Genomic DNA, 245,414 nt, shown 5'->3' with positions numbered 1-245,414 from the left:
TCGTCCGGCGGCCGTATCCGCCGTCGGGCAGCTCGTCGGCAGATCTTTATATGTGAAGGGCCCTTTACATGTGCACAGGTATGAGCACTATTTATCTGGGCTGATGACTGGATCTTCCAGCATGCTTACAAGATGTGATAAACACTGAGCAGATATTGGGGGTAATTCAGACCTGATCGTAGCAGCAAATTTGTTAGCAGTTGGGCAAAACCATGTGCACTGCAGGGGGGGGGGGGAGATATAACATGTGCAGAGAGAGTTAAATTTGGGTGGGTTATTTTGTTTCTGTGCAGGGTAAATACTGGCTGCTTTATTTTTCTCTGCACATGTTATATCTGCCCCACCTGCAGTGCACATGGTTTTGCCCAACTGCTAACAAATTTGCTGCTGCGATCAACTCTGAATTAGGGTGGTCATTCCGAGTTGATCGCATGTAGCAACTTTTTGCTGCTCGTGCGATCAACTTGACGCCACCTATGGTGGAGTGTATTTTAGCATAGCAGGGCTGCAATCGCTTGTGCAGCCCTGCTATGCTAAAAAAGTTTCCTGCAAAACAAGACCAGGGTCAGACCTACTTACCCTGTGCGACGGATCCAGCGACGAAGGTCCCGGGATTGACGTCAGACATCCGCCCTCCAAACGCCTGGACACACCTGCGTTCGGATCTCCACGCCCTGAAAACGGTGAGTAGACGCCCCGGAACGCCTCCCCACTGTCAATCTTCTTGCGATCGCACTAGTGATCACTTTCTTCTGGTAGTTGCCCGGTGACAGGCGTCACTGGGCAATGAAGCGCGTGCCATAGCAGCCACCGCACATGCGCATTTCCGACCCATTCGCAACGCAGCGAAGAACCGCTGCGTGTGAATCGGTCGGAATGACCCCCAAGGCCCATTGTGCAGAATTGTGTTGTGTACTCTGATGACTGACATAAAGGATACAGATATGCGCAGTGTTTACAAGGCGTGACATTTCATCAGATCAGATTATTAGGAGAGATAATTGTGAGGATCTGATGGAACAATTATTTGTATTATGGGGGTAATTCCAAGTTGATTGCAGCAGGAATTTTGTTAGCAGTTGGGCAAAACCATGTGCACTGCAGGGGAGGCAGATATAACATGTGCAAAGAGAGTTAGATTTGGGTGTGGTGTGTTCAATCTGCAATCTAATTTGCAGTGTAAAATAAAGCAGCCAGTATTTACCCTGCACAGAAACAAAATAACCCACCCAAATCTAACTCTCTCTGCACATGTTATATCTGCCTCCCCTGCAGTGCACATGGTTTTGCCCAACTGCTACCAAAATTCCTGCTGCGATCAACTCAGAATTACCCCCTATATACACACAATATCTGATGATCTCTGAACTGTTTCCTTGCAAGAAAAATCATGAGTAGATAGCATCATAAGTGAAATCCGAAATGTTTGTACTCAGCTTTACAGAGCTTGCATTTACTTTTTAATAGACATGTACAAATGTATACTGTTGCCGCGGCTGGTGAAGTACTGTATGTGTGATATATCAGAAGGGGCAACTGAACAAACAGTGGTAAGCATGTGAACAGACACATACTGTACCTCATGGCTGAAAGGGTTGGCACAGTGGCAACCCAACGGTCAGAATCCAAACAAATCGCGGTATTTTAACCCTTACCCCAGCCCTAATCCTAACCCACCCCTCCTACAGCCTAACCCTAACTGTCCCCTTCCGCAGCCTAACCCTAACCCCACCCCCGCAGCCTAACCCTAACCTACCCCATCCCTGCAGCCTAACCCCGCTCCCCCACCTCCCCCGCCAGTTCCTAACCCGAACCCCTCCCCACTTACCTTCAAGATTGGTCTGGATTTCACTGTTGGTATTCTGACTACTCATCCTGGCTGAAATGGGGCAAGGTTGTTGCCTGTTTCAATGTACAGTATCAGGATATGTGCTAGATCTGCTTACACAATGGATGGACCTTACCACTCCTGCATTGGAAGTATCTAACCAACAATGTAATTCAACAAAGAAAAGAGTAAGGTATGGTAATTATTTTAATAAATAAATGGATCTGAAGCACACAGATTTAAAATCAGAAGTACTGCAGTGACTCTCAACAAGGGTTGGACCCATGACTGAGTAAGGCTTCGACATAAGCATCAGAAACTATGTGTTCTTTCACAATAAGGGCATTGTCTCTACAAAATACATTTACATTTAATGTATCACAGGCACTTCCCATATGTATTAAGAAGAATCTGACCTAATGTCTGAAATCTGCATTAATCTCTTGGGACAGGACGCTATACACTTGGCAAAAGCATCATTGTGTGTATAAGGTCCATTCTGACCTAAATAGTTGTGCAATCTGTTCCAAAACAGTATTAATAGGGGCTCACAGATGTTTCCTAAAGAGTTAAATCCCCTTAGCTTGTCATTCTTTGTGTGGGGCCTATTTTATACTGGATCAGCCTCATGGTATAGATAATGGTTACACAGAGAGAGTCTCCACATGAGCAGGAGGTAAATCTCCATGTGAAAAGGTAAACATAAAACACATCTTTTGCCATTAGAGGTAAATGGGTGGATGCCAGCTAACGTACAGATACGTAATAAACAACTAAGTGCTGGGGAGGTCCATTCAGACAACCTGTAACACAAATTCTGCAATCAGCAATCACTAAACATAAGACTCCTATAGCATGTCATTACAAAATGTATACAGCAAATCCACACCTACTAGGTTGAAAAAATGGTCTGGGTTAAACACAAAAATGCAAATGGTTTAGAAAATTGTTCCCAGGTAGAATATAACTGTATTCAAAGAAAAGTCAACATGATCTCTATGCCGTCGCTATTAAGCATATACTGTAGCCATTGCCGCCAACATATATGGACTCAAAGAAATCAGTATCTCAGGGCTTATTCAGCCTGGTTGCATATATATTTATTCAGGTAGATGCTGTACTGGGCAGTTATGGAGGACTAAAGGTATGTATATATATATATATATATATATATATATATATATATATACTGTCGTTCAGACAAATATGTCATATTGATAAAGATGTTAATAATGCGTTGCACTGTTGGGTGTTATTTAAGAGCCCATTCACACACTGATACTGTATTATCCATCACTTTCTCATTGACCTACATTCAAACAGATGGAAGGGTCTTCTTATGGTGATAATAAGGATCAATCACACTACCAGAGAACCACAATGTACGGACAGCTCCCTAGGAAGGAGCAGGTCTCAGAAATCCTGCTACCCAGGAACTGGGATCAGTGTCCAACATCAGCTGTAGCTTGTCTGATATACAGTATGAACAGCTTGGCTGCTCTATAACCTTGCCAATATATTATTATCTAGATACATTCATACTGTAGATTGTGTATTCTAGTATAAAAATATGTACCATATAAATGATATTATTTGTAACCCTATAGTGGGGGCCCATGTTATTGGATTTAGTGATGACCCGTTTGTATACCGGTCCAACATTGGTAGATGACATTTAATGATGACAAATGTATCTACATCATTACAGAGCAAGAGAATCCTCCAGACATCCTTCTTTGTCCTCTGCGTTATGGCTGCCCATCTTCCGTCATCTGTACCTCTGACCTGCCGCAGGCCTTTTCAAGAGAAACTTACATAACCCTTTCTTTTGCCAAACAAATATACTTTGGGAATGACTAACTCCCAGGGGTTTTTTCATAATACATCACCAGTAGAAATCAATAAAAAAAATCCATGTAGGATTTATAAGCTATGTTTTACAAAAACATTTCTTAAAATGCCGACCAGCTAGGCTGGGATACTGGCTGTCAGACTAGGAACAGAAGCAGCGGCAGTGCATAGAGGGCAGGAATCCCGGCAGTCTGGGACCTCGCATTGTTATTTTCTCCTGCCAACAAAGAAAAACAAGTCTGTCAAGACATCATTCAAATGATTTCTAGAAACACACTGTATTCCCAGGCACACTGAGAAGTAACGCATATGAATGCTGATCTCTTTATAGACATATAGGGGGAGATTCAAATGTTTCAAAAGTCGGTTGGGTGTCTTTTTTTCCCTGTCTATTAGATAGGAAAAAACAGACTCCCAACTGACTTTTCAAACATTTGAATCTCCCCCATAGAATGTTAACAGCCGTTAAAAAATAGTTGCACCATGCGATCTGGCCAATTTGCTTATTACTGTCTACTCCCAGGATAATCAGTTTATGGCAAATCTATTCTTTTCATCTAATATTACAGTGGTTGGTGGAACAGTCCCATACCTCCCACTCCCAGCTTTGAATATTTTGTATTTGAGACAGGCCCCCTCCCAAAAGAGGGCATACTGTAATGCCATAGAATTGAGGGGTATGGATTATTAGATCTACACTAAAAGGTCTACAGTCAATAGGTCTACCACTAACGGTAGACATGCTTTAGGTTGACAGGGTCAAAAGGTCGACAGGGTCAAAAAGTTGATAAAGAATAGGTAGACAGTAGAAAAGGTCAACAGGGTCAAAAGATCGACGTGGAAATGGTGAACACAAATAAGGTAGACACAATTTTGAGGATTTTTTGGGGATGTTTTGTCACTTTTCTGCCACAAACATGCCCCATTAGTGTACCACGCCCCCTTGCATGGCTCGCTTCGTTCGACATGCTTCAGGCAAGGTTACTATTTCCAGTCGTAGTCCACGTTGATGGTAAAATATGAACAAGTTTAAAAATAAAAATTGACCCCCCCCCAAAAAAAAACCCAACAACAACTCGTGTCTACCATATGTGCGTCGACCATTGTCATGTCGACCTTTTGACCCTGTTGACCTTTTGAACTGTCTACCTTTTGACCTTGTCAACCTAATGCATGCCTACCATTAGTGGTTGACCTATTGACTGTAGACCTTTAAAGTGTAGATCTATAGACTGGATACCGAATTGGGAACATGGTTGCATCACATTGACGGGTGTATCATGTTTCCCAGGGACATACCTAGCACAACTGAAGCTCCAAGATACAATAATCCCAACTCTCCTAACCTACATAAATCCCTGCAGTGCCATGTACAATATGGCAGAGCTTCAGTTCTGAGGACACACCACCAACATTATGGTAGCTGGGACACAAATATGGACCATTCAATCTAAATTAGGACAGTTGGGTGTACTGATTTTGGTATTTCAAGAGGTATGTGGTCTTGGAATTTGGCATGCCTCTGTGAATTCAGTAATATGAAAAACTTGTGATTTGGGGAAGTGGCCCAAACCATAACTCAAACCCATAATCCCGGTCACCAGTAACTCCAGTATAACGCCTGGTCTAGACCATGTGGAATGCTAATGTGGGCAGTAGTGGATCCCTGCCAAGCACTGGCCTGTAGTACTTGAACATGTAAGTATTGTCACATTGCAAAAGGCAAAAGAAGCTTTTGGAAATAAAATACATTTGGAGGTAGAAAGCCTTGAATTACAATGATTTTTACGAGATTTGCCCTTATACAGCATTACATGACACTGACCATCAAAATGTGTCCTAGATTCTAAACCGTATTATTTGACTAGTTCATTATGAGTTTGGAATGACCACATACTGTACATAAAAGTCACTACATATAAGACAAGGACTTTACCACGGGGATCCTGATGAACGTCCCCTTCATACTGAGCAGTGGAGATGGCCTGACGTTGCTGGTAGCTGAGATGTTCATACTGTTCAGGGGTGACTGCTGTAGCCTGATCGCTAGTGAAGCTGGAAAGCTGAGCCGGACTAAAGACAACCTGACATGAAAAATACCCTGTCACGGTTTGTGTGTGGTAGTATTGCTCACAGGCTAGCCTTAACGAGGAAAAATCCAACCATTTTATATCAGACACAGGTCACCAACTGATAAAAAGATGATTGACAATTAATTGTATTATTTTACTGTTAGCGTTTATATGACAGTTGTATGCTGGAGATTGCCATTCAGTATTATAATGTGATTTTGAAAAGACAGAGGTCTAGACTATCAAATATGCGACGGAAGGCCAGGTGACATGCGAACAGCAGACCCCCCTTCCCCCATACTGGCTTTCGGTGCTCTAGTTTTCAGCCCTCCACTTCTCCAACTATTCCATGTTGCTCATAATACATACATGTTTTCTCCCCCTGCCCAATGTAGTTCTCTCTCCCTCCAATTTTCTCCCTTCATCCCCCCATAATAAGGGGACATAAGGACTGAAAGTAGCAACAGATACTTGGCTTCTGCTACTTACAAAGGTGTGTGCAAATGAATAATTACATTGTTTCTGAGATCTGCTTGTGTAGTATTAAGGCTGTGGGGAGCAAGAGGACCGCCTAACTGCACAAGCCCTACACCTGTAATGGCCATCCATCTCATCCTGCAGCACAGAATTCTGCATGTGGCTGCTGTTAGAGGCATGTTTCTGCTGCTAGTATTTAGTGATCATGGTCTCTATCAGAAGCAGCTGACACTGCGGCACTAAGCAATGCAGCATACAAACATGCACAAAAGCACATAAAAATGCGTATGGTGTTATAAACTGGAATTTGCGTTATGGAGCCACATTTGTGTTGCAGCTTCATGATCTGCAGAAAAAGATGAGGTTACAGTGCAAATACCTAATAATAGTAAAAGATATGCAGTCGCATTGCCAGCATTCAGAATGAAATTTGGAATTTCACAAAACCAGAGATTATCCAATAACGTGTCATGGCAATAAGCAACCTGTAATCCTCATGCCACAAATGACCCATTGTGGTGCTCACAATAAGGGTCATTCCGACCCGATCGCTCGCTGCAGTTTCTCGCAGCGCAGCGATCGGGTCGGAACTGCGCATGCGCCAGTGCCACAGTGCACCAGCGCATGCCAGCTGTCGTTGCCTAGCGACCGCTTCTGAGAAAGAGGTGGTCGCTGGGCGGGAGGGGGCTGGACGGTGGCATTAAGCCGCCGTTTAGGGCGCGCGGTCCTGCCAACGCAGTCGTGGCCAGACCGTTGGGGGGGGCGGGCCGCGGCAGCTGCGTGACGTCACACGCAGCTGCTGTGGGCCGGGAAGAGTGACAAGTAGCTCCCGGCCAGCACACTAAAGCTGCGCTGGTCAGGAGCTACTCTTGAAGTGCAAAGGCATTGCCGCTGTGTGATGCCTTTGCACTTCTGGGGGGGGGGGGGGGGCAGGCACTGACATTTAGCACAGCTGCGATCAACTCGGTATGGCCCCCAATGTGTAAGGTGCACTAAGCATTTGCTCCTTTCATTCTTGTATCCTTATAACCAGCTATTTTGTTCATGGGGAGCTTTGAAGTGACATTTTGCAAATCTGTTAGTGTATATTAAGTTACTAGTGAGACATTAACATCAGCAGGGAATGTGCTTAACGCCATCCCTACTACTTCATTTAAAGCTATGATTTCCATAAGTAGGAAAGATGCATACTGTGACGTGTAACATAATCATACATGGTCACATGATCGACAGTAACCATGTCCATATTCATAGTGTCATAGTGTTAGTGTTAGGGATTAGGATTAGGGATAGGAGGAGATGTACTCACAGGTCTGCAACAGAAGTGACTGTCCCAGCACCGCTGACACCTGGAAAAAGGTAAGAGACCACTGGACCACCAGGGATGAATGTCAACATGTCATCCAGGTAGATATGTATGTTGACATGATTACTGTTGACATGCTGAGTATACCAGCATGCTGTGCGTCGACAGTTTAACTGTCTCGACAGTTTCATGTTGACCTGATTACTGTCAACAAGTCATACCACACCCATGTACACTCCACAATCATTGGATTATTTTTCCTTTGGCTTAAAGTGCACCCATAGCACCCATACATTAGATGAAGCAATGGTATGGATAAACCAATTTTCTCGAGAATGCAGGCTAGGCTCTGTCAACATAACTGACAGAATAAATAATGGGTCCTACAAAATGGCTGCCTCCACTGGAGGTCACAAAACAAACACTTCTATTCACCTTGATTTAAGTGAATGCAATAATATTTTAATATAATAAAACACACTCACAAAGGCCAACCCTGAACAACCATTAGAAAACAGTCCTCTTGTACAATGCATGGTTTAAAATATAAGAAATTATGAAGTATGTCTGCTCCCAAATACTCAAAAAACCCCAATCAGTCTGCTAGTCAGTCTGCACTGGTTTCCATCTTTAAATTTCAAATATATCTTGTTTGAATAGTAGGCTCACGACGACCCTGTTCACCGCTTTATTACATATAAAAAAAACATATTTATTTATATTTAGCACAAATACAAAAAAACCCACAAACAAACAAAAATCTGAGACTCTACGTAATAGGTCTTTAACCACCCACTAACTATGACAGATTGATGTAAATTTTGGGGAGTTTTTGTGCCACATATTACATTTTGGTCCAGTCAGATTGCAATGGAAAAAAAGTGCTTAGGGTGGTTGCATGATGCAGGATGCAGCAATGGCTGCACGTACCTTGTTTGAGTATAGACGCCAAATAAATTTAAGCTTAGAGCGTCAACCCCATTCCTGAGCATATTGAGGGCAGTGTCTGCGTCTGCAGATGCAGACTTACTAGCGTTAAAAGCAGACAGCAGGGCAGCTACCAGTCCACCCTCGATAGCTAGTACTCACCTCTCTGGAGTCCAGCGTCGGACGGTGCAGCCGCCTCCGTCCAACACAAAATCGACTCCAAAATGGCCACCGCGCATGCACACTTTAAATGTTGTCTCCGGAACATGGCGGAAGCCATGTTTCCGGAGACCTGCGCATGCACAGTAGGCTCCGGCGCAGTGTCGGAGCCTACAGAGCCATGGAGAGGAGGGGGCCCACCCGGAGTCTGCACATGGGACCCCTCCTCGCTTAAGACACCCCTGATTGGCTCTACCTGTTCATTTCACGACAAGAGAGGGCAAGGCCTTATAATGAGAGGTGTGTGCAGGCCCCTCTGTTTTGGTTTTGATTCTCTGTAGCCACCACTGTTTCTAATTCATGTGTTTTGGTTTGGTTTTGCATTCCTTTAAAATTGCTAAAAGTTTATTAAAAAAACAAATCAATAAAAGCTAAAATCATGTAATTTGAACCTATTTATTTTACATGCAATACAAAACCCGAGTTCTGAACTGACAACAGACCTGAGTCGGAAACCCCTAAGTGTTCACATTTCAGGAAAACCAAACCGCACATCTCTAATATAAATAATGCAGACACACATTTACTTACAGCAAACTTTGGTGCAGAAATAAGGCTTATTGCATCAGGTGTTATTGCTTGAATCTGATCTCTTATCAAAGAAGACAGCACAATGTCCGGAAGGCCAGCTAATAAGTTTCCAAAAGAAAAAGATGAAAGGTCAGAGCCACTTACAGACATGTCTATTATCTCTTTCTGATATGCAAGCATGCCGCGATTCATTGCTTTCATCACATCTGATAAAGGACTCTTAATAGCATTGAAAGCTCCCATGTCATAATGCTGAGCTGTACTGTTAAGTGAATTTTTAAATTAGAAATAGAATTTTGCTCTGCATTTATGCATTGTTTTAAATGCACAAAATCACTGATAAATCTGTATAGGAAATGTTTGTAGCTGGCCATCTGTTAGAAGGCAGATAAAGGCATAACAATGACCTGACTATGATAATAACTGACAGCGAAAAATGCCTCAAGATATCACTTCTCTAATACCCAGTGACCCGGGAATCCAACCTGGGTAGCTACCTGGGTTGGTGTGGGAAAGACCCAGGTTACAGGGCAGTGTGAATAGTACCGCTTTCACACTGCCAATGCCGGATCCGGGAATTGGAATCTGGCCCTTCCCGGGTGGGATCCGGCATTGGCAGCTGCTGCTGGCTTCCCCGACCCGGTAATAAGCCAGGCGGGTTGCCATAGCAGCGGGGGGCGGAGCCGGTGGCAGGGGCAGAGGTGGAGGCGGCGCTGGGAGATGAGCTCATCTCCGCGCCGCCTCTCCCTATCTAGTAAACGGGTCCCGGGTCGCAACGACCTGGGAGCCTGTTTACGCAGCCACTGACCCGGTATTCAACCCGGGTATAACACTGCTTTATACCCGGGTTGAATTGCCGGGTCAGGCGACCCGCGATTTCGGCAAGGCCTCTTTCACACCGCACACCGACCCGTGTCGATACCGGGTTATTTGTGCGGTGTGAAAGCGGTATAGGTAATTTGTGTCATCCGAACCAGGTCCCGTTCACTGTATAGGGAGAGGCACATTATTGGTGCTTGGATATTATGTCATCTCCAAACGCAGGCTGAGATAAGCCCGAGCAATATCCCAGGTCCAGCCTGTGGTTTAAAACCCTTGTTCAGTGACCTGGGCTGGACCTTGGAATGAGATCTGAAAGGGGCACTCTATGGCTGGAAATGAATTAAATAAAATAGATCTCATTGGACAGCTTCAAGGGCAAAACAAACACCCTGTCATATAACTCCGACTCTGCTAGAACTGTTTAACGGCCTGCTGCAGCACCGTGCCCCTTTTCATCATTTCACAACAGCCCATACCATTATGATCCCCAATCCTGCTCAGGACCCTCAATTGGTGACTTCATACAGGCCCTTTACGTTGTTAAATACCAACATAAAATTATTCACCAAGATTTTGGCGGATCGACTGCAAACGATTCTCCCCCATGCTCTAACTACTCATCAACTTGGTTTTGTTCGTAATACACATTCGGTAAAAGGAATTCGGGCTGCTGTTGCTGCAGTCATAGCCTCTGCTCATTCGCCCCAATCCAGGAATATACTCCTCAGCCTCGACACTACTAAGGCCTTTGATACGGTACTTTGGCCCCATCTATTCAGGGTCTTGGAACGTAGACTCTTCCACCAAGACTTTGTTAATATTATTCGTTACTTATATGACTCTCCTTCCACTACCCTCTTACTGAATGGCTATACCAGTGAGCCGGTGGTTATGCATCGTGGCACACGACAGGGCTGTCCCTTGTCACCCTTATTGTTCAATTTGGCCATAGATCCCCTCCATCGTTTGCTATTGACTGACACTCAGTTTCATGGCATTCAGATAGGTCGCAGGGAGCTAAAGCTTACGGCATTTGCTGATGATCTACTGCTGTATGTTTCAGATCCGGGGACTTCCTTGACTCATATATTCAATCTACTGCAGGCGTATGGACATATTTCTGGCTTCAATGTTAACTGGTCGAAGTCAGTGGCACTACGACTGGGGAGTGGTGCGTTTTTGAGAAATGGGGTGGGGGGTTTACCACTGACATGGAGCTCAGATCAACTCACCTATCTGGGGATTCAAATATCGAGACAACCGGAGCGACTTTACACCCTAAATTTTACCTCGGCCATCAGAAAGATTGAGGCAGAACTTGACTCCTGGAAATCTCTGCCTTTATCGTACATGGGAAGAGCGAATTTGATAAAGATGATATCATTCCCCCGTCTGATGTACTTTATACAGGCCATGCCACATGTCCTCCTACCCAAAGATGTTCAACGCATCAATTTTCTTTTTAGACGCTTTATTTGGCAGGGAAGAAAACCACGTAAAGCGTTGATTAAATTACAGCAAACCACGGAGAATGGGGGAATTAATTTTCCTAATGTTCTTTGGTATTCCCATGCCGCTCAACTACGGTATTTGCATGACTGGGTGCATAATGACAACAACTACACAAACACTGACTTAGATAGAGAATTTTTACAAGGGGGGGACCTGGTCGCCTTTTTACATTTGCATGCTCGAGAGTTGTCTGGGGAGTGGAGGAGGAATCCACTATTGTGGACCATTAAAAAACTATGGACTGATATGCGTAATAAACTAGATCTGAACTCCCACAAATCACTGTACCTTCCGTTCATGGCTAATCCGGACTTCCAGGAGGGTAGGGCGCATTATCCATTCAACATCTGGCGGATGGGGGGTGTCTCCAAGGTAGCTCATCTGGTGGATTCACAAAGCTTGAGGCCGCTCACGTTCCAGGAAGCCACTGCTAGACATCCAGTTCTACTGGCCTATCCTGTGGCCTTTCTATTAGCCCAACACTATGTTTCTGCTACTACTGGCTGTTTCTCACCTATGGATTGGAACAATCCGATAGATAAACTACTGCAACAAGCCCCTAGAGTTAGGAAAGCTATATCAATGGCATATGGGTACTTTCGGACTGTTATAGACTACTCTACGGGACAGGGAGGTATCCGGTCCTGGACGGAATGTCTCCCGGGGATCGAGACGACTGACTTGCTTACGGCCATGTAAAAGCTTGTAAAGTGTTTCCCTCTTCTAGGTATAAAGAAATGTCTCTCAATATTTTGCACAGGACTTATTTATCGCCTCATAGACGATGTCTCATAGGGCTAGCTGACACACATGCTTGTTGGAAGTGTGGTTTTCCCCAAGCAGACCTTTATCACTGCTTGTGGACATGCCCTCTGATTAAACAGTTCTGGATAAGGATAAGGAATTACTTAACGAATAACCTAGTGAATTATTGGAGTTTGTGCCCACAATGGGCGCTTTTCGGTATATTCTCCCCGGACCTACGTCTCTCCCAGGGAAGTAGAAAGCTACTGCTAGCAGTTAGTATAGCAGCCAGAAAGGCTATTCTGCAAGTATGGATTGCTAGGGACCCACCTACACTTTCGTTGTTTAAGGCCAAATTATTTTATCTCTTTCGGATGGAATGGATAGGATGTTTGCTAGACAAAGATACTAAGATACAGAAATTCTTTGAAGTATGGGAAAGCTATATAACGACCTTGTCGATAGCAGTCAGGACACAGCTCCATAACTCTTTCTCTAATACAGAATGGTTTTTTACTAGAACGATTGCGGGGGATCCGCCGATTGTGCTATAGGACTGACTGCCATTCTCAGCTCGGTAGACGACTGGGAGGAAGTTGGCATACGGGCACGGGTTTTTTTTTTTTTTTTTTGTTTTGTTATCCTCACCTGCACGCGTCTGGGTCAGCTGACTAGACCAGCTCTTAATATGATGGTTACTGAAGCCCCGAGAGGCATGTTCTATATAAGTGTAATATTGTTGTTTGTACTGTGTTTAAAATGTCTCTTGATTGGGGACTCGGTTGTAATATTATTTACTCCCCTTCCGCTTTTTCCTATTTGATATAGGTTTGACCTACTATGAAAATTTATGTATGTATTACATATATTGCTTCAATAAAAAAAACAAAAAAAAAACCACCCTGCATTAAATACATGCAGCGACAGGTGTACAATTAATAATAGGCATGTGACTATTGGAGCATACTGTAGTTGTGTTACCCCCTCAACATCTTACGCAGTTGTTAGCTGGCACCCTCACACTTTATGGAACATGGACATAAAAAGACATCCTGTTACCACTGGCTGTAATAAGCAATAGAAGCATGGCTACACTGAGCAGGTTGTTTTGCTATAATCTTGGGCACAGACCTTTTGTCATAAGAGCTTATTCATAACTTCTCTATGGTCAATTGCTCCTGAGTAAAGGATCCTTGTTGAAGCCTAGGAGTAGTTTAAATTCTATGCAATAAATGGAGGATGAGACTACATGAATTTAACTCACCTGCAAGTGTACCAACCTCTGTGAAGATCTCCGGACCCCACCTGCTGACCACACCAAATGCTGAGTTGGATGTTAAGAAATTGGTCAAGACTTCCATCTGAGCCTCGGTGCATTTCAATTTTAGCGTACCCACAAACACAGCTGCCTGGCTGCAGGGGACAGATGTGGAATTGTTGTGTCAATAAGCAATATGGACTAACACAGAAATTAGATGTTTACAATGTTATCTAATTACCTTAAAAAACAATAGACAATCAAAGCGAAAGTCTGAGTGTAGACCATTTGATTAGGGCTTTACCAATACCAGTTATGTGGAAACATCTTTTGGGATTGGAGGCAATGGCATATTTAAGCCCCCAGGGTCCTGATGCAAAGAACAAACCCCAGATGTGGCATCCAAACGCTCATCCCTCATAACAGCCTCACTTACAACAACAGAACATTATAAAAATCATCTTGTTCACTGTATTTCACACACTGCCTGCACTGTCTTGCCACTTCTCTTCCAGCCTTCATCTCATGTCTATCTATCTATCTATCTATCTATCTATCTATCTATCAATCTATCTATCTATCTATCTATCTATCTATCTATCTATCTATCTATCTATCTATCCAGATTGATTATTGTCTGACAACAATGCCTCCTGCTTTACTCTGCAATTTTGCTTTGGCTACTGCATTCCACTTAATATAATCTGGGTACAAGGAACCTTGCTTGTATATTGGTACTGTACTGGATGTTCTACATATTGGCCAGTACTCAAGCCTCAGTCCCTATTCTAAGTGCTAGAAGTCCTGGCCAAGCATGTGGAGGGGTGTCCATGCCCTATTGTCAATGTCAGACCCTAAGAATAGTGTGCTTGCTGCTGATGAGGCATGGCCACATCATTCTGGGTCTATTTCTGTGCCTCTGGCAGCCTCACTCCCATCTTGGTGCCACTGCCCCTGGCCTCAGCATATCGAGACAGCTGGAGCATAATGTCACTTAGATAGAGTTTGACATTTTAATAGCCAAATTTGGTTAAAAGGTCTAACAGATTGTAGGAGCTTCTCAATGCTATTAGTAAGAAAAGGTACAGAAAGAAGATGTACAGATTTGTCCACATACACCTTTCTCCATTTAAACCGTATAGCCAAATTAGCTATGCAATGGAATCTGCAATTTAGCCACGCCTTGTGATTTTTCTTGAGATACGCTACTTTAATCTACTACTTTATACAAAGTCTTTCGTGGCAAAAAATAAAAATTGGGAATCTATCCAATCGCTACTCATGGTGGAGCTTCTTAGCCATGCCAAGCATTTTGTGCCAAATGAAACACAATTGGAAAGGTGTATGAGGTCACATCTGTACATCATTAATGCGTAATTCAATATTCTCACTATTCCTAATTATCCAAGGCCAAGTTATAGCAAGAACATTCTAACAAACCAACCTGAATTCCTGAATGTTTATCTTCTTCAGTTCCTCTACTCCTAGGCCACAGAGTAAGTGACCGAGTGCTGTAAGCTCCATAAGATCCAGACCTGATGCCCCTTTCCTGCTTTGACGAAGAATGTTGGACACTAACGTCCTCATCTGTAGAAATAAAGATACAACTATGAGGATGGTCACCAAGGATGGGAAATTCTAATGATTGTGAACTGAGGTCCATCGCGTCTACTGTCAAAAAAGATTTGTTTATTGCTAAGTGAAGAAGTGTAAGCCCAGGAGCTTATATGTGTGACACCATACTATACCGCCTGCTGGGTTTATGATAGAAGTAAAATACAAGTATTAAACTTTATCTGCTCCCAACCTCAGAAAGAGAAAAGAGAGCAATATTTAAGCAGAGCCATATACTACAGAAAACTAGTCAAAGTACACAATAAACTGTCAATATATTAGGCATCATTTAGAGCAAATTAAAAATATGAGCAAATTTGAACCTTGACAAAACCATATATCCCTGCATGGGGCTAAATTTAAAATGTGTGGCCAAATCTACAGCTGGGGTGTGGAGGGTGGAAGGGGAGGAATCCTAACTCAGCATTTACTTGTAGTGTACGTAAATAAAACAGACAGTATTTTCTCTGCATGCAAAATAAATAAATAAATCCATTTCCTCTCTACTCCTTGTAGTGCTACGTGGTTTGTCCAAGAGCAAATCTGAACCCTTTGAATTTGTTCAGAACTTTAAATGAGGGAGGCCATTTGTGAATAGAGTCTCTATTTCATGATAGGTAATAAAACATAAATTAAGAGCCGTCTTTATATGCCACACCTGTTTAGCAGTCCAGCCGCCCATCCTGCCCAGAAAAGACACGACTCCCCAGTCTGATATATCCATCTCATGCAGGTCTCTGTCAGTCATGTGAGTTACAAGGTTTCCCAGCTGAAGGATCTTCACAAGAGTCATACTCTTAACTGGACCAAACAACTGTTGCAGAAACAGCAATATGTGACATGAACACTAAATAGAAACATTTGCGGATAAATACACCTGGCTAGAGAACAGTTAGTCAGTTTTTAATAAAGCAAAAACAGTTCGGAACATAAAGATTGTTACTGATATATGTTTAGAGCTTGGTTTTAAATAAGCGACAATACATATAAACAAACTATATTTACACATTGTTATTATTTGTTGTTAAATAGAATAATCACCCAACCAGCAACATGTGAAGCTGCCTTGTACAATGGACAATGGCCCTCATTTCGAGTTGATCGCTCGCTGCCATTTTTTGCAGCGCAGCGATCAAGTGAAAAAGCGGCAATTATGCGCATGCGCATGGTACGCAGCGCGCATGCGCTAAGTACTTTCACACAAAACTTTGTAGTTTTACCCAAGCTCAAGTGACGGTTTTCAGTCGCTCGAGTGTTCGTAGAATGATTGACAGGAAGTGGGTGTTTCTGGGCGGCAACTCAGCGTCTTCAGGGAGTGTGCTAAAAAACGCAGACGTGCCAGCCAAAAACGCAGGAGAGGCTGGAGAAACGGGGGAGTGGCTGGCAGAACGCAGGGCGTGTTTGTGACGTCAAACCAGGAACTAAATAGACTGCAGTCATCGCAAGATAGGAGTAGGTCTGGAGCTACTCAGAAACGGCATGACATTTTTCCTGTGCAATTCTGCTACTCTTTCGTTCGCACTTCTGCTAAGCTAAGATACACTCCCAGAGGGCAGCGCCTAGCATGTGCACTGCTGCTAAAAGCAGCTAGCGAGCGATCAACTTGGAGTGAGGGCCAATATTCAAAGATGTACACAAACCAGATGGTGTAAGATCCACGCACTGCGCTAGTGCAAATCTAATTCTCTGAGATCGCTCTCAGTGCCATGGATGTGGAAGACTGATTAACAGGCTGTGGCCGGTTGCGGGCGAAGTGGGGGCAGCAACATACAGCATCCCAGAACACGGGGGTGTGTTTGCACATGATCCGATGCTGCTTCCTTGGACACAGCAGCGGATCAGAGCATCTGGCAGAAGGCGCCTATTTACACAAGACCAGTGGTGCAAGTAGAAATATTTTCTTATGGGTACTGAGTGATGAAAAATGGGCATGGTCATGTGTTGTGATGGGGTGTGGCCACATGCTGCTAGTGGGAGTGTCTACATGACACTAGCGACGTGGCCACATGACACAGCCCCTTTTTGGGGGGGAATCTGGAGGCAAGGCTAAAAATATATAGTAATGCCTCCAGTATAATAGAAATATATAGTGATACCTCCAGTATAATAGAAATATATAGTAATGCCCCCAATTTAATAACAATATATAGTAATACCTCCATTATAATAGGAAAACACAGCCACTGTCGCACTCCCAGTAACCCTAACAAAGTGGGAGGAGCCGTCATGCTGCCAAGCACCATGGTCTTGTTGCTTTGTGGCACATTATAATTGTGGCAACTGCAAAGTGTGTGTCAGGTGGTACTGCGTACCCGCTGCCAAATTCTTAAGGGTAGTGTACCCGCATACTTGCACCACTGCACAAGACTCCTCCGGAGACATTATCATATTATCACACAGCTACTACATACTGTCACGATCCGGGTATCTGGACGCCATTACTTACCCTTCAGATGCCTCCTAAGGCTGGCTCAGCGTTCCAGGACCGGATCCCGCTGTTCCTGAGTTTCCACATGCAGAATGTCAGAGCGGTGATTTCATCAGCCGCGGCCTCCGCTGTGCCCGCGTGGTTAAATGTGCGCTTGTCAGTCTGGCGTCTCCTGTCTCCTGTGGCCGGCGTCGCCATTACTGTTTCAATTCTCACATGGATTACAAACCAAACTTCCCTCCAAGTGTCTGCATGGGCGCAGCCATCTTGGATTTTGTCATCTGATTATTTCCACCAATCTGCTGTCTGTATTGTTGATTTGCATAATTGCCTAGCCAACCCCTTCCTTGCTGCAGGTATAAGTATGCTGTGCCTGAGCAAGGAAGGCGTCAGTGCTTTGGTTGTCTAACCTAGTTCCAGTTTGTCTCTCTCCTGTGGTTGTCTTCCAGGTTCCAGCCTCTGTCTCCAGACTTCTGCTATAGAGACCCGCACCAGCATTCCATCTGCAGTGTAGCCTGACTCTCCGATCCATTCTGGACTCACCTGTTTCCAGCTACAACAATCACCTGCTTCCAGCCCAGCTTCCAGCAGTGTACAGCTTCTCTTAAAGGGCCGGTGTCCTTTCTGCAGTTTACCACTCTCCACCGGTATTATTATTTCACCGCTCTCAAACAATCACCTGCTTCCAGCCCAGCTTCCAGCAGTGTATAGCTTCTCTTAAAGGGCCGGTGTCCTTTTCTGCAGTTTATCACTCTCCACCGGTATTATTATTTCACCGCTCTCAAACTCCAAACTTCATTATTATTTCATCGCTCTCAAGTTCGTTTATTATTTAACTGGTTCCAGCCAGTATCCACTCCGTACCAACAACAGTCTGGTTCCAGCCAGTATCCACAGCAGCCGTTTTACCTTCAGCAGCCCAGCCTTTCCTGGAACATCAGCTGGTACGATCCTGGGTTCTCTCCATTGCTACAGTCAGGCCTGGTAAGGACTTTCCAACTAGAAGATTATAAGAACTGTCTCACACTACCAGTGCCTGTGGCCCTTGCCACCCTGTAGTACCCAGGAATTGTATTTATCCTCTGTTGACTTTTATGTTTCCTTTTACTGCTGCTGTGTTACGGAGTTTGTCATAATAAACATCATTGACTTTTATCCTGGTTGTCGTGGTCACGCCTTCGGGCAGTTATTCTACATGTTACTTACATGTCTAGGGGTCTGATACAACCTCCCAGGTTCCGTTACATCTCAGCCCCTACAACTGAGGCTGCCTCCCGTCAGCTCAGGCCCTCAGTTGTGACAGTAAGCACTGACCTAATGAATCCAGCCGGAGACCAGGATCAAGCGGCCAGGCCGATGCAAGAACTGTCAGCCCGACTTGAACATCAGGAGGCTGCACAGGGCCACATCATCCGCTGTCTCCAGGATCTCTCTACACGGCTGGATGGGATTCAAACGACCCTCCGTGGACCTGGCACGTCCGGTGCGTCCACTACAGTAACACCAGCTGTAACCCCACCCACCTTACCCATTTCCAGTCCACATCTTCATCTTCCAACGCCAGCAAAATTTGATGGATCTCCAAGGTTCTGCAGGGGATTTCTCAATCAATGTGAAATCCACTTTGAGCTTCTACCTGGCAATTTCTTCAGTGACCGTACCAAAATTGCCTATATCATCTCCCTTCTCAGTGGCTCAGCCCTTGACTGGGCATCACCTTTATGGGAGAAGTCTGATCCCCTGCTATCCTCCTATACTGACTTTGTAGCTACATTCAGGCACATCTTCGACGAGCCAGGCCGGATAACATCTGCTTCATCTGAGATTCTCCGTTTACGCCAGGGAACACGTACTGTGGGACAGTATCTTATACAGTTTAAAATCCTGGCATCCGAACTGGCATGGAACGACGAGGCCCTGTATGCTGCATTCTGGCATGGCTTATCAGAACGTATCAAGGATGAGTTAGCTACCAGAGACTTGCCCTCTAAGTTGGATGAGCTCATTTCTCTTTGCACGAAGGTTGATCTACGTTTCAGAGAGAGAGCAACCGAGCGAGGAAGATCATCTACTCCTAAATCTTCTGCTCCTCCTCCTCGTCAACCATCTCCATCCAAGGATGAGCCTATGCAAATTAGTCATTCCCGTCTATCTCCCGCTGAGCGCCGAAGACGTCTCTCTGAGTCTCTCTGTCTCTACTGTGCAGCTCCGTCGCACACTATCAATGCCTGTCCCAAACGTCCGGGAAACTCCAGATCCTAGCTCGCCAAGGAGAGGGCCGGCTAGGAGTAATGATCTCCTCTCCATCTCTTCATGACTGTAACCTCCCAGTGTCGCTCCAAATTGCTCAACGTTACAGGAACGTCATTGCCCTCCTTGATTCCGGAGCAGCTGGGAATTTCATAACCGAAGCTTATGTTAAACGGTGGTCCCTACCCACCGAGAGACTGTCCTCGTCCATCTCTTTGACTGCCGTGGATGGCAGCAAGATTTTTGACGCAGTCATTTCCTTAAGGACTCTTCCAGTTCGTCTGAGAGTGGGAGTTCTTCATTCTGAGTATATTTCTTTTTTAGTGATTCCAAGAGCCACACATCCAGTGGTTTTAGGCCTTCCATGGCTCCGTCTCCACAACCCATCAATTGACTGGACGACTACGCAAATACTGGCATGGGGTCCCTCCTGTGCTGAGACTTGTTTAGCCAAAGTTCTTCCTGTTTGTTCTTCCTTCCCCAGGTCATCTGATGTTCCGCCTCCTCCATATCAAGACTTCACGGACGTGTTCAGTAAAGCCTCTGCTGATATCCTTCCTCCTCATAGAGAATGGGACTGCCCAATCGACCTCATTCCAGGGAAGGTTCCACCGCGAGGCCGAACTTATCCGTTGTCTCTGCCTGAGACACACTCCATGGAAGAGTACATCAAAGAGAACCTGGCGAAGGGTTTCATCCGACCATCTTCTTCTCCAGCCGGCGCAGGCTTCTTCTTCGTTAAGAAGAAAGACGGTGGTCTGCGTCCGTGCATCGACTACAGAGGTCTGAACGACATTACCGTCAAGAACCGATACCCTTTACCCCTGATTACCGAGCTCTTTGATAGAGTTAGTGGTGCAACTATTTTCACAAAGCTGGACTTGATGGGTGCCTACAATCTCATCCGAATCCGTGAGGGTGACGAGTGGAAGACCGCCTTTAACACCCGTGACGGACATTATGAGTACCTCGTCATGCCCTTCGGATTGAGCAACGCTCCAGCAGTCTTCCAGCACTTCGTGAATGAGATTTTCAGGGACATCTTGTACCGCCATGTCGTGGTTTATCTAGACGACATCCTCATCTTTGCTAATAATCTCGAAGATCATCGTTTCTGGGTAAAAGAGGTTCTTTCCCGTCTCCGTGTCAATCACCTCTATTGTAAATTGGAGAAGTGTGTGTTTGAAGTTAAAACCATTCCGTTTCTAGGTTACATTGTGTCCGGTTCCGGACTAGAGATGGATCCTGAGAAACTCCAAGCAATCCAGAATTGGCCTATACCCTTAAGCCTCAAAGGGGTCCAGAGGTTCTTAGGGTTCGCCAATTATTATAGAAAATTTATACGAGACTTTTCCACCATCGTGGCGCCTATCACTGCATTAACCAAGAAAGGTGCTAATCCGTCCAAGTGGTCCGAGGAAGCTACACAGGCCTTTCACCTTCTGAAGCAACGGTTCATCTCTGCACCAGTTCTGAAACAGCCCGACACCGACTCTCCTTTTATCTTAGAGGTAGATGCCTCCTCTGTTGGAGTAGGAGCAGTGTTATCCCAGAGGGCCAAAGATGGACATCTACATCCTTGCAGTTTCTTCTCCCGGAAGTTCTCCCCAGCTGAGCGCAACTATGCCATTGGCGATCAGGAGTTGCTAGCCATCAAGCTCGCTCTGGAGGAATGGAGATACCTGTTGGAGGGAGCTTCCCACTCAATCACCATACTTACCGACCACAAAAATCTTTTATATCTCAAAGGCGCACAATGTCTGAATCCTCGTCAGGCCAGATGGGCACTTTTCTTCTCTAGGTTTGACTTTAAACTCCAGTTCTGTCCGGGTTCTCAGAATCGTAAGGCCGATGCCCTTTCCCGCTCATGGGAGCAAGAAAATGAGTCCGAGTCTGCAGACAAGCATCCTATTATTAATCCGTTGGCATTCTCCACGGTAGGGATGGACTCTACGCCTCCACCAGGGAAAAGTTTTGTTAAGCCAGTTCTAAGGAAGAAGCTCATGCATTGGGCCCATGCTTCCCGTTTTGCTGGACATACAGGCATTCAGAAAACCCTTGAATTTATTTCTAGGTCCTACTGGTGGCCAACTCTGAAGAAGGACGTTATGGAATTTATTGCCTCCTGCCCAAAGTGTGCCCAACACAAAGTCTCCCGCCAGTCGCCTGCGGGGCAACTGGTTCCATTATCTGTTCCCCGTCGACCTTGGACCCATTTGTCGATGGACTTTGTTTCCGATCTACCTATCTGCAACAAGTTTAATACCATCTGGGTGGTAGTTGACCGGTACACCAAGATGGCACATTTCATCCCTCTCACCGGTCTTCCGTCAGCTTCCAAGTTGGCTCAAGTGTTTATACAAGAGATCTTCCGACTTCACGGTCTTCCTGAAGAGATCATCTCGGATCGTGGAGTACAATTTGTAGCCAAATTTTGGCGAAGTTTGTGTCAAGCCCTCCAAGTCAAGTTAAAGTTTTCCACGGCTTACCATCCTCAGACCAATGGTCAAACCGAGAGGGTGAATCAGGACTTGGAGGCCTTCCTCCGTATATATGTGTCTTCCTCTCAAGATGACTGGGTTCAACTCCTTCCTTGGGCCGAGTTCAGCCACAACAATCAATACCATTCCTCATCTTCTTCTACACCATTCTTCATTAATTATGGATTCCACCCTAAAGTCCCAGAATTCCAACCGCTTCCCGCAACTTCTGTTCCAGCAGTGGATGTCACCTTGCGTCAGTTTTCAAATAACTGGAGGAACGTCCGCGCAGCCCTGCTTAAAGCCTCATTCAGGTATAAGAAGTTTGCCGATAGGAAGCGTAGAGCGGTTCCTGCTCTCAAGGTGGGTGATCGTGTGTGGCTGTCCACGAAGAATTTGAGGTTGAGAGTTCCCAGCATGAAATTTGCACCTCGCTACATCGGACCCTTCAAGATTGAACAAGTCATCAATCCTGTTGCCTACAGGTTACAGTTACCATCCTTCTTGAAAATACCCAGGACATTTCATGTTTCTTTGTTGAAACCGCTGATCCTGAATCGGTTTCATTCCGCACTTCCTCCAGCTCCCAAAGTTCAGACTCAACGGGGAGTCGAGTACGAGGTGGCCAAGATTTTGGACTCACGTTTCCGTTACGGTCAGTTACAATACCTCATTGACTGGAAGGGCTATGGTCCTGAAGAACGCTCTTGGACCAATGCCTCAGACGTCCATGCTCCTGCCTTGGTCCGAAATTTCCACGCAAAGTTTCCTTTAAAGCCTAAGAAGTGTCCTGGGGCCACTCCTAAAGGGGGGGGGGTGCTGTCACGATCCGGGTATCTGGACGCCATTACTTACCCTTCAGATGCCTCCTAAGGCTGGCTCAGCGTTCCAGGACCGGATCCCGCTGTTCCTGAGTTTCCACATGCAGAATGTCAGAGCGGTGATTTCATCAGCCGCGGCCTCCGCTGTGCCCGCGTGGTTAAATGTGCGCTTGTCAGTCTGGCGTCTCCTGTCTCCTGTGGCCGGCGTCGCCATTACTGTTTCAATTCTCACATGGATTACAAACCAAACTTCCCTCCAAGTGTCTGCATGGGCGCAGCCATCTTGGATTTTGTCATCTGATTATTTCCACCAATCTGCTGTCTGTATTGTTGATTTGCATAATTGCCTAGCCAACCCCTTCCTTGCTGCAGGTATAAGTATGCTGTGCCTGAGCAAGGAAGGCGTCAGTGCTTTGGTTGTCTAACCTAGTTCCAGTTTGTCTCTCTCCTGTGGTTGTCTTCCAGGTTCCAGCCCCTGTCTCCAGACTTCTGCTATAGAGACCCGCACCAGCATTCCATCTGCGGTGTAGCCTGACTCTCCGATCCATTCTGGACTCACCTGTTTCCAGCTACAACAATCACCTGCTTCCAGCCCAGCTTACAGCAGTGTACAGCTTCTCTTAAAGGGCCGGTGTCCTTTCTGCAGTTTACCACTCTCCACCGGTATTATTATTTCACCGCTCTCAAACAATCACCTGCTTCCAGCCCAGCTTCCAGCAGTGTATAGCTTCTCTTAAAGGGCCGGTGTCCTTTTCTGCAGTTTACCACTCTCCACCGGTATTATTATTTCACCGCTCTCAAACTCCAAACTTCATTATTATTTCATCGCTCTCAAGTTCGTTTATTATTTAACTGGTTCCAGCCAGTATCCACTCCGTACCAACAACAGTCTGGTTCCAGCCAGTATCCACAGCAGCCGTTTTACCTTCAGCAGCCCAGCCTTTCCTGGAACATCAGCTGGTACGATCCTGGGTTCTCTCCATTGCTACAGTCAGGCCTGGTAAGGACTTTCCAACTAGAAGATTATAAGAACTGTCTCACACTACCAGTGCCTGTGGCCCTTGCCACCCTGTAGTACCCAGGAATTGTATTTATCCTCTGTTGACTTTTATGTTTCCTTTTACTGCTGCTGTGTTACGGAGTTTGTCATAATAAACATCATTGACTTTTATCCTGGTTGTCGTGGTCACGCCTTCGGGCAGTTATTCTACATGTTACTTACATGTCTAGGGGTCTGATACAACCTCCCAGGTTCCGTTACATCTCAGCCCCTACAACTGAGGCTGCCTCCCGTCAGCTCAGGCCCTCAGTTGTGACACATACAAAGACACAGCCGCCGTGTGATTTGCATACATCTCTGAATCAGGCCCAGTGTTACCATATTGAGGGTTTTCAGGCTGCCCAAATGTCACAGTCCCCAAACAACTTAGCAATTTGGAAATGAAAGTGTTACACGTCTGAGTGGTGAGAACAGAGTGCCAGGCCTTTTGAAAATAACATGACATCAGATCAGAGATCTTTAAACTGTGTGGCGCCGTAGCGTAGTTTACCTGTTTCATTTTTGCTACTGCGGCTTTGGCCTGGTCAGCTGATAGATCCAGATCTGCAGCGATTATTGCCAGGCAGCCTTCAAACTCCCCCAGCAGCATCCCGCCAATCTGAGCCGAGCTCCATGCTGAAGGGAAAGTGACTCTCATGTCCGCACAGCTAGGGATTGGCTCTGTAAAGACAAGAACACCATATCCATTAATCCATACCACTTGGTTTCTGCTCTGGTATACATATGATATCCCAGGAAACGGGATGCCGGCTGTCACCAAACAGACAACGGCATCCCGTCTGCTGGAATCCTGGCAGCTTTGATTGGCACAGGTTCATTCTCACTCGGTTGGTGGCATGGACCCACCAACTGAGTGGGAAAACCAAGCATGTGTCGGGACTCCGGATGTCGGTATTTCACCGGCTGTCGGGATTCCGGTGTCAGTCTCCTGAACAACGTGATCTCGACAGCCAGTATATTGACTGCATCCCTCTGCTCTTGTTTTTCTATTTATCTCCCAAACTAAGCTGGGCTGAATTAACTGTGCGCCTGATTCAGAGATGGACACAGTGAACATCGGTAGTGCGACTTTGCATGCAGCATCGATGCTTTTACATTCTAATGCAGCAGGAGGCGTCTGCAGGAAGAAGCAGCATCAGGTCACCATGGCAACTATCGCTTGTGATGGTCGCAGCCCTCGGCCATCTATTTAAGCCTCAGTTTACGCAGATTGCCTGCCGCAACTCCTCTGTCGGATTGCCTGCCGTAACTCCTCTGTCCAAACAAGCAGAGCCTGTCCTCGGCACTCCTACAAAATAAGGACAACACACCCACATTTTGTAGAATAGTCTCGGTCGCTGCCCACCAAACATCTGCAGCAGTTAAGGGGGGGCATGCTGCGGTTAAAGGAGAACTGTGAACGATAACACAGGACTTGTTCTGCACATGCACAAAATGGATCATGCGCGGACCCACAAACATCAGAGATGTACATAAAACATTGGGTTTACGTAGACCTCTGACTCAGGCCCTGTGTTTTTAATGAATACCAATTAATTTCCATTTTCTTCTTTTTCCTTCAAACATGATTCTTTATTAGTAGGATCCTATATTCAACAATTACTTCAATTCTTTTACAGCATTAAACATTTATTTCCATTCATGTAAAACTACGGACATCATGACTGACTGTCCACTGGCTTTTATCTCCAATAGTGTTTGGACTGCCATGATGCTAATGTTATGATATATAGTAGCTGCAAATTCCCAGCAATAGACCTGCAGCTAAACTGTTTCCCCAGCAACCAGGTGAACAAATGTAAACGGAAGCCCAGTTAGTGAGCAGTTAGTGCTTTGAAGTCTAAAAGGAAGGGAGCCGGGATGGTGTGAGGTCTTACTAACATTTGTGTCCATACACTTCAATAACTTCAACACAGGTTAGTGCTATTGGAAATCAAGTAAGAAAATGAAAGGGGGACACATTTAAAATAAGAATTTACTTACCGATAATTCTATTTCTCGGAGTCCGTAGTGGATGCTGGGGTTCCTGAAAGGACCATGGGGAATAGCGGCTCCGCAGGAGACAGGGCACAAAAAGTAAAGCTTTACGATCAGGTGGTGTGTACTGGCTCCTCCCCCTATGACCCTCCTCCAAGCCTCAGTTAGGTACTGTGCCCGGACGAGCGTACACAATAAGGAAGGATTTATGAATCCCGGGTAAGACTCATACCAGCCACACCAATCACACCGTACAACCTGTGATCTAAACCCAGTTAACAGTATGATAACAGCGGAGCCTCTGAAAAGATGGCTCACAACAATAATAACCCGATTTTTGTAACTATGTACAAGTAATGCAGATAATCCGCACTTGGGATGGGCGCCCAGCATCCACTACGGACTCCGAGAAATAGAATTATCGGTAAGTAAATTCTTATTTTCTCTATCGTCCTAGTGGATGCTGGGGTTCCTGAAAGGACCATGGGGATTATACCAAAGCTCCCAAACGGGCGGGAGAGTGCGGATGACTCTGCAGCACCGAATGAGAGAACTCCAGGTCCTCCTTAGCCAGGGTATCAAATTTGTAGAATTTTACAAACGTGTTCTCCCCCGACCACGTAGCCGCTCGGCAGAGTTGTAATGCCGAGACCCCTCGGGCAGCCGCCCAAGAAGAACCCACCTTCCTTGTGGAGTGGGCTTTTACCGATTTTGGCTGTGGCAGGCCTGCCACAGAATGTGCAAGCTGAATCGTACTACAAATCCAGCGAGCAATAGTCTGCTTAGACGCAGGAGCGCCCAACTTGTTGGGAGCATATAGTATAAACAGCGAGTCAGATTTCCTGACTCCAGCTGTCCTTGAAATGTATATTTTTAAAGCTCTGACAACGTCCAACAACTTGGAGTCCTCCAAGTCGCTTGTAGCCGCAGGCACTACAATAGGTTGGTTCAGATGAAATGCTGACACCACCTTAGGGAGAAAATGCGGACGAGTCCGCAGTTCTGCCCTGTCCGAATGGAAAATCAGATATGGGCTTTTGTAAGATAAAGCTGCCAGTTCTGACACTCTCCTGGCCGAAGCCAGGGCTAGTAGCATGGTCACTTTCCATGTGAGATATTTCAAATCCACAGTTTTTAGTGGTTCAAACCAATGAGATTTGAGAAAGTCCAAAACAACATTGAGATCCCACGGTGCCACTGGAGGCACCACAGGGGGCTGTATATGCAGCACTCCCTTAACAAAAGTCTGGACTTCAGGAACTGAAGCCAATTCTTTTTGGAAGAAAATCGACAGGGCCGAAATTTGAACCTTAATAGATCCCAATTTGAGACCCATAGACAATCCTGATTGCAGGAAATGTAGGAATCGACCCAGTTGAAATTCCTCCGTCGGAGCACTCCGATCCTCGCACCACGCAACATATTTTCGCCAAATGCGGTGATAATGTTGCGCGGTTACTTCCTTCCTTGCTTTAATCAAAGTAGGAATGACTTCTTCCGGCATGCCTTTTTCCTTTAGGATCCGGCGTTCAACCGCCATGCCGTCAAACGCAGCTGCGGTAAGTCTTGAAACAGACAGGGACCCTGCTGAAGCAAGTCCCTTCTCAGAGGTAGAGGCCACGGATCTTCCGTGATCATCTCTTGAAGTTCCGGGTACCAAGTCCTTCTTGGCCAATCCGGAACCACTAGTATCGTTCTTACGCCTCTTTGCCGTATAATTCTCAATACTTTTGGTATGAGAGGCAGAGGAGGAAACACATACACCGACTGGTACACCCAAGGCGTTACCAGCGCGTCCACAGCTATTGCCTGCGGATCTCTTGACCTGGCGCAATACCTGTCCAGTTTTTTGTTGAGGCGAGACGCCATCATGTCCACCATTGGTCTTTCCCAACGGGTTACCAGCATGTGGAAAACTTCTGGATGAAGTCCCCACTCTCCCGGGTGAAGGTCGTGTCTGCTGAGGAAGTCTGCTTCCCAGTTGTCCACTCCCGGGATGAACACTGCTGACAGTGCTATCACATGATTCTCTGCCCAGCGAAGAATCCTTGCAGCTTCTGCCATTGCACTCCTGCTTCTTGTGCCGCCCTGTCTGTTCACATGGGCGACTGCCGTGATGTTGTCCGACTGGATCAACACCGGTTTTCCTTGAAGCAGAGGTTCTGCCTGGCTTAGAGCATTGTAGATTGCTCTTAGTTCCAGAATGTTTATGTGAAGAGACGTTTCCAGGCTCGACCACACGCCCTGGAAGTTTCTTCCTTGTGTGACTGCTCCCCAGCCTCTCAGGCTGGCGTCCGTGGTCACCAGGATCCAATCCTGTATGCCGAATCTGCGGCCCTCCAATAGATGAGCACTCTGCAACCACCACAGAAGAGATACCCTTGTCCTTGGAGACAGGGTTATCCGCTGGTGCATCTGAAGATGCGAACCTGACCATTTGTCCAACAGATCCCTCTGGAAAATTCTTGCGTGGAATCTGCCGAATGGAATTGCTTCGTAAGAAGCCACCATTTTTCCCAGGACTCTTGTGCATTGATGTACAGACACCTTTCCTGGTTTTAGGAGGTTCCTGACAAGCTCGGATAACTCCTTGGCTTTTTCCTCCGGGAGAAAAACCTTTTTCTGAACCGTGTCCAGAATCATCCCTAGGAACAGCAGACGTGTTGTCGGAATTAACTGGGATTTTGGAATATTCAGAATCCACCCGTGCTGTTTTAGCACTTCTTGATACAGTGCTAATCCCATCTCTAGCTGTTCTCTGGACCTTGCCCTTATTAGGAGATCGTCCAAGTATGGGATAATTAATACGCCTTTTCTTCGAAGAAGAATCATCATCTCGGCCATTACCTTGGTAAAGACCCGAGGTGCCGTGGACAATCCGAACGGCAGCGTCTGAAACTGATAGTGACAGTTCTGTACGACGAACCTGAGGTACCCCTGGTGTGAGGGGTAAATTGGAACGTGGAGATACGCATCCTTGATGTCCAAGGATACCATAAAGTCCCCTTCTTCCAGGTTCGCTATCACTGCTCTCAGTGACTCCATCTTGAACTTGAACTTTTTTATGTACAGGTTCAAGGATTTCAGATTTAGAATAGGTCTTACCGAGCCATCCGGCTTCGGTACCACAAATAGAGTGGAATAATACCCCTTTCCTTGTTGTAAAAGGGGTACCTTGACTATCACCTGCTGAGAGTACAGCTTGTGAATGGCTTCCAAGACCGTCACCCTGTCGGAGGGGGACGTTGGTAAAGCAGACTTCAGGAAACGGCGAGGTGGATCCGTCTCTAGTTCCAACCTGTACCCCTGAGATATTATCTGCAGGATCCAGGGATCTACCTGCGAGTGAGCCCACTGCGCGCTGAAATTCTTGAGACGACCCCCCACCGCCCCCGAGTCCGCTTGAGAAGCCCCAGCGTCATGCTGAGGCTTTTGTAGAAGCGGGGGAGGGCTTCTGTTCCTGGGAAGGAGCTGCCTGTTGCTGTCTCTTCCCCCTTCCTCTGCCTCGTGGCAGATATGAATATCCCTTTGCTCTCTTGTTTTTAAAGGAACGAAAGGGCTGCGGTTGAAAAGTCGGTGTCTTTTTCTGTTGGGGAGTGACTTGAGGTAAAAAGGTGGATTTCCCGGCTGTAGCCGTGGCCACCAAATCCGATAGGCCGACACCAAATAACTCCTCCCCTTTATACGGCAAAACTTCCATATGCCGTTTTGAGTCCGCATCGCCTGACCACTGTCGCGTCCATAAACTTCTTCTGGCCGAAATGGACATAGCACTTACCCGTGATGCCAGTGTGCAGATATCCCTCTGTGCATCACGCATATAAAGAAATGCATCCTTTATTTGCTCTAAAGACAGTAAAACATTGTCCCTATCCAGGGTATCAATATTTTCAATCAGGGACTCTGACCAAGCTACCCCAGCACTGCACATCCAGGCTGTCGCTATAGCTGGTCGTAGTATAACACCTGTATGTGTGTATATACTTTTTTGGATATTTTCCATCCTCCTATCTGCTGGATCTTTAAGTGCGGCCGTCTCAGGAGAGGGTAACGCCACTTGTTTTGATAAGCGTGTGAGCGCCTTGTCCACCCTAGGAGGTGTTTCCCAGCGCGCCCTAACCTCTGGCGGGAAAGGGTATAAAGCCAATAACTTCTTTGAAATTAGCATTTTTTTATCGGGGGCAACCCACGCTTCATCACACACCTCATTTAATTCATCTGATTCAGGAAAAACTATAGGTAGTTTTTTCACACCCCACATGATACCCTGTTTTGTGGTACCTGTAGTATCAGCAATATGTAACGCCTCCTTCATTGCCAAAATCATATAACGTGTGGCCCTACTAGAAAATACGGTTGATTCGTCACCGTCGCCACTGGAATCAGTGCCTGTGTCTGGGTCTGTGTCGACCGACTGAGGCAAAGGGCGTTTTACAGCCCCTGACGGTGTTTGAGGCGCCTGGACAGGCACTAATTGATTGTCCGGCCGTCTCATGTCGTCAAACGACTGCTTTAGCGTGTTGACACTATCCCGTAATTCCATAAATAAAGGCATCCATTCTGGTGTCGACCCCCTAGGAGGTGACATCCCCATATTTGGCAATTGCTCCGCCTCCACACCAATATCGTCCTCATACATGTCGACACACACGTACCGACACACAGCAGACACACAGGGAATGCTCTTAACGAAGACAGGACCCCACTAGCCCTTTGGGGAGACAGAGGGAGAGTTTGCCAGCACACACCAAAAGCGCTATATATGACAGGGATAGCCTTATAATAAGTGCTCCCTGTATAGCTGCTTTAATAATATAGTTTTGCCACAATTTTGCCCCCCCTCTCTTGTTTTACCCTGTTTCTGTAGTGCAGTGCAGGGGAGAGCCTGGGAGCCTTCCTGACCAGCGGAGCTGTGTGAGGAAAATGGCGCTGTGTGCTGAGGAGATAGGCCCCGCCCCTTTTTCGGCGGGCTCGTCTCCCGCTCTTTAGTGGATTCTGGCAGGGGTTAAATATCTCCATATAGCCCCCGGAGGCTATATGTGAGGTATTTTTAGCCAAAAAAGGTTTTCATTTGCCTCCCAGGGCGCCCCCCTCCCAGCGCCCTGCACCCTCAGTGACTGCCGTGTGAAGTGTGCTGAGAGGAAAATGGCGCACAGCTGCAGTGCTGTGCGCTACCTTAAGAAGACTGAGGAGTCTTCTGCCGCCGATTCTGGACCTCTTCTCGTTTCAGCATCTGCAAGGGGGCCGGCGGCGAGGCTCCGGTGACCATCCAGGCTGTACCTGTGATCGTCCCTCTGGAGCTAATGTCCAGTAGCCAAGAAGCCAATCCATCCTGCACGCAGGTGAGTTCACTTCTTCTCCCCTAAGTCCCTCGTTGCAGTGATCCTGTTGCCAGCAGGACTCACTGTAAAATAAAAAACCTAAGCTAAACTTTTCTAAGCAGCTCTTTAGGAGAGCCACCTAGATTGCACCCTTCTCGGCCGGGCACAAAAATCTAACTGAGGCTTGGAGGAGGGTCATAGGGGGAGGAGCCAGTACACACCACCTGATCGTAAAGCTTTACTTTTTGTGCCCTGTCTCCTGCGGAGCCGCTATTCCCCATGGTCCTTTCAGGAACCCCAGCATCCACTAGGACGATAGAGAAATAAGTATTAGGGTAATATAGCAATGACTTTGTCAGCCACCAAGGGATGAGGAGGGTTTACTGCATGAGGAAGCATTCAGTACAGAAGAGTAGTGTTCCCATCTGATACACATACTTACAGCATGGTGAGCTGACATTATTTTGATTCAAACAAGTATTACAAGAAGTGAACTTGTCAGAAGCCTTAAAGTAACACAGTCACCCTCACAAAATCTCACCTCGATTGCCTCTAAAACCACTCGTGGTTAAAGTAGATGTCAAGACCATCTTGTTCCTCCATGTCCTGCCCTGCAGATGTAAGCTTTGTCTGGTACAGATCTTCCCAATGTCACTAGCTTCCCATTCTCTCTGGCTCTCTAGCAGCCATTCCAAAATGTCCGGTGTCAGCACATCCTTACAACAAGCCAACAGATACAGTAATAAATATAGGGGCTCCAATTCCATCCACAAGATGTATGAGCAGCACATTACACAAGTATATAAAGGGGGTAGGGGGGAATGTGTGTTCCTGCAGGTCACTACTGTTGTGTGTATAGTCTGGACACATACACGCTGGCCTCAGGGTAGATGGAAGAGCAACTTCTCCACTTACCACTCTACAAGGCTTAATACATCTCCCCTTGAATGGGGAGATGTATCATAACTTCGAAAGAGATATAGTGGAGAAGTCACCAGCAGCTTCTGTCATTCTATAGACTAAGTAGACAAATGATAGCTAAAGGCTGACCGGTTGCTATAGGCAACTTCTCACTTTGGGCCTGATTTAGAGTTGGACGCAGTGCCCATGTTAGTGCAGCTGAGTGATTATTTTATACCACACATGCACGAAAAGTCCTGAAAACCCGTATGGTGCATGTATTACCCTGAGTGTACAGCTCCATATGCTGCTGCATACAGGATCATTGGCATTAGAAACAGTGATGGCCTGAAGTGAACTCAAAAATAGACCATCTCATGGGCATATTATGGGAGTGCTGCGGAAGGGTTAATAAAAGCGGCTGCATTCTCAGACACAGTACCACAGCGGCCACGTTTAGCTGGAGATCCGAAGGAGACACTGTCTCCCATAGGCTGGTGCAAGTGTCAGTGGTGAGCACGATGATGCGCTGATGGTGGATTGTTTAGAACCACCAGCAAAATGACACCATTCATGGACACTGAAAGTGGGCATCTCAGGGCTGGTATATTCCGGTATACTGAAGTACAAGGGAAGGCTGACACTAGCATTTGCATATTGCTGCAGCCACGAATCCAAGTCTGAGTCAGTCCTCTTATCTCACTCAAAGGTTTGATACATCTCCCCTTAAGTAACTCATCTCTCTCAAAGGTATTAAACCTTTTAGAGAGATAAAATGGAAACGTTGCCCATAGCAACCAACCAACTTCTAGTGATCATTTATCTAGCACAGTCTATAAAATGTCAGAAATTGATCTGTTGGTATGGGCAACTTCTCCACTTCATCTCTCTAGAAGGTTTGATATGACTCCCCCTCAGTGTTTGAGATGCCACTAAAACACTGGTGACCACCTAGGTTCTGTAGCTCCCATCCTAACTGAGCTACCAGATGTGCAGCTGTAGTTAATCCATATTGAGAATAATGTGTTTGGAAAATGTAGGTGTAGTGTAGCCATGAAAATGAATAACACATCCAAAACAGTTATTTATGATAAAAGACTAAAAAAGAAGCAATAAGGAGACCAAAAAGGCATGACAATATATGCAGACACCATCATAATAATAACCTAATACTAATATCAGACTCTTACCTTGGGCACAGAATTAATGTTTTCTGGAGTCAGATGAAAGATCATCCTCCCAATTTGTTCTATGTGTCTTTGTGTCCACTGAGTGGGATGTCTATAGAACATTGAAAGGTAAATTATTAATAGTGTGTTTTTATCAATATAACATAGAAACATAGGGGTATATTTACTAACATTCGTAATTTTCGGAAAAAGGTCAAAGTTCAATCACGAATGACATCGAAAGTGTAAAACTGCAACTTTTTTAATTTATTACGCCTAATTTACTAAGCTGTCGTATTCGGATTTTTCATTTGTTCCGATGTCGATGTCATTCGTGTTTTTTTCCCGTTTTTTACGGCAGTGATTAGCAAAACACTGCCGACTTTATCACAATGAATCTCGGCCGGATCTGTGTGATCCGTGCTGGGGTTCATTTTTTTTTTTTTTTTAAATAAACACTGTAAAACGGCGAAAAAAAATGCGTGGGGTCCCCCCTCCTAAGCATAACCAGCCTCGGGCTCTTTGAGCCGACCCTGGTTGCAGAAATATGGGGAAAAAAATGACAGGGGTTCCCCCATATTTAAGCAACCAGCATCGGGTTCTGCGCCTGGTCCTGGTTCCAAAAATACGGGGGACAAAAAGAGTAGGGGTCCCCCGTATTTCTAAAACCAGCACCGGGCTCCACTAGCTGGACAGATAATGCCACAGCCGGGGGTCACTTTTATATAGTGCCCTACGGCCGTGGCATCAAATATCCAACTAGTCACCCCAGGCCGGGGTACCCTGGGGGAGTGGGGACCCCTTCAATCAAGGGGTCCCCCCCCCCAGCCACCCAAGGGCCAGGGGTGAAGCCCGAGGCTGTCCCCCCCATCCAATTGGCTGCGGATGGGGGGCTGATAGCCTTTTGTGAAAATGAAAAGATATTGTTTTTAGTAGCAGTACTACAAGGCCCAGCAAGCCTCCCCCGCATGCTGGTACTTGGAGAACCACAAGTACCAGCATGCGGCAGAAAAACGGGCCTGCTGGTACCTGTAGTACTACTACTAAAAAAATACCCAAAAAAAGACAATACACACACACCTTGAAAGTAAAGTTTTATTACATGCATCCACACAAACATACATACATACTTACCTTATGTTCACACGAGGGTCGGTCCTCTTCTCCAGTAGAATCCATGGGGTACCTGTTGAATAAATTCTACTCACCAGATCCAGGGTACCAGGCTCCTCGGATAATCCTTTTGTAATCCACGTACTTGATAAAAAAAAAAAAAACGGAGAGCCGAGCCACGCACTGAAAGGGGACCCATGTTTTCACATGGGTCCCCTTTCCCCGAATGCCAGAAACCCACTCTGACTGATGTCTAAGTGGGTTTCTTCAGCCAATCAGGGAGCGCCACGTTGTAGCACCCTCCTGATCGGCTGTGTGCTCCTGTACTGTCTGTCAGGCGGCACACGGCAGTGTTACAATGTAGCGCCTATGCGCTCCATTGTAACCAATGGTGGGAACTTTGTGGTCAGCGGTGAGGTCACTTTCGGTCAACCGCTGACTACAAAGTTCCCACCATTGGTTACAATGGAGCGCATAGGCGCTACATTGTAACACTGCCGTGTGCCGCCTGTCAGACAGTACAGGAGCACACAGCCGATCAGGAGGGTGCTACAACGTGGCGCTCCCTGATTGGCTGAAGAAACCCACTTAGACATCAGTCAGAGTGGGTTTCTGGCATTCGGGGAAAGGGGACCCATGTGAAAACATGGGTCCCCTTTCAGTGCGTGGCTCGGCTCTCCGTTTTTTTTTTTTAATCAAGTACGTGGATTACAAAAGGATTATCCGAAGAGCATGGTACCCTGGATCTGGTGAGTAGAATTTATTCAACAGGTACCCCATGGATTCTACTGAAGAAGAGGACCGACCCTCGTGTGAACATAAGGTAAGTATGTATGTATGTTTGTGTGGATGCATGTAATAAAACTTTACTTTCAAGGTGTGTGTGTATTGTCTTTTTTTGGGTATTTTTTTAGTAGTAGTACTACAGGTACCAGCGGGCCCGTTTTTCCGCCGCATGCTGGTACTTGTGGTTCTCCAAGTACCAGCATGCGGGGTAGGCTTGCTGGGCCTTGTAGTACTGCTACTAAAAACAATATCTTTTCATTTTCACAAAAGGCTATCAGCCCCCCATCCGCAGCCAATTGGATGGGGGGGACAGCCTCGGGCTTCACCCCTGGCCCTTGGGTGGCTGGGGGGGGGACCCCTTGATTGAAGGGGTCCCCACTCCCCCAGGGTACCCCGGCCAGGGGTGACTAGTTGGATTTTTGATGCCACGGCCGCAGGGCACTATATAAAAGTGACCCCCGGCTGTGGCATTATCTGTCCAGCTAGTGGAGCCCGGTGCTGGTTTTAGAAATACGGGGGACCCCTACTCTTTTTGTCCCCCCGTATTTTTGGAACCAGGACCAGGCGCAGAGCCCGATGCTGGTTGCTTAAATATGGGGGAACCCCTGTCATTTCCCCCCCCATATTTCTGCAACCCGGGTCGGCTCAAAGAGCCCGAGGCTGGTTATGCTTAGGAGGGGGGACCCCACGCAATTTTTTTTAAGAAAATAACCACTTTCCCACCCCTTCCCACTGATATACATGCACGGATCTCATGGATCCCTGCATGCCTATACAATCACGGATTAAAAAAGCAGGTCTGTTTTTTTTTAGCACTTTTTTACGAGTTGTAATTTTTCACGGCAGTGTTTTATTTTTTTTTGCTTTGCACTTCTTAGTAAATGACCGAGATTCATACTTAAACAGCCGCGTTTTGACCGATGGTGTATTCATTCGTAATTTTTTTCTTGGACTTCCAAAAAATTACGAATGCCCTCATCACTGCCGTGATTATTGCTTAGTAAATTACCGAGATGACACTTTGATGAAAAAACGGCATCTCGGTCAAAATCGGGACCTTAGTAAATATACCCCATAGAATTTGATAGCTGAAGAACCACTTGGCCCATCTAGTCTGCCCCCTTTTTTTTTTTTACTATATTTTTATCTTAAACCTTATTTGATCCTTATTTCTTTGTAAGGATATCCTTATGTCTATCCCATGCATGTTTAAATTGTTCTACTGTCTTAGCCTCTACCACCTCTGATGGGAGGCTATTTCACTTATCCACTACCCTTTTTGGGAAGTAATTTTTCCTCAGATTTCCCCTGAACCTCCCCCACTCCAGTCTCAGTGCATGTCCTCGTGTCCTATTGCGTCTCTTCATTTGAAGAATGTTTCTCTCGTGGACTTTGTTAAAATCCTTGATATATTTGAAAGTTTCTATCCTGTCCCCTCTTTCCCTTCTCTGCTATACATATTGAGATGTTTTAGTCTTTCTGGGTATGTTTTGTGCCATTGGGCAGAACATAGGTAAGCACAAACTTTGTAAAGACACAGACGGAGAACATGATCTAGTGATAGTGAGAGAGGAGGCGCTGAAGACAACATATCTATCACTGATAAGAAATTCTAGTAAAACTAAAGGAAGTATCCGCACGTGTTTTTTTTTAGTTTAAATTTGGTATTCCCTTTGTGCTGGACAGCACTGGCGTTTCTATAATGGGTGCAGTGTGTGCGGTGCACACGGGCCCCTGAGTCCAGAGGGGGCCCACACCACACACACTGCACCCATTTGTAAAATACTTACCCCTCCGAAGTCCAGCGCCGGCATCCGCAGCGCCGCTAGAACACAGTGAAAATGGCCCAGCGGTCATTTTCACGGCGTTCTGCGCATGCGCAGTAGAGAGATCTCAGGGAAAATGGCCGCCGCGCCATCTTCCCAGAGATCTGCGCATGCGCAGTAGAGTCTGAGCCCTCTAGTGCTCAGACTCTACGGCGCTCTGGGCAGAGAGGAGGGGGCCCAACGGGGGAGGCTGAACACCGGCCTCCTCCTCTCTTAAAACGCCCCTGCTGGACAGTGATTGTAAAACACATGTAAATCGCTGATGTGTTCCATACTGAATTAGATCCTATGGGCGGTATCCAATTAGCAGTGGTAATTTACTGCCGATAACTGACCAAACCAATTAGCCCCAATGCTGGCACTTATCAGGGATTTATTTTGCCTAACTCAGGCAGGCAAAAACAAATCCCGGATAAGTATGCATTTTTCCCTGATCATGCACAATTTTATTATTACGCTGGTACCCACAGCTAAGGGGTACTATCTGTAGCATTGGGCAGGTTATTACCGGTATGCCAGATAAATGCGACTGCAGCTATTTCACATTTCACAACAAGACTATTTGTTCTGTGATTTTTTTTTTATGTTGGGTTTGCAGATATTTTGTACCACATGTATTACATTTGTCATTTAGTATATATAAATTAAAAAGATAATGTTGGACAGTCACTTAGTAATTTGGGCTTGAAAACTTTGATTTTCTAGCGACTTTGCATCTTTTGGATAAAGCACTGTAACACTTACAATGCACATATCAATTCTGTACTTCACAATAACCACATTTGCTAGCAAGATCATGTTCACTGGTAGAACTGGAACTACCAACAGGGATGTGACTGCTATTTTGTCCCGCGTCATCAGTATGACAGACCAGACAGCTGTGATTGGAGAAATCTTGCCTGACACAGCACTGACAACCAATTGTTGTGCAGACCATAGGATAGAAAGAAAGAAATTATATTACATGTACCCAAGCATGTCGTCTTCTACCAAGATCTGACTGAGGTGTCCACTGAATTCCTCAGACAAACAATATGTCTTCAGCTCATCCAGGTGGAGCAGCAGATGCTTTCTATTGATTCTGGAAATGCTTTCTTCTCCAATAAATCCAACCAAAGGTCCCAAGAGATCCAGGTGTTGTGTGGTTATTTCTCCATATATTGGGATATCCTAACAAAATAGTGATACCCTTAATTTCACACTATTAAGTTCCCATTATGAAAAGAAAATATCTTATATCCTTTTTCATATAATAAACATAACATGGGCAATGTACAGAGCCAGCCTTATTTGTATAATTGCTTTTTATAAGTGTGAGGGAACGCCATATTTCTCACCATACCTTGTAACTTATATGCATCCATATATGATAAGTGAGGGGCAGCTGGAGTGCCGATGGCCCAGGAACCCCCACACAAGGAGGGGGGGCATACACACATTGCGAGTGTGGGGGCAATGTGGCATGTGTAAACTGGGGTTTCTGTGTAACACAGGGGCAGATGTATTAACCTGGAGAAGACATAAGGAAGTGATAAACCAGTGATATGTGCAAGGTGATAAAGGCACCAGCCAATCAGCTCCAATATGTAAATTAACAGTATGATCTGATTGGCTGGTGCCTTTATCACCTTGCAAATATCACTGGTTTATCACTTCCTTATGCCTTCTCCAGGTTAATACATCTGCCCCACAATGAGTACTGGGGGCTGGGGGCACTACATTGTGTATTTACACATTATGGGGCAGATGTATTAACCTGGAGAAGTCATAAGGAAGGGATAAACCAGTGATATGTGCAAGGTGATAAAGGCAGCAGCCAATCAGATCCTAACTGTTAATTTACATATTGGATCTGATTGGCTGGTACCTTTATCACCTTGCACATATCACTGGTTTATCACTTCCTTATGCCGTCTCCAGATTAATACATCTGCCCTTATATTTTTTTATCATATCACCAGCAGATCATATTAACAATTTTACTGGTTGGGGCCCCACAACAAGGGCGTAGCTATCATAGGTGCAGGCAGTGCAGCTGCTATGGGGCCCAGAGCTGAGAGGGCCCAACTTCCCTGCCAAAGTTACATGTGTTATATACATTTTTTTACCATTGGGTGGTACATTGGGGTCCTTTCGAACTTTTTTCCTTGGCGATTGCACTATATCTAGGTATGCCCCTGGACCTGCTCATTGTAGTGTGGTATAAGTGAACTGTAGGGCATGTTATATAATATGAACCGGGGCACTATAATGAGGCACAATATTAACGGAGAGCACTATATGTCATAATGTGAAGTGGGGGTACTGTGCGGCATAATGTGTACTGGCCGCTCTGAAACGTGACATAGGATGAACTTAAGCACTACTACGATTCGTAAAATAAACTAGGGCACTACGATGGGGCATAACATTAAATAAGGCTCTACTATGGTTCAGAAAATGAACTAGGGCACTATTATGGGGTATAAAAATAAGATTTTAATTACCTACTGGAAAATCCTTTTCTCGTAGTCCGTAGAGGATGCTGGGGTCCAATTTAGTTCCATGGGGTATAGATGGGTCCTTTGGGAGCCACTGACAATTTAAGAGTTTAATAGTGTGGGCTGGCCCCTTCCTCTATGCCCCTCCTAGCAGACTCGGTCTAGAAACTGTGCCAGAGGAGACGGACATACTTCAAGAGAAGGAAATACACAGATAGTGGTGAGATTCACACCAGCTCACACAGAACAAAAAAGGAAAGCCAAGCTAACCAACTTGGAACAATTCAGCAACGACTGAACCAACAATACTGAACCAAGTAACTATGCAGGAATACGAAGCACTGGGCAGGCGCCCAGCATCCTCTACGGACTACGAGAAAAGGATTTACCGGTAGGTAATTCAAATCCTATTTTCTCTTACGTCCTAGATGCTGGGGTCCAATTTAGTACCATAGGGATGTATCAAAGCTCCCAGTACAGGAGGGAGAGTGCTGAGGTTCCTGCAGAACAGATTGACCAAACTTTAGGTCCTCAGAGGCCAAAGTATCGAACTTGTAGAACTTAGCAAACGTGTTCGACCCTGACCAAGTAGCTGCTCGGCAAAACTGTAAAGCCGAGACACCCCAGGCAGCTGCCCAGGAAGAACCCACCTTACGAGTAGAGTGGGCCTGAACAGAATTTGGAATCGGCAGTCCTGCCATCGAATAAGCATGCTGGATAGTAAGCCTGATCCAGCGAGAATTCATTTGCTTAGAAGCAGGACACCCAATCTTTTTGGGATCATAAAGGACAAATAGAGCATCCTATTTCCTGTGACGAGAAGTTCTCTTCACATATATCTTCAAAACCCTCACAACATCCAAGGGCTTTGAGCTAAGTGAGGTGTCAGTAGCCACTGGCACCACAATAGGTTGGTTGATATGAAAAGCCGACACAACCTTTGGAAGAAATTGCTGACGCATTCTGAGCTCAGCTCTATCCTCATGGAAAATCAAGTAGGGGCTGTTGTGCGACAATGCCCCCAATTCCGACACACGTCTTGCAGATGCCAATGCCAATAGAGTGACCGCCTTCCAAGTAAGAAACTTTACGTCCACCTCCTGTAAAGGTTCGAACCAATCCGATTGCAGGAACTGCAGCACCACATTAAGATCCCAAGGCGCCGTAGGAGGCACAAAGGATGGTTGGATGTGCAGAACTCCTTTCAAGAAAGTCTGAACCTCAGGGATAGCAGCCAATTGTTTCTGGAAGAAAATGGACAAGGCCGAAATCTGGACTTTGATTTAGCCCAAGCATAGGCCCACATCTACACCAGCTTGCAGAAAGAGGCGAAAACGTCCCAGTTGAAACTCCACCGTAGGAAACTTCTTGGATTCACACCAAGAGACATACTTTTTCCAAATCCGATGGTAATGTTTAGACGTTACCCCCTTCCTAGCTTGGATCAGTGTAGGAATAACCTTGGTCGGAATGCCCTTCCGAGCTAAGATCTGGCATTTAACCTCCATGCCGTCAAACGTAGCCGTGGTAAGTCTTGATAGGTGAACGGCCCCTGTTGTAGAAGGTCCCGCGAAGAGGCCTCGGATCCTCCACCAGTAATGCCAGAAGATCCGCATACCAAGCCCTTCTTGGCCAGTCCGGAGCAATGAGGATCGCCGGAATTCCTGATCTTTTTATTAGTTTGAGAACCCTTGGGATGAGTGGAAGTGGAGGGAACACATACACTGACTGGAACACCCATGGATTCGCCAGGGAGTCCACCACCACTGCTTGTGGGTCTCGTGACCTGGAACAGTACCTCCGAAGCTTCTTGTTGAGGCGAGAGGCCATCATGTCTATTTGAGGTACACCCCATCGGCTTGTCACCTCTGCAAACAACTCCGGATGGAGGCCCCATTCTCCTGGATGGAGATCGTGTCTGCTGAGGAAGTCCGCTTCCCAGTTGTCCACTCCCGGAATGAAAATCGCCAAGAGTGCCAGCGCGTGTCTTTCTGCCCAGAGGAGGATTTTTGTTACCTCTAACATTGCAGCCCTGCTCTTCGTTCACCCTGCCTGTTTATGTAGGACACTGCTGTGATATTGTCCGACTGAACGTGAATGGCTCGATCTTGCAGAAGATGTGCCGCTTGGAGAAGGCCGTTGTATATGGCCCTTAGTTCCAGAATGTTTATTGGAAGGACAGATTCCTGACTTGACCACCTTCCTTGGAAGTTTTCCCCTTGGGTGACTGCTCCCCAAGCTCTGTGGCTTGCATCCGTAGTTAGAAGAATCCAATTCTGAATTCCGAACCTGCGGCCCTCGAGCAGGTGAGAAGTTTGCAGCCACCAGAGGAGTGAAATTCTGGCTTTCGGTGACAGGCGTATCCGCTGGTGCATGTGAAGATGTGATCCCGAGCACTTGTCCAGGAGATCTAGCTGGAAGAACCTTGCATGGAATCTTCCGTACTGTAGAGCCTCATAGGAGGCTACCATCTTCCCCAGAAGGTGAATGCACTGATGAACCGATACCCGGGCTGGACGCAAGACATCCCGGACCATTGATTGGATCACCAACGCTTTCTCCAGTGGTAGAAACACCCTCTGCACTTCCGTGTCGAGTATCATCCCCAGGAAGGGCAGTCTCCTTGTCGGTTCCAAATGTGACTTTTGAAGGTTCCGGATCCACCCTTGATCCCGGAGTAGTTGAGTTGAGAGTGCAATACTCTGCGACAGCTTCTCCTTAGAAGATGCTTTTATCAGCAGACAGTCCAGACATGGAATTATGTTCACTCCCTGTTTGCGGAGGAGGAGCATCATCTCCGCCATGACCTTGGTGAACACCCTCGGTGCTGTGGAGAGGCCGAATGGTAATGTCTGGAACTGATAGTGACAGTCCTGTAGTGCAAACCGTAGACAGGCCTGGTGAGGCGGCCAGATCGGAATGTGAAGGTACGCATCCTTGATATCCAGGGATACTAGGAATTTCCCCTCCTCCAGACCTGAGATCACTGCTCTCAGAGACTCCATCTTGAATTGAAAAACCCTCAAGTAAGGGTTCAATGACTTCAGGTTCAAAATAGCCCTTACCGAACCGTCCGGTTTCGGTACCACAAACAGGTTTGAGTAATAACCCTTGGTTATTAGGTGAGGTGGAACTGGAACAATGACATTTGTTCATACCAATTTTTGAATGGCTTCCTGTAGGATAGCACTTTCTGTCAGTGAAACTGGTAAGCCTGATTTGAAGAATCTGTGAGGTGGGAGTTCCTGAAACCCCAGTCTGTACCCCTGGGCAACAATATCTGTCACCCAGGGATCCAGGCATGATGACGCCCAGACGTGACTGAAATATTTTAGTCTCGCTCCCACCTGTCCGATCTCCAGGCTGGGAGGTCCACCGTCATGCTGAAGATTTTGAGGAAGCAGAACCTGGTTTCTGTTCCTGGGAACCTGGTGGCGCAGGTTTTCTAGATTTTGCCCTATCGCCTCTAAAAAAGGTGGGGGGAGGTTTGGATTTTTAAAATTTTGCGGTCCTAAAGGACTGCAGTGAAGGCGTAGGATAAGATTTCCTAGCCGGTGCTGCTGCAGAGGGAAGAAATGTTGACTTACCCGCAGTCGCCGTGGAAATCCATGCATCCAATGCGTCCCCAAATAGTGCCTGACCTGTGAAGGGTAGGTTCTCCACACTTTTCTTGGATTCTGCAGCCGCAGTCCATTGGTGTAGCCAGAGTCCTCTGCGTGCCGATACTGCCATGGAAGTAGCCCTCGCATTAAGCAGGCCAAGGTCCTTCATGGCCTCCACCATGAAACCTGCAGAATCCTGTATGTGACGTAAAAATAAGTCAATGTCACTCCTATCCATAGTATCTAAGTCCTCTAGTAAAGTGCCTGACCATTTTACTATGGCTTTAGAAATCCAGGCACAGGCAATAGTGGGCCTTAAGGCCACGCCTGTAGCTGCGTATAGTGATTTGAGCGTAGTCTCAATTTTGTGGTCAGCCAGCTTCTTTAAGGCGGTTGAACCAGGGACAGGTAAAACCACCTTTTTAGACAACCTAGATACAGAAGCGTCTACTATAGGCGGGTTTTCCCACTTCTTCCTATCCCATTCACGGAAAGGGAAAGCAATGAGAATTCTTTAAGGGATTAGGAATTTTTTCTCTGGGTTTTCCCAGGATTTTTCAAATAAGGAGTTTAACTCCTTGGAAGCCGGGAAGGTGAGCGAGGATTTCTTATTTACTGTAAAATAAGATTCCCTTCCGGCTCAGGTACCTTCTCCGTAATATGCAAAACATCCCTAATGGCTTCAATCATGAGCTGCACCCCTTTAGCAAGGGATGCATCTTCCCCCTGCATATCCCCATCACCGTCCCCTGTATCAGAGTCGGTATCAGTGTCAGCTTGCATTATCTGGGCTTTTGCGGGCATGTAGGTGGGCTCTTAGACGAAGTAGTGGGAGCTGAAAACTTCAAACGCTCTACAGATTTTCTCAAAAAACTGCGTCTCTTTCTCAGTATGTGACATCCTATTTGAAATCTGGGATATCATTCCCCTTAAAGAATCAACCCATGGGGGTTCGGATTCAGAAGGCTGAGACAGCATATTGCAGTCCTGAGTACATGGGATAGACTCCTCAGGAGAAGATAAACACTCTGCAGCACAGGACACAGAGTCCTTAGACATGGTAATGTGTGTAACACACACAGGAAAATGTCAGACACAGTTTCCCCCAGAGTACCTTCAGAGAGTCACAGAGTATAAGGAGCCAGCCACACAGCGCCCCTGTAGGCAGTTATTATGATAAAAGCCTGGCGCAGACTAACTACCCTTAATAGGGTAATTAGTACTAGTATCACACTCCCCCCGTCTATAACACCCTGGTACCACGGAGGTATGCTGGAGTTATGTGGAGGGCAGCGCTCCCTGTCAGTGTTCTTTCCTATGTATCTGCAGGGAGAAAATGGTGCTGGTGAGTGCTGGATCCGCTTTGAGAGGAAGCCCCGCCCCTAGCAATGGCGTGCGGCTTCCCGCACTAATTGTTTATACTGGCCTGAGGTGTTTGTTGTAGCTAAGTGACCAGTTTAGGGTGAATTGTGCATGCTCAGGACACCCCTCAAAGCGCTTACACAAAGTGTTGCTGAGCTGTACGGAGCGCAGCCTTCCAGAGCTGCGCTCCCACCCTTGTGTCGCCATACCTGCCGGCGACACGCTATCCAGGATGCCGGCGCTGTACTCACCACACTTCTTTCTTCTGGCTCTGTTAGGGGGTGGCAGCTGTGCTGCAGGAGTGAGCGGTCGCCTCGTGGGCTTGCGATCAGCACCCTCAGGAGCTCAGTGTCCTGTCAGCGGAGATAGAGAACCATTAACTCTTCAGGAAGTTGGTTTCTACTCCCCCCCCTAAGTCCCACGAAGCAGGGAGGCTGTTGCCAGCAGCCTTCCTGTACCTAACAACTCTTAGAAAATAAAACTAGAAAAACTCCTAGGAGCTTCCCTAGCTGTGACCGGGCACATTTTCTAAACTGAGTCTGGTAGGAGGGGCATAGAGGGAGGGGCCAGCCCACACTATTAAACTCTTAAAGTGCCAGTGGCTCCCAAAGGACCTATCTATATCCTATGGTACTAAATTGGACCCCAGCATCCTCTAGCACGTAAGAGAAATTAACATTTGCTACAGAGAGGTGTCTTTCTAGAAGCACTGGGATGGGGAACCCTTCAAAATGTTGCTAGGGGCCCACAAAGTTCTGGGTACGCCCCTGCCCCATACACCTTAATCCAGTGCTAATGACAATATCACCCGGTAAACATGCAGAAGCATTTCTTTCTGTGGATACTGTAACATTCCATTTGTGTGAAATAAAGGGGTAGTTTACAGCACTTTAGATAATTCTCATATGAAAGCAGGGGTATATTTGTATAGAAATTGTCCCAGTTAATTCTTCAATCCTAATATTTATCACTTTACTTTTACTTGTTCATTTATAAAGCCCTAGCAAATGCCTATTTATATATGTGATATTTATGTGGTGTTCTGTCCAGGTACAGAGACTTCTGCATGTGTAGACATAGAGGGTCATTCCGACCCGTTCGTATGCAGCGGTTATTCGCTGCAGTGCGAACGCGTCGGGACTGCGGCTGCGCGGCACTCGCAATGTGCACGTGCGTCGTTGCCCGGCGACGGTGGCCGCCGGGCAGCGACGCCGCCGGCCCAGAATGTGATCGCAGCGGCGATCGCATGAAGACTGACTGACAGGCGGGAGGCGTTCTGGGGTGTCAACTGACCGTTTTCAAGGCGTGGTGAGGCGAATGCAGGCGGATCCAGGTGTTTGGAGGGCGGATGTCTGACGTCAATCCCGGGACCTTCGTCGCTGGATCCGTCGCACAGGGTAAGTAACTCTTACCCTGGTCTTGTTTTGCAGGAACCTTTTTTAGCATAGCAGGGCTGCACAAGCGGTCGCAGCTCTGCTATGCTAAAATACACTCCCCCATAGGCGGCGTCTAGTTGATCGCACGGGCAGCAAAAAGTTGGTACGTGCGATCAGCTTTGAATGAGGGCCATACTCCCAACACTTGCAAATAGCTGACATTCATGACTGAATTCATAGACTCAGCTTTAGTTTACACCTATATACACATTTACACCTACTGTAGCGATGGTTCTGGTTTTAACATCCAATGTTTGCAGCCATCTAATGGTAAACATTTGATGGTGTAGCGATAGTCCCATCCCAGGCTACCATACTGCTGAGGGTTGTGCATGCGTAATCAGGACATTTTTTGCACATGCGCTAATCATGTGATATTTTTCTTCAATCAAATTCTTTTGATGTAATGGTCAGTTACCATCGCATTGAAAGATTTGATGGGGGAAGCCCAGCCATCATTTGATGGTGTCCATCCCTACTTACCACTCAATGGCAAAAATACCTCAAAGCTAAACAAATCTACTTGATGTTTTAAATCTGCACATGTGTCCGAGATGCGCTGTGCATGTGTCCTGATGGTGTGACCATTAGTAACCCCCTCGCGTTCCAACGGCGCACTAGCCCAAAAGGGGTGTGTGGTCTTGTCAAAATGGGTGTGGCCTCACCAAAAGTGGCGTGGAGTCCTCCGCTTGTGCCACTGTGGGGGTGTGGCCTAGTGGGAAGCCCCTGTTTTCATCACTCTAGGGGTGTACGGGGGATGCTGGGCTTCTCCTGCAGACTTGTAGGACAGCACTCAACTCCTACACTATGACAGGAGCTAGTGCTGCACATAATGTCACAGTGAAGCACCCAGCTCAGTGCACTGAGTAACATCCTGCACTTTGTTGTCACCACCCACAGTGATGCCAATGCTAATGGTTACTGCCGGGGAAATCAGTTAAGAATTACATTGAGATTCATAGTCATTCCCGGTTAGTGAGTGGGGGGGGGGGGGGGGGGCTTTCATCGGCAGCTGTGTGGACAGGTGTGTTGGGCGTGTGCCTTTGTCTGGGATTGCATTGTAAGGCGCAGTTCCACTAGTACCAGTGGCCATATACAGTTGGACATTTTTAGCAACCATAGGGTTGCTCTAATGTCCGATGGTGCAGCCCAATGTCCACTCAATGTGTGAGTATTTGTGCATCACAGTGGATTACAGTGGTATCTGGTGTGCATCTCAGTAGACAGCCCATTGGCTTTGGCATTAGCATAATTTGCAGTAGCAGCTGCGACTTGCTACTGCATTGGCATCCATGTCTGAATCAGGCCTAAGTGACTATACAAGCCAAGCAAACACTATTTTGAGAGAAATGACAGGGTGGGAGAAAGGAGAACTGGGCGTATAAGGGGTCAAGAATTAAAAAATAAGGGTTCCTCTAGGAACAACCAGAAATGTAAGTGTTCTTACCAAGACGTGAAGAGCTCTTTCAGCTAGGATGGATTTTTTATAAGGCTGGAGCTCCATGAAACCTTTTGGATGTTTATGTGCATGTTCCAGGAACAGCTTCACTGAGTCATTGGAAAGTCTGTCAATCAGCTTCACTCTGGAGAAACAGGAGAATAAGAGAGTTATAATGTTGTCCTGGCTGTAAAGTGTATTGTACCTTCACACTCACAATTTACAATAATAACATTACAGCCACACAATGGGGGTCATTCCGAGTTGTTCGCTCGCTAGCAGATTTTAGCAGCATTGCACATGCTAGGCCGCCGCCCTCTGGGAGTGTATCTTAGTTTTAGAAATTTCTTAGCAGTTTCTGAGTAGCTCCAGACCTACTCACAGATTGCGATCAGCTCAGGCCGTTTCGTTCCTGGTTTGACGTCACACACACGCCCAGCGTTCGGCCAGACACTTCCACGTTTTTTCCTGGCACGCCTGCGTTTTTCCGCACACTCCCAGAAAACGGCCAGTTACCGCCCAGAAACAGCCACTTCCTGTCAATTACACTCCGATCACTTCAATGATGAAAATTCTTCGTTCGGACGTGAGTAAATCTACTAAGTTTTGTGCTAAAATACTTAGCGCATGCGCACTGCGTACCATGCACATGCGCAATTTTGCCTTAATCGCTCCGTTGCGAAAATCGGCAACGAGCGAACAACTCGGAATGACCCCCAATAGCAGCTACATTTTTTACGGTGGATCACTAATTCCATAATTTGTACTATCTTTGAATTTATTTGGAACATAAATGATAGACAGTATACCATGCACCAGTCATGGCAATTTTAACGTAGAGACACACTGGGCAGCAGTCCAGTGCCCCACAATTCTAGGGGCCTTCGAGCAGGGGTGGGTGGTCGTTACACAATCAGAGTGGCTAGGCAGCATTCTCTACCTGCCTCCCAGCCTGCAGCCAGACAGTGAATGGCTGTCAGAATGTTGAATGGTGGATGGCTACCACTGGCGTATCTATAATGGGTGCAGTGTGTGCGGTGCACACGGGCCACTAGGTCCAGAGGGGGCCCACACCGCACACATTTCTTCTATACTTACCTTTCCGGCATCCATCGGCGACTGTGTGTGGGCCCCCTCCTCTCCCGTAGCCGTCACCGCCGCTGCTAGCACACTGAGCGCTAGAGACTCTGGCACAGTGCCAGAGTCTATAGCGCATGCTCAGGACTCCGGAAAAATGGTGCGGCGGCCATTTTTCGGAGTCCTGCACATGTGCTGCAGTAGACTCTGGCACTGTGCCAGAGTCTCAGCGCTGAGAGCGCTAGCAGCGGCGGTGATGGCTACAGGAGAGAAGGGGGCCCACACACGGAGTCTGCACATGGGTCCCCTCCTCTCTAGAAACGCCACTGGCTACTGCGCATGTGTCTAAATCACACCGTGAATGTGTCCTGATTGTGCCTGTGCAGAGTCGCAGGTGTAATTTCAGGCGCATGCAAGGAGAAGTGTACTGAAAATGTAGTGAGTGTTCCTGGGCGGTAACAGAGAGGTTGTCACGTCTAGCAAAGTTTGAGGATCCGGCAGCTGAGATTTGCCCGAGGAGGTAGCAGGCTGTGAATGAACCAGATGAGGGGGCTGGATATAGTTCCTTCGCATGGGACAGGGAGCAATGAAAAATGAAGGCGGGGTGAAAGTCAATGGAAAGTATTTATTATGTACAGGGCTGAGGTAAGGAACCGAGGCTGGAGCACGATGGTTAAAGACGTGGCTGGAGGTGAAGAACTGTGGACTGTGATTTGAAAGACGAGACTGTAGATGATGAACTGTGGAACTGTGGATGGTGGTTGAAGACGTGGCTGGAGACAAGGACTGTGGACTGTGGTTTGGAAAACTAAGCTGAAGGTAATCTGCAGGCTATGGTCGGTGGTACAAAGGCGTGGCTGGTGAAAGAGATCTGTGGAGTGTGGTTTGAAAGACGAGACAGAAGATCCGGGGCCGACTGTGCCCAAAGAGTCTTACTGGACCGGGTTTTCCAGGAGCGCTTCCACAGGCAGTAGCAGGCTAGAAACGGCAGGGCTGCAGCAGCAACAGAGAACCGACCAAGCAGGATCAGGAGGAACCAGAATACAGCAGGAATCCTTGGAGCACAGGCTAAAGCACCTACAACAGGGTTGTAACTTGAAGCACTGGCGTCCCTGTCCTAAACCAGCCCCCTTTTATAGGGAGAGCTTCCCCTGGATTGGCTGGAAGAAACAGGAAACAGGAACTATGCTTAAAACTTGGTCTCCAACATGGCGGCGCCCAGTAATGCAGACCTTTTTGCAAAGCCACATTGCTCACTGCCCCAGGTCTCCTAGCAACGGCTCAGCAAGAGCGACTCGTTGTAGCGGCGTCCCGCCGCCACGAGCGGACCCCCTCACCGCCGCTACTGCTGCCCACGGATCCGGCGCAGCAGCCCACCTCCGCCGCTGCCTGCACAATGCCAAGGAAGCCAGCCCCGCGGCCCCAGTGTACCAGTAAGACTCCGGAAGCTGACAGAGGTGTCATAGCACACATGCAGAGATGGACTGCCTTATGGGCGTGTTTTGGGAGTGTCACAGGCGTGTTGGCGATGTGGTCGTGTACACAGATGCTGGATCGCTCACATAGAAGGCCATTCACGGATGGAGACACTGCACCTGCCATAGGCTATGGAAGTTTTGATGATGCGACCAATGGTGACATCTAAGGTAATAATACATGTACGGACACTCAGAGTTGGAGTCTCCAAGATGGCTGTTTGTAACAGAATGCTGAATGTTAATAATGTGTTGGTGGGTTATTTGTTATGTGTTCTCTATTACAATTATTTTCCACAATTGGACTATTACAGGTCCCAGTAGACGGAGCCGCAGTCTGCAGCCCTGAAGCCATTGTCATCTCTCCAGCCATGTGTGATCCCCTAACAATAAGAGCGTTTGCACATGATGGTATAAAACGCGTGGGTTACCATTATGCCATTTCAGAAGTTACCCTCAAGGAAGCCTAAACTAAATCTTATCACCAAAGTGTATTTTATAGATTCTGTATCTCTCAAATGACAAAACCAACTATTTAGAATTGTGGCTTCTGGTCCCTGAAATATCAGTGTACTTGGTACAAGTCTGTTGTATACATTCCTTCAGCCTTTACACATGCATGTCATGCATACAGAGAGAAAAGCACTTGCGGGAGATCTGTGATAAACTCAGGTCCCATCCAGCCTGTGTCTTCCCAAGAGAGCTCAAGTCGCTTCTGAATTTCCTCAAAGATGCACTTCCTCTATAAAATAAAAACAAAGCGATCTTAACAGATGAAACCCCTAAACGTTAAACTTACTTGCTTTTTATCAAACACTAGTTCTTACAAGACTTTTGCGTAGACCACTAGGGATCCCTTGAAGATACTTAACCACATCTCTAATTTCTGAAAGGGTGTTGAGTTGCTGCAGGTTGTCACATTCGATCCCATTAGCCAGAGTCCCTAGGGTGCTATTCATATGAAAAGTAAATGAATCAAAGTTACTGTCATCCTACGTCCTATTTGATTGTAGATTATACAAAGGAAATACATTGGGGTATATTTACTAAGGTCCCGATTTTGACCGAGATGATGTTTTTTCTTCAAAGTGTCATCTCTGGAATTTACTAAACTCAAATCACGGCAGTGATGAGGGCATTCGTAATATTTTGGAAGTCCTAGGAAAAAATTACGAATCAATACACCATCGGTCAAATACGCCAGCAATTTGGTAGAAATCGGTAATTTACTAAAAAGTGCAAATCACAAACACTGCCGACAATAGCCAAACACTGCCGTGCTGAAATACAATTCGTGAAAAAGTGCTAAAAAAAAAACAGACCTGCTTTTTTTCCCCGTGTTTGGATAGGCATCCACGGATCCATGAGATCCGTGCATGTTTATCAGTGGGAAGGGGATGGGAAAGTGTTTTTTTTTTTTTTAAATGCGTGGGGTCCCCCCTCCTAAGCAAAACCAGCCGAAAGTAACCTCACTGCTGACCGCAAAGTTCCCACCATTGGTTACAATGGAGCGCATAGGCGCTACATTGTAACATTGCCGTGTGCTGCCTGACATACACTACAGGAGCACACAGCCAATCAGGAGGGTGCCACAACGTGGCACTCCCTGATTGGCTGATGGAACCGTCTTAGACATAAGTCAGAGGGGGTTCCTGGCATTCGGGGAAAGGGGTCCCATGTGAAAACATGGGGCCCCTTTCAGTGCGAGGTCGGGTGTCCGTTTTTTTATTTTGCAAAGTACCTGGATTACAAATGGATTAAAAGAGGAGCCATCTACACTGGATTTTGTGAGTATAATTTTTTCAACAGGTACACCATGGATTCTACATGGAGAAGAGGACCGACCCTCGTGTGAACATAGGTAAGTATGTGTATATGGAGGTGTGGATGTATGTATTAAAGTTTTACTTTCAAGGTGTGTGTCTTATGTTTTTATTGGGGTATTTTTTTAGTAGTAGTACTACAGGTACCAGCGGGCCCGGTTTTCCTCCGCATGCTGGTACTTGTGGTTCTCCAAGTACCAGCTTGCGGGGGAGGCTTGCTGGGACTTGTAGTACTGCTACTAAAAACAATATTCATTTTTTGACAAAAAGGCTATCAGCCTCCCATCCGCAGCCCTTGGATGGGGGGGGACAGCCTCGGGCTTCACCCCTGGTCCTTGGGTGGCTGGAGGGGGGGGACCCCTTGATTGAAGGGGTCCCCACTCCTCCAGGGTACCCCGGCCAGGGGTGACTAGTTGGTTATGTAATGCCAGGGCCGCAGGGACCTAGATAAAAGTGTCCCCCGGCTGTGGCATTATGTATCTGGCTAGTGGAGCCCGGTGCTGGTTTCAGAAATATGGGGGACCCCTACGCTTTTTGTCCCCCGTATTTTTGGAACCAGGACCAGGCGCAGAGCCCGGTGCTGGTTGTTTAAATATGGGGGAACCCCTGAGATTTTTTTCCCCATATTTTTTCAACCAGGACCGGCTCAAAGAGCCCGAGGCTGGTTTGGCTTAGGAGGGGGGACCCCACGCAATTTTTTTAAATTTATTTTAACACTGATTTCATTTTTTAAAAAGCTGCACAATGAAGCCCAGCACGGATCTCTCAGATCCGGCCGAGATTCATTGTATTAAAGTCGGCAGTGTTTTACAAGTCACTCACGTAAAACACTGCCAAAAAAAACGAATGACATCGACATCGGTAAATCCGAAAATGCAGAATACGACAGCTTAGTAAATTAGTCGTAATAAATTAAAAAAGTTGCAACTTTACACTTTCGATGTCATTCGTGATTGAACTTTGACCTCAAACGGGAAAATACGAATTTTAGTAAATATACCCCACTGAGTCTTGCGATCTCACTCTTAAGAAAATGCAATGTTTAGTGCTCTACCTGGAGGCTGTCCTGTCACATTACACACTGACTTACAGGATTGTGTTCTTGGTCAGGTTTGCACCAGCCTGAATCTTCCTCCAGAGGAATTGGGTCTGTGAAAGATATAAAACTACAATGACATTGCACTTAGGCCCTCATTTCGAGTTGTTCGCTCGCTAGCCGCTTTTCGCAGCAGTGCACACGCTAAGCCGCCGCCCTCTGGGAGTGAATCTTAGCTTAGCAGAATTGCGAACGAAAGATTTGTAAAATTGCGAATATAAATTTCTTAGCAGACTTGCTCTGCCACTGCGAGCAGTTCAGTCAGTTTCGTTCCTGGTTTGACGTCACAAACACACTTAGCGTTCGCCTAGCCACTCCCCCGTTTCTCCAGCCACTCCCGCGTTTTTCCTAGAAACGGCAGCGTTTTTTCACACACACCCATAAAACGGCCAGTTTCCGCCCAGAAACACCCACTTCCTGTCAATCACACTCCGATCACCAGAACGAAGAAAAATCCTCGTAATGCCGTGAGTAAAATACCAAACTTCTTAGCAAATTTACTTGACGCAGCCGCAGTGCGAACATTGCACATGCGCAGTTAGCGGAAAATCGCACAGATGCAAAGGAAAATAACGAGCGAACAACTCGGAATGAGGGCCTTAGCCCTTTTGCTTTAGTTTCACTGTAACCCTAAATGCATCCAAGATAATACAGGTAAGGGTTAACTAATACCCCTTTCATACCAAAAACTGCAGGTCTTACCCGGGAATACGGTCCCTGGATCATGCAGGGACATTCCCGGGTAAGGCGCCTTGCATACCGCAGTCAGCAGCCCGGCATATTGCCGGGTTGCTGATGTCAGCGGTGACGCGGCGGGGCGACGCTAGAGAGCACCTGATCTCCAAGCACCGCCTGTATATAGAGAGTGAACGGGAGCCGGGGGAAAACATTGACCTGGCTCCCGTTCACACCGCACAGTGAGCCGGGTTGAACACAGGTTCAACCCTGCTCAAGAGCAGGGTTGAAATACCGGGTCACTGCACCCGGTATTTCAACCCCGGCACCCTTTCATACCGCACCTGAACACGGGTTATGCGTGTTCATGTGTCAAAAACCTGTGTTCAGAGATGCTGGTGTGAAAGGGGTATTACAATGGGGATATGACTGTTTAACATGTCCATTACCCTTAAGAGAGGGCAAAAATTATAATCATACATCTCAAATTACTATATACTACAGTAGAGTGTTCACTTTAGTGACCAGAGCCCTGTCCCCTCTGTATTCCCCACATAATTATGTAATCTGAGTACTGTTGTTATCAGGGCCGTAACTACGTGTGTCCCAGGTGTGCCTGGCACACAGCGCAGTTACCCTGAGGGCGCAACGGGCAGCGACATGTAATGAGTCAAATTGACTCATTACATAATATCTATAATGGGTGCACACGGGCCACTGGGTCCAGAGGGGGCCCACACTGCACACATTTCTTCTATACTTACCTTTCCGGCATCCATCGGCGAATGTGTGTGGGCCCCCTCCTCTCCCGTAGCTGTCACCGCCGCTGCTAGTACACTGAGCGCTAGAGACTCTGGCACAGTGCCAGAGTCTATAGCGCATGCTCAGGACTCCGGAAAAATGGTGCGGCGGCCATTTTTTCGGAGTCCTGCGCATGTGCTGCAGTAGACTCTGGCACTGTGCCAGAGTCTCAGCGCTGAGAGCGCTAGCAGCGTCGGTGACAGCTACGAGAGAGGAGGGGGCCCACACACGGAGTCTACACATGGGTCCCCTCCTCTCTAGAAACGCCACTGGCTACTGCGCATGTGTCTAAATCACACTGTGAATGTGTCCTGATTGTGCTCATTACATGCCGCCTCTGCTGTGTGCGCCGCAGCCGCGCTGATGAGGAGAGAGCAGCGCCGGAGGCAGCGGAGAAGGAGGAGGCTGTGAATGCTGGGATGCGGTTCCTCCATCCCAGCATTCACAGAAGCGCCGGGCAGCCAATACGGAAGGAGAGGGGACAGCTGCGGCGGTGCTACTACCAATTACATAGCGCTGCTGCGGCTCCAGTCCCCCTCCCTCCTCCTCCTTCTCCGCTGCATCCGGAGCTGCCAGCACGAGGGGCCTCACTGCCAGCAGGGAGAGATGGTAAGTATATCTCTCTGTTTCTCTCTCTCTCTCTTTATTTCTCTATCCTGTCTGCCGTAATGTGTAAAAAGGGGGACTGGCTGCCATAATGTGTAAAAGGGGGACGCTGTCTGCCGCAATGTGTAATAAGGGGGACGCTGTCTGCCGCAATGTGTAAAAAAGGAGACGCTGTCTGCCGTAATGTGTAAAAAGGGGCACGCTGTCTGCCGTAATGTGTAAAAAGGGGACACTGTCTGCCGTAATGTGTAAAAAGGGGGACGCTGTCTGTCGCAATGTGTAAAAAGGTGACGCTGTCTGCCGTAATGTGTAAAAAGGGGACTCTGTCTGCCGTAATGTGTAAAAAAGCTGACGCTGTCTGCCTTAATGTGTAAAAAAGGGGACGCTGTCTGCCGTAATGTGTAAAAAAGGGGACGCTGTCTGCCGTAATGTGTAAAAAGGGGATGCTGTCTGCCGTAATGTGTAAAAAAGGGACGCTGTCTGCCATAATGTGTAAAAAGGGGGACTGTCTGCTGTAATGTGTAAAAGGGGCTCTACCTGGTGTAGTGGCGCTACTGTGCAGCGTAATTTGAATAATGGAGACTACTGTGCACCGTAGTATGAATTGGTATTATTTTGTGGCCACGCCCCTTCCCCATGAAGCCACGCCCTATATATTTTCGCGTGCCTACGGCGCGCACTGCCCCTATCTTGCATGGGGGGGGCAATGCCATTTCTTGCACACAGCGCTAAAATGCCTAGTTACGGCACTGGTTGTTATTATTATGTATATACTGTATGAAAGCTATGTTCTTTTCTGTACTATTCCATTCCATGTTTGCCTACTGTAGTTTACCACCTCTCCATTTAGTCCCGCCCTCTCCTTACAGATTCAAGAGTCCATGTATTATCTCCCCATTCTGCCCACTTCACTAGGAAGTGGCCGGTAGGCGGGACATCTGGTAACTCTCCCGGGGTGCAGGGGATTACCCTATACATTTGTAACAACTTCTGGGAGAATAGGCAACTATGGCCCTCATTCCGAGTTGTTCGCTCGCTAGCTGCTTTTAGCAGCATTGCACACGCTAGGCCGCCGCCCTCTGGGAGTGTATCTTAGCAGAATAGCGAACGAAAGATTAGCAGAACTGCTACTAAATAATTCCCTGCAGTTTCTGAGTAGCTCCACACCTACTACTATACTGCGATCACCTCAGTCCATTTAGTTCCTGGTTTGACGTCACAAACACGCCCTGCGTTCAGCCAGACACTCCTGCGTTTTTACCTGGCACGACTGCGTTTTTTAGCACACACCCTGAAAATGGCCAGTTTACGCCCAGAAACACCCACTTCCTGTCAATCACACTACGATCACTCGAGCGATGAAAAAATGTCGGTCGAGCTTGTGTAAATCTACAAAGTTTTGTATGAAAGTACTTAGCACATGCACGCTGCGTACCATGTGCATGCGCATTTTTGCCGTTTTTTCACTTGTTTTCTGCACTGCAAAAATCGGCAGCGAGCGATCAATTCGGATTGACCACCTATGTTCCATACTTGTGCAAATTGTCATGTGTTATCCCTATCTACAGCACTGCAGAACACTTAATAATAAAATAATAATAATAATAATAATAATAATAATATACAAATGTAATATACCACAGAGTGTGATTTGAGTTATAAATACTGTACAATTATGTATTGTCCTTTTCATGATAATACATGTTTGGATGTACTGTATCCATTTCATTACTCCGTGCTACCATAGAAACAAGCTGAAGAGAGACCAGTGACTATTTCAAGAAGTTGTATTTTTCTCCAGTGATAGCAGAGACTTCTAAAAGCACCCTGGCAGCAAGATTGCTGGTAACATTATTGGGCTATGGGGTTGATTCTGAGTCGGACACTGACATGGTTGCGTCTTTTGCCACACGCTGCGTGTTTATGCTGATGCCGCTACAAAGCCTTTCCCTGGTGCAGATCCGTGTGTCTGAATATGCAAGGACATAGATTCCCATAGTCAGCATCTGCAGACACTGAAATACTGCTTGGTGCATCTTTAAACGCATCATCGGTCGCACCATGGAAACTTTACCAGCCCTGCAGCAGGTGCAGATTCTCTGTCTGAGTATGGCCTCCTATGTGAGCACTCAACGGCTTTCACCCACCTCCCTGTTTTTGTCTGGGAACTGCCCTTATATATCGTGATAAAGCTAAATATTTATCTTATAACATTCACTATATGTGGGTAAGAGACTCAGTACGCAATTGGCGTATGGGGTACCGTAAGGGTACGCAATTAGCGTAGCAGATGCTTAGCCGTGGTCTAGACGCACATGCGGCACGCTCGCTCACAGCTTAACGCTTGGTGTCGAACACGCTATAGGCGGCCGACTACCGTAATGATAAGCTACTAGCGTAGCGGACGCTGTGACCGCGAGGGGAACACGAGCGGCGCAGACGCTCACAGGATGACACTCAGTAAACCTTGTATGCAACACACTATGATTGAGTTTGTATTGTAAACCTTACAACTGAAATACTGCAGCGATATAACGCTGCTTAACCTTGCTAGTGTAAATGCTGTTTGAGCGATTAAGTCGCTCTGAATACCCTCTGCAATGTAATAAACACACAATACCTTGCTAAGGCTCCAAAACCTTTACTAACAGGATTAAGTTATATTAAATATATTTGACAATTCATACACTACAAGCTAACATCAATATCTAACAAAATAACTACACATATACAATATACAACAGTTTAACAATAACAGAGAGAGAGAGAGAGTATGGCAAATACAGAGAATAAGTTGGTTACAGAGAGTACTTACACACATGGGAATGAATCGCAGGCGCAATCTGGATATCCAGCTCCCAGTTAATCAGTGATGAAAACCGTTGTGGAGAGAAGAGTCTTGTGTCCCCAAGTCTATTGCAAACTATATTTATTTACTAGCTCAAGACATACTACAATAGATACTGTTGTGCCCTCTTTCCATTGGTTAGGGGGTGGGACATGTACTGCACCTGGGATCATTGGTTAGTTCAAGAAGTGGGCGCTGGCTAGGACTTTTTAGTATTCTAAATTCCTCTCTTGGTTGTATTGGGGAAACCTATTGTTTGGATCTTCCAAACAAACTCTGTCTCTGTGCTTTGTTTACCCTCTGGTCACCTCTTTCAGTTGAGACAATGACATCTCAGCACTCATTATTCTGGAGAGAAACCTGGACCTATTCATAAACAAAGGTATAAGCCCTCTTCATAGAATCTCAAAGCTTAGTGTAAGTAAGGCTATTTGTTTTCGGTCTGTGTGAAAGAGGTGACTGAATTCCAGTCCCCCACCCTGCATTTGTGTAATTTATTCTGAATGTAATTAATCTTATGTTCTACTTCTGTGCATAACCATGAGCAGGAACTATGCGAATCCCTCCCAACTGTAATAGACACAACACTTCTTCAATACCCCACAGCTGGACACCAAATACTACCCTCCAACCTTTATCTGAACCCTCCCAGCATGTAAAGGAGAATTTCTCAGGTCCAAGAACCGTTTTAAACTTACCATACTTGCTGACATTATTAAGGGGAATATTAACTATAAAATGCATTATATTGGTTAAATATGTAGCGATCGAGTCGCTCGCTAGTCGCACACAAACACCGCCGTAAATACCCATCTCCCTGCGCAGGCGACGTCAGAGCGTCCCCTACGCGACCTGAGGGGATGCGTACGCACGGGGGGGTCGGTGCGCGAGCAGCGGGCACGTGCATTGGGGTTAGTACAAGGCATCATAGGTCGCTATATTTTTCGACTTTGACAATCGGTATAGTGCGTGACTCTGCATTAGGACCTATTGTCTTTTAACAATAAACACGTGGAAACTGCTTGTTTTTCAGATTTATTGTGTAGTTTAAGTTTCAGTGGTTTGTATCAAACAAGTAACATAGAGGATCTCGCTATATTCTCCTGCATTCAGGGGTTAAAGTGGGATGGGACGGGGTGGAACTGAGTTCCACTACCTGTAATGGTAGGTGGAACTAGTTCCACCTCCTCATTGCCCTGCACAGTAATTCCAACAGAAAAGTCCACCCCACTATCTATGTCAATAGATGATACGGGCGGCACTAGCGCTTCCTCTGGTGCTGGCGGCTTCATAGTCCTCCTCCACCTATAAACTGCCCCTCCTGGTACATGGACAGGATGGGAGGGGTGTACTATTGTGTGACCAAGCCCCATCCTTGTGAGACCAATATCTCTTTACAAAGTATGGGAGGTAGGGCACTAATTTATGTTGAAAACCCTAGCACTGGCTCTGGATACTCCTAATGGGAGGGAAGGGGGGTAGGTGGCAGAGAAAATGAGTTCCACCACCTCCCCAGAGCACTTTAAGCCCTGCCTGCATTACTTAAGTGCCGGAATTTGCTCATCAGAAAAGCGCTGTTTCCATGGGGACGGCCATTTTGTGCAGACTGAGAATATATAAATACATTTTATGCCAAAAAAATACTATAATTGGGCATAGGTGATAGTAGGATTTGGTTGTTAGTACTTTTGTACAGTAGATGAGATGCTTGGTGCAGATTGAACAATGGGGGTAATTCAGACCTGATCGTAGCAGCAAAACCATGTGCACTGCAGGGGGGGGGGGCAGATGTAACATGTGCGGGGAGAGTTAGATTTGGGTGGGGTGTGTTCAAACTGAAATCTAAATTGCAGTGTAAAAATAAAGCAGGCAGTGTTTACTCTGCACAGAAACAAAATAACCCACCCAAATCTAATTCTCTCTGCACATGTTACATCTGCCACACCTGCAGTGCACATGGTTTTGCCCAACAGCTAACAAATCTGCTGCTGCGATCAGGTCTGAATAACCCCCTATACCTTGTGGCACATACATGTGCAGACCACTGCCATGCATGTGCAAACTATGGCTAGCATTAGCTACCATGGACTCCACCACTGATGTTCACCATCGGTGACCTCCCGTCAGCAGTAAAACTAAATAATTATAATACCAGCAGGATGTTGGGTCTATCCTATCATACTTCAAGTGTTACAAAAGTAAATGATTGTCTTTTAATGCATATATTGTTACTGTAATGCTATATAAAGGCACCCTCAACAGAATACTTGGCTTTGTCATTTTCACCAAAAGAACACTGTACCTGCTGAGGCATCCAGGCCAGTTCTCCATACAGACTCATGTTCTTCAGCAGTATCTGTGTGTCCAGGTGCAACAGTTTCAATGGCGCAAAGGGCAGAAGACATGAGAACTGCTCGGGCCATAGTTCAACATCGTGGATATATTTCTACATGAACAGGAAAAAAACCAAACCAGATAACGATATTTGTGATTGGCCAGTCTCTATTACATATGGCACCTTTGTGTGCGTGACACTTATTATTTTCCTCAGAGTGTGATTGGAAATATTGTCTGTCACATTGTAACACAGAATCCCAAAAAGGTTCCCGCAGGATGAGGCCCCAGCTCGTACAATAATATCGTACTGTAAGACAAACTCTGGACTGGTCTGTGACACTAGGTACTTTAGTGCTTCTAGGGCCTGATTCATTAAGGACTGCAAATGCAAAGCTGCTCGCAGCGGCTTTGCATTTGCAGTCCTTAGCAATGCAAATGCAGGAGGAGGTACTTACCACCTCCTACCTGCATTTGTGATCGCGAATCAGATGAACATCGCAACCATCGGTTTCGATGTTCATCTGCGACGGCAAGCTTAGTAAGCTTCAGCTTACTTCAGTTTACTTCGGCACACATGCGCAGATGGGTTCTGCACGTGCGCAGGACTCAATCAGTAGGGATCTGCAAAGAGGATCGCGGAAGTGATCCGTAATGAATCAGGCCCCTACACAGTAACAAGAAAAATGCTGATGCACACTTTAAGCACTAAGAATACTGACTCTTACAATTAGCACAGATTTGTCCAAAAATGTGGACCCATCCACGGCATCCAGGTGAACTTCATTAGATGGGTCCCTAACATCCATAATACGAAACACTTTATTTATATACATTTATACAAGTCTTACTTTTAAATAGAGCCCATTCTAATATGTATTCTAATATGTAGTCAGCAACGCAGGAACCTGTACTAATTAAAAACACCTAAGGGTAGATGGGAAGGGTAAATTAAAGCGCTTCACCTTGAAGTGTACAATAAATACACAAATATAATGCGTTAGTATTAGGGATGTTAGGGACCCATGCAGGGGTGCCAACATATTTTTAGGTTGGGGTGCAAGATATAATTTATTTCTCTTACGTCCTAGAGGATGCTGGGATCCACATTAGTACCATGGGGTATAGACGGGTCCCTTGGGAGCCATGGGCACTTTAAGAGTTTAATGTAGTGTGGGCTGGCTCCTCCCTCTATGCCCCTCCTAGGAGACTCAGTTTAGAAAATTAGGGGAGCTCCTAGGGGCTTTTCTAGTTTTATTATTTTTTTAAGAGCTGTTAGGTACAGGGAGGCTGCTGGTAATAGCCCCCTGCTTCGTGGGACTTAGGGGGGGGGAGTAGGATCCAACCCTTGAGGTTAATGGCTCCTATCTCCGCTAACAGGACACTGAGCTCCTGAGGATGTTGATCGCAAGCCCCCGAGGCGACCGCTTGTTCCTGCAGCACTGCCGCCACCGCCTAACAGAGCCAGAAGATGCGGTAGTGAGTATGAAGCCGGCGGGAATGGCGGCACAAGGGTGGGAGCGCAGCGCTAATGCTGTGCTCCGGAGGGCTCAGAGGTACAGTTGTGCGGCGCTGTGAGGGGCGCCCTGGGCCAGCGCTATACCCTAACACTGGTCATCTGAGCTAACAGGGGCTAATCCCACTGTTAGCAACAAGCACACCTCAGGCCAGTATAAAATAACAAATGCGGGAAGACGCGCCATTACAGGGGGCTGGGCTTCTCCTCAGAGCGGATTCAGCACTCACCAGCGCCATTTTCTCCCTGCAGATCACAGCTACAGAGACGCTGACAGGGAGCGCTGCCCTCCACTTCACTCCAGTTATCCTCTGCGGGACCAGGGTGTTACAGAAAGGGGGGGGGAAGCATTATTCACTGTTAAATCTATTAAGGTTACACAGTCAGCGCCGGGCATTTATCATTATAAATGCCTACTGGGGCGCTGCGTGTGCTGGCTCCTTATACTCTGTGTCTCTCTGAAAGTACTTTGGGGGAAACTGTGTCTGACATTTTCCTGTGTGTGTGTGTGTGTGTGTGTGTGTGTGTGTGTGTGTGTGTGTGTGTGTATGTTATATACAGTATCTCACATTACCATGTCTAGGGACTCTGTATCTTGTGCTGTAGAGTGTGTGTCCTCTCCAGAGGAATCTATTCCATGTACTCAGGAATGCAATGTACAGTCTCAGCCTTCTGAATCCGAACACCCATGCGTGGCTTCTATTAAGGGAATGCTATCCCAGATTTCATCTAGGATAGCTCATAATAAGACTGAAACACAGGTTTTGAAAAGATCTGTAGAGGTTTTGTCGTATTCTGCTCCCGCTACCTCGTCCAAGACCCGTATATGTGTGTGTGTGTGTGTGTGTGTGTGTATATATATATATATATATATATATATATATATATACTGCTCAAAAAAATAAAGGGAACACTAAAATAACACATCCTAGATCTGAATGAATGAAATATTCTTATTAAATACTTTGTTCTTAACATAGTTGAATGTGCTGACAACAAAATCACACAAAAATTATCAATGGAAATCAAATTTATTAACCCATGGAGGTCTGGATTTGGAGAAACACTCAAAATTAAAGTGGAAAAACACACTACAGGCTGATTCAACTTTGATGTAATGTCCTTAAAACAAGTCAAAATGAGGCTCAGTAGTGTGTGTGGCCTCCACGTGCCTGTATGACCTCCCTACAATGCCTGGACATGCTCCTGATGAGGTGGCGGATGGTCTCCTGAGGGATCTCCTCCCAGACCTGGACTAAAGCATCCGCCAACTCCTGGACAGTCTGTGGTGCAACGTGGCGTTGGTGGATGGAGCGAGACATGATGTCCCAGATGTGCTCAATTGGATTCAGGTCTGGGGAATGGGCGGGCCAGCCCATAGCATCAATACCTTCGTCTTGCAGGAACTGCTGACACACTCCAGCCACATGAGGTCTAGCATTGTCTTGCATTAGGAGGAACCCAGGGCCAACCGCACCAGCATATGGTCTCACAAGGGGTCTGAGGATCTCATCTCGGTACCTAATGGCAGTCAGGCTACCTCTGGCGATCACATGGAGGGCTGTGCGGCCCCCCAAAGAAATGCCACCCCACACCATTACTGACCCACTGCCAAACCGGTCATGCTGGAGGATGTTGCAGGCAGCAGGACGTTCTCCTTGGCGTCTCCAGACTCTGTCACGTCTGTCACATGTGCTCAGTGAGAACCTGCTTTCATCTGTGAAGCGCACAGGGTGCCAGTGGCGAATTTGCCAATCTTGGTGTTCTCTGGCAAATGCCAAACGTCCTGCACGGTGTTGGGCTGTAAGCACAACCCCAACCTGTGGACGTCGGGCCCTCATACCACCCTCATGGAGTCTGTTTCTGATCGTTTGAGTAGACACATGCACATTTGTGGCTTGCTGGAGGTCATTTTGCAGGGCTTTGGCAGTGCTCCTCCTGTTCCTCCTTGCACAAAGGCGGAGGTAGCGGTCCTGCTGCTGGGTTGTTGGCCTCCTCCACGTCTCCTGATGTACTGGCATGTCTCCTGGTAGCGCCTCCATGCTCTGGACACTACGCTGACAGACACAGCAAACCTTCTTGCCACAGCTCGCATTTATGTGCCATCCTGGATGAGCTGCACTACCTGAGCCACTTGTGTGGGTTGTAGACTCCGTCTCATGCTACCACTAGAGTGAAAGCACCGCCATCTTTCGAAAGTAACCAAAACATCAGCCAGAAAGCATAGGAGCTGAGAAGTGGTCTGTGGTCACCACCTGCAGAACAACTCCTTTATTGGGGGTGTCTTGCTAATTGCTTATAATTTCCACCTGTTGTCTATTCCATTTGCACAACAGCATGTGAAATTGATTGTCAATCAGTGTTGCTTCCAAAGTGGACAGTTTAATTTCACAGAAGTGTGATTGACTTGGAGTTACATTGTGGGTCATTCCGAGTTGTTCGCTCGTTGCCGATTTTTGCTATATTGCGATTAGTCGCTTACTCCGCATGCGCAAGGTTCGCAGAGTGCATGCGCTTAGTTATTTTACACAAAAGTTAGGTATTTTACTCTCGGCATAACAAGGTTTTTTCATCGTTCTGGTGATCGTACTGTGATTGACAGGAAGTGGGTGTTTCTGGGCGGAAACTTTCCGTTTTCTGGGCGTGTGCGAAAAAACGCTGGTGTTTCTGGGAAAAACGCGGGAGTGTCTGAAGAAACGGGGGAGTGTCTGGGCGAACGCTGGGTGTGCTTGTGACGTCAAACCAGGAACGAAACTGACTCAACTGATCGCAATGGCTGAGTAAGTCTGGAGCTACTCAGAAACTGCTAAGAAATTTCTATTCGCAATTCTGCTAATCTTTCGTTCGCAATTCTGCTAAGCTAAGATACACTCCCAGAGGGCGGCGGCTTAGCGTGTGCAATGCTGCTAAAAGCAGCTAGTGAGCAAACAACTCGGAATGAGGGCCATTGTGTTGTTTAAGTGTTCCCTTTATTTTTTTGAGCAGTGTATATATATATATATATATTTCTAAAAAGCGTGCTCTTGCCCAATTAATGCAAGTCGACACGGATACCGACTCTGATACAGGAGACGGTGAGGGGGATATACTGGGGGGTGAGGCATCCCTTGCTAAGGGGGTGTAACTCATGATTGAGGCTATTAGGGACATTTTACACATTACTAATAAGGTACCTGAGCAAGTAGAGGAGGCTTACTTTACTGACAATAAGAAATCCTCCCTTACATTCCCTGCGTCTAAGGAACTAAAAGCATTGTTTGAAAAATCCTGGGAAAACCCAGAGAAGAAATTCCAGATCCCTAAAAGGGTACTCATTGCTTTTCCTTTCCCTGAGGAGAATAGGAAAATGTGGTAGACGCTTCTGTTTCTAGGTTGTCTAAGAAAGTGGTTTTGCCTGTCCCTGGGTCCACCACTTTAAAAGAGCCGGCCGACCACAAGATTGAGACTACACTCAAATCTTTATACACAGGAAATGGCTTAGCTTTAAGACCCACTATTGCTTGTGCATGGCTTTCTAAAGCCATAGTAAAGTGGTCAGGTACTTTACTAGAGGAATTAGATTCTATGAATAGAAGTGACATTGAATTGTTTTTACGTCACATACAGGATTCTGCAGGTTTCATGGTGGAAGCCATGAAAGACTTTGGACATCTGAACGCGAGGGCTTCTTCCATGGCTGTCTTGGCACGCAGGGGGCTCTGACTGCGCCAATGGTCTGTGGATGCGGAATCCAAGAAGAGTGTGGAGAATCTGCCCTTCACAGGTCAGGCTCTGTTTGGGGAAGCGATAGATGTGTGGATTTCCACGGCAACTGCGGGTAAGTCAACTTTTCTTCCCTCTGCTACTCCACTGACTAGGAAATCATCCTACATCTGCGATGCAGTCCTTTCGGACCGCTAAAGTTAAAAAGTCCAAATCCCCCTCCACTTTTTTTAGAGGTGGTCGGGGGAACTCCCGAAAACCTGCACCTGCAGGTTCCCAGGAACAGAAACCAGAAACCAAAATTCTCGGCATGACGGTGGACATCCCAGCCTGGAGATCGGGCAGGTGGGAGCAAGACTAAGAAATTTCAGTCATGTCTGGGTGTCCTCATGCCTGGATCCCTGGGTACAAGATATTGTTACCCAGGGGTACAGACTGGAGTTTCAAGAACTCCCACCTCACAGATTCTTTAAATCAGGCTTGCCAGCTTCGCTGACAAAAAGTGCTATCCTACAGGAAGCCATTCAAAAATTGCTAAGGTCAAATGTCATTGTTCCAGTTCCACCTCTCCTACAAGACAAGGGTTATTACTCAAACCTGTTTGTGGTGCCGAAACCGGACAGTTCGGTAAGACCGATTTTAAACCTAAAGTAATTGAACCCCTACTTAAGGGAATTCAGATCCAAGATGGGATCTCTGAGAGCGGTGATCTCATGTCTGGAGGAGGGGGAATTCCTGGTATCCATGGATAGCAAGGATGCGCACCTTCACATCCCAATCAGGCCGCCTCACCAGGCTTAGCTCAGATATGCGCTGCTGGACTGTCACTATCAGTTCCAGGCACTGCCGTTTGGCCTCTCCACGGCACCGAGAGTGTTCTCCAAGGTAATGGCGGAGATTATGCTTCTCCTCCGCAAGCAGGGTGTGAACATCATTCCATATCTGGACGATCTACTAATAAAAGCATCCTCCAGGGAAAAGCTATTACAGAGTATTGCTCTCTCAACCCAACTGCTCCAGGATCATGGATGGATCCTGAACCTTCCAGTCAAATTTGGAGCCGACAAGGAGGCTGTCCTTCCTGGGGATGATCCTCTAGGACGTAAGAGAAAATAGGATTTTAATTACCTACCGGTAAATCCTTTTCTCGTAGTCCGTAGAGGATGCTGGGGTCCACATTAGTACCATGGTGATGTACCAAAGCTCCCAGTACGGGAGGGAGAGCACGGAGGCTCCTGCAGAACCGACTGACCAAACTTTAGGTCCTCAGAGGCCAAAGTATCGAACTTGTAGAACTTAGCAAACGTGTTTGATAGTGATGAGCGGGTTCGGTTTCTCGGAAACCGAACCCCCCCGAACTTCACGCTTTTTACACGGGTCCGAGGCAGACTCGGATCTTCCCGCCTTGCTCGGTTAACCCGAGCGCGCCCGAACGTCATCATCCCGCTGTCGGATTCTCGCGAGGCTCGGATTCTATCGCGAGACTCGGATTCTATATAAGGAGCCGCGCGTCGCCGCCATTTTCACACGTGCATTGAGATTGATAGGGAGAGGATGTGGCTGGCGTCCTCTCCGTTTAGAGTAGACTAGAGAGTAGTAGAGAGTGACACTTGATTTACTAATTTTGGGGAGCATATTAGGAGTACTACTTGCTGATAGTGTGACCAGTGACCACCAGTTTAATTAATCCGTTCTCTGCCTGAAAAAAAACGATACACAGTGTGTCACAGTCACATACCATATCTGTGCTCAGCCTCAGTGTGCCCTCAGTGTGCTGCATCATCTATGTAATACTGTATATCTGACTGTGCTGAGTGCTCACTGCTCACACAGCTTAATTGTGGGGGAGACTGGGGAGCAGTTATAGCAGGATTACATATTTTTAACAGTGCACACTTTTGCTGCCAGAGTGCCACTGCCAGTGCCAGTGTGACTGACCAGTGACCACTGACCACCAGTATATTGTGATTGTCTGCCTGAAAAAGTTAAACACTCGTCGTGTGGTGTGTTTTTTTATTCTATAAACGCATTCTGCTGACTGACAGTGTCCAGCAGGTCCGTCATTATATAATATATACCTGTCCGGCTGCAGTAGTGATATATATATATATTTTTTATATCATTATCATCCAGTCTATATTAGCACTGCAGCAGACGCAGTACGGTAGTCCACGGCTGTAGCTACCTCTGTGTCGGCAGTCGCTCGTCCATCCATAATTGTATACCACCTACCCGTGGTGTTTTTTTCTTTTTTCTATCTTCTTGATACTAGTAGCTTACTTTAGGAGTCTGCAGTGCTGAGCTGACAGTGTCCAGCAGGTCCGTCATTATATAATATATACCTGTCCGGCTGCAGTAGTGATATATATATATATATATTTTTTATATCATTATCATCCAGTCTATATTAGCAGCAGACGCAGTACAGTAGTCCACGGCTGTAGCTACCTCTGTGTCGGCAGTCGCTCGTCCATCCATAATTGTATACCACCTACCCGTGGTGTTTTTTTCTTTTTTCTATCTTCTTGATACTAGTAGCTTACTTTAGGAGTCTGCAGTGCTGAGCTGACAGTGTCCAGCAGGTACGTCATTATATAATATATACCTGTCCGGCTGCAGTAGTGATATATATATATTTTATATCTCATTATCATCCAGTCTATATTAGCAGCAGACGCAGTACGGTAGTCCACGGCTGTAGCTACCTCTGTGTCGGCAGTCGCTCGTCCATCCATAATTGTATACCACCTACCCGTGGTGTTTTTTTCTTTTTTCTATCTTCTTGATACTAGTAGCTTACTTTAGAAGTCTGCAGTGCTGAGCTGACAGTGTCCAATATATACCTGTCCGGCTGCAGTAGTGATATATATATATTTTATATCTCATTATCATCCAGTCTATATTAGCAGCAGACGCAGTACGGTAGTCCACGGCTGTAGCTACCTCTGTGTCGGCAGTCGCTCGTCCATCCATAATTGTATACCACCTACCCGTGGTGTTTTTTTTTTTCTATCTTCTTGATACTACTAGTAGCTTACTTTAGGAGTCTGCAGTGCTGAGCTGACAGTGTCCAGCAGGTCCGTCATTATATAATATATACCTGTCCGGCTGCAGTAGTGATATATATATATTTTTTTTTATATCATTATCATCCAGTCTATATTAGCAGCAGACGCAGTACGGTAGTCCACGGCTGTAGCTACCTCTGTGTCGGCAGTCGCTCGTCAATCCATAAGTATACTAGTATCCATCCATCTCCATTGTTTACCTGAGGTGCCTTTTAGTTGTGCCTATTAAAATATGGAGAACAAAAATGTTGAGGTTCCAAAAATAGGGAAAGATCAAGATCGACTTCCACCTCGTGCTGAAGCTGCTGCCACTAGTCATGGCCGAGACGATGAAATGCCAGCAACGTCGTCTGCCTAGGCCGATGCCCAATGTCATAGTACAGAGCATGTAAAATCCAAAACACCAAATATCAGTAAAAAAAGGACTAAAAAATCTAAAATAAAATCGTCGGAGGAGAAGCGTAAACTTGCCAATATGCCATTTACCACACGGAGTGGCAAGGAACGGCTGAGGCCCTGGCCTATGTTCATGGCTAGTGGTTCAGCTTCACATGAGGATGGAAGCACTCAGCCTCTCGCTAGAAAAATGAAAAGACTCAAGCTGGCAAAAGCACAGCAAAGAACTGTGCGTTCTTCGAAATCACAAATCCACAAGGAGAGTCCAATTGTGTCGTTTGCGATGCCTGACCTTCCCAACACTGGACGTGAAGAGCATGCGCCTTCCACCATTTGCACGCCCCCTGCAAGTGCTGGAAGGAGCACCCGCAGTCCAGTTCCTGATAGTCAGATTGAAGATGTCAGTGTTGAAGTACACCAGGATGAGGAGGATATGGGTGTTGCTGGCGCTGCGGAGGAAATTGACCAGGAGGATTCTGATGGTGAGGTGGTTTGTTTAAGTCAGGCACCCGGGGAGACACCTGTTGTCCGTGGGAGGAATAGGGCCATTGACATGCCTGGTGAAAATACCAAAAAAATCAGCTCTTCGGTGTGGAAGTATTTCAACAGAAATGCGGACAACATTTGTCAAGCCGTGTGTTGCCTTTGTCAAGCTGTAATAAGTAGGGGTAAGGACGTTAACCACCTCGGAACATCCTCCCTTATACGTCACTTGCAGCGCATTCATCATAAGTCAGTGACAAGTTCAAAAACTTTGGGCGACAGCGGAAGCAGTCCACTGACCAGTAAATCCCTTCCTCTTGTAACCAAGCTCACGCAAACCACCCCACCAACTCCCTCAGTGTCAATTTCCTCCTTCCCCAGGAATGCCAATAGTCCTGCAGGCAATGTCACTGGCAATTCTGACGAGTCCTCTCCTGCCTGGGATTCCTCCGATGCATCCTTGCGTGTAACGCCTACTGCTGCTGGCGCTGCTGTTGTTGCTGCTGGGAGTCGATGGTCATCCCAGAGGGGAAGTCGTACTCGTAAGACCACTTTTACTACTTCCACCAAGCAATTGACTGTCCAACAGTCCTTTGCGAGGAAGATGAAATATCACAGCAGTCATCCTGCTGCAAAGTGGATAACTGAGGCCTTGGCATCCTGGGCGGTGAGAAACGTGGTTCCGGTATCCATCATTACTGCAGAGGCAACTAGAGACTTGTTGGAGGTACTGTGTCCCCGGTACCAAATACCATCTAGGTTCCATTTCTCTAGGCAGGCGATACCGAAAATGTACACAGACCTCAGAAAAAGACTCACCAGTGTCCTAAAAAATGCAGTTGTACCCAATGTCCACTTAACCACGGACATGTGGACAAGTGGAGCAGGGCAGGCTCAGGACTATATGACTGTGACAGCCCACTGGGTAGATGTATGGACTCCCGCCGCAAGAACAGCAGCGGCGGCACCAGTAGCAGCATCTCGCAAACGCCAACTCTTTCCTAGGCAGGCTACGCTTTGTATCACCGCTTTCCAGAATACGCACACAGCTAATAACCTCTTACGGCAACTGAGGAAGATCATCGCAGAATGGCTTACCCCAATTGGACTCTCCTGTGGATTTGTGGCATCGGACAACGCCAGCAATATTGTGTGTGCATTAAATATGGGCAAATTCCAGCACGTCCCATGTTTTGCACATACCTTGAATTTGGTGGTGCAGAATTATTTAAAAAACGAGAGGGGCGTGCAAGAGATGCTGTCGGTGGCCAGAAGAATTGCGGGCCACTTTCGGCGTACAGGCACCACGTACAGAAGACTGGAGCACCACCAAAAACGCCTGAACCTGCCCTGCCATCATCTGAAGCAAGAAGTGGTAACGAGGTGGAATTCAACCCTCTATATGCTTCAGAGGTTGGAGGAGCAGCAAAAGGCCATTCAAGCCTATACAACTGACCATGATATAGGAGGTGGAATGCACCTGTCTCAAGCGCAGTGGAGAATGATTTCAACGTTGTGCTAGGTTCTGCAACCTTTTGAACTTGCCACACGTGAAGTCAGTTGAGACACTGCCAGCCTGAGTCAGGTCATTCCCCTCATCAGGCTTTTGCAGAAGAAGCTGGAGACATTGAAGGAGGAGCTAACACAGAGCGATTCCGCTAGGCATGTGGGACTTGTGGATGGATCCCTTAATTCGCTTAACAAGGATTCACGGGTGGTCAATCTGTTGAAATCAGAGCACTACATTTTGGCCACCGTGCTCGATCCTAGATTTAAAACCTACCTTGGATCTCTCTTTCCGGCAGACACAAGTCTGCTGGGGTTCAAAGAACTGCTGGTGACAAAATTGTCAAGTCAAGCGGAACGCGACCTGTCAACATCTCCTCCTTCACATTCTCCCGCAACTGGGGGTGCGAGGAAAAGGCTCAGAATTCCGAGCCCACCCGCTGGCGGTGATGCAGGGCAGTCTGGAGCGACTGCTGATGCTGACATCTGGTCCGGACTGAAGGACCTGACAACGATTACGGACATGTCGTCTACTGTCACTGCATATGATTCTCTCCCCATTGAAAGAATGGTGGAGGATTATATGAGTGACCGCATCCAAGTAGGCACGTCAGACAGTCCGTACTTATACTGGCAGGAAAAAAAGGCAATTTGGAGGCCCTTGCACAAACTGGCTTTATTCTACCTAAGTTGCCCTCCCACAAGTGTGTACTCAGAAAGAGTGTTTAGTGCCGCCGCTCACCTTGTCAGCAATCGGCGTACGAGGTTACATCCAGAAAATGTGGAGAAGATGATGTTCATTAAAATGAATTATAATCAATTCCTCCGTGGAGACATTGACCAGCAGCAATTGCCTCCACAAAGTACACAGGGAGCTGAGATGGTGGATTCCAGTGGGGACGAATTGATAATCTGTGAGGAGGGGGATGTACACGGTGATATATCGGAGGATGATGATGAGGTGGACATCTTGCCTCTGTAGAGCCAGTTTGTGCAAGGAGAGATTAATTGCTTCTTTTTTGGTGGGGGTCCAAACCAACCCGTCATTTCAGTCACAGTCGTGTGGCAGACCCTGTCACTGAAATGATGGGTTGGTTAAAGTGTGCATGTCCTGTTTATACAACATAAGGGTGGGTGGGAGGGCCCAAGGACAATTCCATCTTGCACCTCTTTTTTCTTTCATTTTTCTTTGCGTCATGTGCTGTTTGGGGAGTGTTTTTTGGAAGGGCCATCCTGCGTGACACTGCAGTGCCACTCCTAGATGGGCCAGGTGTTTGTGTCGGCCACTAGGGTCGCTTAGCTTACTCACATAGCTACCTCATTGCGCCTCTTTTTTTCTTTGCGTCGTGCTGTTTGGGGAGTGTTTTTTGGAAGGGCCATCCTGCGTGACACTGCAGTGACACTCCTAGATGGGCCAGGTGTTTGAGTCGGCCACTAGGGTCGCTTAGCTTACTCACACAGCTACCTCATTGCGCCTCTTTTTTTCTTTGCGTCATGTGCTGTTTGGGGAGTGTTTTTTGGAAGGGCCATCCTGCGTGACACTGCAGTGCCACTCCTAGATGGGCCAGGTGTTTGTGTCGGCCACTAGGGTCGCTTAGCTTACTCACACAGCTACCTCATTGCGCCTCTTTTTTTCTTTGCGTCATGTGCTGTTTGGGGAGTGTTTTTTGGAAGGGCCATCCTGCGTGACACTGCAGTGCCACTCCTAGATGGGCCAGGTGTTTGTGTCGGCCACTAGGGTCGCTTAGCTTACTCACACAGCTACCTCATTGCGCCTCTTTTTTTCTTTGCGTCATGTGCTGTTTGGGGAGTGTTTTTTGGAAGGGCCATCCTGCGTGACACTGCAGTGCCACTCCTAGATGGGCCAGGTGTTTGTGTTGGCCACTAGGGTCGCTTAGCTTACTCACACAGCTACCTCATTGCGCCTCTTTTTTTCTTTGCGTCATGTGCTGTTTGGGGAGTGTTTTTTGGAAGGGCCATCCTGCGTGACACTGCAGTGCCACTCCTAGATGGGCCAGGTGTTTGTGTCGGCCACTAGGGTCGCTTAGCTTACTCACACAGCTACCTCATTGCGCCTCTTTTTTTCTTTGCGTCATGTGCTGTTTGGGGAGTGTTTTTGGAAGGGCCATCCTGCGTGACACTGCAGTGCCACTCCTAGATGGGCCAGGTGTTTGTGTCGGCCACTAGGGTCGCTTAGCTTACTCACACAGCTACCTCATTGCGCCTCTTTTTTTCTTTGCGTCATGTGCTGTTTGGGGAGTGTTTTTTGGAAGGGCCATCCTGCGTGACACTGCAGTGCCACTCCTAGATGGGCCAGGTGTTTGTGTCGGCCACTAGGGTCGCTTAGCTTACTCACACAGCTACCTCATTGCGCCTCTTTTTTTCTTTGCGTCATGTGCTGTTTGGGGAGTGTTTTTGGAAGGGCCATCCTGCGTGACACTGCAGTGCCACTCCTAGATGGGCCAGGTGTTTGTGTCGGCCACTAGGGTCGCTTAGCTTACTCACACAGCTACCTCATTGCGCCTCTTTTTTTCTTTGCGTCATGTGCTGTTTGGGGAGTGTTTTTTGGAAGGGCCATCCTGCGTGACACTGCAGTGCCACTCCTAGATGGGCCAGGTGTTTGTGTCGGCCACTAGGGTCGCTTAGCTTACTCACACAGCTACCTCATTGCGCCTCTTTTTTTCTTTGCGTCATGTGCTGTTTGGGGAGTGTTTTTGGAAGGGCCATCCTGCGTGACACTGCAGTGCCACTCCTAGATGGGCCAGGTGTTTGTGTCGGCCACTAGGGTCGCTTGGCTTACTCACACAGCTACCTCATTGCGCCTCTTTTTTTCTTTGCGTCATGTGCTGTTTGGGGAGTGTTTTTTGGAAGGGCCATCCTGCGTGACACTGCAGTGCCACTCCTAGATGGGCCAGGTGTTTGTGTCGGCCACTTGGGTCGCTTAGCTTAGCCATCCAGCGACCTCGGTGCAAATTTTAGTACTAAAAATAATATTGTGAGGTGTGAGGTGTTCAGAATAGACTGAAAATGAGTGTAAATTATGGTTATTGAGGTTAATAATACTTTGGGATCAAAATGACCCCCAAATTCTATGATTTAAGCTGTTTTTTAGGGTTTTTTGAAAAAAACACCCGAATCCAAAACACACCCGAATCCGACAAAAAAAATTCGGTGAGGTTTTGCCAAAACGCGTTCGAACCCAAAACACGGCCGCGGAACCGAACCCAAAACCAAAACACAAAACCCGAAAAATTTCCGGTGCTCATCACTAGTGTTTGACCCTGACCAAGTAGCTGCTTGGCAAAGCTGTAAAGCTGACACACCCAGAGCAGCCGCCCAGGAAACCGCCCAGCACTTCGTTTCCCTGCATTTGTTACTTAGTTAAGTACTGCATTGTTACTTGGTTAAGTACTGTTGTTCAGCCGTTGCTGGATTGTTTTAAGCTGTTTAGCTTGGTTTTCTGTTTTGTATGAGCTGGTGTGAATCTCACCACTCTCTGTGTATTTCCTTCTCTCGAAGTATGTCCGTCTCCTCGGGCACATTTTCTAGACTGAGTCTGGTAAAAGTGGCATAGAGGGAGGAGCCAGCACCACACTATTAAACTCTTAAAGTGCCCATGGCTACCAAGGGACCCGTCTATACCCCATGGTACTAATGTGGACCCCAGCATCCTCTATGGACTACGAGAAAAGGATTTACCGGTAGGTAATTAAAATCCTATTTTTGCCATTCCTAAATCGCTGAATGTCGCCCCCTGAAAGCTGGAATTACTTGCCACACCTGATATATCTATTGTATCTATTTACATAGATATCTCTATTGGGGGGGGGAGCTCAGGGGCTTGAGTGGAGGAACATATGAAGGGGCAGGTGAGAAGGGTGCAGGGCTGGCCCAGAGGAGTAACTAGCCACATGCAGTAGGACCTGGGTACAGGGAGTAGGAGGGTCATGGAGATAGGCGGAGATGGGCTGTGGGAAGGAAGGATGTGAAGCAGCCAGAAAGGGGAATGCCTCCATCCTGACAGTGCCCATGATAACCTTAGATTGCGGTTGCACTGTACCCCGTGACACAGTGCATTGACTGGTGCCTCTCAAATGTTTTAAGGGGGTGAGTCACCCCTTTGCCCCCCCCCCCCTCCACTCCCCCTGTCCTCATTCCGACACCTATGGACCGATCTACTGTAGTACACCTGACTGCATTGGATGGGCCAACATTTTTATGTTAATGTCCATGTTAATTGTAACACTTTACCAGAATTATTTTGACTATCAGTATTCTTAGTGTTTAGAGTGTGCATCTGCATTTATCTTTTTCCTGTGTGGTACTAGAAATTTCAGCATGGTAGAGCTTCTTATGTTTAAAAATAAGGTGTGCAGTCCAAGTCCACCACTTTTTATTTAAGTGCTCCTGATCTTTGCTTTACAAGGAATTATCTCATTATACCCAGTAAATCTCTTCCACTCCTGCATATTTCAGCTACTCCTTCTTGCCCTACGAACCCATGCTCGTCCAATCTAGGTTTACTTGGATTTGCAGAGAGAGACACATAGCAAGTCTAAACATAGTCCTGCCCTGCACTGAGGAGCATATGTTTTGTCACACTTTCCATAATACAGAACAAGAAAAGTGGAGCTATGCAATAATACATTCAAATACGCTTCATTAATGACACACTCTGAGCTGCATTCACTAAGGCCGATGAAGTATGGCCCTGTGTTGTATTTATGAGGCTGCGATAATCAGCATACCCGTAATGCCTGCATTAAACCCGCCTTCTGAGCAGATGTCATCAGAGACAGAGAAGGCCTCAGACATTGGCAAACTCTGGTTAGCAGAGAGGTGGGGAGAGAACGCAGGTGCTCCGGGCTGAGTACAGGAATTAGAGAGTGTAGTCCACAAATCACTCGCTCTGCAACCTATAACATAAAAGCATAAATAAGATAACTGCATTACATCACGATCATCATACCTTCTCTGCTACAGTCACTAAACTTTCCATGACCAATTACTTGCCTCTCATTAGCACATCACTACTATACCCATCAGAACTAGAAGAGAGCACACCTAGATTTTGTATTAGAAGATCAGCTATGACACATATAAATGACACAAGCTGCATGGATTCCGGCATTTTGACTGCATCCTGTTGCATGGCATCATTCCGTTTAGTTCAGGTTTGTTTTTGCCAGAGTCATCAGCTAAACCTATTCCATCTGAGTGATATTTGCCTGAATTTAGCTTTGGCTTTCTTATAGGTTTTAACCTGGACTCAGTTCAGTAATGCACATAAGAAGCTTGTTTTATGTCAGTTAATACATTAAGATTAAGGGGCAGAATTACTATATGCTGGTTTTCCAAAATTACAGATCTCAGGTGGTTTTGTCCAGTGGATAAACAGCGACAATGGAGGTATATCTGTGTTGTGCGCATAGTGAAAACTACAGGAATGCAGCAACATAATACCCCTTTCACATCGCACAAATAACCCGGTATCGACCTGGCATATTGCCAAGTCGATACGGGTCAATGTGTGCAATATGAAAGGGGCCATGCCCGAATTCCCGTGTCGCCTGACCCAGTAATTCAACCCGGGTAATAAGAAGGGTTATTCCAGGGTTGAATACCGGGTCAGGCGCAGTGTGAATGGGTTACCGGGTCAATGCGACCCGGTACCCATTCACAGCATAGGGCGAGGCAGCGCGGAGATGAGCTCATCTCCCAGCGCCGCCTCCACCCCCGCCCCCGCTGCCGGCTCCGCCCCCCGCCGCTATGGCAACCGACCTGACAAATTGCTGGGTAAGGAAGCCAGCACTAGTCTCCAATGCCGGATCCCACCCGGGAAGGACCCGTTTCCAATTCCCGGGTGGGATCCGGCATTGGAGATGTGAAAGCGGTATGTCTAACTGCAAGGAAACAAGCAAGATAACAAAAGCAGGGCAAGTCCAGTCTGTCAGTAGCTTTATTCAAGACACTCCTGTGTTAATTTACAGTACATATACCAAGACAGTAACCATAACCAAATTTATAGCTTTAAAAAATGTTATCCCATTTACCAGGTGTACTGTAACATGGGGATGCGTTTAATATCCCGATTATTGGGATGCCGGTGGTCATGTGACCGACACCGGAATCCCAACACCACTCAAGAGACCGTTGCCGGATCACCGACAGCCAACATCCCAACAGTGGGGGTTGGGTTTAGGGCAGGTTGGGGTTAGGCACTTGGGGGGGGTTAGCCCTAGCCGCCACCCCCAGAAGTTTAGCCGTAGCTGACACCCCAGTAAAGGGGACGGGAATGGGGAGGTGGAAATACTTCCCCCCTCCGATGTTGGGATCTTCAATGTCGTGAAGCCGGAATATAGTATGTATTCCATCACATGGAACTAGGGAAGCCAATCCTGGTCCATTTTTTTCAATCCCGGGTATCGGGATTGAAAATGGCCAATCCCGGGATTGACTTTTAGCTATGTGGCAGCCCCCTCGCCCCACCCCGCCCCGCCTGCCCCGCACACATAACTCACCATATACCGGGGGCGGGCGGGTGGGGAACAACCTCTGATCGCTGCTGGCGGCTCCCAGCAGCGGCTGACAGCGCAGCGTGACCTCGGCTGGGGAGCCGGAAGAAGGAAGCCGGCCAGCGTCTGAGCATCCTGTGGACGCTCAACGCTGATCCCTCAATCCCTGGGATTGGAGCTTCCAATCCCAGGATTGAATCCCGGCCATTTTGGCCCTAAATCCCGGAATCCTGCCGACACCGATCCCGGGATTGGCCACCATACATGGAACCTTTTGCACACTGAGGAGTTCACGCTGAATCGGATGGAGCGTACATCTAAATTGTTAGCATAAAGTGCACCCCAAAAATGCAAAGTCTAGTTAACTTGCAGATCATGTACTCACTGTCTGGGCCGAGTGTTTTTGTGAATCCGTTAACCCTGGACCAACCAAAGGTGTAGGTGCTGGGGTATGATGAAAGCAGGGAGGACGAAGAAAGTTCCGTTTCATATATTTATTAAAGGCAACAATTCCAGTAAGGAGTTAAATGACAAATTATTAATCACCATATATATTTATATATATATATATATATATATATATATATATATACTGACGTATTGCAAAGAATGGTGTAATGATAAGCAGGAACAGTCTTAAAGATGCATTGAAGAAATGTTCATAGAACTGAGTTTTTAAACAGTCTTGTGAATGAATGACGAATTGTCCAAATGAAGCAATGATTGGTGCCAAACTGTACGGAGTGTTAACTGGATATTGCAGACATAAATTAATAACTGTGGAGACCTGTACTGAAGCTTAAAGATTAAACTGAAAGGCTGTAAAGAATTGCCCTTGATTGCAGCAACAATGAAAATACAATACTGAATGGGTTACTTGCGAGTTCAGAAGATAACACAGCACTGTGAAACTGCAGCAGACAACAATGGTGATGAATGGGTTAAGTTTAGAGCTGAACAAACGAGCACCTGAATTTAGTGGAATCCTCCAAAGGCTGTGTGATTGAAGCAGGCTGACAGGGTAACCTCTTACAAGACTCTGGAAATCCACTTGTTTGCCACTGGGAGAGCGACTAACTGACAGCACAGCAGGGAGTTTGGTGGATCTTTTGCAGTGAAGGCTGCAGGCAGACCTCTGGGAGCGGAAGCAATATCTGGACCACGGGAATCACACGGGAATGCGCGTAGAGAGCACAGAGCTAGGGCATAGAGTAGATACAACAAAGCACTGGCTCAGAGTAACATAATCCCAGCCTACTTAAAGGCAGCACAAGCACGGGATTGGCTAACACTTACCCACAGGTGTTTCACAAGTGCTCTCTGGTGCTCATTTGGTCTCCAACATGGCCGCCTCCTATACTGCAGACACACAGCGGTGCCTTTGGCCATTTGGTCCCCGCACTCCCAGAACCTGCATCACCTGTGCCACTGACCACGCCGCGTCCCCACACGGCCGCACAGCACCGCGAGCAACTGCACCGGCAACGGATGGACCCCAAAACCCGCAGAGGTGAGAGATCGGTTCGTGACAGTACACCCCCTTTAAGGGTGGACTCCGGACACCTTTGAGCTTTGCCAGGATTCTTGGAATAGAATTTCTGTACCAGTCTTGGAGCATGAACATCTTCGGCAAAAACCCAGGACCTCTCCTCCGGACCATAACCCTTTCAATCGACCAAAAACTGCAGACGTCCATATCGGCGACGTGAGTCCACAATCTCCTTAACCTCAAATTCCTCATCCTGCAAAGAGTGAACTTTAGGAGGTTTGGACAGGGTAGTACGAAACTTATTGAGAATCAAAGGTTTCAACAACGATGTATGAAAGGCGTTAGGAATTTTCAAAGACGGTGGCAACTTGACTTTGTATGACACAGGATTGAGTACCTTTACAATGGGAAATGGACCAATAAACTTGGGAGCAAACTTCTGAGAAGGAACTTTGAATTTAAGATTGCGAGTAGAAATCCAAACTTGGTCTTCTACCTTGTAGTTTGGTACAGCCTAACGTTTTCTATCTGCGAAAGATTTATAACGAGCAGAAGATTTAATCAACGACTTGCGCACACAACTCCAGATTTTAGACAAACGTTGAAGCTCTTGATCTGCTGCTGGAACATCTAGGGCTGGCAACGGATGGAACTCCGGCACACGAGGATGAAAACCAAAGTTAGTATAAAACGGCGTAGATTCTGAAGACGAATGAAAGAGATTATTATGAGCGAATTCTGCCAATGGAAGGTAGTCAACCCAATCATCCTGTGAGGAAGATATGTATAACCGGAGAAAGGTTTCAAGATCTTGATTTACTCTCTCAGTTTGTCCATCTGTCTGGGGATGATATGCCGAAGAAAAATTCAACTTAATGTTTAAAGATGAACAAAGCGACCTCCAAAACTTGGCTGCAAACTGTGTTCCCCGATCAGAGATGATCTCTCGGGGAAGGCCATGCAACTTGAAGATCTCATAAATGAACAATCTGGCTAGTGAAGGGGCTGATGGTAATCCAATTAATGGAATAAAATGCGCCATTTTCGAAAATCAATCCACTATCACCCAAATGGTATTCCGCCCTTTTTATGGAGGTAAATCGGTCACGAAGTCAATTGAGATATGAGTCCACGGTTGTTTGGGTATAGATAATGGATGTAACAAACCTGGCGGAGAACCCCTTGGACTCTTATGTTGGGCACATTTAGGACATGCTGCTATAAACTCTTGAACATCGGCTTTAAGACGTGGCCACCAGTAAGACTGTTGAATAAATTTGAGAGTCTTTAGTACCCCAGGATGACCCATGAAGGATGAAGAGTGAGCCCAAGTAAGCAGTCATTTTCGAAGATTTGTGGCGACAAAGGTTTTGCCAGGCGGAGGAACCGGGACCGGAGGAGTTCGAGTCATTAAAAAGGACGTAGGACTCACAATGGCTTGATTCGTGGTAGCATCATTTAATTCAGAAGAATTGAAGGACCGAGAAAGGGCATCTGCTTTTTTGTTCTGAGACCCTGGACAATAGGTGAGTTTAAAATTAAATCAGGTGAAGAAAAGAGCCCATCGAGCTTGTCGTGGATTCAAACACTGAGCCGACTGCAGATATAGAAGATTCTTATGATCAGTATATACTGTAATGGGGTGTTGTGCTCCCTCTAGAAGGTATCTCCACTCCTCAAATGCCAATTTGATGGCAAGTAATTCCTGCTCCCCAATTGCATAATTACGTTCGGCCGGTAGGAACTTACGGGAGAAATATCCGCAGAGATGGACTTTTTTATCTTCAAGTCTTGTGACAACACAGCTCCCACTGCTTCTGTAGATGCGTCCACCTCCAGTAGAAAGGGACGGTTCAAATCTGGCTGTCGAAGAATGGGGGCTGACACAAAGGCTTGTTTTAAATCAGAGAAGGCTTTGATTGCTTCAGAAGACCAGTTCATAGGATTTGCTCCCTTGCGAGTCAGGGCTGTGATGGGAGCGGCCGAAATAGGGTAAAAAATACCCAAAGGTATTCGGCGGCTGTGAGGCGAGTTGCTTGGCTAAGCAGCAGCCAATATTACGGGGAAGTCACTCCCTAAAGGAAAGCTGCAAGAAAGAAGGAGGCTGCGCTGTGATGGGAGCGGCCAACGTAGAGTAATTCTTAATGAATTTCCTATAAAAATGAGCAAAGCCAAGGAATCGCTGAATCCCCTTGAGAGTCTTAGGAGTGGACCAGTCTCGGATAGCTTGTACCTTTACAGGATCCATACATAGCTCTGATCCGGAAATGATGTAACCAAGGAACGGTATAGAAGATACTTCAAAAGTACACTTCTCCAACTTACAATATAGTCGATTTTTCCTCAGACGTGTCAGTACCTCTTTAACTTGTTGACGGTGAGACTTCAGATCCTTGGAGAATATAAAGATGTTATCCAAGTACACTACTAAACACTTGTAGAGAAGATCACAAAAAAGTTCATTCACATAGCTTTGGAAAACTGCAGGCGCATTACAAAGACCAAAAGGCATTACAAGGTATTCGTAATGCCCATCCCGGGTATTAAAGGCAGTCTTCCATTCGTCCCCTGCACGGATGCGGATTAAATTGTAGGACCCACGAAGATCTAATTTTGTAAACACAGTAGCTCCCTTTACCCGGTCAAATAATTCTGGAATTAACGGCAATGGGTACTTGTTTTTCACAGTGATCTCATTAAGTCCGCGATAATCTATGCATGGTCGTAAACCACCATCTTTCTTCTTAACGAAGAAGAATCCGGCTCCTGCAGGTGAAGAAGATGGTCTAATAAATCCTTTGGTTAAATTCTCTTGTATATAATCAGACATAGTTTGAGTCTCTGGGATGGACAGCGGATACATTCGCCCCCTAGGAGGTGTTTTGCCCGGCACCAAAACGATTGGGCAGTCCCATTCCTGATGAGAGGGTAAGGAGTCTGGGTATCCGTTCACATGGTCGACCATGTTATGGTCGACAGTCATTAGGTCGACCACTATTGGTCGACATTGACATGGTCGACATTGACACATGGTCGACACATGAAAATGGTCGACACATGAAATGTCGACACATGAAAGGTCGACATGAGTTTTTTATCTTTTTTTTCTTTTGGGGAACTTTTCCATACTTTACGATCCACATGGACTACGATTGGAACGGTAAAGTGTGCCGAGCGAAGCGAAGGCACCATGCCCGAAGCATGGCGAGCGAAGCGAGCCATGCGAGGGGACGCGGTGCACTAATTGGGGTTCCCAGTCACTTTACGCAAAAAACGACACAAAAAAAGTTAAAAAACTCATGTCGACCTTTTCATATGTCGACCTTTCATGTGTCGACCATTTTCATGTGTCGACCATGTGTCCATGTCGACCATGTCAATGTAGACCAATAGTGGTCGACCTAATGACTGTCGACCATAACATGGTCGACCATTCATACCGGAACCAGGAGTCTGCCGCTTGTTTACTGAAGACATCCACAAAAGATTGATAGACTGAGGGTAACTCGGGAAAACTAACTGACCGGAGGGGTATAATTGAAGCTAAACAGTCCTTGGTACAAGATTCACCCCACGAAAGAATTTCCATGGTTTGCCAATTAAATTGTGGATTATGTTTCTGTAGCCAAGGTAATCCAAGTATCACATCATGAGAGGCTTTGGGAATCACGAGGAAGGAAATATATTCGGAATGGAGCACACCTACTGTCATCTTGAGACATACGGTTCGAAGAGTAATTATACCGTCTGGAATTCGACTTCCATCCACTGCTGTAACAGCAACTGCTACTTCCAGAGGCATGGTTTGAACTTTAGATTGTATGACAAAGGCTAAGGTGATGAAGTTCTCGGCTGCACCGGAATCTAGGAGAGCTGAAACTTTAACTGTAGAACTCGGAACTTCTAAACGAATAGGCAAAGTCGGCTCTTTCCCGGAACGTGATTCCAAAGTAACTCCTAGCTTAACCTCTCTTGAATAAGCTAGGAGCGAGAGTTTCCCGGCTGGAGTTTGCAAGACTTAACTAAATGTTCGGAGGACCCGCAGTACATGCAGAGGTTACCCTGTCGACGACAAATTCGTTCCTCCTCTGTGAGGCGAGAGCGCCCGATCTGCATAGGTTCTTCTGTCGTTACAGGAGACTGAGATGAAGAATCTTGTCGTGGTCTAGGACGATAGCGCGGACTAGATCGCTCTGCCTTGGATTTCTCTAAACATCGCTCTCCGTAGCGTAGATCGAGTTTATTACAGATAGAAATCAATTCATCCAGCTTAGTTGGCACATCACGAATGGTTAAATCATCCTTGATTTTTTCTGAAAGTCCATTCCAAAACGCTGCGACCAGGGCCTCCTCATTCCAGTTTAACTCTGAAGACAATGTGCGAAACTGAATAATATATTGACTGACAGGACGTAAACCTTGACGTAGACGGAGAATCTCCAAAGATGCTGAGGTGGTTCTGCCTGGTTCATAGAAGATTTTCCGGAAGGATGATACGAACTCTTTATAATTAGAGAGAATAGGATCTCCCCTCTCCCACAGTGGCGACGCCCACTCCAAGGCCTGACTGGACAGGAGGGCAATAATATATGCGATCTTAGAATGGGCTGATGGAAAACTAGCGGACAACAGTTCGAACTTGATCTCGCATTGGTTCAGAAATCCTCTGCAAAGCTTTGGGGTCCCCTCAAACTTACTTGGCGAGGGTAACTGCAAACGGGACATAGGCAACGTCACAGGAGAAACCGTTGTGGTAGCCGAAACTTGGAACTTGGACTTGAGGTGTCTTTATAGCCATATGAAGAACTTCCAAACGATCTGCCATAGTTTGCATAAACTGAACTATTTGTGTCTGTATAGACTCCTGATTTTCCAGACAGGAAAGGATGTTTGTCGTAGCACCGCCTCCTGCAAATTGGTCACCCGACGGATCCATTTGGCCAGTGCTTACTGTCAGGGCCGTGTGTTTTTGTGAATCCGTTAACCCTGGACCAACCAAAGGTGTAGGTGCTGGGGTATGATGAAAGCAGGGAGGACGAAGAAAGTTCCGTTTCATATATTTATTAAAGGCAACAATTCCAGTAAGGAGTTAAATGACAAATTATTAATCACCATATATATATATATATATATATATATATATATATAAACTGACGTATTGCAAAGAATGGTGTAATGATAAGCAGGAACAGTCTTAAAGATGCATTGAAGAAATGTTCATAGAACTGAGTTTTTAAACAGTCTTGTGAATGAATGACGAATTGTCCAAATGAAGCAATGATTGGTGCCAAACTGTAAGGAGTGTTAACTGGATATTGCAGACATAAATGAATAACTGTGGAGACCTGTACTGAAGCTTAAAGATTAAACTGAAAGGCTGTAAAGAATTGTCCTTGATTGCAGCAACAATGAAAATACAATACTGAATGGGTTACTTGCGAGTTCAGAAGATAACACAGCACTGTGAAACTGCAGCAGACGACAATGGTGATGAATGGGTTAAGTTTAGAGCTGAACAAACGAGCACCTGAATTTAGTGGAATCCTCCAAAGTCTGTGTGATTGAAGCAGGCTGACAGGGTAACCTCTTACAAGACTCTGAAAATCCACTTGTTTGCCACTGGGAGAGCGATTAACTGACAGCACAGCAGGGAGTTTGGTGGATCTTTTGCAGTGAAGGCTGCAGGCAGACCTCTGGGAGCGATATCTGGACCACGGGAATCACATGGGAATGCATGGAGAGAGCACAGAGCTAGGGCATAGAGTAGATACAACAAAGCACTGGCTCAGAGTAACATAATCCCAGCCTACTTAAAGGCAGCACAAGCACGGGATTGGCTAACACTTACCCACAGGTGTTTCACAAGTGCTCTCTGGTGCTCATTTGGTCTCCAACATGGCCGCCTCCTATACTGCAGACACACAGCGGTGCCTTTGGCCATTTGGTCCCCGCACTCCCAGCTCCCAGAACCTGCATCACCTGTGCCACTGACCACGCCGCGTCCCCACATGGCCGCACAGCACCGCGAGCAACTGCACCGGCAACGGATGTACCCCAGAACCCGCAGAGGTGAGAGATCGGGTTGTGACACTCAAGTTGCATCCAGCTCAGCTAGGGCATAATACATGCTTTATCCTTGAAGAGAACCATAGTATATCTCCTGGTTTACACATGATTAGGTTAGGATCCTGGCAGGCTAGATCCCAGCTGTCAAAATGATGACTGCCGGCGAGGTAAGCCGTGGGAGAGGGCTTATGTTAGATATAGCCTACGGGAAGAGGGTTAGGCTGTGGGAAGGGGATAGGTTTAGGCTGTAGGGAGAGGGGGTTAGGCACCCCCAGGGAGGGTTAGGCTGCGTGGGGGGGGGGATAAGCACCACTGGGGAGGGTTACAGTTAGGCTGCGGGGGAAGGGAGGGTTACAGCATCCCACCCGCCGGCCTTTTAGCCCCAACCCGGTTTACACCAGGAGGTTTGGCTGCACAGTGGTAGTAGTAACTAAAATTACAGTACACAATACAATATAATACGTAACTGGATGGTCAGGTGCAATTAATAACTATCAAATTCAAACCAACATATACATTTGTTAACTTCCTATTTAAAAGATGAAATGAAAATATGTTTTATTGCTGTAAGACCAATTGTAATTATCACTGACTGTATTCATTTAAATTACATCAGCTGCATTATTATTATTATTATTATTATTATTATTGTATTAGCATAAATGGGAAGGATTCAAACGCAACCAACCAATCAGAAACGAATGTCATCATCAGTTTGCATTTTCAACCAGGGAGTCAGCATCCACAAGTGATCCCAAAACAGGCACATATGAATCTTTCTTGTTGTCAGCATGGGAAGTATTTTGTGTAAGCATGTCTTACTGCACTTTGGGCCTGAATCAGAGATGTACGCAAATGCTGCCAATTTCTAGTCATCATCCGTGTGAAAATATGCAGATGTTGCTGCCAGCTGGATTCTCATTGAGACGCCCACGGCAGCTTTGCAAATCTCAGCATCTGCGTACGAAGACGCAGCATCCATTGCAGATCAATTGATTTCTGACTAAATAGCCGTATGGTCGCGCAGCATGGCAGCAGAAAGTAAGATGCAAGACACATAGTAACTGCATAAAGGATCCCAGTGGCAGACATGCCCCCAAAACAGTAGTGACATGCCTGCAATTTTGTCACTTCCCATTACCTCCCCCAGACAGTCCCTGTCAAACACTTTGCAAATATATTCTTACTGAGTCCTCCATTGCTAATCAATCGTCATAGATGCGCAGTGCGGCTCTGATGTATGTGCAGTACAAAAACAAAAAATGCTCAATGTGCAAACATCAGCCTTGCATCCACCTCTAAATAAGGACCACGGCCCCCAAACCCATCATATGTGGCTCAGCTGAGGAGGTGCCTAGGACACACTCTCATTAGGCATGGTTATTATGGCGGCTTATTGTGTAGTGTCTCTGGAAGTCCAGTCATATTTAGTATATTTTTATATTGTCTTACTCTGGTAAAAACCTATATATCTTATTTTTTTAATGCAGTTTTCCCTTATAGATGAAATCAATCATTTTATATTAGGTGGATCCTCTATGACTATTACCCAGTGTTACTCCATCCCTCAGACACACATTCTATACATACTTTGCTAAATCAGCCCTAAGCGGCCCTACTTACACACATATAAAGTCTGAACATTGCATACTTACATTTGATTGTGTGGTGGTGTATGTGAGCAGTAACAAGGCCTGGAAGGGATGAGAATGAAAACAGTTATTTCATTAATGTGACATAACAGATAACAAGCAAACACTGTAACTGAGCCATGTTGTATAACCTCTGAGAAGTATGCGCCGTGTGACCCCAGTGTAAATGATTTGCTTGTTTTCCTTTGGTAGTTTTTCAATCACATTTCAATGTTATGAGCAAACAGACAATTAGGACTCCTAATGGAGCAGAAGCGAAACCAGTACTTTGTGGGCCCTATAGCAACATATTGAAGGGGCCCCTGCCCCAATGCTTCTAGAGAGATACAATGGTCCCAGTTCATATTATGCCATATTACAGTGCCCCCTGTTCATACTGTGCCACATTAGAGTGCCCTCCAGTTCAAATGATGCCATGTTACAGTGCCCCAGTTCTTATTATGTAACATTATAATAAGAATTTACTTACCGATAATTCTATTTCTCGTAGTCCGTAGTGGATGCTGGGGACTCCGTCAGGACCATGGGGATTAGCGGCTCCGCAGGAGACAGGGCACAAAAGTAAAAGCTTTAGGATCAGGTGGTGTGCACTGGCTCCTCCCCCTATGACCCTCCTCCAAGCCTCAGTTAGGATACTGTGCCCGGACGAGCGTACACACTAAGGAAGGATTTTGAATCCCGGGTAAGACTCATACCAGCCACACCAATCACACTGTACAACCTGTGATCTGAACCCAGTTAACAGCATGATAACAGCGGAGCCTCTGAAAAGATGGCTCACAACAATAATAACCCGATTTTTGTAACAATAACTATGTACAAGTATTGCAGACAATCCGCACTTGGGATGGGCGCCCAGCATCCACTACGGACTACGAGAAATAGAATTATCGGTAAGTAAATTCTTATTTTCTCTGACGTCCTAAGTGGATGCTGGGGACTCCGTCAGGACCATGGGGATTATACCAAAGCTCCCAAACGGGCGGGAGAGTGCGGATGACTCTGCAGCACCGAATGAGAGAACTCCAGGTCCTCCTCAGCCAGGGTGTGCCCCTGACCAAGTAGCAGCTCGGCAAAGTTGTAAAGCCGAGACCCCTCGGGCAGCCGCCCAAGATGAGCCCACCTTCCTTGTGGAATGGGCATTTACATATTTTGGCTGTGGCAGGCCTGCCACAGAATGTGCAAGCTGAATTGTACTACACATCCAACTAGCAATCGTCTGCTTAGAAGCAAGAGCACCCAGTTTTTTGGGTGCCTACAGGATAACAGCAAGTCAGTTTTCCTGACTCCAGCCGTCCTGGAACCTATATTTTCAGGGCCCTGACAACATCCAGCAACTTGGAGTTCTCCAAGTCCCTAGTAGCCGCAGGTACCACAATAAGCTGGTGCAGGTGAAACGCTGACACCACCTTAGGGAGAAACTGGGGACGAGTCCGCAGCTCTGCCCTGTCCGAATGGACAATCAGATATGGGCTTTGTGAGACAAAGCCGCCAATTCTGACACTCGCCTGGCCGAGGCCAGGGCCAACAGCATGGTCACTTTCCATGTGAGATATTTCAAATCCACAGATTTGAGCGGTTTAAACCAATGTGATTTGAGGAATCCCAGAACTACGTTGAGATCCCACAGTGCCACTGGAGGCACAAAAGGGGGTTGTATATGCAGTACTCCCTTGACAAACTTCTGGACTTCAGGAACTGAAGCCAATCTTTTCTGGAAGAAAATTGACAGGGACGAAATTTGAACCCTAATGGACCCCAATTTGAGGCCCATAGACACTCCTGTTTGCAGGAAATGCAGGAATCGACCGAGTTGAAATTTCTTCGTGGGGCCTTCCTGGCCTCACACCACGCAACATATTTTCGCCACATGTGGTGATAATGTTGTGCGGTCACCTCCTTCCTGGCTTTGACCAGGGTAGGAATGACCTCTTCCGGAATGCCTTTTTCCCTTAGGATCCGGCGTTCCACCGCCATGCCGTCAAACGCAGCCGCGGTAAGTCTTGGAACAGACATGGTACTTGCTGAAGCAAGTCCCTTCTTAGCGGCAGAGGCCATGAGTCCTCTGTGAGCATTTCTTGAAGTTCCGGGTACCAAGTCCTTCTTGGCCAATCCGGAGCCACGAGTATAGTTCTTACTCCTCTACGTCTTATAATTCTCAGTACCTTGGGTATGAGAAGCAGAGGAGGGAACACATACACCGACTGGTACACACACGGTGTTACCAGAACGTCCACAGCTATTGCCTGAGGGTCTCTTGACCTGGCGCAATACCTGTCCAGTTTTTTGTTCAGGCGGGACGCCATCATGTCCACCTTTGGTCTTTCCCAACGGTTTACAATCATGTGGAAGACTTCCCGATGAAGTCCCCACTCTCCCGGGTGGAGGTCGTGCCTGCTGAGGAAGTCTGCTTCCCAGTTTGTCCACTCCCGGAATGAACACTGCTGACAGTGTTATCACATGATTTTCCGCCCAGCGAAGAATCCTTGCAGTTTCTGCCATTGCCCTCCTGCTTCTTGTGCCGCCCTGTCTGTTTACGTGGGCGACTGCCGTGATGTTGTCCCACTGGATCAATACCGGCTGACCTTGAAGCAGAGGTCTTGCTAAGCTTTGAGCATTGTAAATTGCCCTTAGCTCCAGTATATTTATGTGGAGAGAAGTCTCCAGACTATATCACACTCCCTGGAAATTTTTTTTTCCTTGTGTGACTGCTCCCCAGCCTCTCAGGCTGGCATCCGTGGTCACCAGGACCCAGTCCTGAATGCCGAATCTGCGGCCCTTTAATAGATGAGCACTCTGCAGCCACCGCAGAAGAAACACCCTTGTCCTTGGAGACAGGGTTATCCGCTGATGCATCTGAAGATGCGATCCGGACCATTTTTCCAGCAGATCCCACTGAAAAGTTCTTGCGTGAAATCTGCCGAATGGAATCGCTTCGTAAGAAGCCACCATTTTTCCCAGGACCCTTGTGCAATGATGCACTGACACTTTTCCTGGTTTTAGGAGGTTCCTGACTAGCTCGGATAACTCCCTGGCTTTCTTCTCCGGGAGAAACACCCTTTTCTGGACTGTGTCCAGAATCATCCCTAGGAACAGCAGACGTGTCGTCGGAAACAGCTGCGATTTTGGAATATTTAGAATCCACCCGTGCTGTCGTAGAACTACTTGAGATAGTGCTACTCCGACCTCCAACTGTTCTCTGGACCTTGCCCTTATCAGGAGATCGTCCATTTTCTTTGAAGAAGAATCATCTTTTCGGTCATTACCTTGGTAAAGACCCGGGGTGCCGTGGACAATCCAAACGGCAGCGTCTGAAACTGATAGTGACAGTTCTGTACCATGAACCTGAGGTACCCTTGGTGAGAAGGGCAAATTGGGACATGGAGGTAAGCATCCCTGATGTCCAGGGACACCATATAGTCCCCTTCTTCCTGGTTCGCTATCACTGCTCTGAGTGACTCCATCTTGATTTGAACCTTTGTATGTAAGTGTTCAAATATTTCAGATTTAGAATAGGTCTCACCGAGCCGTCTGGCTTCAGTACCACAATATAGTGTGGAATAATACCCCTTTCCTTGTTGTAGGAGGGGTACTTTTATTATCACCTGCTGGGAATACAGCTTGTGAATTGTTTCCAATACTGCCTCCCTGTCGGAGGGAGACGTTGGTAAAGCAGACTTCAGGAACCTGCGAGGGGGAGACGTCTCGAATTTCCAATCTGTACCCCTGGGATACTACTTGTAGGCTCCAGGGGTCCACTTGCGAGTGAGCCCACTGCGTGCTGAAACTCTTGAGACGACCCCCCACCGCACCTGAGTCCGCTTGTACGGCCCCAGCGTCATGCTGAGGACTTGGTAGAAGCGGTGGAGGGCTTCTGTTCCTGGGAATGGGCTGCCTGCTGCAGTCTTCTTCCCTTTCCTCTATCCCTGGGCAGATATGACTGGCCTTTTGCCCGCTTGCCCTTATGGGGACGAAAGGACTGAGGCTGAAAAGACGGTGTCTTTTTCTGCTGAGATGTGACTTGGGGTAAAAAAGGTGGATTTTCCAGCTGTTGCCGTGGCCACCAGGTCCGATGGACCGACCCCAAATAACTCCTCCCCTTTATACGGCAATACTTCCATGTGCCGTTTGGAATCTGCATCACCTGACCACTGTCGTGTCCATAAACATCTTCTGGCAGATATGGACATCGCACTTACTCTTGATGCCAGAGTGCAAATATCCCTCTGTGCATCTCGCATATATAGAAATGCATCCTTTAAATGCTCTATAGTCAATAAAATACTGTCCCTGTCAAGGGTATCAATATTTTCAGTCAGGGAATCCGACCAAGCCACCCCAGCGCTGCACATCCAGGCTGAGGCGATCGCTGGTCGCAGTATAACACCAATATGTGTGTATATACTTTTTAGGATATTTTCCAGCCTCCTATCAGCTGGCTCCTTGAGGGCGGCCGTATCTGGAGACGGTAACGCCACTTGTGATAAGCGTGTGAGCGCCTTCATTTAATTTATCTGATTCAGGAAAAACTACAGGTAGTTTTTTCACACCCCACATAATACCCTTTTTTGTGGTACTTGTAGTATCAGAAATATGTAACACCTCCTTCATTGCCCTTAACATGTAACGTGTGGCCCTAAAGGAAAATACGTTTGTTTCTTCACCGTCGACACTGGAGTCAGTGTCCGTGTCTGTGTCTGTGTCGACCGACTGAGGTAAATGGGCGTTTTAAAGCCCCTGACGGTGTTTGAGACGCCTGGACAGGTACTAATTTGTTTGCCGGCCGTCTCATGTCGTCAACCGACCTTGCTGCGTGTTGACATTATCACGTAATTCCCTAAATAAGCCATCCATTCCGGTGTCGACTCCCTAGAGAGTGACATCACCATTACAGGCAATTGCTCCGCCTCCTCACCAACATCGTCCTCATACATGTCAACACACGTACCGACACACAGCACACACACAGGGAATGCTCTGATAGAGGACAGGACCCCACTAGCCCTTTGGGGAGACAGAGGGAGAGTTTGCCAGCACACACCAAAACGCTATAATTATACAAGGACAACCTTTATATAAGTGTTTTCCCTTATAGCATCTTAATATATAATCATATCGCCAAATAAGTGCCCCCCCCTCTCTGTTTTAACCCTGTTTCTGTAGTGCAGTGCAGGGGAGAGCCTGGGAGCCTTCCCTCCAGCAGTTCTGTGAGGGAAAATGGCGCTGTGTGCTGAGGAGAATAGGCCCCGCCCCCTTTTCGGCGGGCTTCTTCTCCCGTTTTTCTGACAACCTGGCAGGGGTTAAATACATCCATATAGCCCCAGAGGCTATATGTGATGTATTTTTAGCCAGTATAGGTACTTTCATTGCTGCCCAGGGCGCCCCCCCCCAGCGCCCTGCACCCTCAGTGACCGTTGGTGTGAAGTGTGCTGAGAGCAATGGCGCACAGCTGCAGTGCTGTGCGCTACCTCATGAAGACTGAGAAGTCTTCAGCCGCCGATTTCTGGACCTCTTCTCTCTTCAGCATCTGCAAGGGGGTCGGCGGCGCGGCTCCGGTGACCCATCCAGGCTGTACCTGTGATCGTCCCTCTGGAGCTAGTGTCCAGTAGCCTAAGAAGCCAATCCATCCTGCACGCAGGTGAGTTCACTTCTTCTCCCCTAAGTCCCTCGTTGCAGTGAGCCTGTTGCCAGCAGGACTCACTGAAAATAAAAAACCTAATAAAACTTTTACTCTAAGCAGCTCTTTAGGAGAGCCACCTAGATTGCACCCTTCTCGGCCGGGCACAAAAACCTAACTGAGGCTTGGAGGAGGGTCATAGGGGGAGGAGCCAGTGCACACCACCTGATCCTAAAGCTTTTACTTTTGTGCCCTGTCTCCTGCGGAGCCGCTAATCCCCATGGTCCTGACGGAGTCCCCAGCATCCACTTAGGACGTCAGAGAAATATAGTATAATGTTACATAATAAGAATAATAACATATAGTGCTCTCCACATTACAACGAGTAAATCAGAATATGACACATTATAGGTGAAACTCAGAAAATTAAAATATCGTGAAAAAAAGTTCATTTATTTCAGTAATTCAACTTAAAAGGTGAAACTAATATATTATTTAGACTCATTGGGGTAAATTTACTAAGATTCGTAATTTCCAAAAAAAGGTCAAAGTTCAATCACGAATGACATCGACAGTGTAAAACTGCAACTTTTTGAATTGATTACGATGGATTTACTAAGCTGTCGTATTCGGGTTTTTTTTTTCTTCCGATGTCGATGACATTCGTGGTTTTTTACCTATTTTTACGGCAGTGATTAGCAAAACACTGCCGACTTTTTTTACAATCAATCTCGGTCGGATCTGTGTGATCCGTGCTGGGGTTTATTTTTTTTTTTTTTTTTAATTAAACACTGTAAAATAATAAAAAAAAATGCGTGGGGTCCCCCCTCCTAAGCATAACCAGCTTCGGGCTCTTTGAGCCGATCCTGGTTGCAAAAATATGGGGAAAAAAATGACAGGGGTTCCCCCATATTTAAGCAACCAGCATCGGGCTCTGCGCCTGGTCCTGGTCCCAAAAATACGGGGGACAAAAAGAGTAGGGGTCCCCCGTATTTTTAAAACCAGCACCGGGCTCCACTAGCTGGACAGATAATGCCACAGCCGGGGGTCACTTTTATATAGTGCCCTGCGGCCGTGGCATCAAAAATCCAACTAGTCACCCCTGGCCGGGGTACCCTGGGGGAGTGGGGACCCCTTCAATCAAGGGGTCCCCCCCCCCCAGCCACCCAAGGGCCAGGGGTGAAGCCCGAGGCTGTCCCCCCCCCCATCCAATGGGCTGCGGATGGGGAGGCTGATAGCCTTTGTTGTAAAAGAAAAGATATTGTTTTTAGTAGCAGTACTACAAGGCCCAGCAAGCCTCCCCCGCATGCTGGTACTTGGAGAACCACAAGTACCAGCATGCGACGGAAAAACGGGCCCGCTGGTACCTGTAGTACTACTACTAAAAAAATACCCAAAAAAAGACAAGACACACACACCGTGAAAGTAAAGATTTATTACATACATCCACACAAACATACATACATACTTACCTTATGTTCACACGCAGGTCGGTCCTCTTCTCCAGTAGAATCCAAGGGGTACCTGTTGAAGAAATTATACTCACGAGATCCAGGGGTCCAGGCTCCTCGGGAAATCCAGGGGTAATCCACGTACTTGCATAAAATAAGAAAACGGAAAGCCGAGCCACGAACTGAAAGGGGCCCCATGTTTTCACATGGGACTCCTTTCCACGAATGCCAGAAAGCCACTCTGACTGATGTCTAAGTGGGTTTCTTCAGCCAATCAGGGAGCGCCACGTTGTAGCACTCTCCTGATCAGCTGTGTGGTCCTGTCCTCACTGACAGGCAGCACACGGCAGTGTTACAATGTAGCGCCTATGCGCTACATTGTAACCAATGATGGGAACTTTCTGCCCTGCGGTTGACCTAAAGTGACGTCACCGCTGAGCAGAAAGTTCCCATCATTGGTTACAATGTAGCGCATAGGCGCTACATTGTAACACTGCCGTGTGCTGCCTGTCAGTGAAGACAGGAGCACACAGCTGATCAGGAGAGTGCTACAACGTGGCGCTCCCTGATTGGCTGAAGAAACCCACTTAGCCAGAAGGCAAAGTGGGTTTCTTGCATTCGGGGAAAGGTGACCCATGTGCAAACATGGGTCCCCTTTCAGTTCGTGGTCGGGACACCGTTTTTTTATTTTTGGCAAGTACGTGGATTAACCCTGGATTTGCCGAGGAGCCTGGACCCCTGGATCTCGTGAGTATAATTTATTCAACAGGTACCCTTGGATTCTACTGGACAAGAGGACCGACCTGCGTGGGGCCATAGGTAAGTATGTATGTATGTGTGTATGTAAGTAATAAAATTATACTTTCACGGTGTGTGTGTCTTGTCTTTTTTTGGGTATTTTTTTAGTGGTAGTACTACAGGTACCAGCGGGCCCGTTTTTCCGCCGCATGCTGGTACTTGTGGTTCTCCAAGTACCAGCATGCGGGGGAGGCTTGCTGGGACTTGTAGTACTGCTACTAAAAACAATATCTTTTATTTTACAACAAAGGCTAGCAGCCCTCCCATCCGCAGCCCATTGGATGGGGGGGGACAGCCTCGGGCTTCACCCCTGGCCCTTGGGTGGCTGGGGGGGGGGACCCCTTGATTGAAGGGGTCCCCACTCCCCCAGGGTACCCCGGCCAGGGGTGACTAGTTGGATTTTTGATGCCACGGCCGCAGGGCGCTGTATAAAAGTGACCCCCGGCTGTGGCATTATCTGTCCAGCTAGTGGAGCCCGGTGCTGGTTTTAAAAATACGGGGGACCCCTACTCTTTTTGTCCCCCGTATTTTTGGGACCAGGACCAGGCGCAGAGCCCGATGCTGGTTGCTTAAATATGGGGGAACCCCTGTCATTTTTTTCCCCATATTTCTGCAACCAGGATCGGCTCAAAGAGCCCGAGGCTGGTTATGCTTAGGAGGGGGGACCCCACGCAATTTTTTTAGCAAAAATAAGCACTTTCACACCCCTTCCCACTGATATACATGCACGGATCTCATGGATCCCTGCATGCATCTCAAATCACGGATAAAAAAAGCAGGTCTGTTTTTTTTTAGGACTTTTTTACGAGTTGTAATTTTTCACGGCAGTGTTTTGTGTTTTTTTGCTTTGCACTTCTTAGTAAATGACCGAGATTCATACTTAAACAGCCGCGTTTTGACCGATGGTGTATTCATTCGTAATTTTTTACCTGAACTAGCAAAAAATTACAAATGCCCTCATCACTGCCGTGATTAGTGTTTAGTAAATGACCGAGATTTACCGAGATGACACTTTGATGAAAAAACGGCATCTCGGTCAAAATCGGGAGCTTAGTAAATATACCCCATTACATGCTAAGTGAGATATTTCAAGCCTTTATTTGTTATAATTTTAATGATTGTGGCTTACAGTTTAAGAAAACCCCAAATTCAAAATCTCAGAAAATTTGAATATTACATAAAATCACTAAAAAAAGGATTTTAAATACAGAAATGTCAGCCCTCTGAAAAGTATAATCATGCATATGTACTCAGTACTTGGTTTGGGCCCCTTTTGCATGAATTACTGCCTCAATGCGGCGTGGCCTGGATTCTATCAGCCTGTGACACTGCTGAGGTGTTATGGAAGACCAGGATGCTTCAATAGCGGCCTTCAGCTCTTCTGCATTGTTCGGTCTCATGTCTCTCATCTTTCTCTGGACTACTCCAGTTGTTCCCAAACAGCTTTCTCTGGACTACTCCAGTGGTTCCCAAATAGCGGCCTTCAGTTCTTCTGCATTGTTCAGTTGAGTATGGTTCATTAGGTCGACAGTCATTAGGTCGACATGTATTACATCGACATGGACACTAGGTCGACATGGCCATTAGGTTGACATGGAAAAAGGTCGACATGGAAAAGGTCAACATGAATTTTTATACTTTTTTGGTGCCGTTCTCTTCGTGAAGTGACGGGGAACCCCAATTAGTGCACCGTGTCCCCTCGCATGGCTCGCTTCGGTCGCTATGCTTCGGTCAAGGTGCCTTGCGCCGGTACCACTGCGCTCGGCACAGGTTACTATTCCTAATCGTAGTCCACGTGGATCGTAAAGTATGAAAAAGTTAAAAAAATGAAAAAAAGAGAAAAACTCATGTCGACCCTTTTCCATGTCAACCTAGTACATGTCGACCTAATGACCATGTCAACATAGTGGTCATGTCGACATAATGCATGTCGACCAACAGTGGTCGACCCAATGACTGTCGACCTAAGTCTTGTCGACCTAATGACCGTAAGCCGTTCGGTCTCATGGCTCTCATCTTTTTCTTGACTACTCCAGTGGTACCCAAACTTTTGTGAATCACGGTGCCCTAAAGTATCAGAATTTGTTTCACGGCACCCCTAGGCCAATAGTTTCTTATTGAAATATTTAGAAATATTAAATTCAGTAAATTGTGTTTATATATTATCCTTAGGGTCAGTTATGGGGTGAGGGACAAGATCCACTTCTGTTTGTCCACATATTTTACGATTGGAAGCCACCAGTACTGGTTTTGTCTATTACATTGGCTATAAATAATTTGAATTGGTCCTGGACCACCAACCGAGGGCACCCCTGCAAATGTCCAGAGGCACCCCAGGGTGCCTGGGCACACAGTTTGACGCACACAGGGGCAGATGTATTAACCTGGAGAAGGTATAAGGAAGTGATAAACCAGTGATATGTGCAAGGTGATAAAGGCAACAGCCAATCAGCTCCAATATGTAAATTAACAGTTAGGGTCTGATTGGCTGGTGTGTTATCACCTTGCACATATCACTGGTTTATCACTTCCTTATGCCTTCTCCAGGTTAATACATCTGCCCCACAGTTTGAGAACCACTGGACTACTCTCAGGGACAGCAATTAGCTGGGTTCTGTACAGAGAAACACTCCAAACACTTGTAAATAAATAAATAAAAAAACAAACAAACAAACATATATAACTATTAGATCACCACAAATGCACTTCAGTATGTACTGCACAAACTACCCCTTCACAGTTACACTGTGTTCCGAAACATATGTACATTTGCAGAGATTATGTATATAGATTATCCTTGAATGTTATGAGGCTCACAAGGGAAGATCACAGGCCACTTAGGACTTTGGGGGTCATTCCGAGTTGATCGTACGCTGCTGATTTTCACAGCGCAGCGATCAGGTTACTACTGCGCACAGAGCCGGCCCTAACCAATATGATGCCCTAGGCAAGATTTTGGCTGGTGCCCCCTAGCACCACCGCTAGTTCTGGAGGACATGCCTGGCATGAGTCAGCTGGCAGCTCTGCTAACGTTGGGGCGCCTTTTGTTTATGAAAATGCGTCTTATTTGCATTACTATGTGTCTAGGATGCACAAGCAGCTTCTGCTGATTAAAATGATATGCAACATACCGATATTCTGTGTGCGACTGCGGCTGTATCTGCATACAAAATGCTACATTACAGTGATTTCCACAGAATATAGGCATGCCGCATATCATTTTAATCAGCAGAAGCTGCTGGTGCCCCTAAGCATACCAAATGCCCTAGGCATTTGCCTAGTTTGCCTATGCCTAGGGCCGGCTCTGACTGCGCATGCGTATGCACCGCAATGCGCACGCGCATCGTACAGGTACAAACAGCTTCGTTGATGGGCAATGCTTCTAGCGACAAATCCATGATTTGACAGACAGAAAGAGGGCGTTTATGGGTGTCAACTGACCGTTTTCTGGGAGTGGTAGGGAAAACGCAGGCGTGTCCAGGCGTTTGCAGGGCGGGGGTCTGACATCAATTTCCGGGACCAGACAGGCTGAAGTGATCGCAAGGGCTGAGTAAGTTCAGACCTACTCTGAAACTGCAAAAAACTTTTTCGTCCTCCTCGGCTGCACAAGCGATCGCACACTTGCAAAGCGAAAATAAACTCCCCCGTGAATGGCGACTATGCGTTTGCACGGCTGCAAAAAGTAGCTAGCGAGCGATCAACTCGGAATAAGGACCTTTATGCAGCATAAATACAGCTTGAAATATTTTTTTCCTTTATGTTCCTTCAGGTATTCACCCTTCATTTCCCAGAGCAGCTGTGTGAATGGCACATGCAATCTTTATGGGGTATAATGATGGTTCCTTTGTAACGAACTGTCAAAACAGCTCAAAGGAGTTGTATTGTGGGCTGAATTCCAGTGTCCATTCACTATATGGGTAATGACTATTTAATGAGGGTGATTATAATTGTGCACATCCTGTTTTTGTACTGAACAGAAGCTGTGCTTTTTATGACAAATTAAAGAACAGTAACCTACAAAAGCGCTCACAAAATGCCGCACACAGGGCCTGATTCAGATTTGGAAGCCAGGCAGAAAAAGCATGTAAGTTTGTCTCTGGAACAAAGGGGAGGAACTACATTCATATTATTTCTGTGCAGGTGAATACTGGCTGCTTTTTTGCATGCAGCCCGACCGCTTTATTTTTACACTGCAATTTAGATATCAGTTTGGACACACCCACCCAACTTTAAATTTCTCTGCACATGTTATATCTGCCCCACCTGTAGTGCAACATGGTTCTGCTCAGTTGCTTGCTTTTTGGTATACTTCCACAGCTGAATAGCCCCCACAGGCAGTGAGTAGCCTAGTGCAGGTTTAATCTCAGAACAAAATAACAGAAAATTGTGCGTGTGCTATTTTCTGGCTGAGCAACATTGTACACTGCTGCCTGTGTGTGTAACAGATATGCGTGGGCTCAGTGATCAGTGATCCCAATGTATGCAGGACCTGATTCAGATGTGGTTGGAGGGAGCATTGCTGCTTATTACTTGGAAACAGCAGCGATGCTCAGTTATGGTAATGCAGCAGGAGGTATAAGTATACGTTCCTGCACGCATCTGAGATCCAGTGCTGCATCTGAGGATGCAGCATCGGATCACTTGCAACGCCTTTGGCCAGCTGAGTGACCCATGAAATCACACAAGCCGACCGCCGCAGCTCCATCCAAGAGGGCAGGAAATTTCCATCAGAAGACAGAGACCCTGGCCTCGGCACTCCCATTTATGGAAACAGTTGCCATCATCACTCCCTCCATGGGCCCAGATGTCAATCTCTTGACGTCTGCAGCTGCACTGTGTCCAACGACACCAGACCTTTACTGCACATGTGCAGTACGGGTCTGGCAGAAGAGACACATAATCTAATTCAATGTTAACAATTAAGCAACCTGATTGCTCTAAAACTGGTTTGAACTATGAATCGATACAAAAACCATCTGGAATCTAAGGTATAGTAATAAGTGAATATTTTAGAAGACATCTTGTGCATTCACAAAAACATATATTTTTTTATATATATTAAGAATTTAAAATAGATAAACCTTTGGGAAGGCATGTGCAATTTGTGTGTTGGCAATGTCCTGACTGTTGGTTCTACCAAATTGCAGCTAACATTATATGCCCTTCATTATGCTGTCAGGGTTTTTAGTTGTCAGGCACCTGTCATGAAGACACCTCTATACTGTAAATTTCCCCAATCTCTACCACTGCTGATGTCTGCTCTTCTTCTGCAAAGCCTGTAAGTAACCTCCCCCTTCAGAAGGCGCCCTTCACCAGACTCTGTATCCCTGACTTACCTGGGCAGGTGAGAGATCAGAGGCATGTAGCTGTGGGAGCAGATTAGTAACATAACTGTCTGGAAGTGACTGAAAGAACATGACTCCCATTTCAGGAAAAAGGCTTCTCCAACTGACGAGCTCAGTAATGGCCAGAGTATGCAAATTGGCTCTTTTCAATAGATCCACTAATGAGTAAGCCAGCTGAAATACAAACACACGAATATACCAATCACACACAATATGAAGCCAATGCAATAACAGTATAAGGGTGGCAAAGTGTAAGATCTGTTGTATTAAACATAATATATTGCACTAATATTTTTTTTTAATGAACTGTCAGTCTAATGACGCCTGTAACAGACCATAAAACAGGTTTTCTGAGTGACAGATAATAAAGCTTTTTCCTTTCAAATGTAGAACCAGGACTCAGCAGGTAACCAGACTCCTGTGTTCTCAGTGTCCCCCGTTCTCTCCCAGTATCCTTAATACCAGGAGGTTATTGTAGCCATGTTATTTAATCTGACAAAATAGAGAAAGTATACAATAGATAACTTGTCATATATCACACTAAATATTGTGGTTATCATGGAGCACTGTCTGCAAACTGCAATCCACAAGTAATAAGATTCAAAGGGGAGGTTATCGGAATCCTGATGGTCGGGATCCCGAAAGTGAGAATACGGACCACGCCATCCCAATGTTCAGAATCCCGATGGATCCGGTGAGTATTTTAACCCTACCCTTAACCAACCCATCCCTCAGCCTAACCCTAACCCATCGCTCCTGCAGTGTAACCCTAACCCTCTCCATAGTGACTAGCCCTAACCTTGACCCCAGTACTTACCGTCGGGAATCTGACCATCGGGATGCCGCTGTCGGCATTCTGACTGTCTGGATCCCGACTACTGGGACACTGGGATCCTGACAGCATCCCTGTTCAACAAGTAATGAATATCAGAATTCCATAGTAATTGACCATATAACATAATAAACACTTACTCGTCCACGATGGGATATGGTCCTCTGTGAAATACATTCAAGAAGCTTCTTCTCCAACTGTCCTAGTGGATAGTGGAAGGGCAGAAGATGTTGCAGGTCCCCATATGTCAGGTAACAAATGAGATTGCCAAGTCTGCAAGAGTCAAACATAATAATATAAAGAAATGTAAAAAGACCACAGTAGATTACAGATTTAGGCCTAATGCATAATTTTAGTAGTTATGGTCTGTCTGGATCAAGCAGGTATACAGCAGGGACGTGCGGTGAGCTAAATCGCTCAGTAGGCACTGGCTAACCCCAGAGCCAGATTTACATGCACTATATGAGCCAAAGGGTACATCTGGGCATTATACACAGGTGCAGCATTATAAACTCCTGGAAATCTGGTGAGTTTTGATTAGAGATGTGTGGAAAGGATACACAGGTGAGGCACTGCCTCACCTGCCATAGACTTTTTACTCCAGAGTTTGGGCTATAAAAATTATTAGAATAATGCAAAGAAGATATTTCAAACAAATTATCAGTATTTTTCATATATTTTATTCAGTCAAAACTCTGGTTTAAACGTAAGTATGACAGGAAAGGCTCTGCATCACCTGCCTCAACCCACCGCACGTCACTGGTATACAGTAATAGCAGTTGCCTACTGTAGAACACAGGAATACTGGATTTGCAGGATGGACACAAATCAACAGAAGTGGGAAGGGCCTAGAAGTTGAAATCCAGACCTGAACACAGGCGAACCCTCCATATCCATCAGCATTCTAACTAAGCTTCTGAACTAATTATATTTAACACTCTGCTTAGAGCTCACTTTTTCTGTCTCCAATGTCATCAGAGACAGAGAATACAGTATATGAAAGATTGAATTAAATGGACCCGATTTTCTTTCAACCTTACTAACTGTATAACTGTAATACTATGCACTATATATTAGTCATGCCTTGGCTTCTCAATAAATATGGGATGTTGGACAAGAACTAGGACTGTTCCCAGATTTTCTGGAAAGAAACCAGATTCTCTAGTAGGATACTGTAAATAAATATGAATAACATTTCAAGGAAATAGTGCAAGTTTCACATGAGTAATTCCAGTGCACTTACCACCAGAACTTACAGTATATATATTTAGGACCATTGGGTATGTAGCAATTTGCCCTACTGGCCAAAAATCCTGTTGATCATGGAAAAATAGGATGCTAATATTAGGCAGCATAAAGCTTGAATTTCCTATATAATATACAGTAATATATTTATGGGCATATAAATCCCAGACAAGGGCGGGTTAAGAGAGGAGGGGCCCGTGCACAATCTTCTTGTGTACCTCCCTCTCTCATCTATGCAGCTGTAGAGTAGATCCTGGCACCATGCCAGAGTGTACTGTGCATGCGCAGGTCTCCGGGGACATGGCGACCGGGCCATAATCCTGGTAATTTTTCTACTTAGCATGGGCAGATCTTCAGGAAAATGGTGGCAGCTCCATTTTCCCTGTGATTTCTGTGGCAGTCTCCAGTGAAGGAGAGGTATGTATGATATATAAATGCAGGGGTGTGCAGAATGGGCTCCCCTAGATGCAGGGGCCCATGTGAACCGCACACCCTGCACCCATTTTAGATATGCCTATAATCCCACAGCAGAAGAAGATGGATGAAACACATATTTATGGACCCAGTTTTGTAAAATACCTGACAAATCTCCAAACATCACAATGTTTGTAATTTTCTTGACCAATTGCATTTATACCTCAGTTCTCTGTCTCCATCTTGACTTCTGTTCATAAGGCTTCGTGCCACATAGCGGCCCTGTATCATTCCCAGGTTCACATCTTTCCAGCCATCTGCCAGCAACTTAATCTGATAGAGACAAGCAAGTGATTAGCATGACTGTCAGTACCTAAGCAGAGCCTTCTATTCTGCATTAGTATACCTTCCAAACACAATACATATCAGATGTATAATACATTACCCAAATGTGCTGTCATGATTTCTATCACTATAACAGCAGTCAGCTGAAATTGTCAATGACACATGAGGGATTTGCCCTCTCCTCTGTGCTCATTTATGTAGTACTAATGTTAAGTCTCTGTAACTCGTGAACCAACATTAGTCTATCTGCAATGATGGGCTCAACTTACACATTGTGTGTACAGTACGTGACTCATTTAACAAGAACAATTTGTACGCTAGTTTAATAATGAGATGCACACCATATTGGTAATGTAACATTTCCATACTATATAAACACAAGACACAAAGGTACACAGACCTGATCAGAGCTGAGCTGTACGAAGTGACAGATTGGCAGGTGAGGCAGCAGCGGCTGGATGGATTGGAGGAGGTGTGGTGGCCACGATGGGATGTCACCCAAAATGTTATCTTGCAGAAGACGTTTGGCAAATGCGCGCTTCTGGGTGATCTTCATGTCTGGGCTGTGGATTCTGATTGCATCTAATCTACAACAAATGATTTATTTTCAGAATAATAGCCACATATTTAGAACTGATGAGCAGTTAGCACATGAACCCTAAGCACCACATTTAGATTTTAATCAATACTGTATATTAATATCTGTGTGTATGATGAGTTGCACATATCTAATGAAACGTAGAACACAAAAACAGGCATACATTAGGACTTAGAAATGCTGCTTCACATTGGGGGTCATTCTGACCTGTTTGCACGCTGCAGTTTTTCGCAGCGCAGCGATCAGGTCACTACTGCGCATGCCTATGCACTGCAATGCGCAGGCGCGTCGTACGGGTACAAAGCGGATTGCTGCTGGGCGATGGATTTAACGAAGAATCCATTCGCACAGCCAATCGCAAGAAGATTGACAGGAAGAAGGCGTTTATGGGTGTCAACTGACCATTTTCAGGGAGTGGTTGGAAAAACGCAGGCATGTCCAAGCGTTTGCAGGGCGGGTGTCTGACGTCAATTCCAGGACCAGACAGGCTGAAGTGATAGCAGCGGCTGAGTAAGTTCAGACCTACTCAGAACCTGCATAATCTAATTTTTGTACTGCTCGGCTGCACAAGCATTCGCACACTTGCACAGCTAAAATACACTCCCCTGTGGGCGGCGACTATGCGTTTGCACGGCTGCAAAAAGTAGCCAGTGAGCGATAAACTCGGAGTGACCCCCATTGTTAGTAGTTAATGAGAAAGTTACACTTTCCACATAAAACAGAGTTTGAAACCCTCCACATATATACTGCTTTATATATAAAGCCCAAACAGAAGTGACACAAGTTATAGACAGCTACGACTCTAATGAACAAGGCCCTATCAGCTGAGGAAGTCAATAAGCAAGGAGCCAATCAGAAACGACTACATAGGGCTGCTGGTTACATTTTAGCAGTACACATTCTCAGTTTATGCTTGGCCAACTCTCCAGTTGTATGGGGCTGCATTCATAAAAGATACTCAAGTCTAGATATGAACACATTTTGGCACACATGCACAGTACAGATATCTGTCTATTTACACCATAGAAATGTATTTCCAAAAATGATTAAATTGTGCCTACTGTACATATACAGTACTTAGATAGGAATGCCTATTCAAATGCTCTTTGGTTTTCACTGAATTAATAGGCAACTGCTACAAAACAACCAGCAGTAGGCCCTCACTAGTGTGCTCTAAACCTTTATTTTCCCAAATCTATATGCTAAGTAGAGACCAAAATATTGCCATGCACCAAACCTAATCCAGATGTACAGATTTGATTAAGAATAAAAATAATATAAGATTTCAACCAAACACTTAAATATGCAAATAAGTGCCTGACACAACCTACTTTTTTTGCACCACTTACACACTCTGATTGGCCAATAAAGAGATTGGGAAGCTGACAATGTCAGATATGGACATAAATTGTATGAACTGGGAAAGATCCACAAATATCTGAGGTGTTAAGAGCGGAAATTTCTGCATGACCATTGATGTTAGAGTCTCCAATCCTCTTTCGTCTGGCCGAGACACCTGCAGAAAGGACATATGCATTTTGTTAAGTAAAATAAAACATTTTAGCTATTAATTGTATTGATAATGACATTTTATTAATGTAACAGCTACAGCTCCACAAAATGCTTGCTCTCTACAAATATATATTTCTTTACTGACTGCATACTTTTCTGTGCAATATCAATACATTTATTTTTATTTGTCAAAGTATCCAAGTGAACATCCAAAGTAAGGAAAATAAGATATTAAAAATGAAGCTGATTATAATAAATACTGTAATCATTAGCGTATCTGTAATGGGTGCAGGGTATGCCCACACCGCAGACCCTGCACCCATAATAATAACAACTTATCTCTCCGGAGTCCCGCATCAGAAGAAATCACTGGGGAAATGGTGTGGCGGGCATTTTCACAGAGTTTTGCACATGTGCAGTAGAGAAGGCTCTAGGAACGTGGCACAGGTTCCATGTTCCTGGAGACCTGCGCATATGCAGTAGACTCTGGGCTCTATTTACTAAGCCTTGGATGGAGATAAAGTAGTTGGAGATAAAGTACCAGCCAATCAGTGTCTAACTACCATGTCATAGGTTGGGTTTGAAAAATGACAGTTAGGAGCTGATTGGCTGGTACTTTATCTCTGTCCACTTTATTTCAATCCAAGGCTTAGTAAATACACCCCTCTGGCACAAAACTGGAGTCTACTGTGCTGCCAGAGAGGAGGTGGGTTGTCCGGAGCCTACATACGGGACCTCTCTTTTAAACTACCTCTGACTAAAAAAAGCTATTACGTAACTGCTGTCGATCAATTGTATGCTGCATTACCATATATTATCTGTGTAGCTGTATTTTCTACTTACCTGAATTTTTGGCCATGATCGATGCATCAGTGAGAGAAATCGTTCCACTGCATCATTTTCCGCAGACATCAGGACCTTCTGAAAACCTTCTCTAGGCATCTGCAGGTATTCCTGTCATAAAAAAATGTGTTACCCCATTCAGTTCCAGCATAATGAAACCAGAAATACCATTAACAGAGGTTAATTTGGAAGTTGTGCATCACATCACAAAATATGACATAAAGAAAGAGGAAGCTGACATGTGGCCAGTATACCGAATGCCTTGATTAGTTGTTATGTTTTTTTCCTACCTCTATATGTATAAAACCCATTTGCTAAAACAATATGATGTATCAAACCTTGGAAAGAGATAAAGTGGAGAGAGATAAAGTAACAATCAACCAGCTCCTACCATGTTACAGAGGGTGTGATACCATCTACCGGCATTTGGGATGCCAGCGTTCATATGACCGACAGCGGCATCCTGATGAAGAAGTTCCTGACAGGGGTGTGGTAAGTATATTTACCTTCCCCACCAACCCCCTTAACCCTAACCCTCCCCTCCAGTGACAGCTATAAGGTTCAGTTGTGCTAGAGTATAGAGGAAGGATCGGAAGTATGGTCAGTGTATGCAGTACAGACCTGGTTTTAGAACACCTGTACCTAAAATGAAACTTTCTTTGAAGCTATCCTCATATATTGGCCATGGTCACTGTAAGGTAGCAGCATAATAGTGTGAACTAATTGTTATAAAAATAAAAAAACCTGAAGAAAAGCAATAAGTCCTCTACAATGGTTCCATGAAGTCTTCACCTATAGCAGCCCCATTTTCCTTAAAGGTTAATTAACGTTCCCTTAACAATGAACATGCTTACGATTATTCAGATGCCACCAAGTATTCTATTCCAAGTAGTGGAGGCTTATAACCACCAAACCATTGCTGTAGTTTATAGGTGGACTAATATGAATATTTAACAGATAATATACTGGTAGGTTAATTGGCTTCCAACAAAAATGAACCCTAGTGTGAATGTGTACATGTGGTAGGGAATATAGATTGTAAGCTCCACTGGGGCAGGGACTGATGTGAATGGCCAAATATTCTCTGTAAAGTGCTGCAGAATCTGTGTGCGCTATATAAATAACTGGTAATAAATAATAAATAATGAACAGAACCAAATTGACACAGGCAGAGTGTGTAGTAATTAACACTCAAAATAGCAAGTATGGTAATATCGGGGAATGCACCAATAACAATAGTATATAGTGCTGCGTTCAGTGCTACCTGCAGATAGACGATGCTAGTGATATACTCCAAGATCAATTAGTAGGTACTGGCAGCTATACCAGGCTGGCTGCATACAGACTAGACCAATAATTAACTCTAATGTAAAGGTTTAGTTACAGGCAATATAGCATTTAACACTCCAGGGTCAAGGTTGGTAGCAATCAAATCAAAGGAGAAAAGCCAAAGTCAGGATTATATAAAGCAGCATATACAAAATACAGAACCAAGTCAGCAACAACAAGTAGATCACAGGAACAATGGTGGTCATTCCGAGTTGTTCGCTCTGTAATTTTCTTCGCATCGCAGCGATTTTCCGCTAACTGCGCATGTGCAATGTTCGCACTGTGACTGCGCCAATTAAATTTGCTATGCAGTTAGGTATTTTACTCACGACATTACGAGGTTTTTTCTTCGTTCTGGTGATCATAATGTGATTGACAGGAAGTGGGCGTTTCTGGGCGGAAACTGGCCGTTTTATGGGAGTGTTTGAAAAAACGCTGGCGTTTCTGGGAAAAACGCGGGAGTGGCTGGAGAAACGGAGGAGTGTCTGGGCGAACGCTGGGTGCGTTTGTGACGTCAAACCAGGAACGACAAGCACTGAACTGATCGCACTGGAAGAGTAAGTCTCGAGCTACTCAGAAACTGCACAGAGAAGTCTTTTTGCAATATTGCGAATCTTTTGCTCGCAATTATGATAAGCTAAGATTCACTCCCAGTAGGCGGCGGCTTAGCGTGTGCAAAGCTGCTAAAAGAAGCTTGCGAGCGAACAACTCGGAATGAGGGCCAATGCTCACTATGCTGAAGCAGGATAGGCTGACCTCTGTAGCACCACTATTTCTGGGGAGACAGGAACAGTACAGATAAAGTAAGAGTAGAGTGTATGCAGGGCTTCTCAACCAGTGGTTAGGTGGTAAATAATTCATGTCAGCATGTAGTGTGCTGGCATCTTTTGCCAAGTGCCTATTGCCAGAGCGGTGAAGCCTGCTATAATTTCGAACACTAACGCAAATTTTCACAATACTTTTTATATGCATACGTCTACTGGTACCTCAGATAAGTTTAAGGGATTCTTCATTTTCTTTTTGTTTTGTTTCCTTTATTAAAGAATAAAATATGTTTAAAAATTGAGCATGGTAAACTTCAAGGATAAGTTTACAGTCACTTGAATGTACTCAATAAAGACTGACAGCAGCAAGGGGGCAATTTGAGAAACCATGTCTTAATTCAAGACAGACACGTTCCATGACATACACACTACATGACACAATACCTGGAGAAGAATTTCAAAGGCAGTTGCATTTTCTTCCTTCTGGATGAGCTCCCACAGTACAGGCTGTCAGACAAAACAGGTACAGTAACATATTCGGTCACACCTACAGTTATTCAGCTTTTTTCTATACATTTAAGGGGAGATGTACTAAAGCCTTAGAGCAGTGTTTCCCAACCGCGGTCCTCAAGGCACACTAACAGTCCTGGTTTTAGTGATATCCAGGCTTGAACACAGGTGACTTAATTAGTACCTCAGTTATTTTGATTTAACCATCTGTGCTGAAGCCTGGATATCACTAAAACCTGCACTGTTGGTGTGCCTTGAGGACCGCGGTTGGGAATGCCTGCCTTAGAGAGTGATAAGGTGGAGAGAGGTAAAGTACCAACCAAATCAGCTCCTTACTGCCATGTTACAGGCTGTGTTTGAAAAATGACAGGATCAGATTGGTAGGCCTCTCTCCTCTTTATCACTCTCCAAGGCTTTAGTACATATACCCCTTAGACAGCATAATCATTACTGAGGACAGGACGCTGAGATAGCTCTAGTCAAGTAAGTGTGGTACTTGTGCGGGGGTATTTTATATCAGTGATGGACTGCAAAAAATATTGCTGCAACATTACCATCCAAGTATTACCAAAGTAGTTGATCACCATCAGTAAAATTGTTTCGCCAATGGTTCAGTTAACTTCTGTACATGCCACTGAAATATTTATCATGTACTGACATAATCTGGTTAATCTTAACATATAAACCTAACACATCCCATATTCCCATTGAATAATATTCTCCACAGACGGAAAATGGGGTAAGATAGCTAACATTCTATTGCACAGAAAACACTAATGCAATGTGAAATATGTCATGTTATAAAGATATTACTAATAACTTCTTTATTTCAGACAACTCAAATGCTATATTTAGTGATTATTTAAATACAGAAGTAATTTCTCAACTTTCTAAAATAATGAATATCAGCCATATTTGAAAAGAAAAAAATTATATACTCATATGTAAGATTTGCATTAATATGTAGATGCATTAATAGAATATTTTAATTAATAAGTATATATATTAATATAATATTTGCATTAATATATAGATGCATTGATAGAATATTTTAATTAATAAGTATATATATTAATATAATATTTGCATTAATATATAGATGCATTGATAGAATATTTTAATTAATAAGTATATATATTAATATAATATTTGCATTAATATATAGATGCATTGATAGAATATTTTAATTAATAAGTATATATATATGAATATAATATTTGCATGAATATATAGATGCATTGATAGAATATTTGCATTAATATATAATATATGCATCAGTAGATAGCTGAAAGGATCTGAATGGAAAGCGGTAACTCACACTAAAACAGCTGAGGAGATCCTCCTTGTCAGATTCATTACTCTCTTTCTCTAGGTAAGCTTCCACAGTCTCCAGGATGCTCAATGAGGAATTCATCTTGAAAGAAGCCCAGAAAGAGCTATTATCCAGCAGGCTAGAGAGGAGAATGGCTTCTCCTAGTCTATCCCTTGTTTCCTTACCTATCTGATCCGAATCTGAGAGAGAGAACAGAAAATCCAGCACCTTAAGGAGATACTGTACATTTAGAGCCCAGCCATATGACTCACTGTCACACTGGGAAAGCTGGGAGACCAGGCCTATGATGTATGAGATAGGATTTCTGCACAGTTGAGAAGAATCAAAGCTTGAAGAAAGTGGTAGAACATCTGCCAGTCTTTGAAGAAAACATTTGCCATCTAAAGAAATGTTTTTCCAGCAGTGGTTCACAATCCAGGGATGGACAGATTTCAGAGAGAAATACAGAGAAGCATTTCTGCACACAAGATCCTTAAAATCCTGAATATTTATCCCTTTGCAGTTTTCCACCATTGTCACATTACTGAAGGTGTTTCTATCCCATGCCTTATAATTGCAAGAAGAACCAGTTGTATTGAGCATGTTAGTTTTAATCATATGCTTTTGGCATAATGTAGACATCCATGGTCGACTGTCTTCTGGCATGTCAGATAAGGAGACATTACTGCACAGTTTGTCCATCAGAAATGTTTTATTATCAAAGAAACATGTTTTCAAAGCTTTGGGGTTCATAGACAGCCCCTGCCAGATATCTGAGCACCGTATGTTGTTCCTCAGCTCCCGGACCATCTCAGAGTTGTTGTAAACATTAGTACATAGGTCACTCATTAATGCTGGGTCTTGGCTGTTCCTTGGAAATGATGTGTTTTTGCAGACAGTGATATTAAATTCAAGTGGAAAATATTCCCTACATACCCACAACCAAAAGGAATCTTCTTCCATGGAAGAGAGGTACCAAGCAGCATCAGAACAGGCGGCCCGGAGGTCATAAGTGGACTGTATGGAGTACCCGGTGGCGTTGTACACATTACAATACAGGAACACAGTGAAGTTAGAGACACCTGGCAATCCAGGGATAGTGTCATTGCATACAGCTTCCAGGACTTCTGTATAAGGCTGTGGATCCTCCCAAATATCAGTCTGTGATCTCTTGCTGATATTATGTGCTGTAACTTCCATTCTCCCAACAGGCTTACCACATGTCAGGATTGGAGGAGCTGATGGGAAATTTGTTGATGTAAAACCAAGAGTTTGGATGTTCCAAGTTAAATTATGCTTTATTCCCCTGTGTGAAAAGCAGTAAAACTGTTAATACATTTTTCACTTACTTATTGATGTCAGTGTACATATTATTTGTTGAGATCCCTCCATAGTACATCTGTGGATACTTAGTATTTGGGGGTACTCTCCCCCCAAAAAACAAACAACTAAATAAATAATAATAAAAATAATAATCATAATCATCATAATCATAATAATAAATAAAATAAAATACAAATATCTATATTTTCAGGGAATATTTTGAAAATATTTAATGGTAAATATGCACCTAAAACAACTGAGAAGATTCTCCTTGTCAGATTCTCAGAATGCTCAGTAAGGAATTAATCTTGCTAGAAGCCAAGAAAGAGCTGGCTCACTTTGAAAAAAAATGAAATCTAGTTTCTGCATTGCTCCATATTATGATTTTACCACTTTACTGCTCTGCAAATGCAGAAATTCTAATCCTCAATATAATGTGTCCCAAAGAAAAAAATGAGCATTTGTGCAAATCAAGGTACATATGTTCAATGCAGTATTTGCAATGCAAGTGCCCATTTCCCTTTCACAAATGATCAATTACAATAATATGAACATTTCCTTCCCTTAATAGTGATGTAAACATGGTTATCCCCTAAAGACACCTCTGTAGACATGAGAGAGTTTTGTGTCATAGGACTGGACTTGTGCTTTCAGTTAAACTAGCAAACATTATCACTCAGTGAAACCAGTGATAACAGTGCATGCAATTTTTCTAGGATTCAAGGGCCACAGCAAGACATGAAAGTATCATGACATGAACTGCCAAAAATAAAATCATGGGCATAAACACAATGCTGTAAACTATACTAGCTAATACCTTACATATTCATTTTGGCACCAACAATTTTAAAGGAAACAATAATAATCCTCCAAAACATGCCCCATTGTTGCCTTTTAGAACTTACCACAGAAGCAGCTGTTGCAGGTTACCTGAAAGAAAGAAAACTTGTGCTGTAAGCTTATGTCTAATAGCAGAACACATGAATTTCTCACTGTTCTTCTGTTTGAGATGACTTACCTACTGAGCACTTTCCATTTTGGTCAGAGTAAGGTACCCCAAGTACTGAAGTCACCCTATTCATCAGGGTCCCTGCCATGCGGGAGACTTTCCTGTTTAAGTTATCATATGCTGACCTCTCCATTTTTTTAATGAAACTTTGGCGCAGGTCTTCTAGTACTTCCCAAACAACTTCATCTACATCTCCATCTGAGTCAACAGCTTTGGTCTCCTTCTCCCTGGAACGGTAAAAAATTTCAAGGACATTTTGTACTTCAGCCTGTGTTGGCCCAGAACTAAGTCTACTGGAGTTGTCATGTTTGTCTTTTAGGGATTCTGAAAGTATGCTAAAGGGCCTGTATTTGCCATGTGATGCCACAGAACTTCCTGTCTGCATATTGATGACTGGCCTCCAGTTAATTGCCTCAAAGGGTAACATGAGCTTTAGAAAATGCTCAGGACGGAAGTCACAATTATGATGGCCCATCAGAGAGCAAAATACTCCTTGCAGTGTTACACCAGTCTGTGTTAAGGTTCCACTAAGGAAAGCTTGAAACAGAGTATCCAATATTCCACTGAGCATCTCCCAGTTCTGCCCCAAAAGCTGGGCAGCATTCTGGCTTTTACTGATTGAGTTAAAAATGACCTGTATAAAACTTAGGAGAGCGCTCCAGTTCTGGCTCCCTCTCAGAGCGACAAGAAAATCTTGCATCTTCAGAAGTGGGATTGTCGGAGCCCTCTCTTTAGGAACCTGGAGAAACTGATGAAGTAGGTTGCCCCAGGTCTCAGGTTCAGGCTCATGGGATTCTTGGCCCTGCAGGTACGTGGAAATATTGTACAGGAATTCAGAGAGACGATTTTGATTTGCTTTGTTTCTCTGAACATCAAGGAGTGATGGCATCCTTTTTGGTGTAATCCAAAGTGATTCAACATTGATTGCTATTTGATCCAGCAGAGTGTGTATGTCAGCAGCATTTAGTTTTGCCTTGAAATTAGGCATAGTGGGAAGAGGATGCTTAAGTTTTGATTTCCACATTGAAAGGATTTTTTCTAAATTGCTTGGCTCCCCTTCTTGGTTGCCTAAATTAGTCAAGATAATAGCAAATATAATAATCAGTACATGATATATGAGTGTTTAAGAGTGTCAGGCAATTATAGCTCCATATTTACAAATATATATATTGGAGGACCTTTCTTCTCCAGGATCTACTATCAAGCTAGCACAACTGAGTATCCCAAGGGATGAAATGTTCCGCATTTCATACCTCTCAAAATTTTTAGAGGGGAGGTCATGCCGCCATTGCCTGTCACACTGAGGGCATGCCCAGCACTTCCAAAGCTGCTGGGCAGTCCCTAGACTCCCTTTACAGTGCTTGGAAATCACCCATTGTGAGGGAGAGTGTCCTCTCAACATTTTACCCAATCGGACAATGCAACCAGCCTGTGAGACTGTGGGAGAATATCTGAAAAGCTCTCTCATGAGCATGCCAAAATTGGGACAGTTGGGAGGTATGCCATTTCTCTTCTCCTCTTTCTCTCCAAACTACTTGAATAAATTGTGTACATCCTCCTATATTGCATCCTCTCCTCTTACATTCTTCTCATCTCTTAGCACCTTCAACATTCTATTGACACTTTCTTCCTAAAAATGATCTACTTACAGCAAAGTCTAAGGGACAACATACTCATCCTGCTGGACCTCAATGCCACTTTAAAAACACTTTCTTGCTCTCTTCTGCACATGCTCCAATCTATTGGCCTACATCAGCAATTATTTTGTGATTCACTCCCCACCTATCCAAGTACTCCTTCAATGTGTCTTGCATTGGCATATCCTCCTCTACTCCCACTCTTGTGGTCCCTACTTTTCTCACTGTACACTTCTCTTGATTGATTGATTGATTGATTGATTGACTGATTGATTAATTAATACATTAATTTGTCTTTAATACCAGCTCTATACTGATGATGGCCTACTCTACTGATCTCTCCTTTTGGCTATCTTGTGGTATCATCTGTCTATCTGATATTTCTAAAAAGTTGTATCACAACTAATAAATGTTTAGCATGTTCAAATCTCATCATCTATCCTATTAACATCACACTTTCCTCTTTGATCTTCCTCACTAGCAAAAACACCACCATATCCTCCAATTCTTAAAATGCACAGCCCTGGTATTACCCTTTCCCTGTCTCCATCAAATAATTGCTAAATGACATATATAACCCTAGTGCAACAAGCTTGTGTTGCAGCGAAGTGTATAGAGTGATGGTGGATTCACATGGTGTTAGCCCTATACTGGACATATATTTATCTGTTCCAGTAGATTATGGATGCTGGGGTAGTAAATCACCCCATGAATCCACGGACCACGTGAATTTACCGACAATATATCCAACACTCCATGACAACCAGATGCTAAGTATTTCCTTTGTACTAGTGTTAATAGGTGGCGAATAACCATATATGGAAGTGTAGATTACACTCCACAATAGCTAAATGCATAAGTGAATCCCATTACTGTAATATTTGTATAATACTGTATATTTTACTCTGCCTCATATCTTGATCTGTGCCTTCAACCTTCTGATTACCATGTCTCATTCCCAACTACAAGACTACTCATGTGTGGTCACCTATGTAATTGCATGCCATGCCTGGCCAGTCTCCCCCAGAGCAAAATGTTTTAATAATATGATCATTAATAAGTATCTATCCCCACTTAACTGCAGGAACATGCGCCAGTATACCTGATCCATTTTCTGTAGGGACAGCTCCACGATGCCCATATGTCCTGGCGATGTCAACACTTCCATGTTTATGACCCCTTCTTTTTTTAATGCACATGTACAGCCATGGGACTGCACATGCACAAGTGGCCACTTTGCTGAATTATAGCCAATGGGCTTCAATGGCTAATGCCATCCAATGATAGCGTTAGCTATCGGGCACACATTACATTTCCAGAGCTTGCTACATGCGGGCTAAATGCAGCCCCATAGAATCATATGGTGAGTGCTGTGCTGTGGTCCCCGTATTTACATATGTGGATGTGTATTGATGCGGTAATTCCTCTGAAAACTGCAATTTTCTGAGGATTTACTTTAAAGTGGGTTTGATACACCCCGCCTCCAGTCTTTAAATACTCTGTGAAAACTCACCTCTTTGATAGAGCCTACATTACTACCAACTATACTACTTACCCCCTCACTAACCTCCCAATCTCCATTCTGAGACACACCTACTACTGTTTGCTCAGCTCTGCCCTTTTCCCACTAGACTACACTGTATGTGCCTCTTTAACCCCACTGCCCATGCAGCTCCTTACAATGCAACACAAATAATAATGATTTTAATGGAATAGATACTATTTACTGGCGGCCGGGAAGCCGGCTGTTAAGATACCGCCAACGGCATCCCAGCCGCCAGTATGCCGGCAGTGGGGCGAGCACTAGAAAGCCCCTTGCGGGCTCGCTTCGCTGGTCACGCTGAGGGCATGGTGGCTCACTGCGCTCGCCACTGGTTATATTTTCCCTCTATGGGTGTTGTGGACACCTAGAGAAGGAGAAAAGCCGGTGGCGCCGGTATTCTGGTGGCGGCATTTAACCACTTGTTGGGATTCCGGCTTCAGCATTGTGACCGCGGGGATCTCGACAGGCGGTCTTGTGCTTGCCTCCCATTTTAATAATATGTTACAAAATAGTCACTTTTGGTGAATAGCAAAATGGTTCTGAGAGGTTTGTTGTTGTTAAATAGGACTGGGCAGATGCAGATGTACTATCAGAGCTTATGTTCATTCAAAGCTTTAAAGAGGGTCATTGGAAATAAATATATATATTTGTCTATTATAGGTAAGCAGTAATCCTTGTCTAATTATATTACAGTATTTTTGCATCTCTTCCTACCTTACAAATCTACAATAATAAAAATCATAATATGTTGTTACAGTAACCGCATATACTGAACCTTCATAACAAGCTAAATGATTGATATGATGGTATAAAACAACAGGACAGAAAGGGAACTGTACCGCCCTGCATTAGTTCACGTCGCATACTGTAGCTCTATTTGCTCAGAGAATCATTTAGCTGTTGCTCAGTGTTAGCTTCCATATATTTGATCAATTCCAAACCACTTCTTTAGTTATTGGCCATTTACCACTTTGGAATGTACAGTAAAGACTATATCTTTTTGCTACCTTGGCTTGCATGTGTTAAGAACATCAGTAGAATCACCAGGAACAGTTTTTGTTTCGCCATATCCTAGTTGTGATACCAGGCAGCCAATAAGGAAGGAAAAAATGCAGATTCCTATGTAACCTGGAGGATCATATCTCTGGGTATCTGTGGCTCCCCATTGGCATCCTTACGTTCGGAAACAGGATCTGTAACATGACATGAAGGATCTGTCACCTGAGCATCAGAACAGTTTTCCTCACCTGAGCCGTTTCTGGAGTTACAACCATTATTTACACTCAGTCCTCACGTTACACTTTCCACTAACTAGATACATGAAACAGAAGCCAGAGAAAGCATGAACTTCTTCCAATTAATATAGCAGAGCAACGTCATCTCTTTTAATTAGAATTCAATTTCCAGAAGCTACAAAACGGAGTACTCTCCATAATCCCTGGGAAGGAATAAACCTATACCTGTGTCATAAGACAAATGAGAGAGGTTGTTATAGAGTATATTAAACGCTAAGTCCAATAAACTTACCAGTGCAATTAGGAACATGACAAAACAATTGTTACTTTCACTAGATTTTACATTTAATATTGCAGAGACAAGTCATTAATAAAGAAAACTGTGAACGAAAGTTAAATATAGCTTTCAATAAAATAAAACAAAAATCACATTTCTGCATAAAACAATTTTTAACAGCTGATAAGAAAAAAAATTTGAAAAAAATAAGTAGATTGATATACAAAAAAATGCACCATTAGTGATATGAGAAATAATATTTAATCATCAAGTATTACAAAACTGGCATCCTATAATTGAAATCACATTTTTGGTAACCTATAAACATATGACATATTATATTTGCTGTTGTTGAGGTTTGGAGAAGTTAATGTCTGTTTACTTTTTTAACCCCTTTTTCTGATTTAATGGTCTGTGTTTAGGAGTTACATATGTAGGGGCTACAGTTAAAGAGGTGTTTTAATTAACAATGCATCAGCTCTCAGCTCTGGAATCTGGGCTATTAGGAACTAATTCCGGAAAAAGGAATAAAGTCTGACTATTCTGAAATTCTATCCATAAAACATGGGGCAGAAATAGGGCGTTGACAAAAGACCAACATAGGGCGTTGACAAAAGACCAACAGTCTTCAATTAAAGAATACAAAGTAAATAACTTGAATCCGACATGTACTTGATAAATGTCTCTTTACAGACTGAAATGTCAGTTTTTACTTTTTACAACATCTCTTTATATGTACAGTGTATATGTACAGTGTATGTGTCGATAGACACACACACACACACACACACACACACACACACACACACACACACACACACACACACACACTTGCCCCTTCCATTAACAATATGTAAATATTTATGTGATTGTCATATAAATATATTAATATGACTCTTGCAAAAGAACTGTTCGCAACATTTCAGCATTGGAACATCTGCTACTGTTTGTAATTGATTTTAATTGAGGAGAAATTATTAGATAGACAGACATACAGACAGACAGACAGACAGACACACACACACACACACACACACACACACACACACACACACACACACACATGTATCATTTATAAAACATGTAGTGTTACTAAAATATAATATATTTACTGTATATGATACTAATAGTGAGAAATGTAGCAAAGGCACAACAAAAAGCATTATAAAAAAATCTGTTTACTGTACCAATATTATTTTACATACAGTAATATATTATTTTAAGTTCCAGGCAATTCAAAAATCTAGTCAACTACTGTTTGACTCACCTTTTCTAGACGAATTGTTGCACAATCCAAGGCTTCTTTATTTCAACTAGTAATAGATTGAGCCTAAATTTCTAAATTTGATTCAATTTAGTAGGAACCCACTGTGAAATGACTGTCGTCTCTCACCACCTCTCGTCCAGAAAGCACCACCTCGGTCTGATCAGGTTACTTATGTTCAGTAATATGTGCTGATATTAGCTCTATTCATATTGACCATCTCCCAGAGGACATCCAAGCAATATGCCCTGCAGGAGGAGCTGGCTACAGACCTTACCTGTCACTCACACACTTTACTCACCTGTCCTGTGGGTCACATGTCCTCCCACTACCTGCTCTCTCACTGTGACAGTACTGTATAACATATCCATCAGCTTTCCTACCTTTCCCTTTCTCCCCACCTGCTTTCTATGCAAATTAAACCGCTTGCATTTAAGTAGCAGTATACAGTACATGAATGGCAATAATAATCAATATAAAACATAAAATATATAATATAAATAATATAAAAAATAAACTATATTTATTGCAAATTCATTGTGATACTGCATATCCGAGTGCAAGCACAAAAAAAAAAAAAAAAAACAGGTGACAAAAATATTAAGAACAAACTGCTGGAAAAAGAAACATTACACGCACAAAAAAGAGTTCTGAAAACTTTATTGTGATGCTATTACAGGTTGAGTATCCCTTATCCAAAATTCCAAATCCCACATTTTTGGGTCCCCTACTGAGATAATGACATATGTATGTGTGTATATATATATATATATATATATATATATATATATAAACTGTATTAAAGCATGTTATAATAGTCTCCCATGTTAATGTCTGATGTTGAGGTTCGGCAGAACACAGTAAGCTAGGCAAGATGCCATCCGACTAAGTACCAGGGCACCCTGACTGCACTGAAAAATACATATATTTTTTCCTGTGTGGGTGCTGTTCCGCCTTATAAGTCCTGCTCTCGGAGCAAGGACTAGGATATATTGGGTAAAGTGCCTGGGACCGCCCAGGCCCGAGCTTATTTTTTTAGCAAGCAAAAATAAATTTTGGCACCCCCTGATGGGCTAAACTTTCTAAAGGGACAGAGCGGACCTTTGCCACAAAAAGGGGTGTGATCTTACAAGAAAGGGGTGTGGCGACACAACTGTAGCTCCATGGGTGAGCTAGGGGTAACAGAGAGTTAGGGCATGACTGATGAGACAGGGGTGAAAAGGAGATTGTGGGTGACTGAGGCAGGGGTGACATGGAGATAGTGGGTGACTATGGCAGAGGTGATTGGGAGATAGTGGGTGACTGAGGCAGGGGTGATAGGGAGACAGTGGGTGACTGAGGCAGGGGTGACAGGGAGATAGTGGGTGACTGAGGCAGGGGTGACAGGGAGATAGTGGGTGACTGAGGCAGGGGTGACAGGGAGATAGTGACAAGGGACATTGTACAGGGAGCAGGAGCACACTGACACACACACACACACACACACACACACACACACACACATTGTACAGGGAGCAGGGGCACACTGACACACACATTGTACAGGGAGCAGGGGCACTCTGATACACACACAGATTGTACAGGGAGCAGGGGCACATTGACACACACACACACACACACACACATTGCAAAGGGACCAGGGGCACACTAACACAACACACTTACCTGGGCCCGAGTCCACAGCCCTTCCTCCCCTCTCCTCACCTCCTGAGTATACTTACCTTGATCCAGGAATCGGGTCCCTTCCCAGTGACAACTTCAGGAAGATGCAACCGCACAATGAAAGCAAAAACTGTGGCACTGAGCTAGAGCCTTTACTCACTAGTGTACATGCGCCATCTTCCCGAATATCACTGGGAAGATGGTCCCGGTGAGGAAGACGAACCACTTCCCGGATCAAACAAAGGTAATAAATGTACCCCTCCCCTGCACGCCCCTTATTTAGGTCACGCCTCCCTTCGCCTTCCTTCCCATCCCCAGTACATGGGTCCGGCGCTAATTCTACAGCCCTGTATGGAATGTTTGACAATTTTCAAGAAACTGGTGGAATGGAGAGAGTTAGCAAGGCTCATTTAAGATTCTAGAAAATAGTACAGTGCATCATATTAATGTCACAAAGGCAAATGTCATATAAAAAGTATTACAATATTTTTTTCCATTTATATGCTGAACTGTTTAAATTCATTATACATACTATACAATATATATCCAATATATTGTATATTAGGGATCGGTATGAAATACCTCCAATCAAAATTCCGACAGCAATTGACCGACAGTCAAAATCCCGACAAAGGTCAAAATCCCGACATGGACAAAATACCGACATTTAAAATACCGACAAGGTCAAAATACCGACATGTAAAATGCCAACAGGTCAAAATACCGACATGCTTTTTTCATTGTTTTTTGTGTGTATGTCGACATAGGTCAACATGGACACCATATAAGTGTACCGCATCCCCTCGCATGGCTCGCTGCGCTCGGCACACTATTATATTCCCCCTTCAGGTCCACTGGGATGGTAAAGTATGAACAAGTCGGTCTCAATGAAAATATAATGAAAAACTCATGTCGACATTTTACATGTCAGTATTTTGACCTTGTCAGTATTTTAAATGTCGGTATTTTGTCCATGTCGGGATTTTGACCGTCGGTCAATTGCTGTTGGGATTTCGACCGTCGGTATTTTGATTGGAGGTAAATTGACTGCATCCCGTATACTGGCCCTTATTCCGAGTTGATCGCTAGCTGCTTTCGTTCGCAGCACAGCGATCAGGTCAAAAAATGGCAATTCTGCGCATGCGTATGGGGTGCACTGCGCACGCGCGTCGTACTTTCACAAAAGCCGATGCAGTTTTACACAAGCTCTAGCAACGCTTTTCAGTCGCACTTCTAGCCGCATAGTGATTGACAGAAAGTGGGTGTTTCTGGGTGGTAACTGACCGTTTTCGGGGAGTGTGTGAAAAAATGCAGGAGTGCCAGATAAAAACGCAGGAGTGGCTGGAAAAACGTAGGCGTGGCTGGGCGAACGCAGGGCGTGTTTGTGACGTCAAAACAGGAACTAAACAGTCTGAAGTGATCGCAAGCTAGGAGTAGGTCTCGAGCTGCTCAGAAACTGCACATTCTTTTTTTGTAGCAGTGCTGCGATCCTTTCGTTCGCACTTCTGCTAAGCTAAGATACACTCCCAGAGGGCAGCGGCTTAGCATTTGCACTGCTGCTAAAAGCAGCTAGCGAGCGATCAACTCGGAATGAGGGCCACTATGTATAATGCATTTATACAGTTCAGCATATAAATGGAAAAAAAAATGTTTAAAACTTTTTATATGACATTTGGTTATGTGATATTTTATTTGGTTTTAAATATAATAAAAATATATTAATTGAACAAGCTCTTCCTTTTTTCCTGTCGGATTATTTCATACAGGTTTAGCTAATTTGGCACTACAGGGGTTTACAAACACCTCTAATTGGAAGCTGCAGCACAATTAATGTAAGTAATATTCTCTGTCAATGCCAGCTTGGCCAGCGCCTTTTATTTGTTATTTGTGTTAGGTGCATCATATTAATGATCAGTCATACTGTACCTATGGCAAAACATCTTGTGTAAGTGAGTCCACGTGCTGAAGTGCAGACTTATTGGCCATCTGTGCAGGCTCTTTCTGTAAAAGCTTTGGGGCTCTCATGAGAATCAGTACTTTATTATTATTCCTGTTATACTTTATTTTTATGGCGCTCTCAAAAAGTACATAAAAAGAAACAGTACGAACAAAACGAGAAAAGGGAGACTTATACCCCTTTCACATCGCACAAATAACCCGGTACCGACACGGCATATTGCCGTGTCGAACCGGGTCAGTGTGCGATGTGAAAGCACACTGGCCGATTTAGCGGGTCGCCTGACCCGGTAAATCAACCCGGTAAAAAAGAAGGGTTTTACCCGGGTTGATTACCGGGTCAGGTGCGGTGTGAATGGGAGCCGCATGCAGCATGCAGTACCTGTCATAATTCTGCATGCAGTACCTATCATAATTCCGCATGCAGTACCTGTCATAATTCTGCATGCAGTACCTGTCATAATTCTGCATGCAGTACCACTCATAATTCCACATGCAGTACCTGTCATAATTCCGCATGTAGTACCTGTCATAATTCCGCATGCAGTACCTGTCATAATTCCGCATGCAGTACCTGTCATAATTCCGCATGCAGTACCTGTCATAATTCCGCATGCAGTACCTGTCATAATTCCGCATGCAGTACCTGTCATAATTCCGCATGCAGTACCACTCATAATGCCACATGCAGTACCTGTCATAATTCCGCATGCAGTACCTGTCATAATTCCGCATGCAGTACCTGTCATAATTCCGCATGCAGTACCTGTCATAATTTCAGTCTGGTATTTCATTCGAGCAACTGTCAAAACAAAGTTCTTCCACCATAAGATATACACTGTAACAATTAATACAAACTAATCAGATATCCTGCGCATTTGGAAGAAGAATGACACTACAACTCTGTAAGGAGGGTTTTATGTATTGTCTCTCCAGTCCTGATAGCTGGCATCTTCGCAGTGTCTATCTGTAACAAATGATCCGTGTGCAGTGTCATTCCTCATGTTTGGAAGAAACTGAAACCCTATGAAATCTCTTATCTTGCGGACTCTCACTGCCTGGAGAATCTGTAGCCAACATTCATATTACACGCATGAAAGAGACAGCCTTGATGAGTGGCTGATGGATGGCTTTGTGCTCTATGTGGTAATTGGCTTCCTACTTCTGATATCACTGAACATAAGCAGACAGATAGGTGCAGATAAAAGCTGACAATTGTGTATTCTAATTGGCAGATATTCAAGGCTATTAACTACCTGCTGTAATTATGTGGCAATAGACAATGATTCAACGCTTTGTGTTATCTATAACAAGGAACACTATTGTATGTGTAATACACCTGTTCCGTGGTGGAGCATGGCGCCGAGGTATAACTAGCAAATACCATGGGGGTCCCATTTTTCAAGATTTGCTAAATGTAATAAAATAGTAGATATAATCTATTCCATGTAACACATCCATGAGCAGTCTCAATGGTGGGAAAAGAGTGAGAATAGCCTTAAAAGGAAACAAAAAAAGGTATCCGGACTCCAGGTCAACAACAAAAAGGTCGACACACCTTAGGTCGACGCCAATTGGTCGACGCACCTTAGGTCGACATGGACAAAAGGTCGACATGGACAAAAGGTTGACAGGAACAAGGTCGACATGGGAAAAGGTCGACATGAGTTTTTCACAATTTTTTTCTTTTTTGGAACCTTTTCATACTTAACGATCCACATGGACTACGATTGGAGCGGTAATCTGTGCCGAGCGAAGCGGAGCGAAGGCACCATGCCCGAAGCATGGCGAGCGAAGCGAGCCATGCGAGGGGACGCGGTGCACTAATTGGGGTTCCCGGTCACTCTATGAAGAAAACTACACGTCAAAAAAACATAAAAAACTCATGTCGACCTCTTTCCATGTCGACCTTGTTCCTGTCGACCTTTTGTCCATGTCGTCCTTTTGTCCATGTCGACCTAAGGTGTGTCGACCTAAGGTGTGTCAACCTTTGTGTTGTCGACCTGGAGTCCCAGACCCACAAAAAAAGAAACCGTAAAAGACACCAAACAGGAAACCTCATGTAGGTCAGCTGGCGGCCCAGGCGCCCGTTTTGAGGTGGGGGCATTGAGAACCGTGCCTCTGCCTTGTCTCTGAGCCGTCCCTCAGCTGTCGTGACTTATGCCACTTTTAGACAGAAAAAAATCACAAAATCCCAGGTTTTTCCACCCAGGTTAGACCCGGGTCAAAGCTCCAAACCCCCTTTCACACAGCACTTTAGACCTGGTTTATTCCTGGGTTGACCGCTTTCACACTGAACTGGACTGTTTTATGGCACCAAGAGATGAGGTCATGAAAAGAGGGCGGTGACTACTCACTGCATTGGATTAACCATGGCTGACCAGTTACTGCTGAGTTTGTGTACGCTGTGGCATCCTTCACTGTGCCAGTGATCTGCCTGCGTATCTCCTCCTCCCCACTGACTGACAGTAGCTCACTGATCTCCTCCTCCTTCCAATATGCCATATTGTCTCTCATTATTTGTGCAGCATAATTGTAACATCAGATGCCAGCACCAGTGCCCCGCTCGCTCAGCCAATCAGGGAGACCCGGCCTGCTCAGCCAATCAGCCAGTGCCCTGCCCACTCAGCCAATAAGCAATGTTTACCGCGACCAGTGTTGAAAAACCCAGGTCAGACCCTTTTGCACAGCAGGCAACCCGTGTCGGACCCGGGAAAAACCCTGGTAATTACCAGAGTCGAAGTCCGGGAAATTACCAGGTTGTTTTCTCTATCTGGAATGGGGTATCACATGGATGATTCCTGGCAGGTGCTGCTGCTCGCTGCTCTCTGAAGACTGAGGGGCTGGCTCAGGGGCTGGACTATAATGCTCCTCTTCGCCCCCACACTGTTAGAGCCCGGCCAGCTACCCCATATTAGTCATCCCTCCAGATCCTGCTTTCCTCCTAGACAGGCAAAGAGGGGAGGCCGACACTAGTCCACAGTCCTCCCCGGGTATGCCTCTGACTCTACTTCTCCCAGCTGCCATGATTTGCCTGCCCAGCACACACTGAGCTGGCTAGCAGTTCATACGGCACCTGTCACACAGGGCTTCCCGCCTCACACTGTTTCCTAAATACTCTCCAATGGTCAGTATATAAGCATCCCTTATATTTAAAATGTTGGGCGAGTACCTGGATATTTCCTGCCTGAGTGCGTGGGGTCCCAGCTGATCTCCACTGGGTCCTAACAGCTTTCCTCACAGCTGCAGCAGGGTGGGGGGAGCAAGTGGTGTAGTGTAGCATATAGGGTATGTAGTGTAGTGGTGTAGTGTAGTGTATAAGGGCATGTAGTATAGTAGTGCATTGTATAGGGCAGACTGTGGCTCTCCAGCTGCTGTGGAGCTACACATCCCAGCAAGCCCTACCACAGGTTTGCTGTTAGGATGTTCTAAAACTGTGGCAGGGCATGCTGGGATGTGTAGTTCTACAGCAGCTGGAGAGCCGCAGGTTGCCTATCCCTGGTATAGGGGCATGTAGTAAAGTGGTAGTAGTGCAGTGTGTCGGGGATGTAGTGTAATGTGGCACTGCATATAGAGGGTACAGTATGTAGTGAAGTAATGTAGTGCATTGTACAGGGGGATGTAGTGTTGTAATGCAGTGCAGCGTATAGGGGTATGTAGTTTAACAATGTAGTGCAGTGATGTAGTGCAACATATAGGGACACACGGGGGGCATTTAGGAGAACACGCTGCTGGGGGCCATGTGACAGAAGTGTGTGTGTGGGGGGGCATCAAATTGCTGCCTTTCCCCAAATAACAAAAACCCTAGTTTCTGCCCACCCCCTCCTCTAGGGATCAGGTTCCAGACTGTGCACTTTCATTATATTTTCTACAGTGCGCTGCTTAGCCAAACTTCCGTGGTGGCTGGCAATACCTCTTCTAGATGGCTGACCACAACCCTAAACATGGGCCCCTACCACTGCATTTCTCCGGTGTGAAACTGAATAGTACTGTTAAAAAATATATATAAGCCACCGCGCTTCATTATGCTATGGAATATGCAGATTCATTTCAGAGTGGAAGATGAAAATAATGGTCTTCCATGGCAACAATATCTCATGATGATGCAAAGCTTCAAATTCTTTTACATGCAATAAATATAGAGCATTCAAGAATGTAGAAACTTTGTATCAAGACATAAAGGATTTTCTCTGTGTGGGAGAGAGATATTTTCAAGGATCCAAACATTAATACATACCGTAACACAGTGAAGCATAGCGGCTGAACATACAGTACATCTAAGTCAATGCTTGTGAATGTACATTTGTTTATACAGTATAGTAACAGTATTGTGTTGGTTAATATGTCATAACATTTTTATAATATATGTAAAAATAAAATATTAAAAGGCCCCATCATTGTTGGTATTTCTGCCGTTAATTGTTTTTACTTCTGTTTGTTACTGTTGTTACTCTGGTTAGCCAGACGTAGAGCTTTAATGATGTGTAAGGTGTCATCAGATTGTTGATGTGATAGGGTCTCCCACAATGCCCTTCTCCCTCGTTTGTATGGTGTTACCTATCCATAGTTATTCTGTAAAAGAAAGAAAAAATCTACAAACTATTCCAAAAATGAAAACAGCAACAAATGCTAAATCAAAGAATTTCAGGCATAGTGCTAAATACAAATTCCAAAAATGGCACTGTGCATTACAGGAGTCTGGGAATGGTAAGAGAACAGTGATCCCTGGAATTCCAAGTTTCAGCTCACCACAAATAATGCCTCTATTTAATGTTAAACTGGATCATTTCAGTCTTTCATCTGACACCATAGCCTTGTCCCAGCATGTAACTGGAGACTTTGCACTCTCGGCCTTCTGCCATGACCAGCCGCGTCCAGGCTCATTCCTACAATACAAAAGGACCGTCTGCATTATTGATGGACCAGGATGCAGGTTCTGCTCAGTGGCTAGGCTCCATTTGCTTTTATGAATAAAAGAGCCCCATGTGAAACCTATTGGCCTTATTTTTCATTTGTTTATTTTTAAGTTGTGCTGGCTGGTCTATGAGATGTGTCACCATGGAGATTGAGTGATGATTTTACTCACAGAACTGTTATAAGGTAGCTCTACTACAAATACATGTTTTAGTGTGTGAGTTTTACATTATAAAATACATTGATGGAATTGTTTCAATTATTAAAATAAAATAAAAATAAAAAAAACATGTTTGCTCCCTGCTGTTTTGATATTCAGAAACCTTAAGAAGGAACAAGTGTTTTTCTGCAAACCTTTTAGTAAAATGCCCTCTTGTGGCAGAAAGTGAAAATTGCAGACACTCTCCAAGATTTAGCATGGTAGAGTTATTTTGGGGCTAATTCAGAGATGATCGCAGCAGCAAATTTGTTAGCAGTTGGGCAAAACCATGTGCACTGCAGGGGGGGGGGGGCAGATATAACGTGCAGAGAGAGTTAGATTTGGGTGGGGTGTGATCAAACTGAAATCTAAATTGCAGTGTAAAAATAAAGCAGCCAGTATTTACTCTGCAAATAAACAATATAACCTACCCAAATCTAACTCTCTCTCCGCATGTTATATCGGCCCCACCTGCAGTGCACATGGTTTTGCCCATCTGCTAACAAAGTTGCTGCTACGATCAGGTCTGAATTAGGCCCTTTGTCAGTTTATTGTTATTAGAGTGGTTTCACTTAGGTCACCAAGAAACTCTACACACTGGATGATTAGTGCAATTTGGACGATATTTGATATGAATGATGAGCGATATCATCCAAATTGGCTTGCATTGAAAAACGATGGAAAACCAAGGACCGCCGGGATGCGCATTGTTCATTGTCTGTGCCTCCACACTAAACGATAGGAACGATATATCGTTCATTTCTGAGCAATATCGTTCATATCGTTCTTAGATATCATCCAGTGTGCAGGGCCTATTAGAAGGCTAATATGTATATTTTTCTTTTGCAATTGACAGACACAGGGGGTTATTCAGAGATGAACGCAGATGGCTGCATATGCAGCAAGATCTGCGTTCATTTCCGCACATGCTGGGAGCCGCTCTACACAGGGCAAGGCTGCCCAGCATGTGTGAGGCCGCCCTATGATGTGTCCGCAATTAGATTGCAGAGGCATTAGATCTAAGGTTGACCCCTGGCAGAGCAGCCTGGCTGCGTTGTCAGGCAATAAGTGGCCATCTATTTTTTCAGAGCGGCTGTATGTGACATCACGCAGTTGCGCCGAAAACGCTCCTGACATGCTCCTGTCAATTCAGTATGACTCCCCCCCCAATGCCACAGTGATGCCCCTCCGATGGCCACCACTGTCAATCACACTGCGGCTGCATCCTTCCTGGATGCGGGCGCAATGTGTAAGGTCTCACACTGTGGTCAGTGCGCGTGAGCAGACCAGATGGACGCGGTCGCTGCGAGCTACCGCACAGCTGCGTCCATCTCTGAATTAGGCCCACGATCAGCTGATTTCATACTACAGTAAGAAAGAGGAGAATGATGAGTATGTCAAGGATAAGTGGGATACAACAAAGTTCTCACATTTAATTAATTTCCACCCAGTGGCGTAAGTTCGTCACAGTCGCCCGGAGGCAAGATAAATATTGGTGCCCCCTATTTCCTATATTAAGCTAAATATATGTATGTGTGCGCGTGTGTGTGTGTTTATATATATATATATATATATAATATATAATATGTGTGTGTGTGTGTGTGTGTGTGTGTGTGTGTGTGTGTGTGTGTGTGTGTGTGTGTGTGTGTGTGTGTGTGTGTGTGTGTGTGTGTGTGTGTGGAGTGTTCTGAAAAAAAATTATATCCTGTATTTATACATTTAATTGTCTTTTATTTAAATCACACATTTCTTAGCAGTCATACCCAGGATTAGAACCCATGAGCTGTTACACTAACAGCAGACACTTTACTGATGGAGTTATTTGCTCCTGTAGGGGAAGCATGAGAATTCTAACTATATGAAGTTACGTGTAAGTGTCAGAGAAGTATCTTCATATAGTTAAAATTCTCATATTTCCTATACAGGAGCAAACCGCTTCATCAGTAAGGTGTCTGCTTCCAGTGTAATAGGTAGTGGTTTCTAATCCTGGGTGTGACACTTGTAAAATGTGTATATTCAGTACAATAAAGAGGGTGTGATTTGTAAGGTGCAGGGACCAGTGAGGAAGTCGGCCACTGAAAAGACAGCGACAGCTATCATTTAACTTAATTCAGTAGTGTCACAGGATGGGCGGAGAGGTGCCCCCTTCAGAGCAGGAGCCCGGCGGCAGATGACTCCGTTGCCTCCCAGAGTTCTGCCTCTGTTTTCACCTACTCTGAAGAAAATAGGGTGATCCAATAAAAGTTTAAATATATGAAAATTAGAGATGAGCGCCTGAAATTTTTCGGGTTTTGTGTTTTGGTTTTGGGTTCGGTTCCGCGGCCGTGTTTTGGGTTCGAACGCGTTTTGGCAAAACCTCACCGAATTATTTTTGTCGGATTCGGGTGTGTTTTGGATTCGGGTGTTTTTTTCAAAAAACCCTAAAAAACAGCTTAAATCATAGAATTTGGGGGTAATTTTGATCCCAAAGTATTATTAACCTCAAAAAACATAATTTACACTCATTTTCAGCCTATTCTGAACACATCACACCTCACAATATTATTTTTAGTCCTAAAATTTGCACCGAGGTCGCTGTGTGAGTAAGATAAGCGACCCTAGTGGCCGACACAAACACCGGGCCCATCTAGGAGTGGCACTGCAGTGTCACGCAGGATGTCCCTTCCAAAAAACCCTCCCCAAACAGCACATGACGCAAAGAAAAAAAGAGGCGCAATGAGGTAGCTGACTGTGTGAGAAAGATAAGCGACCCTAGTGGCCGACACAAACACCGGGCCCATCTAGGAGTGGCACTGCAGTGTCACGCAGGATGTCCCTTCCAAAAAACCCTCCCCAAACAGCACATGACGCAAAGAAAAAAAGAGGCGCAATGAGGTAGCTGTGTGAGAAAGATAAGCGACCCTAGTGGCCGACACAAACACCGGGCCCATCTAGGAGTGGCACTGCAGTGTCACGCAGGATGTCCCTTCCAAAAAACCCTCCCCAAACAGCACATGACGCAAAGAAAAAAAGAGGCGCAATGAGGTAGCTGTGTGAGTAAGATTAGCGACCCTAGTGGCCGACACAAACACCGGGCCCATCTAGGAGTGGCACTGCAGTGTCACGCAGGATGGCCCTTCCAAAAAACCCTCCCCAAACAGCACATGACGCAAAGAAAAAAAGAGGCGCAATGAGGTAGCTGACTGTGTGAGTAAGATTAGCGACCCTAGTGGCCGACACAAACACCGGGCACATCTAGGAGTGGCACTGCAGTGTCACGCAGGATGTCCCTTCCAAAAAACCCTCCCCAAACAGCACATGACGCAAAGAAAAAAAGAGGCGCAATGAGGTAGCTGTGTGAGTAAGATTAGCGACCCTAGTGGCCGACACAAACACCGGGCCCATCTAGGAGTGGCACTGCAGTGTCACGCAGGATGTCCCTTCCAAAAAACCCTCCCCAATCAGCACATGATGCAAAGAAAAAGAAAAGAAAAAAGAGGTGCAAGATGGAATTATCCTTGGGCCCTCCCACCCACCCTTATGTTGTATAAACAAAACAGGACATGCACACTTTAACCAACCCATCATTTCAGTGACAGGGTCTGCCACACGACTGTGACTGATATGACGGGTTGGTTTGGACCCCCCCCAAAAAAGAAGCAATTAATCTCTCCTTGCACAAACTGGCTCTACAGAGGCAAGATGTCCACCTCATCTTCACCCTCCGATATATCACCGTGTACATCCCCCTCCTCACAGATTATCAATTCGTCCCCACTGGAATCCACCATCTCAGCTCCCTGTGTACTTTGTGGAGGCAATTGCTGCTGGTCAATGTCTCCGCGGAGGAATTGATTATAATTCATTTTAATGAACATCATCTTCTCCACATTTTCTGGATGTAACCTCGTACGCCGATTGCTGACAAGGTGAGCGGCGGCACTAAACACTCTTTCGGAGTACACACTTGTGGGAGGGCAACTTAGGTAGAATAAAGCCAGTTTGTGCAAGGGCCTCCAAATTGCCTCTTTTTCCTGCCAGTATAAGTACGGACTGTGTGACGTGCCTACTTGGATGCGGTCACTCATATAATCCTCCACCATTCTATCAATGTTGAGAGAATCATATGCAGTGACAGTAGACGACATGTCCGTAATCGTTGTCAGGTCCTTCAGTCCGGACCAGATGTCAGCATCAGCAGTCGCTCCAGACTGCCCTGCATCACCGCCAGCGGGTGGGCTCGGAATTCTGAGCCTTTTCCTCGCACCCCCAGTTGCGGGAGAATGTGAAGGAGGAGATGTTGACAGGTCGCGTTCCGCTTGACTTGACAATTTTGTCACCAGCAGGTCTTTCAACCCCAGCAGACCTGTGTCTGCCGGAAAGAGAGATCCAAGGTAGGCTTTAAATCTAGGATCGAGCACGGTGGCCAAAATGTAGTGCTCTGATTTCAACAGATTGACCACCCGTGAATCCTTGTTAAGCGAATTAAGGGCTGCATCCACAAGTCCCACATGCCTAGCGGAATCGCTCCGTGTTAGCTCCTTCTTCAATGCCTCCAGCTTCTTCTGCAAAAGCCTGATGAGGGGAATGACCTGACTCAGGCTGGCAGTGTCTGAACTGACTTCACGTGTGGCAAGTTCAAAGGGCATCAGAACCTTGCACAACGTTGAAATCATTCTCCACTGCACTTGAGACAGGTGCATTCCATCTCCTATATCGTGCTCAATTGTATAGGCTTGAATGGCCTTTTGCTGCTCCTCCAACCTCTGAAGCATATAGAGGGTTGAATTCCACCTCGTTACCACTTCTTGCTTCAGATGATGGCAGGGCAGGTTCAGTAGTTTTTGGTGGTGCTCCAGTCTTCTGTACGTGGTGCCTGTACGCCGAAAGTGTCCCGCAATTTTTCTGGCCACCGACAGCATCTCTTGCACGCCCCTGTCGTTTTTTAAAAAATTCTGCACCACCAAATTCAAGGTATGTGCAAAACATGGGACGTGCTGGAATTTGCCCATATTTAATGCACACACAATATTGCTGGCGTTGTCCGATGCCACAAATCCACAGGAGAGTCCAATTGGGGTAAGCCATTCCGCGATGATCTTCCTCAGTTGCCGTAAGAGGTTTTCAGCTGTGTGCGTATTCTGGAAAGCGGTGATACAAAGCGTAGCCTGCCTAGGAAAGAGTTGGCGTTTGCGAGATGCTGCTACTGGTGCCGCCGCTGCTGTTCTTGCGGCGGGAGTCCATACATCTACCCAGTGGGCTGTCACAGTCATATAGTCCTGACCCTGCCCTGCTCCACTTGTCCACATGTCCGTGGTTAAGTGGACATTGGGTACAACTGCATTTTTTAGGACACTGGTGAGTCTTTTTCTGACGTCCGTGTACATTCTCGGTATCGCCTGCCTAGAGAAGTGGAACCTAGATGGTATTTGGTAACGGGGGCACACTGCCTCAATAAATTGTCTAGTTCCCTGTGAACTAACGGCGGATACCGGACGCACGTCTAACACCAACATAGTTGTCAAGGACTCAGTTATCCGCTTTGCAGTAGGATGACTGCTGTGATATTTCATCTTCCTCGCAAAGGACTGTTGAACAGTCAATTGCTTACTGGAAGTAGTACAAGTGGGCTTAAGACTTCCCCTCTGGGATGACCATCGACTCCCAGCGGCAACAACAGCAGCGCCAGCAGCAGTAGGCGTTACACGCAAGGATGCATCGGAGGAATCCCAGGCAGGAGAGGACTCGTCAGACTTGCCAGTGACATGGCCTGCAGGACTATTGGCATTCCTGGGGAAGGAGGAAATTGACACTGAGGGAGTTGGTGGGGTGGTTTGCGTGAGCTTGGTTACAAGAGGAAGGGATTTACTGGTCAGTGGACTGCTTCCGCTGTCACCCAAAGTTTTTGAACTTGTCACTGACTTATTATGAATGCGCTGCAGGTGACGTATAAGGGAGGATGTTCCGAGGTGGTTAACGTCCTTACCCCTACTTATTACAGCTTGACAAAGGGAACACACGGCTTGACACCTGTTGTCCGCATTTCTGGTGAAATACCTCCACACCGAAGAGCTGATTTTTTTGGTATTTTCACCTGGCATGTCAACGGCCATATTCCTCCCACGGACAACAGGTGTCTCCCCGGGTGCCTGACTTAAACAAACCACCTCACCATCAGAATCCTCCTGGTCAATTTCCTCCCCAGCGCCAGCAACACCCATATCCTCCTCATCCTGGTGTACTTCAACACTGACATCTTCAATCTGACTATCAGGAACTGGACTGCGGGTGCTCCTTCCAGCACTTGCAGGGGGCATGCAAATAGTGGAAGGCGCATGCTCTTCACGTCCAGTGTTGGGAAGGTCAGGCATCGCAAACGACACAATTGGACTCTCCTTGTGGATTTGGGATTTCAAAGAACGCACAGTTCTTTGCGGTGCTTTTGCCAGCTTGAGTCTTTTCAGTTTTCTAGCGAGAGGCTGAGTGCTTCCATCCTCATGTGAAGCTGAACCACTAGCCATGAACATAGGCCAGGGCCTCAGCCGTTCCTTGCCACTCCGTGTGGTAAATGGCATATTGGCAAGTTTACGCTTCTCCTCCGACAATTTTATTTTAGGTTTTGGAGTCCTTTTTTTTCTGATATTTGGTGTTTTGGATTTGACATGCTCTGTACTATGACATTGGGCATCGGCCTTGGCAGACGACGTTGCTGGCATTTCATCGTCTCGGCCATGACTAGTGGCAGCAGCTTCAGCACGAGGTGGAAGTGGATCTTGATCTTTCCCTAATTTTGGAACCTCAACTTTTTTGTTCTCCATATTTTATAGGCAGAACTAAAAGGCACCTCAGGTAAACAATGGAGATGGATGGATTGGATACTAGTATACAATTATGGACGGACTGCCACGGTTAGGTGGTATAAAAAAACCACGGTTAGGTGGTATATATTATAATAATAATACAATTATGGATGGACGGACTGCCTGCCGACTGCCGACACAGAGGTAGCCACAGCCGTGAACTACCGCACTGTACACTGGTTGATAAAGAGATAGTAGTATACTCGTAACAACTAGTATGACACTATGACGACGGTATAAAGAATGAAAAAAAAACCACGGTTAGGTGGTATATATTATAATAATAATACAATTATGGATGGACGGACTGCCTGCCGACTGCCGACACAGAGGTAGCCACAGCCGTGAACTACCGCACTGTACACTGGTTGATAAAGAGATAGTAGTATACTCGTAACAACTAGTATGACACTATGACGACGGTATAAAGAATGAAAAAAAAACCACGGTTAGGTGGTATATATTATAATAATAATACAATTATGGATGGACGGACTGCCTGCCGACTGCCGACACAGAGGTAGCCACAGCCGTGAACTACCGCACTGTACACTGGTTGATAAAGAGATAGTAGTATACTCGTAACAACTAGTATGACACTATGACGACGGTATAAAGAATGAAAAAAAAACCACGGTTAGGTGGTATATATTATAATAATAATACAATTATGGATGGACGGACTGCCTGCCGACTGCCGACACAGAGGTAGCCACAGCCGTGAACTACCGCACTGTACACTGGTTGATAAAGAGATAGTAGTATACTCGTAACAACTAGTATGACACTATGACGACGGTATAAAGAAAGAAAAAAAAATACCACAGTTAGGTGGTATATATTATAATAATAATACAATTATGGATGGACGGACTGCCTGCCGACTGCCGACACAGAGGTAGCCACAGCCGTGAACTACCGCACTGTACACTGGTTGATAAAGAGATAGTAGTATACTCGTAACAACTAGTATGACACTATGACGACGGTATAAAGAATGAAAAAAAAACCACGGTTAGGTGGTATATATTATAATAATAATACAATTATGGATGGACGGACTGCCTGCCGACTGCCGACACAGAGGTAGCCACAGCCGTGAACTACCGCACTGTACACTGGTTGATAAAGAGATAGTAGTATACTCGTAACAACTAGTATGACACTATGACGACGGTATAAAGAATGAAAAAAAAACCACGGTTAGGTGGTATATATTATAATAATAATACAATTATGGATGGACGGACTGCCTGCCGACTGCCGACACAGAGGTAGCCACAGCCGTGAACTACCGCACTGTACACTGGTTGATAAAGAGATAGTAGTATACTCGTAACAACTAGTATGACACTATGACGACGGTATAAAGAATGAAAAAAAAACCACGGTTAGGTGGTATATATTATAATAATAATACAATTATGGATGGACGGACTGCCTGCCGACTGCCGACACAGAGGTAGCCACAGCCGTGAACTACCGCACTGTACACTGGTTGATAAAGAGATAGTAGTATACTCGTAACAACTAGTATGACACTATGACGACGGTATAAAGAATGAAAAAAAAAACCACGGTTAGGTGGTATATATTATAATAATAATACAATTATGGATGGACGGACTGCCTGCCGACTGCCGACACAGAGGTAGCCACAGCCGTGAACTACCGCACTGTACACTGGTTGATAAAGAGATAGTAGTATACTCGTAACAACTAGTATGACACTATGACGGTATAAAGAATGAAAAAAAAACCACGGTTAGGTGGTATATATTATAATAATAATACAATTATGGATGGACGGACTGCCTGCCGACTGCCGACACAGAGGTAGCCACAGCCGTGAACTACCGCACTGTACACTGGTTGATAAAGAGATAGTAGTATACTCGTAACAACTAGTATGACACTATGACGACGGTATAAAGAAAGAAAAAAAAATACCACGGTTAGGTGGTATATATTGTAATACAATTATGGATGGACGGACTGCCTGCCGAGTTCCGACTGCCGACACAGAGGTAGCCACAGCCGTGAACTACCGCACTGTACTGTGTCTGCTGCTAATATAGACTGGTTGATAAAGAGATAGTATACAATACATACAACAATATACTACTATACTGGTGGTCAGGCACTGGTCACCACTAGTCACACTGGCAGTGGCACTCCTGCAGCAAAAGTGTGCACTGTTTAATTTTAAATTAATATAATATTATGTACTCCTGGGGGCTCCTGCTATAACAACCTGCAGTGCTCCCCAGTCTCCCCCACAATTATTATAAGCTTTGCCTTTTATACATTGATGTGCAGCACACTGGGCTGAGCTGAGTGCACACAGACTGAGTCACACTGTGTGACTGGCTGCTGCTGTGTATCGTTTTTTTTCAGGCAGAGAACGGATATAGCAGAGAACGGATATATTATATTAAAATAAATAAAAGTTAACTAACAACAACTGCACTGGTCACTGTGGTAAACTCTGTCTGACTCTGCACAATCTCTCTCTCTCTTCTAATCTAATTTCTAATGGAGAGGACGCCAGCCACGTCCTCTCCCTATCAATCTCAATGCACGTGTGAAAATGGCGGCGACGCGCGGCTCCTTATATAGAATCCGAGTCTCGCGAGAATCCGACAGCGTCATGATGACGTTCGGGCGCGCTCGGGTTAACCGAGCAAGGCGGGAGGATCCGAGTCTGCTCGGACCCGTGAAAAAAACATGAAGTTCGTGCGGGTTCGGTTTCAGAGAAACCGAACCCGCTCATCTCTAATGAAAATATATTTTAATAAGAGCTATCTATCTGTCTATCTATCTATCTATCTATCTATCTATCTATCTATCTATCTATCTATCTATCTATCTATCAGTGGACACAGATACATGTTTGTAGCTATACTTATTAGGGTACTGGAGGCTCAGCTGTAGGCTGGCATAGTCACTGTTATATTCAAAGGGGTATATTTACTAAGGTGCGGATTTATAGAAGTGGAGATATAGCCCATAGCAACCAATCAGATTCCAGCTATTATCTTTTAGAAGGTGCTAGATAAATGATAAGTAGAATCTGAGTGGTTGCTATGGGCAACATCTCCACTTCTATAAACCCGCACCTTAGTAAATATACCCCAAAGTGTTAGATTATATTTGTGATTAAAATTTGATAACTAAAATGGACATACATTGGCATTAAACTGGACGAGAACTGAAGGAGAAACATTTAACAGCTAATACAACTACAGATGAACTGCTTTGAAACTTCAATTTATGTTCATAGCTATCACCGTGCAATCCTCATTCTGTGATCAATATGCAACCAATTTGTGTTTAGAAACAATTGTAATATGATGATTTGCTTGCAATTGTAAATACCTGTGTTTGCATAGTAAAACACAGTGTAATTTATCACCTTTGATCAGCTAAACATTTGCCTCACTGGTAGCCTGTGTTCATTTGCCATAGTATTTATTTAGATGCAGTCCTAGGGTAAGCTGCGCATTTATATACACAAAGTCTTCCTATAAGTAAGTGTTTCAAAATTAACAGTTAAAAAAGTTGAACAAACATTGAGCAACATCAGACAACAGGTATTTGACCTTTATCATTTGTAACTTCATGCTCTACCTCTAAATAACTTTAGTTTTATTTCAAACACACCATGTAGCACAAATTGCTTGTTTTTCATGTAACTCATTGGTATTTTCTCCAAGGCTATTATATCCTTCACTGTCCCTGCAACTCACCCCTACATTGCAGCCTCAATTATCCACTACCCTCTCATGAGTTTTTTTACTTATCTTTATACAGTGGCTGCAACATCCACAACAAGTCACCATAAAAACCATTGACAAACCTCCTACACTATATTTATCTCTCTTTCCTGCTTTTATTAGCTGGTGACATATCACCAAATCAGGGCCCCAACCACTTGCTCCACTCACATTCAGCTCATTTTCAACAATATATAAATCCAGTTAACCTCATAAACATCACGTCTCCCATCACCCTCCAAATCACTAAAATGTGCTTTATGGCATACATGCTCTGTTTGAAACAAATTAACATCCATTCATGACATCTTCATCTCTAGTAGCATCAATCTACTGGCTATAACAGAAACATGGCTCATACATTTAGACACAGCCTCCCTGCAGCTCTTTCACATGGTGGTCTCTACTTCACACTCATCTTCAGACCTGGTAACAGTAAAGGAGGTGGGGTTGGAATATTACTATTCCAATCTTTCACATATACAGTTCTACTACAGATTCTAGCACACATTTTATATAATTTGAAGTACATTCTGTCAGGATTTTCACTCCTTTCTCTGCGTGTTGCAGCTATCTATCACCCACATGGGCATCCCAGAGAATTTCTGAAAGATTTTTCTGCTTCCTCACTTCTTATCCTCTGACATCCCCACCATCATCATGGGTGATCTCAATATCCCTACTGTGAGTCCACAATCTGCCCATGCCTCCAAACTACTCACTTTAACCACCTCTCTCTGCCTCTCCCAGTGGACTGATTCCTCTATTCATCAGGAGGGACATTGCCTTGATCTTGTATTCAACAGACCATGCTTAGTTTCTAAATTCATTAACACTACTTTTCCTTGCTCAGATCACAATCTTATCACCTGCAAGCTCTCCTCCATTACTTCAAACTCAATGAAGTCTACCATGCCTCCTAAAACCTGCAGAATTTAACAATATTAATCTTCAACAACTATCCATCTCTCTGCCTCAAATGCTCTCACCAATTTCAGCTTGCGATCATGTGATCAGTACTCTGATCACATGATTATCTAAAATCATAAACAGCCTTTGTAATGTCACTCAGCTATGATCTAAAAGTCACTGCTTGAAATACTACTGTCACTGTATATGCTGATATGACATTTCATAGTGTAAAGTTAGTTTATTTTTTTACGTAAACTGTTTTTATTGCGACAATGATTATACAGGTTAAACAACAGAAGAATGACTGTAGAAGATCAAATCTTGCCAATCAAACAGCAATCAATCGCAATTAAGTCCTCTAACATACCTGAAAGCATTGCCTATTTTTGGTCTCAAACATTCACATCGAAATAACCATATGGTAAAACAGCGTAACATAAGAGGTTAATGTAAGAGAAAAAGAAAAAGAGGAGGGAAAAGAAGGAAGAGGTGGAGAGAGAGGGGGGGAGGGGGAGGGAAGGTAGCGAGTCGTATGTTTAAGATAGAGGTAATTGTCTAAAATATGTAAATGAGTCCTTAAATAAGAAAGGCAAGGCGCGTAATCGTCTAGGGGCCTGAGATGTGACGGGAGGGCATCGGGACCAATCCTTTAAGAATATAGTTTAGGCTGATATGTATGTCTTATATACGGATGATTCCTTAAACTCACACCAGGGGAACCAAGTGGCTGTGAAGTCTACTGATCTTCCCAATGAGAAGGAAATAAGATCCTCCATATCTAGGAAGTAATCAATCTTATTGAACCATTGTTTAATTGAAGGGGATGAGGATGATCTCCATAGGATTGGTATGACTGCTTTGGCTGCATTATTGAGATGGCGTAATAGTGAACCCTTATAAGAATATGAACCTCCAGGTGTGAGGTTGAGGAGCCAAAACTCCGGGTTACTGGGGACGGTACCTCCCAGTATCAATGCTGAGCATTTAACAACATCCCTCCAGAAGTGCGCCATGAGAGGACATTCCCACCATATATGCAGGAAGTTTCCAGGGGCTCTTCTACATCGCCAGCAGAGGCCTGAAAGGGTCGGAAACATCTTATTAAGTGCCACAGGAGTCCTGTACCACCTATAAATCAGTTTATAAAGAGTTTCCATTGTCGACAAACATAACGCACTTGCCTGGGTGTTGCGAAATACCAATTCCCAATTAGATTGTGAAGCTAGCGTTGGCATTACTTTCTCCCAGGCACTCATAAAAGTAGGGGGTTGAGGAAAGAGGTCTTCTATGATGATCACATAAATCTGGGAAACAGTGTGAGTGGGGGCTCGAGGGGAAACGCACATCTTTTCAAAAGCGGTGAGTTCTCTGGTCATATCGGGACGATGCCTGGAGGATGTTACAAAGTGGTGAACCTGAAGAAATTTCCAAAAATCAGATTTCGATATAGTCCAGAGGGATTGAATATCCGAAAACGAACGTATCCCACTCGAACCCACCAGCTGACCGACCCTGAAAAGCCCACTCTCCGCCCACAAGGCGAAGGCCGATCCCTGGAGACCCGGAATAAACTCCGAGTTAGAGATAAAAGAAGTTAATGGTGACCATTTGGAAGATATATGACCTCTCAATCTAAGCACGCTCCACACTTTAAGTGTGGGAGATACTGTGGGATGGGACACCTTTGGGAAGGTTGGAAGCCATGGCGTGATTTCTATATAGTGTGGGAGGCAACCTTCCTCTAGGAGCACCCATTGTCTACAGTCTTTTGCTCGTGTCCATTCCAGGACTCTATTCAAGTGTATTGCATGATAATAACTGGGAATGTGTGGAAGTTGTTGTCCCCCCTGGTGTTTTCTCCGGAATAATATATCGTGCTTAAATCGAGGTGTATTGCTACCCCAAACAAAAGCTCGGATAAGATTTTGGATGTCCCTAAACCACTGGGGGGGGATATATATGGGGAGGGTTTGGAGAAAAAACAATATCCTAGGCAAGGCATTCATTTTAACTACGTTAATTCTACCAAACCAGGATAGTCGTAATTTCCTCCATTTTTGAAAATCTATGCGGAGCTTTTTCAATAAGGGATCAAAATTTAGGGAGAAACATTTAGATAGGTCATTGGATAATATAACCCCCAAGTATTTCAACTTATGGTCATGCCAAGTGAAGGGGAACGAGCACTTCAAGCTCGTTATCACAGTAGGGGAGGCAGTCAAATTTAGGGCTATAGATTTGGAGTAATTAATCTTGAAATTAGAAAGGGCTCCGAACCTATCAAACTCCAACATCAGATTAGGGAGCGAGATAACCGGATTCGAAATCAAAGCTAATAAATCATCCGCATAGAGGGCCAGTTTATATTCCCTCCCTCTTACCAGAAGACCAGAAATATTTTGGTTTGCACGTATACTTCTAGCTAAAGCTTCCATGCACAGGACAAAAAGTAATGGGGATAGTGGGCAGCCCTGTCTTGTGCCATTTGAGATGGTGAAGGAATCCGATAGGGAGCCATTAATTTTTATTCTAGCAGACGGGGTAGTGTATAGTGATAGGATTCTATGAAGACATGCGTTGCCCAGCCCCAGGTGTTTCAAAATGCCAATCAAAAAATCCCAGCCCACCCTATCAAATGCCTTTTCTGCATCCGTGGATAATAGGATCGAGGGGGACGCGGACTGGTTAGCGTAGTGTATCATGTTAAGTACCTTGGATGTGTTATCCCTGGCTTCGCGGCCCACAACAAAACCCGTCTGATCTCCATGAATCAATGTCGGCAACAAATGCTTAAGACGGTTGGCTACCAATTTAGCAAAAAGTTTTATATCAATATTCAGCAGCGAAATCGGTCGGTAACTGGTACAAAGACTGGGGTCTTTGCCCTCCTTGGGTAGGACTGTAATGTGTGCTTCGAGGGACTGAGAGGAGAAATGGGACGTGTCAGAGATAGTGTTGAAGGCTCTCACAAGGAGAGGCACTAGTCTTTCCCTGAAAGCCTTGTAATAGGCAATAGTAAATCCGTCTGGGCCTGGACTTTTACCATTGGGCGAGGAATCAATAGCTTTCATGACCTCCTCAGCAGAGAAGGGCACGTCCAGGTCATCTGCATCTGCCTTGGATAATGTCGGGAAATTTAAGGATCTCAAGTAAGAAGATATGGCTGCCTGATGGGATATCTTGTCTGTCCGCCCAGATGGCCCCGAAAGGTTATATAATGTGGAATAGTATTCCTGAAAGGCTTTAGCGATTTTAATAGTCTCATGTTGGGGTCGGCCCTTGTTATCCTTAATTAGGTGAATAAAGGTGAGTGCGCGTTGCTCACGGAGGGCCCTAGCTAACAATTTCCCCGGTTTATTGCCCCATTGATAATATCTGCTGCGGCACTTCCTGTAGGAAAATTTAACCCTGTCAGAGAGCAATTTATTCAAGTCGGCACGGGCGGCCTCAAGATCACAATAGTGTTGGGGAGTCTGGGATTTTTTATGAAGGAGTTCTAGAGATTTTATCCTGGATAGCAAGTCCTCTCGAAGTTTTTCCCTCTGTTTTTTACGTATTGAGCCTAGTTGGATACACACCCCCCTCAGAACACATTTGTGTGCCTCCCATACTGAGATTTTAGAGATATCCTCCATATCGTTGATGTCAATATAGGAGTCTAGGGCCGATTCCAGTTGCGAACGACATACTACGTCTTGCAACAGGGTATCATTAAAACGCCATAACCATTGATGTCTCGTATGTGTTGGGAGACGAATAGTAAGATTAACCGGGGCATGGTCTGACCAGACAATCTGCCCCATCGAGGATTCTGAAATCAAATGTAGGTGGCGATGACTTAGAAATAGATAGTCGATTCTGGAATATGTTTGATGGGGATGTGAGTAAAAAGAAAAATCTACCTCAGAGGGATGTGTCAGTCTCCATGAGTCAATCAGCTGGTGGTCGAGCAGGGCGCGTCGCACTCTCCTATACTCCTTCTCCGGGCGGAGGGCAATCTTCCTAGAGGTGTCATGAAGGGGATCAAGCGTCCAATTCAAATCTCCTCCCATCACCACCACTCCCTCAAGGAGAGGCTCAACAGTTTCCAACACCGAAGCCAAGAAAGAGGGCTGCTTAGAGTTGGGAGCGTATACATTTAAAAAGGAAAAACGTTGACCTTGAATATCACACTTAACCAGTAAGCCCCTCCCCTCTACTAGTCTGTGGGAGGAAACATTTAGGACAGGGAAGTGACGGGCCAAGAGAATAGCTACACCCAACGTCTTTCCAGAGGGATTGTTAGCCAAGAAAACATGGGGGTAATAGTGACATTTAAGTGATGGGACGCTGCCAATCCTAAAGTGTGTTTCCTGCAGCAGGGCAACATCCACTCTCTCGTCTCTAAGCCACTTAAGGAGTTTAGATCTTTTTTCAGGAATATTCAGGCCTTTTACATTAAGAGTAGTTACCCGTAGTGTGTCTGGACCCATTGTTATTGAAGTTGTATCACATTGACAATAAACCTTCCTACCATAGGGATACAGAGGGAATAGGTAAGGGTATTAGAAAAGTTTGTTAGTTTAGAAAGGAAACCGTGAAAAGTGGAGAAAAGAGAAGCAATGTGGAAAGATACATTGCAAGATACATTAATCCTAAACTTTATGAGTAACAACATGAAAACAAAAAATGCTGCAAATGGGGTGGGAGCGGTAGTCCGCCGACTCCCAACCCATGAGAAAAGGGGATGCAGCATGGTGGGGGTCTTACGGGGGGGCCAAGGGCGGCGACCGCCTTTGCATCACAAATGTATTCTTTAAAGAAAGAAAGGAAAAGCAAAAATACAAAAAGACAATAATAAGAATAATCACCTGGGGAAAATCACAAGCATCACTCAAAACACTAAACCGTGAGAGCTAAATTTTGCGAGAAACGTGATGAGAAACATATAAGTAGTAATCTGAACACGTTTCCATTGCAGCAACAATGATGAAAAGAAACCACCTAACTGAAGGAACTGTTAACATGGCAGGCCACATATTTTAGAAACATGTTATATCACGTGTCTAAAGAGCAGCAGATGTGTCAATAGATATATGAACTATCATCTTAATACAATTAAAATGTCCTGCTCATGGAGGCTTTGAAGAATGTGAACTTGTGGGCGGAGTCTCCCGTCCACGCTGGGATCGTACTTGTTGCCATGTGTCATCTGGAGGAGTCGTGATTGGTATAGTGGGCTGATGATGGTAAGAGTCCCATTCAGGTAACTGGATTGGTGGGACGCCCAGAGTTGCGAAAAAGGCCGGTAGATCAGGTGGCTTTGAGAGCATTGCTATCTTGCCATTGTGGGAGACCTGAAGAGAAAAGGGGAAACCCCATCTGTACTTTAGTTCAAGTTTCCGAAGGGAATCTGTAAGGGGTTTCAGGGTTCTGCGTTGTTGTAGTGTTGACCACGCCAGGTCTGGGAACAACTGAATCTTATCGCCTTGGAAATCTATGTTATCCAGTTGACGGGCCTTTCTCATTATCTCCTCTTTTTGAGTATAGTAATGGAGTCTACAAATCACATCTCTGGGTCTGTCCGATGGTATACCCCGAGGTCGGAGCGCCCGGTGTGCTCTGTCAATCATAATGTCCTCATCCGAATCCAAGTCGATAAGTCCTCCAAATATCTTTGTCAGTGCATTCGTCAGATCCGCCTGTTGGATATTTTCCGAGAGCCCCCTAACCCTAATATTATTCCGCCTCCCACGATTATCCATATGTTCGACTCTTGACTTAAGGAAGACTATATCTCTCCTCTGTTGGGAAATCACCTCCTGAAAACCAGTTAAAGAGGATAAGCTAACTGTTTCATGGCGTTCCAAAACATCGACACGGGTCGCTATCTGCGCCATATCCTGTTGCAGCGCGGTCACTTCCCGTTTGATGGTAGACAGTAACCGGGTCTCTAAAGCTGAGAAGTCCTGTTTCGTAGGGAGTGACTTAACATGTGCAAGTATCTCGCTAATATCAGTTGTCAAAGATGCGGACAATGGCGGTTGTGGGGTCGAAGGAGTCGCCATGACTTCCTCTTGTGTATCAATGATTGGAGAGTCAGGGACGGCGTGGATGGAGGTCGGGCTTGTTATGTTTGTAGTCAGAAACTGACGTAGATCTGAGGAACGGCGGGCCGTCGAATTTGGAGTCTCATCTGGCCTGGTCTTCGCCTTGTTTTTCTTCTTGCCTCTCACCATGAGATCGGGTTAGAAAGAGAGTTGGTATGATGCGTCACATTTACTTATCCCAGGTGACATAGAATTATTTGGGCCGTCGCCGTGCAGTAGCCCCTCCACATGGCGCTAAGGAAACATCAGGTCAGCAGTCACACCAGTGGAGCAACCATCTGTGGTTTTCACATATTTATGTGTGGGATTGCGACTTGTGAGTGCAGCGACTCCTCTGGGGGAGATATAGGTTATGTCAACAAGACAGCCGGCATTAGTCGTAAGCAGCTGTCTCAGAAATCGTGGGGAGGGGAACAGTACCAGGAGCTGGGTGTAATATTTTAGTCCCCTAAAAATGTTTAATATTCCGGAGCCCACTGGGGCCAGTAGTTATGTGTGGGTATTAGTGTGCAGGAGCTACTTTGTTGCACAACCTTACCGTGGTGTGCTTCCCGTAGCAGCAGCTCTGACGCGTCAGTCTCCTGGTCGGTGGCGCAGTTCAATATCACGTGCGCGATCTGCATCTGGTGGTCCACGGGCAGCGTGTGTCGTCGGGGTGGTTGCGGGCCTGAGCTCCAAGCCTGGAGCGAGGCCTTCCTCCCGCACGTCCGCCGGGCACCGCACAGTCCGTTTCCCCGCCGACGGCTTCAGCCGGCCGGGTCGTGAGCACTGCAGCAGTCTTTCAGTGTCCGCCTCAGGTCAGTTCCGGCGTCTGCTCCGTCTCTCAGAGGCAGTGGGGCGATCCGCGTCACAGCCACTCCAGTCCCGGAAGGCCTTCCGGGTTGAGGCAGAAATTGAGGCCCCGGTCTAGTAGGTGCCTGCAGGCCGCAATCCGCGGGAGCTCCAAAAGGTGCTCCCCGATTCCGCGGTTCTAGCAGGGATGTACCCAGTCGTTATGTAAGGGGCTTGGGATCTGTTTATCTGAGGGCAGGGGCAGATAAATACCCTGAAATGGGTATATAAGGTTTCCAGCAGCAGGAGCTCATATGAAGTATGTCTGCTGCCTTCTGCCTCCCGGCCACGCCCCCCGTAAAGTTAGTTTATAATAACCTAAATATTATATGAAAATAATGTTAGATGGATAGCTAGGGGTATAATTACTAAAAGTTTATTTTGGTCAATGTTTGGATGTTTGGTTGGTTTTTGAACAATTTTGTGTTTAAGGGTCTAGATCGCACATTTACCAACAGAAGATTTTTGATATTGTAAAAAAAAATAATTCAAAAATCATAATGGTAAATAGGGAATTTAGTCCCTGAAATACAAAATCGACCAAACATCGATCAAACATTGACCAAAAATCAACCCAGAATCCCACATTTACTTACAGATGATTTCTGGCATATTTTTTTTAAAAGGATGTCAAAAATCATCTGTTATTAAATGTGTGATTTAGACCCTGAAACACATAATAGATAAAAAATCGACCCAACATCGACCAAAAAAAAAAATATATATATATATCGATCAACTTATAGTAAATATACCCCTCAGAGTCAGATAGGTAGATAGATAGATAGACAGATAGATAGATAGATAATCAGAGGTGAAATGCAGGTATATTGTGATTTTTCACCTCAGTAGGCTGATTATGTAACTGTCAGCTGTATCTGCTGTTATAATATATTAGTGTAAAGTATGCTTACTGTAACCTAAATATTATATGAAAATAATGTTAGATGGAAAGAGATAAATTAGTAGATATCAGTGGAGAAATTCATATAGATTATCTTACACAAGACACAGCAAAAACTCTAATCCATGCTCTCATTATCTCCCGCATTGATTATTGTAATAGTCTCCTGACCGGTCTTCCCAAACATAGGCTCTCACCACTACAATCCATTTTGAATGCAGCTGCGAGGCTAATCTTCCTTGCCAGACGTTCATCGTCTGCAGATCCGCTCTGTCAGTCCCTCCATTGGTTACCGGTATTCTACCGTATTAAATATAAAATACTTTTACTCACATACAAGGCTATTAACCAAACTGCACCAACATACATCTCTTCACTCATCTCAAAATATCTCCCTACCCGACCTCTCCGCTCTGCACAAGATCTACGTCTCTCATCCACACGCATTACTTGTTCACACTCAAAATTACAGGACTTTATCCGGGCTTCACCCACTCTGTGGAATGCCCTCCCACGCACAGTAAGACTCGCCTCTAGTCTCCAAACCTTTAAATGTTCCCTGAAAACTCACCTCTTCAGACAAGCCTATCAAATTCCAGACCCACCCACATAACCTTCAGTGCTTCCCTATCTAATTACATCCTCTGTAGAGTATTCATAACATCACATATCTTGTCTTTCTTTAGTCTCACACCCTCCTGACACTTGGATAACTTTGTGGGGTATCATCATACAACCCATTAAGAACCTAGCAATCTGGTGGACCATTATGCAATAGGTAGCATCTATCCTTGTGTATCTATGCCTATTTCCCTATAGATTGTAAGCTTGCGAGCAGGGCCTTCCTACCTCTATGTCTGTCTGTTTTTACCCAGTTTTGTTCTATTACTGTTGTTCTAATTGTAAAGCGCAACGGAATATGCTGCGCTATATAAGAAACTGTTAATAAATAAATAAATAAATATAGATTGAGATATATCTTAGTAGGCTAATATAACTAACATCTTAAACAGTTTAAAAGTTCACCTACTGTAGGACAGGGTTACACTTTTCAGCACTGAAGAACAATATTCTAATCACCATTACAACTTGGGACTAATTTGGGAAGTTCCTCAATTCTCAAGACTGCAGGATAAAATCTCAAAGTTATGGTCTAAAATTCAATGCTTGGTATAAAACTGACAGCTGTTAGCTGTAGCTGTCAGCTGTATCGCATATTTTACATCTCACAATTTATGCCTGGGCAAACGCATGAATTCTGAGAGGGGTATCCAAATGTGTGTATGTGTATATATATATATATATATATATATATATAGGGTGTAGTACGGCTGACCGGCGGTCAGGAGACCGCCGGTCAGCTTACCGACGCCGGGATCCCGGAAGCATACTTGCCCCTGTGCCTTCCACTGACGACACAGCCCCTGATACACCTAGAATGAAGAGGCGGCATATCACTGACCTGGTCTGGAAGTGCTGTGGACTCGGGGCTTCTTCCGGTGACCGGGAAGAGGAACCGCTACTGGGTCGCAGCAGAGATGGCCGGATGTAGGTCTTCCTCATGCAGGATTAGGACGGTAGAAGGCACAGGTGGGCGCTTGAAGTTCTCCTGAAAGACAAGACTTGTAAAGGTGCTGATGAAGTGGTGGAGAGTACCAAAAGCTCACCGTGAGCGATGTTGTGGTGCTAGAGGCACTGAGGTGCTAGAGGCACTGAGGTGCTAGAGGCACTGAAATGCTAGAGGTACTGGGGTGTTTGAAGGTGCTGAGGCGCTTAGAGACGCTGGGGTGCTTTGAGGCACGGAGATGCTGAGGCACGGAGATGCTGAGGCACGGAGGTGCTGAGGCACAGAGGTGCTGAGGCACGGAGATGCTGAGGCACGGAGGTGCTGAGGCATGGAGATGTTGAGGCATGGAGGTGCTGAGGCACGGCAGTGCTGAGGCACGGAGATGCTGGAGGCATGGAGGTGCTGAGGCACGGAGGTGCTGAGGCACAGAGATGCTGAGGCACGGAGGTGCTAAGGCACGGAGGTGCTGAGGCACGGCGGTGCTGAGGCACGGAGATGATGGAGGCACGGAGGTGCTGAGGCACGGAGATGCTGGAGGCACGGAGATGCTGAGGCACGGAGGTGCTGAAGGCACGGAGCTCTGGAGATCACAGGTACAGTAGTAGTAGCGATGATACTCAGGCGCCGGAGCTCTGCCCGGCGTCTGAATTTGTACTTCCCACCAGCACCTGATTGGAGGAGCGCCGATGACGTCACCCGTCCCTAGTGAACGTCGGGCGCACCCGCGACGTCCACACTACGGGTGCCGGATGGAGCGCCGGGAGGCAGAGGCCGCCAGCGAGGACGACCGCCCGGACAGCCAGCACCCCCGGAGAGACAAGGCCGGCGGCCACGGCGGCGGTATGACACGGCACTTGGAGTCTGATATAACAATCTAAATGTGTATTGTGAGGTTGACATTTCTGGCATATCTTCCCCTTCTTCAGAACAAAATACAAGAGCACTTAAGTGAATAATAAATACCAACTTACCCACCAGGATTCCCCCACCGGCGTTCTCCCCAGTCACGCCGCAAGTGACTCCGCCCGTTCACTTCCGTGATCAGCCCATATGGCAGATGTGACATTGCAGGTCCAGGCTGAGTGACCTAAGCAACGCTAAAAACATATACACACCACATTGTCTTCAATAACCGCTGCACAAAGGGTAATCAGTGCATACAATATGATAATGAATGACATTATGAGGGCACATAAACTATCTCCGGCCCAATAAAACATTTATATAGTGCTAAGACAGAGATGGCTAACCTTGACACTCCAGCTGTTGTTGAACTACACATCCCAGCATGCCCTGCTACAGTTTTGCTATTTGACCAGGCTAAAACTGATGCAGGGCATGCTGGGATGTGTAGTTCAACAACAGCTGGAGTGTCAAGGTTAGCCATCACTGTGCTAAGACTTGTAAAAATGGACTCAATAAGTAATAATTATATGTCAAGTGTGATATAGAGAACCTTAATATAAAAAAGCTGTAAAAGTGATAAATGGCTATCAAAATGAAAATAAAAATACGTGAATTTTTACTAACATTAAGGTGCCCATACACTTATACGACTTCTCCGAGGGAGAAGTCACATAAGATTTCCCCAGCAGCTTCCCGGGCGGCAGGATCACATACGATACATCGTATGCGGTCCTTTTGCATACAATGTATCATATGCGATCCAAGCAATGCTTGTGGAATCCGACATATCTATAGTGCAGTACTTCCGATCTAGGAGCTCCGGTCCGATGCTCACAGGACCACGCATCGGATCGGAATGAAGGTAAAGCACATGTGATTTGCCCATTTTCATCCGATTTATCGGCCCGAAACATCTAAAAGAATTAAATCAGGCAAAATCGCACTTGTGTACGGGCACCTTTAGAATACAAATACAATAAGGTAATATGCCAACATATCCCCCCCCCCCTCCACATATGTGTGTGTGTGTGTGAAATGTATATTGCTGCTGAGACTTCATTTAATTAAGGGAGAGACGGACATATTTAAAATAAACAATGTCCAAATGCATGATAGTGCCAAGAGGACAAGTGTCGGTAGCTCTGGAAGTTAGGGCAACCAAGTGTGCCTACCAGTCCTGCTGCTACCAAGTTACTGCCGTTACCGCTGCTGCATAGTGACGGCTGCCCTCCCACTGCTGCCACTCCTGCCGAGTGATGGCCGCCCTCCCGCTGCCACCAAGAGCCCACAGCTCCCCACTGTCATCTGCTGAGCTCTCTAAGGAGCTGCATGTGTTGGCTCGAATCCTGGATGTCACCAGCATATACACAAATATTAATCATTGTGAAGGCATTGAGGCAGTTAGGAGAGCCATCTGCACCAGTCCACGTTATGTTGGTCCGCCAGTTGATTACCTGATGTTGCTTACTCAGATCATTTTGCACAAGAATTATTTTTTTATTTAATAACTCTTTTTATTTGCAATTGAATGGGACGGTGATGGGGTCAAACATGGCCCCGTCATATGCAAATGTATTTATGTATGAATTTGAGCATCTCAATATCATGCAGGATTTGGATTTTTCTAAATTAATTTTGTTCTATGTACGGTTCACAGACGATCTTTTTATGTTGTGGACTGCTGGAGAGTTGGCTCTTACTAAATTTGTCAATAAATTGAATAGTAGGCCTGAGTCTATCAGGGTCACCTATCAGTGTAGTACCATATGTATAGAATATTTGGATGTTCTTATAGGCATTAAAGATGGCTGTTTCACAAAGAGTATTTATAAAAAAACTGACTAATAAAAATACCCTCCTCTTGGCTACGAGTTTCCACCCCCAACCCCTTAAAAAGGGACTCCCATTCTCACAGCTAGTGAGAGTGGCACGGATTACTTCAGATGCTACTAAATTACCTGAGGCTCAGGCGAATATGCGGCAGAACTTTATTGATCGCGGTTATGATCCGTGGGAGGTGCGTTAAGCTGTGATGAAATACTTAAGAAGCAAATGGGAGGATCTGCTTAAGCCTCACAAAAGGAAAGATGACATAGACCGTTTGGTCTTTGCAAATACGTATGCTATTACTTCGAGCATGGTGAAAAAAAACATAATTAAACATTGGCATATCATCCAATTGGATCCGACAATGAGCGGCTGTTGTAAAAATACTCGGTTGTTCAGTTATAAGAGGAGTAGGAATCTAAAAGAAAGGCTGTCATACTCGGACATTAGTCCAAGAGCAGTGTCTAGTACAGGCTGCAAACAGGAGCCTTTAAGTGTGGTGGCTGTGCTAATTGCAGCTTTATGCTTACTGGGAAAACCTTTGATCACCCCACATAGGGAGATAAATATCCACTACATCATCGGATGTCCTGTGAAACCAGATATGTGACTTATGTAACTGTATGCCCATGTAAGAAACTGTATGTGGGTAAAACCATACGTATGGTAAAGGAAAGGATTTTGATGCACCGATCCTCAATTAAAAAAGCTTCACAACTATTGGAACCCAGCACTCAACCATTGGCGAAACATTGTGTCCAGAGTGGACATACCATGAAGGATTTCAAATTTATGCCACTTGACCACAAACCGCCATTGAGAAGGGGAGGTGATAGAAACAAAATCTTATTGAGACAAGAAAGTAGATGGATATATCAATTGAACTCTACGGCCTCAAATGGGCTAAATGAGGAATTATCATTTTCAGTTTTTCTGTGAGAGATAGATACATTGGTAGTTGATTGATAGATAGATGAGACCGATGACCCTGGTCTATGTATTGTATGGTTTTCTAGCGGTTGTGCTCAAATATTGGTTGTAATTTCTCCATCACTTATTAACTCCATTTTGTGATTGTTTGTATATAATGTTTATGATGTCAATGTGATGTTTAATAGATGGGTGCACAGTGTACGCTAATTACCCGTGAAAGGGATAACAGATGTTTGGCTTCTAGATTAAGTTCCAGTGTCACTGGCTTGTGGGTTACGTTTGACATTAGCGTACACTGGAGATCATACATCGCTGTCATGGTACTAACACAGTTCATCTTATATGGTCCGGATTACTTAATAAACTGTGTATTGACTGGACATATGTAATAATATAGAGTATATTGCCCAGGGAGAGCGATGTTTGTATACCCTGTTATTCTTTTGTATTTGGTGGTTTTAATGGTTTTGGTGTTGATTATATATGTATACAATATGACGCTCTTTCCATTGGGCCATCAGGTGTGATGTCGAATTGAGGGAACACGCAGTGTTGGTTGATGGGAGACACGGGTATTGATGTGGGCACGTCACCTGGGGTGACGGGAGAGACACGGTGGCCTGGTCTCTGGGCATCATGATTGGTTCCTGGTGACGCGTGGTTGCCATGCGTACGTCACTTCTGGGTGACATCACAGTGTGGCGGACGGGTGGCCCGGTTTCCTTGGTGATAACATGGAGACGCGGGTCCAGTCACGTAGTCATCATTTTCGGGTGGTACTATGATGCGGGTGACTGATGTCCTGGCGATCTGGCGGCGTGTTGTCCATGGCGATTGGCGGGACACTTGATTGGCGTGGGGGACAGGTGAGTACACTTAGATCTAATCACAAGCATATATATATTGAGCAGTATGTGATTGATACTCCCCTGATGACGGTGGTGACCGAAACAGCTGCTGGGAATTGAGACTGGGTTGGATGGATATCTCCAGAATGGATTCGTTTTGTGAGACATTTATAAGGTATGCCTGTTAGAATGAACTGTTCTTATCAAATATGCTGATTTTGCACATGCACTTTGGACAATATTAAAATTGTTTAAGTGGAGTGCTGGTCTCATCTTCAACATAGCCCTGCTGGAGCCTCATGGTGTGGATGTTTTGTATATCTAGTTGATTGACCTGGCACCCTTGAATTAAGGACTGCAGCTGAGTGCGTTTTTTTACTTGTTTGTTTATATATATATATATATATATTATAAATATATAAAATGTATATTGCTGCTGAGAGTTCATTTAATTAAGGGAGAGCCAGACATATTTAACATAAATAAATATACAATGTCCAAATGCATAACAGTGCCAAGCTGCCAAGTGTCGGCAGCTCTAGATGTTAGAGCAACCAAGTGTGCCTTCCATCACTGCTGCTCCCGAGTGACTGCCGCTACCACTGCTGCCGAGAGATGGCCACCCTCCCGATGCTGCCACTCCCGCTGCTGCCAAGTGACGGCCGCCCTCCCGCTGCCGCAGAGCCCACAGCTCCCCTCCCCACTGTCATCTGCAGAGCTCTCTAAGGAGCTGCATGCGTTGGCTCCAATCCTGCGGCAGTCACTGTGACTGTGGAGAGCTACTCAGCAGCCACTGGGTACTCAGAAACCCACCCTGCATGCACCACTGTTATGGTACATTTATTTTGGCCAAAATATTAAATGAAAATAATGAAATGAAATAATGTTAGATATAAATATATAGATAGCAGTGGTGAAATGAATGCAAGTTGAGATTTAAATCATTTCAGTATTTGTGAGTGGCTATCATCGTAAACAGCTTTTGTGATATAATGTAACTTTGCTCCAAAAGTCTTGATCTGCTTGATATAGAACAGTCAGCGGTATATGCTGGAGTTGAAGATTTTGCCGGTGCTGCACTCCTTCAGTGGAACACGCTCCCCCGCTCCATTGTGCTTTCCCCGACCTTGCAAAGCTTCCAACGGGCACTGAAAACTCACCTATTCATCAAAGCGTACCCTTCTGATGCATAACCTAGTCCTGAGGCTGCTCCTCCATCCCCCTGCCTCATGCCTTGATCATCTCTGCTTTGCTTACACCCTGCCCTCAGGCTACCTCCCACCTGCTTGCACCTCATGTCATCTGTTGCTCCTTCTTACTAGACTGTTAGCTCCTCAGTGCAGGGCCCTCTTTCCTCTTGTTGTCAAAACCCTCTTCTTGACACATTTCACACACAGCCCTCTCCTACTCAGCAAACATCTTTACCCGCTTTTTCTCCTGCTGGTAAAGGCTCATCTCTATCTATGGCCATCAGCTCCTAGTAGTGCACTAATCAGTCAAACACTACTTACTGTACATCTAAGATGTATTATGTTTTGGGAATTGTGGTGCTCTTTGTTATATGTACTCTATTTTTGTTTTTTGTTTTTTACTGTAATGTTGTTTTGTCTCCCTGTACTGGCCTTTGTACGGCGCTGCGAAACACTTGTGGCGCCTTAAAAATAAAATGTAATAATAATAATAATAATAATAATAATAATATGACATCTAACAGGATAAAGTAAGAGTATTTTAAACTAAATACATGAACATGTTAGATGTATAGAGATAGATGGATATAGCAGTAGTGAAATTCAGATTAGTTGAGATCTATCATTTTCGTAATCTTTTGTGACTAGCTAACATCATTAAACAGCCTTTGTGATGTCACTGAGCTATGACATAAAAGTCACTGCTTGGTAAAGATCTGTCGATTATCAGCAGCTTCTACTAATATGATATCTCACAGTGTAAAGTAAGTTTATTTTAACCTAAATATTATATGAAAACAATGCCATGTGGATAGAGCTACAGTGGTGCTTAAAAGTTTGTGAACCCTTCAGAATTTTCTGCAGAAATTTGGCCTAAAACTACCTCAGATTTTCACACAAGTCCTAAAGGTAGATAAAAATAACCAAATGAAACAAATGAGACAAAAAAATTAGATGTGCTATTTTTTGGAGGAAAATTATCAAATATCATATATCTGAGAGTAGCAAAAGTATGTGACCCTTTGCTTTCAGTATCTGGTATAACCCCCTTGTGCAGCTATAACTGCATATAAATGTTTCCAGTAATTGTTGATTAGTCCTGAAGATCGGCTTGGAGGAATTTTACCCCATTCCTCCACACAAAACAGCTTCAGCCATGTTATGTTGATGGTTTCCTCCCATGAACTGCTCGCTTCAGGTCCTTCCACAACATTTTGTTTGGATTAAGGTCAGCACTTTGACTTGGTCATTCCAAAACTTTACATTTATTCTTCTTTAACCATTCTTTGGTGGAATGACTTGTGAGCTTTGTGTCGTTGTCTTGCTTCATGACCCACTTTCTCATGATATGCAGCTCATAGACAGATGTCTTGACATTTTCATTTAGAATATTCTGGTATAATTCAGAAATCTATTGTCCCATCAATGATGGCAAGTCGTCCTAGGCCAGATGCATGCAGCACAACAGGCCCAAACCCACCTTAGCTTGAGGAGGCATTACTCTGCTTTGGCTCTGAGCATTAACATTAATCAGATTTTTCTTATAGCTGTTTGTGAGAATATTTTAACCTTAATTTTCTCTTCCTTTTTTTTTTTTTTTAATTTAAGCCCCCCCGCTCCTTTGTGTTGGAGGGCTCACCATTCGTGAGCTCTGATTGGCTCACGAACCGGCACTTCCTTTATTAGACCGGCCGGAGAGCCAGGAGGGACACGGGAGAGGCGCGCGCTGTGCCCTCCGTGTCCCTCCAACACAAAGGAGCGGGAGGGAGCAGGCACTGAGGAGGGCATATGTGGCACTGTGGGGGAATATCTGGCACTGGGGGGAGCAGGCACTGAGGGGGCATATGTGGCACTGTGGGGGAATATCTGGCACTGGGGGCATATACCTGGCACTGTGGGGGAATATCTGGCACTGAGGGGAGCAGGCACTGAGGGGGCATATGTGGCACTGTGGGGGAATATCTGGCACTGTGGGGAGCAGGCACTGAGGGGGCATATGTGGCACAGTGGGGGAATATCTGGCACTGGGGGCATATACCTGGCACTGTGGGGGAATATCTGGCACTGAGGGAGCAGGCACTGAGGGGGCATATGTGGCACTGTTGGGGAATATCTGGCACTGGGGGGAGCAGGCACTGAGGGGGCATATGTGGCACTGTGGGGGAATATCTGGCACTGGGGGCATATACCTGGCACTGTGGGGGAATATCTGGTACTGGGGGGAGCAGGCACTGAGGGGGCATATGTGGCACTGTGGGGGCCAAATAATTTTTTGGCTTGGAGGAGAAAAATTTCTAGTTACGCCACTGTATGCAGTTAAATACACGTTTAACATTAATTTGGAGGAGTTAAAACTTAGTAATGATGGAAAGTTAAGAATAACATGGGATTCATAGCTTTGTCTTTAGACTGTTGATTATAAAGAGAGAATTCATTTGGAACCTATTTGGAAAGTTTATATACATATAGAAGTTCACAAGTGGTTCTTGAAGTCTGCCAAATTGTCCAAACTGATTTTTATGTTAACGCTGGAGGGTGGAGGTTTAAGCGTTATAATATAAGCTACTAAATTGCTGACAGTGCAGATGATATTTAGAACACACAAGGGGAAACGTAGAAATGTGCAGAAATTAATATCTACCAATCAGAAATGAGCTTTTTTGGGCTGCTACAACATGGACAATGGTTGTCAGAAGTTTCATATTTACATTGCAATAGTAAATGACTCCATAATATGACAGTTTTTGAGGACTTGTTATAAATATGAATTTGCTACTACAGACCAAGCATACTGCACTCTTCTAACTTGCAAATATTCTAGGCCTACAATTATTCCAGTAGATAAAATAATATATGTTTGATATATATATATATATATATATATATATATAAATAAAGGCACATGTCCTTTCTATAATACTGTATAACAATTATCAAAATAATGTAATTATGTAATGTAATAATGTATACTTATTAGGAAAGTACGGTATCACACATTTTCTTCTGTTGTACAATTAGTTGATTGAGCACATGTAGAATGAATACATTTGATAAACCTCTACTACCACTCTTATACCCCTTTCACATCGCACTGAAAACCCGGTATCGACACGGCATATTGCCGTGTCGAAACGGGTCCGTGTGCGATGTGAAAGGTCCTTTGGTGAATTAGCGGGTCGTCTGACCCGGTAATTCAACCTGGTAAAAAAGAAGGGTTATTACCGGGTGGATTACCGGGTCAGGCGCAGTGTGAATGGGAGCTCATCTCCCGGCGCCGCCTCCACCCCCGCCCCTGCTGCGCCCTCCGCTGCTATGGCAACCGACCCGGTATATTGCCGGGTCGGAAAGCCTGCAAATGCCGGATCCCACCCGGTAAGTACACGTTTCTCTTACCGGGTAGGATCCGGCATTTGCGATGTGAAAGCAGCATTACAATGTACTGTTAAGTGGTGAAACATTAGTCTGTGATGTAAACTTCAACTGCATGTGAAATGTTTAGTTCTGAATTCAGGTTTTATCAAGTACAATGAGTCTTTCAAAAGAAAAAAAACATGCGTCAGTAGCTTTAGCTTCTCATGATGACCATGTGATAAGTACTTCACGGACATTTTTGACTATAATACAATGAATGAAATGCTCATATTGTTTTAAATGAACACTGTCCTTCGGCTCACCCTCCTTCTGCTCTCAGCCAGGGAGACTACTAGTAATGCAGTGATAGTTCCTGGAATAACTTAAAATACAACCCACACATAAAACTGCATATCATTTTTTTTTAAAAGGTGTTTTTTAGTTTTTTTCAATAAATCTTATGGGTGCTGAATCTTGTAACACCCATCTATACATATAAAAGGCTAATGCTGCTATAGTGTATATAGTGTATCAGTCAAGGGGTGCTCTGTCTGTCGTTAAATGGTGTATCTGACAAGGGGTGATCTATCCATAATCCATATACATCCAGGGGTTCTGCCCCAGTGTTAAAACCCAGTATACTGTGTGTACATCCAGGGGCTGGTGTGTCCTCAGTATCAGTCCAGGGGTGCTCTGTCTGTCGTCTGGTGGTGTACATGACAAGGGGTGATCTGTCTATATATATCCAGGTGCTCTGTCCCTTTGTTAAAACCCCCCAGTATACTGTGTGTACATCCAGGGGCTGGTGTGTCCGACTCCTACCAGTTTCAGTCCAGGGGTGCACTGTCTGTTATATCTGACAAGCAGTGCTCTGTCCACCTAGTGGTGGTCTGCCCGTCGATCCATCCAGGGGCTCCGCCCCAGTGTAAAATTAAAATAATAAAAGCTAAAAAGTCTAAAATATCATTCTAAAATTGTTTTTGTTTGTTTGTGCTGTACTCCAATGTACTATACAATGTTTATTTTATTTTCATAATTAGTGACACTGCCGGTCAGACCACTGTATTTTATTATTTTGTACTGGTAGTCTCATACACGTATTGTGCAACACTGTTGGTGAAATTAAACCGCATTGTTTGATTACTATTCCTGACTCATACACGTATTGTGCGAAACTGCGCGTGAAGGTGGAACCACAGTAATCACTGTGGGTGAAGGTGGTACCACAATAATATATTTTTGTACTCATGTCATACATGTATTGTGCGACACTGTTGGTGAAATTAAAACACAGTGTTTGATTACTATTCCTGGCTCATACACGTATTGTGCGACACTGTGGGTGAAAGTGGTACCACAGTAATATATTTTCGTACTCATCTCATACATGTATTGTGTGACACTGTTGGTGTAATTAAATTGCAGTGTTGTTTGCTATTCCTGACTCATACACGTATTGTGAGACACTGTGGGTGAAGGTGATACCACAGTAATATATTTTTTCATACTCCTCTCATACATGTATTGTGCAACATCGTTGGTGAAATTAAACCTTAGCATCAGATTATTATCTCTGACTCATACACATATTATGCAACACTGTGGGTGAAGGTGGTACCACAGTAATATATTTTCGTACTCATCTCATATACGTATTGTGCGACACTGTTGGTGAAATTAAATTGTAGTGTTTGATTACTATTCCTGACTTATACACGTATTGTGTGACACTGTGGGATACTCATCTCATACATTTATTGTGCAACACTGTTGGTGAAATTAAACCGTAGTGTTAGATTATTATCTCTGACACTGTAGGTGGTACATTTTTTGTACAAATTGTGGTATGTGCTGTACTCCACTTGGTTCGTGTTTGTTGATAGATATGGAGGACGAACAACTGAGAGGAGAAGCAGGTGCTGCCACCAGTCATAATGATACAAGTCTATCAACGTCATCTACTAAGGCAGGGGTGGGGAACCATATAAGGCCCACAAAGCCACTTGATCCAGCCCGGCCAGGCTTATCTAACCGAGGGAGATGCCAGGCGCCCGGCTCTTTCCCCTCAGCAGCAGCCGGAGGCAGGAGCTCACTCCTGAGTTCCGGCTTCCGGCAGTGTGCAGCTGTGCGGTACTATGGGAGAGACATCATAATGTCTCTCCCATAGTTCAGAGGAGCGGGCGGCCAGGTGGAGGGCAGCGGTCCGTAAGCAGGAGCGGGCTGGTATTGTTTTTTTTTCTTTTCTTATAATGTATGTGTGTAAGCAGCGCTACTAGGGGGCATATATAATGGGGCAAACAGCTGACTGGGGGCATATCTAATATAGCATAACTACAGGGGCAAACAACTGACTGGGGACACATCTAATGGGGCATAACTACAGGGGGCAAACAACTGACTGGGGGCATATCTAATGGGGCATAACAACGGACTGGGGGCATATCTAATGGGGCATAACAACTGACTGGGGGCATATGTACTGGAGGCATATCTACTAGGGCATAACAACTGACTGGGGATATATCTACTGAGGCATAACAACTGACTGGGGGCATATCTACTGACTGGGGGCATATGTACTAGGGGCATATCTACTGACTGGGGACATAACTACTGACTCAGGGCATATCTACTGGGGCATAACTACTGTGGAAAAAATCTACTGGGGCATAACTACTGGGGGCAGGCTAATTTTTACGTTGATAATTTTTGTATGGCCCCCGAAGGATTTTATAAATATCCAAATGGCCTTTGGTAGAAAAAAGGTTCCCCACCCCTGTACTAAGGGCATGTAAAATAAAATAAAAGTAAAAGACGGATTACTAAAAGTCTGATTAGTGATTGGACCATCACCAATGCCCCAATGATGTATTCACATTTTTAAAATCAAACCAATTAAATGGAATTACTAATCAATCCTTTCTTACACAATATACATACTTTACCTTCCTTGGGCCCCTGATCTAGTTATTGATAAAGATCTGTGTCAGACCATTTTTGCTGATTTTGGTTTAATTTTTTCTTTTAAATTACAAAAAAACTTAAAATCACATGATTTTGCCGTTTTCTGTTCCTAGAGTATTATTAAACCCAATAACATTCATTTCCAGGCAATTTTGACCACAAAAATTTTGTACAAACAATTAAAAAATATATATTGTACAATATATATATTTTATGTACAGATTAGTTTCAGCCTCAATGTAGGATCAGTTCATGAAAGTTATGTTCGACCTGGAGAAGGTAACCACTTCATCCAGCTTTACACAATGGGGTAAATTTACTAAGCTCCCGATTTTGACCGAGATGCCGTTTTTTCATCAAAGTGTCATCTCGGTAATTTACTAAGCAATAATCACGGCAGTGATGAGGGCATTCGTAATATTTTGAAGTCCTAGGAAAAAAATCACGAATGAATACACCATCGGTCAAAACGCGGCTGTTTAAGTATGAATCTCGGTCATTTACTAAGAAGTGCAAAGCAAAAAAAAAAAAAAACACTGCCGTGAAAAATTACAACTCGTAAAAAAGTGCTAAAAAAAAAGACCTTTTTTTTTTATTCGTGATTGGATAGGCATGCACGGATCCATGAGATCCGTGCATGTATATCAGTGGGAAGGGGTGGGAAAGTGCTTATTTTTAAAAAAAAAATTGCGTGGGGTCCCCCCTCCTAAGCATAACCAGCCTCGGGCTCTTTGAGCCGATCCTGGTTGCAGAAATATGGTGAAAAAATTGACAGGGGTTCCCCCATATTTAAGCAACCAGCATCGGGCTCTGCGCCTGGTCCTGGTTCCAAAAATACGGGGGACAAAAAGAGTAGGGGTCCCCCGTATTTTTAAAACCAGCACCGGGCTCCACTAGCTGGACAGATAATGCCACAGCCGGGGGTCACTTTTATATAGTGCCCTGCGGCCGTGGCATCAAAAATCCAACTAGTCACCCCTGGCCGGGGTACCCTGGGGGAGTGGGGACCCCTTCAATCAAGGGGTCCCCCCCCCAGCCACCCAAGGGCCAGGGGTGAAGCCCGAGGCTGTCCCCCCCCATCCAATGGGCTGCGGATGGGGGGGCTGATAGCCTTTGTTGTAAAAGAAAAGATATTGTTTTTAGTAGCAGTACTACAAGTCCCAGCAAGCCTCCCCCGCATGCTGGTACTTGGAGAACCACAAGTACCAGCATGCGGCGGAAAAACGGGCCCGCTGGTACCTGTAGTACTACTACTAAAAAAATACCCAAAAAAACACAAGACACACACACCGTGAAAGTATAATTTTATTACATACATACACACATACATACATACTTACCTTATGTTCCCACGCAGGTCGGTCCTCTTCTCCAGTAGAATCCAAGGGGTACCTGTTGAAGAAATTATACTCACGAGATCCAGGGGTCCAGGGTCCTCGGGGAATCCAGGTGTAATCCACGTACTTGAAAAAAATAACAAAACGGACACCCGAGCCACGCACTAAAAGGGGACCCATGTTTGCACATGGATCCCCTTTTCCCGACTGCCAGAAACCCACTCTGACTGATGTCTAAGTGGGTTTCTACAGCCAATCAGGGAGTGCCACGTTGTAGCACTCTCCTGATCGGCTGTGTGCTCCTGTACTGAGTGACAGGCGGCACACGGCAGTGTTACAATGTTGCGCCTATGCGCTCCATTGTAACCAATGCTGGGAACTTTCTGCTCAGCGGTGACGTCACTTTAGGTCAACCGCAGGGCAGAAAGTTCCCAGCATTGGTTACAATAAAGCGCATAGGCGCTACATTGTAACACTGCCGTGTGCCGCCTGTCACTCAGTACAGGAGCACACAGCCGATCAGGAGAGTGCTACAACGTGGCACTCCCTGATTGGCTGTAGAAACCCACTTAGACATCAGTCAGAGTGGGTTTCTGGCAGTCGGGAAAAGGGGATCCATGTGCAAACATGGGTCCCCTTTTAGTGCGTGGCTCGGGTGTCCGTTTTGTTATTTTTTTCAAGTACGTGGATTACACCTGGATTCCCCGAGGACCCTGGACCCCTGGATCTCGTGAGTATAATTTCTTCAACAGGTACCCCTTGGATTCTACTGGAGAAGAGGACCGACCTGCGTGGGAACATAAGGTAAGTATGTATGTATGTGTGTATGTATGTAATTAAATTATACTTTCACGGTGTGTGTGTCTTGTGTTTTTTTGGGTATTTTTTTAGTAGTAGTACTACAGGTACCAGCGGGCCCGTTTTTCCGCCGCATGCTGGTACTTGTGGTTCTCCAAGTACCAGCATGCGGGGGAGGCTTGCTGGGACTTGTAGTACTGCTACTAAAAACAATATCTTTTATTTTACAACAAAGGCTATCAGCCCCCCCATCCGCAGCCCATTGGATGGGGGGGGACAGCCTCGGGCTTCACCCCTGGCCCTTGGGTGGCTGGGGGGGGACCCCTTGATTGAAGGGGTCCCCACTCCCCCAGGGTACCCCGGCCAGGGGAGACTAGTTGGATTTTTGATGCCACGGCCGCAGGGCACTATATAAAAGTGACCCCCGGCTGTGGCATTATCTGTCCAGCTAGTGGAGCCCGGTGCTGGTTTTAAAAATACGGGGGACCCCTACTCTTTTTGTCCCCCGTATTTTTGGAACCAGGACCAGGCGCAGAGCCCGATGCTGGTTGCTTAAATATGGGGGAACCCCTGTCATTTTCCCCCCCATATTTCTGCAACCAGGATCGGCTCAAAGAGCCCGAGGCTGGTTATGCTTAGGAGGGGGGACCCCACGCAATTTTTTTTTGGGATTTTACAGTGTTTAATTTAAAAAAAAAAAAAAAATGAACCCCAGCACGGATCACACAGATCCGGCCGAGATTCATTGTAAAAAAGTCGGCAGTGTTTTGCTAATCACTGCCGTAAAAATAAAAATAAAAACACGAATGACATCGACATCGGAACAAAAGAAAAACCCGAATACGACAGCTTAGTAAATCCATCGTAACAAATTCAAAAAGTTGCAGTTTTACACTTTCGATGTCATTCGTGATTGAACTTTGACCTGAAACGGGAAAACACGAATCTTAGTAAATTTACCCCAATGTATGTAGTACCATGGAAATGTTTTTTTTTTTCAACATTAAGTTTTTATTTATGGAATAGAGTCAAAACAAAAATACAGAAAAGACAAAAAAGAATAGGATAACAGTGGGACAAAAACAATATCATAGGGGGAGAGACAGGACATCCAAAAGCATTACATAAAACACAAAAATATTCACAAATCATGGATTTTCTTCAGATGGAGGGTTGCTCAAGTCACAGGAGGGGCTCTGTATGGCGGGGAACGACGTAGAGAGTTCTCCTTATTCTTGGAAATATATGTATGCCATGGGAGCCCCTTCATAATAGGGGAAGAGGGAGTTGTAGAGTATGCAGCTTCCCTGGTTTCCATTTCAAAATGGAAGTGGGTCTTAGAGATAACTTTTTCAAAGGGAGGGGGAGGGAGATTTCCAGTTTTGAGCAATTGTAGCTCTGGCTGCAATTAGAACGTGACCAAGGACATAACGGGTTGATTTGGGGACAATGTCTGGGTACCAATGCAGCAACGCTAATCAAGGGTCCTGAGTTAGGCTAAGGTCAGTGATCGAATGAATAAGGTCATATACTTTATCCCAAAAGGAGCGCAGGGCAGGGCATTCCCAGAAAACATGTAAGAGTGTGCCTTCGTGGTGGCAAAGGCGCCAACAGAATTTAGAAGTGGTTGGCCAGATCCTGTGTAGTTTAGATGGGGTGAAATATAGTCTATGTAATAGTTTAATGTGCATTTCAGTGTGGTTAGTACATTTAGAAAGGGAGAAGGAAGAAAGATGAATAGATTCCCACTGCTTAAGAGTGAAAGTACGATGGAGATCAGCTTCCCACTTGATTTGAGTGGCAGATTTAGTTGTGGCGATTGGAGATGACAGCAAATCATACCAGTCAGAAATGGCTCCACGAGATGAAAGTTTAGTCAGTGTTATGAGCCACGGCAGTGGCTCATTCCTGTTTTGCATTTTGGTTATGTATTTTATGTTATACTTCTGTTTCTGTTCCCCATGGGTGTCATGGGGTGTTCGGAGCCCACCCTTAAGGAGAGGGTACTGTTATGAACCACAGGTAGTGGTTCATTCCTGTTTTCGAATCATTTATTTAATGTTTATAGTTCTCTTGCAGGCCAGGATTTCCCTTTTCTCTGGTTTAGAAGACTCTTGTTTGCTGCCGGTGGTGTGTCTGTGTAATTGCAGCCTGTTTCCATGTGTTTGGCCTCACCTGTCTGTTAATTGCATCTTGTCAGTTTGGAGTCGTGCGACAGGGCAGCTGCACAACATAATGGTTAGGGCTCTCTGTTGTGTTCTGGCTCAGTGCAATACACGGGGGCCGGTGGTAGTTCCTGAGTTCTGAGCTTGTTCCTGCCAGTTCCTGAGTTTGTTCCTGCCAGTTCCTGAGTTCTGAGCTAGTTCCTGCCAGTTCCTGAGCTTCTGTCTAGCTGCTTCCAGTGTCTGTTCCAGTGTCTGATCCCGTGTCCTGCCGTGAAGCGTTCCTGTCCAGAAGTCCTGTGGCTTTGTCTGTGCCTGGTCGAGTATCTGGCTTCTTGGTGTCCACCGGTCTGTCATTCGGGATTCTGCCTGTCCTCCGGTTCTGTGAGCCTGTGTCTGCTACATTGGGGATTCCTGTCCGTTTGCCAGTATTTGTACCAGTTTCGTGAGTAGCGGCTTTGCCGCGTCCGTCGGCCTAGGCCGCTGTATTCCTTGGTTATATCTGTTACTGGTGTTTTGCAGAGGGTTCTGCATATGCTGTCACCGCTGGTACACAACAGTATTGTGTCGGCGTGTGGACAGCATTTCCTTTGTTGTTCTTTTCCTTTGGCGGCGTGCCGCACATACATTTAGTTTTAGGGTTGTTAGTAGCCCCTAGCCTTCTGTTTGCTTTAGTTATCAGTCACCTTGTTATTATCCTGTCTCAGTTCACGCCTTGTCTCACTCTAAGACCTGGGGGCATCGGAGTTGGGCAGACCTAATCCGCCCTTCAAACGCGTCTGCCGTGGACCCAAGAAACCATAGTCACGCAGGCGTGAACTGACTACACGGGTGAAACAATGGAGGTAGGCTGCTAGGGGCTATTTCCATACCACACCTTATTTCAGCGTCACATTCTGGTGCTCTGGACTCACTACGCAACATCTCTCTTGTTCTGAGCACCAGGAACGTAACAGTCAGTCTATTCAGGACACTGATAGTGGGGAGTTGGAAGACGTTAGGGCTAATAGTCATACCGTCTATCCAATGTTTAAGTTGGTAATCATAGAGCCAGGCTGAAGGGTCGAGGTTGTATTTAGTTCGGTCTGAAAATGACAAAAGGGAGGCTGAGCAGAAGATATCGGTAAGGGATTCCATACCTAAACGTCTCCAGTAGGAGAAATGGAGATGAGGCAACACTTTATCTAATGCAGACAGAGAAATGTTTCTAGTGGGTACTGTAATATTAAAGGAAGTTGAGAGTCTAGAGTCCCAAATTGTCAAGGCGTCGGATATGGAAGAGGGTGACAATGGGTAGTGGGGGCGGAGTTGTCGTGGTAGCCACAAGAGGTCATTGAGGGGGAAGTCTCGAAATAGGGCACGTTCTAGATCTACTCATGGTTTAGAGTGGGGGGGAGAGAAAGATCGGACAGTTGGGAGAGCATAGACGCTTCATGATACCTGAGTAAATCAGGGAGTGTGAGGCCGCCCTGTGACTTAGAGCGCATCATACATGTGTAGGCCAATCAAGGAGGTTTACATTACCAGACATATGACAACATTAACCTTCGCATTTGGGTTAATAGTTTACGAGGAACTGCATAGGGGATGGCTCGAAATAAATAAGTTTTGGTAACAACATCATCTTAAATGCCGCTAGGCAGCCCAACCAGGAGACCTCGTAGCCCATCCAAGCAGAAGTCAGTGAGGTTAGGTGAGCCAGTAGCGGAACATAATTGAGAGAGTGTACATTCTGGAAATGAGAAGGAATGGAGATTCCCAGATACGTTAGAGAGGAGTCTTTCCACGTATATGGAAAGCGCGCCTTCAAAGATAGTAAAACAGTAGTTGGGATATTAATAGGAAGGGCATCCGATTTTGTAGTGTTCAATTTATAATATGAAGCAGCGCTAACGCGCCCCAAAATATCATGTAGGACGGGCAACGAGGTCCCCGGGTCAGAAACAAATAATAAAACATTGTCTGCAAAAAGGCAGAGCTTAAGGGAGGTGTTACATACTGTAAGACCGGGAAATTTCAGAGAGAGTCGAATCATTTGGGCAAGGGGTTCAATAGCCAACACAAATATCAGCGGGGAAAGGGGGCACCCCTGCCTGGTACCATTGGAGATATGAAACGGGGAGGAGAGGAAACCATTGGTAAATATTCTAGCAGAAGGGCCATCGTAAAGAGCTAATATAGAACGGAGGATGTTCCCATGGAGACCAAACTTGGACAACACCTGGTGCATGTAACCCCAATGGAGACGATCGAACGCCTTTTCGGCATCGAGAGAGTAAGAGAAATGATGATTTAATATGGGAAGACCACTCAACTAGATCGAGGATTACTCTCCGGGTGTTGTCAGGGGCCTGACGGCCAAGGACAAAACCTACTTGGTCTGGGTGTATGAGACATGGGAGTAAAGGATTCAAGCGATTGGCTATTAGTTTAGCATACATTTTTAGATCGATGTTAAGGAGGGCAATAGGTCGATAATTCTTGCAGTCAGAAGGGTCTTTACCTGGTTTCGGGATGGTTACGATTTGGGCTTCAACCATTTCCGCCGGGAAGGACCCAGTATTGGAAACCTGGGAGTAGAGTTGCAGGAGAAGAGGGGAGAGTACCTCACTGAACGTGGAAAAAAAGGAGCTAATAAAGCCATCAGGCCCGGGAGCTTTGTTTTTTGGCAATTGCCGAACTACAAGTTGTATCTCCTCCAGAGACCAAGGGGCATTCAGGGATGCCAGGGCGTCGTCATCCAGGGAGGGGAGGGGAAGGCCATCTAAAAAGGTGGAGATAGAAGCCGCAGAGGGCTGAGGTATAGTAGAATCCTCAAGCAGGTTATATAATTTGGCATAAAATGTTGAGAATAAATTAGCAATATTGAGGGGATTAAGGCATGGTTTGCCTGAAGGGGCAATGAGGCATTTAATACGATTACGGGCCTGGCGGCTACGAAGTTTGCACGCTAACAAACGGGTAGCCTTGTTCCCTGCCGTATAAAATTTACTGCGGAAGCGAGCTAGGGCCGATTGCATACGAAGCATGCAAAGCTTCTGAAGTTGTTTACGTAAAGCCTGAGTAGGATGGATTTGATTCTTAGACTCCAAAGACTGTAAAGATGATTCTAAGTCAGCCTGTGTTTTTTTAGAGCGAGCCTTGAGTTGCGCCCCTTTTTGGATGGACGTGCCACGGAGCACCGCTTTTAGAGCACACCAATATGTGATGATAGAAGTATCCTCAGGGGCATTGGTCTGCATATACAGTGATAGAGAATCAGTAAGGGCCTTCGGAGTCTAAGGATTCGTCAATTGATATTCCGGGACCATGGAAATGTTTTTGACCAATACACACAACTAATTTTTGTATTAATTCAACATATTTCTAATTTATTGCAGACATCGTGGTAGAAAGGGAGTGCAATTGCGCCGAGTCCCGGATGTGGCTCCAATATGGATATGGAATCCAAAACCTGCAAGATCCTACGCTGGATGAAAACAATATTTAGATGTGGTCAACACTGACAGGAAATGAGTAGAAATGAATGTTATTGAAGTTAATAATACTGAAGGAACAAAAACATACCCAATTCTGTGATTTTAGCTGTTTTATGATTTAAAAAAAAATACTGATTTAAAACAAATACAAATCTACAACTCGCAAGGGAGGTTTTGACAAAACAAATACAGATCCTAAACACGGGGATACAAATCAAAAACAAAAACCCAAAATATGGGCCGGCGCACATCTCTACTATATACAAACTGCATATTGAGCCCCCTATATACAGGAGACCGCCCTCCTCCTATACTGCTCCTGCCATTTACCGCATACTCTGCACCCCCTCCTCCATATATTATGCTGCAACCCCAGGTTACTTGCCATCCCGGGACTCGGCAACAAGTAGCAGCAGTAACCAGGAAACGGATGCAGGAACCACCAGACGGTCCTGCAGCGCTCAGATTCGAGACACAGGGGAATCAGTCCAGCAGGAAGGGGTGAGTAGTGCAGTGACCAGGAGGAGGACAGGTCAGTGCTGTAGCTGATGCGGGCAGGGAGGAGGAAGATAAAAAGCTCAGCTGCATTATATGGGATCCGGACTGAAAGTCGACAGTAACTAGGTTGACAATGTCTAGGTCGACCACTATTGGTCAACAGTAACTAGGTCGACAGGGTGTCTAGGTCGACATGTTCTAGGTCGACAGGTCAAAAGATCGACATGAGTTTTTCACAATTTTTTTCTTTTTTTGAACCTTTTCATACTTAACGATCCACGTGGACTATGATTGGAACGATAATCTGTGCCGAGCGAAGCGGTAGCGGAGCGAAGGCACCATGCCCGAAGCATGGCGAGTGAAGCGAGCCATGCGAGGGGACGCGGTGCACTAATTGGGGTTCCCGGTCACTCTACGAAGAAAACGACACCAAAATAACATTAAAAACTCATGTCGACCTTTTGACCTGTCGACCTAGAACATGTCGACCTAAAGACCCTGTCGACCTAGACACCCTGTCGACCAATAGTGGTCGACCTAGACATTGTCGACCTAGTTACTGTCGACTTTCAATACCACACCCGCTTTATATATACTGGACGGGGTCCTGTGCTTGCCCCTCCCGCACAGGCCACGTCCAGGCCTTTATGGGCCAGCTGTTTCCTCTACTCCTAGACTGGACATGAGCTGGTGAACTTACACATGCCAGCACTGGTGCAGTATCATCATATCCTGCTCATCACAGATACATACACACACACATGCAGAAAGCCCCGAAACTCCGGTCTCCTCTATTTTCTTGCTCTGGTTCCCTCCTAGTGGGTGCTGTCCCACAATCATATAACACTCATAGCACGGGCAGCCCTCAGAGTCTGGTCACTAGATAAATGCAAAAGCCCTTAAGGGTGTTTTCATTAAGCTGACATTTTGGGGATTTGTCCCCGAAATGTCACGTTAATAAACACGCCCTTAAGGGCTTTTGCATTTATCTAGTGACCAGACTCTGAGGGCCGCCCGTGCTACGAGTGTCTGTATATATGTGTTTGTATATATATATTTTTTTATAATATATATATATATATATATATATTGGAAGTGATGGATAAGATCTGAGCGACCAATGGTGGCAGAGGAATAAAAAAAGGACTGCTATTATTAATTAAAGAAAGGGGGTTTATTTATGAACAGAAAGATGTTTTATATATAAAAAGACATAAAAACACATAACTGGCCGAAATGGGGTTGCAACATCCAAGGTGCTAAACACTAGCACGATGGGACCCTAGGCACAAAACAATGAAAAAGCGTCAGAATAAAACTGGCAAGAGAACAGTTTAAAATTTGCATGGAGCACATAAAAAGTTTGAAAAAAAATTAAAAAGCATGGGGTTACTAAAAAAATACAATTCAAATGTTAAAAATAAAGGTTTAGAAAACACGGAATTGATGAGGGATAAAAACGATTTGAAATGCAATTAAAATAATGGAGATGGATAAAAGTAGCTTAACTGAGGATTCAGTGGTATCAGGATTCATCCAACGCGTTTCGTCTGGTCTGACTTCATCAAGGGGTTCAAACTTTTTATGTGCTCCATGCAAATTTTAAACTGTTCTCTTGCCAGTTTTATTCTGACGCTTTTTCATTGTTTTGTGCCTAGGGTCCCATCGTGCTAGTGTTTAGCACCTTGGATGTTGCAACCCCATTTCGGCCAGTTATGTGTTTTTATGTCTTTTTATATATAAAACATCTTTCTGTTCATAAATAAACCCCCTTTCTTTAATTAATAATAGCAGTCCTTTTTTTATTCCTCTGCCACCATTGGTCGCTCAGATCTTATCCATCACTTCCAACCTTAATCTTTATCCTGCACTCGTACTAGTGCAGAACTCATTTAAGAGATAGCAGACGCCCTTTATGTTTTTAGGGAGTGGCATATAGAGACCGTTCTTTTGGGGTATTTTTAAGCTGACATACTGTGAAAAACTTGTGTCCACTGCATAGATTTTTTTGGCGCTGTTCGCTCACCCCATACACATATATATATATATATATATATATATCTGCTATTTCAAATATGTTTGCAGCAATAAACTTTTCAGCTAAGCTAATTCTGATGTTGTTTGACATGTTACACAACCCCCTTTCCATTTGAAAAAACTGACTTAGATTCAAGATGGCCGATTTCTAGATGGCGCCCATCTATCTATCTAGCTATACACATATCCATACACAGCCAAAATCTCTCAGGATCCATTCTGTTAGCTTTACTGAGGAGGTTTTCATTGCGTTGTGATTGTCAAATCAACTATATACTTTTTGAAGTATTTTGTCTACGGACTAATACCTGAATCAGAAACAGTCCTGATTGTAAGATCTGGATATCTTATTCAGGCAGTGCGTCAAAATCTGACTGCCAGTATTTCTAAAGGGAACCTCAATCACTAATCCCTATAAGGAGCTCCACAAAGGAGTCTCGAATAATTATCTCTAAGGCAGAATCTTATATCTAGGACCATCAGGATTCCTAAAAGGAACCACCAAAGAAAGCTCCTATCTGGAGCCAACTTAAGAGAATCTTTTTCTATTATTATATTCAAGGTTGTGATTCTCCACACATAAATCTAGTAATGGCTAAATAGCCTGTTTTATATATTTGTTACCCCTGATGAAGTCGATAAGACGAAACGCGTTGGGTTTGTCAATTAGGAGTTTCCAGCATAGTTTGTGAAGATACTCCCTCTCGAGCTCGCACCTTGAAAAAGGCGAGGTAGTATCTAGAGTTAAAGACCACACAACGAACTCACTGGTTATCCTTTACTGTTATTATTGTCAATCATTTTTAATACATCTTTGTAAACATTATATGATGAATTTTATGTAAAAACTGCATTTATTCAAACGTGTTATTAAAACAAATTTTTTACTAATTGGCCTTGGGCCTCTTGTTTGGGTGACCATCTTGATGAGGGGTGTCTGTTACAGGTTCCCAGACACAAATCTTCTCCAGTATTCAATTCTGACTCATGGGGGTATATTTACTAAGGTCCCGATTTTGACCGAGATGCTGTTTTTTCTTCAAAGTGTCATCTCGGTAATTTACTAAGCAAAAATCACGGCAGTGATGAGGGCATTCGTAATATTTTGGAAGTCCTAGGAAAAAATCACGAATCAATACACCATCGGTCAAATACGCCTGCAATTTGGTAGAAATCGTGAATTTACTAAAAAGTGCAAAACACAAACACTGCCGACAATAGCCAAACACTGCCGTGATGAAATACAAATCGTAAAAAAGTGCTAAAAAAAAACAGACCTGCTTTTTTATCCCGTGTTTGTATAGGCATGCACGGATCCATGAGATCCGTGCATGTTTTTCAGTGGGAAGGGGTGGGAAATGTTTTTTTTTTTTTTTTTTTTAAATGCGTGGGGTCCCCCCTCCTAAACCAAACCAGCCTCAGGCTCTTTGAGCCGGCCCTGGTTGCAAAAATATGGGTAAAAAATTGACAGGGGTTCCCCCATATTTAAACAACCAGCACCGGGCTCTGCGCCTGGTCCTGGTTCCAAAAATACGGGGGACAAAAAGCGTAGGGGTCCCCCGTATTTTTGAAACCAGCACCGGGCTCCACTAGCTGGACAGATAATGCCACAGCCGGGGGTCACTTTTATACAGCGCCCTGCGGCCGTGGCATTAAATACCCAACTAGTCACCCCTGGCCGGGGTACCCTGGAGGAGTGGGAACCCCTTAAATCAAGGGGTCCCCCCCCTCCAGCCACCCAAGGGCCAGGGGTGAAGCCCGAGGCTGTCCCCCCCATCCAATGGGCTGCGGATGGGGGGCTGATAGCCTTTGTTGAAAGTTATGAATATTGTTTTTAGTAGCAGTACTACAAGTCCCAGCAAGCCTCCCCCGCAAGCTGGTACTTGGAGAACCACAAGTACCAGCATGCGGCGGAAAACCGGGCCCGCTGGTACCTGTAGTACTACTACTAAAAAAATACCCCAATAATAAGAATTTACTTACCGATAATTCTATTTCTCGTAGTCCGTAGTGGATGCTGGGAACTCCGTAAGGACCATGGGGAATAGCGGCTCCGCAGGAGACTGGGCACAAAAGTAAAGCTTTAGGACTACCTGGTGTGCACTGGCTCCTCCCCCTATGACCCTCCTCCACGCCTCAGTTAGGATACTGTGCCCGGACGAGCGTACACAATAAGGAAGGATTTTGAATCCCGGGTAAGACTCATACCAGCCACACCAATCACACCGTATAACTTGTGATCTAAACCCAGTTAACAGTATGATAACAGAGGAGCCTCTAGAAAAGATGGCTCACTACAACAATAACCCGATTTAGTTAACAATAACTATGTACAAGTATTGCAGACAATCCGCACTTGGGATGGGCGCCCAGCATCCACTACGGACTACGAGAAATAGAATTATCGGTAAGTAAATTCTTATTTTCTCTGACGTCCTAGTGGATGCTGGGAACTCCGTAAGGACCATGGGGATTATACCAAAGCTCCCAAACGGGCGGGAGAGTGCGGATGACTCTGCAGCACCGAATGAGAGAACTCCAGGTCCTCCTCAGCCAGGGTATCAAATTTGTAGAATTTAGCAAAACGTGTTTGCCCCTGACCAAGTAGCTGCTCGGCAAAGTTGTAAAGCCGAGACCCCTCGGGCAGCCGCCCAAGATGAGACCACTTTCCGTGTGGAATGGGCTTTCACAGATTTTGGCTGTGGCAGGCCTGCCACAGAATGTGCAAGCTGAATTGTACTACAAATCCAACGAGCAATAGTCTGCTTAGAAGCAGGAGCACCCAGCTTGTTGGGTGCATACAGGATAAACAGCGAGTCAGATTTTCTGACTCCAGCCGTCCTGGAAACATATATTTTCAGGGCCCTGACAACGTCTAGCAACTTGGAGTCCTCCAAGTCCCTAGTAGCCGCAGGCACCACAATAGGTTGGTTCAGGTGAAACGCTGAAACCACCTTAGGGAGAAACCGAGGACGAGTCCTCAATTCCGCCCTGTCCGTATGGAAAATCAGATAAGGGCTTTTACAGAATAAAGCCGCCAATTCTGACACGCGCCTGGCCCAGGCCAGGGCCAACATCTTTAAGTGGTTCAAACCAATGTGACTTTTGGAACCCAAAAACTACATTGAGATCCCAAGGTGCCACTGGAGGCACAAAAGGAGGCTGTATATGCAGTACCCCTTTTACAAACGTCTGCACTTCAGGGACTGAAGCTAGTTCTTTCTGGAAGAAAATTGACAGGGCCGAAATTTTAACCTTAATGGACCCCAATTTCAGGCCCATAGACACTCCTGTTTGCAGGAAATGTAGGAATCGACCCAGTTGAAATTCCTCCGTCGGGCCTTACTGGCCTCGCACCACGCAACATATTTTCGCCAAATGCGGTGATAATGTTTTGCGGTTACATCCTTCCTGGCTTTGATCAGGATAGGGATGACTTCATCCGGAATGCCTTTTTTCTTCAGGATCCGGCGTTCAACCGCCATGCCGTCAAACGCAGCAGCGGTAAGTCTTGGAACAGACAGGGTCCTTGCTGGAGCAGGTCCCTTCTTAGAGGTAGAGGCCACGGATCCTCCGTGAGCCTCTCTTGAAGTTCCGGGTACCAAGTCCTTCTTGGCCAATCCGGAGCCACGAATATAGTGCTTACTCCTCTCCATCTTATAATTCTCAGTACCTTGGGTATGAGAGGCAGAGGAGGGAAAACATACACTGACTGGTACACCCACGGTGTTACCAGAGCGTCTACAGCTATTGCCTGAGGATCCCTTGACCTGGCGCAATACCTGTCGAGTTTTTTGTTGAGGCGGGACGCCATCATGTCCACCTTTGGTTTTACCCAACGGTTTATAATCATGTGGAAGACTTCTGGGTGAAGTCCCCATTCTCCCGGGTGGAGGTCGTGTCTGCTGAGGAAGTCTGCTTCCCAGTTGTCCACTCCCGGAATGAATACTGCTGACAGTGCTATCACATGATTTTCCGCCCAGCGAAGAATCCTTGCAGCTTCTGCCATTGACTGCTTCTTGTGCCACCCTGTCTGTTTACGTGGGTGACTGCCGTGATGTTGTCCGACTGGATCAACCCGGCTGACCTTGAAGCAGAGGTCTTGCTAAGCTTAGAGCATTGTAAATGGCTCTTAGCACCAGGATATTTATGTGAAGTGATGTCTCCAGGCTTGACCATAAGCCCTGGAAATTTTTTCCCTGTGTGACTGCTCCCCAGCCTCGCAGGCTGGCATCCGTGGTCACCAGGACCCAGTCCTGAATGCCGAATCTGCGGCCCTCTAGAAGATGAGCACTCTGCAACCACCACAGGAGGGACACCCTTGTCCTTGGTGACCGGGTTATCCGCTGATGCATCTGAAGATGCAACCCCGACCATTTGTCCAGCAGGTCCCACTGGAAAGTTCTTGCGTGGAATCTGCCGAATGGGCTTGCTTCGTAGGAAGCCACCATTTTTCCCAGAACCCTTGTGCATTGATGCACTGAGACTTGGCTCGGTTTTAGGAGGTTCCTGACTAGCTCGGATAACTCCCTGGCTTTCTCCTCCGGGAGAAACATCTTTTTCTGGACTGTGTCCAGAATCATCCCTAGGAACAGAAAACGAGTCGTCGGAACCAGCTGCAATTTTGGAATATTGAGAATCCAACCGTGCTGTCGCAACACTACCTGAGATAGTGCTACACCGACCTCCAACTGTTCCCTGGATCTTACCCTTATCAGGAGATCGTCCAAGTAAGGGATAACTAAAACTCCCTTCCTTCGAAGGAGTATCATCATTTCGGCCATTACCTTGGTAAAGACCCGGGGTGCCGTGGACCATCCAACGGCAGCGTCTGAAACTGATAGTGACAGTTCTGTACCACAAACCTGAGGTACCCTTGGTGAGAAGGGTAAATTGGGACATGAAGGTAAGCATCCTTGATGTCCAGAGACACCATGTAGTCCCCTTCTCTTGAATTTGAACCTCTGTATGTAAGTGTTCAAAGATTTTAGATTTAAAATCGGTCTCACCGAGCCGTCCGGCTTCGGTACCACAACAGTGTGGAATAATACACCTTTCCCTGTTGCAGGAGGGGTACCTTGATTATCACCTGCTGGGAATACAGCTTGTGAATGGCTTCCAAAACTGCCTCCCTGTCTGCTTGTAAAGCCCCAGCGTCATGCTGAGGGCTTGGCAGAGGCGGGAGAGGGCTTCTGTTCCTGGGAACTGGCTGATTTCTGCAGCCTTTTTCCTCTCCCTCTGTCACGGGGCAGAAATGAGGAACCTTTTGCCCACTTGCCCTTATGGGAACGAAAGGACTGCGCCTGATAATACGGCGTCTTCTTATGTTGAGAGGCGACCTGGGGTAAAAACGTGGATTTCCCAGCTGTTGCCGTGGCCACCAGGTCTGAAAGACCGACCCCAAATAACTCCTCCCCTTTATAAGGCAATACTTCCATATGCCATTTGGAATCCGCATCACCTGACCACTGTCGTGTCCATAACCCTCTTCTGGCAGAAATGGACAGCGCACTTACTCTTGATGCCAGTCGACAAATATCCCGCTGTGCATCACACATATATAGAAATGCATCTTTTAAATGCTCTATAGGCAATAATATACTGTCCCTATCTAGGGTATCAATATTTTCAGTCAGGGAATCCGACCACGCCAACCCAGCACTGCACATCCAGTCTGAGGCGATTGCTGGTCGCAGTATAACACCAGTATGTTGTGTAAATACATTTTAGGATACCCTCCTGCTTTCTATCAGCAGGATCCTTAAGGGCGGCCATCTCAGGAGAGGGTAGAGCCCCTGTTTTGACAAGCGTGTGAGCGCTTTATCCACCCTAGGGGGTGTTTCCCAACGCACCCTAACCTCTGGCGGGAAAGGATAGAATGCCAATAACTGTTTAGAAATTATCAGTTTTTTTATCGGGGGAAACCCACGCTTCATCACACACCTCACTTAATTTCTCAGATTCAGGAAAACTACAGGTAGTTTTTCCTCACCGAACATAATACCCCTATTGGTGGTACTCGTATTATCAGAAATGTGTAAAACATTTTTCATTGCCTCAATCATGTAACGTGTGGCCCTACTGGAAGTCATATTTGTCTCTTCACCGTCGACACTGGAGTCAGTATCCGTGTCGGCGTCTGTATTTGCCATCTGAGGTAACGGGCGCTTTAGAGCCCCTGACGGCCTATGAGACGTCTGGACAGGCACAAGCTGAGTAGCCGGCTGTCTCATGTCAATCACTGTCTTTTGTAAAGAGCTGACACTGTCATGTAATTCCTTCCAACAGTTCATCCACTCAGGTGTCGACCCCCTAGGGGGTGACATCCCTATTACAGGCAATTTGCTCCGCCTCCACATCATTTTCCTCCTCATACATGTCGACACAAACGTACCGACACACAGCACACACACAGGGAATGCTCTGATAGAGGACAGGACCCCACTAGCCCTTTGGGGAGACAGAGGGAGAGTTTGCCAGCACACACCAGAGCGCTATATATATACAGGGATAACCTTATATAAAAGTGTTTTTCCCCTTATAGCTGCTGTATTGTTTATACTGCGCCTAATTAGTGCCCCCCTCTCTTTTTTAACCCTTTCTGTAGTGTAGTGACTGCAGGGGAGAGCCAGGGAGCTTCCCTCCAACGGAGCTGTGAGGGAAAATGGCGCCAGTGTGCTGAGATAGGCTCCGCCCCTTTCTCGGCGGCCTTTTCTCCCGTTTTTCAGTGTAATCTGGCAGGGGTTAAAATTCATCCATATAGCCCTGGGGGCTATATGTGATGTATTTTCGCCAGCCAAGGTGTTTTTATTGCTGCTCAGGGCGCCCCCCCCCCTAGCGCCCTGCACCCTCAGTGACCGAAGTGTGCTGAGGAGCAATGGCGCACAGCTGCAGTCCTGTGCGCTACCTTGGTGAAGACAGGATGTCTTCTGCCGCCGATTTTCCGGACCTCTTCTTGCTTCTGGCTCTGTAAGGGGGCCGGCGGCGCGGCTCTGGGACCGGACTCCATGGCTGGGCCTGTGTTCGATCCCTCTGGAGCTAATGGTGTCCAGTAGCCTAAGAAGCCCAATCCACTCTGCACGCAGGTGAGTTCGCTTCTTCTCCCCTTAGTCCCTCGATGCAGTGAGCCTGTTGCCAGCAGGTCTCACTGAAAATAAAAAACCTAAAACTAAACTTTTCACTAAGCAGCTCAGGAGAGCCCCTAGTGTGCACCCTTCTCGTTCGGGCACAAAAATCTAACTGAGGCTTGGAGGAGGGTCATAGGGGGAGGAGCCAGTGCACACCAGGTAGTCCTAAAGCTTTACTTTTGTGCCCAGTCTCCTGCGGAGCCGCTATTCCCCATGGTCCTTACGGAGTTCCCAGCATCCACTAGGACGTCAGAGAAAAAGACATTACACACACACCTTGAAAGTATAACTTTAATGCATACATACACACTACCATATACACATACATACCTTATGTTCACACGAGGGTCGGTCCTCTTCTCCATGTAGAATCCATGGTGTACCTGTTGAAAAAATTCTACTCACCAAATCCAGTGTAGAGGGCTCCTCGGGAAATCCATTTGTAATCCACGTACTTGTAAAAATAAAAAAACGGACACCCGACCACGAACTGAAAGGGGCCCCATGTTTTCACATGGGACCCCTTTCCCCGAATGCCAGAAACCCCCTCTGACTTATGTCTAAGAGGGTTTCCTCAGCCAATCAGGGAGCGCCACCCTCCTGATCGGCTGTGTGCTCCTGTACTGTCTGACAGGCGGCACACGGCAGTGTTACAATGTAGCGCCTATGCGCTCCATTGTAACCAATGGTGGGAACTTTGTGGTCAGCGGTGAGGTTACTTTCGGTCACCCGCTGACCACAAAGTTCCCACCATTGGTTACAATGGAGCGCATAGGCGCTACATTGTAACACTGCCGTGTGCCGCCTGTCAGACAGTACAGGAGCACACAGCCGATCAGGAGGGTGCCACAACGTGGCGCTCCCTGATTGGCTGAGGAAACCCTCTTAGACATAAGTCAGAGGGGGTTTCCGGCATTCGGGGAAAGGGGTCCCATGTGAAAACATGGGGCCCCTTTCAGTTCGTGGTCGGGTGTCCGTTTTTTTATTTTTACAAGTACCTGGATTACAAATGGATTACCCGAAGAGCCCTCTACACTGGATTTGGTGAGCAGGATTTTTTCAACAGGTACACCATGGATTCTACATGGAGAAGAGGACCAACCCTCGTGTGAACATAAGGTAAGTATGTGTATATGGTGGTGTGTATGTATGCATTAAAGTTATACTTTCAAGGTGTGTGTGTAATGTCTTTATTGGGGTATTTTTTTAGTAGTAGTACAGGTACCAGCGGGCCCGGTTTTCCGCCGCATGCTGGTACTTGTGGTTCTCCAAGTACCAGCTTGCGGGGGAGGCTTGCTGGGACTTGTAGTACTGCTACTAAAAACAATATTCATAACTTACAACAAAGGCTATCAGCCCCCCATCTGCAGCCCATTGGATGGGGGGGACAGCCTCGGGCTTCACCCCTGGCCCTTGGGTGGCTGGAGGGGGGGGACCCCTTGATTAATGCCACGGCCGCAGGGCGCTGTATAAAAGTGACCCCCGGCTGTGGCATTATCTGTCCAGCTAGTGGAGCCCGGTGCTTGTTTCAAAAATACGGGGGACCCCTACTTTTTTTGTCCCCCGTATTTTTGGAACCAGGACCAGGCGCAGAGCCCGGTGCTGGTTGTTTAAATATGGGGGAACCCCTGTCAATTTTTTTCCCATATTTTTGCAACCAGGACCGGCTCAAAGAGCCCGAGGCTGGTTTGGCTTAGGAGGGGGGACCCCACGCAATTTTTTTTTTAAGTTTAAACATTTTTTTTATTTTTTACAAGGTGCACAATGAAGCCCAGCACGGATCTCTCAGATCCGGCCGAGATTCATTGTATTAAAGTCGGCAGTGTTTTACAAGTCACTCACGTAAAACACTGCCTAAAAATACGAATGACATCGACATCGGAAAAAACGAAAATGCAGAATATGGCAGCTTAGTAAATTAGTCGTAATCAATTCAAAAAGTTGCATATTTACACTTTCGATGTCATTCGTGATTGAACTTTGACCTCAAACGGGAAAATACGATTCTTAGTAAATTTACCCCATGGAAACAACACTGGAAGAATCATTGTAGAGACATTGTTATTTAGCGCATTTGGGAAATTGTTTTTATTATATATATCTATATATATATCTATCTATATATATATATATATATATCTATATATCTATCTATCACTCTATGGTGCACTAGCAGCGCACACCTACACATACACACCTGCTCAGCATGTCAGAGCCCTGGCTCCCAGCAGCAGGAGTTCCAGATTCCTGCCCTTGTGTCCATTACTTTAAAAGGCCTTTAACTAATTTGAATATAAGCATTCACATTCCAAATATAGGACATGTTCTACTAGTCCTCATCCCTATCCTTTGTTCTGCTTGATCTATGGTATGACTTGTCTTATGTTATTTATAAAGGAAAAATAAGGGTGGGTTTGGGGAGGGGCAGAATGGTTGTTAATTTTATTGGTTGGGTTGGGGGGCAGTGAGGTTGTAAATATTATTAGTGGGCTTGAGGAGGTAGAAGAGTTGTCAATTTTATTGGTATGGTTGGGGGGGTCACGGGAGTTGTCAACTGTAATGGTGGGTTTGGAGTGGGCATGTGTGCTGTCAATTTTATTGGTGGAGGCCCCTACAACTCAGTTGCCTCCCCATAAACCTTAATCCAGCTCTATCCATCCTGGGCTGCTGCCCGCACCTAGGGCTGCTGCGTTACCTGAGGAGCTGCTGCATGTAGCAGCAGCTAAGTAATAGGTCATAGAACGTTCCTCATATTGTGCAGCACCAACATCCCCGCACATGCTTCAGCCAACCTACTACTCCTCTTCCTTCAGCCCCATAGGGCTCCCTCGCCGATACCATTGCCAAAGCTGCTGCATCCCTCTCCCCTTAATTTTTACTTTTGTCGGCTTTCTACTGGGTAATGGAGCCACAAACCGCCCCCCCCCCCCAAATGACTCCCTCCTCCCAAAGACTACTAGTTAAATTTCCACTCACAACTGTCCCAGTCTCCACTATCACACTGCTCTCTCCTCAGCTGTGCCCTCCCTGTGCCCTAGTCCTATGAAGGAGGGCACTTACATTCTTTACATGTCTGTATTTATTTTGTCCTGTGGCGCCTCAAAAATATGCAAGTATAATTATATTAATTTCTTAATTTGTATTTACAATAAATAGAAATAATCATCTTTATATGAAAAAAATAAATAGTATTTCTCTTACATCCTAGAGGATACTGGGAATCCATTTAGTACCATGGGGTATAGACGGGTCCACTAGGAGCCTTGGGCAATTTAAGAATTTGATAGTGTGTGCTGGCTCCTTCCTCTATGCCCCTCCTACAAGACTCAGTTTAGAAAATGTGCCCGGAGGAGCCGGTCACATCCCTGGAAGCTGCTGAAGTTTTCTGCATTTACTTTATCAGTTTGTTATTTTCAGTCAGGACTGGATGGCACCAGCCTGCCTGCTTCATGGGACTTAGGTGGGGGGAACGGCCTAACCTCTTGAAGGGTTAATGGTTCCATTCCCTGCTGACAGGACACTAGCTCCTCAGGGAACTATTTGCATGCCCCACAACAGCAAGCGTACATTCCCGCAGCACGCCGCCACCCCTAACAGAGACAGAAGATAGAAGAGTGGTGAGTACTAAGCCGACATCCCGGTTAGTGGGTCGACGACCATTATGGCGGCATGAGGGTACGGACACACACGCTTCTACAGGGAACGGATGATTCTCCAGACTCAGACTCAGTTTGCTTCCCCAAAAGCGGTGCATCCGCACTGTGTACCAAGTACACTACGGGTGTACACAGTACCCAGACTGGCATTATAGACTTAAAAGGCGACTGACACCATTTTAAGCACTAAAATTACCTCAGCAAGTATAAAAAAGCGGGAAGACCACACGCCATTGAAGGGGTGGGGCTTCACTATGAGCGGATCCAGCAGCTCACCAGTGCCATCTTCCCTCTGCAGTAGACACAGACGCTGACTGACAGGGACGTGCAGCTTGCAGCTCCTCCAGCTTATCTCAGTGGTACCAGAGAGGTCATAGCAGGGGGGGGAGGTCTTACTAGTGTACTAAGGGGGACATTTACTAAGCAGTGATAAGAACGAAGAAATGAGCCAGCGGAGAAGTGCCCATGGCAACCAATCAGCACTAAAGTAACATCTATAATTTGCATACTATAAAATTATACAGAGCTGCTGGTTGATGGGGCAACTTCTCCAATGGCTCACTTCTCCGCTCTTATCACTTCTTAGTAATTGTCCTCCTAAGTCCCAAATCTGGGTATTTAGTCTGCGACCCGGCTAAGCTTGGCATTAGCAGTAATGGCACTGTGTGCTGGCTCCAGGCTCTCTCTGTCTCTCTTGAAGGGCTCTTTGTGGGTTAATTGTGCATTTAACCTTTTCCCGTGTGTGCTGTCACTGTCATAGTATGTCAGACAAAAGAGTGTGTTTCAGGTAAGGCACAGTGTTCCTCTTCTCCAGAGGGTTCACTACAGTGTACTCAGTGCAGTGTACCTTCCCAGGCTAGCGGGGCAGAGCCAGCTTGGCTGGATTCCATTAGGGGAATGATTTCCAATATTTCTACTAAATTGTCCCGCAATGAGAAAGAGACGCAATACTTTAGAAAATCGATGACTGAGTTTATGAACAGAGACTCAGGGGTGTATTTACTAAACCTTAGATGGAGATAAAGTCCCTAGAGATAAAGTCACAGCCAATCGGCTCCTAACTACTATGCCACAGGCTTGTTTGAAAAATGACAGTTAGTAGCCGATTGGCTGTGACTTTATCTCCAGCGACTTTATCTCCATCCAAGGCTTAGTAAATAGACCCCTGAGTACTCAAATCAGCGTCCAAGTCCCCTGCAATTTGTCCGCAAAAACGTCCTTTGGCCCATATCCTGCAGTATGACTCTGATGATGAGGGGTCAGACATGGAGGAGGGGGAGATGGACTCAGAGGTGGGGGAGGCTACTCTGTCACAGGGAATAGAGACTCTCATAGAAGCTATCAGAGAAGTTCTGCATATCCCCGATAAGGTAACAGAGGAGACTGAGGAATCTTATTTTAATATAAAAAATAAATCCTCAGCCACTTTTCCTGTGCCAAAGGAACTAAAAGCCCTGTTGGAAGAACTGTGGGTTAATCCGGACAGGAAATTTCAAATCCCTAAAAGGTTGAGTTCATCTTTTCCCTTTACTCCTGAGGATAGGAAAACATGGGAAAATCGAAGCTGTCACGGAAAATTGTACTGCCTGTCCCACGTGCAGCCTCCCTAAAAGACACTGCTTATAGTAGAATTGAGAATACACTCAAATCTTTGTATACAGCTGCGGGGGTGGCCCAGAAACCCACTATAGCATGTGGGTGGATTACTAAGGCCATCGCCAAATGGTTGGGTAACCTAATTCAGGGGTTAGATACCTTGCCCCAAGGGGAGATTATTTTACTACTGCAACATACAGGACTCTACGAATTTTATGGTGGAAGCAATAAAAGAAATAGGATTGCTTAATGCATGCACCACTGCCATGGCAGTGTCAGCACGCAGAGGCTTATGGCTATGCCAGTGGACTGCTGATGCGGACTCCAGGAAAGGTGTGGAAGACCTACCCTTCACAGGAGAGGCCTTATTTGCAGATAAACTAGACAAATGGATCACCAAAGCTACTGTGGGTAAATCTACGTATCTTCCTTCTGCAGCTCCCCCAGTCAGGAAGGCCTACTCAGGACCTAATCTACAGTCCTTTCGGACTGCCAAGTTTAAGGGCAAAACCAGGGGTTCTTCTACAGCCACTAGAGGCGCTAGAGGTAAACCACGAAAACCAGCAACTGCCGGTTCACAGGAGCAGAGTTCAAGCTCTGCTTCCTCGAAGCCTTCAGCATGACGGTGGGCTGCGATGCCTGGTGGACTGGCAGGTAGGAGCTCGACTAAATTTTTCAGTCACATCTGTACGACATCATGCCAGGATCCCTGGGTCATAGATCTTATTTCCCAGGACTACAGACTGGAGTTTCAGGAGCTCCCACCTCACAGATTCTTCAAATCAGGCTTACCAGTTTCACAGGAAGCAAGTGTAATCTTATAAAATGTCATTCAAAAACTGGTACAGACTCAGGTCATTGTTCCAGTTCCACCTTATCTGCAAAACAAGGGATATTATTCCAACTTGTTTGCAGTACAGAGGCCGGACGGTTCAAGTCGTTGAACCCATACTTACGAGTGTTCAAATTCAAGATGGAGTCTTTGAGAGTGGTGATCTCAGGTCTGGAGGAGAGGGAATTCCTAGTGTCTCTGGATATCAAGGATATGTACCTTCATATTCCCAGCCGGCCGCCTCATCAGGCTTATCTACGGTTTGCACAGCAGGACTGCCACTACCAGTTCCAGGCCCTGCCATTTGGTCTCTCCGCGGCACCAAGAGTGTTCACCAAGGTGATGGCAGAGATGATTTTTCTACTCAGCACACAGGGAGTGAACATAATTCCATACCTGGACGATCTTCTGATAAAGGCTTCGTCCAGGGAGCAGTTGTTGGACAGCTTTGGCCTCTCAACCAAACTACTCCTGGATCACGGGTGGATACTGAACCTACCAAAATCTCACCTGGAACTGACGCAGAGGCTCTCCTTCCTGGGAATGATACTGGACACAGTCTCAGAGAGTGTTCCTTCCCTTGGAGAAGGCTATGGAAATCCAGTCTATGGTGCGGGCTGTCCTGAAGCCAACCCGGATCTCGGTGCATCTGTGCATTCGCCTAATGCGGAAAATGGTGGCCTCTTAAGAGGCGCTTCAGTATGGAAGGTTTCATGCGAGGCCCTTCCAGCTGGATCTGTTGGACAAATAGTCCGGATCGCATCTTCACATGCACCAGAGGATCTGTCTGTCATCAAAGGCAAGAATCTCCCTTCTGTGGTGGCTACAGACTTCTCACCTTGTCGAGGGTCAGAGGTTCGGGATTCAGAACTGGATTCTGCTAACCACAGACGCAAGCTTCAGAGGTTGGGGAGCAGTCACTCAGTGGGAGCAGTTTCAAGGAATATTGTCAAGTCGGGAAGTCGTCCTTCCAATAAACATCTTGGAACTCAGGGCAATCTACAACGCCCTTCTGCAGGCCTCATCTCTACTTATGGCCATTCAGGTCCAGTCGGACAATGTAATGGCGGTAACGTACATAAACCGACAGGGCGGAAGGAAAAGCAGAGCAGCAATGTCAGAGGTGTAAAGAATTCTCCTCAGGACAGAAAAACACGCTGTGGCGTTGACGGAGGTCTTCATTCTGGGAGTAGACAACTGGGAAGACTTCCTCAGCAGACACGACCTGCACACGGGGGAGTGGGGCCTCCACCCGGAAGTGTTCCGGTGGTTGATACGTTGGTGGGGATATCCACAGATGGACATGATGGCCTCTCAACTCAACAAGAAGCTCAAGCGGTATTGTTCCAGGTCGAGAGACCTACAAGCAGTGGCGATAGATGCTCTGACAACTCCGTGGGTCTACCAGCTGGTGTACGTGTTTCATCCACTTCCTCTGATCCCAAGAATTCTAAAGAGGATAAAAAGGGAAACGGTTCAAGCAATCCCCATTGCTCTGGACTGGCCTCGAAGGGCCAGGTACGTAGACCGGGTGTAGTATGTTATGCCGGCGGTCAGGCTCCCGGCAGCCAGCATACTGGCGCCGGAATCCCGACCACCGGCATACCGACAGCTGCGCAAGCGCAAATGAGTCCCTTGCGGGCACGGTGTCGTGCTACGCGCCACGCTATCTATTCTCCCTCCAGGGGGTCATGGACCCCCAAAAGGGAGAAAAGCTGTTGGTATGCCGGCGGTCGGGATTCTGGCGCCGGTATACTGGTCGTCGGGAGCCCGGCCGCCGGCAAACTGAAGACCACCCCGCAGACCTTCTCGAGATGCTGATAAAAGATCCGTGGCCTCTATCTCTTCGCGAGGATCTTCTGAACATGGCCCGTTCATCTATCAAGATTTACCGCGAAAAGGATTTACCAGTAGGTAATTAAAATCCTATTTTTAATTTCCTACTGTACCGGTAAATCCTTTTCTCGTAGTCCGTAGGGGATAATGGGAATCCATTTAGTACCATGGGGTATAGACGGGTCCACTAGGAGCCATGGGCACTATAGAAGTTTGATTAGGTGTGCTGGCTTCTCCCTCTATGCCCCTCCTACCAGACTCAGTCTAGAAAACTGTGCCCGAGGAGATGGACATACTTTGATAGAAGGATTTAGAAAAGGAAAAAGTGTGAGATTTCGAACCAGCACAACCATAAGAGGAAAACCATGCTAACCAAAACTTGCAAACAGGAACAGCAGCAGCTGAACCAAACAACATTACTTAACCAAGTAACAGTGCAGGAATAACGAAGCACCGGGCGGTCACCTAGTATCCCCTAAGGACTACGAGAAAAGGATTTACTGGTAGGTAATTAAAATACTATTTTCTCTTACGTCCTAGGGGATACCGGGAATCCATTTAGTACCATGGGGAAGTACCAAAGCTCCCAAACCGGGTAGGAGTGTGCAGAGGTTCCTGCAGTACTGATTGACCAAAATGAAAGTCCTCAGAGGCCAAAGTATCTAACTTGTAAAACTTAACAAAAGTGTTCGAATCTGACCAAGTAGCTACTCCGCAGAGCTGGAAAGCCATGACACCCTGGGCAGCTGCCCAAGAAGAACCCACCAACCTAGTAGAGTGGGCCTGTACAGATTTTGGAACCTGCAAGCCTGCCATGGAATAAGCATGCTGGATAGTGAGCCTGATCCAGCATGCAAAAGACTGCTTTGAAGCAGGACACCCAATTTTATTGGGATCATAGAGAACGAACAGCGAGTCCAATTTCTTGCAAAAAGTTGTTCTCTTTACATAGACCTTCAAAGCACTCACCACATCCGAAGACTTTGAAGTAGCAGAGGCGTCCATAACAACTGGGACCACAATAGGTTGGTTGATGTGCAGAACACTTTGTAAGAACGTCTGGACCTCAGGTAGAGAAGTCAATTGTTTCTGAAAGAAAATAGACAAGGCCAAAATCTGAACTTTTATGGAGCCTAGGCGTAGGCCCACATCCATTCCTGACTGCAGAAAAAGCAGGAAACGTCCCAAATGAAATTCCACCGCAGAATAATGTCTATTTGCACACCAAGAGATATATTTTGTCCAGATATCATGGTAATGGTTGGACGTTACCCCCTTCCTGGCCTGGATCATAGCCGGGATGACCTTGTTAGGAATCCCTCTCCTGGCTAGAATTAGCCGTTCAATGTCCATGCCGGTAAACGTTGCCGCGGTAAGTCTTGATAGATGAACAGGCCCGGTTGCAGAAGATCCTCTCGAAGAGACAGAGGCCTCGGATCTTCTACCAGCATCTCAAGCAGATCTGCATACCAGGCCCTTCGCGGCCAGTCCGGAGCAATGAGGACTGCTTGAACATTTTCCCTTTTTATTCATTTCAGAATTCTTGGGTGTGAGGATACGGGGTTCTTCTAATCACTAAGACACAGATCAGATGAAACCAAAGTGATGGTTTATTTCTCCCTGCACACATGAGTAGATATCACACAGGAAACAGAAGTAAATATAGCCCAGAAACAATATGCAGGTAGCAGTCCAGAAAGTATGTTCCAGTAGAGGATTTAGGTCCACAGCAATTCCACAGATAAACAGGTCCACACAGCAGAACTATAACTGAGTCCACACAGCAGTGATAGTAGATTAATCCACAGAAGAATATCTGTATAAGTCCATGCAGTAGTAAATACATATAAGTCCACACAGCACTGGTGATGCGTTCCACAAGGTACCCTGGCAGAGAATTATCCCTTAGCCAAAGTCCTGCGACTAACATGAGGAGCTGATCTGCGCAACCTCTTTTGAAACCTTCCAAATGCCCATCATGCCGTGTTCACTTGGGGAGGATACACAGGTTCCTGATTGGTGGGATCCCATTTCAGGTATCTCCCTCCTCCCTCCCACAGCTGGCCTTCTCCTGCTGAACACATGCTGGGTCAAGCTCCGAGTTGTCTGTCAGAGCCCAGGGTTTAACAGAGAAAAGTAAATAGAAGGAACAATGATAGGGAAATTGGTTTAAATCCTGATTGTCCCTTGTGGAGGTGCATCTTCAGAGAGAGATTACCTGGCCGTCATGTTTACTTACTGTGTGACCGTATAAGGATAATAGATGGACTCAATAGGCTTATCAATGATAACTTGTAACCTCATACACAGAATGGCATCCTCCTAAAATAACATAACATGACAGCACGATGTGCCAGGTTATAGTTCAGTATAGGCTAACGAATGAACACACACATGGGGTAATAGTGACACAAGCCAGATAGATAATGGAATAAAAGGAATAAAAAGTACATTAAAACACTATAAAGTTTGAAACGCCATAAATACAGTTTTAGCCCCTGCCTCATATCTTCAAATTGGGATTAGAGAAATGGGAGGAAACCAGTACACCAGCTTGTAGACCCACGGAATTGTCAGGGCGTCTACCGCTACTGCCGGTGGGTCCCGCGACCTGGAACAATACCGCTTGAGCTTCTTATTGAGTCGAGAAGCCATCATGTCGATTTGTGGATAACCCCACCGACGTGTCGCCCACTGGAACACCTCCAGGTGGAGGATCCGGGTGGAGGTCATGTTTGCTGAGGAAGTCTGCTTCCCAGTTGTCTACTTCCGGAATGAAGATCGACGATAATGCCACGGCGTGTCTTGACCATCTTCCTCGAAACTGCACCCTTTGGGTAACTGCGCCCCAACCTCTGAGGCTTGCATCTGTGCTTAGCAGAATCCAATTCTGAATCCCGAACCTTAGACCCTCCACTAGGTGATGTTTGTAGCCACCACAGGAGGGAGATCCTGGCTTTTGGCGACAGATGAATCCGCTGATGCATGTGAACATGCGATCCGGACCTTTTGTCCAACAGATCCAGCTGGTAGGGTCTTGCATGAAACCCTACGTACTGAATAGCTTTGTAAAAAACCACCATTTTCTGCAGCAGGCGAATGCACAGGTGTACTGAGATTTGGGTCGGCTTCAAGACAGCCCGAACCATTGACTGGATCACCATTGCCTTTTCCAAGGAAATGAACACTTTCTTAGACTGTGTCCAGTATTAGTCCCAGGAAATGAAGCTTCTGCGTTGGTTCTAGGTGAGATTTTGGCAGGTTCAGAATCCACCCATGATCCAGGAGTAATCTTGTTGTGAGACCAATGTTCTTCAACAACTGCTCCCTGGATGCAGTCTTTATCAGAAGATCTTCCAGGTAAGTAATTCTGTTTACTCCCTGTGTGCGGAGCAACATCATCATCTCTGCCATCACCTTGGTGAACACCCTCGGTGCCGTGGAGAGACCAAATGGCAGGGCCTGGAACTGGTAGTGACAGTCCTGTAGTGCTAACCGTAGGTAAGCCTGATGAGGCGGCCAGATGGGAACATGAAGGTATGCATCCTTGATATCCAGAGATACTAGGAATTCCCCCTCCTCCAGATCGGAGATCAACGCTCACAGAGACTCCATCTTGAATTTGAACACTCATAAGTATGAGTTCAATGACTTGATGTTCAGAATCGGTCTTACTGAACCGTCCTGTTTCGGTACCACAAACAAGCTGGAATAGTGACTCTTGTTTTGTAGATGAGGTGGAACTGAAACAATGACCTGGGTCTGTAACAGTTTTTAATGGCTTCCTGTAAAGTTATTCTTGCCTCTTGTGAAACTGGTAAGCCTGATTTGAAGAATCTGTGAGGTGGGAGCTCCTGGAACTCCAGTCAGTAGCCCTGGGAGATAAGGTCTATGACCCAGGAATCCTGGCACGATCTTGTCCAGATGTGACTGAAGAATTTTAGCCAGGCTCCCACCCGCCAGTCTTCCAGGCATTGTGGTCCACTGTCATGCGGAAGGTGTTGAGGAAGCAGAGCCTGAACCCTGTTTCTGTGAACCAGCAGTCGCTGTTTTGAGTGGTTTTCCGCTAGCGCCTCTGGCGGTGGTAGAAGAACCTCAGGCTTTGCCCCTAGGTTGGCCCTAGGGGGAGCTGCAGAAGGTAGGTATGTGGACTTACCCGCAGTAGCTTTGGAGATCCATTTGTCTAGTTCATCTCCTCGCCTTTCCTGGAGTCCGCATCCGCAATCCACTGGCATAGCCATAAACCTCTGCATGCTGACACTGCCATAGCTGTAGAGCGTGCATTAAGCAAGCCTATATCTTTTATGGCTTCCACCATAAAGTTTGCAGCGTCCTGTATATGATGTAGGAGCAAAATAATCTCCCCTTGAGGCAAGGTATCTAACCCCTCAGTTAGGTTACCCGACCATTTAGCAATGGCTCGCGTAATCCACCCACATGCTATAGTGGGTCTCTGGGCCACCCCCGCAGCTGTATACAAAGATTTGAGTGTAGTCTCAATTTTGCAATCAGCTGCGTCTTTCAGGGAGGCTGCATCCGGGACAGGCAATACAATTTTCCGTGAGAGCCTGGAGACCGATGCATCCACTACCAGTGGATTCTCCCATTTTTTCCTATCCTCAGGAGGAAAAGGAAAGATGATGATAACCATTTAGGGATTTGAAATTTATTTAGATTAACCCACGCTTCTTCAAACAGGGTATTTAGTTCCTTTGACACGGAAAAGTGGCTGAGTATTTCTTCTTTATATTAAAATAAGATTCCTCACTCTCCTCTGTCACCTTATCAGGGATATACAGAACTTCTCTGATCGCTTCTATAAGAGCCTCTATTCCCTGCGACAGAGTACCCTCCCCCGCCTCTAAATCCACCTCACCCTCCTCCGTTTCTGACCCCTCATCATAAGAGTCAGACTGCAGGATATGGGCCAAAGTACATTTTTGCGGACAAATGGCAGGGGACTGAGACGCTGATTGGGTACTGAGTCTTTTTTTCCATAAACTCAGTCATAGACTGTCTTAAGTATTGCGTCTTTCTCATTCCGAGGTAACTTAGTAGAAATTGTGGAAATCATTCCCCTAATGGAGCCCAACCATGCTGGTTCTGCCCCACTAGCCTGGGAAGGTATACTACACTGAGTACACACTAGTGAACCCCCTGGAGAAGAGGAACACTGTGCCTTACATGAAACACACTCTTTGCCTGACATACTGTAACAGTGACAGCACACACACAGGAAAAGGTTAAATGCACAATTAACCCACAGAGAAAGTATGGAACCAGCACATGGTGCCCTTATAGCTAATGCCAAGCTCAGCCAGGTCACAGACTAAGTACCTAGATTAGGAACTTAGTACACTAATAATCGCTCCCCCCCTGCTATGACCCTCTGGTACTGCTGAGGTAATCTGGAGTCTCTCCAGAGGAGCTGCGTGTCCCTGTCAGTCAGCATCTGTGTCAGCTGCAGTAGGGAAAATGGTGCTTGTGAGCTGCTGGATCCGTTCATAGTGAAGCCCCGCCCCTTCAATGGCGCGCAGTCTTCTCACTCTTCTTTATACTGGCTGTATGTGTCTATGTGCATAAAATGGAGACAGACCCATTTTATGGCTTTGTTGCCAGTCTGGTTACTGTGTCCGCTGTTCATCAACTGTCTGTATGTACAGTCGGGAGACCCAGTCCACCGAGTTTAGAAGCCGTGCTTCTCCGTACCCTCATGCCGCCATAATGGCCGGCGACCCATTAACCGGGACGCCGGCTTAGTACTCACCACTCTTCATTCTTCTGGCTCTGTTACGGGTGGCGGCGTGCTGCGGGAATGTACACTAGCCATGGTGGGGCTTACAAATAGTTCCCTCAGGAGCTAGCGTCCTGTCAGCAGGGAATGGGACCATTAACCCTGAGAGAGGTTGGGCCATTCCCCCATCCTAAGTCCCACGAAGGAGGCATGCTGGTGCCATCCAATCCTGCCTGATAATAACAAACAGAAAATAAATGCAGAAAACTCTTCAGGAGCTTCCAGAGACATGACCAGCTCTTCCAGGCACATTTTCTAAACTGAGTCTGGTAGGAGGGGCATAGAGGGAGGGGCCAGCACACCTAATCAAACTTCTATAGTGCCCATGGCTCCTAGAGGACCCCTCTATACCCCTGGTACTAAATGGATTCCCAGTACCCCCTAGGACGTAAGAGAAAACATACGCTTCATTCTATTAGCTAGTAGTTCTGCCACTAAATGACTATAAACTGAACAAACCAGAAGTATCACAAGCTGCCGATGAAGGGATTTCCTGACATGAGCACACATCAAAGAAACTATTTGAATCTCTTCTGAAGTAGTAGGAGATGTGGAGCTTCATTCATGTCATTAGGCAAATCATTTTAATGCAATGTCTACATGTAGTACATAATCTAATTGATATGAATGGAGAAAAGAAAAAATAGGAAACACTGAGATGTAACCCATAGAGATGAATGTCCTTCTTAGGCGACATGTTTTGCTATTGAACACATGCTGTATAAATATATCAAGCAAAGTTCAAAATGAGTTGTAGTGTAAATATACATACTGTATATGAATGCACACTATGAACATAAATTGGGATGGATGGAAAGAACAGAATGGGTTTTAGCTAAACATGCAGGTACATGCTTTAAACATGCAACTGCTTTGATGGAATTCACGCACATTGCTTTAATACCAGTGCGTAAGGACCTTAACTTAGCTGATTAACATTTTTCCAAAAAAACGCTCCAAAATTGACAGCTTTTTTTATTTATGATTGAATTAGGTTAAGAACACTTATTTAAAACATTTCCAACACAATTTTATTTAAAAAAATAAATAAAAAAATGCTGTTTTGTAAAAAACAACAAAAAATAAGAATTTACTTACCGATAATTCTATTTCTCGGAGTCCGTAGTGGATGCTGGGGTTCCTGAAAGGACCATGGGGAATAGCGGCTCCGCAGGAGACAGGGCACAAAAAGTAAAGCTTTAGGATCAGGTGGTGTGCACTGGCTCCTCCCCCTATGACCCTCCTCCAAGCCTCAGTTAGGTACTGTGCCCGGACGAGCGTACACAATAAGGAAGGATTTATGAATCCCGGGTAAGACTCATACCAGCCACACCAATCACACTGTACAACCTGTGATCTGAACCCAGTTAACAGTATGATAACAGCGGAGCCTCTGAAAAGATGGCTCACAACAATAATAACCCGATTTTTGTAACTATGTACAAGTAATGCAGATAATCCGCACTTGGGATGGGCGCCCAGCATCCACTACGGACTCCGAGAAATAGAATTATCGGTAAGTAAATTCTTATTTTCTCTATCGTCCTAGTGGATGCTGGGGTTCCTGAAAGGACCATGGGGATTATACCAAAGCTCCCAAACGGGCGGGAGAGTGCGGATGACTCTGCAGCACCGAATGAGAGAACTCCAGGTCCTCCTTAGCCAGGGTATCAAATTTGTAGGATTTTACAAACGTGTTTTCCCCTGACTAAATAGCCGCTCGGCAAAGTTGTAAAGCCGAGACCCCTCGGGCAGCCGCCCAAGATGAGCCCACCTTCCTTGTGGAATGGGCATTTACATATTTTGGCTGTGGCAGGCCTGCCACAGAATGTGCAAGCTGAATTGTATTACACAACCAACTAGCAAAAGTCTGCTTAAAAGCAAGAGCACCCAGTTTGTTGGGTGCATACAGGATAACAGCAAGTCAGTTTTCCTGACTCCAGCCGTCCTGGAACCTATATTTTCAGGGCCCTGACCACATCTAGCAACTTGGAGTCCTCCAAGTCCCTAGTAGGCGCAAGACACCACAATAAGCTGGTTCAGGTGAAACACTGACACCACCTTAGGGAGAGAACTGGGGACGAGTCCGCAGCTCTGCCCTGTCCGAATGGACAAACAGATATGGGCTTTTTTGAGAAAAAAACCACCAATTTGACACTCGCCTGGTCCAGGCCAGGTCCAAGAGCATGTTCACTTTTCATGTGAGATGCTTCAAATCCACAGATTTGACTGGTTTTAAACCAATGTGTTTTGAGGAATCCCAGAACTACGTTGAGATCCCACAGTGCCACTGGAGGCACAAAAGGGGGTTGTATATGCAATACTCCCTTGACAAACTTCTGGACTTCAGGAACTGAAGCCACTTCTTTCTGGAAGAAAAATCAACAGGGCCGAAATTTGAACCTTAATGGACCGCAATTTGAGGCCCATAGACACTCCTGTTTGCAAGAAATGCAGGAATCGACCGAGTTGAAATTTCTTCGTGGGGCCTTCCTGGCCTCACACCACGCAACATATTTTCGCCACATGTGGTGATAATGTTGTGCGGTCACCTCCTTTCTGGCTTTGACCAGGGTAGGAATGACCTCTTCCTGAATGCCTTTTCCCTTAGGATCCGGCGTTCCACCGCCATGCCGTCAAACGCAGCTGCGGTAAGTCTTGGAACAGACATGGTACTTGCTGAAACAAGTCCCTTCTTAGCGGCAGAGGCCATAAGTCCTCTGTGAGCATCTCTTGAAGTTCCGGGTACCAAGTCCTTCTTGGCCAATCCGGAGCCATGAGTATAGTTCTTACTCCTCTACGTCTTATAATTCTCAGTACCTTAGGTATGAAAAGCAGAGGATGGAACACATACACCGACTGGTACACCCACGGTGTTACCAGAACGTCCACAGCTATTGCCTGAGGGTCTCTTAACCTGGCGCAATACCTGTCCCGTTTTTTGTTCAGACGGGACGCCATCATGTCCACCTTTGGTAATTCCCAACGGTTTACAATTATGTGGAAAACTTCCCCATGAAGTTCCCACTCTGCCGGGTGGAGGTCGTGCCTACTGAGGAAGTCTGCTTCCCAGTTTCCATTCCCGGAATGAAACACTGCTGACAGTGCTATCACATGATTTTCCGCCCAGCGAAAAGTCCTTGCAGTTTTTGCCACTGCCCTCCTGCTTCTTGTGCCGCCCTGTCTATTTACGTGGGCGACTGCCGTGATGTTTTATCCCACTGGATCAATACCGGCTGACCTTGAAGCAGAGGTCTTGCTAAGCTTAGAGCATTATAAATTTACCCTTAGCTATATTTATGTGGAGAAAAATCTCCAGACTTGATCACACTCCCTGGAAATTTTTTCCTTGTGTGACTGCTCCCCAGCCTCTCGGGCTGGCCTCCGTGGTCACCAACATCCAAAACTGAATGCCGAATCTGCGGCCCTCTAGAAGATGAGCACTCTGTAACCACCACAGGAGAGACACCCTTGTCCTTGGATATAGGGTTATCCGCTGATGCATCTGAAGATGCGATCCGGACCATTTGTCCAGCAGATCCCACTGAAAAGTTCTTGCATGAAATCTGCCGACTGGAATTGCTTTGAAGGAAGTCACCATTTTTTTTTACCATGGCCCTTGTGCAATGATGCACTGATTTTAGGAGGTTCCTGACTAGCTCGGATAACTCCCTGGCTTTCTCTTCCGGGAGAAACACCTTTTTCTGGACTGTGTCCAGAATCATCCCTAAGCACAGGAGACTTGTTGTCGGGATCAGCTGCGATTTTGGAATCTTTAGAATCCACCCCTGCTGTTGTAACAGTATCCGAGATAGTGCTACTCCGACCTCCAACTGTTCCCTGGACTTTGCCCTTATCAGGAGATCGTCCAAGTAAGGGATAATTAAGACGCCTTTTCTTCGAAGAAGAACCATCATTTCGGCCATTACCTTGGTAAAGACCCGGGGTGCCGTAGACAATCCAAACGGCAGCGTCTGAAACTGATAGTGACAGTTCTGTACCACGAACCTGAGGTACCCTTAGTGATAAGGGCAAATTTGGGACATGGAGGTAAGCATCCCTGATGTCTCGGGACACCAGATAGTCCCCTTCTTCCCGGTTCGTTATCACTGCTCTGAGTGACTCCATCTTGATTTGAACCTTTGTAAGTGTTCAAATTTTTTTAGATTTAGAATAGGTCTCACCTAGCCTTCTGGCTTCAGTACCACAATATAGTGTGGAATAATACCCCTTTTCTTGTTGTAGGAGGGGTAATTTAATTATCACCTGCTGGGAATACAGCTCGTGAATTTTTTCCCATACTGCCTCCTTGTCGGAGGGAGACCTTGGTAAAGCAGCCTTCAGGAGCCTGCGCAGGGGAAACGTCTCGACATTCCAAACTGTACCCCTGGGATACTACTTGTAGGATCCAGGGGTCCTGTACGGTCTCAGCGTCATGCTGAGAGCTTGTCAGAAGGGTTGGAACGCTTCTGTTCCTGGGAATGGGCTGCCTGCTGCAGTCTTCTTCCCTTTCCTCTATCCCTGGGCAGATATGACTCTTATAGGGACGAAAGGACTGAAGCTGAAAAGACGGTGTCTTTTTCTGCAGAGATGTGACTTAGGGTAAAAACGGTGGATTTTCCAGCAGTTGCCGTGGCCACCAGGTCCGATGGACCGACCCCAAATAACTCCTCTTCCTTTATACGGCAATACACCTTTGTGCCGTTTGGAATCTGCATCACCTGACCACTGTCGTGTCCATAAACATCTTCTGGCAGATATGGACATCGCACTTACTCTTGATGCCAGAGTGCAAATATCCCTCTGTGCATCTCGCATATATAGAAATACATCCTTTAAATGCTCTATAGTCAATAAAATACTGTCCCTGTCAAGGGTATCAATATTTTTAGTCAGGGAATCCGACCAAGCCACCCCAGCTCTGCACATCCAGGCTGAGGCGATCGCTGGTCGCAGTATAACACCAGTATGTGTGTATATACTTTTTATGATATTTTTCCAGCCTCCTGTCAGCTGGCTCCTTGAGGACGGCCCTATCTATAGACGGTACCGCCACTTGTTCTGATAAGCGTGTGAGCGCCTTATCCACCCTAAGGGGTGTTTCCCAACGCGCCCTAACTTCTGGCGGGAAAGGGTATACCGCCCATATTTTCTATCGGGGGGAACCCACGCATCATCACACACTTCATTTAATTTATCTGATTCAGGAAAAACTACGGTAGTTTTTTCACATCCCACATAATACCCTCTTTTGTGGTACTTGTAGTATCAGAAATATGTAACACCTCCTTCATTGCCCTTAACGTGTGGCCCTAATAAGGAATACGTTTGTTTATTCACCGTCGACACTGGATTCAGTGTCCCTGTCTGTGTCTGTGTCGACCGACTAAAGTAAACGGGCGTTTTAAAACCCCTGACGGTGTTTTTGAGACGTCTGGACCGGTACTAATTGTTTGTCGGCCGTCTCATGTCGTCAACCGACCTTGGCGCGTGTTGACATTATCACGTAATTCCCTAAATAAGCCATCCATTCCGGTGTCGACTCCCTAGAGAGTGACATCACCATTACAGGCAATTGCTCCGCCTCCTCACCAACATCGTCCTCATACATGTCGACACACACGTACCGACACACAGCACACACACAGGGAATGCTCTGATAGAGGACAGGACCTACTAGCCCTTTGGAGAGACAGAGGGAGAGTTTGCCAGCACACACCAAAAACGCTATAATTATATAGGGACAACCTTATATAAGTGTTTTCCCTTATAGCATCTTTTTTATATATTTCTAACGCCAAATTAGTGCCCCCCCTCTCTGTTTTAACCCTGTTTCTGTAGTGCAGTGCAGGGGAGAGCCTGGGAGCCTTCCCTCCAGCCTTTCTGTGAGGGAAAATGGCGCTGTGTGCTGAGGAGATAGGCCCCGCCCCTTTTTCGGCGGCCTCGTCTCCCGCTCTTAACGGATTCTGGCAGGGGTTAAATATCTCCATATAGCCCCCGGAGGCTATATGTGAGGTATTTTTAGCCAAAAAAGGTTTTCATTTGCCTCCCAGGGCGCCCCCCTCCCAGCGCCCTGCACCCTCAGTGACTGCCGTGTGAAGTGTGCTGAGAGGAAAATGGCGCACAGCTGCAGTGCTGTGCGCTACCTTAAGAAGACTGAGGAGTCTTCTGCCGCCGATTCTGGACCTCTTCTCGTTTCAGCATCTGCAAGGGGGCCGGCGGCGAGGCTCCGGTGACCATCCAGGCTGTACCTGTGATCGTCCCTCTGGAGCTAATGTCCAGTAGCCAAGAAGCCAATCCATCCTGCACGCAGGTGAGTTCACTTCTTCTCCCCTAAGTCCCTCGTTGCAGTGATCCTGTTGCCAGCAGGACTCACTGTAAAATAAAAAACCTAAGCTAAACTTTTCTAAGCAGCTCTTTAGGAGAGCCACCTAGATTGCACCCTTCTCGGCCGGGCACAAAAATCTAACAGAGGCTTGGAGGAGGGTCATAGGGGGAGGAGCCAGTGCACACCACCTGATCCTAAAGCTTTACTTTTTGTGCCCTGTCTCCTGCGGAGCCGCTATTCCCCATGGTCCTTTCAGGAACCCCAGCATCCACTAGGACGATAGAGAAAACACCGGTAGAAACAACCAATATTCAATATATCGGACCATTGTGGCTCTATATTTTCCCGGAAACTGCTCCTCTCTGCAGTGGCAGGTGGGCTGATCGACTGGAAGCACGGCAGGCACTGTGGGGAGGGAACCAGGAAGCAGAAGGACCCTGGGCTCCCTCTGATAACGGCAGCTGCACAGTGAGATTTCCGACTGGTCACATCAGATGCGACTATGTCAGGGAAAGTCCAGCCTGGTGTGGTCGTATCTGATGTGACCACGCCAGGCAAGTGGTTAAGGATCTTAGGTGCAACTACTTTCCATTATTTGCCACAAGCCTCTTGTGCTACATAAAGCTGGCCACACATGCATCAATATTGCTGGAGACAGTAGAATATTGGGCCAATATCACATATGGCTCTAACACACAGTTATGTCTAAAAGTGATATCCTGTATGAATTATTTCGGAAACAAATGAAAGCAGCATTTAGTTAATACTTTCATGTACAGAGGAGTTTCACAAAGCAAGTGAAATAATATATACAGCTATAATGAACTAAACATACAACTATCTAGACCAGTGGTTCTCAAACTGTGTGCCGTGGCACCCTGGGGTTGGTGGTCCAGGATCATTTGAAATTATTTCTGGTCATTGTAATATGCAAAACCAGTGCTTGTGGCTTCAAATCATGAAATACATGGACAAACAGAAGCAAATCTTGTCCCTCACCACACAACTGAACCTATGGATGACAAACACAATTTAGTTCATTTAATATTTCTTTCTAAACTTCTCAATAAGAAACTTTTGGACTAAGGGTGCCGTGAAAATGTTTTGATACTCTAGGGCGCCATGATTCAAAAAAGTTTGGGAACCACTGATCTAGACAATACAGAGCTCCATTCTACTATGAAGACCAGAACCCTCCTCTATCAGACACCACAGACAGGAGGAACCTGGATGAGCTGAACGCATTCCAATGGGAGATAATGGGAGACAAAGGCAAAACTAGGTTGTGAGAAACAGTGTGGCTTGTACCCCAGAAGACTCTATGCACACGTAAGTGGGGGGCACCAAAGTACACAGGGACGGCCCCATTGATACGAGTCACTAAGCAGTAGGGATGAACATCAGAAGCCTGGAATTGAATGGTTGCCAAGCTTCCAACATCAAATCCAGCACTGTTTTACTGTGTGCATGCGCAAAAGCATCAAGAGCTTTGTGCATGCGCACATTAGCTGAACAACGGAAGTTGTTAGCCATCAGATGGGCATTGATAAGCAGCGTCCGATGATTGGCAACTATTGAATACCCCAATTAGATGGGAAAACTACTTCCATCAAATCGGAAACACTGATGGTTGCTAACCATTGGCCTCCAGTGTTCATCCCAACCAAGCAGGCAGTTACTGTACATGTTACTGTACATAGAACGCCAAACAGGAGGCCACTGTGTGCAGCTGTCTCCTCTCCCCGAATACAGCATTGATCAAAACGCAAGCAAGAAGAGTCTACTTATCCTGGTGCATCAGTACTATAGTTGCTGTTTCCATGTAAGCAGCAGTGATAGCACCTCCAACCACTCTGAATCAGGTGCATTTTTCCATTAACTTGTCATCCAACGCTAACTGCAGCCTGACCCTTACCACATCCTAACCCTGAACCTCGTCCTAATCTAACCCTAAAATTGTCTGTTGACATGATGTCAGTATCTGCCCATGTCATAGACATTCTGATTATCAACATTAAGGTCTCACCGACATTCTGGTGTTGACTTTATGACTGCATACCGTGTCATCCCCATCCATTGCATATTTCATACTGGAGGGGCTATCTGAAGAGGATATCTTTAAAATTTGAGTCTTTTGACAACAGTATATACCACTAATGTGCGATTTGTCAGACGTATAGATTGTAAATTTGAAATGTATGCATAATGAAAGCTATGTTTTATTCTTATTACAGTGTAAATAATAAGATTTTACTTATCGGTAAATCTATTTCTCGTAGTCCGTAGTGGATGCTGGGGACTCCGTAAGGACCATGGGGAATAGACGGGCTCCGCAGGAGACAGGGCACTTTAAGAAAGAATTAGGAATACTGGTGTGCACTGGCTCCTCCCTCTATGTCCCTCCTCCAGACCTCAGTTAAGGAAACTGTGCCCGGAAGAGCTGACAGTACAAGGAAAGGATTTTGGACTCCAGGGTAAGACTCATACCAGCCACACCAATCACACCGTATAACTAGTGATAAACTTACCCAGTTAACAGTATGAACAACAACAGAGCATCAGACCAACCTGATGCAACCATAACATAACCCTTATGTAAGCAATAACTATATACAAGTATTGCAGAAGAAGTCCGCACTTGGGACGGGCGCCCAGCATCCACTACGGACTACGAGAAATAGATTTACCGGTAAGTAAAATCTTATTTTCTCTAACGTCCTAGTGGATGCTGGGGACTCCGTAAGGACCATGGGGATTATACCAAAGCTCCCAAACGGGCGGGAGAGTGCGGATGACTCTGCAGCACCGAATGAGCGAACTCTAGGTCCTCCTCAGCCAGGGTATCAAACTTGTAGAATTTTGCAAAAGTGTTTGAACCCGACCAAGTAGCTGCTCGGCAAAGCTGTAATGCTGAGACCCCTCGGGCAGCCGCCCAAGAAGAGCCATCCTTCCTTGTGGAATGGGCTTTTACTGATTTTGGAGGCGGCAATCTAGCCGCAGAATGAGCCTGCTGAATCGTGTTACAGATCCAGCGAGCAATAGTCTGCTTTGAAGCAGGAGCACCCAGCTTGTTGGATGCATACAGGATAAACAGCGAGTCAGTTTTCCTGACTCCAGCCGTTCTGGCTACATAAATCTTCAAAGCCCTGACTACATCTAGTAACTTTGAATCCTCTAAGTCACGAGTAGCCGCAGGCACCACAATAGGTTGGTTCAAATGAAAAGATGACACCACCTTCGGCAGAAATTGCGGACGAGTCCGTAATTCTGCCCTGTCCATATGGAAAACCAGATAGGAGCTTTTACATGACAAAGCCGCCAATTCTGACACACGCCTAGCCGAAGCCAAGGCCAATAGCATGACCACCTTCCACGTGAGATATTTTAACTCCACGGTCTTAAGTGGCTCAAACCAGTGAGATTTCAGGAAACTCAACACCACGTTAAGATCCCAAGGTGCCACTGGTGGCACAAAAGGGGGCTGAATATGCAGCACTCCCTTTACAAACGTCTGAACTTCAGGAAGAGAAGCCAGTTCCTTTTGAAAGAAAATGGATAGGGCCGAAATCTGGACCTTAATGGACCCTAATTTTAAGCCCATAGTCACTCCCGACTGTAGGAAGTGAAGGAAACGGCCCAGCTGGAATTCCTCTGTAGGGGCCTTCCTGGCCTCACACCAAGCAACATATTTTCGCCATATACGGTGATAATGTTTTGCTGTCACGTCCTTCCTAGCCTTTATCAGCGTAGGAATAACCTCATCCGGAATGCCTTTCACCGTTAGGATCCGGCGTTCAACCGCCATGCCGTCAAACGCAGCCGCGGTAAGTCTTAGAACAGACAGGGCCCCTGTTGCAACAGATCCTGTCTGAGAGGCAGAGGCCATGGGTCCTCTGTGAGCATTTCTTACAGTTCCGGATACCAAGTCCTTCTTGGCCAATCCGGAACAATGAGTATTGTTCTCACTCCTCTTTTTCTTACGATTCTCAGCACCTTGGGAATGAGAGGAAGAGGAGGAAACAGATAAACCGACTGGAACACCCACGGTGTCACTAGTGCGTCCACAGCTATCGCCTGAGGGTCTCTTGACCTGGCGCAATACCTTTGTAGCTCTTTGTTGAGGCGGGATGCCATCATGTCCACCTGTGGCAGTTCCCATCGATTTGTAATCTGTGTGAAGACTTCTTGATGAAGTCCCCACTCTCCCGGGTGGAGGTCGTGCCTGCTGAGGAGGTCTGCTTCCCAGTTGTCCACTCCCGGAATGAACACTGCTGACAGTGCTTGCACGTGATTCTCTGCCCAGCGAAGAATTCTGGTGGCTTCTGCCATCGCCACCCTGCTTCTTGTGCCGCCCTGGCGGTTTACATGAGCCACTGCGGTGATGTTGTCTGACTGAATCAGCACCGGTTGGTCGCGAAGCAGAGGCTCCGCTTGACTCAGGGCGTTGTATATGGCCCTTAGTTCCAGGATATTGATGTGCAGACAAGTCTCCTGACTTGACCACAGCCCCTGGAAATTTCTTCCCTGAGTGACTGCCCCCCACCCTCGGAGGCGTGCATCCGTGGTCACCAGGACCCAGTCCTGAATGCCGAATCTGCGGCCCTCGAGAAGGTGAGCACTCTGCAGCCACCACAGGAGAGACACCCTGGCCCTGGGGGATAGGGTGATCAGCCGATGCATCTGAAGATGCGATCCGGACCACTTGTCCAAAAGATCCCACTGAAAGGTCCTTGCATGGAACCTGCCGAAGGGAATGGCTTTGTATGACGCCACCATCTTTCCCAGGACTCGCGTGCATTGATGCACCGACACCTGTTTTGGTTTTAAGAGGTCTCTGACCAGAGTCACGAGCTCCTGGGCCTTCTCCGCCGGGAGAAACACCTTCTTCTGGTCTGTGTCCAGAATCATGCCCAGGAAGGGCAGACGCGTCGTAGGAATCAGCTGCAACTTTGGAAAATTCAGAATCCAGCCGTGCTGTTGCAACACCTCCCGAGAGTGTGCTACGCTGATCAGCAACTGCTCTCTGGACCTCGCCTTTATGAGGAGATCGTCCAAGTATGGGATAATTGTAACTCCTTGCTTTCGCAGAAGCACCATCATTTCTGCTATTACCTTGGTAAATATTCTCGGTGCCGTGGACAGACCAAACGGCAACGTCTGGAATTGGTAATGACAGTCCTGTACCACAAATCTGAGGTACTCCTGATGAGGTGGATAAATGGGGACATGCAGGTAAGCATCCTTTATGTCCAGAGACACCATAAAATCCCCCTCTTCCAGGCTTGCAATGACCGCCCTGAGCGATTCCATCTTGAACTTGAACCTTTTCAGGTAAATGTTCAGGGATTTTAAATTCAATATGGGTCTGATCGAACCGTCCGGTTTCGGTACCACAAACATTGTGGAATAGTAACCCCATCCCTGTTGAGGGAGGGGAACCTTTACCACCACCTGCTGGAGATATAATTTGTGAATTGTCGCTAACACTACTTCCCTTTCTATGGGGGAAGCTGGCAGGGCCGATTTGAGGTAACGGTGAGGGGGCATCACTTCGAATTCCAGCTTGTATCCCTGAGACACAATCTGTATAGCCCAGGGATCCACCCGTGAGCGAACCCACTGGTGGCTGAAATTTCGGAGACGCGCCCCCACCGCTCCTGGCTCCACCTGTGGAGCCCCAGGGTCATGCGGTGGATTTAGTGGAAGCCGGGGAGGACTTCTGTTCCTGGGAACTAGCTGTATTGTGCAGCTTTTTTTCTCTACCCGAGCCTCTGGCAAGAAAAGACGCACCTCGGACTTTTTTGCCTCTTTGTGATCGAAAGGACTGCATTTGGTAATACGGTGCTTTCTTAGGTTGTGAGGGAATATATGGCAAAAAATTTGACTTCCCAGCCGTAACTGTGGAAACCGAGAGACCGTCCCCAAACAATTCCTCACCCTTATAAGGTAAAACCTCCATGTGCTTTTTTGAGTCGGCATCACCTGTCCATTGCCGAGTCCACAGGACCCTTCTGGCAGAAATTGACATTGCATTTATTCTAGAGCCCTGTAGGCAAATGTCTCTCTGGGCATCCCTCATATATAGGACAGCGTCTTTTATATGCCCCAGGGTCAGTAATATAGTATCCTTGTCCAAGGTATCAAGTTCCTCAGACAGAGTATCTGTCCATGCTGCTACAGCATTACACATCCAGGCCGACGCAATTGCCGGCCTTAGTAGGGTACCTGAATGTGTATAAACAGACTTCCGGATACCTTCCTGCTTTCTATCCGCAGGATCTTTTAGGGTGGCCGTATCCTGTGACGGTAGGGCTACCTTCTTAGATAAGCGTGTTAAAGCTTTATCTACCCTAGGGGATGACTCCCAGCGTAACCTGTCCGATTGCGGGAAAGGATACGCCATAAGTAACCGTTTCGAAATCTGCATTTTCCTATCAGGAGAATCCCAAGCTTTTTCACATAACTCATGTGAAGGGGGAAAAGTCACCTCTTGCCTTTTCCCCCCAAACATATAAACCCTCTTGTCAGGGACAGGGTCTTCCTCTGAGATGTGCAATACATCCTTCATTGCTATAATCATGTAGCGGATGGCTTTAGCCATTTTAGGCTGCAACTTTGCATCATCGCCATCGACACTGGAGTCAGAATCCGTGTCGATGTCTGTGTCAACAATTTGGGATAGTGGGCGCTTCTGAGACCCTGACGGCCTCTGCGCTGTAGGATCAGGCATGGGTTGAGACCCTGACTGTCCCAAGGCTTCAGCTTTATCCAACCTTTTATGCACGGAGTTTACATTATCATTTAACACCTTCCACATATCCATCCAATCAGGTGTCGGCGCCGTCGGCGGAGACACCACATTCATCTGCACCTGCTCTGCTTCCACATAGCCTTCTTCGTCAAACATGTCGACACAAGCGTACCGACACACCACACACACAGGGGATGCTCTATTTGAGGACAGAACCCCCACAAGGTCCTTTGGAGAGACAGAGAGAGAGTATGCCAGAACACACCCCAGCGCTATATGACCCAGGAATTACACAGTAACTTAGTGTTTACCCAGTAGCTGCTGTATACACTGATTTTGCGCTAAATTTATGTGCCCCCCCTCTCTTTTTACCCTCTTTCTACCGTGATTCTGCAGGGGAGAGCCTGGGGAGCTTCCTCTCAGCAGAGCTGTGGAGAGAAAATGGCGCTGGTGAGTGCTGAGGAAGAAGCCCCGCCCCCTCAGCGGCGGGCTTCTGTCCCGCGATTTTGTGTAAAATAATGGCGGGGGCTCATGCATATATACAGTGCCCAACTGTATATATGCTCTTTTATGCCAAGAGGTACTTAATTGCTGCCCAGGGCGCCCCCCCCTGCGCCCTGCACCCTACAGTGACCGGAGTGTGCGGGTTTAATGTGGGAGCAATGGCGCACAGCTGCAGTGCTGTGCACTACCTCATATGAAGACTGGAGTCTTCTGCCGCCGCTTTCAAAGTCTTCTTGCTTCTCACGCCGGCTTCTGGCTCTGCGAGGGGGACGGCGGCGCGGCTCCGGGATCGGACGACCAAGGGTGCGCTCCTGTGTTCGATCCCTCTGGAGCTAATGGTGTCCAGTAGCCTAAGAAGCATGACCTATCCACAGTGAGTAGGTCTGCTTCTCTCCCCTCAGTCCCACGTAGCAGAGAGTCTGTTGCCAGCAGATCTCTCTGAAAATAAAAAATCCTAACAAAATACTTTCTTATTAGCAAGCTCAGGAGAGCTCACTAAAGTGCACCCAGCTCGTCCGGGCACAGATTCTAACTGAGGTCTGGAGGAGGGACATAGAGGGAGGAGCCAGTGCACACCAGTATTCCTAATTCTTTCTTAAAGTGCCCTGTCTCCTGCGGAGCCTGTCTATTCCCCATGGTCCTTACGGAGTCCCCAGCATCCACTAGGACGTTAGAGAAAAATGAGTGCCCCAAAGGTTTTTCTTTTTCTCTTTTGATAAATACTCTGTGGCACAGACTCTTGGGAGCACCACTAGCATACACAATTGTTGGGATTAATAGCTATCATTTTTTGCAAAAATAGCTATTTTTTTCACATGTATTACACATAAAAGTATAATCATTAGATCTTGTCTAATACTATATGATCCCACAAATTAATACGCAACTCTTATGAGAAATCTTTACAAAAACCTTCCTTTGGTGTGTAAGATAAACAAGATGACCCAAAGTATATGCCACATGAAACGTGACAAAAACATCAGGGTCAGACAAAATGATAAACTGTGAAACCAATATGGAGTCTGAGCCATGTTTGAAAAGTGCATTATAAATAGGATTTAATGCTGTGTTTAAAACGTTAGAATGCAGTGCGCTCAGTTTATCGTCAGCAAGCACTACGACAGCCAGTGTTGGTAGAAGCTCAGTGCATTAAAAGCACATACAAAGTGCATTAAAACTTACCATTAACAAGTTCCTACAACACGTGAGCTTTCATGCGTTACTACCCATTTTCACAGTGCTTATATGTAAATGAGACCATAGGCATCTATTGAATTATACTATGGGGTAATTGTATTACACTCACACTTATTGTGCGGGTATAAAGTTTCCTGCTTCGCCTCTTTACCGAGGCGAAGCAAGAAGCAGCAGCGCAGAGATGTATTAACATCTCGGGTGCCGATGGCAAGGAGTTAATACTCCCCCCTCCAGCGTTTGCTGCCAGTGCCCCACAGCGCATCAGCCTAGTGCTGGTGTGCTGTGTCTCACACCCAGCCAGACCAACATTGCCTTGCATATTGGTGTGTTACCTTGTAGATACCAGCGTCGATATGGACAGGGCCACATAGCGCCCCTGTCATGTACCACACAACGGCGCAGTCATACATGGGGGAGAAGCGGTATCAATGCACTGATATCACTTCTCCTCCATAATGATGATTAATACATCTACCCCTAGATCAAAATAACCAAGAAGGCTCAGTTCAGACAGGCCACACTGTAGAGAAAATGTATCAGCCTGTGAAATGCAGGCGAGTCTGCCCAATGTTTTTTTTAAAGTGTCAATAATTTAAAAGGCAAAACCAGGTTGATTTGTCTTTTCAATTACTGCTGCTTTAAAAAACTGGGCAGGCTCTCCGTCCCTGCACCAATGCCTGCATCTTGCAATCTATTACTGTACATTTCCCCAGTTGGTGAAAAACCATCACTACACGTATACCCCTTTTGCACCCCAGCTTTGAACACGGGTTATTGCACATGAGCACGCATAACCCGTGTTGCTGTGCGGTGTGAAAGGGCCCAGTTGAAATAATCCGGTATTCTAAAGGTGGGTACACACTAGTAGATATATCTGCAGATCAATTGATCTGCAGATATATCTATGTACGGATCAGGCAGTGTGCTGTGCATACACACTGCCCGATCCGTCGGGGGACTGACGTCATGAACTGGGCGGGCGGGCGTGCGCCCGCCCAGTTCACCTGTCAATCACCGCCGGCCGCCGCAGCATGTGTACGGGTGGTCGGACGACCGCCCCGTACACACACAGCGACGCGCCAATATATCGTTAGATATATTGTCCGTCGGCTGTGCTGCGCGGCCGACGCGATACGCCTGTGAACGACGGAGTTCACAGACGTATCGGCCGTACACACTGGCCGACGGTCCCGTGATATACCGGCCGTTCAAGAGAACGGCCGATATATCGACCAGTGTGTACGGGCCTTAACTCGGGTAGCAAGCAGGGTTGATCACGTGATCAACCCGGCTCGCTGTGCTGTGTAAACGGGAAGCCGACTCGATGCAACTCATTTCTCGTTCATTCTGTGTGGACGGGCGGCGCTAGGAGGTCATGTGATCTCTAAGAACTGCCCCTGCCGGATCAACGATGAGGTCACCAACGCGGCAATATTCCAGGTTGGAAACAGCAGTGGAGAGGGGCCTGAAGTGGGTTGCAGCCGGAAAGCACCCGTGTCAGACTCCCAAGTGCGGCCCGCCTCAGGGGTATAAGTATAATCCAAACACATTTTCCAAATGTCTAACGAAAGAAGTCTTATCAATCCCAAAAAGACAATATAAAATGAACATTTTTAATTAGAAAGGAAGAAAATTAACTTCACATTATTATCATTATTTCTCTTACATCCTAGAGGATGCTGGGGACTCCGTAAGGACCATGGGGTATAGACGGGCTCCGCAGGAGACATGGGCACTCTAAGACTTTAGATGGGTGTGAACTGGCTCCTCCCTCTATGCCCCTCCTCCAGACCTCAGTTAGATCCCGTGCCCAGAGGAGACTGGATGCACTGCAGGGGAGCTCTACTGAGTTTCTCTGAAAAGACTTTTGTTAGGTTTTTTTTATTTCCAGGGAGCACTGCTGGCAACAGGCTCCCTGCTTTGTGGGACTGAGGGGAGAGACGCAGACCTACTTTACTGATAGGCTCTGCTTCTTAGGCTACTGGACACCATTAGCTCCAGAGGGTCGGAACACAGGTGTCGTCCTCGCTGTTCGTTTCGGAGCCGCGCCGCCGTCCTCCTCACAGAGCCGGAAGATAGAAGCTGGGTGAGTATATGAAGAAAGAAGACTTCAGAGGCGGCAGAAGACTTCAGATCTTCAGTGAGGTACCGCGCAGCGGTCGTGCTGCGCGCCATTGCTCCCACACACACACAGGCACGGCAAGGGTGCAGGGCGCAGGGGGGGTGCGCCCTGGGCAGCAATAATTACCTCAAATTAGACTGGCACCAGGATTAGGTACTGCGGAGGCAGTATATTATAAAACCCCTGCCAGTATAAAAAAATTGAGCGGGACCGAAGCCCGCCGTCGAGGGGGCGGGGCTTGATCCTCCAGCACTAACCAGCGCCATTTTCTCCACAGCACGCTGCAGAGAAGCTGCTCCTGGACTCTCCCCTGCTGAACCAAGTAACAGGGGATAAAAAACGAGGGGGGGGGGGGGCACATTTATTTGGCGCAAATCACATATACAAAAAAGCACTGTATAGGCTGAGTCTGTGGTTTCAGTGTCCAGTGGCGCTGGGTGTGTGCTGGCACACTCTCTCTCCGTCTCTCTAAAGGGCCTTATTGGGGTGCTGTCCCCATATTCATAGATCCCAGTGTGTGTGGCGGTGTCAGTACGTGTGTGTCGACATGTCTGAAGCGGAAGGCTCGTCTAGGGAGGATGCAGAGCAGATGGAGGTGGTGTCTCCATCGGCACAGCCGACACCGGATTGGTTGGACATGTGGAATGTGTTAAATGCTAATGTGAATTTATTGCATAAGAGATTGGACAAAGCAGAGTCCAAGGACAAAGCAGGGAGTCAATCCATGGCTTTGGCGGTGTCACAAGACCCTTCAGCGTCCTATAAACGTCCCTTTTCCCAGGTAGCAGACACTGATACCGAAACGGATTCTGGCTCCAGTGTTGACTATGATGATGCAAGGTTACACCCAAGGGTGGCCAAGAGTATTCAATATATGATTATTGCAATAAAAGATGTTTTACATATCACAGAGGACCCTTCTGTCCCTGATACGAGGGTCTGCATGTTTAAGGGGAAGAAACCTGAGGTAACGTTTTCCCCATCTCATGAGATGAACGCTTTATTTGAAAAGGCTTGGGAAACTCCAGACAAGAGACTGCAGGTTCCCAAGAGAATTATTATGGCGTATCATTTCCCCTCAAAGGACAGGTTATGGTGGGAATCCTCGCCCACGGTGGACAAAGCTTTGACGCGCTTCTCCAAAAAGGTGGCGCTACCGTCCCCGGACACAGCGGCCCTAAACGATCCTGCGGATCGCAGGCAGGAAACTACCTTAAAATCAATTTACGCACATACTGGAGCCCTGCTTAGGCCGGCAGTAGCGTCGGCATGGGTGGGTAGCGCAATTGCAGCGTGGGTAGATAACTTGTCTTCGGACATTGACACCTTAGATAAGGATAGTATTTTGTTGACCTTGGGTCACATTAAGGACGCAGCGTTATATGAGAGAGGCTGCGAGAGATATTGGGCTGTTGGGTTCAAGAGCCAATGCTATGGCAGTTTCTGCTAGAAGGTCCCTGTGGACCCGTCAATGGACAGACGATGCTGATTCAAAGAGACATATGAAGGCTTTGCCTTACAAGGGTGAAGTTTTATTTGGAGAGGGCCTCGCGGACCTGGTTTCCACAGCTACCGCGGGTAAGTCTTTTTTTTGCCTTATGTTCCCCCACAGCAAAAGAAAACACCTCAATATCAGATGCAGTCCTTTCGGTCGCATAAGTTCAGAAAGGGTCGGGGCTCTTCCTTCCTTGCCAGAGGCAAAGGTAGAGGGAAAAGAGCACCAGCTACGGCTAGTTCCCAGGAACAAAAATCCTCCCCGGCTTCTACAAAATCCACTGCATGACGCTGGGGCTCCGCTGCGGGAGTCCGCACCGGTGGGGGCACGTCTTCGTCTCTTCAGCCAGGTCTGGGTTCAGTCGGATTTGGATCCTTGGGTGATCGAAATTGTATCCCAAGGCTACAAACTGGAGTTCGTAGATGTGCCTCCACACCGATTTTTCAAATCGGCCTTGCCAGCTTCTCCCCCAGAGAGGGAAACAGTTTCAGCTGCCATACAGAAACTGTGTCAACAACAGGTGATTATCAAGGTTCCCCTAGAACAACAGGGAAAGGGGTTTTATTCAACCCTGTTTGTGGTCCCGAAAGCCGGACGGCTCAGTCAGACCAATTCTAAATCTAAAATCCCTAAACCTATATTTGAAGAGGTTCAAATTCAAGATGGAATCTCTCCGGGCAGTGATCTCCAGCCTGGAAGGGGGGGATTTTATGGTGTCTCTGGACATAAAGGATGCATACCTTCATGTCCCCATATATATCCTCCTCATCAGGCGTACCTGAGATTCGCTGTACAGGATTGTCATTACCAGTTTCAGACGTTGCCGTTTGGGCTTTCCACAGCCCCGAGGATTTTCACCAAGGTGATGGCAGAAATGATGGTGCTCCTGCGCAAGCAGGGGGTCACAATTATCCCATACTTGGATGATCTCCTGATAAAGGCAAGATGGAGAGATCAGTTACTAAAGAGCATGTCTCTCTCTCTGAGAGTACTACAACAACACAGCTGGATTCTAAATCTACCAAAGTCGCAGTTGGTTACGACAACTCGGCTGGCATTTTTGGGCATGATTCTGGACACGGAAATAAAAGAGGGTTTTTCTCCCAATGGAAAAAGCCCAGGAGCTCCAGAACATCAGAATCAGAATCAGCTTTATTGGCCATGTACGTCTAGTCAGTCAATGGTCAGGAGTTCAGCAGGCGGACAGCTTGGGGAAAGAAACTTTTGAGGCTTCTGGTGGATCTGGCGGGGACAGCCCTGTAACGCCTGCCTGAAGGAAGCAAGTTAAACATGCTGTGGCCGGGGTGTAGCTGGTCTTTTACTATCTTCATTGCCCGCTTTTTAGCTCTGGACAAGTACAGGTCCTGGACTGAGGGAAGGTCGGCCCCGATGATCTTCTCTGCGGTTCTGACCACCTTTTGGAGCCTGCATATGTCCCTCGCGCTGGCGGAGCTGTACCATACGAGTATCGAGGAGCACAGTACCGACTCCACAATCGCGGAGTAGAAGAGGAGCAGGAGCTTCTGTGGGATGTTGAACTTCCTTAGTTGCCTGAGGAAGAACAACCTCTGCTGCGCTTTCCCAACAGTGGCGTCAGTGTTGGACCCCCATTTAAGGTCCCTGGAGATTGTGGTCCCTAGAAACTTGAAGGAGTCCACTAGCGATACCACACTGTCAGCAATCGTTAGCGGAGGTGCACTAGATGACTTCTTCCTGAAGTCCACTATCATCTCGACAGTTTTGAGGGGGTTGAGGTCAAGGTTGTTGTGGATGCACCACTGGGCCAGCCGGTCTACTTCCCGTCTATAGGCCGATTCGTCCCCATCCTTGATGAGGCCGATGACGGTGGTGTCATCGGCGAATTTGATGATCCTTACTGATTGCGCCTCTGAGGTACAGTCATTTGTGTACAGGGAGAAGAGCAGGGGTGAGAGGACACAGCCCTGAGGGGCCCCTGTACTGATGGACCGCGCTTGAGAGGTGAATTCCCCCGCTTTCACCACCTGTGTCCTATCTGTCAGGAAGTCTATTATCCAGGAACAGGTAGCTTCTGGGACCCCTAGGCGAAGTAATTTGGGGTGGAGGATGCTGGGGACGATTGTATTGAAGGCCGAGCTGAAATCGACAAACAGGACCCTTGCGTAGGTACCGGGAATGTCTAGGTGCTGTAGAATGTAGTGCAGGCGCAGGTTGACTGCATCCTCGACACACCGATTCGAGCGATAGGCGAACTGCAGGGGGTCCAGTTGGGGGCCAGTCACAGTTTTCAGGTGATTCAAAACCAGACGCTCGAACGTTTTCATGACCACAGACGTCAGTGCTATCGGCCTGTAGTCGTTCAGGTTCGTGATAGTGGGTTTCTTGGGGACCGGAACATGGTCAAGGACCTGCTAAAACCAAATAGAGTGTCAGTTCATCAATGCACTTGAGTATTGGGAAAGATGGTGGTGGCCTACGAGGCAATTCCGTTCGGCAGGTTCCATGAGAGAACTTTTCAGTGGGACCTTCTGGAAAAGTGGTCAGGGTCCCATCTACAAATGCATCGGAGGATAAGCCTGTCCCCCAGGGCCAGGATATCTCTCCTGTGGTGCTGCAGAGTGCTCACCTTCTAGTGGGTCGCAGGTTCGGCATTCAAGATTGGGTTCTTGTGACCACGGACGCGAGCCTCCGAGGATGGGGAGCAGTCACACAAGGAAGAAATTTTCAGGGAATATGGTCAAGCCAGGAGGCTTGTCTACATATCAATGTGCTGGAATTAAGGGCCATATACAATGGCCTACAGCAAGCGGAGAATCTTCTTCGCAACCTACCCGTTCTGATTCAATCAGACAATGTCACGGCTGTGGCGCATGTAAACCGCCAAGGCGGGACAAGGAACAGAGCAGCAATGGCAGAAGCCACCAGGATTCTTCGCTGGGCGGAAAATCATGTAAGCGCTCTGTCAGCAATCTTCATCCCGGGAGTAGACAACTGGGAAGCAGACTTCCTCAGCAGACACGATCTCCATCCAGGAGAGTGGGGGCTTCATCAAGAAGTCTTACAGAAGTAACAAGTCGTGGGGGAGTTTCTCAAATAGACATGATGGCGTCACGCCTCAACAAAAAGCTTCGGACGTATTGTTCCAGGTCGAGGGACCCTCAGGCAGTAGCGGTGGACGCCCTGGTGACACTGTGGGTGTTTTCAGTCGGTCTACGTGTTCCCTCCACTTCCACTCATCTCAAAATTATTGAGAATCATAAGACGAACAAGAGTGCAGACAATTCTAATTGTTCCAGATTGGACTCGAAGGCCTGGTATTCAGATCTTCAGGAAATGATCACAGAAGATCCGTGGCCTCTTCCTCCCAGGGAGGACCTGTTGCAACAGGGGCCCTGTGTGTTCCAAGACTTACCCCGGTTACGTTTGACGGCATGGCGGTTGAACACCAAATCCTAGCTAGTAAAGGTATTCCGGGGGAAGTCATCCCTACTCTTATCAAAGCTAGGAAGAAGGTAAAGGCAAAGCATTATCACCGTATCTGCAGGAAATATGTTTCTTGGTGTGAAGCCAAGAATGCTCCTACGGAAGATTTTCAGCTGGGTCGTTTTCTCCACTTTCTACAGACAGGAGTGGATAGGGGCCTGAAGTTAGGCTCCATTAAGGTGCAGATTCGGCCTTATCTATATTCTTTCAGAAGGAATTGGCTTCTCTCCCAGAAGTCCAGACTTTTGTAAAGGGAGTGCTGCACATCCAACCTCCTTTTGTGCCCCCAGTGGCACCTTAACGTGGTGTTACGGTTCCTTCAATCACACTGGTTTGAACCTCTTCAAACGGTGGAGTTAAAATTTCTCACTTGGAAAGTGGTCATGTTGTTGGCCTTGGCATCTGCGAGGCGGGTGTCCGAATTGGCGGCCTATCTGATTTTCCATGCAGATCGAACAGAGTTGAGAACTCGTCCTCAATTTCTGCCTAAGGTGGTTTCGTCGTTCCATATGAACCAACCTATTGTAGTGCCTGTGGCTACGGGTGACTTGGAGGATTCCAAGTCCCTTGATGTAGTCAGGGCCTTAAAAATGTATGTAGCCAGGACGGCTCAAGTTAGGAAAACAGAGGCACTGTTTGTCCTGTATGAGGCCAACAAGGTTGGCGCTCCTGCTTCTAAGCAGACTATTGCTCGCTGGATCTGTAACACGATTCAGCAGGCTCATTCTACGGCTGGCAAAAAAACAAGTGGATGTACTCGACACCCGAATCCCAGGCGCAAATTTCTGAAATTAATTATTTCACTTGTATTAAGTAGTCACTAGCTGCACCAACTAAGGCTTTGCAAGAGCCTAGAAGCAAACTAGAATACAATCGGAAGTGTCAGTGCGCTTCAGTGACTCTAAATACAGTGATGATTGGGTGAGTGTTTGCCTTTACTGAAAACCAAGAGACTTGTTGTAATATAACCATTTACTAAGAACAAATAATGTTACACTTTATATTGTTACATTTGTTAAAAATACAAGATAAAATGTATCAGCTCAATTGTTAATATATATCAACCAGAATGCATTCCTGGTTTAGTGAAATATTGTAGTAAAAAGCCACTTTTAATTGTAATTAATTCAACCAATAATTATTGCAAAAATAACCAATTAATAAAGACTGTTGATTAATTATTTCATTTGCCGTTATTGCCACATGTTTCTCATTTCTAAATAGCAGTTTGTGAATAATAAATGAATGAATAAATGTCTCAACTTAACCTGTCACTGGCGTCCCAGTGCAGGATTAGTCCTCCATACGTGTTTTACCCGATCAAGCGGGGTTAATAGTTACCCTTTTCTGGAAGTGTCCTCCACTGCAGCACTATAGCACAAGTGCGGGGGTTAATTTTCCAAGTGGATACCTTAAATAGTTCCAGGCTGACGGGCAGCGTTTGTAAGCACACAATTAGAGGCAATGGAGACCTTAGCAAGCCGTCAATGCTCCACCGAGCACCGTCCAAAGAGCCACAGTATTTGGTGAGCCGTGGGTGTAAAATGTCCTCGATGTATGGCACACACTGTGAGTGGCAGCAGAACGGCACAGATGAATGCGGCAGGAGTGGGCGGCAGCAGACCGGCACAAATGAGAGCGGCAGAAGCGGCCAGAGACACAGTGACACATGCAGCGGTTGAAAACTCAAAAACAGGTGATGACGTCAACGCGTTTCGTCCCGTTAATTCTCGGGACTTCCTCAAGACTCTACGGGTGACTTGGAGGATTCCAAGTCACTTGATGTAGTCAGGGCCTTAAAAATGTATGTAGCCAGAGGCACTGTTTGTCCTGTATGAGGCCAACAAGGTTGGCGCTCCTGCTTCTAAGCAGACTATTGCTCGCAGGATCTGTAACACGATTCAGCAGGCTCATTCTACGGCTGGATTGCCGTTACCAAATTCGGTAAAGGCCCATTCCACTAGGAAGGTGGGCTCTTCTTGGGCGGCTGCCCGAGGCGTCTCGGCATTACAGCTGTGCCGAGCAGCTACTTGGTCGGGTTCAAACACTTTTGCAAAATTCTACAAGTTTGATACCCTGGCTGATGAGGACCTAATGTTTGCTCAATCGGTGCTGCAGAGTCATCCGCACTCTCCCGCCCGGTTTGGAGCTTTGGTATAATCCCCATGGTCCCTACAGAGTCCCCAGCATCCTCTAGGACGTAAGAGAAAATAAGATTTTAAACCTACCGGTAAATCTTTTTCTCCTAGTCCGTAGAGAATGCTGGGCGCCTGTCCCAGAGCGGACTATTTCTGCAAGGCTTGTATATAGTTGTTGCTTACATAAGGGTTATGTTACAGTTGCAATCAGTCTCTGGCTGATGCTATTTTGTTCATGCTGTTAACTGGTTTAGTGTATACCATGTTGTACGGTGTGTATGGTGTGGGCTGGTATGTATCTCGCCCTTAGATTAACAAAAATCCTTTCCTCGTACTGTCCGTCTCCTCTGGGCACAGTTCTTTAACTGAGGTCTGGAGGAGGGGCATAGAGGGAGGAGCCAATTCACACCCATCTAAAGTCTTAGAGTGCCCATGTCTCCTGCGGAGCCCGTCTATACCCCATGGTCCTTACGGAGTCCCCAGCATCCTCTACGGACTAGGAGAAAAAGATTTACCGGTAGGTTTAAAATCTTATTTTTCTAAATTGTCCTAATTATTAATGTGTAAAGTAGCAGTAGTGATAAAGATGCTAAGCACCCTAACAGTGGCTGTAAAGTTGAATGTACCTTTATGTCAAGGATGAATCTAAACAGAAATACTGAAATGAAGGGATAATCCAAACTAATAACTGTGGGAGCAAACAGGCTGTAACAAAAAAATAAGAATTTACTTACCGATAATTCTATTTCTCGGAGTCCGTAGTGGATGCTGGGGTTCCTGAAAGGACCATGGGGAATAGCGGCTCCGCAGGAGACAGGGCACAAAAAGTAAAGCTTTAGGATCAGGTGGTGTGCACTGGCTCCTCCCCCTATGACCCTCCTCCAAGCCTCAGTTAGGTACTGTGCCCGGACGAGCGTACACAATAAGGAAGGATTTATGAATCCCGGGTAAGACTCATACCAGCCACACCAATCACACTGTACAACCTGTGATCTGAACCCAGTTAACAGTATGATAACAGCGGAGCCTCTGAAAAGATGGCTCACAACAATAATAACCCGATTTTTGTAACTATGTACAAGTAATGCAGATAATCCGCACTTGGGATGGGCGCCCAGCATCCACTACGGACTCCGAGAAATAGAATTATCGGTAAGTAAATTCTTATTTTCTCTATCGTCCTAGTGGATGCTGGGGTTCCTGAAAGGACCATGGGGATTATACCAAAGCTCCCAAACGGGCGGGAGAGTGCGGATGACTCTGCAGCACCGAATGAGAGAACTCCAGGTCCTCCTTAGCCAGGGTATCAAATTTGTAGGATTTTACAAACGTGTTTGCCCCTGACTAAATAGCCGCTCGGCAAAGTTGTAAAGCCGAGACCCCTCGGGCAGCCGCCCAAGATGAGCCCACCTTCCTTGTGGAATGGGCATTTACATATTTTGGCTGTGGCAGGCCTGCCACAGAATGTGCAAGCTGAATTGTATTACACATCCAACTAGCAAAAGTCTGCTTAAAAGCAAGAGCACCCAGTTTGTTGGGTGCATACAGGATAACAGCAAGTCAGTTTTCCTGACTCCAGCCGTCCTGGAACCTATATTTTCAGGGCCCTGACCACATCTAGCAACTTGGAGTCCTCCAAGTCCCTAGTAGGCGCAAGACACCACAATAAGCTGGTTCAGGTGAAACACTGACACCACCTTAGGGAGAGAACTGGGGACGAGTCCGCAGCTCTGCCCTGTCCGAATGGACAAACAGATATGGGCTTTTTTGAGAAAAAAACCACCAATTTGACACTCGCCTGGTCCAGGCCAGGTCCAAGAGCATGTTCACTTTTCATGTGAGATGCTTCAAATCCACAGATTTGACTGGTTTTAAACCAATGTGTTTTGAGGAATCACAGAACTACGTTGAGATCCCACAGTGCCACTGGAGGCACAAAAGGGGGTTGTATATGCAATACTCCCTTGACAAACTTCTGGACTTCAGGAACTGAAGCCACTTCTTTCTGGAAGAAAAATCAACAGGGCCGAAATTTGAACCTTAATGGACCCCAATTTGAGGCCCATAGACACTCCTGTTTGCAAGAAATGCAGGAATCGACCGAGTTGAAATTTCTTCGTGGGGCCTTCCTGGCCTCACACCACGCAACATATTTTCGCCACATGTGGTGATAATGTTGTGCGGTCACCTCCTTTCTGGCTTTGACCAGGGTAGGAATGACCTCTTCCTGAATGCCTTTTCCCTTAGGATCCGGCGTTCCACCGCCATGCCGTCAAACGCAGCTGCGGTAAGTCTTGGAACAGACATGGTACTTGCTGAAACAAGTCCCTTCTTAGCGGCAGAGGCCATAAGTCCTCTGTGAGCATCTCTTGAAGTTCCGGGTACCAAGTCCTTCTTGGCCAATCCGGAGCCATGAGTATAGTTCTTACTCCTCTACGTCTTATAATTCTCAGTACCTTAGGTATGAAAAGCAGAGGATGGAACACATACACCGACTGGTACACCCACGGTGTTACCAGAACGTCCACAGCTATTGCCTGAGGGTCTCTTAACCTGGCGCAATACCTGTCCCGTTTTTTGTTCAGACGGGACGCCATCATGTCCACCTTTGGTAATTCCCAACGGTTTACAATTATGTGGAAAACTTCCCCATGAAGTTCCCACTCTGCCGGGTGGAGGTCGTGCCTACTGAGGAAGTCTGCTTCCCAGTTTCCATTCCCGGAATGAAACACTGCTGACAGTGCTATCACATGATTTTCCGCCCAGCGAAAAGTCCTTGTAGTTTTTGCCACTGCCCTCCTGCTTCTTGTGCCGCCCTGTCTATTTACGTGGGCGACTGCCGTGATGTTTTATCCCACTGGATCAATACCGGCTGACCTTGAAGCAGAGGTCTTGCTAAGCTTAGAGCATTATAAATTTACCCTTAGCTATATTTATGTGGAGAAAAATCTCCAGACTTGATCACACTCCCTGGAAATTTTTTCCTTGTGTGACTGCTCCCCAGCCTCTCGGGCTGGCCTCCGTGGTCACCAACATCCAAAACTGAATGCCGAATCTGCGGCCCTCTAGAAGATGAGCACTCTGTAACCACCACAGGAGAGACACCCTTGTCCTTGGATATAGGGTTATCCGCTGATGCATCTGAAGATGCGATCCGGACCATTTGTCCAGCAGATCCCACTGAAAAGTTCTTGCATGAAATCTGCCGACTGGAATTGCTTCGAAGGAAGTCACCATTTTTTTTACCATGGCCCTTGTGCAATGATGCACTGATTTTAGGAGGTTCCTGACTAGCTCGGATAACTCCCTGGCTTTCTCTTCCGGGAGAAACACCTTTTTCTGGACTGTGTCCAGAATCATCCCTAAGCACAGGAGACTTGTTGTCGGGATCAGCTGCGATTTTGGAATCTTTAGAATCCACCCCTGCTGTTGTAACAGTATCCGAGATAGTGCTACTCCGACCTCCAACTGTTCCCTGGACTTTGCCCTTATCAGGAGATCGTCCAAGTAAGGGATAATTAAGACGCCTTTTCTTCGAAGAAGAACCATCATTTCGGCCATTACCTTGGTAAAGACACGGGGTGCCGTAGACAATCCAAACGGCAGCGTCTGAAACTGATAGTGACAGTTCTGTACCACGAACCTGAGGTACCCTTAGTGATAAGGGCAAATTTGGGACATGGAGGTAAGCATCCCTGATGTCTCGGGACACCAGATAGTCCCCTTCTTCCCGGTTCGTTATCACTGCTCTGAGTGACTCCATCTTGATTTGAACCTTTGTAAGTGTTCAAATTTTTTTAGATTTAGAATAGGTCTCACCTAGCCTTCTGGCTTCAGTACCACAATATAGTGTGGAATAATACCCCTTTTCTTGTTGTAGGAGGGGTAATTTAATTATCACCTGCTGGGAATACAGCTCGTGAATTTTTTCCCATACTGCCTCCTTGTCGGAGGGAGACCTTGGTAAAGCAGCCTTCAGGAGCCTGCGCAGGGGAAACGTCTCGACATTCCAAACTGTACCCCTGGGATACTACTTGTAGGATCCAGGGGTCCTGTACGGTCTCAGCGTCATGCTGAGAGCTTGTCAGAAGGGTTGGAACGCTTCTGTTCCTGGGAATGGGCTGCCTGCTGCAGTCTTCTTCCCTTTCCTCTATCCCTGGGCAGATATGACTCTTATAGGGACGAAAGGACTGAAGCTGAAAAGACGGTGTCTTTTTCTGCAGAGATGTGACTTAGGGTAAAAACGGTGGATTTTCCAGCAGTTGCCGTGGCCACCAGGTCCGATGGACCGACCCCAAATAACTCCTCTTCCTTTATACGGCAATACACCTTTGTGCCGTTTGGAATCTGCATCACCTGACCACTGTCGTGTCCATAAACATCTTCTGGCAGATATGGACATCGCACTTACTCTTGATGCCAGAGTGCAAATATCCCTCTGTGCATCTCGCATATATAGAAATACATCCTTTAAATGCTCTATAGTCAATAAAATACTGTCCCTGTCAAGGGTATCAATATTTTTAGTCAGGGAATCCGACCAAGCCACCCCAGCTCTGCACATCCAGGCTGAGGCGATCGCTGGTCGCAGTATAACACCAGTATGTGTGTATATACTTTTTATGATATTTTTCCAGCCTCCTGTCAGCTGGCTCCTTGAGGACGGCCCTATCTATAGACGGTACCGCCACTTGTTCTGATAAGCGTGTGAGCGCCTTATCCACCCTAAGGGGTGTTTCCCAACGCGCCCTAACTTCTGGCGGGAAAGGGTATACCGCCCATATTTTCTATCGGGGGGAACCCACGCATCATCACACACTTCATTTAATTTATCTGATTCAGGAAAAACTACGGTAGTTTTTTCACATCCCACATAATACCCTCTTTTGTGGTACTTGTAGTATCAGAAATATGTAACACCTCCTTCATTGCCCTTAACGTGTGGCCCTAATAAGGAATACGTTTGTTTATTCACCGTCGACACTGGATTCAGTGTCCCTGTCTGTGTCTGTGTCGACCGACTAAAGTAAACGGGCTTTTTAAAACCCCTGACGGTGTTTTTGAGACGTCTGGACCGGTACTAATTGTTTGTCGGCCGTCTCATGTCGTCAACCGACCTTGGCGCGTGTTGACATTATCACGTAATTCCCTAAATAAGCCATCCATTCCGGTGTCGACTCCCTAGAGAGTGACATCACCATTACAGGCAATTGCTCCGCCTCCTCACCAACATCGTCCTCATACATGTCGACACACACGTACCGACACACAGCACACACACAGGGAATGCTCTGATAGAGGACAGGACCCACTAGCCCTTTGGAGAGACAGAGGGAGAGTTTGCCAGCACACACCAAAAACGCTATAATTATATAGGGACAACCTTATATAAGTGTTTTCCCTTATAGCATCTTTTTTATATATTTCTAACGCCAAATTAGTGCCCCCCCTCTCTGTTTTAACCCTGTTTCTGTAGTGCAGTGCAGGGGAGAGCCTGGCAGCCTTCCCTCCAGCCTTTCTGTGAGGGAAAATGGCGCTGTGTGCTGAGGAGATAGGCCCCGCCCCTTTTTCGGCGGCCTCGTCTCCCGCTCTTAACGGATTCTGGCAGGGGTTAAATATCTCCATATAGCCCCCGGAGGCTATATGTGAGGTATTTTTAGCCAAAAAAGGTTTTCATTTGCCTCCCAGGGCGCCCCCCTCCCAGCGCCCTGCACCCTCAGTGACTGCCGTGTGAAGTGTGCTGAGAGGAAAATGGCGCACAGCTGCAGTGCTGTGCGCTACCTTAAGAAGACTGAGGAGTCTTCTGCCGCCGATTCTGGACCTCTTCTCGTTTCAGCATCTGCAAGGGGGCCGGCGGCGAGGCTCCGGTGACCATCCAGGCTGTACCTGTGATCGTCCCTCTGGAGCTAATGTCCAGTAGCCAAGAAGCCAATCCATCCTGCACGCAGGTGAGTTCACTTCTTCTCCCCTAAGTCCCTCGTTGCAGTGATCCTGTTGCCAGCAGGACTCACTGTAAAATAAAAAACCTAAGCTAAACTTTTCTAAGCAGCTCTTTAGGAGAGCCACCTAGATTGTACCCTTCTCGGCCGGGCACAAAAATCTAACTGAGGCTTGGAGGAGGGTCATAGGGGGAGGAGCCAGTGCACACCACCTGATCCTAAAGCTTTACTTTTTGTGCCCTGTCTCCTGCGGAGCCGCTATTCCCCATGGTCCTTTCAGGAACCCCAGCATCCACTAGGACGATAGAGAAATTTAGATAATTGTTTTCTAGCTGAATCCTTTAACACATCAGGCTCTTTTGGTAGCTTGATATTATGCTAACACTGTGAACATGTAATAATTAACTACATAAACTAACATTAAATGGCCTCCAAAGGAATTTTGTTTCCAGGTGTTGGATTGTCGTGCATGTGTAGCTAAAGTTTCCAAGCTAATTAGCATCAAAAATATTTTAAATCCAAGTTGTAAACTGGTATTTATCTATCTATCTATCTATCTATCTATGTCTACTATGGTACCATTAGCAGCTCCCCAGATGAACTATGGCCCTCATTCCGAGTTGTTCGCTCGCAAGATGCTTTTAGCAGCATTGCACACGCTAAGCCGCAGCCTACTGGGAGTGAATCTTAGCTTATCAAAATTGCGAACTAAAGATTCGCAATATTGCGAAAAGACTTCTCTGCAGTTTCTGAGTAGCTCGAGACTTACTCTTCCAGTGCGATCAGTTCAGTGTTTGTCGTTCCTGGTTTGACATCACAAACGCACCCAGCGTTCGCTCAGACACTCCTCCGTTTCTCCAGCCACTCCCGCGTTTTCCCCAGAAACTGTAGCGTTTTTTCACACACTCCCATAAAACGGCCAGTTTCCGCCCAGAAACACCCACTTCCTGTCAATCACACTCCGATCTCCAGAACGAAGAAAAAAACCTCGTAATGCCGTGAGTAAAATACCAATCTTCATAGCAAATTTACTTGGCGCAGTCGCAGTGCGAACATTGCGCATGCGCAGTTAGCAGAAAATCGCTGCGATGCGAAGAAAATTACCGAGCGAACAACTCGGAATGACCACCTATGGTGGGAAATGTTTTGTTTCTTCTTGCAGACTCAACACTTTAATGCAGTGGTTCTCAAACTGTGTGCCGTGACACCCTGGGGTGCTTCGGGACACTTGCAGGGGTGCCCTGAGTTGGTGGTCCAGGACTAATTCAAATTATTTATGGTCAATGTAATAGGCAAAACCAGAGCTTGTAGCTTCCAATCATAAAATATGTGAACAAACAGAAGCAAATCTTGTCCCTCACCACATATCTGAACCTAAGGTAAGGATGACATATAAACACAATGGCCCTCATTACGAGTTGTTCGCTCGCTAGCTGCTTTTAGCAGCCATGCAAACGCTAAGCCACCGCCCTCTGGGAGTGTATCTTAGCAAAAGTGCGAACGAAAGTATCACAGCGCTGCTGCAAAAAAAATTGTGTCATTTCTGAGCAGCTCCAGACCTACTCCTAGCTTGCGAACACTTCAGACTATTTAGTTCCTATTTTGACGTCACGAACGCGCCCTGCGTTTTCCCAGGCACGCCTGCGTCTTTACACACACTCCCCGAAAACGGTCAGTTACCTCCCAGAAACACCCACTTCCTGTAAATCACTCTGCGGCTAGCAGTGTGATTGAAAAGCGTCGCTAGACCTTGTGTGAAACTGCATCGTCTTTCGCGAAAGTACGTTGCGCGTGCGCATTGTGCCGCATGCGCAGAAGTGCCGCTTTTTTACCTAATCGCTGCGCTGCGAACGAAAACAGCTAGCGAACAACTTGGAATGACCCCCAATATGTGAGAAGTGTTTATAATCGGTTTTCAGTGCTCTGGTAATTATTCTGTCTCTCCGTTAAAGCAGGACTCTGGGGACTGTTTTACATGTTTTATGTATACATTGTGTATGTTAGTCAGTGAAATAAATTTTGACTTTACTACACACGCTGTATTTTTTCTTCATATGTTGACCCATGACAAATGGTGTAACATTGAATGAGGACGGATCATTTGGAAACGTCTATTCAAAGGATGTATTGTTGTTTATATATTTTTTTTTCCATACACACTGATGTTATTTGTATAATGTGGTTTTAGCTGGAGGCGCCCAGGGGAGCACTTTTCCCATTTCTTCTTTTCTGTTCAACAATTTACTTAACTTAATGTCTCTTTTAAATTTCACAATAAGAAACTTTTGGCCTAGGGGAGCCGTGAAAAACCCCCCTGATACTCTAGGGCACCATGATTCAAAAAAGTTTGGGAGCCAATGACTTTAACGCATTTAATTAATACCTCTGCAAGTGAGAATACAAATGCTTACATCTCTTTCCTGTACACAATTATTTTATATCTTGTGTTTTTTTAAAAGCAAATGTAAAACAATTGGGAGAAAACTGCTATATGAATAACATTGTTATACTTTCACACAATATTATATCTCAGCTGGTTTTGTGCGATTGCAAAAAATAAGATTTTAAACCTACCGGTAAATCTTTTTCTCCTAGTCCGTAGAGGATGCTGGGGACTCCGTAAGGGCCATGGGGTCTAGACGGGCTCCGCAGGAGACATGGGCACTCTAAAGACTTCAGAATAGAATGGGTGTGCACTGGCTCCTCCCTCCATGCCCCTCCTCCAGACCTCAGTTAGAGAAACTGTGCCCAGAGGAGATGGACAGTACGAGGAAAGGATTTTTGTTAATCTAAGGGCAAGATTCATACCAGCCCACGCCATCCACACCGTATAACCTGGAATATACGCAACCAGTTAATAGTATGAACAAAACAGCATCAGCCAAAGACTGATCTTAACTGTAACATAACCCTTATGTAAGCAACAACTATATACAAGTCTTGCAGAATTTTGTCCGCACTGGGACGGGCGCCCAGCATCCTCTACGGACTAGGAGAAAAAGATATACCGGTAGGTTTAAAATCTTATTTTCTCTTATGTCCTAGAGGATGCTGGGGACTCCGTAAGGACCATGGGGATTATACCAAAGCTCCAAACCGGGCGGGAGAGTGCGGATGACTCTGCAGCACCGATTGAGCAAACATGAGGTCCTCATCAGCCAAGTTATCAAACTTGTAGAATTTTGCAAAAGTGTTTGAACCCGACCAAGTAGCCGCTCGGCAAAGCTGTAAAGCCGAGACGCCTCGGGCAGGCGCCCAAGAAGAGCCCACCTTCCTAGTGGAATGGGCCTTTACCGAATTTGTACCGGCAATCCAGCCGTAGAATGAGCCTGCTGAATCGTGTTACAGATCCAGCGAGCAATAGTCTGCTTAGAAGCAAGAGCGCTAACCTTGTTGGCCTCATACAGGACAAACAGAGCTTCTGTTTTCCTAATCCGAGCCGTCCTGGCTACATAAATTTTTAAGGCCCTGACTACCTCAAGGGATTTGGAATCCTCCAAGTCTCCTGTAGCCACAGGCACCAGAATAGGTTGGTTCATATGAAATAATGACACCACCTTAGGTAAAAAATGGAGGACGAGTCCTCAACTCTGCTCTATCCACATGGAAAATGAGATAGGGGCTGTTATGAGACAAGGCCGCCAATTCGGACACCCGCCTTGCAGATGCCAAGGCCAACAACATGACCACCCTCCAAGTGAGAAACTTTAACTCAACCGTTTGAAGAGGCTCAAACCAGTGAGATATTAGGAACTGGAACACCCCGTTAAGGTCCCATGGTGCCACTGGGGGCACAAAAGGGGGCTGGATGTGTAGCCCTCCCTTTGCAAAAGTCCGGACTTCTGGGAGAGAAGCCAATTCTTTCTGGAAGAATACAGATAGGGCCAAAATCTGTACCTTAATGGAGCCTAACTTTAGGCCTATATCAACTCCTGTCTGTAGAAAGTGGAGAAACCGGCCCAAATGGAAATCTTCTGTAGGAGCATTCTTGGCTTCACACCAAGATACATACTTCCACCAGATACGGTGATAATGTTTCGCCATCACCTCCTTCCTAGCCTTTATCAGAGGAGGGATGACTTCTTCCGGAATACCCTTCCCAGCTAGAATTCGGTGTTCAACCGTCATGCCGTCAAACGTAACCGCGGTAAGTCTTGGAATACGCAGGGCCCCTGCTGTAACAGGTCCTCCCTGAGAGGAAGAGGCCAAGGATCTTCTGTGAGCAGTTCCTGAAGATCTGAATACCGGGCCCTTCGAGGCCAATCTAGAACAATGAGTATTGTCTGCACTCTTTTTCGACTTATGATTCTCAATATTTTTGAGATGAGAGGAAGAGGAGGGAACACATAGACCGACTGAAACACCCATGGTGTCACCAGGGCGTCCACCGCTACTGCCTGAGGGTCCCTTGACCTGGCACAATACCTCCGAAGCTTCTTGATGAGGCGTGACGCCATCATGTCTATTTGAGGAAGTCCCCAAAGACGTGTTATTTCTGCAAAAACTTCTTGATGAAGTCCACACCTCCTGGATGGAGATCGTGTCTGCTGAGGAAGTCTGCTTGCCAGTTGTCCACTCCCGGAATGAATACTACTGACAGAGTGCATACGTGATTTTCTGCCCAGCGCAAAATCCTGGTGACTTCCGCCATTGCCACTCTGCTCCTTGTCCCGCCTCGGCGGTTTACATGAGCCACGGCTGTGACGTTGTCTGATTGAATCAGAACCGGTAGGTCGCGAAGAATATTCTCCGCTTGTCGTAGGCCGTTGTATATGGCCCTCAATTCCAGTATGTTGATGTGTAGACAAGCCTCCTGGCTTGACCACAGTCCCTGAAAATTCCTTCCTTGTGTGACTGCTCCCCCTCCTCGGAGGCTCGCGTCCGTGGTCACCAGAACCCAGTCCTGAATGCCGAACCTGCGACCCTCTAGAAGGTGAGCACTCTGCAGCCACCACAGGAGAGACACCCTGGCCCTGGGGGACAGGGTCATTTTCTGATGAATTTTAACAGGTCTCTGACCATGTTCTGGAGTTCCTGGGCTTTTTCCATCGGGAGAAAAACTCTCTTTTGTTCTGTGTCCCGAATCATGCCTAAGAAAGACAGCCGAGTCGTTGGAACCAACTGTGACTTTGGTAGATTTAGAATCCAGCCAAGTTGCTGTAGTACTCTCAGGGAGAGCGACACGCTTTTCTGCAACTGTTCCTTTGATCTCACTTTTATCAGGAGATCGACCAAGTATGGGATAATTGTGACTCCTTGCCTGCGCAGGAGCACCATAATTTCTGCCATTACCTTGGTGAATACCCTCGGGACTGTGGAAAGCCCAAACGGCCCTTCTGAAACAGGTAATGACAGTCCTGTACAGCGAATCTCAGGTATGCCTGATGAGGATATATGGGTATGTGAAGGTATGTATACTTTATATCTAGTGACACCATAAAATCCCCCCCTTCAAGGATGTAGATAACTGCCCTGAGCGATTCCATCTTGAGCTTGAACCTTTTTAAGTACAAGTTCAGGGATTTTAAATATAAATGGGTCTGACCGAGCCATCCGGTTTTGTGACCACAAATACCCTTTTCCCTGATGTATTAGGGGAACCCTGATAATCACTTGCTGTTGACACAGCTTTTGAATTGCAGCTAAAACTATCTCCCTCTCTGGGGAGAAGCTGGTAAAGCCAATTTGAAGAATCGTCGAGGAGGCACGTCTTCGAATTCCAGCTTGTAGCCGTGAGATTCTATTACCATCGCCCAAGGATCCACGTCCGACTGACCCCAGACGTGGCTGAAGAGTCGAAGACGTGCCCCCACCGGTGCGGAGTCCTTCAGTGGAGCTCCAGCGTCTGGATCTAGTAGAAGCCGGGGAGGACTTCTGTACCTGGGAACTGGCCCTAGCAGGCATTCTTTTCCCTCTACCCTTACCTCTGGCGAGGAAGGAAGAGCCCCGACCGCTTCTGGACTTATGCGGCCGAAAGGACTGCATCTGATACTGTGGTGTTTTCTTTTGCTGTGGGGGAACATAAGGCAAAACAGTTATTTTACCCGCGGTAGCTGTGGAAACCAGGTCCGCGAGACCTTACCCAAATACAACCTCACCCTTGTAAGGTAAAACTTCCATATGCCCCTTTGAGTCGGCATCACCCGTCCATTGGCGGGTCCACAGTGCTCGCCTAGCCGAGATCGCCATGGCGTACGCCCTTGAACCTAGTAGCCCGACGTCTCTCTGAGCGTCTCTCATATATAAGACTGCGTCTCTGATGTGACCTAAGGTCAACAAATTGGTATCCCTCTCTAGGGTATCAATATCAGCTGACAAGGTATCGGTCCAAGCTGCTACCGTGCTACAAACCCAAGCCAATGCTATTGCCGGTCTGAGCAAAGCACCCGTATGTGTATTGGAGACGGTAGCGCCACCTTCTTGGATAAGCGCGTTAAAGCCTTGTCCACCCTGGGCGAGGATTCCCACCGTACCCTGTCCTGTGTAGGGAAAGGATACGCCTTAAGAATTCTTTTGGGAATCTGCAGTCCTTTGTCTGGAGTTTCCCAAGCTTTTTTCAAATAATGCGTTCAGCTCATGAGATGGGGGATATGTTACCTCAGGTTTCTTCTCCTGAAACATGTGCACCCTCGTGTCAGGGACAGAGGGGTCATCTGTGATATGCAAAACATCTTTTATTGCAATAATCATATAATGAATACTGTGAGCCACCCTTGGGTGTAACCTTGCATCATTGTAGTCGGTATCAGTGTCTGCTATTTGGGATAGGGGACGTATTTTGAGACCCTGAAGGACCCTGTGACACAGTTAAAGCCATGGATTGACTCCCTGCTTTTTCCTTGGACTCTGCTTTGTCCAATCTTTATATGTAATAAAATCACATTTGCATTGAAAACATTCCACATGTCCAACCAATCAGGTGTCGGCGTTGCAGACGGAGACACCACACTCATCTGCTCCACCTCCTCCTTAGATGAGCCTTCCACTTCAGAAATGCCGACACACATGTACCGACACCCCCACACACTCAGGGATATATCTATATGGAGACAGTTCCCCCAATAAGGCCCTTTGGAGAGACAGAGAGAGAGTATGCCAGCACACACCCAGCGCCACCGGACAGGAATAAAATCCCAGTAGTACAGCGCTTTTATTGTAATATATATATATATATATATAAATACACTTCACTGCGCCAATTACATGTGCCCCCCCCCCTTTTATGCCCTCTGTAACCGTGTACAGCAGGGGAGAGTCCGGGGAGCCAGCTTCTGCAGTGTGCTGTGGAGAAAATGGCGACCACACCAGGCTGGGCTTTCCCTGACATGGGTGGTCATTCCGAGTTGTTCGCTCGGTAATTTTCTTCGCATCGCAGCGATTTTCCGCTTATTGCGCATGCGCAATGTTCGCACTGCGACTGCGCCAAGTAAATTTGCTATGCAGTTAGGAATTTTACTCACGGTATTACGAGGTTTTTTCTTCGTTCTGCTGATCGTAATGTGATTGACAGGAAGTGGGTGTTTCTGGGCGGAAACTGGCCGTTTTATGGGAGTGTGCGAAAAAACGCTACCGTTTCTGGGAAAAACGCGGGAGTGGCTGGAGAAACGGAGGAGTGTCTGGGCGAACGCTGGGTGTGTTTGTGACGTCAAACCAGGAACGACAAGCACTGAACTGATCGCACTGGAAGAGTAAGTCTCGAGCTACTCAGAAACTGCAAAGAAATTTCTATTCGCGATTTTGAGAACCTTTCGTTCGCAATTTTGATAAGCTAAGATTCACTCCCAGTAGGCGGCGGCTTAGCGTGTGCAATGCTGCTAAAAGCAGCTTGCGAGCGAACAACTCGGAATGAGGGCCAAGGTCGCTTCTGATACGACCAGTCAGAAAGCTCACTGTGCAGCAGCAGGAAGCAAAGTTTCCTGCAATTGCTGCTCTCAGAGGGACCTCCGGTCAGTGCCATAACTACGTGTATGCCAGGTGTTCCTGGCACACAGTGCAGTCGCACTGAGGGCGCAACGGCCAGCGGCTTGTAGTGAGTAAATTTGACTCATTACAAGCCGCCTGTGCCGGTGGAGGAGAGGGAGCAGCGGAAAAGGAGGAGAAGGGAGGGGGAGGAGGGAGCCGCAGCAGTGCACTGTAATTACTGGCGGCACCGCATGCAGCTGTACCTCTCCTTCAGCATTGGCTGTCCCGACGCTGCTGTGAATGCTGGGATGTGCTTCCCTCCTCCCCGCATTCACAGCGGGGGCAGCCAGCCAATGCTGAAGGAGAGGTACAGCTGCATGCGGCGCCACCGGTAATTACAGTGCGCTGCTGCGGCTCCCTCCTCCTCTTCCTTCTCCCCTGCCACCCGGAGCTGCCAGCACCGAGGAGCCTGACTGCCTGAGAGATGGTAAGTATCATCTATTCTAACTATCTATCTATCTATCGTGTAAAAGGGGGACTCTATCTGCTGTAATGTGTAAAAAAAGGGGATGCACTCTGCCGTAATGTGTAAAAAAGGGGACGCAGTCTGCCGTAATGTGTAAAAAAGGGGGACGCTGTCTGCCGTAATGTGTAAAAAGGGGGGCGCTGTCTGCCGTAATGTGTAAAAAGAGGACGCTGTCTGCCGTACTGTGTAAAAAGGGGGACTGGCTGCCGTAATGTGTAAAAGGGGACGCTGTCTGCCGTAATGTTCAAAAAGGGGACGCTGTCTGCCATAATGTGTAAAAAGGGGAATCTGTCCGCAGTAATGTGTACGAGGGGCTGTACCTGGTGTAGTGGCGCTACTGTGCGGCGTAATTTGAATAATGGAGACTACTATAATATGTAATGTGAACACCCCTTCCTCATGAAGCCACGCCCCTTTATTTTTACGCGCGCCTACGGTGCGCACTGCCCCTTTTTTGCATAGAGGGGGGGGGGCGCCGATGCCCTATCTTGCACACAGCGCTAAAATGTCTAGAGGCACTGCCTCTGGTCTCTCTGCTTCCTGGTTCGCTCCCCCCATAGTGCCTGCCGTGCTGCTGATCACTGTGGATTGGTCAGCCCAGGAACACCCCCCACCCAGCGGCTGCAGACATTAGCAGCCGCTGGGGAAATGTAAACGAAAAACAACCCCTCACCTTCCTGAAGGGCTCCGGGAGCTGCTGAGAGGATTTGAAGCCTGAAACGGAAAGTTGAGATGGTCCGATCACCGACTGTCATGATCATCAATGTTTGCGTCAATGTTTTTTAAATGTTGGTTTTGTTTTTGTTTTTTGTATCGTTTTGCACAATCTTTATTTTTATCAATAGAGTATTTTTCTTTACGACACAATGACAGGTACAGATAACGCATATCAAATGTAAAAACAAGAATAAAACACAATTGCAGTACAACAGAAAACATTTGTGAGCAGCAGAGCGAACATGAAGCACTGTACATAGGGTATTATACCACAGTAGAAACAAAGTGCCCGAATAATAGTTACACAGAGTAACCAGCATTTCAATAAGTGCACACGTTGAAAAAACAATACTCACACCGAGAAAAATAGCAAAATCCGTAAACAATATAATAACCTTCATTACTCATTTTCTATATATTATTTAACCTTGGTTAATTAACTAACTAACCTAGAAAAAATAATAATATAAAGAGCATAAAGCAGCATCGCATTCATAAAGTGCACAAAGCACGGCACCAAACCAGGGCATAGCATGTCATGGAACTCTAATAACCTCTACGTCAGAGGGTCGGGGGAGGAATATGGAGATAAAGGCCAGGGAGTCCAGATTTTCTCAAATTTAGATAGTGTTATTACATATATATATATATATATATATATATATATACATATATATATATACACACAGCAGAAAGATATGAAGAGGGGGTGCTTCATAGTGTAAAAACGTTTTAATCAAATAAAACTCTCAGACAAAAACAGCACTTTGAGACATCAAGACTCGTACCGCATATAAACCAGTGTGGGCTGGTTACCACATGATACAATCAGTATTCCTCTCGGCAATTACCCGAACCTCGTCTCGTGGCTCCCTGGACTCCTGCCTCTCGCGTCTGGCTGCCAACAGCGGTAACCGCGGGTCGGACCACTGGACCACTTGCTTCAGGACGGAGATAGCGGGAGGGAGATAACGTCAGAACAGCTCCGCCCTTTAGATGCGGTACAAGTCTTGATGTCTCAAAGTGCTGTTTTTGTCTGAGAGTTTTGATTAAAACGTTTTTACACTATGAAGCACCCCCTCTTCATATCTTTCTGCTAGATCCATCCACCCGAGGAGTTCCGGGGACATAGAACGAGGGGAGCTGCAGTCTAGGAAATTTAAAGTGGACTTTTAGTGATCAGTGTATTAGGTGAAAATACTGTAGACCTATTGTGGCCACAAATGTGGATTTAATTCATTTATCAAATATAAGTGAACGAGCGCAGAGTCCACATTTCTTATATATATATATATATATATATATATATATATATATATCGAGCGATCTTTGGAAAGAGTATCATTGACCAATGCTTTAAATGCAGAAACTGATGGACTATTAGCAGCCAACCATATCCTCCAGGGCATTCCTTAGCCAAAGCACAGATATTGTGAGCATACAGACCCTCCTATCTGGAGATAGAAGCATAGATTCCAATCCCCAAAAAACAAAATTGCGGGGTGAGCACGGTCCCAGATATGCCTGTTCCCTACAGAATTGACCTGATCCCAGACCAAAACACCTGTATAGATGGACAATCCCACACTAGATGCCAGAAGGAACCCTCACCAACACCACATTTAGGGCATACATCTGAATAACCAGTCCCAAACCTAGCCAGCCTAACCGGTGTCATATATGTTCTGTGTAAAATAAAAAGCTGCATCTGTTGAAATCTAGGGGACTTGGTGACTGTGCTTGGATACTCCAAAGCAAGAGCCAAGTCCTCTTCGTCTATAGGGCCCAAATCTCCCTCCCATTTCACGCGCAGACCAGAAAGAGGGTCTGAATGAAGTTTAGTAAAGAGGTAAGAGTATGCGAGGGAGGTCGCCTTAACTCTACCCAATTTGCTTACAAAGGTCTTAATGGGAAATGGGAGGAGTACAGGGGGTAAATTCCGGAACTGACTTTGTAGAGCGTGCTGGATTTGTAAGTATCTATAAAAGTATGAGTTGGGTAAATGAAACTCAACCTTTAACCGCTGAAAGGATTTTAATGTGCCATCACTGTATAGTTGAGATATGGAGACTATGGATCTAGGTGCCAAAACCTCCCCTCCCACGAGAACTTTTAATTCAGGAAGCCAACTAGAGTACCGGGTCCAAACCATCAAATTTAAGAAGAACCCTCAGGGCCTGCCAAATTTTCTTAGCCTGAAAGACAATGGGAGGAGAAAACTGAGATATGTTCCCTCTTAATAAAATCTGCGTGGGAGAGAGACCGGGATAGTAGCATTGAAGAAACACCCTGTGTAGAGAACAGACCTCCTCATCTTGCGGCGTAATAATACATTTGAAAGTTAGGTAATGCCAGTCCGCCATCATTCCTTAACCTGGTTAGAGTATTCAGCTGTATTCTGGGTCTTCTTATTGGCCCATATCACGGACGATAAAACACTATTAAATTTCCTGAAAAATGTCGGAAAAATGTACACCGGAGACTGCAGAACAATATATAAAAGTTTTGGCAATAATAACATTTTAACGAGGCTGACCCTGCCAGTCACAGTTAATGGGAGCTTACACCAAGTTTTAGATTTGCGCGAAATGTTTCGCATGAGCGGGTCGAGGTTCAGAAGAGTAATTCATAATGTTCATAATGTGGATACCGAGGTACTGAAATTATCCAGCAAAGCGGCAACCAAATTTTGGGAATAATGGGGGGGGGGGGGGGGGGGGTTGGGGGCAATAATAGGCATAATAAATGATTGGGACCAATTTACATGTAGGCCCGAAAAACAGCCAAACTCCTCAATCACCTGCAGCAGAACAGGCATAGACGTACCATAATCCTGCAAAAATAGCAACAGGTCATCTGTGTATAGGGCAATTTTATCAGTTCGTCTGCCTGTAGTAATACCTATAATACCTGGGTGCGATCGAATTAGAAAAGCCAAAGGCTCAATAGCTATGGCAAAGAGAGAGGTGAGAAAGGGGGCATCCCTGACTGGTGCCACGGGACAATTTAAAGGAGGTGACTGAGATCCTGGCACTCGGCTGTTGGTAAAGCAATTTGGCCCATTGAATATAGTTAGGTCCAAAGCCCATACATTCCATGACCCCCCTGTAAGACCATTCAACACTATCGAATGCCTTGGCCATGTCTAAAGAGACCATGACTGAGTCTGAGGGGAAGTCATGCGGGGCTTGTAGATGGGTATGCAGTCTACGCAGATTAATAGAGGTTGACATCCCAGTCATAAAGTCAGATTGATCCGGGTGAATTATGGAGGTAATAACAGTGTTAAGCCGGAGTGCCAAAATTTTTGCCAGGCTCTTAGAATCGGTGGGAATAAGGGAAATTGGCCTATAAGAGTCCAGAAATCTAGGGTCCTTACCCGGTTTTGGTATTACTATGATGATAGCTTCAGACGGGTGGTCTTCTGTATGCCGAATGTCGGGATCCCAGCGACAGTATACCGGCGCCGGAATCCCGACACCCGGCATACCGACAACTATTCTCCCTCATGGGGGACCACGACCCCCCTGGAGGGAGAATAAAACAGTGTGGCGCGCGTAGCGCGCCACCGTACCCGCAAGGGGCTCCTTTGCGCTCGCCACGCTGTTGGTATGCCGGCGGTCGGGCTCCCGGCGCCGGTATGCTGGGCGCCGGGAGCCCGAGCACCGGCATACCGTACGACACCCCTTCAGACATAGAAGGGGAAAACTGATTATTAGTAAACATATCCAAATACATAGTGTGCAACATAGGGCCAAAAAAATCAATATGGTTTTTGTAAACTTCAGAGGGGATTCCATCACAACCCGGTGCTTTATCATTCGGAGATAAACCAATTGCTGTAGTCACCTCGTCCAATGTAATAGGCTTGTCTAAAAATTGCCTAGCCTCAAAGGAGAGTTTAGGGAGAGTAATATTTGACAAATAAAGGCAAAGGTCCGCGTCTGAGCAGGCTAGCCGAGACTTAAACATCAGTATAATAGGATAAGAACAACTGCGCAATGTCCGGTGTGGTGTCAACAAAGGTGCCATCAGGACCGGACATCTGAACAACAGTAGTCCCAGGACGGTCATAATGAATTAGATGGGCCAGCAGGCTGCCCGGTCTATCCGCCTGCATATAAAATTTGGTAGCACGAAACAGAAAGGAACCGGCGTTTTTGTCCGATAGGTGGGCCAACCATCCTGACTGAGCTATCAACCAGCGCGATTTAAGCCCAGGGGTGCCCTCTCTCAAATATTGAATCTCCATGGTCCCTGAAGTTAGCCTCAAGAACCTTTTCTTTTCCCTACAAGACATTTTATGGGCCGCTATATGTCCAATAAACGTACCATGTAAAAAGGCCTTAAATGAATCCCAGACTACAGGTATCAGGCCCGAAACTATATTATTGGCAAAGTATCCCTCCCACTGTGTCACTAAATAATGACTGTCACTCAACTGGGCCAGCAAAGATGGATGTAGTTTCCACTGCACATCAAGTGACATTAGTAAGGGCGAATGGTTAGATATACCCCGGCCTCATAATGGACATCCGTAAACTTAGGCAATAGTGCAGGAGAAACCAGGACCAGGTCAATTCTAGAGAGGGAACCATGCGTGCTAGAAAATCAGGAAAACTGCTGAAGTGTAGGATGCAGAGTTCTCCAAGCATCTATCCAATGTAGACTACCTATAAAATCAGCAAATTTAGATGGGCCACCACCCAGCACGGGGACATGAGGAGACATCCATCTGTCCAAAGAATTATCTAGGACATTGTTAAAGTCCCCAAGGAAAATAACAGGAGTATGAGGGGAGGTAGCAATAAAAGAGGCGGCCTGTTGCAAAACATCATAAGAAAACGGAGGGGGGACATAGACAGACAAAAGAAAAAAGGGCTGAGAGCTCAATTTACATTCAATAAACACAAATCTGCTGTATGGATCAGTTTTAAGCGAGAGCAATTCAAAGTGCACAGTTTTTTTTATCAGGACAGACACCCCACGAGAGAAGGAGGAATGCGCGGCATGGTAAGCTCATCCCACCCAGGGTCTACGGAGTGATAGCAACCTATTACCCTCCAAATGAGTCTCGCTGAGACAAGTAATGTCCGGGTCATATTTTCTGATAATTTTGAGGACTAAGGAGCGTTTTATTTTATTATTAATACCTCGGACGTTCTATGCAAGTAATTTCAGGTCGGGCATAAGACTTGTGGGAGCACATGGGTTACTACGGGTAAAAACCATACATGAGGGTCCTGAAGACCCATGTGTAAAACCGGGCAAATTTGCAAAAACCCAGACAGGCTGTAAAAATGATCACAATCATCTAGAGGAGGCCACGTAGACATACGCCATTTATAAAAATAATTGACTCCAAAGCCCGTAAAAAAAATGCCATCCACTATCTCTCAGTCGGGTGCCGTGCCAGCCAAAATAACACACAATCACATAGCGAGATGCAGTACGCATATATGAAAAATAACAAACTAAAGAAAGAAAGAAAGAAAGAAAAAAACAATCCACAGAAAAAAAAACAGACACCCAGCAACAACCACCACATTTGCCACCCCAAACACTGGCATACCTATACCCCAAACAAAACCCAACCCTGAAGAAGCTTTCCTAAAAGGAACCTATAGATAAGGCCAAGTAACGAAGTCCAGAGCCACCAAAGCGAGGGGGGGCTCCCCGGACATATACTGCATATCCAAAGCACAGAGGTAGAAAAGTATTAGCAGAGGAGATCAATCTGGAGCCAGCTGACGGGCGCCCGGTGCATATCTGTCTAACCAAGCAGCCGCTTCTCTAGGAGAACTGAAAAATTTGGTTTCCCCCTCTGCCACCACACGGAGACTGGATGGAAATAACATAGAGTAGGAAAGATTAAGGTCCCGGAGACGATGCTTGATAGGCATGAATTGGGCCCGGTCTTTCTGGACATCTGCAGCGAAATCCGGGAATGCCGACACCCGGGCGCCATTCCTGAGAACAGGGCCATTTGTACAACTCAAACGAAGGACTGAGTTACAATCTTTATAATGCAGGAACTTTGCGATAAAGGTACGTGGCGGAGCACCAGGAGGTAAAGGCCTGAAGGGTATTCGGTGAGCACGTTCCAGACTGAGAAGAAAACTGTGAATTAAAGGAGTTTGCACCATACAGCTCCTTCAGCCATGATTCCAGAAATTCTTCAGGGTGAGACCCTTCCTCTTTCTCAGGTAAACCAACAAATCTTACGTTAATTCTACGTAAGCATCCCTTCATGCCCAGGAGCTTGTTTTGAAGCAAGGAAACTTGCTGGGACACAGTGGTAACTGTTTGCTTCAAAAGGGCCACATAAATTCTCCAAACTGGAAACATGCATCACAGCCTCTCCCACTCTCTCATGGATGCGTTGAACATCATGCCGCAACAAGGAAAGGTCGCATTGCACTTTTTCCATTTTATCAGACAATCGTTGTTCAGTACCCGCAATAGCCTCCAGGATCTGTTGAATAGAGGGAGCAGGGGGTGCTGTAGAGGAACCTGAAGCGGCCCCGGCCGAGGGATCAGGTTGAGCAGGAGGAGATGCCCAAGGAGATGACTGTGAGGCCTGACTAGCAGACTATCTAGCAAACGTCTCCAATTTAGCTGCAGCCGCACGCTGGCCGTCTTTAACCATGGTGGCCGAGTATGAACTGACAGTCAATCAGAGAGGGGGAGGCTCAGGCAGCGCCACAAAGCAAAAGTATAGATAATTGCAGGTAGCAATGAAACGCCAAATATGCAGTGTCAATAACGGTAGGCTTTGTAGAAGTAACAGGAGATAAGAGCAATATACACAAAAGCAGCTCACTCAGCTAGACAGCCTCCACAGGCAGGGAGATCAGTGTAATGCATACTGAGGCAGCTACTTCCAAAATGGCCGCCGGACTCACAGCTCCCAATCTCTCCTCACAGAGATGCAGCTGCCAAGCACAGGTTCCCCAGAGTATGCAGGTAAGGAGACCTGGGGGCATCAGTGGGGGTCAAGTAGCACATCAGATAAGTGGCGGCGCCGGACACTACCGCGGGCGCCACCGCCCGGAGCCGCGCGGCCGAAGTACAAAATCTAGCACGGGGATGCAGGAAAGGCCTAGGCTACAGCTCCGGATGCCGACCACGGCGCCCAGGAAGCCCGCAGAGAGTGCTGGAATGGGCGCCCGCCGCTGCTCAGGGGGATGAGGGAGGACTGACAGCGCTGACTGGTGACCGGAAATGCACAGGATAAACTACAGGATTAATAGTCCGGGAGCTCCTGGAAACCTCTCCCTACTCCCTCATCGCCATGGCCACGCCCCCGCACAATCTTTATTTAAATATTCTTAACCTAATTCAATCGTAAAGAAACCCGACAATTTCTGAGAGGTTTTCGGAAAAAAATATTTGTCAGTTAAGTGGTTAAAGCATTTCAAGACTGGTGAGTGTCCTGCTCTCTTTGCTTGTGAATATTAACAGTGGATGGATGGATGTCCTATGGTTGCTACAGGAGCCATTGGCGTTTCTATAATGGGTGCTAGGTGTGTTTTAGATTAGATAGATAGATAGATAGATAGATAGATAGATAGATAGATAGATAGATAGATAGATAGATAGATAGATAGATAGAGAATGTTCCCATGGGAGCTATGTACAATTTTGTTATGTTACAGACTTAACTTCACATTAGTCCGTCATCAAAAAAAAGCTATTTTTATTCATAAAAATACAGTGAATTTCAACTGTTTGAAGTCGTCTATGATAAAGAACGGTTCTTAATACATATAGTAGTTAGATTGATGTTATTCCATTCGAGTCATATAACTTTCTGACAAATATTCTTCCTTGAAGTAATGACAAGATCGCTGTCTAATCGCCGTCTAAGGGTTATTAGATAGCGATCTTGTCATTACTTCAAGGAAGAATATCCATTACAGTTCCACTGGAGGGTTTCATATCTATATGAATTTCTCCTATACCTGAGTATCTGACTATCACACTCAAGCATTTGATCTACAAGGCTTGACCGACTACACAACATAGAGTCCCAGTGGTGTATTGGGTTTGTTTCAAGCATTCTGGAATGGTTTTTGGCTATTTTATTTATTGTCAATACTTACCAACAAATTGAGATTTACCCCTGAAGTAGTCTTGGAATAAGACGAAACGCGTTGGTTTATCTATGCTTATGACGCTAAATCTGAATCTAGAGTAAGGAGAAGGAGGAGACTGTGGAGATATACCTACATTTCCTTAGTGCAACATCCTATTATATGTCAAATTGTGGGAGAAGGTTGCCTATTTATCCTTGTATGATTACGGACATTGAATCTATCATTGTGTTTTTTATAATACATTTTATTAAGGAACATATTATTATTATTATGCTCTAAGGTGTGATCAGTCAAGTTTGTGAAATCCTGTAAGGGTTCAATTGACTTTTGGGTGTTGATACGACCCCTGGGCGCCAATTCTTTTATTGTCACATATCTCTCTCTCTCTCTATCTTACACACATTGCACCCATTATAGAAATGCCAATGGCTCCTGTAGCAACCATAGGACATCCATCCACTGTAGGCACATGGGGGTATGGCCGGCAGTAAGATAGGCTGTCCGGGGACATGGCCAGAGGCAATGTGGGCTGGCTGTCTGGGGGCATTGCAAATGGGGAAGTGGGTAGCCTGGGGCATGGCATCACAATCACGTCATCGTGGCTCCGCCCCCCACTATACAATGCCGAGAATATAGGAGTTACGAGATCGGATCCTTTAGGACCACCCACTTGTTCTCTGCATTGGGCGGCCGGGGGTGTGTGTGTGTGTGTGTGGAGGGGCTGGCAAAGAAAGCAAGAGACTTGCCCACCTTTCTGGGTGGCTGGGAGGGTCACCCGATTTTCGGGAGCCTCCCGGCCATTCTGGGAGGGTAGGCAAGTATGCCACACACACACATATTTTAACAAGTGGAACTAAAAACCAAAATCAGGGCATTCACAATACACAGTTCGGATCTGATTGCCTGCTGTGTGAAAACGCACAACAGTGATCAGATCTGAATTACCCACAAAAAACGAGATTTATGATAAGAACTTACCTTTGTTAAATCTCTTTCTGCGAGGTACACTGGGCTCCAATAGGGTAGACATTGGGGTGTAGAGTAGGATCTTGATCCGAAGCACCAACAGGCTCAAAAGCTTTGACCTTCTTTCCAAGATGCATAGCGCCGCCTCCTATATCACCCCGCCCCTCTGCACAGGAGCTCAGTTTTGTAAACCAGCCCAATGCAGTAGCAAGGAAAAGAGACGACAACTGCAAGTTGCCACAAACACCACACTCTCCCGACAGGAGAAAGTGTCAGCGGCTATAGCCACACCAACCCAAAGAAGCTAAGTGCGTCAGGGTGGGCGCCTTGTGGAGCCCAGTGTACCTCGCAGAAAAAGATTTAACAAAAGGTAAGTTCTTACCATAAATCTTGTTTTCTGCTGCGGGGTGCACTGGGCTCCACAAGGATAGACATTGGGTATTTTCGAAAGCAGTTCCTTATGGGAGGGGATGCACTGTAGTGGGCACAAGAACCCCGCGTCCAAAGGAAGCATCCTGGGAAGCGGCAGTATCGAAGGCATAGAACCTTATAAACGTCTTCCGAGGACCACGTTGCAACCTTGCACAATTGTACAAGGGTCGCACCACGGCGGGCCGCCCAAGAAGGTCCAACAGACCGAGTAGAATGGGCCGTAATGTGAGCAGGAGCTGACAGACCAGCCTTCACATAAGCATGTACAATCACCATTCTAATCCATCTGGCCAAAGTCTGCTTGTGAGCAGGCCAGCCCTGTTTGTGAAAACCAAACAGAACAAAGAGAGAATCAGACTTCCTAATAGTAGCAGTACTCTCCACATAGATACGGAGAGCCCGTACCACATCCAAAGACCGCTCTTTGGGAGACAAGTCAGGAGAGACAAGGCCGGGACCACAATCTCCTGATTTAGGTGGAACGAAGACACCACGTTAGATAAATATCCGGGACGAGTCCAAAGAACTGCCCGGTCACGGTGAAAAATCCGATATGGGGAACTACAAGACAAGGCACCCAAATCCGACACTCTTCTAGCAGAGGCAATAGCCAGCAGAAACACCACCTTAAGGGAAAGCCACTTAAGGTCAGCTGAGCCAAGAGATTCAAATGGAGACTCTTGTAACGCCTCCAAAACTACCGACAAGTCCCAAGGAGCCACAGGCGGGACATAGGGAGGTTGGATACGCAACACACTCTGAGTAAAGGTATGAACATCAGGTAAGGTCGCAATTTTTCTCTGAAACCACACCGACAAGTCAGAAATATGAACCTTGAGGGAAGCCAGACGCAGGCCTAAGTATAGGCCCTGCTGAAGAAAAGCCAAAAGCTTGGCTGTACTAAACTTGGAAGCGTCATAATTGTTAGATGTGCACCAAAGTAAGAATGCCAGACCCTGTGGTAAATCCGAGCAGAAGCCGGTTTCCGGGCCCGCAACATAGTTTGAATGACCGCATCAGAAAACCCTTTAGCCCTCAAGACGGAAGCTTCAAGAGCCACGCCGTCAAAGACAGCCGGGGCCAGGTCCTGGTAGACATAGGGGCCCTGAACGAGGAGGTCTGGGCGTTGTGGAAGTAGAACTGGACGCTCTAACGAGAGGCCCTGGAGGTTTGAGAACCAGTGCCGTCTGGGCCACACTGGAGCTATGAGAAGCAGTATTCCTCCTTCCTGCTTAAACTTCCGAATTACCCTGGGCAGGAGTGACACCGGAGGGAACACGTACGGCAGCAGAAACCTCCATGGCACTGCCAGCGCATCCACGAATGCTGCTTGAGGATCCCTTGTTCTTGCTCCGAAGACCGGAACCTTGTGATTGTGTCGAGACGCCATCAAATCCACACCTGGAAGGCCCCACCTTTCCACTAGGAGTTGAAACACTTCTGGATGGAGGCCCCACTCTCCGGCGTGTACGTCCTGACGACTGAGAAAGTCCGCTTCCCAATTCAGGACTCCCGGAATGAATATTGCCGATATGGCCGGTAGATGGCGTTCCGCCCATTGTAGAATCCGTGAGACTTCATTCATTGCCAAGCGGCTTCGAGTGCCACCTTGATGATTTATGTAAGCCACTGTGGTGGCGTTGTCCGACTGTCCCTGAACAGGACGGTTCTGTATTAAATGCTGGGCCAGGTTCAATGAGATGAAGACCGCCCGCAATTCCAGAATGTTGATCGGGAGGAGAGACTCCTCCTTGGTCCACCGACCCTGAAGGGAGTGTTGCTCCAACACCGCGCCCCAGCCCTTTAGACTGGCATCCGTTAACAGGACCCAGTTGGGTATCCAGAAGGGACGACCCTTGCACAATCGTTGGTCCTGTAGCCACCAGCACAGCGACAGACGGACCTCCGGAGTCAATAAGATCATGCAAGACCTGATCCGGTGAGGCAGGCCGTCCCACTTGGCCAGAATCAGCCTCTGGAGAGGGCGAGAATGGAATTGAGCATACTCCACCATGTCGAATGCTGACACCATGAGGCCCAGCACCTGCATCGCCGAATGTATCGACACTTGCGGACGAGAGAGGAAGCAACGAATCCTGTCCTGAAGCTTCAGGACTTTCTCCTGAGACAAGAACAACCGTTGGTTGTGAGTGTCCAATAGTGCTCCTAGGTGCACCATGCTTTGAGCAGGGACCAGGGAGGATTTCTTCCAGTTGATGAGCCACCCGTGGGCTTGCAGAAACTGGACAGTCAGATCTAGGTGACGTAGGAGATTTTCTGGGGAATTTGTCAGGATCAACAAGTCGTCCAGATACGGTAGGATCCTGACCCCTTGACGGCGGAGTACCGCCATCATTACCACCATAACCTTGGCGAAGACTCGCGGAGTAGTGGTTAAACCAAAAGGTAACACCCGAAACTGGTAATGGAGGTTGTCACCCGCAAACCTCAGGTATTGCTGATGCGACACTGTTCTAGGGATATGCAGGTAAGCATCCTGTATATCCAGGGAGACCATATAATCCCCAGGTACCAAAGGCCAGAACAATAGAGCGAAGGGTTTCCAATATTAGAGATGAGCGCCGGAAATTTTTCGGGTTTTGTGTTTTGGTTTTGGGTTCGGTTCCGCGGCCGTGTTTTGGGTTCGACCGCGTTTTGGCAAAACCTCACCGAATTTTTTTTGTCGGATTCGGGTGTGTTTTGGATTCGGGTGTTTTTTTCAAAAAACACTAAAAAACAGCTTAAATCATAGAATTTGGGGGTCATTTTGATCCCAAAGTATTATTAACCTCAAAAACCATAATTTACACTCATTTTCAGTCTATTCTGAATACCTCACACCTCACAATATTATTTTTAGTCCTAAAATTTGCACCTAGGTCGCTGGATGACTAAGCTAAGCGACCCTAGTGGCCGACACAAACACCGGGCCCATCTAGGAGTGTCACTGCAGTGTCACGCAGGATGTCCCTTCCAAAAAACCCTCCCCAAACAGCACATGACGCAAAGAAAAAAAGAGGCGCAATGAGGTAGCTGTGTGAGTAAGATAAGCGACCCTAGTGGCCGACACAAACACCGGGCCCATCTAGGAGTGTCACTGCAGTGTCACGCAGGATGTCCCTTCCAAAAAACCCTCCCCAAACAGCACATGACGCAAAGAAAAAAAGAGGCGCAATGAGGTAGCTGTGTGAGTAAGATAAGCGACCCTAGTGGCCGACACAAACACCGGGCCCATCTAGGAGTGTCACTGCAGTGTCACGCAGGATGTCCCTTCCAAAAAACCCTCCCCAAACAGCACATGACGCAAAGAAAAAAAGAGGCGCAATGAGGTAGCTGTGTGAGTAAGATAAGCGACCCTAGTGGCCGACACAAACACCGGGCCCATCTAGGAGTGTCACTGCAGTGTCACGCAGGATGTCCCTTCCAAAAAACCCTCCCCAAACAGCACATGACGCAAAGAAAAAAAGAGGCGCAATGAGGTAGCTGTGTGAGTAAGATAAGCGACCCTAGTGGCCGACACAAACACCGGGCCCATCTAGGAGTGTCACTGCAGTGTCACGCAGGATGTCCCTTCCAAAAAACCCTCCCCAAACAGCACATGACGCAAAGAAAAAAAGAGGCGCAATGAGGTAGCTGTGTGAGTAAGATAAGCGACCCTAGTGGCCGACACAAACACCAGGCCCATCTAGGAGTGTCACTGCAGTGTCACGCAGGATGTCCCTTCCAAAAAACCCTCCCCAAACAGCACATGACGCAAAGAAAAAAAGAGGCGCAATGAGGTAGCTGTGTGAGTAAGATAAGCGACCCTAGTGGCCGACACAAACACCGGGCCCATCTAGGAGTGTCACTGCAGTGTCACGCAGGATGTCCCTTCCAAAAAACCCTCCCCAAACAGCACATGACGCAAAGAAAAAAAGAGGCGCAATGAGGTAGCTGTGTGAGTAAGATAAGCGACCCTAGTGGCCGACACAAACACCGGGCCCATCTAGGAGTGTCACTGCAGTGTCACGCAGGATGTCCCTTCCAAAAAACCCTCCCCAAACAGCACATGACGCAAAGAAAAAAAGAGGCGCAATGAGGTAGCTGTGTGAGTAAGATAAGCGACCCTAGTGGCCGACACAAACACCGGGCCCATCTAGGAGTGTCACTGCAGTGTCACGCAGGATGTCCCTTCCAAAAAACCCTCCCCAAACAGCATATGACGCAAAGAAAAAAAGAGGCGCAATGAGGTAGCTGTGTGAGTAAGATAAGCGACCCTAGTGGCCGACACAAACACCGGGCCCATCTAGGAGTGGCACTGCAGTGTCACGCAGGATGTCCCTTCCAAAAAACCCTCCCCAAACAGCACATGACGCAAAGAAAAATTAAAGAAAAAAGAGGTGCAAGATGGAATTGTCCTTGGGCCCTCCCACACACCCTTATGTTGTATAAACAGGACATGCACACTTTAACCAACCCATCATTTCAGTGACAGGGTCTGCCACACGACTGTGACTGAAATGACGGGTTGGTTTGGACCCCCACCAAAAAAGAAGCAATTAATCTCTCCTTGCACAAACTGGCTCTACAGAGGCAAGATGTCCACCTCATCATCATCCTCCGATATATCACCGTGTACATCCCCCTCCTCACAGATTATCAATTCGTCCCCACTGGAATCCACCATCTCAGCTCCCTGTGTACTTTGTGGAGGCAATTGCTGCTGGTCAATGTCTCCACGGAGGAATTGATTATAATTCATTTTAATGAACATCATCTTCTCCACATTTTCTGGATGTAACCTCGTACGCCGATTGCTGACAAGGTGAGCGGCGGCACTAAACACTCTTTCGGAGTACACACTTGTGGGAGGGCAACTTAGGTAGAATAAAGCCAGTTTGTGCAAGGGCCTCCAAATTGCCTCTTTTTCCTGCCAGTATAAGTACGGACTGTGTGACGTGCCTACTTGGATGCGGTCACTCATATAATCCTCCACCATTCTTTCAATGGTGAGAGAATCATATGCAGTGACAGTAGACGACATGTCCGTAATCGTTGTCAGGTCCTTCAGTCCGGACCAGATGTCAGCATCAGCAGTCGCTCCAGACTGCCCTGCATCACCGCCAGCGGGTGGGCTCGGAATTCTGTGCCTTTTCCTCGCACCCCCAGTTGCGGGAGAATGTGAAGGAGGAGATGTTGACAGGTCGCGTTCCGCTTGACTTGACAATTTTCTCACCAGCAGGTCTTTCAACCCCAGCAGACTTGTGTCTGCCGGAAAGAGAGATCCAAGGTAGGCTTTAAATCTAGGATCGAGCACGGTGGCCAAAATGTAGTGCTCCGATTTCAACAGATTGACCACCCGTGAATCCTTGTTAAGCGAATTAAGGGCTCCATCCACAAGTCCCACATGCCTAGCGGAATCGCTCCGTGTTAGCTCCTCCTTCAATGTCTCCAGCTTCTTCTGCAAAAGCCTGATGAGGGGAATGACCTGACTCAGGCTGGCAGTGTCTGAACTGACTTCACGTGTGGCAAGTTCAAAGGGCATCAGAACCTTGCACAACGTTGAAATCATTCTCCACTGCACTTGAGACAGGTGCATTCCACCTCCTATATCGTGCTCAATTGTATAGGCTTGAATGGCCTTTTGCTGCTCCTCCAACCTCTGAAGCATATAGAGGGTTGAATTCCACCTCGTTACCACTTCTTGCTTCAGATGATGGCAGGGCAGGTTCAGTAGTTTTTGGTGGTGCTCCAGTCTTCTGTACGTGGTGCCTGTACGCCGAAAGTGTCCCGCAATTCTTCTGGCCACCGACAGCATCTCTTGCACGCCCCTGTCGTTTTTTTAAAAATTCTGCACCACCAAATTCAAGGTATGTGCAAAACATGGGACGTGCTGGAATTTGCCCATATTTAATGCACACACAATATTGCTGGCGTTGTCCGATGCCACAAATCCACAGGAGAGTCCAATTGGGGTAAGCCATTCCGCGATGATCTTCCTCAGTTGCCGTAAGAGGTTTTCAGCTGTGTGCGTATTCTGGAAAGCGGTGATACAAAGCGTAGCCTGCCTAGGAAAGAGTTGGCGTTTGCGAGATG

At 46.1% G+C, this 245,414-nt stretch overlaps 1 protein-coding gene across 2 annotated transcripts; it reads right to left on the bottom strand.

Annotated features, from left to right (window-relative positions):
• Nucleotides 1-2,017: 2,017 nt before the first annotated feature.
• Nucleotides 2,018-148,647, bottom strand: STRC (stereocilin). 2 transcript variants are annotated; one of them, XM_063925879.1, is made up of 31 exons: nucleotides 148,562-148,647; nucleotides 147,486-147,632; nucleotides 126,309-126,445; nucleotides 116,173-116,358; nucleotides 111,995-113,053; nucleotides 111,882-111,906; nucleotides 109,660-110,959; nucleotides 108,276-108,338; nucleotides 105,739-105,849; nucleotides 104,733-104,899; nucleotides 103,186-103,372; nucleotides 102,664-102,773; nucleotides 100,922-101,054; nucleotides 99,941-100,123; nucleotides 86,742-86,780; nucleotides 75,765-75,932; nucleotides 60,314-60,457; nucleotides 53,076-53,134; nucleotides 50,990-51,113; nucleotides 50,813-50,904; nucleotides 47,620-47,755; nucleotides 38,263-38,462; nucleotides 33,589-33,679; nucleotides 32,040-32,214; nucleotides 24,691-24,860; nucleotides 15,820-15,975; nucleotides 14,992-15,134; nucleotides 13,554-13,702; nucleotides 9,212-9,309; nucleotides 5,616-5,763; nucleotides 2,018-3,896 (listed from the first exon to the last, which is right to left on the bottom strand). In XM_063925879.1, exons 4-31 carry the CDS (start codon nucleotides 116,231-116,233, stop codon nucleotides 3,817-3,819), a joined length of 5,571 nt encoding a protein of 1,856 aa, XP_063781949.1. In that variant the 5' UTR covers nucleotides 116,234-116,358; nucleotides 126,309-126,445; nucleotides 147,486-147,632; nucleotides 148,562-148,647; the 3' UTR covers nucleotides 2,018-3,816. The 2 variants fall into 2 exon arrangements, with proteins under 2 accessions (XP_063781949.1, XP_063781950.1); XM_063925880.1 differs by having other exon boundaries at nucleotides 51,035-51,113.
• Nucleotides 148,648-245,414: the final 96,767 nt, after the last annotated feature.

The sequence above is a fragment of the Pseudophryne corroboree genome, chromosome 6, assembly GCF_028390025.1.
Source record: "Pseudophryne corroboree isolate aPseCor3 chromosome 6, aPseCor3.hap2, whole genome shotgun sequence".
In the NCBI taxonomy this organism is placed as follows: Eukaryota; Metazoa; Chordata; class Amphibia; order Anura; family Myobatrachidae; genus Pseudophryne; species Pseudophryne corroboree.
Note: the sequence above shows the minus strand (reverse complement) of the source record. Positions and strands in the feature narration are given on the sequence as shown.

Bases quoted from the DNA above. Each gene is read 5' to 3' on its own strand.
- STRC (XM_063925879.1), bottom strand. From the start codon at position 116,233: ATGGCGAAACAAAAACTGTTCCTGGTGATTCTACTGATGTTCTTAACA. The intron at 111,907-111,994 runs GTAAGTCATCTC...TCTTTCTTTCAG, and splicing joins AAATGGAAAGTGCTCAGTAG to GTAACCTGCAACAGCTGCTT. The intron at 102,774-103,185 runs GTCTGTGTACCT...TGTCTCTATCAG, and splicing joins TACAGCTCAGCTCTGATCAG to ATTAAGTTGCTGGCAGATGG.